This window comes from Lygodium microphyllum, chromosome 28 (assembly GCF_053477565.2).
Source record: "Lygodium microphyllum isolate KBCC chromosome 28, Lygodium_microphyllum_v1.1.10, whole genome shotgun sequence".
Taxonomy (NCBI): domain Eukaryota; kingdom Viridiplantae; phylum Streptophyta; class Polypodiopsida; order Schizaeales; family Lygodiaceae; genus Lygodium; species Lygodium microphyllum.
The window spans coordinates 85,282,481-85,570,838 of NC_141162.1; the positions used below are offsets into that span (position 1 = coordinate 85,282,481).

General features: G+C 41.1%; 1 protein-coding gene and 2 pseudogenes across 1 annotated transcript; 2 read left to right on the forward strand and 1 right to left on the reverse strand.

Moving 5' to 3' along the window:
• The first annotated feature begins 21,462 nt into the window (after nt 1–21,462).
• LOC148011706 (transcription factor TGA2-like) lies at nt 21,463–24,526 on the forward strand (annotated as a pseudogene).
• Nucleotides 24,527–191,981, forward strand: LOC148011707 (protein NARROW LEAF 1-like; annotated as a pseudogene).
• A 57,644-nt stretch (nt 191,982–249,625) lies between these two features.
• LOC148011708 (uncharacterized) lies at nt 249,626–250,388 on the reverse strand. The gene is made up of 2 exons (XM_087670844.1): nt 250,208–250,388; nt 249,626–250,066 (listed from the first exon to the last, which is right to left on the reverse strand). Exons 1-2 carry the CDS (start codon nt 250,320–250,322, stop codon nt 249,876–249,878), a joined length of 306 nt encoding a protein of 101 aa, XP_087526970.1. The 5' UTR covers nt 250,323–250,388; the 3' UTR covers nt 249,626–249,875.
• Nucleotides 250,389–288,358: the final 37,970 nt, after the last annotated feature.

Here is a 288,358-nt window from a genome sequence, read left to right on the forward strand (position 1 = left end):
GGTCACTTTACCCAAGAAAGGTACTATGTCAGGATGACTACTCATCCTCTTGCAAGAAAAACTTGCGTAAGAATTTGCCAATCTCATTCAGAGGAATTGGCCATTCCCTTGTGATCAAATCACCAGATCATGTGACTCCGCAACTTGTTGCATGAGTGTCACATCAAAAACCATGAGACTATTCTACCCATCGAATGGTGTCTTCTAATCACGAAATCATGATTAGATAGGAATAGGGTTAGGGTGTCTTCATAACAATTTGTTCTTGATTGCATTAGGCCGACATTTTTGGTCCTAGGGTTCCAAATTCAAATCAAGTTTCATCCTTTTAGCGAGCGATCCTTAGGGTAAAAACCCTAGATCGTCTCTCACAAGTATGTCTTATTGTCCCTACATTTTGTGAATGTGGGCAAGTCTTCAGGTATAAGAGTTTCAAATTTGGCAATAAGAGCGATTAGGTCACGTCCTCAACGTACTAAATCCCAGTTAGCACTTGGGATATGTTTGCATCGATTTAACCATTCCTAACAAGTCCCTCGGGGTTTAGGTGTTCAGGTTAAACCAATTTACTTGCCTACTCTTGAAGCTATTTACGATACCATTTTCATAACCACATGATTCATTGCTTACGTATGAGTAGATTTACAATCCCTAACTTTTCTGGTTAAGATGAGAGCGTAAGTTAGGTTATGGCATAATTCCTATTGATCCTTCTACAACATGCAATCAAGATACATGCTACTATAATTTAGGGTTTTATGCGAACCGTGCAACTTTTTCAAACTTCTTTTCTAAATGAGGTACTCGTACGTTGAATGAGCATCACATAACCTCTCGTAACTATTTACCTAGTTGATTGAGATTTAAGTCAATTGAGTAGGGTTTAATCTACTTCATGCAGCTCAAGAACCATTTCCATGCCTTGCAAATTCCTATGGATTATTAGCAACCTTCTTTTAATGAATCATTTCGAAGAAAAAATGTCTAATAATGCGATATGCAATTTATTCTTTCCATGCATAATTGAAGTGTACAATAATAATTTTGACTTTACAAAGATGATCTTTAATTGATGTAAATTCATTACTTGTAATGCATATAAACAATTTGCTAAGAATGCATAGACGTCTTATGTTCTTTCATTCGTTCAATTGGAAAAATACAAATGACCAATTCCTTGATCGTAAGCTATTTCCTTTTAGTTTATCCAAAGTATTTCAGTCGAAAATGTGAATTCTATTTTTTGTAAATGAATCATGCACAATTGAATTATTACGATGTAAATCAAAATTAGGAAGAAGAACCTGGACTTGTGGTGAAATATCCACATGGATGTTAGGAGATGATCCTCCTACGATTGCATCTTGTGCCTTTTTAGGAGCCATCGAGACTTCAACCTTCTCAACTAGGACACGGACTTATGATCTTGGCCCGTCTCCTTCGAACGCGAAACTCCCTTTGTGACCGCTTGCACCATCTTTCAGAATTGGCGTTAGAAGGCTTTATAGGTTTCCTCCTTGAAGTAGGGATTTTACGATTAGGACCAATGGTTTTAAAAGGATTATGTAGGAATGCAATGGGATACTTTTAAAAGGCTTGTATGGGGCAAAAAATCAACAGAAACGACTTTGTGGAAATGCTAAGGGAAAGTACTCAATCTCCGAGAATGCAAGTTGAAAGGATGCTTTAGTCCCTGGTTTGTAAAAACCGCTTGTAGGGGTAAAGGAAAAAGGGTCCATGGAAAGAGGGTTTAAAACCCGGCTAATGGAATGAAAAAGGGGGTAAAAGGGCTTAATTCTCAGGAAGGTTATATATAAAAAACCACAAGGGAAAGGCCTTATGAAAGCCTCATAGGAAGGGGGCTTAAATAACTTTAAAGCATTTTGTGGTGGGGGGGGGGGGGGAGGGGAGGAAACCCCACGGGAAGGGAGGCCTTGGAAGAGCCTTAGAAGCTTCAAGAAGCTTCTGCAAAAAATGTGGTGGAATCCACGTGGATGAGAGAGAAGGTGATTTAGAATGGCGGCTTGTTGATGGCAGGGCTGAGTGATGACCGTGGCGGAATTTGATGGCATCGGATGTTGGCAGCGCGGCTGAAGCAGAATTGCTTCCCTCTCTCACACGGCTTGGCGTTATGGCTCCTTCTTCATTCCCCTCTCAGTTTTCAGCGTCACACCCTCCAATTTGTTTTTCCTTCTCACGACCACCTCGCACAGGGGGTTTTTATAGGGTGTAGGGAGGAGGACCTCCCTCCCCCCATGCAGCCATTTGCATGGCATTCACCCCCTCCATGGCATCCAGCAAGGATGCTCAGTCATCCCACCTCCCCTCCCTCTCCTCTAGCACGACCGCGGCTAGGGGAGAGAGGGATAATTTTTTTTTCATATTTCCAAAAATTATCCTTTTGGCCTCCTAAGAGGAGGTTCTTATGAAGAATGAGGGTTTATTTAAACCCTTGGTCTCATTTCTGCCAAAGATACGCCAAGTAAAAGGTCCCACTATCTGTATATTTATTGCTGGCATCATCCTTACGTGAGACTCACGAGTACGTAATATTTTTTTAGCAAGAAATATTACATTCTCTTCCCCTTGGAGGAATCGAGATGTCCTCATCTCAAGATAAACTGGGGATATTGATGTTTGAGAGTGTTTTCATCTATCCAAGTGGCATCCTCCTTGGGATAATCTTTCCATTGGACGAGGCATTCTCTCAAGGTTCTAGATCTCAATTGTCTCTCCCTAACATCTAAGATCCTGTGAGGCCTTAGTTCAAGGACTCCTTGACTGGGCACTACAACTTATTGGTCATCAAGTACATGGCCAGGATTTAGGTACATACTTTTTCAATAGGCTGATGTGGAATACATTATGAACCTTTAGGTTCTCAGGGAGTTGCAGTCTATAAGCATTAGGTCCTAGGCACTTGAAGATCGTGTATGGTCCACAATACCTTGGACTTAGCTTCTTGCAATCTCCTAAGGATAGAGAACTCTTCTTTGGGCATACGCAAATGAAGACCATGTCTTCTTCCTCAAAGATTCTATCTTGACGCTTCAAATCCGCGTATGCCTTCTGTCTATCCTTGGCGGGTTGGATGTCCTGTCTTATTGACTTTATTTGGTTATCCATCTCTTCCAACATCTTCCTTGAAGCTTCAACCCTCAAGGTTGGATCTGACGAGTTTAGGGGACTTTGACAGTAATGACCATACAATGCTTGAAAAGGGGTCATCTAAATGCTCTATTGGTAAGAAGCATTATAGGCAAATTCCACCAAAGGCAAGTATTGAATCCACCTTTTTGGTTCACGACAGCAGTGTTTCCTTAGCATATCCTCAATGACTTGATTGACTTGCTCCGTTTGGCCATCAGTTTGGGGATGGTAAGCTGTGCTAAAACAGAGTTGAGTCCCAATGGCTTCAAAGATAGCTCTCCAAAAGTGTGATGTGAAAAGAGAATCACGATCACTAATGATTCTTCTAGGTAGCCCATGTAGCTTGAATATCTCCTTAATAAAAAACCTTGCAATGTCTGAGGCTTTATAGTTTGTCTTTACTGGAATAAGGTGTGCAATCTTAGTAACCATGTCAACCACAACCATGATGGAGTTGTATCCTACCTGAACTTGGGGTAGGCCAACAACAAAGTCCATAATACTGATGAATTTCCATTTCATTTGGGGAATGTCAAGTGGTTGCAACTTCCCTGGCATCTTGACATGTTCGGATTTGATACATTGACAAGACAGACACTCAGTGACATATTTGAGCACGTCACCTTTAAGCCTCTCCCAATAGTAGCTCTTCCTAAATGCTTTGAGAGTCTTGGCATAGCCAGGATGTCCTAAGAAAGGGGAATCATGAGCTTCCCATAATATCTTCTGCTTAAGTGACTGGCTTGCCGTTATACATATTCTCGTTCTATAGTAGACAAGTCCACTATTGATAGAGAATTCATGATACTTAGCCTGTAACTTTTGGTCTTGATCCTTGATAGAAATATCCCTTAGCATCTTTTGATAGGCTGGATCATGACATGCTTCTTCTCTAGCTAGCTCAAGTATTGGGTTATTTGGCATGGACACCTTTGTAGCTAGAGATTTAGTTGTTGATGGATTTTGCAAGATCAGTGAATTAAGGAATGCCTTGCGACTGAGTGCATCGGCAACTACAAGAGAGAGAGAGGAGAGAGAAAGATTGCTTTTTGTTCTCTCTCTATAGCCCACCATTGGACGCGCGAGAGAAGGCAATATGGAGTGAAGAAGTAGTGGAGCAGCCCTGCCTCATCATTGCCATGGCTTACTTACAGCCATAAATCTCATCCATGGGGGGGGGGGCATTTTTTCTACGCGCGCTGATCTGCATGACATGCCCTCCTCCTTTTCGTTGAATTTTGGGGGGTAGGGGGTCCCAAGAGGCACCCGCTTTGGCCCCCTCCTTGGCCACCCTTTCAATTCTGGCCGGTCTTTTGGCCCTTTGCGTGTCCGGCCTCCGAATTCAGTTCTGAAATTTTCTGTGAGCTCGTCTTGGCATCCCGCACTGACTAGCAACCCCATGGACTGACACAGTCGCACGGAAAAATTACTAAAATTTCGGAAGTGTCGCATGGGCACCTTCAAAGTACTTACTGCTTAAAATCGTCCTAAATTGAGCCGCCACCTTCGGCGTTGAATATTTTTCCCTTGATATTCGTAATTTTTAGCTATTTTTAAGCACTTCTCGGCATCAAAATTCCGCTCTCACATAGACATATTCAAGTCATGTAACTACTGTTAAAGCCATAGTCAATATTGAAGAGGCACTGTAGGTAGTAGTGGTGGGGGTCATGGAGGTTGGAGTATATGACATAGGCTAATTCACTTACTAAAATGAAGCTCACTACTAAGGTCAGAAAATAGAAGAAGATAGCTCCTCTCTCCCTGTATTATATTAGAATCTCACAATAGATTTCATGATAACATCATGAAATCCCACAAAATATCATGATAATATTTTCAAGATGAAGGATAATCAAATCCCACAAACAGTCACAAGCTTTACTCAATTCTTGGAAATAAGACTAGATTGCATACCATCATGTAAGCTCTCAACCAAAAATTTTTTCTATGCAAACTAACATATTTGCAAAGATTTTTTAGGAAGCATTGTAGTGCCACTACGTGGGCACAGTGTGTAAAACTCTGGAGTGCATCATCATCCCACTTTCTTATTGGTCAAGAGAGTCAATGTGATCTGGGTCATTAATACTAGTGTGAGTGGCATGGATTATCCAAAAATAGTAGATTTTTGGATAATTTTAGCCTAAATTTGATATTATTTATTGTAAAAAAATAAAGTTACATTTTAGCCAGTTATGAGATTTTTCAAAAAAAAGACAAATTGACAAAATCGTGCGCATTGCCATCGCTATTGACAGGTTGAAAACTGCACTTTGAATCGGAAGGAGTGAACTGGGAGAACCGTGAGTACGTGTCTTGGGGTTTTACCCCCCTTTCGAAGCCAACGGGGCCATCGGATGTGGGTTCTGAGTAGCAAAGAAGGAGCTGCTATTTCTGATCCACATTTTTGTTCTATGAAGAAGCTCCAGGAGATCTAATGCTTGGAGAATGCTTTTCGGTAGTGCCAAACAAAGGATTTTAGGTTCTATCAATATATATTGATTTGATTCATTGTGCTTTGTCATTATTGTGTTTACCTCTTGTGTATTCTTTATCTTCTCTTCCATCTCCTATCTCTACTTCCTTCTACTTGTGATCCCCAGTGGACTTGACCTTTTGACAAAAACCCCTCTGACATTGGTGGTCTTCCAACAACTTTTGCATACCTCCCTTTCTGAAATTCAAAGCAAGAGGCAATCCCGTTTCTTGTATATGGATCTTGCCATCTTTCCAAAAGATGAGTTGTCGTGCCAAGGCCTCCTGATAGGCAGCACAATCCTTTCTCTCTTGGTGCAAACTATCACACCACATACATCTTTTTCCTGGCTTAGGGGCTGTTGCTCGTCCCCTTTCCTCTTGTCCTTTTTCATCCAATTTTGCAACCTTGAATTAAAGATCATGTATGCCTTTGACCAATTTATCTAAGACATCTTCCTTAACAGAGGAAACAATAGCAAATACTCCAGAGTTTTTCACACTATGCCTGCATAATGGCACAACATCATATGATCTAGTACTAATGATCCAGATCACATTGACTCTCTTGATCAATAAGAAAGTTAGATGATGATGCACTCCAGAGTTTTTCACACTATGCCCGTGTAGTGGCACGACATCATCTGGGTCATTAGTACTAGTGTGAGTGGCATGGATTATTCAAAAATACAAGATTTTTGGATAGTTTTAGCATAATTTTGATATTATTGTAAAAATTTGAAAAAGTTAGAAAAGCTTCTAGATTAGGATGGTATGCAAAAAGAAAGTTGATTTTTTAGGTAGTTATGAGTTTTTTCATAAAAAAAGACAAATTGATGAAATGACGCACGTCGCGATTGCTATGGACAGGCTGAAAACTACAATTTGAACTAGAAGAGGAAGAAGGAGTAATCAGGAAGATCCTTGACCAAGTGTCCTAGGTTTTTACCCCCCTTCTAAAGCCAACGGAGCCATCAGCACTACAAGATACAGGCCTTATACCGACGTTAAAAGCGACAAAAATGCAAATAACAAAATTTGCCCCCGTCATCGCAAAAACCGTCGTTATTGGTGACGCCATAGAACAGTCGGTATCAGCGTCACTATCAGCGTTGATATTGGTGTTGGTATCATGCCAATACCGACACTGATAGTGACGATTTGTGACGAAAATAACGATGCGAGTAGTGAAATTTGCGACACTAATAGTGACGGTAACATGGAAAAAAATTTTGTGGCAGGGCAGCAAGCTGCCCTGTCACATATAGCACTATGTGCTTTATTAGAGCCATACAAAATAGTTTTTGCACTGTGTACAATGCACTTGCAAACAAAAAAAAAGTATACTGAAATCATAACATTGATACATGAAATAAATACATGATCGCATAATAAGCGATTGGTACAATCATAACAAGATATCACTAATACATAAAAAATGTCTACATAGATTAGGCAACCCAAAAATAAAGGTGTGTGAGCTCTAGGGATCCAAGGGTGAGCTACATATCCTCGCACTCCGAAAGCTCGTCCCGCCGCAAAAGAGCATCGAACGGACTCTGCAAAAAAAGAAACAACACACCATTCCACCATACAATAATGCATTCTAATTAAACATGGTAACTTTGAAACTCTCTAGAATGATAAGTAAGGGGTGTTCAAGACTGAGAGGCATTCACCTAGTTAAACTAGAAATGTCATTGTGAGAGTCAAACATCTCAACGTCAACACATGATACTCTTGCAACAGAATCCCTCTTGCTTTCATAGATTTTCAAACACTTTTGCTTCTTGTTGGGTGGATTGGTTCGGACATACATGCATAAATTGTCTTGCCAAACCCCTGTGGTGACCTTCAACCCTACATGCTGCGACATTGGTGAACCTCACGTGAAGGTTCGTGTAAGAGAACTCCAAGATGGGGGATTCTTCAAGAGATACTCTACAACAATTGGTGCACATAATGCAACAGACTCAACAACAACAAATCCAAATGTTACAACAACAACAACAAAGGCAAGACGAAGAGAAGATTGATTCCATAGCTATCAAGGCCCTAGAGGAAGTTGGGCGTGAATTAAAACAATTTAATGGTCAAAATTTCTCTATTGTTATTTGCTTATATGAAAAAATGCTCTTCTTTGGTGTACCACAACATGCATGGAGCCATTATTTTACCAGACTATCCAAGCATGGTCTTCAAGAAATAATCCATGGTCTTTTTCAACAAGATGCGGATTGGGCTATATTTTAAAAAACCCTACGTGAAAAATTCTTCTTAGAAGACTCTGGCCTAATGATGAAGAAAAGTTTTATTGACTGGGTTGAAAAACCCAACGAAGGTTTAGCTACAATAGTTCTATACCATGAGTTTGAAAGTAAATTTGGACAACCTAATGCTAAAGACCAAAAAGTATGGAAGGTCAGAAGATTGAATTATTCCTTAAGGTTGCAGATTCCATTCTGCAAGAGAAGCTTGCTGATTGCCTAGAAGATGCTACCTCCAATTCAGGAGTCAAGACTGCATGGACAGATGTTACTGATGCAGTTAACATGATTGCTCGAAGAGAGAGGATGTGACTAAGATTGGGCTCTACTTCAACTTTAACAACTCCATTGATGGAGCTTGTTCCACCTTCAAAATTCCCTATTCCTTTGACTAATTAACCAACTCTTGCTTCTTCTCTTCCTTCTAAAAATGATGTAATGGATGAACTCATTATAAGCATGCGTGAACTTGATCTGAATCTTACAGAAATTAGTTCCAAAGTAGAGAAGCTAGATGTCAAAGTTAAAGAGTGAGAATGCGCATCAACTCAAAGACCCATGAGAGAAGGCTTTAAGAGGCGTTGTATTTGGTGTGACATCCAACAACATGACAAGAGGGAGTGTTCTCCTTCTATGAGGTTGAGGCACAGAAGCTCGTCTTTTGGAAATACGAAAAAATTCATGCGGCTGAAACTAGTCTTCCACTGGAGCCAAATTTTACCAATGGTGGAATTAAGAAAAGATTAGAAGATTTAGCTGTAAAGAATGCCTATGCAGCAATTGATGTAGCTACCTATGGGCTACAAATTGAGCCAATTAAATCATGTTTAAAAGCATGTAAAGATAATGTGCAATCTAAAGTATGGATGCAGGTACTAGATCAAATGGAACGTGGTAAAGAAGCCAAAGTATGGAAAGAACCGGTAGATTCTTTTTCAGCCTTTGCACATTTGGCTGACGTGAATCATAAAAACGTCTTGATTGAAGAAAAGAGAAGATTCAGAGAAGATGAATCCGATCCTTCCTCTTCTGGCCCTCCGAAACGGGTAACTAGAAGAACGGCTGAACAACTAAAGCTTGCTGAAAATATAAACCCATGTCAAGAGATGGAAGATGTGCCACAAACAAAGAAGATCGAAGGAAAGAAGAAAGGCAAGCAGCTAGGGTATAAATTGCAGTCTGACATAGAATCTGCAACCGATCTCAATCGAGTCCTAGAAGAACAAATTCTAGGAAGTAAAATTGAATTTACCTTAGGTGAAATTCTTCGAATTGCCAAACCTGAATTCCATGATGTAATTATTAATATAATCAAAAGGAAAAGACAATATGTTGGTGATGAAGCTGAAAAAACACTACATGCTTTTTTGCAATTTCTTTGAGTTTTTGTGCAGGAAGAAGAGAAGCTAACTTCATAAGGAATTCATATTGAAGCAATTAAAGAATTAATTGCAGCAATTGAAGCTGAAGATAAAGAAAACATGAGTGCAAAAATTAAAGAAATGAAAGCTAAAAATGTAATGGTCGACTAGTCCAAATAGTTGGGCAGCCTACCTCTTAAAAAGAAGGCCGTCTACAGCACATGCATGAGGAGGAAGAGGCTCAGCTCATTCCAAGTAGTCACTACTCCTGTACGGATTGGGCAAGAGCAACAATAGAGACGTTTGTGAAAATTGGAGAAAAAGAAACACCATGTATTGCACTCATAGACCATGGCTTGGAGATAAACATCATGGCAAGGAGTCTCTATGAAAGTGCAGATGGCCCATAGATATTGATCCAGGATGGTGAATGAGAGCTGCAAACAACTCTTCTGGAGAATCCTAATGTGCATGTAACTATTGGAGACATATAAGCCAAATTTCGCTTTTTTATTCAAGACTCTTGTAGTTACCCTATCATTCTTGGGCAACCTTACATTTCTAAAGCCCGCTTGGAAACAAAAGCTCTTGATAATGGCTCTTCCTATGCTTGAATCCGAAGTAAGGATAATGAATGAGCTGTCCAATTTCTTACTGTGTGTGTTAACCATCATCGACATAGAGGTCAATTGCGTGATTATCTTGTGGCTCCTAATGCCCGAGAATTCAAGGGTTTTCAGGTTGCACTACTATAAAAGGAGGCTATGGTAGTGCGTCATGTAAAAAGATTGAACCTCCTCATGCAACAGAAACTGTCTCTAGCAAATTTATATGTATATACAGCCAATAGTATGGGTATATATTATAAGTCTCTTCCGGCCATGACTAAGGCTGAAATAAAATATTTATGTCATGTAAAAAGGGAGTTGAAAACTTATGACATGATGGTTGAAAATGAAGATATTTCAGGCATTTTTTTGGACTGATTACTACTGACACATTGGTTGAAATATATGCAGCTGCTCATGCAGAAAATCACACAGAAAATCAGTACATAGAAGTATGTACATTGGATTTTTATCAAACAATTCAAGAATTTGTTGAGCACGAAGACATTGGTTTACTTAGCAACAAGAAGAGACAAAATACTAGAAGGTGAATAAGAAAGTCAAACCTATGGTAGTCCCACTGCCTCCTCGAAGTGAAGGACTCGGTGATAGGACAGCAAATCAGCCAAGTCTTCGTGATTCTTCCAAAATTAGTCATAAGTTCACATCTGAAAGTATGAAAGAGCTCAAAATAGGTAAAAATTATTTCCTTTCACTAGTTGAAAAACACTCTTTTATGCAAATTCTAATGAAACATGGAAAAGCTTTTGCATTTCAACCAAGTGAAATAGGCTGTGTGGATCCAAATATTGTGGCTCCTATGGTCATTTTTATGGTCCCACATGTGCCTTGGAACCTTAAGCCCATTCTGTTCCAAGGGTGCATCTGCCCAAATTATTGGAACTTCTAAATGAGAAGATCAGAATGAAGATTTAGAACCTTCTTCAGCACCTTATCCAATCGAAGGTTTACTATGCCTAAGAAAAATGGATCTTTATGATTCATTCAAGATCTACAGCCTGTCAATCATGTCACAATCTGAAATGTTGGCTCGGATCCAATTGTTGATGAGTTTGCTGAAGCTTTTACAGGTAGAGCAATTTATTCTATGGGCGACCTATATTCAGGATATGACCCATTTCAGCTTTCATTAGAGAGCCAAGAAATTACCATAATGAAGACACCTCTTGGATTCGTCGGCATGTGCACTCTACCAGAAGGTGCAACAAACTCCTTAGCCCATATGATGAATGCTATGCACAAAGTCTTAAGGGACTTTATTCCACAACTTACTCTTCCATTTCTTGATGATGTACCTATCAAGGGATGTGAGTTCAATGAAAAGAATGAGGAGCTTGACGAAGATGGTTGCAGGACATTTGTAGTTAACCATATTCATGATTGTGATAGGATTTTGACAAGGCTAGAAGATGTACATCTTACCCTTTCTGGAGCTAAGTCGATTTTTGGAGTAGAAGAAGTCCTAGTGGTTGGTCATCTATGTGGCCCCTATGGATGAAAACCTTCTCCAATCAAGATAGATGCCATCAGTGGAATGCAATAAAAATGCACAAATATTTCAGAGGTGAGAAGATTTCTTGGTGCATGTGTATTCTATCTCATATGGATACCACATATTACTCATGTAGCTGAAAATCTTTATCAATTATTAATAAAAGGCCAAAGATCTTGGAATAAAGAGCATACTCTCACTATGCGTAAATTAAAGAAGCTCAACATGGATCTTTACCCAGAACGACTCTAGATCAACAGGTAGTGTCTCCAAAGCTTTAGAGCATAGATGATAGCTAACAATTCTAGATCATGGGTAGCATAATTCTTCTCATGACTCTTCACTTTCCTTGAAGAGTAGGCTACCGGGTGACCTTCCTGCATAAGCACACATCCCAAGGAAAGTGCCTAGCATCAATTACTACCTCAAACTCCTTATTGAGGTTTGGAAGTTTTAGGATAGGTGCTGCTACCAAACTTTGCTTCAATCTATCAAAGCTAGTTTGTTCGGGAGTTGACCATGCAATGCAAGTTTGCTTCTTTTGTAAGTTCGTCAGAGGTGCTCCAATCAAAGCATAGTTTTTTATGAAGATCCTATACCATCCTGTCAATCCAAGAAAGCTGTGTATACCATCCTCTTGATATGCTTGAACTCGTCATCAGTCCAAGTCTCCTTCTTCTTCATTGTGCTCGAATATTGGCCGATATTTAGTCAATATTCTTCATAATCTTCTTCAAGGAAATGAGCTAGAACTTGAGCAATGCAATGAGCATGTTGGCTTTTAGTTGACCATCGTGTTATTTTCATCTTTGGAACAGTATATGCAATAACTGAAAAGGTATTTTCAGCAGCCATGGAATGAAATTCAACAAGTATAGATTCTTCAGCTTCATCTTCTTCCATCAGCTCTTCTTCATTGTCATATCTTGCACGTGATAGCATGTCAACAATTGGATTTGTCTTTCCTGCAATATGCTTTAGTTCGGGGTTGAGAGACTTAATATATGCAATCCATCTTAGCATAACAATGTAGGGTGTAGAGCAGTTGGCAATCATGCCCAAGAGTGGAAGACAATCAGTTTCTACCACTATGAAAGCACCTATAAAGTATTCACGATCACACTTTAAAGTTGTTACAACTCCCACAATTCCCTTTTTACTTATACATACCTTCTTTGACGTTCATTGAGAACTTTTGCTCCAAAATGAATTGCATACATGTTACCTTCAAGATCCTCTAGCCAACAGCCCATCCTATCCCAATAGGACTTGTATCCACAGTAAGGATGATGGGTTGACCATTTGAATAGTCAACCCTTTTGAGAGTGGGGGCTAACATTAATAGCTTCTTTAATTTACGCATAGTGAGAGTATGCTCTTTATTCCAAGAGAATCTTTGGCCTTTTCTTAATAATTGATAAAGATTTTTAGCTACATGAGCAATATGTGGTATCCATATGAGATAGAATACACATGCACCAAGAAATCTTCTCACCTCTGAAATATTTGTGCATTTTTATTGCATTCCACTGATGGCATCTATCTTGATTGGAGAAGGTTTTCATCCATAGGGGCCACATAGATGACCGACCACTAGGACTTCTTCTACTCCAAAAATCTACTTAGCTCCAGAAAGGGTAAGATGTACATCTTCTAGCCTTGTCAAAATCCTATCACAATCATGAATATGGTTAACTACAAATGTCCTGCAACCATCTTCGTCAAGCTCCTCATTTTTTTCATTGAATTCACATCCCTTGATAGGTACATCATCAAGAAATGGAAGAGTAAGTTGTGGAATAAAGTCCCTTAAGACTTTGTGCATGGCATTCATCATATGGGCTAAGGAGTTTGTTGCACTTCTGGTAGAGTGCACATGCGAATGAATCCAAGAGGTGTCTTCATTATGGTAATTTCTTGGCTTTCTAATGAAAGCTGAAATGGGTCATATCCTGAATATAGGTCGCCCATAGAATAAATTGCTCTACCTGTAAAAGCTTCAGCAAACTCATCAACAATTGGATCCGAGCCAACATTTCAGATTGTGACATGATTGACAGGTTGTAGATCTTGAATGAATCGTAAAGATCCATTTTTCTTAGGCATAGTAAACCTTCGATTGGATAAGGTGCTGAAGAAGGTTCTAAATCTTCATTCTGATCTTCTCATTTAGAAGTTCCAATAATTTGGACAGATGCACCCTTGGAACGGAATGGGCTTAAGGTTCCAAGGCACATGTGGGACCATAAAAATGACCATAGGAGCCACAATATTTGGATCCACACAGCCTATTTCACTTGGTTGAAATGCAAAAGCTTTTCCATGTTTCATTAGCATTTGCATAAAAGAGTGTTTTTTAACTAGTGAAAGGAAATAATTTTTACCTATTTTGAGCTCTTTCATACTTTCAGATGTGAACTTATGATCAATTTTGGAAGAATCACGAAGACTTGGCTGATTTGCTGTCCTATCACCGAATCCTTCACTTCGAGGAGGCAGTGGGACTACCATAGGTTTGACTTTCTTATTCACCTTCTAGTATTTTGTCTCTACTTGCTGAGTAAACCAATGCCTTCGTGCTCAACAAATTCTTGAATTGTTTGATAAAAATCCAATGTACATACTTCTATGGACTGATTTTCTGCGTGATTTTCTGCATGAGCAGCTGCATATATTTCAGCCAATGTGTCAATAGTAATCAGTCCAAAAAGATGCCCGAAATATCTTCATTTTCAGCCATCATGTCATAAGAAGATTTGGTGACTGATCATAAGAGTCTCAAGTGGATCTTTACCCAGAACAAGCCCAACATGAGGCAATGTCAGTGGATTGAAGTGCTGGAGGAGTATGACTTTGAAATTAAGTACTGACCTAGAAAGGAGAATGTAGTTGCCGATGCACTTAGTTGCAAGGCATTCCTTAATTCTATAATCTTGCAAAATCCATCAACAGCTAGATCTCTAGCCACAAAGGTGTCCATGCCAAACAACCCAATACTTGAGTTAGTTAGAGAGGAAGCATGCCATGATCCAGTCTATCAGAAGATGCTAAGGTAAATCTCTATCAAGGATGAGGATCAAAAGCTGCAGGCTAAGTATCATGAATTCTCTTTCAATAGTGGACTTGTCTACTATAGAACAAGGTTATGTATACCAGCAAACCAGTCACTTAAGCAGAATATATTGTGGGAAGCTCATGATTCCCCTTTCTCAGGACATCCTGGCTATGCCAAGACTCTCAATGCAGTTAGGAAGAGCTACCATTGGGGGAGGCTTAAAGGTGACATTCTCAAATATGTCACCGAGTGTTTGTCTTGTCAACGTATCAAAGTTGAACATGTCAAGATGCCAAGGAAGTTACAACCACTTGACATTTCCCAAATGAAATGGGAATTCATCAATATGGACTTTTTTATTGGCCTACCCCAAGTCCAGGGAGGATACAACTCCATCATGGTTGTGGTTGACATGCTGACTAAGGTTGCACACCTTGTTCGAGTAAAGACAAACTATAAAGCCTCAGATATTGCAAGATTGTTTATCAAGGAGATATTCAAGCTACATGGGCTACCCAAAAGAATCATTAGTGATCATGATTCTCTCTTCACATCACACTTCTGGAGAGCTATTTTTGAAGCCATTGGGACTCAACTCTGCTTTATCACAGCTTACCATCCCCAAAAGGATGGCTAAATAGAGCGAGTCAATCAAGTTATCAAGGATATGCCGAGGGCACACTGCTGTCGTGAGCCGAAAAGGTGGATTCAATACTTGCCTTTGGTGGAATTTGCCTACAAAACTTCTTAGCAACAGAGCATTTAGATGACTCCTTTTCAAGCATTGTATGGTCATGACTGTCGAAGTTCCCTAAACTTCTCAGATCCAACCTTAAGGGTTCAAGCTTCAAGGCAGATGTTGGAAGAGATGGATGACCAAATAAAGTTAATAAGACAGGACATCCAAGCTGCCAAGGATAGACAGAAGGCATACGCAGATTTGAAGCGTCAAGATAGAATCTTCGAGGAAGGAGGCATGGTCTTCATTCGTGTATGCCCAAAGAAGAGTTCTCTATCCTTAGGAGATTGCAAAAATCTAAGTCCAAGGTATTGTGGAACGTACAAGATCCTCAAGTTCCTAGGACCTAATGCTTATAGACTACAACTCCCTGAGAACTTAAAGGTTCATAATGTATTCCATATCAGCCTATTGAAGAAGTATCACAAGGAACTTTCAATCGTTCCCCACATAGGCAATTTGGTGAAATATAGGAAATTCTCCAATATTTCCTATGTAGACAAGTACGTATTCCCCATCTATAACTAGGAAATTGCATTCCCTACATCTTATAATAGGGAATATAAAGCATTCCCTACATTCCTTTGAAAGTCCCTACGTTCCCTACATCTTATAATAGGGAATATAGAGCATTCCCCACATTCCTTTGAAAATCCCTACATAAGGAATTATAAGGATGTGATTCCCTACTTTTATGTAATAGGGAATTAAATGTAGAATGAGGATAAGATAAAGATGATGTTTATCACAACTCTCTATTTCTCAATTCAAGTTGATAATGATGGTTTCGAGAAGGTAAGGACAAAGGTCACAAGAAACTCTAAACCACTTACTATATAGAAAGTTCACATTATAACTAGGAAGATTACTAACCAAACTAGGAAGAATGTAGAATTTTCTAGTTATAACTAGATAATTTTGCCATCACTAGTTTCTTCTAACTAGTAGCATCCTTTTCCTTAGATAGTATCTATAAAATTGAAGCCCTATCTAGCAACATTATCTAGCAAGTTATTGTATAACTAGTAATAATATCAACCTAATTAGAAAAATTTACTTTTTACTAGTCATAACTAGCAAGTACTATCCTCTAACTAGGAAATTATAGATATTCTATCAAGTTAACTTGGAACTCATGATTTTTCTATGTATAATTAGTAAATAAATATTCATTGATTAGACATTTACATTTGTATAATAATTACTCACAGTTAAGCTTTTCACATTGACACAAAAGCAAGACCACAATTGTTGAAAGGTAATCACAATAACAAAAAAGAAAATTAAAAGAAATATGTTTAGTAAACATGAATAACACAAACTGTGTGGCCCCAACAATAGAGTCATTGCATTTAGCAACAATGACACTTACAATGTTGAGCAAAGTACATGGCCACATTGACCAAGCATATATCATGGCCATGACATCCATCTTATTGCAAACCTCATGATTATATTAGTGAGAAAAAAGCATATTGCACCAATGGATTAAATAGAAACCCCGCACACTAACATCATATTCCGTACTTTCCAAATGAGCAACAAGAGCAAACATTCAAAGTGCATGGCAAGAAAACCACACAATCATATATACCCCATCATGAAAATTAGATAGCCATATTAAAAAGGAAAGAACATTACCAAAGTGCATGACCATATTGGTCATGGAAGTGCACATGGAAAAAAATAACCACCAAGGTAAAGCGCGTAGCCATATTGAGAAAAAGCTAAACTGCATTGCCCAAAACATGTGGCTATAGAAAATAAAGCAAACTACATTGCTAGTTGTATGATGAAATATTATCACCTTTCAAACTAGCACTAAACTTATAAACTTCATGTCTTAACACAAAAATATAAGTACCAAGGATTCTAGTGATTGCCAACTATTGTAGCTAGCTCTATGTGGAAGCTTGCAACATGATAGATGGGAAGCTACTTGAAGGTTCACTATGAGGTGACTTGAATAACAAGAAGGCTACACCTAAATAGCCTTACAAGGGTGGAAGTATATTACGTTTACAAAGAACTAGTGCTCGAAAACAAAGAAATCCTCATTGGATATTCTCATTTTATTAGCATTTGAAGTTGAGAAATTCCATAGAAAAGTATCGATGGGAGCATATCAAATTCTCACCAATCTCAAAGGTAGGTGAAATAATTCAAACAATGTAGAAACTCTTGCAAATTCTCAATGGAACATTGAAAGTGCATCATAATAAAAGGAAAACACAAGAGGAAAAGAAGAAAAAATTAAGATTGGAAAAAATTTGAATTTATCTTTTGAGAAAAAATAAGAGAGCTAAAAGAAAAGCATGCTTTTTGTGCTAAGAACATGCTCAACAAGGCCAATATTAAAATAGAGTACTATAAAAAGCAAGGAGGGGAGGAAATCATGTTGGGCTATTCTCTCCTATACATCTTAAACCTTCCATGTTGGGTAAAAAACCATAGGTTTGAATATTTACAAGAGAGACTGAACCCCTAGAGGATCTTAATGTACTCTCTGTGAGGATTTCAATCATGCTATGCATTTGGCGATTCAAAAATTATGATGTGTGCAATCTTGTGTAGCAACTTCTCCTATAGGCACCTATTTGGCTAGTATCATCTTGTGGTCATAACAAACATCAAGTGTAACATCCATGACAAGTCTATTTATGCTATCCTCTAATCCCTCCTAGCTTGCTCTAGCCCTTATTCTTATAAGTCAAGCCTTAGAGGTAATTCAAAGCTCCCAAAAATCTTGGAACAACTCAAGAAAATTCATGAGCACTATCATATCCCTTCTCTACCCTTAGAAATAATAGACACATGAATTTCTAGCAAGACCATTCATATATACTTGTGAAGATCATATCCCAGCAACTATATTTATGGCCCAAAAAAACATTATTACGAATATTTTCAAATTACTCTATGAAATTATCATTTTGTCTAATTATAACAAATATTTTGAAATTATTCTCTAAAATTATTGTTTTTCATGGAACAATCTGACAAAATTTTTATCATTGTAGTTCAAGCCATTGGCATTTCCATCCCAATATGCCTTAGCATCCTATAAGATGCCAAAATACTCACTAGTGGGTTGGGATCCCATGATCTTTTAGGAGATAGGTGTTTTTGATTACATGAGTGCTTGAGAAGGCAAAAGGCCAAGTGACCCTATTATATAGGATACCTTTAATGCTGAGGAAAGCTTATCATGGCTCTAAGTTAATAAGTTCCCTATTGTGTGTTGTTGACAAAAGTAGTGTAATCACATACAACCCAATCTTATGGGGTTGGAAGCTTATATCCTAGGCTAGACAATTGTTTTCTCTATAGGGAGATGGATTTTATACTACTTCATGGAATGGTGTTTTTATATATTATCTTTTGTGCAATAGAATGTTGTTTTCCAAAGTGTTTGTCATGTGCTATATGCTGTGTTAATGGACCCTATGTAACATGATAATAAAAGGAAGTTGCTTTTTTATGTTGTAATAGTATGGTACCTTTGCTAATTAGATAAGTAAAATAAATCCCATCAAGGAATGTGAGAATACCTCAATCCTGATGACCAATCATCTATGGCTAGATGGACCTAATAATTTGGGTAGCTTTTCTAAACATTAGATGGTGTTATTAATACATGATCCTCCAGATTCAGTAGGATATATATGAGGCTCAACTTCATTTTTGGGGGGCTAATGTGAGATGATGCCTTATCGGCAAGGGGATCAACATTTTATTCTCTTCCACTTCTCACTCTCTTTGAACCAAGTGCCAAGGTCATTCACCTTCTTATGTGCAACCAGATGGTGCGAAGCTGTAGAGCAAGAAGGATGCAGTTCCTGTTGTATATGCTGATTGCCTCTAGATTGTTGCCTCCAAATTGCTGATCTATGCAACCTCATCCAGAGTTTGGAACGTACCATACATCCATAAGCCTGTTGACAACAGATTATTCAAAGGCAGCATAGGTTGGTTGTATCTTTTGAGAAACTCTGCTACAATCTTCATGCTCAAGGTGTGCCAGTGGCCAATATTAAATGAAGATCATTGTAACTTCAATTATGCTTTTGCATGTCTTAGAGATTGTGGATTTATGCAGCTATTGTGACTTGTACATTCATAGTCTTTCATTCCTTTGTCAACATGGTGGTCATTTAATTCACTTTCAAAGTTCATGTTTTGGAGGTAGATATATTTTTTGTCTTATGCTATTGAAGAGTTTGTCTTATAGAGTACGTCTTTGAGCACGCTTGATTTTTGAATTTAGGAACTTTGATGTCATCAAGACGTGAGATGATCATTCAGCTTCAATCAGTGTAGCAAGATTTGCTTGTGGTGGTTTCAATTTGCTGAGTGCTAGTGCGGACAATCAGTGCGGACAAGCGGACATGCACAGGAAAGGCCTAATTTTGGCATCATGAATCCATTGAGATTAATGAAGATTGAAGATCCATAGCCTAGATTATCATATAAGACACTAGAAGTGAAGTAGGACTCTTGTTTCCCACATTGTAACTAGGGCAATGGCCAACAATTAGAGAGGGATGGTCAATGCCAGCTTAAGTTGATCCAGACCACCTATAAGTGGATACACTTGAATTTGTGTGTTATATAAAAGATAACAACTAAAAAAATTTAATGACGCCCTTTATGTAGTGATTAATACTTGCAAATCTAAAGCCTAACATGCAATTATCTATATCTTTTTCTATCAAAATAGCTTGAAGAAATTATAGTAAATGACTAAAGCATGTGTAAAATTCTAGATCACTAGGAGAAGACTTAGCCTCATTGCATAAATTCATATAATGCATTGTTCACCACATTGTCCTCTGAACATAGTCCCTTGGCATAGTCCTTTGAGCTTGGTTCATGCAGGCTATCTAGTACACTCCTCAACCTATCCTCTTGAGAAGCTTGGTACAATTAGGTTGTGTGGTAATCCTCTTGAGAAGCTGGGTACAAGTAAGTTGTTTTGGGTTTCAATAAGCAACCATCTTAAGTAGTAGCTATGCCCTAGACTCTCATGTCAAGAAGTATATTAGACTCAACTTGGGAGTGTATTCCTCATGCATCCCTCATGCATGTGTAACATACTTCGCTTGATGGGAAATTAGGAGCACCTTGATATTAAGACTCAAAGAAGATATATTCAAGAAATATAAGACTTGAAAAGGAAGTCAAATGGTACAAAGGATCAAAACAATAAATTCAAAATACCTTATTCTCTTTTTTCTTTATTTTAAATGCTAAGGAAAAATCATCATTAGGAGCATTGGGTAGGCCCAAAAAAAGATGATAGAGAATTCCAAAGCCATGGAGAAGAAAAATCTGAGAAGATGGTTAGAAATTTTAAACTCATACGAAGAGGAATTCAAGGGGAAGTCATAGCTAGAGGTAAAAAGGTGATTCAAGCTAAGCACAAGAAACATTTGGAATTCAGGAAGAATGATGTGTTCCTTAAGCAGTAGTAGATGGAGTGGAGATCCATCTTCCCTAGGGAACACTGGAAGATATGGCAGAAATGCACTAGAAAAGTGTGGTCTAGTACTCCATAAACAAATTGAACACCCCTCTATGTAAGGTGTATATGCAGAAGCTAAACATGAAGGAGAGGCCCAATAAGTTTATAAAAATCCATGCATGGTGTGTCATGTGCCATCAATCTTGGGAGTCAATTCTCCATGTTCTCTGGCATTGCCTTGCAAGCAGGCTTTGTCTAAAAGAACGTGACAGGGTGGATTACAATTGCAGGCCTTAATGTAGAGGTTATGATGAAGATGGCATTGTTTGGAGACAAAGGTGTATTGGATGAAGACATATTAAACCTATGGAATGCCATCAGGGCATTAACATTAGCACCAATTGGGCTAATAATAATGCTCAAATATGATTTACTATCTAGATAGACTGTAACAGAAGTGCTTGCAACATGTAGAAAGATGAGGAGGAGAGAGCCTATCTTCAAGGTGGGGGTACAAGCTCCTTAGAAAGACAAATTTTTGAAGCCTGTGTGAAGGCTTTTTGGAGCCCAATAGCATATTTTTCCATGAACCTCAAAATACTTTGTGATCAAACCTTCACATTAAAAGAAGGAAAGAGAGAATAGAGTTCTCTTTTGATTTTCGCAAGAGCACGGGTACTCATTCAGACTAAGCATAATCGAGGGCTAAGGATGGGGCAGGGGCTCTACTACTACATGCGTCCAACATCCAATGCTCGGCATCGCAATCCGTCGCATCGAGCATTAATCGGCATCACAATCCATCGCATCGAGCATTAATCGATCCCATGGAAGCCCAGGACTCATGGCAGCTGGCTCAGGTCTGGCTGCAGTGGAAAGCAAAGGTGTAGGCCCTCCGGTTCGTCCTCGTCTCCAAGAGCCCTGATTCCCATGTCAGGTAGCATGTGAAGGACTACATGAGCATCTACAAAGCCTCCCACAAACCTCCCCCCACTGATGGATTGCTTGCAACTATTTCAGGTCAGGCTTCACACACTTTTTATTTGTTGCATTGCTTGTGGATTGCATTAACTTGTATTGAATTGTGCCGTTGCGAGAATCTTAGGTCCATAAGCCCATACAACAAGAAGAATTCCTTCATTATTCCATTTTTCCCATAAGTCCATACGACAAGAAGCATTCCTTCACAATTCCATTTGTCCCCATGGCCTGCATTTCAGCAAATGAAAACTTAGAACTTTTTTGCAACACATCCTGTGAAAGAGAACAGAATAAACATATAGTGATGGTTGTCCAGGAGAATTGCCTGACACAAATGTACTCTAAGCTAGCATTAAAAAAGCACTAATAATATTCTATTGGAATTGGATACTGCATGACTTACCTTCATTGCATTAGGGAGCCATGTACAGAGTACTTTCAGTACACAGTTGGTAGTCATTCTATCCAAACATGCACAGAATACTAATCTAAACACGCTCAATGGCTTACTTTCATTGCCTCAAGATGGGCTTATTGATTGCTCAAACCATTCAAACAGTCTAGCTTGTTTCTCAAAGTTATTCTTAACATATATTATATCTCTTCTTTCCAAAACTCTCATAAGGAAAATTGTCTTGACTAACAGCCTGGCTACACATATTGTGTCTAGTAAGTAAAACATTCAAGCTAAAATGATAAATTTCAGAGAATCTGTTGTATATACATGTGTAGGTGATAGAGTGAGATTTCAATCCACTTTTGGGTGGCCAAGAAGAGAATGCAAGTATTCTTTGGCTTTACTGTGTTTGATTCTTTCTACTTGCCCCCACTAAATAGAGTTTTGTGTTGAGGCATCTTTTGTGGTATTGGTTAAAGTTTTTTCCTGTAGGGCATCATTCCTCTGCTCTTGAAGCAGCATTTATGTGGATAGGTGATTGGAGGCCCACATCAGCTATAACACTCGTGTACTCAAAAATGGGTATTGATGTGTAGAAGCTTAATGGTTGCATAAGCCATGATGATGTGACATGCCTGTTGTCAAAGACACAGTTAGCTTCAATGGATGCTTTGCAACATTACATGCACTAGGCAGAGATGGAGCTTTCAAATCAACTAGCAACCATGCAGGTGAACCTTTGCTTCTTGAGTTTTCTATTGCAATTTATCATGTTTCTGCCAAGCCATTTTGAAGCTGTCTTCCATGGTCTAGCATGATGCGAACAAGAACTTTTCAACAAATTCTCACTATACTTCCCACATTGTGAATTACGACAACATCATGAGCTTGTGCAATGGAGGGACCACATACCTAGCTCGGTGTGGTTGCTCCCTGCCCCCAACTAGGTATGTGGTCCCTCCCTCACAGAAGCTCATGATGTTGAATACTATAAGTAAAAACAAGGGAAAAGATCCCCTTTTCCCAGTGACACGGGAAAGTGTCTAAAGCTACTTGTGATTCATAATATTCTGGCTTTTCTAGGTTTGTTGAGCCTGACTACTGCTTTGGGTTCTTTCAGATGCTTATTGCAGATCAAAGCATGAAAGAAGCCATAGGGATTGGGAGCTCTTCTTTCATCATGTCACACAACATAGTGCAAGGACAACAATTAATGGAGTCAAAGCTTGAAACTCTGAGTTTGCTGTTAAAGTGATCAAACTCTCTCAGGCTGCATACCCTCCAAGAGCTACAAAACCTTCTGACCCTAGTACAGGTAGCCCATTGCACACTTGCAGCCTTTGAGCTGGTTTTTGCTTTGAAAACATTGGACCTAAAGACCAAAGCAAAGATGGAGGATGATAGAGAGAACCACCAAGTATTGTTTGTGTCTCCTCCCTGTTCTGCAGATGCTGCTTGTAGACCACATTATTGCTAGGGAAAATATCATGCTGATGGAAGAGAATCACCAGTGGCTTATTGGAAAGAAGCCACATTACTTGATGGAATCAAACACACATTAGTTGACTATGAAGAAACCATCTTACCGATGACCAAGTATATACTTTAGCTGGTGCAGAAGAAAATGCATGTACCTGTGAAGGTGAAGACAGGCGAGGGACAGAGCATGTAGATTGGTTGAGTTCCACAGCTTGCAGTAAGACTGCATAAGTCCAGATTATAAGCTTGTGCATGGATGAGCTATCATGGGCTGCCATGTGTTTCAAAGTGCTCACATCAATTGCAGTCATGTTTTTCCCACAGCAATTGCAGTTATGTTATTCCCATCAAGCTCTTCCCATCAAGTTTATGCATCTCCTCTCTTGAAGATAACCGTCCCTTTGAATTGCTGGGTTTCAGGGGCATTTGAGAAGAAGTGAAGGCTGTCAATAGGAATTCCGAGTGCAGGAGAATCAAGCTCATGGTTCTTTGGCACCATGCAATTTGTAGAACCCAATCAGCATGCCTTTGAAAGTTCGAAGGTGAAGTCACAAGTTCAAAATTATCACCACCCCACCTCAAGTGAACCAGGGTACCCTGAGGTGCATGCAGGTGGAGGTGGAGTGGGGTTGAGACATGATTCGAATCATGCCAATCTTTCCTGCATTGACTTCATAAAGAGTTTCGACTCAAGAACACGTTATGATGACAAAAGTACATATGTTAATGGCGAGGAGCTATCCAGTTGTGGGCTAGATCTTTATGGCAGGGATGCAAAAAGAAGATGTCTCTAATCCTTACAAGGAAGTGAGCTCATTCCTTTACACAGAGTTTAATCTTGTCATTTGAATGAATATGTACTTGGAATGGGCAGAGATTAATGATGCATTTGCTTACCTTTCCAATTCAACGTCTTAACTTTGCAAGAATGTAGTGTAGCTCCTGAAGTAGTTTTACTCTACACCTTAGCAGTATTTTGTTAACTAACTTGTGGGGTATAATTGCTGGTGCAGATGGTGGAGCTTCTGGTCTGAATGGACTGTGCCGATTGTGAGAGAAGTGTGAGAAAGGCCCTGGTTAACCTCGAAGGTATAGGTAGTTTTTTCACTTTAATATGTTATGCTGCATGTGAATGCAAAGAGATTTAAGGCAGTCTACTTGAAGACGATTGATTTTTTTTGCTTGGAGGAATGGCCTGTTATTTAGGATGAATGAAAGATGTAGGCAAAATTAATGCATACTCACAGTGATGGAGTGTTTCAAGGAGACATTGATCTTCACAAGTAGGTTGGAACCTACTTATGGCAGAGAACTCTTTAATCTACATTTAGGACTTGGGTTTTGTGTATGATTTTATCTGAGGAGGTACTATCTCCCAGTTACGTGTTTTATTACTCAATATCAGATTCTCTAAGAATCTTCAAAAGCAGGGATTCTTTTCTTTGGGCTCTAGGAGAACCATCCAATGCTAATATGGCCAACACTGCCAGGGCATCATTAGTTAAGCTTGCATTGCCATCAGCTAAGAGACTGACAAGATTGCCCCATCTGCTTGTAAATTTTTCAAATTTCCTGCAACAATGGAGGGAAGACAGTGGCCTTCTTAGCAGACACATAGGGTTGTAACAAAAGGTCAAGACAACCCAAAGTGATCTTCTGGCATTTACTTCTCTTCTTATTCACTGTTAAAGAACATACACTCATGCTTAATACAGCCCATGGAACCTCATTCAAAAGATCACAATCACACCCAAAAGAGCTTGAATGACAACCCCATTCCCTACAAGCTTGAAATATATTCTGACATCAGCAGTTTTTGAGTAGTTTCTCTACCTCTTGACATCTCAAGGGAAGCAGCTTTCTCACTGACTATGGAGAATAATCATGACCTTCAAGCTCATGCTGCAAGTTGGACTATTGTGTATGCCCTTGACATCGCTGTTCGGCTAGCTTCTCAGGAAGCAGGACATGCTGTAAGGTAGCAAGGGATTTTCTTCTGTCTTCCTATATGTCCTTTCTAATTGATCAGTATTTTGTATTTTGCTCCTGGTAAAAGGCAGAAGACCTGTCTACAGCATGCATCTCGGCCAAAGAAGAGTTTTAAACCTTAAGTCAGTATGCAGCTGCTTAGCCAATTCTATTTAACCTTGTAGGAAAATTTTGATCTCTCTTAGTATGAATGAAGGACCAAATCAAGGCTCACCACATCAAATACTTTCACAGTTGACAGCATCAAACTTGCTATGAGTTTGTCCTCTTTAACTCTCATCTACATGTCTTTTGTAGTAAGAGTTTGTCCTCTTTAACTCTCACGGTTGATCAGTTGGAGGCATATGGTGTGATGTTGATGTGGTAGAGTTCTCTTATTTTGGTATTCCAGTCGCAACCCCTAAGCAAGAGGTATACACAGAGCTGGCTGAAGATTTAAGGGGCACTGACCCATCCATCGGTCCAGGATCTCAGGTAAAAAGCCAGTGAATAACTTCAAAGTTTGAATACAAACTGCTTGTCTTGAAATTTAGTCATTCTATAATTTTATGTTTGTTCTGGAGGTATGCATCTTACAACCAAGTTTCTAAATTTTATCTCAAGGATCAATTGCATAGCCTTAGAGCATGGTCATAATCTGGATGTGTCTACTCTTTTGATGTCATGCTTGTGGTCTTAGTTGAATTTTTGGATCAACTGTAGGCCCTTTTATGTAATCAAGATTGATGTCTTATATTGATCTAACAAACTGTTTAGTATTTTTTATTTAATTGAGTTGTATAAACTAGCATATCAAATGAGGGCATTTGATGCATTATGATAGTGTACAGTTTAGTGGCAGATTGATATGTCTACATTGATATTCGAGGGGCATCACTCTCAAATCTATCATCATTTTGTTTTCCGATATACTCAATTGCAGCATGATGATGTCCATATTTGTGTATAGAAAATAGAAATGACCATGTCATGTGTTTCTGTGTTTTTGGTGTCATTAGATGTTATCCGCACATTTTTCCCCTCCTTTCCATAAACTTTGAGAAATGCTGAGAGTGTGTACATGCTTCATCATATATCAGTTAAACAACTGATGGTGTTTTTTTACATTGTAGAGGTGAAGATTGGCAGATTTTTAGTTGCAATATATGTAAATAATTGTTGCATCATTACTAGTTTGACAATTCTGATACGTTTCTCTCTCTAGTGAATTTCACAGGTTGCAGGTCAGGAGACATTTGGTACACTTGGAGCCATAGTACAGAGTAGGACATGGACTCCTCAGGTTGGGTTTCTGACAAATCGACATGTTGTGGTTGATTTGGACTACCCCAACTAGAAGACGTTCCATCCACTGCCTCCAAATGTTGGACCTCGTGTTTATTTGGGTGCAGTGGAAAGGGCAACGTCTTTTATTACAGATGAGCGGTGGTATGGCATTTTTACAAGTGTGAATCCAGGTTTCCCTCTTTGCTACTTGTTTTTGAGCTTTTTGCTGTTAAGGCATTCTGTATTGTCCATTTTATAAACTTCTCTGTGAGTTGAAAGAAGAATTCCGGTTTCCGATTCTTGATATGACAATATTGATACTTGATGATGTTTGCTCATGCGGCAGAGACATTTGTGCGAGCAGATGGTGCTTTCATTCCATTCGGGGCAGTTTTGATGTCTCCAAAGTCACAAATACTATCAAAGGGGTAGGTGAGATGGGAGATGTTATAACTATTGACTTGCAAGCAAACATCAATAGCATCGTGGGGAGGAGGGTAATAAAAGTTGGCAGAAGCTCATGGCTAACAAAAGAAAGCATCATGGCATATGCCTTTGAGTACAATGACGAGAAGGGCAATTGCTTTCTCACTGATTTCCTGATTGTGGGCGAGAACCAGCAGGCATTTGACATGCAGGGAGACAGTGGTAGCCTGGTACTGATGCAGGGAGACAGTGACAGTGACAATGACTGTGACTGTGACTGTGGCATTTGACATGCAGGGAGACATGAATATGTACTTGGAATGGGTAGAGATTAAAGATGCATTTGCTTACCTTTCCAATTCAACATCTTAACTTTGCAAGAATGTAGTGTAGCTCGTGAAGCGGTTTTACTCTGTGCCTTAGCAGTATTTTGTTAACTAACTTGTGGGGTATAATTGCTGGTGCAGATGGTATAACTAACTTGTTAACTAATGAAGATGCAGATGATTCTCACCAACCACCACCAGATTGCTATCGCAACCGGTCTCTTGGCCTTCGAGCACAAGTCCAGGCCTGCCAGCAATGGCTACACCTTCCTCGACAACAACGACACCCACAGTCACAACATCGTCAATGGATCATCAGATTGTGATGAGGAGGATAGATTGGATGAGGAATCAGATGCAGCAGCTATTAGGAAATGCGCTGAAATTCAGCAAGCCATATCCATAGGAGCCACATCGTTTTTGCTGACAGAGTACAAGTATTTGGTTTATTTCATGGGCATATTTGCTGTTGTCATTTTCTTGTTCCTGGGATCTGTAAAGGGGTTCAGTACTAAGCCCCAGCCTTGCAGATATGATCAAAAGCAGGAATGTACCCCAGCTCTCTTTACAACAATTTTCACTACAGTTGCATTTATATTGGGAGCTTTGACGTCCATAGTGTCAGGATTTTTGGGCATGATGATCGCAACATATGCGAATGCTCGCACAACTTTGGAAGCCAAAAAAGGGATATGCAAAGTATTCAAAATCGCCTTCCAATCAGGTTCGGTGATGGATTTCTTACTTGCTGCTAATGGCCTCATAGTTTTATACAACACTATAAAACTGTTCCACCTTTATTACAAGGATGATTGGGAGGGCCTTTTTGAGGCCATCACTGGCTATGGGCTTGGATACTCATCTGATGGGACCTAAAATGGGCTGGCACTGGCTCATGCACTAGCTCGACCTCTATCATGCGCTCAACAACCCCACAGCCTCGCGGCCAGGAGCGTTGATGACACATACATCATACATTGCGTTCCTAAACATCTTGCATTTGTATCGCATTTCGTAGTCCAACTCTAACCCAATTAACACTCCACACAGGGAGTCCCAACACATTGCCAAATAGCACGGAGTACAAACATAGGAGGTCCTCCAACGGTTGACTACCGCTACCTCACTGCGACTCTCCTACACCTTGGGGATTGGCCCCTCGATGCATCGCTAAACATATATACACAATATCGCACATATTTCCACTCAAGGTACCAATTAATCATATCTAGGAATGTACCATTTTCCTCACTTCCTTTTCCCTTAGACCCAATGCTTAGCCTGCAGATTGGACTCAACGTTGGTCACGGTCTAGAGAATACAGGTGCTATGCATCCAGGAGGTATTGTCTGAAACCTTTTATCATTTTATGCTTCATGCAAATTGTGAATGTCCATGTGCTCAAACAATTAAGAAAATCAGCATTTGTGCACATGTGGAAAACATCTCTTTCAATGATTTTGACTATCGCTCGTATGCGGCATTGCATGAACCTAGCACCGAGGAGACCTCGTGCTACTAGATTCTTAATTTTTAATTATCAACCAACCTAAATGGTATGCATAAAAACCAGCAAGCTTTTCATCATTTCATTCAATATTTAAACACCTTTTATACACTCTACCCCCTTACCCGTTTAGGTTGTGCATTATTGACCGGTTTAGGGTTCATTTCCATGTTTTTTGTTGTATGAAAAGCAATAAAAAACTCTCTGAAACATAAAGGTAGGGCTGAAATGAGGCCAAAACTCATACTTCAGACCCCCCATACATACACAAACATGGTTCTTATTTTTTCTTAATTTTCGGCACTCAAAATCCACTTTTCCCCTATTTTTTTCCATTTTCTCCATTTTTCTTGTATTTTTTGCAATATTGAATAACTAAAAATACAAGATGAGTTGTGGGCTATGGCTCTTAGGTTCATTTGCAGCAAAAACACAAATTTAGTTGGTGTGTCTTATTATATTTTTTATTTATATATAAAAAACACCCAATTTTCCCATATTTCGCATGTTTTACGGGTTTTACACCATTAATTTCAGTCACAACACTTATGATTTTCTGATTTTCTGAGCATAAACTAATAAAACTCATAGCAAACAAAAACACAATGCATAATCATCCCATGGGAACAAGTATTTATGAAGCAAATTACATAAAACATCAATTTCCTTTGTGAAAATGAAATTACCGTTCTTTGCGGGTTGCGGGTTTTTTTTGCCATGTCTCGGGACTAATTTCCAGTAGCCATTAATGCTCATGACAATCCACAATCAGCAATCTTCATTCCTCTTGAACCACGGAGCAATCCGGTCTTCATTGGACAAGCATCTGCCATCCATTCTTCTTCTTATTCTTCACCACATGAATCTTCCCTTAGAAGAGAGAGAGAGAGGAGAGAGAAAGACTGATTTCAGAGTTCATCATAGAGACCACCATTGGAGGAGCGAAGCACAGCGATATGACCAGCAGGCAGGGGGGAAGCAAGGGCAATTATCATTTGCAGTGGTTGTTTGCAGCCAGGATTCTTGATCTCCATTAAATGGGCGCATTTTTCGGCGTGATGCAGGCGCCATTCTTCCCACATTTTTTCTCCTCTCTTCATGCCCACGATTTGTTGTGGCATAAAATGCTGCATGTCCTTCCCCAAGGGTCACTTGCATTTGGCCACTCTAATGTCCAGCTTTTCGTATCTTGCCCGGTTTCTTGGCTCCTTGTTAGTGACTAGCTTCAGACATTTTATCAGATTATGCTAGGCCTACTCCTTGTGGATGTCATGCCTTGGTTTTGTGAGGGGGTAGGGTGAGCACTGTGCTGTGTTTAGTATGTATCTATTTTGTATCAGCTTGATGCTTCCTTTGATTGTTTTGTGCAGATCTATTGTGGGATTCGACGGGCTGAGTCGCCCTATCTCGTGGTCGCCAATGAGAGCAGAATTTTGATGCCGAGAAGTGCTTAAAAATAGCTAAAATTTTACGAATATCAAGGAAAAAATATTCAATGTCAAATGCGGCGGCTCGATCTAGGACAATTTTAAGCGTCAAAGTACTTTAAAGGCACCCGAGCAACACTTGTTGATTTTTCATAAATTTTTAGACTGTCGTGTGGGTTGACAAGGGTACCGGCCCATGGGCGATGCCAAGCGGGGCGCCCAAGATTTTTCAGAGCTCGATTCGGAGTCCGGATGGGGGTCTGAAATACCTACCTAACTAAGGACAACACAACTAGGAGCTCCTATTAGGAGAGGATTCCTATAGCCTGATCAAGAAGTATTTTCTATTAGCACACTTCTTCTTTTAGGGGTTTTTTTTTTCCATACTCGGGCATGTAAAAAGGAGGGAGCTGAGCGTAGTGACCCAAGGAGAACAGGTCATCGGCCTCAGGACCTGTCTCGGTACCCAAGAACCTACTAAGCCCTCGCAAGGCGACACTTAATCCTTTTCTGACGCTCACTTTTATTTTCGCTCTAACCTTCCTTAGTTTCTTCTTTTCTAGCCAGATGCCATCCCTAGGAAGACAAGGCATCGGCCCTGGGTCTGACTCGTCTGCAGGAACCTACTAGGCCTTCGCAAGGCAATGATCATCTGCTCATAGATTTTCCTTTCTTTTCTTCTCTAGTTTTATAGGGTTTAGAACCCCTTTTTATGCACCTTTGTATTTATTTATTGTCTTTAAGATATTCAGGGTATATTTTCCTTTATCATCATCATTTTCTTCTGCAGGCTTCCCTAACTGCCTCTCAACTAAGAAGAAATCCTAGAACGGCTGCCTAGTAGGCTAGCAGAACAGGGTCACTAGGACTCCCTTCTAAAACAGGCTTTTGATGCTTAACAATGTCTTTACAGGAGGCAACGACTACTCAGACCTCCCTCAGACATACTTAACCTAAACCTTGGGACTTCAAGCCTTGGACGCCGGTCCCCAATACGAAACAAAAAACCCCCCTTAACAAGTACACAAACACAAAGCATAAAAACCACAGTACTCTTAAAGGGGAGATATCACCTGGATAGGGCCACGAGAAGCTTCCGCACAACAAAAGGCTCCTTCCAAGCTCTTCTTCGAAACCTGTCTAACACAAAACTCAAACAAGAAACCATTAACCGTACCTGCACTAAACAGACAACTGGCCCTCTTGGCCTAATGACATAAACCATTCAAAACCTTGCAAAACGGGCCCTCTTGGCCTAATAAAACATAGTAGCATCTACACATCCTCCCCTGAAAGAATCCAAATATACAATAATGGGCTCCCTCCCAAGGAGGAAAAACAGTCTCGTAGCCCTAAACTAAATGCATAAGGTTATAACCCATCCCTCGTGCATAGATAGCAAGAGGCGTACACATAACATGTTATCTAATTAACCTATGGGTCCCGGATAATAACGGTAGATTGGTCTCAGCTACTCTTTGCATCACCCATATCAACCATCATCTGCCATATATTGCATGTTCTGATAACATACCCCACAAGCGACCGGGTCCTGTTTCATCATTGATCACAATATCTAAACTGGGACCACAATTAAAGAAGAGGTCTTCTTCATAAGTAGCCTTATACAACGTTCCATGTGATGATAATCCAATCATTACATTCAGTTTGGGGAGAACAACATTGTATTGCATTTGTCTACAGGAACTGTATAATAGTAGGGTTTTGGGTCATGGATCTTTAGGAATCAATAATTCATTGGAAGTTCAGGATACCCTTTTCGTTGGAATCCATATTTCTCATGGCGGCCCAACACTTTAATCCTGTCGGCTGGGATTACACGGGTTACTTCCTCATATACATATGAGTTCATTTCAACCCTCCGACCTTGAATATGTAAAGTCGAATTTATGTGAGCTTCCACAAAAATGAACAGCTTCACGACTTTCAAGTCTTCCAACCAGTTGATCCTCTTTAGGTTGGTCTGTAGATAAGCAAACCGGTGGGCAGCTATATAGTAGATTCCTGAAGACCCCGTCCATCTTCGTTCTATATATAAAGGTGATGGATTATAAATCTGCTCCAGGATGTTCATCATCCCAATTCTTTGTCTATAAAGCGGAGAATGCATTGCAGTCATAAACATGACCCGAAATACCAAAAACTTGTTCCACACTTCATAATTCTACAAGACAGCATTGAAGATGAGAAAATGTTTGGACAGCAACAATTTCTTTACTTCATTTTATTAAGATCTCATAAAAACAATTCCGTTGTTGGTCGGCTCTGATACCAACTTGTAATGTGTCCCCTAGTATCATCCAGGACACGTCTTAGCAATCCATCGGAAAGGATGTCTAGAAAGCTCCGCTCGGCACTCCCATGGAATGTTACGGGTTTTGCGATCTAGGTCTTCCCGCGTCTGCCACGTAGCGGAAGTATCCTGGCCGTTCCCACTTAGGATCGATCGGAATTAGGGATTTCCTGATGGGTCATTAGCTAACAGCAACTAGCGTCAGACCCGAGCGAACTACTTTACGCAGAAACGCCAGGTCTGAAGCAGATTCACGCTGCACTTGGTTCAAGGAGAATGGGAAACGAGAGGGATGCAAAGCTCAACCTCTCTGCCACCATAAGGCATAGTCCCATTCCGTTCCCCTAAAACAACATAAATCAGGTAAGACGTAACTCTAGGTCATCGTTCTCGTTATTCGTTTTGATGATGATGATCATCCCGCTGTTCTTCGAGATTTTTGAGAAAAGTTCCTGGCTAATCGGGACCACCCAATCGTAGGACGGGCCCATGGCCCATCCTCCGCACTTTCCTCGGTTTGTTTTAGTTATGTAATTATCTAACACATTAATTTGACATATAACAATCAGCTTCTTTAATTAACCCTGTTAAGCACTGGTTCCTTCACATAATCTTATCACGTGACATAGAAAAACAATATCAAGCAAGTTCTTTTAACATTTTATCATTTTTTTCTTTGAAATACAAGGAGTTCCGCCCGTAGGCTTTCCAGTAATCCCCAGGGATCACTATTCAAAGCTTCCGCCTATCAACTAGTATGCAGACCTCAAGATCCAATCCCGAGTCACGTTAGCCTCTTGTGTAGGATTCAGAAGGCGAGGGATTTACGGCCAGAGCCCCCCTTGGCACCCAAGCATCCTCCTGCTCCAAGTAGAACTCAACGGAGAGACCTCTCGCGGCGGGTTCGGTCCACGTTCTCGGCGCGGTCAACAACCCCCTTGGTTAGGGTTAGGCAGGTAGTCGGGGGTAACTGAAACTGCCTCTTCCTTCAGGCCTTTAACCTGAAGTATAGGTACTCATTTAATTTGTAATTCATAATTCAAACAGAGCCCTAAAATCTCTAGCAAGCACAAACATTTCCATTAAACAACCCAGTTGTTTGGCAAACTGCTAAGGAAGTGTTCTTTCCTTTTTGAGTGTATCAGCACTCGTTCCCAAGGTGTCTTGTAAATTGGCAAGATCCTTTTACATTCTGATGTAGGGCATACCCAACTTGGTTAACCCTAAAGTGCCTTAGATATGCTAGTTTCTGGTTTACAACTTTTCTTATTTAGAAGGATATCCAAAAATACGTCTTTTTGCAAGATAACTTGCGTAAGGATCTGCCATCCTTGATGAGGGTTTTTACCCTTTCTCCTTGTGAATCAATCACAAGACTAAATGATTTCATACCTATTGTGCAAGTCCTGCGATGGAATAATCTGTTTAGATTCTTAAGCTGACGTATGTCATGCCTAGGGTTTCTTCTTTTAAGAACCTTAGGGACAAACCCTAGTTCCTTATCTTTACGAATTGATTGTCCCTACAGTAAGGAAAGTAGTAAAGTGTTTAGGGTATGAATGTTTCTATGTTTAGATTGGTTCAGTTATCTTTTGGAAGGTAATATTAATCGTCTTGTCACGGTTTTGCTATCCTTGTGACAATTTACTTCCCAGTCAATACAGTTTAATTTAACTTCCATTTTCCTTAAAGATGAGCTCATGCCAAATAACAACACTTGCCTTACTAAGATGTGCAAATATTCAAGATAACTTCCTAGTAATTTGAGCATCGAAAGAAACCTTTCATGAATTTAACCATTTACAACGATTCGTTGCAAAAGGAATAAGACATGGTGCAAGATATAATTTCTACACCTTAGGATTTAACTAAAATATAATACTATAGTAAATGGTTAATCTTGCTCGTAATTTATAATGCTTGATGCAATTTGAAGAAAGCTAAGTTCTATACATTGTCATTCATAAGCTAAACTCCTTCCTTACAAATAACTCAAACAAATATATCCTATCCTTAACAATTTTTCTTTGCATGATCAACTTAAAACCGAATTAAAGCTAAGAAGAAAAACCTGGTTTTGTGGTGAGATATCCACATGGATACTGGGAGATGACCCTCCCGCAGCTACACATTGGACTTTCTTCGGCGGCATCGTAGTTCAAATGTGAGATAGCCTTTTCCTCTTTCTTTTGGAATTCCACCGTCTCTTTGGATCAAAAAAAGTTTATGGGTGAGTGTGGTTTTGCAACCACGGAACCCTTGGAGGATTTTGACTTGGGTTAGAAGGAATAGAAAGCACTTATTCTCCTTCCTTCCCTTTCTTTTATCTTTTTCCCACTCTTCCTCCTTCAATCCTTCTTTTCACTCCCTCTACTTTCCCTCCCTATCTTTTATCTCACAGCTATTTCTCCCTTACGGGATACCATCCGAGGCCATGATGATGGTTTGGATTTTTAGGTTCGGGGGGGGGGGGGGGGGGGGGGAAATAATATTGGGGATACGGGGGATTAGGAAGAAAGCTTAGGGAGTTGTGGGAAAATAAGAGTTATGAGGGTGGTTGAAAAAGGGTTATAAGGGGGGTGAAAAAGGGCTTAGGGGAATTAAAACCGGGGGTAGGTTCCCAAAGTCAAGGGAGGAGCTTAAGGGGAAAAGGGAATTTAAAAATCATAGGGGGGGTTTAAAACTGGGGGAAGGAAAAAAAAGGCTTTAGAGGGATTAAACCCGAGGGGGGGGGGGGGAACAAAGGGGGCTTAGGGGGGGATTAAACCCGGGGGGGGGGGGGGGGGGGGGGACAAAGGGGGCTTAGGGGGGAATTAAACCTAGGGGTGGGGGGGGGGGAAACAAAGGGTTTTAAAAAGGGCATAAGAGGGGGGGGTGAAAGGGGGCTAAGAAGGTCCTTTAGAAGCTTCCCCCCTAGAAGCTTCTAAAGCTTCCACGTGGGAGGGGGGAAGCTTATTAGGCAGACTACGGCAGCGAGTGAAGGCGTGATGATCAGGCGGCGAGGCCTCAACGTCTTCTGTTCCTCCCTCTCTCTTGGTTGCCACACGACGCAGCAGCGGCACGGCCTCTTCCGACCCTTCTTCCTCTATTCCTCACTGCTCCAGCCTGGGATCTCTGGCAGCCCCCTCGTTTAAATAGTGGAGGGGAGGGGGATCTTCCCTCCCCTGCGTGTCGACACGCATGTCCCCCTTCCCTCCATAAGGCTCCAACAAGGAGCTTAATGGCTCCTACTATTTCCCTCCCCCTCCAGCTCGTCAGTCGGGTGGAGGGATAGGGGGAAATAAAAAATTTTCCATTTATCCAATTTGTTTCTTACGCGGAATATTACATCGTCTCCCTTGCGCATTGTTCAACAGGAAATCTGTAAGATGCTTCAAACCAGAAGGAGAAGTTGGTGAGCCCATAAAAGTATGAACAATGAATTCCTTGTTTTCACCTGTTCAATTTACTATCAGATGGTGTAAAGAACAGGGCAAAAAAGGTATGCGTGTTTTGATGTTTTACAAATGCATGTTTTGATGTTTTACAAATGTCTCTTATGTTTCTAAACTTTGGTTTATTATGTGTACATAAAGGTAACAAAATCACAAATGATGGTACAAGAGATAATGGAACAATGAAAGATAAGGAGGTCATTGGCCCTATTGTCTCTTCAAATCACGATACAGGTATATGTCTTTATTTCTACTAAAATTTGAAAATTAAAATTTGTACATATTTTACATCTTGCTTTATTAGGTGATTCATTTCGAGATTAACTAGCTTTAATTAGTCTCTTTGTCTAATTTAAAATGTTCATAGTTATTCATATTTTTAAACTTTGAGTAATTGTGTGTATATATATAAATATAGATTAAAGAACAACAAAAGGTGGGAAAAGAGGTAATGTAAGAAAGGGAGATTAGGAGGTTAATTGCAATAATGTTTCTTCAAGTCAAGATGCAGGTACCAACTTTAAGGATCAAAAACTTGTAGAAATTTGGTGACCCAAATTGATAAAAAATATCTAATAACTTTTTTTTGTGTTATTGAAATTTTTCATAACCTTGTATTATCGTGAGCTTTGGTTAACTCTATGTATATATAGGTAAACAAGTTACTAAAGATGACACAAGAGACAATGCAAGGAAGGAAGACATTGAGATTACTTGCCTTAACACTTCTTCAAGCCAAGAATCAAGTATTACCAGCTTTCTTATGTTGATAATGAGTCATTTTTTGAAATGGTTATACTAACTAATGATATTTGATCACTTGAGTATCAATAGGAGTGATACGCATACCATCATATGATGATATCTTTCGGCCACCCATGTTGAAATTTAGAGAAGAGGGTAGACAAACATTTATTACTTTGCAACATATTGGAGATTTAAGGGATAAAACAATCAAGACACACATGTTGCTTAATTAGTTTTTAGTTCTATGCTTCTTTTAAAATTATTTTCATTTTTCTTTTGGTTGCTAGAAGTATATGTTGATGTCTTAATTTGTTTAATCTATTTTGATCATTAGATGTATGTTATTGATCCTTACTTAGAAATGATGACATTCTCTATATAATTTTCTAATTAAAAATTTATTGTGCAATTTCTTGTTTGATATTAGCATGTCTAAGAGGAATGGCAAAGTAGATAAAGTGATAAGGAAAAAAGAGAATTTCCACGGAATTCCCTAGTTGAAAGTACATATAAGTAGGGAATGTAAAAGATAGGAAAAATGAGAGACTTCCTAGTGAGAGTACCTAGGGAATCACCTCTAGAAAATTTTTCCTATATATGAAATATTTCCTATATAGGAATTATTCCCTACATAGAAAATTTTGTATTTTCCTATGTAGAAAATATTTCCTACATAGGAAAGGTCTTATGTGATTCCCTACTTATTCTCACTAGGAAATGTCCCATTTTCCCTAGTTTTTACGGAACTTTCAATCGATCCCCATATAGGAAAAAAAGAGAATTCCCCATGGAATTCCCTAGTTGAAAATACATATAAGTGGGGAAAGTAAAAACTAGGAAAAATGGGACATTTCCTAGTGAGAATAAGTAGGGAATCACATGAGACCTTTCGAAATATTTCCTACATAGGAAAATACAAAATTTTCTATGTAGGGAATAATTCATGTATAGGAAATATTTCATATATAGGAAAAAAATTCTAGAGGTGATTAAGTACCTAATCCTAACCATGTACTTGATGACCAACAAGTTGTAATGCCTAGTCAAGGAGTCCTTGAACTAAGGTCTGACAGGATCTTAGATGTTAGGGAGAGACAACTAAGATCCAGAACCTTGAGAGAATGCCTCGTCCAGTGGAAAGATTATCCCGAGGAGGATGCCACTTGGACAGATGAAAGCTCTGTCAACCATCAATATCCCCAATTTATCTCGAGATGAGGACATCTCGATTTCTCCAAGGGGGAGAGAATGTAATATTCTGATTTTCTAGAAACACACATGAACCGCCTCTAGAAGGCGAGGCCAAAAGGATAAGTCTTGAGGATTGTTAATTGGATAATGGAAAATTTTTTTATCCCTCTCTCCTCCACCGGAGGAGAAGGGAATAGTAATGGCCACCAAGCTGCTTGCTGGATACCATGGGATGGACGAAGGCATGCCCAATGTCGCGTGGGGGGGGAGGGAGGTACCTCTCCCTCTCCCTATAAAACCCATGGCTATGGGAGCTTTGAAAAGGGAGAGAGGAGTGGAGACACTGCCGATGCTGCTATTGAGAGATAGAGGAGGAGCCATCACGCTGCGTCGAGAGGAGGGGCACCGAGATTCTAAAGATCGCCACGCCGCCATCGAAGTTGCACGCTGCCGCTGCCCCCAATCGAATCCCATTTGGCCTCCTTCCACATGGGCTTCTGCAATCTTCCAAAAGCTTTAGAAGCTTCTTGGAAGCTTCCAAGGGTGGGCCTCCTAAGCCCCCTTTCACATTACACCCCCCATTCCTCCTTGTGGGCTTCCTCTTAGCCCTTGTCCATGTGGGCTTGGTAAATCCCCCCTCCCCCCCGAAATCCAAAGCCCTATTGGGGTCCTCATACTCCCTTTTTCCCCCACATAAAATCTCCTCTTAAGGTTTTATACACCCCTTTTTCCCCTTATGCCCACCTAGTGCATCCTAAGACTACCCCCCTTGGGATCAAATAAAAAAGCTCCATTCCCGCAGCTTTAATAAGCCTTACTCTCAAAAGGTTTTCCTACCCCCCTTCCTGGAACTTTAAACCCTTCCCGTGGGTTTTTTCCCCACCTATTGCTTTAGGGTCCTTTAAGCCCTTTTATTTACAAGTCCTTCAAAGGTTCATCTAATCTCGGGGTCCCTTAGAACCCCCTTCCTATTGACCTTCGCAAAACACCCTCTTTTCCCTCCTTTTTTTGCATACCACAAAGTTACTTTCTTTTCCCCCTTTCTGTGTATACAATTTGCACCAGAGCTTCTACGAAAGGAAGGAAAAAATTTCATAAAGGACGGTGGAATTACAAAAGGGAGTTTCACGTGCAGGGGAGACCTAAAAACTCAAAATCTGCATCCAAGATGATAAGGCCGCATTCGCGATGGCTCCTAAGAAAGCACAAGGCGCAACTGCAGGAGGATCATCTTCTAACATCCATGTGGATATTTCACCACAAGTCCAGGTTTTTCTTCCTAATTTTGGTTTACATCGTTAAAATTCAATCGTGTATGGATCATTTTTTTTGGAGATTGGATGCATTTTTCGTTTTAAATACTTTGACTAATTTAAAAGAGATAGCTCACGATGGAAAAATTCGGTCATTAGTATTTTTCAATAAAACGAACAAATTAAAGCAAGTATAAGATTTCTATGCATGTCTAGCAAGTGGGTTTTATGCATTAATTAGATTAATTAATGCCCATCTTTACAAAACGGAATTATGATAGTACACTTCAGCATGGAAGGAATAAACCGCATATCGCATTATTGAACATTTTTTTCGAAAGGATTCTTAAAGAAAGTTATTAGCAACCGTAGCAAATTGCTAGGACTGCATGAAGAAGATTTAACTCTAGGCAAGTGACCTAAGAACTCAAAATCAACGAAAGGTGGTGTAAGTTCTGCATATGACAATTTCATTCGGAAATGAAAGTAGAAAAAGGCTGCATGTTTTAGCATGAATCTTGTTTACATGTTATAGGTGTTGAGATATCGAGATCCACTCGTGATATGCCAGGGTGACCGTTGTGCATTTATGTCACCGACTTGTCAGTTTGCAGATGCGGTTGATACACCGCCCATGAATAATAGCTAGATGACAGCTATCCTTATCTACTCTAGTTCGTGGCTTAGTTAGTATACCACCTTAGTTAGTTGAGTTTGGTTTGAGACCCATATATAGGGTTCTTCTATTTCTTTGTACGAGAGTTCTTTTTGACTTACACAACTAAGAAGAGGAAAATTGTTTTCAGCCTCCACCTGTGTGTGTATTCCCCCATTGTGCAAGCAAGAAAGCTACAAGTGAGACTCATTCCTTCTCTCCCACAATCTTGACATGGTATCAGAGCCTTGTTCGTGGTAAGGAGCTCAAGAAAGAAAACCAAGTTCGTGGTGTTCTGGTTAGAGGACCAGTGTTGCTTTCATTTTTCTGTTTTGGGAGCAAGTCTCTGTAGGTAGCACAACCGGAAAATGCAAGAGTGTATTGTCTCAGATTGAGACGCCCTTCGCGGTGTAGCAAGAGGGCAATATATGCTACGGGAGGAGGCTTTAGCCCTTGGTTGCTCTGTTTTTTTGATTTGAGGTCATTTCGGGGCCTGTTTTGGAGGCAGAAGTTTTCTGCACGCACTCAGGAAAATGCCATGTTTTATGCTGTGCGACCACTGTTCTACAGGTTAGTGAAAAGTTATTGTAGAAATTGCATCGTATGCCTATGCGCAGAGACATTGGGAGTTACAGAATCATCCTTGTTGCCTGTTGATGCAAAATCGTCACTAGGAAGTGACTGTGTGGTTAAATACCACTTTCGTCAGTTTTGCTGATTTTCCCTTGTGAGGCTGAAGCTATATTCCTTGCAGTGACAGAATTTTTTTTAGTGTTCCGTAATGGCGTCTAATTCTCTTTCACAGATTGTCACTGAAAAGCTTGACAAGAACAACTTTCAAGCATGGAAGTTCAGAATGACGAATTTCCTTATGGGAAAAGGATATTGGGAATTCGTTGCAGGAAATGAAGAAGAACCATTTCTTCCTAATGTTCCCAATCAATAGCAAATGCAGGCATTTAAAGCATGGCATGAGAGAGCCAGGAAAGTTATGTACTGGCTTTCTATCAGCATTTCAGACTCTATGATTGTGCATATTCAAGATGCAAGTACGCCAAAGGAGGCATGGGATACTTTGTCAAAAATGTATAGCACAAATACGCAAGCCAGGAAAATGCAGCTCAAGCAAGAGTTGCACAATGTGCAAAGAGAGAATATGAGCATCAATGACTACCACATGAAGGTGAAGAAGATTGCAGATGCACTTGCTTCCATTGGGTCGCCAGTGGAAGATGATGATTTAGTTTCTGTGACGTTGAATGGTCTAGGAAAGGATTATGCACAGTTCCGAACATCTATTTCCGTCCGTGAAAGATTTCCTGATTTTGTTGAGTTGATTGCTCTTCTAATTTCTGAGGAGCAGAGAAATGGTGGTGCATCTTCTTCAAGAGGAACTTCAAAAGAAGCTGTCTTCTACTCAAATGTTGGAAGAGGTAGAGGCAGAGATAGAGGAGGCCGATCTGGAGGCCGTGGTAGAAATCAGAATATGTAGCAAACTCAAGAAAACCAGTCATATGGAGGAGGACGTGGTAACTCTAGAGGCAGGGGGAGCCAAAGAGGTCGTGGTGGATGGCAAAGAGGCCAAAATGCCAACAGTAATGTTGAATGCTACTACTGTGGTAAAATGGGTCATATGGCTAAAGACTGCTATAAAAAGCAGAATGACATCATGAATGGAAAATTGCAACAAGGGAATTATGCATCTTCTAGTAGATAGGGTGATGACAGAAATGAGCATTTGTTTATGGTGCAGCACATGAACAATTCTATGACAAGTGTAGAAGAAAGCAACGATGTATGGTATGTTGACTCAGGTGCATCAAACCACATGACAGGTCATGCTGAATGGATGGAGGATGCAAGGAACATGAAAAAACCAGGATTTGTGGAGATTGGTGATGATACTGCACATCCTATTGTGCAGATTGGAAAAATTCCCTTGTCTATGCAGGATGGGAAAAAGAAATACGTGTCCGATGTATTTCATGTCCCGAATATCACCAATAATTTGGTTTCTGTTGGCCAAATGGTTAAGCAGGGTTTGCAGGTCAGATTTAATCCTCATGGATGCTTTGTTGAGGATATAAAAAATAAAGGTCGTTTGATAGCAAAAGGAAAGAAAAAGGGCAGAATGTTTACGTTGGATGCAGACATGCCTGAATTGAGTACAGCAATGTTTGCACATGGGACCGGTGTAGTTGCAGATATTGATATCTGGCATAAACGCATTGGTCATGTTATGTATAGCGACTTAAATCAATGCAGGCCAAAATATTATTGCAGGATTGCCTAAATTCAAGGTTGCAGAAATGCATAAGGTGTGTGAAGCCTGTCAGTTTGGAAAACAGGCAAGGAAACCATTTCCTAGACATGTTCAAGAGAGTAAGAAGCCATTGGAATTAATCCACTTTGATGTGTGGACTACTAAAGCTGCATCTCTTGGAGGCTATCATTATTTTTTCACTTTTATTGATGACTATAGCAGAAAAGTTTGGGTGTATTTTATGAAAAAGAAAAGTGAAGTTTTTGGGCATTTCAAAACTCTTAAAGCTATGGTTGAAAAAGAAATAGGCCTGCAAATAAAATACCTAAGGTCAGATGGAGGGGGAGAGTACCTCTCAAATGAGTTTGCAAGGTTCCTGCAAGAGCATGGCATAAAGCAACAATATTCATACAGTCATACCCCACAACAAAATGGAATTGCAGAAAGGAAAAACAAGCATATTGGAGAGGTATCTCGTGCCATGCTCAATGAAAAAGACTTGCCAGATTTTTACTGGGCTGAGGCAGTTGCTACAGCAGTCTACATAATGAACACGACTCCCACTGTAGCAATACATGGCATGACTCCAGAGGAGAGGTATACTGGTAGGAAACCAGATATTCCTCATTTGAAAATTTTTGGTTGCATTGCCTATGTTCATGTGCCAGATGAGTTGAGATCCAAGTTGGATCCAAAAGCTGAGAAGTGCATCTTTATTGGTTACTCTCTGCAGCAAAAAGGGTATAGATGTTATAACCCTTCTACTCATAAGTTTAGAGTGAGCAGAGATGTTGTTTTTGATGAGATGAGTAGCTGGTATAAACCAGTAAATGTGATTGATAATGTAGATGCACAAAATGGTAATGCTGCACAGAATTCACAGCAGCAGTCACAAGATATTAGTGGACCTGGAGTGTCCTCTAGTAGTGGTTCACATTCTTCGCCATGGACAGGCAGATTGAGATCAGGAGAATCTTCTCAAAGCAATGCAGATAGTGGTATGTAGGTATCACGAAAAGGAAAAGAGAAGATAGATCAGCCCATGTTTGATGTGAATACAGGTCACTCTTATGTGGATGGTGAATCCACTGGCTTAGAACAGAGCATTGATGATGAGTTGGGTATTCCTTCTATTGTTACACCTGGAGTAAGGAAAACTAGGGATATTTTGAGAGCATCTGGGAGTGAACCTACTTTGCGCAGGTCTACCAGAGCTAGGTATCCTGTGGATAGGCTGAAATATGGTGGATTTACAGCCATTCACTATGCCTATATGGTCAAAGTGATACATGAACCAAAACCCATTTCTTTTTAGCAAGCCATGGGAAAAGAAAAATGGGAGAAAGCCATGGATGAAGAAATGGATGCCTTGGAAGCAAATGCTACATGGGAATTGGTACCTTTGCCTAAAGGTAAGAATGCAATTGGTTGTAAGTGGGTTTATAAGGTGAAGCACAATGTAGATGGTTCTGTGAACAGATGCAAGGCAAGATTAGTAGTCAAGGGGTATGGACAAACATATGGCATTGATTATGAAGAAACATTCAGTCCAGTTGTAAGGATGGCAACCGTAAGATTAGTCATTGCTATGGCTGCATCAAAGGGATGGTCTTTATATCAGATGGATGTAAAGAATGCTTTCTTGCATGGTGATTTGCAAGAAGAGGTCTATATGGAGCAGCCACCAGGTTATGTGCATGTTGTTCATCCTGAGTTTGTTTGCAGGTTGAAGAAAGCCTTGTATGGCTTGAAGCAAGCACCTAGAGCATGGTCTGACAAGATAGGACAATATCTTGTCACTATTGGCTTTCAGATTTCCAGGGCAGATTTCTCACTTTATGTGAGAAAAACAGAGAAAGGTATTATGCTACTTGTCATTTATGTTGATGATTTGATTATGACAGGTGATAGTGATGAAGATATCCTTCATGTGAAAATGCTATTGAAGCAAAAGTTTGAGATGAAGGATTTGGGAGAGCTGCGTTATTTCTTGGGCATTGAGGTGATTAGATCACCAAGTGGGATACGGCTCTTGCAGAGGCAGTATGGATTGGACATGCTGTCCAAATATGGGATGATAGGCTGTAAGCCTATTTCAGTTCCTTTGGAGCAGAATGTGAAGCTGAGTGCAGATGCAGGTGAGCTTCTCGAAGACCCTACTATGTACAGACGCATAGTAGGAAGTTTGATTTATATGACTATTACCAGGCCAGATTTGAGCTATGCTGTTGGATTGGTAAGTCAGTTTATGCAGGCTCTAAGGAAACTACATTTGGATGCGGCTAGACGCATACTCAGGTATGTGAAGTCCACATTGCAGTATGGACTACTTTATGAGATTGGGGTTCAGATACAGTTGCATGGATACACTGATGCTGATTGGGCTGGTAGTATTTCTGATAGACGATCTACCACTGGATATGTGTTCTCTTTTGGGAGTGCTACAGTCACTTGGAGCAGCAAGAAATAGCTTACAAAGCCTTGTCAAGCACAGAGGCTGAGTACAGGGACGTAGCAATGGCTGCATGTGAGGTAGCTTGGTTGCATAAGCTACTTTATGATATGCATCAGCCTATAGATGGGCCAGTTGTCATTTATTGTGACAACATCAGTAGTATACACTTGGCAAATAACCCAGTCTATCATGCTAGAACAAAGCACATTGAGGTGCATTATCACAATGTGCAGGAGAGGGTTTTACTAGGTCTTATTGATCTAGTTTATGTCAGCACAAAGGATCAGGTAGCTGACATATTCATGAAGGCATTGGGTGCAGAGAAGCTGCGCAAGTTCAGAGACTTGCTTGTTGTGCAGGAATTGGGATTCAGCTCGAGGGGGAGTGTTGAGATATCGAGCTTCACTCGTGATATGCTAGGGTGACCGTTGTGCATTTATGTCACCGACTTGTTAGTTGCAGATGCGGTTGGTACACCTCCCATGAATAATAGCTAGATGAGAGCTATCCTTATCTACTCTAGTTCGTGGCTTATTTAGTATGCCACCTTAGTTAGTTGAGTTTGGTTTGAGACCCATATATAGGGTTCTTCTATTTCTTTGTACGAGAGTTCTTTTTGGCTTACACAACTAAGAAGAGAAAAACTATTTTCAACCTCCACCTGTGTGTGTATTCCCCCATTGTGCAAGCAAGAAATCTACAAGTGAGACTCCTTCCTTCTCTCCCACAATCTTGGCAATAGGATGATCAAATGGAACTAAGCTATAACTTAACCTATGCTTTGACCTTAAACTGAAAAGTTAGGGTTTGTAAATCAACTTACACGTAGACAATGAATCATGTGGTTACGGAAATGGTAGCGTAATTATCTTCAAGAATAGACAGGTTAAATTGGTTTAAACCTAAACACCTAAAACCGTGAGGTACTCGTTTGGTAAGGGGTTAATTCAATACAACATATCCTAAAGAGCTAACTAGGATTTAACACGTTGAGGACATTTACCTAGTCGCTCGTATTGCCAAAGCTAAAACTCCTATACCCTAAAGACTTGCCCACATTCACAGAATGTAGGGACAGTAGGATAAAGTTGTGAGAAAAGATCTAGGGTTTTTACCCTAAGGATCTCCTGCTAAAAAGATGAAACTCGGAACCCTAGGACCGATAATGTTGGCCTAATGCAATCAGGAACATATTGATTCGTGACTCCATTCATTGGGTAAAAAGTCCAATAGTTTGATGCGGCACTTGTGCAACAAGCTGCAAAGTTGCATGATCTTGTGATTTGATCACAAGGGAATGGCCAGTTCCTCGGAAAGAGATTGGCAGATTCTTATGCAAGTTATCTTGCATGAGGATGAATAATCATCTAGATATAGTACCTTTCTTGGGTAAATTGACCAAGATACGGGGATGAGATATTTGCTTGGAAGCAAAAGACCAATCAATGACTGGGAATAACATATGAACTTAAGGTATTGATTAAGTCAGGTTAATAATAGGGTACATCCCTAACCCAAGATATAGGGGATCTTGCCAAGTCACAATTGATCTCGGATCGAGTGCTAGTTGCATTCGGAAAGAAGGATTCACTCCTTAGCAGTTGGCAAAAAATAATGACCAATGGAATTGTTAATGCTTGTAACAGTTTTAAGAGTACTTTTTTCCTTTGTTTTCTCAAAGAATTAAAGGATAAATGGATATCTAATGATTCACGTTGGAGGCTTGAAGGGAGAGGTAGCTTCAGTTACCCCCGACTGCATACTTGACCCTAACCAAGGGGGTTGTTAACCACGCCGGGAAGGTGGACTAAACCCGCAGTGAGAGGTCTCTCCATTGAGCGCTACTTGGAGCAGGAGGACGCTTGGGTGCCAGAGGGGGCTCTGGCCGTAAATCCCTCGCCTTCCGGGCCCTACACAAGAGGCCAATGTGACTCAGGAATGGATCTCGAGGTCCGCATACTAGTCTACGGGTGGAATCTTGGATTAGTAATCCCTGTGGATTGCTAGATAGCCTTCAGGCGGATTATGGATAAGCCTACGGGCTGGACTTTATCTCTTTCAAAGATAAATATGATAACCTGTTGAAAAGGAACTTGTTTGATATTGCTTTTCTATGTCAAGTTCCATTATTACGTGAAGGAACCAGTGCCTAACAGGCTAATCAAGGAAGCTCTTTGATGCATGTCCAACTAAATGTGGTAGGTAATTAGATAACTAAAACAACCTGAGGAAAGTGCGGTGGATGTGGCCATGGGTCCGTCCTACTACGGATGGGTGGTCCCGATTGGCCAGGAAATTTTCTCAATCATGATGGACAGTAAGAAGATCTTTCCAAGAACACGAACAACAAGAGCATTGACCTAGAGTCTAAGTTATAAATGATCCCTATTTACGTTGTTTTAGGGGAACGGAATGGGACTATGCCTTATGGTAGAGAGGTTGAACTTCGCATCCCTCTCGTTTTCCATTCTCCTTGAACCAAGTGGAGCATGAATCCACTTCAGACCTGGCATTTCTACATAAAGTAGTTCGCTCGGGTTCGACACTAGTTTCCGTTAGAAAATGACCAATAGAAAGAACCCTAATTCAGGTCAGTCCTAAGTGGAAATGGTTGGAATACTTCTACTACATGGCAGACATGGAAAGTCCTAGATGGCAAACCCCGTAACATTCCACGGGAGTGCCGGACAGAGCTTTCTAGACATCCTTTCCGATGGACTGCTAAGATGTGTCTTGAAGATAACAGGTGGACATGTTACATTTGTATATTAGAGTTATATTTTCTCATAATACTGAAAGAAACTGGCAGGCTTCATCTCTGTTAGTATTCTTCTATATGTTCTAATTCATTTTTGGAGTATTCTCATGCATCTTCAATCTCTTCCAATCCCTTCTCTTCTGTCTACTCCTCTCGTTGAATCTAACTTCATCCTGGTGTCACTTATCTTCAAGAACTTGGCTTGAAACCTTCAACCCTTCTCTTATCTCTACCATCTCTGGAGTCTGAGATCTTGAGTACATTATTCTCTTACCAAATCCTTGTGGTGACCTTCAACCCTACATGCTGTGACAGCAGACGCAGCCTCCGTTCCTCTCAATTCCATGCTACACATCAAGCTTCAACATCTCCATTAATCTTCATCATCATTTACTTCAATCTCCTTCCCGATTCTTCCTTCAAGATAATGCACATGAATAGCTTCAACATCTCCATTAATCTCCATCATCATTTGCTTCTATCTCCTTCCCGATTCTTCCTTTAAGATAATGCACATAAATAGCTCATAGAGGGGAGAGAGAGGGAGGAGACAGAAAGATTAGAAAATCAAAATGTAAAATCATCCATTAAAATGGGCAAGATTACAACCATCTTGTTCCTCTCTCTGCCCTGATCGAGAGTCTCCATCTCTCTCTCCAAACGGGTTTGAATCGGTGAGACATCAAGCAAAAACGAGGAGGCACATTGACACTTTCCTCTCTTTGACAGTTTTTGCATTAGTCTCAAGGCTTTTATTAAGCCTGAGGTTTAAAATATTAAAATAATTGGTTCATCTTTCTGTATTCACACTGTCCTGCAAAGTGGATTTTTCAATTTTGAGGACCCAAAAAAACTTTGATTTGCAATCCGACTGGATAGGCAGCTTTGTGGTGTCCAACTCCATCAAACTAGCCTCTCCCATGCACTTTATGACTTCTCGATCTGATAGCTACTTTATAATCCTGAACCTTGTGGGGTCAGATCGGGGATCAAATGACCTTTGAGATTGACAAACCGAGACTTGCGTTGGATTCCTGATGTCAAAATACATCTAGGAAAGCTCTAGTCATCCATATATCCACCTCTGTTTGGATTTTCATAAAAATTGGCTCATTGACTCGTCCCGGCTATGTTTTCACTTAAAAACGAGCTCGACCCGTAGCTTAAAGTTGGCTCCTAAAAGAAAGCTCTCGTTGGTGACCACAGGATAGGGCGACTCAACTTCTCGAGCCCCATAAATAGATCTACACATCAACACAACCAGAAAGAGCATCAAGCTGATACAAAATAGATACACAATAAAGCACATCATAGCTCTCCCCCTACCCCTATCAAGACCAAGGCATGAAGTCCAGGAGGAGTAGGTCTAACATAAATTGAAAGAAAGCCTAACGCTAGTCACGAAATAACTGCTCCAACATGGCCAAGCCAAAAAGAACTATTAAATAGGTCGCCTTAAGTGGTGGTCTCAATTACTGTCCTAACTGAGGACAACTCAACCAAGAGCTCCTATAGTGTGATCAAGAAATATTTTCTCTTAACACATTCTCCTTCTAGGCCTTTATTTTCCATATTCAAGCATGTAATAAGGAGGGGGCTGAGTATAGTGACCCGAGGAGAAAAGGGCATCAGTTGCAGTTCGTGTCTTGGTACCCAAGAGCATACCAAGCCCTCGCAAGGTCGTAAGGCAACACTTAATCCTTTTTTGATGCTCACTTTTATTTTTGCTCCAACCTTCTCTTTTTAATAAATAAATAAATTTTGTCGGCAATATGCCACCCCCAAGAAGACAAGGCATCGGCCTTAGGTCTTGTCTCGTCCCCTCAAGAACCTACTAAGCCTTCACAAGGTGATGAACAACTGCTCAAGGATTTTTCTTTCTTTTCTTTTCTATTTTTAGAGGAGCTAGAATCCCTTTTTACACACCTCTGTATATTCATATATTTTCTTCCAGATATTTAGGGCTTTTTCCTTTGTATCATCATTTTGCTGGACACGATTTTCTAACTACCGCACACTAACAGGAACTCCTAGAATAGCCACCTAATAGGTCAACATAACAGGGTCACTAGAACTCCCGTCTCAGATAGGTTTTTAAGTGCCTGACAATGACTTTGCAAGAGGCAAAAAGTGCTGAAACCTCCCCCAAAAATGCCTAATCTAAACCTAAGACTTCATGCCTTGATTGCTAGTCCCCAACAAACAAAAAGCAAATACCCCTTATGCACACATATATCATTAATTGCTTAAGGAAAAAGGGAAAAGACTTAGCAAGGGGGAGGAAACCACCTAGAATCGCCACAAGCAGCTCCTCTGCAACCAACAAAGGCTCCCTCCAGTGACTTCGTCAACCTATATGATGCAATCACTAAAACAAAAAACCATTAAACATACCTGCACCAAACAAAGATAGATAGCCCTATTGGCCTAAAGAAATATCACATTTTACTACAAAAAAAATGGCCCTCTTGGCATAACAAAAGTAGCTCATTTTGTTGCATCTAATGGATGATCTTTTTGGCATATATACCGCATCTTAAGGATACTATACAATAGGAGGACTTGCCCCATGCTACTCATGTGAGTCAGCTAAAAGCTTGATCCGGGCCTTTTGTAGAACCACTAGCCCAAGCCTTTCTACTGATATCTCAGTATAATGGCCATCTCTTCTTGGGTACTATGAGCTGAATGAATGATATCATTAGGTTGACATAACTCATCTTCTTGGTCTTCATTCAAATAGATCGCTTGTCCCAACTTTCTAGTAACTCCTCCTATAGGGAGAATCACAGATTTATGATCATTCAATCCTTCCCTATTTGGATCATTACATGTATCAATGGTACAACACGAACTAGGTAGAGCTTCACGTCTAAGCACATCACATAGATGCATCTGTGGGCGGTCCGTATTGTTAGATGTAGCATTCTGGCCTTTAGTCGTATCGTCTTGGGAATTCATCAAAGCATTTCCACATGCAATTCTTGGCCCTTCATCTGACACACCAATAGGCATCGAGAAAAAACGAGGAGATGCATTGATGCTTCCCTCTGTTTGAAAGTTTTTGCATTACTTTTAAGGCTTCTATTAAGCCTGAGGTTTAAAATATTAAAAGAATTGGTTCATCTTTTTGTATTCACACTATCCTGCAAAGTGGACTTTTCAATTTTGAAGGCACAAAAAACTTTCATTTGCAATCCGACTGGATAGGCAACTTTGTGGTGTTCAACTCCATCAAACTAGCCTCTCCCATGCACTTTATGACTTCTCGATCTGATAGCTACTTTATAATCCTGAACCTTGTGGGGTTAGATCGGGGATCAAATGACCTCTGAGATTGACAAACCGAGACTTGCGTTGGATTGCTGATGTCGAAATACATCTAGGAAAACTCTAGTCATCCATATATCCACCTCTGTTTGGATTTTCATAAAAATTGGCTCATTGACCCATCCCGGCTATGTTTTCACTTTAAAACGAGCTCGACCCGTGGCTTAAAGTTAGCTCCTAAAACAAAGCTCTCGTTGGTGACCACAGGATAGGGTGACTCAACCTGTCGAGCCCCATAAATAGATCTACACATCAACACAACCAGAAAGAGAATCAAGCTGATACAAAATAGATACACAATAAAGCACATCATAGCTCTCACCCTACCCCTATCAAGACCAAGGCATGAAGTCCAGGAGGAGTAGGTCTAGCATAAATTGAAGAAAGCCTAACACTAGTCAAAAAATAACTACTCCAACACGGCCAAGCCAAAAAGAACTATCAAATAGGTCGCCTTAAGTGGTGGTCTGAACTACTGTCCTAACTGAGGACAACTCAACCAAGAGCTCCTATAGTGTGATCAAGAAATATATTCTCTTAACACATTCTCCTTTTAGGCCTTTATTTTCCATATTCGAGCATGTAATAAGGAGGAGGCTGAGCATAGTGACCCGAGGAGAAAAGGGCATCAGTTGCAGTTCGTGTCTTGGTACCCAAGAGCGTACCAAGCCCTCGCAAGGTCGTAAGGCGACAATTAATACTTTTTTGACGCTCATTTTTATTTTTACTCCAACCTTCCCTTTTTAATAAATAAATAAATTTTGTCGGCAATATGCCACCCCCAAGAAGACAAGGCATCGGCCTCAGGTCTTGTCTCGTCCCCTCAAGAACCTACTAAGCCTTCACAAGGTGATGAACAACTGCTCAAGGATTTTTCTTTCTTTTCTTTTCTATTTTTAGAGGAGCTAGAATCCCTTTTTACACACCTCTGTATATTCATATATTTTCTTCCAGATATTTAGGGCTTTTTCCTTTGTATGATCATTTTGTTGGACACAATTTTCTAACTACCGCATTCTAACAGGAACTCCTAGAATAGCCGCCTAATAGGTCAACATAACAGGGTCACTAGAACTCCCACCTCAGAAAGGTTTTTTAGTGCGTGACAACGACTTTGCAAGAGGCAAAAAGTGCTGAGGCTTCCCCCAAAAATGCCTAATCTAAACCCACGGCTTCATGCCTTGATTGCTAGTCCACAATAAACAAAAAGCAAATACCCTTATGCACACATATATCATTAATTGCTTAAGGAAAGAGGGAAAAGACTCAGCAAGGGGGAGGAAACCACCTAGAATCGCCACAAGCAGCTCCTCTGCAACCAACAAAGGCTCCCTCCAGTAACTTCGTCAACCTATATGATGCAATCACTGAAACAAAAAACCATTAAACATACCTGCACCAAACAGAGATAGATAGCCCTATTGGCCTAAAGAAATATCACATTTTACTACAAACTAATTGACCCTCTTAGCCTAACAAAAGTAGCTCATTTTGCTGCATCTAATGGATGATCTTTTTGGCATATATACCGCATCTTGAGGATAGCATACAATAGGAGGAATAGCCCCATGCTAGTCATGTGAGTCAGCTAAAAGCTTGATCCGGGCCTTTTGTAGAACCACTAGCCCAAGCCTTTCTACTGATATCTCAGTATAATGGCCATCTCTTCTTGGGTACTATGAGCTGAATGAATGACATCATTAGGTTGATATAACTCATCTTCTTGGTCGTCATTCAAACGGATCGCTTGTCCCAACTTTCTAGTAACTCCTCCTATAGGGAGAATCACGGATTTATGATCGTTCAATCCTTCCCTATTTGGATCATTACATGTATCAATGGTACAACACAAACTAGGTAGAGCTTCACGTCTAAGCACATCACATAGATGCATCTATGGGCGGTCTGTATTGTTAGATGTAGCATTCTGGCCTTTAGTCGCATCCTCTTGGGAATTCATCAAAGCATTTCCACATGCAATTCTTGGCCCTTCATCTGACACACCAATAGTATTTTTAGGGGTTTTGGGCCTCCAAACCCATCTTACATTTATCCTTATATGCTTATACATTATTGATTTGTCACATTGGTCTAATGGACTCAATGTGGACTTATTGCTATAGCCAGATGGCCTCACATCCTTAGCGCTTTTATTCAGCATAGGTGGACCTTGGGCATGGTACACCTTCTTCATATGAGATGTCTTTACTTGCCTTTGTCCACTCTGCAACTGCTTATTCATAGGAACATGCTTTTAGTAAAAGGAATAGTATCTACTCAAAAGCATGATTCATCCATAAATTGAAAAGGCTTCCCAAGGGCCTTACTAGCAGCACAACTAGGACCACTCATAGCACACTTATCCATACTAATAGGCCCAATGTTCCTATCAATGTCGCCATCCAGATAGGCATCGAGAGAAAATGAGGAGATGCATTGATGCTTCCCTCTGTTTGAGAGTTTTTGAATTACTTTCAAGGCTTTTATTAAGCCTGAGGTTTAAAACATTAATATAATTGGTTCATCTTTTTGTGTTCATATTGTCCCAAAGTGGATATTTCAATTTTGAAGACCTAAACAAACTCCCATTTGCAATCTGACTGGAAAGGTGGCTTTGTGGCATCGAACTCCATCAAACTACCCTCTCCCATGCACTTTATGACTTCTCAATCTGATAGCTACTTTATAATCATGAACCTTGTGGGGTTAGATCGGGGATCAAATGACCTCTGAGATTGACAAACCAAGACTTGCATTGGATTCTTGATGTCGAAATGCATCTAGCAAAACTCTAGTCATCCATATATCCACCTCTGTTTGGATTTTCATAAAAATTGGCTCATTGACTCGTCCCGGCTATGTTTTCACTTAAAAACGAGCTCGACCCGTGGCTTAAAGTTGGCTCCTAAAACAAAGCTCTCGTTGATGACCACAGGATAGGGCAACTCAGCCTGTCGAGCCCCATAAATAGATCTACACATCAACACAACCAGAAAGAGCATCAAGCTGATACAAAATAGATACACAATAAAGCACATCATAACTGTCACCCTACCCCTATCAAGACCAAGGCATGAAGTCCAGGAGGAGTATGTCTAGCGAAAATTGAAAGAAAGCCTAACGCTAGTCACGAAATAACTGCTCCAACACGGCCAAGCCAAAAAGAACTATCAAATAGGTCGCCTTAAGTGGTGGTCTCAACTACTGTCCTAACTGAGGAGAACTCAACCAAGAGCTCCTATAGTGTGATCAAGAAATATTTTCTCTTAACACATTCTCCTTTTAGGCCTTTATTTTCCATATTCGAGCATGTAATAAGGAGGGGGCTGAGCATAGTAACCCGAGGAGAAAAGGACATCAGCTGCAGTTCGTGTCTTGGTACCCAAGAGCATACCAAGCCCTCGCAAGGTCGTAAGGTAACACTTGATCCTTTTTTGACGCTCTCTTTTATTTTTGCTCCAACCTTCTCTTTTTAATAAATAAATAAATTTTGTCGGCAATATGCCACCCCCAAGAAGACAAGGCATCGGCCTTAGGTCTTGTCTCGTCCCCTCAAGAACCTACTAAGCCTACTGTAACGTGTCCACTAGAATCCTCTAGGACACGTCTTGGCAGTCCATCGGAAAGGCTGTCTAGAAAACTCCGCCCGGTACTCCCATGGAATGTTACGGGTTTTGCAATCTAGGTCTTTCCGCGTCTGCCACGTAGCGGAAGTGTCCTGGCCGTTTCCCACTTAGGATCGACCGGAATTAGTGTTTTCCTGTTTGGTCATTAGCTAACAGCAACTAGCGTCAGACCCGAGCGAACTACTTTACGCAGAAGCGACAGGTCCGAAGCGGATTCACGCTACACTTGGTTCAAGGAGAATGGGAAACGAGAGGGATGCAAGACTCAACCTCTCTGCCATAAGGCATAGTCCCATTCCGTTCCCCTAAAACAGCGTAAATCGGGTAAGATGTACCTCTAGGTCATCGTTCTCGTTATTTGTTTTGATGATGATGATCATCCTGTTGTTTTTCAAGATTTTTGAGAAAAGTTCCCAGCTAACCGGGACCACCCATCCATAGGACGGACCCATGGTCCATCCTCCGCACTTTCCTCGGTTTGTTTTAGTTATGTAATTACCTAACACATTAATTTGACATATAACAAACAACTCCCTTGATTAATCCCGTTAAGCACTGGTTCCTTCACGTAATCTTATCACGTGACATAGAAAAACAATATCAAACAACTTCTTTATTATCATAACATCATTTATCTTTGAAATATAAGGAGTTCCGCCCGTAGGCTTGTCCATAATCCGCCTGAAGGCTATCCAGTAATCCGCCAGGGATCACTATTCCAAGCTTCTGCCCGTAGACTAGTATGCGGGCCTCGAGATCCAATCCCGAGTCACGTTAGTCTCTTGTGCAGGACCCGGAAGGCGAGGGATTTACGGCCAGAGCCCCCCCTGGCACCCAAGCGTCCTCCTGCTCCAAGTAGAGCTCAACGGAAAGACCTCTCGTGGCGGGTTCGGTCCACGTTCCCGGCACGGTCAACAACCCCCTTGGTTAGGGTCAGACAGGCAGTCGGGGGTAACTGAAGCTGCCCCTCCCTTCAGGCCTTCAACCTGAAGCATTTATATATCTTTTCATCCTTTAGTTCCTTGAGCAAATAATGCAAACAGCGCTTTCTAAACTGTTACAAGCACAATCAATTCCAGTGATTGTTTATTTGGCAAACTGTTAAGGAGTGAATCCTTCTCTCCGAATGCATCCAGCATTCGATCCGGAATCAATTGCAACTTGGCAAGATTCCTATTGTCCTTGGCTTAAGATCATACCCTGTTAACCCAACTTAACCAATGCCTTAGGTTTTATTAATAGTAAATCCCGGCGGCCATGTCGCTTTAATTTATTGATTAATCATTTGCGTCCAAGCAAATACCTAACTACCCTTAACTTGGCAAATTTCCCCTAATGAGGGTGATGTAACAGGATGACTACCCATCCCCTTGCAAGTTAAACTTGCGCAAGAACCTACCAACCTCATTCCAAGGATTGGCAAAACTTTCTTGTGATCGAACCACAAGGCTATGCGACGTTGCAACTTGTTGCACAAGTGTCGCCTCCATTCCAAGAGATCATTTCACTTTTGAATGGTGTTTTCTGGTCAAGAATTATGATTAGACTCGAAGTAGGGTTTAGGGCGTCTTCTCACTCACCCCAATCCTAATTGCACTAGACCGACAACGTTCGGTCCTAGGGATGCCAACTCAAACCAAGTTCTAGCACTAGGTCGAATGATACTTAGGGTAGAAACCCTAGATCATTATTTGCGTGCGTGTCCCATTGGCTCAATTTCTCCGGGAAGGTGGGTAGGACCTTTGGGTTTGAGGACTTCGACTTGGTGTCCAATTACGTTACTTGGCCACATCTCTAACGTGCCAAGCCCTAACTAGTACTTGAGGTTTTTATTGAATCGGCTAGCTATGCCTATACGAAACCCTAGCAGTCGTGATACTACAAATGACTTGGGTAAATTGACCTACTTGTCTTTGACAAGGACAATTCTTTCCTAGAGATGATATACTTTATCTAAAGTAGGAAAATAGTTGCAAAATGCTACAATACATGTAAACCTGTAATACATTACTTTCACATGCCATAAGATCCGCAGTAGTCCTAACCCTTCCTTTTAGTTAAAGTCAAAAGGCAAGATAATTTGAAGAGTAATCTACATAGGGCTTACTAGGATTTAGGTCAAGGGATAACACCTACAACCTTGTGTCTAAGTATTTGCATTTCCTGCTTTTATAAGCCATGCAATCATTCCTAAATGTTACATGATGAAATGAAGTTTGCGAAAGTAAAGGTGCGACCCTTAGATACAACAACATCGTGAGTGAAGTTCATGCAATACTAAGGCAAGAGTCGATTTAATCTATTTGCAAGCATCATCCTCCATGCCATTTATAAGATCGGGGTTCTTTATCATGCCGTGAAACAGAAGTTAATAAATCCCTCACGCGAATCATGACGAAGGGAGTTATTGACTAAATGCAAAAGCACTCCTTTCCTACATGACCAATGCACTTTAACAACAATCCTAGGCCATATGTGGCTTCCACTTTGAAGATGCATGACAAGACAGTTTGCAACTAAGTTCACAAGGAGAATAAGTGCTTTTCATTCATAACTTTGTAGATGCATGATATGCACGGATCCTTTATCTATATTTTATCGAATGTACTATTATCACTACCCATGAATTAATGATAACGTAGTATGAATTTCCCTATGGAGTTAAGCGTATTTAAAACATCTCTTCATGTGGAAATATATTTACGGAACCTGGATTTGTGGATCCGCGGTGATATCCACGTGTAAGTCCGGGGAAGAACCTTCCGCGGGTGCGCCTGGTGTCTTCTTGGGCGCCATCGTTGATGACTCTAACTTCACGGATTCCTTCTATCCTTGGCAAAACAACCTCCACGTCTATCCGCTTCTCCCTTATACCGGAGTACCCGTCACAAGGTGTGGGATTTTAAGCTCACTGGGTAAAGACCGCGTGCACAGGGCTTAGGGCCTTCCCTTTAGAAGCTTCTAGGAAGCTTCTATCCTTTACAGAAACGTGGGTGGGAGAAGTAATGATTGGGGGGGAAATTTTACGATGGCAGGGGGAAAAAGGAATTGTGAAGACGACCCCCGTGATCGTGGCGGCAGCCTGGCGGAAACTGTGCAGCACGGCCTCGTTCATCAACGCGTCGACCTATCCCTCCTCTGATGCAGCACGATGACTGCCGGCCTGAGTAGGCGGTGACCCCAGGCCCCACTTCGCAATCCTCCTCTCCTCCTCTGCACGGCGACGAGTTGTCAGAGCCTCCTCCTCCTCAGCACGGCGACTAGTATCCTCTCCCCTCCTCTGCACGTAGGCGGTTGTTTATATAGGGATGGGGGGGGAGAGAAGGGCTCCACCACGTGGCCCTTGCATGGGTTCCCCCCCTCCCATGCAGCCCACGACTCTTCCTTGACCCATTCCCCCACACTCCCTCTTCTCCAGCCGTGCATTGGCTGGGGAAAAGGGATTTTTTTAAAAAAAAATTGCTTTAATAATAACTATTTTGCCCCTCCCAAGAGGGTGTTTACGCGGGAATTTCGGTTTTGAACCTCGGCTTGCTTTGCCAATGCGAATGGTCTCGATTTCGCACGTGCAGGTTACACATTATACTGTCGGTAAATCCAATATGTGGGATAACCTTTGCACAAGGTTTACGCAGTGTGCGGGAAGTCAATATTCACGGGTGGGAATATTACATTCTCTCCCCCTTAGAAGAATTGAGATGTCCTCATCTCGAGATAAACTGGGGATATTGATGATTGAGAGAGCTTTCATCCATCCAGGTAGCATCCTCTTCGGGATAATCTTTCCACTGGACGAGGCATTCCTTCAAGGTTCTAGATCTTAACTGTCTCTCCCTGACATCTAAAATCCTTTTCGGTCTTAGTTCAAGGACTCCTTGACTAGGCATTACAATTTGTTGGTCATCGAGTACATGATTAGGGTTGGGCACATATTTTTTTAAGAGACTAATATGGAATACATTGTGAACTTTTAGGTTATCCGGAAGTTGCAATTTATAAGCATTGGGTCCCAGGCATTTGAGGATTTTATACGGCCCACAATACCTTGGACTTAGCTTCTTGCATTCTCCTAGAGATAGAGAACTCCTTTTTGGGCGTACACGAATGAAGACCATGTCTCCTTCTCCGAAGATCCTCTCTTGGCGTTTCAAATCCGCATATGCCTTTTGTCTATCTTTGGCTGCTTGTATGTCTTGTCTTATTGACCTTATTTGGTCATCCATGTCCTCCAACATTTGTCTTGAAGCTTCAACTCTTAGGGTTGGATCAGAAAAGTTTAGGGGACTTCGACAATCATGACCATACAATGCCTGGAAAGGGGTCATTTGAATGCTCTGCTGGTAAGAAGCATTGTAGGCAAATTCTACTAACGACAAGTATTGAATCCACCTCTTCGGCTCTCGACAGCAGTAAGCCCTAAGCATATCCTCAATGATTTGATTCACTCGCTCTGTTTGTCCATCCGTTTGGGGATGGTAGGCGGTGCTAAAACAGAGTTGAGTTCCAATAGCTTCAAAGATAGCTCTCCAGAAGTGTGAAGTGAAAAGAGAATCTCGATCGCTAATGATCCTTCTAGGTAACCCATGTAGCTTGAATATCTCCTTGATAAACAACCTTGCAATGTCGAAGGCTTTATAGTTTGTCTTTACTGGAATCAGGTGTGCAACCTTAGTAAGCATGTCAACTACAACCATAATGGAGTTGTATCCTCCTTGGACTTGGGGTAAGCCCACCACAAAATCCATACTGATGAATTCCCATTTCATTTGGGGAATGTCAAGTGGTTGCAATTTTCCTGGCATCCTGACATGTTCAGCCTTGATACGTTGGCAAGACAAACATTCAGTGACATATTTGAGAACGTCACCTTTGAGCCTCTCCCAATGGTAGCTCTTCCTAACTGCGTTAAGAGTTTTTGCATAGCCAGGATGTCCTGCGAAAGGGGAATCGTGAGCTTCCCATAATATCTTCTGCTTAAGTGACTGGCTTGTTGGTATACATAGCCTTGTTCTGTAGTAGACAAGTCCATTATCAATGGAAAATTCCCGATACTTAGCTTGTGACTTCAGATTCTGCTCCTTGGTAGATATTTCTTTTATCATGGTTTGGTAGGCCAAATCATGGCATGCTTCCTCTCTAGCTAGTTCGAGTATAGGGTTGCTTGGCATAGATACCTTTGTAGCCAGAGATCTGGCCGTTGATGGATTCTGCAAGATTAGGGAATTTAGGAATGCCTTGCGACTGAGTGCATCGGCAACTACATTCTCTTTCCCTGGTCGATACTTGATTTCAAAATCATACTCCTCCAATACTTCAATCCATCGACGTTGCCTCATGTTGAGCTCGTTCTGGGTAAAAATCCATTTGAGACTCTTATGATCGGTTACTAGAGTAAACCTGTTACCCAACAGGTAATGTCTCCAAAGCTTTAGAGCATGGATGACAGCTAATAACTCCAGATCATGCGTGGCATAATTCTTTTCATGATTCTTCAATTTCCTTGAAGAATATGCTACTGGATGACCTTCCTGCATAAGTACACACCCCAAGGCAAGAATGCTGGCATCAGTTACTACCTCGAACTCCTTATTGAGGTCAGGAAGTTTTAGAATAGGTGCTGATACCAAACATTGCTTCAATTGGTCGAAGCTATTTTGCTCGGGAGTTGACCATGTAATAGAAGTCTGCTTCTTTAGTAAGTCGGTAAGAGGTGCTGCAATCAAAGCATAGTTTTTGATAAAGACCCTATACCATCCTGTCAAGCCAAGAAAACTACGTATTTCTTTGACGGATACTGGTATTGGCCATTCAAGCACATCTCTAACTTTGGCTGGGTCTACTGATATTCCTTCTAATGATACTATGAATCCTACATAATCAATCTGACGTTTGAAGAATGCACACTTCTTCATTTTTGCATACAGCTTATGAGACCTCATTGTCTCAAGGACAATCCGAAGTTGAGGTTCATGATCTTCTTCCTGTTTAGAATAAACTAAGGTGTCATCGAAGAAGACAAGCATGAAATCATCAAGATATGGTCTAAAAATATCCTGCATTAATCTATTGAAGGTGGCAGGTGCATTTGTAAGCCCGAATGACATAACCAAGAATTCAAAGTGCCCATATCTTGTATTGAAGGCCGTTTTTGGAATATCTTCATCCTTGATCCTGATTTGATAGTAACCTGACCTGAGATCAATTTTGGAGAAGATCTTTGCACCTTGAAGGCGATCAAGAAGCTCATCTATTCTAGGAATAGGATACTTGTTCTTGACTGTTGATTGATTCAACCCACGGTAATCAATACATAGTCGAAGTGTCCCATCTTTCTTTTTCTGGAATAGTACTGGAGCTCCCCATGGTGAGTTGCTAGGCCGGATGTAACCCTGATCTAACAGTTGCTTGAGTTGTTCCTTCAACTCAATAGCTTCTGGTATGGACATTCTATAAGGTCTCTTTGCAATTGGTGCAGCTCTAGGCATTAGCCTTATTTCATGATCAACTTCTCTTGGAGGTGGAAGTTCAGTTAATTCCTCAGGGAATACGTCAGCGTATTCCTTTAGCCAAGAGGGTCCCTCATGAAACTCTTGCCTTTGATCTAATTTGTTGAGTTTGATCAGGTAAACAGGTAATCCTTTTCTAACCCCTTTTATGATCCGCGATACTTTGGCTAACTGGATTCTTGGCACTCTTGCCTCACCTTGAGTTGTAACAAACTCTCTTTCAGAGTTTCGAAAGGAAACTTGACCCTTTCCACAGTGGATGTGAGCGTCATTAGGCTTAAGCCAATCCATCCCAAGTAGACACTCATGGATACCTAAATTCATGACTCTGAATTTGACTGAGGTTTTCTTTCCTCCCAGATAGAACTCCTCCTTAGCAGTTTGCTTGGTACAAGTTACCTCACGACCGTTTGCCAATTCCACAAGTAGGGTACGAGCTTCTACTGTGGCTATTCCTAATCTTTTAGCACACGCTGGTGAGATAAAGGAATGTGTACTGCCACAATCAATCAAGGTTTTGAAACCTTTACCTTGATAGTCCGACGGTGTTTGAATCACCGAGAACTGGCGATTCGGGCCCTTCTTGTGTAAAGCGGCATGGACTGTCGCTCTTTCGAATTCCGCTTCCATAGTCGGATCTTCCTCTTTTTCTTCTTCACATCTTTGCCTATTGGTAATGCAGGCAGTTCTCCCTCTTCCACGGGTGGCAGCTCCTTGACCGCGGCCCGCACCTTGACGGTGACCCTCGCTGAGCTTGGGACATTGCCTTTTGAAGTGACCGAGTTCGTTGCAGTGGAAACATCGGAGGTTTCGGCCATTACTGTGAGTAGGAACAAAGTTATTGACGTTATTTGTCCTTGCCTTCTTCCTTTGTCCCTGATTGTGGCCTTGAACTCTCTTAACTTGGGGTCTGAATGCTCCTCTGTTCGGGTCGCTATAAGACCAATTCTTAATACCCCTTGGTTTAGCTTGCACTTCCTGAATTATAGGTGCCGCTCGAATGAGTGCATCCTGAAGGTCTGATGGTCGCATAGATTCGAGACGAGTATTTACAGGTGGATTTAAGCCCGCGTAAAATTTGGACACCTGCTGCGTCGTGTCCATTTGTGGCGCATACTTTAAGAGTGAGACAAATTTAGAGTAGTATGCGTCAATGGTGAGTCCTAACTGTTTTAGCTCATAGAAATCATTCATTTTCTGTGTACGATATGCAGGTGACAAATATCTCCCCTGCACGGCCTGCTTTAACTTCTCCCAAGTAACGGACCCCTCTGAAGTCCCTTGATCCCTGCACCATTGTTTCCACCATAATCTAGCTTCACCGGTGAGTTTTAATTTGGCGAGCATGGCCTGATTGGTAGGAGCAGTACCAGCTGCCTCAAAGTAATCCTCCATAGATTCAATCCAAATTTCAGCATCAGACTGGACGAATCTGCCTCTCCCGTCAAACTCGGGTGGCTTTATCTGCTTGAGGAGGAACTTCTTCTCCTGGATCACAGCAGTACTTGATGTAGGGGGCGAATTTGGAACCTGTACCTGGGGTTGTGCCTGAGTAAAAGTTTTCTTAACATTATTGTATGATAATTGACATTAGCTTATCTTTAGTTCAGCTATCTCGTAAATCATGAAGCTACTTAACTTTTCGTAACAACCCTAATGCACAATCGGATATTGATAAAGGAAGTCCTTATTTATATTTACATGGGCGTAGCCTTATACAACATCTCGTGTGATGATAATCCAATCATTACATTTAGTTTGGGGAGAACAACATTGTATTGGATTTGTCTACAGGAACTGTGTAATAGTAGGGTTTTGGGTCATGGATCTTTAGGAATCGATAATTCATCGGAAGTTCAGGATATCCTTTCCGCTGGAATCCATACTTCCCATGGCGGCCCAACACCTTAATCCTGTCAGCTGGGATTACACGGGTTACTTCCTCATATACATATGAGTTCAATTCAACCCTCCGACCTTGAATATGCAAAGTCGAATTTACGTGAGCTTCCACAAAAATGAACAGCTTCACGACTTTCAAATCTTCCAACCACTTGATCCTCTTTAGGTTGGTTTGTAGATAAGCGAACCGGTGGGCAGCTATGTAGTAGATTCCTGAAGACCCAGTCCATCTTCGTTCTATATATAAAGGTGATGGATTATAAATCTGCTCCAGGATGTTCATCATTTCAACTCTCTGCCTATAATGCGGAGAATGCATTGCAGTCATAAACATGATCCGGAACACCAAAAACTTGTTCCACGCTTCATAGTTCTGCAAGACAGTATTGAAGATGAGGAAATGTTTGGACGTCAACAATTTCTTTACTTCATTTTATTGAGATCTCACAATTCCATTGTTGGTCGGCTCTGATACCAACTGTAACGTGTCCACTAGAATCCTCTAGGACACGTCTTGGCAGTCCATCGGAAAGGCTGTCTAGAAAACTCCACCCGGCACTCCCATGGAATGTTACGGGTTTTGCAATCTAGGTCTTTCCGCGTCTGCCACGTAGCGGAAGTGTCCTGGCCGTTTCCCACTTAGGATCGACCGGAATTAGTGTTTTCCTGTTTGGTCATTAGCTAACAGCAACTAGCGTCAGACCCGAGCGAACTACTTTACGCAGAAGCGACAGGTCCAAAGCGGATTCACGCTACACTTGGTTCAAGGAGAATGGGAAACGAGAGGGATGCAAGACTCAACCTCTCTGCCATAAGGCATAGTCCCATTCCGTTCCCCTAAAACAGCGTAAATCGGGTAAGATGTACCTCTAGGTCATTGTTCTCGTTATTTGTTTTGATGATGATGATCATCCTGTTGTTTTTCAAGATTTTTGAGAAAAGTTCCCGGCTAACCGGGACCACCCATCCATAGGACGGACCCATGGTCCATCCTCCGCACTTTCCTCGGTTTGTTTTAGTTATGTAATTACCTAACACATTAATTTGACATATAACAAACAGCTCCCTTGATTAATCCCGTTAAGCACTGGTTCCTTCACGTAATCTTATCACGTGACATAGAAAAACAATATCAAACAACTTCTTTATTATCATAACATCATTTATCTTTGAAATACAAGGAGTTCCGCCCATAGGCTTGTCCATAATCCGCCTGAAGGCTATCCAGTAATCCGCCAGGGATCACTATTCCAAGCTTCTGCCCGTAGACTAGTATGCGGGCCTCGAGATCCAATCCCGAGTCACGTTAGTCTCTTGTGCAGGACCCGAAAGGCGAGGGATTTACGGCCAGAGCCCCCCCTAGCACCCAAGCGTCCTCCTGCTCCAAGTAGAGCTCAACGGAAAGACCTCTCGTGGCGGGTTCGGTCCACGTTCCCGGCACGGTCAACAACCCCCTTGGTTAGGGTCAGGCAGGTAGTCGGGGGTAACTGAAGCTGCCCCTCCCTTCAAGCCTTCAACCTGAAGCATTTATATATCTTTTCATCCTTTAGTTCCTTGAGCAAATAATGCAAACAGCGCTTTCTAAACTGTTACAAGCACAATCAATTCCAGTGATTGTTTATTTGGCAAACTGTTAAGGAGTGAATCCTTCTCTCCGAATGCATCCAGCATTCGATCCGGAATCAATTGCAACTTGGCAAGATTCCTATTGTCCTTGGGTTAGGATCATACCCTGTTAACCCAACTTAACCAATGCCTTAGGTTTTATTAATAGTAAATCCCGGCGGCCATGTCGCTTTAATTTATTGATTAATCATTTGCGTCCAAGCAAATACCTAACTACCCTTAACTTGGCAAATTTCCCCTAATGAGGGTGATGTAACAGGATGACTACCCATCCCCTTGCAAGTTAAACTTGCGCAAGAACCTGCCAACCTCATTCCAAGGATTGGCAAAACTTTCTTGTGATCGAACCACAAGGCTATGCGACGTTGCAACTTGTTGCACAAGTGTCGCCTCCATTCCAAGAGATCATTTCACTTTTGAATGGTGTTTTCTGGTCAAGAATTATGATTAGACTCGAAGTAGGGTTTAGGGCGTCTTCTCACTCACCCCAATCCTAATTGCACTAGACCGACAACGTTCGGTCCTAGGGATTCCAACTCAAACCAAGTTCTAGCACTAGGTCGAATGATCCTTAGGGTAGAAACCCTAGATCATTATTTGCGTGCGTGTCCCATTGGCTCAATTTCTCCGGGAAGGTGGGTAGGACCTTTGGGTTTGAGGACTTCGACTTGGTGTCCAATTACGTTACTTGGCCACATCTCTAACGTGCCAAGCCCTAACTAGTACTTGAGGTTTTTATTGAATCGGCTAGCTATGCCTATACGAAACCCTAGCAGTCGTGATACTACAAATGACTTGGGTAAATTGACCTACTTGTCTTTGACAAGGACAATTCTTTCCTAGAGATGATATACTTTATCTAAAGTAGGAAAATAGTTGCAAAATGCTACAATACATGTAAACCTGTAATACATTACTTTCACATGCCATAAGATCCGCAGTAGTCCTAATGCTTCCTTTTAGTTAAAGTCAAAAGGCAAGATAATTTGAAGAGTAATCTACATAGGGCTTACTAGGATTTAGGTCAAGGGATAACACCTACAACCTTGTGTCTAAGTATTTGCATTTCCAGCTTTTATAAGCCATGCAATCATTCCTAAATGTTACATGATGAAATGAAGTTTGCGAAAGTAAAGGTGCGACCCTTAGATACAACAACATCGTGAGTGAAGTTCATGCAATACTAAGGCAAGAGTCGATTTAATCTATTTGCAAGCATCATCCTCCATGCCATTTATAAGATCGGGGTTCTTTATCATGCCGTGAAACAGAAGTTAATAAATCCCTCACGCGAATCATGACGAAGGGAGTTATTGACTAAATGCAAAAGCACTCCTTTCCTACATGACCAATGCACTTTAACAATAATCCTAGGCCATATGTGGCTTCCACTTTGAAGATGCATGACAAGACAGTTTGCAACTAAGTTCACAAGGAGAATAAGTGCTTTTCATTCATAACTTTGTAGATGCATGATATGCACGGATCCTTTATCTATATTTTATCGAATGTACTATTATCACTACCCATGAATTAATGATAACGTAGTATGAATTTCCCTATGGAGTTAAGCGTATTTAAAACATCTCTTCATGTGGAAATATATTTACGGAACCTGGATTTGTGGATCCGCGGTGATATCCACGTGTAAGTCCGGGGAAGAACCTTCCACGGGTGCGCCTGGTATCTTCTTGGGCGCCATCGTTGATGACTCTAACTCCGCGGATTCCTTCTATCCTTGGCAAAACAACCTCCACGTCTATCCGCTTGTCCCTTATACCGGAGTACCCGTCACAAAGTGTGGGATTTTAAGCTCACTAGGTAAAGACCGCGTGCACAGGGCTTAGGGCCTTCCCTTTAGAAGCTTCTAGGAAGCTTCTATCCTTTACAGAAAACGTGGGTGGGAGAAGTAATGATTGGGGGGGAAATTTTACGATGGGAGGGGGAAAAAGGAATTGTGAAGACGACCCTCGTGATCGTGGCGGCAGCCTGGCGGAAACTGTGCAGCACGGCCTCGTTCATCAACGCGTCGACCTATCCCTCCTCTGATGCAGCACGATGACTGCCGGCCTGAGTAGGCGGCGACCCCAGGCCCCACTTCGCAATCCTCCTCTCCTCCTCTGCACGGCGACGAGTTGTCAGGGCCTCCTCCTCCTCAGCACGGCGACTAGTATCCTCTCCCCTCCTCTGCACGTAGGCGGTTGTTTATATAGGCATGGGGGGGGAGAGAAGGGCTCCACCACGTGGCCCTTGCATGGGTTCCCCCCCTCCCATGCAGCCCACGACTCTTCCTTGACCCATTCCCCCACACTCCCTCTTCTCCAGCCGTGCATTGGCTGGGGAAAAGGGATTTTTTTATAAAAAAAATTGCTTTAATAATAACTATTTTGCCCCTCCCAAGAGGGTGTTTACGCGGGAATTTCGGTTTTGAACCTTGGCTTGCTTTGCCAATGCGAATGGTCTCGATTTCTCACGTGCACGTTACACATTATACTGCCGGTAAATCCAATATGTGGGATAACCTTTGCACAAGGTTTACGCAGTGTGCGGGAAGTCAATATTCACGGGTGGGAATATTACACCTTCACAAGGTGATGAACAACTGCTCAAGGATTTTTCTTTCTTTTCTTTTCTATTTTTAGAGGAGCTAGAATCCCTTTTTACACATCTCTGTATATTCATATATTTTCTTCCAGATATTTAGGGCTTTTTCTTTTGTATCATCATTTTGTTGGACACGATTTTCTAACTACTGCACGCTAACAGGAACTCCTAGAATAGCCGCCTAATAGGTCAACATAATAGGGTCACTAGAACTCCCACCTTAGATAGGTTTTTTAGTGCGTGACAATGACTTTGCAAGAGGAAGAAAGTGCTCAGACGTCCCCTAGAAATGCCTAATCTAAACCTAGGACTTCATGCCTTGATTGCTAGTCCCCAATAAACAAAAAGCAAATACCCCTTATGCACACATATATCATTAATTGCTTAAGGAAAAAGGGAAAAGACTCAGCAAGGGGGAGGAAACCACCTAGAATCGCCACAAGCAGCTCCTCTGCAACCAACAAAGGCTCCCTCCAGTGACTTCGTCAACCTATACCATGCAATCACTAAAACAAAAAACCATTAAACATACCTGCACCAAACAGAGATAGATAGCCTTATTGGCCTAAAGAAATATGACATTTTACTACAAACTAATTGGCCCTCTTGGCCTAACAAAAGTAGCTCATTTTGTTGCATCTAATGGATGATCTTTTTGGCATATATACCGCATCTTGAGGATAGCATACAATAGGAGGACTAGCCCCATGCTAGTCATGTGAGTCAGCTAAAAGCTTGATCCGGGCCTTTTGTAGAACCACTAGCCCAAGCCTTTCTACTGATATCTAAGTATAATGGCCATCTCTTCTTGGGTACTATGAGATGAATGAATGACATCATTAGGTTGATATAACTCATCTTCTTGGTCGTCATTCAAACGGATCGCTTGTCCCAACTTTCTAGTAACTCCTCCTATAGGGAGAATCACGGATTTATGATCGTTCAATCCTTCCCTATTTGGATCATTACATGTATCAATGGTACAACACAAACTAGGTAGAGCTTCACGTCTAAGCACATCACATAGATGCATCTGTGGGCGGTCTGTATTGTTAGATGTAGCATTCTGGCCTTTAGTCGCATCCTCTTGGGAATTCATCAAAGCATTTCCACATGCAATTCTTGGCCCTTCATCTGACACACCAATAGTATTTTTAGGGGTTTTGGGCCTCCAAACCCATCTTACATTTATCCTTATATGCTTATACATTATTGATCTGTCACATTGGTCTAATGGACTCAATGTGGACTTATTGCTATAGCCAGATGGCCTCACATCCTTAGCGCTTTTACTCAGCATAGGTGGACCTTGGGCATGGTACACCTTCTTCATATGAGATGTCTTTACTTGCCTTTGTCCACTCTGCAACTGCTTATTCATAGGAACATGCTTTTACTAAAAGGAATAGTATCTACTCAAAAGCATGATTCATCCATAAATTGAAAAGGCTTCCCAAGGGCCTTACTAGCAGCACAACTAGGACCACTCATAGCACACTTATCCATACTAATAGGCCCAATGTTCCTATCAATGTCGCCATTCGGATAGGCATCGAGAGAAAATGAGGAGATGCATTGATGCTTCCCTCTGTTTGAGAGTTTTTGAATTACTTTCAAGGCTTTTATTAAGCCTAAGGTTTAAAACATTAATATAACTGGTTCATCTTTTTGTGTTCATACTGTCCCAAAGTGGATATTTCAATTTTGAAGACCTAAACAAACTCCCATTTGCAATCTGACTGGAAAGGTGGCTTTGCGGCATCGAACTCCATCAAACTAGCCTCTCCCATGCACTTTATGACTTCTCGATGTGATAGGTACTTTATAATCCTGAACCTTGTGGGGTTAGATCGGGGATCAAATGACCTCTGAGATTGACAAACCAAGACTTGCATTGGATTCTTGATGTCGAAATACATCTAGCAAAACTCTAGTCATCCATATATCCACCTCTGTTTGGATTTTCATAAAAATTGGCTCATTGACTCGTCCCGGCTATGTTTTCACCTAAAAACGAGCTCGACCCGTGGCTTAAAGTTGGCTCCTAAAACAAAGCTCTCATTGGTGACCACAAGATAGGGCAACTCAGCCTCTCGAGCCCCATAAATAGATCTACACATCAACACAACCAGAAAGAGCATCAAGCTGATACAAAATAGATACACAATAAAGCACATCATAGCTGTCACCCTACCTCTATCAAGACCAAGGCATGAAGTCCAGGAGGAGTATGTCTAGCGAAAATTGAAAGAAAGCCTAACGCTAGTCACGAAATAACTGCTCCAACACGGCCAAGCCAAAAAGAACTATCAAATAGGTCGCCTTAAGTGGTGGTCTCAACTACTGTCCTAACTGAGGAGAACTCAACCAAGAGCTCCTATAATGTGATCAAGAAATATTTTCTCTTAACACATTCTCCTTTTAGGCCTTTATTTTCCATATTCGAGCATGTAATAAGGAGGGGGCTGAGCATAGTAACCCGAGGAGAAAAGGACATCAGCTACAGTTCGTGTCTTGGTACCCAAGAGCATACCAAGCCCTCGCAAGGTCGTAAGGTAACACTTAATCCTTTTTTGACGCTCACTTTTATTTTTGCTCCAACCTTCTCTTTTTAATAAATAAATAAATTTTGCGGCAATATGCCACCCCCCAGAAGACAAGGCATCGGCCTTAGGTCTTGTCTCGTCCCCTCAAGAACCTACTAAGCCTTCACAAGGTGATGAACAACTGCTCAAGGATTTTTTTTCTCTTCTTTTCTATTTTTAAAGGAGCTAGAAACCCTTTTTACACACCTCTGTATATTCATATATTTTCTTCCAAATATTTAGGGCTTTTTCCTTTGTATCATCATTTTGTTGGACACGATTTTCTAACTACCGCACACTAACAGGAACTCCTAGAATAGCCGCATAATAGGTCAACATAACAGGGTCACTAGAACTCTCGTCTCAGATACGTTTTTTAGTGCCTGACAATGACTTTGCAAGAGGCAAAAAGTGCTGAGACTTCCCCTAAAAATGCCTAACCTAAACCTAGGACTTCATGCCTTGATTGCTAGTCCTCAACAAACAAAAAGCAAATACCCCTTATGCACACATATATCATTAATTGCTTAAGGAAAAATGGAAAAGACTTAGCAAGGGGGAGGAAACCACCTAGAATCGCCACAAGCAGCTCCTCTGCAACCAACAAAGGCTCCCTCCAGTGACTTCGTCAACCTATATGATGCAATCACTAAAACAAAAAACCATTAAACATACCTGCACCAAAAAAAGATAGATAGCCCTATTGGCCTAAAGAAATATCACATTTTACTACAAACAAAATGGCCCTCTTGGCCTAACAAAAGTAGCTCATTTTGTTGCATCTAATGGATGACCTTTTTGGCATATATACCGCATCTTAAGGATACTATACAATAGGAGGACTAGCCCCATGCTACTCATGTGAGTCAGCTAAAAGCTTTATTCGGGCCTTTTGTAGAACCACTAGCCCAAGTCTTTCTACTGATATCTCAGTATAATGGCCATCTCTTCTTGGGTACTATGAGCTGAATGAATGATATCATTAGGTTGACGCTCACTTTTATTTTTGTTCCAACCTTCTCTTTTTAATAAATAAATAAATTTTGTCGGCAATATGCCACCCCCAAGAAGACAAGGCATCGGCCTCAGGTCTTGTCTCGTCCCCTCAAGAACCTACTAAGCCTTCACAAGGTGATGAACAACTGCTCAAGGATTTTTCTTTCTTTTCTTTTCTATTTTTAGAGGAGCTAGAATCCCTTTTTACACATATCTGTATATTCATATATTTTCTTCCAGATATTTAGGGCTTTTTCCTTTGTATCATCATTTTGTTGGACACGATTTTCTAACTACCGCACGTTAACACGAACTCCTAGAATAGCCGCCTAATAGGTCAACATAATAGGGTCACTAGAACTCCCACCTCAGATAGGTTTTTTAGTGCGTGACAATGACTTTGCAAGAGGCAAAAAGTGCTGAGACTTCTTCGAGAAATGCCTAATCTAAACCTAGGACTTCATGCCTTGATTGCTAGTCCCCAATAAACAAAAAGCAAATACCCCTTATGCACACATATATCATTAATTGCTTAAGGAAAAAGGAAAAAGACTCAGCAAGGGGGAGGAAACCACCTAGAATCGCCACAAGCAGCTCCTCTGCAACCAACAAAGGCTCCCTCTAGTGACTTCGTCAACCTATATGATGCAATCACTAAAACAAAAAACCATTAAACATACCTACACCAAACAGAGATAGATAGCCCTATTGGCCTAAAGAAATATCACATTTTACTACAAACTAATTGGCCCTCTTGGCCTAACAAAAGTAGCTCATTTTGCTGCATCTAATGGATGATCTTTTTGGCATATAAACTGCATCTTAAGGATAGCATACAATAGGAGGACTAGCCCCATGCTACTCATGTGAGTCAGCTAAAAGCTTGATCCGGGCCTTTTGTAGAACCACTAGCCCAAGCCTTTCCACTAATATCTCAGTATAATGGCCATCTCTTCTTGGGTACTATGAGCTGAATGAATGACATCATTAGGTTGATATAACTCATCTTCTTGGTCGTCATTCAAACGGATCGCTTGTCCCAACTTTCTAGTAACTCCTCCTATAGGGAGAATCACGGATTTATGATCGTTCAATCCTTCCCTATTTGGATCATTACATGTATCAATGGTACAACACAAACTAGGTAGAGCTTCACGTCTAAGCACATCACATAGATGCATCAGTGGGTGGTCCGTATTGTTAGATGTAGCATTCTGGCCTTTAGTCGTATCGTCTTGGGAATTCATCAAAGCATTTCCACATGCAATTCTTGGCCCTTCATCTGACACACCAATAGTATTTTTAGGGGTTTTGGGCCTCCAAACCCATCTTACATTTCTCGTTATATGCTTATACATTATCGATTTGTCACATTGGTCTAATGGACTCAATGTGGACTTATTGCTATAGCCAGATGGCCTCACATCCTTAGCGCTTTTACTCAGCATAGGTGGACCTTGGGCATGGTACACCTTCTTCATATGAGATGTCTTTACTTGCCTTTGTCCACTCTGCAACTGCTTATTCATAGGAACCATGCTTTTACTAAAAGGAATAGTATCTACTCAGAAGCATGATTCATCCATAAATTGAAAAGGATTCCCAAGGGCCTTACTAGCAGCGCAACTAGGACCACTCATAGCATGCTTATCCATACTAATAGGCCCAATGTTCCTATCAATGTCGCCATCTGGATAGGCATCAAGAGAAAATGAGGAGAAGCATTGATGCTTCCCTCTGTTTGACAGTTTTTGCATTACTTTCAAGGCGTCTATTAAGCCTGAGGTTTAAAATATTAAAAGAGTTGGTTCATCTTTTTGTATTCACACTGTCCTGCAAAGTGGACTTTTCAATTTTGAAGGCACAAAAAAACTTTCATTTGCAATCCGACTGGATAGGCAGCTTTGTCGTGTTCAACTCCATCAAACTAGCCTGTCCCATGCACTTTATTACTTCTCAATCTGATAGCTACTTTGTAATCCTGAACCTTGTGGGGTTAGATCGGGGATCAAATGACCTTTGAGATTGACAAACTGAGACTTGCGTTGGATTCCTGATGTCGAAATAACAACTCAACCAAGAGCTCCTATAGTGTGATCAAGAAATATTTTCTCTTAACACATTCTCCTTTTAGGCCTTTATTTTCCATATTCGAGCATGTAATAAGGAGGAGGCTGAGCATAGTGACCCGAGGAGAAAAGGGCATCAGTTGCAGTTCGTGTCTTGGTACCCAAGAGCGTAACAAGCCCTCGCAAGGTCGTAAGGCGACACTTAATCCTTTTTTGACACTCACTTTTATTTTTGCTCCAACCTTCCCTTTTTAATAAATAAATAAATTTTGTCGGCAATATGCCACCCCCAAGAAGACAAGGCATCGGCCTCAGGTCTTGTCTCGTCCCCTCAAGAACCTACTAAGCCTTCACAAGGTGATGAACAACTGCTCAAGGATTTTTCTTTCTTTTCTTTTCTATTTTTAGAGGAGCTAGAATCCCTTTTTACACATCTTTGTATATTCATATATTTTCTTCCAGATATTTAGGGCTTTTTCCTTTGTATCATCATTTTGTTGGACACGATTTTCTAACTACCGCACGTTAACACGAACTCCTAGAATAGCCGCCTAATAGGTCAACATAATAGGGTCACTAGAACTCCCACCTCAGATAGGTTTTTTAGTGCGTGACAATGACTTTGCAAGAGGCAAAAAGTGCTGAGACTTCTTCGAGAAATGCCTAATCTAAACCTAGGACTTCATGCCTTGATTGCTAGTCCCCAATAAACAAAAAGCAAATACCCCTTATGCACACATATATCATTAATTGCTTAAGGAAAAAGGAAAAAGACTCAGCAAGGGGGAGGAAACCACCTAGAATCGCCACAAGCAGCTCCTCTGCAACCAACAAAGGCTCCCTCTAGTGACTTCGTCAACCTATATGATGCAATCACTAAAACAAAAAACCATTAAACATACCTGCACCAAACAGAGATAGATAGCCCTATTGGCCTAAAGAAATATCACATTTTACTACAAACTAATTGGCCCTCTTGGCCTAACAAAAGTAGCTCATTTTGCTGCATCTAATGGATGATCTTTTTGGCATATAAACTGCATCTTAAGGATAGCATACAATAGGAGGACTAGCCCCATGCTACTCATGTGAGTCAGCTAAAAGCTTGATCCGGGCCTTTTGTAGAACCACTAGCCCAAGCCTTTCCACTAATATCTCAGTATAATGGCCATCTCTTCTTGGGTACTATGAGCTGAATGAATGACATCATTAGGTTGATATAACTCATCTTCTTGGTCGTCATTCAAACGGATCGCTTGTCCCAACTTTCTAGTAATTCCTCCTATAGGGAGAATCACAGATTTATGATCGTTCAATCCTTCCCTATTTGGATCATTACATGTATCAATGGTACAACACAAACTAGGTAGAGCTTCACGTCTAAGCACATCACATAGATGCATCTGTGGGTGGTCCGTATTGTTAGATGTAGCATTCTGGCCTTTAGTCGTATCGTCTTGGGAATTCATCAAAGCATTTCCACATGCAATTCTTGGCCCTTCATCTGACACACCAATAGTATTTTTAGGGGTTTTGGGCCTCCAAACCCATCTTACATTTCTCGTTATATGCTTATACATTATCGATTTGTCACATTGGTCTAATGGACTCAATGTGGACTTATTGCTATAGCCAGATGGCCTCACATCCTTAGCGCTTTTACTCAGCATAGGTGGACCTTGGGCATGGTACACCTTCTTCATATGAGATGTCTTTACTTGCCTTTGTCCACTCTGCAACTGCTTATTCATAGGAACCATGCTTTTACTAAAAGGAATAGTATCTACTCAAAAGCATGATTCATCCATAAATTGAAAAGGCTTCCCAAGGGCCTTACTAGCAGCACAACTAGGACCACTCATAGCATGCTTATCCATACTAATAGGCCCAATGTTCCTATCATTGTCGCCATCCGGATAGGCATCGAGAGAAAATGAGGAGATGCATTGATGCTTCCCTCTGTTTGACAGTTTTTGCATTACTTTAAAGGCTTTTATTAAGCCTGAGGTTTAAAACATTAAAATAACTGGTTCATCTTTTTGTGTTCATACTGTCCCAAAGTGGATATTTCAATTTTGAAGACCTAAACAAACTCCCATTTGCAATTTGACTGGAAAGGCGGCTTTGCGGTATCAAACTCCATCAAACTAGCCTCTCCCATGCACTTTATGACTTCTCGATCTGATAGCTACTTTATAATCCTGAACCTTGTGGGTTTAGATCGGGGATCAAATGACCTCTAAGATTGAGAAACTGAGACTTGTGTTGGATTCCTGATGTCGAAATACATCTAGGAAAACTCTAGTCATCCATATATCCACCTCTGTTTGGATTTTCATAAAAATTGGCTCATTGACTCATCTCAGCTATGTTTTCACTTTAAAACGAGCTCGACTCGTGGCTTAAAGTTGGCTCCTAAAACAAAGCTCTCGTTGGTGACCACAGGATAGGGCGACTTAGCCTGTCGAGCCCCATAAATAGATCTACACATCAACACAACCAGAAAGAGCATCAAGCTGATACAAAATAGATACACAATAAAGCACATCATAGCTCTCACCCTACCCCTATGAAGACCAAGGCATGAAGTCCACGAGGAGTAGGTCTAGCATAAATTGTAAGAAATCCTAACGCTAGTCACGAAATAACTGCTCCAACACGGCCAAGCCAAAAAGAACTATCAAATAGGTCGCCTTAAGTGGTGGTCTCAACTACCGTCCTAACTGAGGACAACTCAACCAAGAGCTCCTATAGTGTGATTAAGAAATATTATCTCTTAACACATTCTCCTTCTAGGCCTTTATTTTCCATATTCGAGCATGTAATAAGGAGGGGGCTGAGCATAGTGACCCGAGGAGAAAAGGGCATCAGCTGCAGTTCGTGTCTTGGTACCCAAGAGCATACCAAGCCCCCGCAAGGTCGTAAGGTAACACTTAATCCTTTTTTGACGCTCACTTTCATTTTTGCTCCAACCTTCTCTTTTTAATGAATAAATAAATTTTGTCAGCAATATGCCACCCCCAAGAAGACAAGGCATCAGCCTCAGGTCTTGTCTCGTCCCCTCAAGAACCTACTAACCCTTCACAAGGTTATGAACAACTGCTCAAGGATTTTTCTTTCTTTTCTTTTCTATTTTTAGAGGAGCTAGAATCCCTTTTTACACACCTCTGTATATTCATATATTTTCTTCCAGATATTTAGGGCTTTTTCCTTTGTATGATCATTTTGTTGGACACAATTTTCTAACTACCGCATGCTAACAGGAACTCCTAGAATAGCCGCCTAATAGGTCAACATAACAGGGTCACTAGAACTCCCACCTCAGAAAGGTTTTTTAGTGCGTGACAACGACTTTGCAAGAGGCAAAAAGTGCTGAGGCTTCCCCCAGAAATGCCTAATCTAAACCCACGGCTTCATGCCTTGATTGCTAGTCCCCAATAAACAAAAAGCAAATACCCCTTATGCACACATATATCATTAATTGCTTAAGGAAAAAGGGAAAAGACTCAGCAAGGGGGAGGAAACCACCTAGAATCGCCACAAGCAGCTCCTCTGCAACCAACAAAGGCTTCCTCCAGTAACTTCGTCAACCTATATGATGCAATCACTGAAACAAAAAACCATTAAACATACCTGCACCAAACAGAGATAGATAGCCCTATTGGCCTAAAGAAATATCACATTTTACTACAAACTAATTGACCCTCTTGGCCTAACAAAAGTAGCTCATTTTGCTGCATCTAATGGATGATCTTTTTGGCATATATACAGCATCTTAAGGATAGCATACAATAGGAGGACTAGCCCCATGCTACTCATGTGAGTCAGCTAAAAGCTTGATCCGGGCCTTTTGTAGAACCACTAGCCCAAGCCTACCTACTGATATCTCAGTATAATGGCCATCCCTTCTTGGGTACTATGAGCTGAATAAATGACATCATTAGGTTGATATACCTCATCTTCTTGGTCATCATTCAAACGGATTGCTTGTCCCAACTTTCTAGTAATTCCTCCTATAGGGAGAATGTAATATTTCCGCACACTGCGTGCCATAAATATTGACTTTCCGCACACCGTGTAAATCCTGTGCAAGGTGATCCCCTACATCGTATTACTGGTAGCATTATCCATACCGTGCATGCTCAAAAATGAGGCCGCCACATTGTAAATACGAGGCCGAGATTGGAGACCGTAGAAGCCGCAAGTGAACACCCTCTTGGGAGGGGCAATTTTAAATATTCAAGGCAAATTTTTTTTTATTATCCCTTCCCCCAGCCGATGCATGGCTGGAGGAGAGGGAGTGTGGGGGAGGAATGGCCAAAGGGGAGAAGGTCAGTTTGCATGAGGAGGTCCTCCACGTGTGTGGAGGCTGTTGAGATGGCAAGCTCAACACATGTGGACATGGATGATGGACCGCCTGGTTAGATGGGTCCACACGTCTACACTTAGCACGTCGGTGGTCATTATGACTCTCACATGGCCACTGACTCATTACTTATTATATTCAGGTTGTTACACCTATTTACAGCTGGCATAGTTATAGCGCCAGTCGACTAGTGTAGTCGGTTATGCATTGTTTGACTTAGTAGGCCACTTTCCTTTTATGTTGTATCTTATCTATACTTTGTGTACATTTGAAAAGTGTGTGGAAGAAGAAGAAGAAATCAGCAAGAAAACGTTTTGGCCTCCATCTCTCTTCTTGTCTCTTGAGTGAGCTTCTCCTTGTGCATTCTGTGTGTGTTCGGCGCAGCATCTTGAGCAACCCCCTCCACCACGCGATTCTTGACATGGTATCAGAGCCGCGCCATTGAGAGAGGCTGATTTCGAAGGTTGAAGTGAAGGAGAAGAAGCAAGGTTCGAGCAAGCAAGCTACGGGTAAGAATCTCTCCCATTCTTCCACTCCTTCTCTTGGATAGTGCCTGTGGAGGCACCGGAAGCAGGGCAGAGAAAAAATCTCAGATTGCAGTGAGATTTGGTGTGCGCGAAGAGCGCTGTGTATTCTGCAGATATTTTGGGCATTTGAGGCCATTTCAGGGCCCGTTTTAGAGCCGCAAGGTTGCGGACAGCAGTTTCGGGGTACACTGTGACTTCGACTGTATTGACCGAACGTGGGTGCACAGGTTACAGATTTCAGATCTGTAAGTTCAAAGGTGTTTACCAGTGAGTAAACACAAGGTTTATCTGCAAAAAGGTTGCAGATTGCATGTATTGTTGAGCAGACAGTAAAAAAGGCTGTCTGGTGTATTGCTGTGCACTACAGGTCAAGGGTTGCAGAAGATTTGCTTGCTGTTTGGTATTAGTTTTGTGATAATGGCAGAGAACAGTGGAAGCCCCATCATTGAGAAGCTCGACAAGAACAACTACCCATCATGGAAGTTTCGTGTCACGAACTTTCTTATTGGAAAAGGCCTCTACGAGTTCGTTTCAGGAGAAGAAAAGGAGCCGGAGGTGAGTGATCCTCCAACTGCAGAAGAGACAAAGGCACAAAAGGAATGGAATGCAAAAGACAAGAAGGTCATGTATTGGTTGTCTGCAGTAATTGACAATAACATGCTGGGACACATTAGAAATGCAGAGAATGCATATGCAGCTTGGACCATACTTGAAAGTATGTTTTCTGTAAATACAAAGGCACGAAAGATTCAACTCAAGCAAGAGTTGAATACATTGAAGAAAGGGAAGATGTCTATCAATGAGTATGCACTGAAAGTAAGAAGCATTGCAGATGCATTGGCAGCGATTGATGCAATGCCCGATGATGATGATTTGGTATCGTCTACCTTGGGTGGACTTAACAATGAAAAGGCTTGGAAGTCTTTTGTGACTTCTGTATATGTCAGAAAGCCATTTCCAGATTTCGATGAGTTGGTCTCCCTTATGATCACTGAAGAGATCAACATGCAGAGTGAGACACCTGAAAGAAGTGGTGAACAGGTCCAAGCTTTCTACTCCAGTTCAGGAAGGGGACGTGGCAGGTTCTCTTCAAGAGGCCGTGGTACAGGACGTGGTAGTGATAACCAGCAAAACAGATTGAATCAGCAATTTGGCGATATGCAGGTTTCAGGAGGTCGTGGTAACTTTAGAGGCAGGGGGAGCTTTAGAGGAAGAGGTGGATGGCAGAACAGAGGTTCTAACAACTTTGGTATTGTGTGCCACTACTGTGGCAAAACAGGTCATATTGCAGCCCAATGTTATGCTAAGAGAGATGATATCCGCAGTGGTAAGTTGCAGCAAGGAAACTATGTATCGTCTTCACGACAGAATGAAGACAAAAATGAACGGCTGTTTGTTATGCAGCATATGCTGAATGCTGTTACAGGAAAGGGAGCACATGACGATGTTTGGTATGTTGATTCAGGTGCATCCAATCATATGACCAGCCATGCAGAATGGTTTGGAGAGATGCAGAATTTGCAGAATGCAGGTTATGTGCAGACAGGTGATGACTCATGCCACCCAATTTCACACATTGGAAAAGTTCCCTTGTCCTTGCATGATGGTAAGACAAAGAGTCTTTCAGATGTATTGCATGTGCCATCTATTACAAAGAACTTGGTGTCAGTCGGTCAAATGGTAGAGCAAGGGCTGCAAGTCAGATTTAATGCAAAGGGCTGCTTTGTAGAAGACTTCAATGACAAGTGCAGGTTGGTAGCAAAGGGAAGTAGAGTTGGACGTATGTTCACTCTAGATGCTGGAATTCCTACTATGAATGCTGCTATGTATGCCAAAGGAAAAGGTGTTGTTGCAGACATTGAAATTTGGCACAAACGCATTGGACATGCAAATGTACAAAGGCTGAAATTAATGCAGTCCAAAGGGTTGGTTACAGGTTTGCCTACTTTTAAAGTTGCAGAATTTCAGAAGGTATGTGAAGCATGTCAGTTTGGTAAGCAGGCAAGACAACCCTTTTCACATGACAAAGATGTAAGCAGAAATATCCTTGATGTTGTGCATACAGACATTTGGGGGCCTACGCAAAATGTATCTCTTGGAGGTAGTTCATACTTCGTCACATTCATTGATGACTGTTCTAGAAAGCTGTGGGTATATTTTATGAAGGAAAAGAGTGAAGCGTTTGAGCACTTTAGAACTTTCAAGGCTGCAGCTGAAAGAGAAACAGGCTTGAAAGTAAAGTGCCTGAGGTCAGATGGAGGGGGAGAGTACCTCTCAAATGAGTTCAGTGATTTTCTGAGGTCTCATGGGATAAAGAGGCAGTTCACATGCAGGTATACCCCACAGCAAAATGGGGTTGCAGAAAGGAAAAACAGGCATATTGCAGAAGTTGCACGCGCCTTGATGGCTGAAAAGAATATGCCTAAGCATTTTTGGTCTGAGGCTGTTCATACTGCTGTTTATATTATGAACAGAACTCCCACAGCTGCAGTTCATGGTATGACCCCCGAAGAATGTTTTACAGGTAAGAAGCCTGATGTTTCACACTTGAAAGTATTTGGCTGCATTGCGTATGTTCATGTGCCAGATGAGTTGCGGAAGAAACTGGATCCAAAGGCTGAAAAGTGTATCTTTATTGGATACTCTTTAGAGCAAAAAGGGTATCGCTGTTACAACCCTGTCACATGTAAGTTCAGAGTGAGCAGGGATGTCATCTTTGATGAAATGAGCAGTTGGTATGCATCTAGTGGTGATGCATTGGATGTTGATGATGATCATGACACTCATGTGCAGGCTGAAAGGCAAGAATCACGGACTCTTAGTGGACCAGAGACATCATCTAGTAGTCCTTGGTCTGGGAGACTAAGGAGTACCTCTACATCTTCAGGTGCATCTAGTAGCACTACAGGTAAAGACAAAGGAAAGATCATCATCAGAAGGCATTGATGCAGTTCTTGATGGAGACTCCAGTGGCTCAGAGAGCTTGGATGATGAGCTTGGCATTCCTTCAGTGAGGACTCCAGGTGTGCAGAGAGCACGTGTTAATGCAAAGACTCCATTGAGTGATCCAGTGGTACGCAGGTCTAGCAGGGTGAGATACCCTGTTAAAAGATTTGGTTTTGAGGGTTATGCAGCTCACCATTATGCTTATATGGTGAAACTAGTTGAGGATGTTGAGCCCACATGTTTTGAGGAGGCTTTTGGTCATGCTCATTGGGATGCAGCAATGGATGAGGAGATGGCTGCATTAGAGGCCAATAAGACTTGGGATCTAGTATCATTGCCAAAGGGAAAGAAAGCTATTGGATGTAAGTGGGTTTATAAGATTAAGCACAATGCAGATGGTTCTATTAGCAGGTACAAAGCTAGGCTGGTTGCAAAAGGCTATGCCCAGACATATGGCATAGATTATGATGAAACCTTCAGTCCAGTTGCTAGGATGGCAACTGTCAGATGTGTGATTGCTTTGGCAGCAGCCAAAGGTTGGAGGTTGCAGCAAATGGATGTAAAGAATGCCTTCTTGCATGGTGATTTGCAGGAAGAAGTGTATATGGATCAGCCAGCAGGTTATGAAGATTTAGAGCATCCCACGTATGTGTGCAGATTGAAGAAGGCACTCTATGGGCTCAAGCAAGCACCAAGAGCATGGTCTGACAAGATCAGAGAGTATCTTGTCAATATTGGCTTTTATGTTTCTGATGCTGATCACTCACTTTATGTGAGAAAGGGAGATGCAGGTTTGGTCATCATAGTCATCTATGTGGATGACTTGATTATTACAGGTGATAGTGATAGTGGGATTGCTGAAGTCAAGGGCTATTTGAAGATGAAGTTTGAGATGAAGGATTTAGGTGAGCTAAGGTACTTCCTTGGCATTGAGGTGATCAGATGTGATGATGGTATATGGCTGTCCCAAAGACAGTATGGCTTGGATATGTTGTCCAAGTATGGTATGACTGCATGCAAACCACTTTCAGTCCCGTTGGAGCAGAATGTAAAGCTGAGTGCTGATGTTGGGGATGAGATAGAAGACCCTACTATGTTCAGGAGGATAGTGGGGAGTTTGATCTACATGACCATTACAAGGCCAGACTTGAGCTATGCTGTTGGTCTTGTGAGTCAGTTTATGCAAGTACCTAGAAAGCCACATTTGGATGCAGTGAGACGCATATTGAGATATGTGAAGTCCACATTACATTATGGGCTTTTCTATGAGGCAGGTACAGACGTACATGTGTTTGGATACACAGATGCAGATTGGGCTGGTAGTATGTCTAATAGACGATCTACCAGCGGATACATGTTCTCTCTTGGTAGTGCAGCAGTTGCTTGGAGCAGCAAAAAGCAATCTACAGTTGCTTTGTCGAGTACAGAGGCTGAGTATAGAGGTGCTGCTGTTGCAGCATGTGAGGTAGTATGGCTGCAAAAGCTATTGGCTGATTTGGATGTCCAGGTGGAAGGTCCAGTTGTCATTTATTGTGACAACATGAGCAGTATACAGTTGGCTAGGAACCCTGTGTTCCATGCCAGGACAAAACATATTGAGGTACACTACCACTTTGTGAGAGAGAAGGTACTAGCAGGTGAGATTGACTTGGTGTATGTCAGCACACAGGATCAGATAGCTGATATCTTCACGAAGGCATTGGGTACAGAGAAGCTTCAAAAGTTTCGAAGCTTACTTGGAGTTGCAGAGATACAGTTGAGCTTGAGGGGGAGTGTTGAGATGGCAAGCTCAACACATGTGGACATGGATGATGGACCGCCTGGTTAGATGGGTCCACACGTCTACACTTAGCACGTCGGTGGTCATTATGACTCTCACATGGCCACTGACTCATTACTTATTATATTCAGGTTGTTACACCTATTTACAGCTGGCATAGTTATAGCGCCAGTCGACTAGTGTAGTCGGTTATGCATTGTTTGACTTAGTAGGCCACTTTCCTTTTATGTTGTATCTTATCTATACTTTGTGTACATTTGAAAAGTGTGTGGAAGAAGAAGAAGAAATCAGCAAGAAAACGTTTTGGCCTCCATCTCTCTTCTTGTCTCTTGAGTGAGGTTCTCCTTGTGCATTCTGTGTGTGTTCTGCGCAGCATCTTGAGCAACCCCCTCCACCACGCGATTCTTGACAGAGGCCCCCTTTCCCCTCCCCTCCCAAGGCCTATATAAACACCCCCCTAGCTAGAGGGGGGGAGGCTAGAGGGTGTGCAGGACGGGCCGTAAGGAGAGGGAGCGTGGACGGAGAGTGGAAGGCCCGTGCAGAAGTGGACGGGCCGTGAGAGGGAAATGGAGGTCGCCGCCGTGTAGGACGTCGCCAACCGCCGCCGTGCAGGAGATCGCCGCCACGCTGCCACTGCGCTCCGCCAGCCACCACCACGTTGGATCACCCCCCCCCACGTGTTTCTGTTGAAGCCACAGAAGCTTCTTAGAAGCTTCTTTAGAAGCTTCTAAGGAGGGGGCCTCCTTAAGGTCCCTTCCCACCACATTACTAAGAAGACCTCTTCATACCCTTCCCGGGACTTTGAAGAGGGGACGGTGAAGCCATAAAGACCCCCGCAAGACCCATCGAAAAGGCTTTCGCAAGAAGATTTTAAAGCCGCAAGCCATCCGAGATTAAATTCCGTGCCGATTGGAGTTTTCTTGAAAGACTCTTAAAGCCTTTGCCGCAAGCACCATCCCGAAAAGGAAATCTCCCGCATACAAGGATAAAGGCAGAGGTCGGAAGGCTGCATTCCGAGGGCCGTCACTCCGTAGACCACAAAGGCAAATCGAAAGTCGAATTTACGACTACGATGGCCCCAAAAAGATCACAAGGTGCGACCGCGGAAGGCTCATCTCCGAATGTACAAGTGGACATCTCCCCGAGCCCACAAGTCCAGGTTCTTTCGAGTTATTCTCACATGATTAGACGCGCTTAGCTCATAGAGGAAATTGCATTTTTACGCTTAGTTTTAATGCATACGGAAATTGGAAAGAAATACATGTGATAAAGCATCTCTTGAAACATTAGGCAAGGTTAAATTATGTCATGAATTTGAACGAGTAGAAGGCTAGTTGCATGTAGTTTTGGTACATTATCAAAGTAATGAGTCTAATCCTAGGCAAGGAAATGGGATTTATAAGTGCATTATCTTTCGTCCTAGACATGGTAGAAATAAGCGTGTGCCGCATGTTAGGCAACATCCTTCTCGTAATGATTTCATGAGGCAAGGTTAACGCCATAAGGTATTATCCAAAAAGGAATAATAGAGTACGAAGATGATCTTATGAACTTGCTAATAGCATGTAAGATGGAATAAGTTAACACTAGCTTTGGATGAGTTTCATTGACTACTTCGTAGCTAGGAGAATGTTGTGTATTGCGTAGTCGTCATGCGAAAAATGACATTCATTAAGAGCCGCATTTAGGAGTCAAAGCATAAGATGCCAAAGTGTAGACAACAAGGTTGTAGGTATGACTATTGATGTAAGACCTAGTAGTCCTAGGAAAAGTTAGTATCCAGATTATCGTGCACCAAAGAAAGATAAAGTTATCGTAGACCATGTGATGCGTAAAAGCAATAAATTGCATGTTTACGCGTGTTGGTGGAGTTATAACTATTGTTCTCCGTTAGATTTAGTTTATTACCTTTAGAAGGATCATCCTCGTCGCAAGATAGGTATAATTGAAGTGACTAAGTAACCTAAAAGGGACTCATATGGGTATGGCTCCGTCGGTATGATAGGTATTCCAAGTGCTAACTAGGATTTAGTGCAATAGTAATTCGACCTAGCTTTAGACAAAAACCGTGAATCTAAAGATCCTACACACGTTCACAAAATGTCGAAGCAATTGGATGTTCATGTATGAAATGATCTAAGGTTTTATCCTAAGGATCATGATGAAACTCCGACGGAGTTGCATATTTCTAGAACCATGGGTCAACCTAATTAGGAATGTTTTGGAGGATACCCTAAAACCCTGTTACTCGGCTGGGGTAAATTCTGTGAACGGAAAACTGTAATATTTCCGCGTGATCGTATCACTTCCCACACGCCGTGCAAACCCTGTGCAAAGGGTATCTCTCGCATTTGGATTATGGGCCGCGTAATGTGTGAGCCGCACGAGGAAAATAGAATCCTCTGCGAGTAGTAAATTGAACCGGGGGATAAAAACCGCTAACCGCACGGGAACACCCTCTTGGGAGGGGAAAATTCAATTAATTAAAGGCAAATTTTTTTATGTATTTATCCCTTTCCCCCAGCCGATGCATGGCTGGAGGAAAGGGAGTGTGTGGGGGGGGATGGGAAAGAGGAGTTTGCATGGGAAGATCCCCCACGTGGGGGAGACCCCTTCCCCACCCCCACTGGCTATAAAAACACCCCCTTGATGGGGGGGGTGGCTTAAGGGAGAAGACTGGAGAGGACTCTGTGGGGAGAGAAGAGGAGGAAGTCGTGTGCTTAGAGGAGGGGGAGAAGACTCTGTGGAGAGGGAGAGCCGCCAGTTGCTGAAGATCGCCGCCACCCAGCTCAGCCGCCAGACCGCCAGGCCGCCAGCCGTTGCTGCCGCCAGCAGCTGGTTCGCCGCCTCGCCACGGTCCTCAGTCGCTGCCGCCCAGCTCCGCTCCCCGTCCGCCGTGCTGCCGCTGCAGTCGCCAGGCCGCCAGGCCATCGCCACGTCTCCACGGCCTGCCCACGTGCCACAGAAGCTCCTTTGGAAGCTTCTTTAGAAGCTTCCATAGGGGGGGCCTCCCTAAAGGCCTTTCCCACGACCCCAATCTCCTATCCTTTGCCACCCATTAGGACAATTTTCCCACCATTTGGCCCAAAAGGCCTTTCCCACGGCATCTTCCCGAAGATCCGTTAAAGGCCCGGATTTCCAAAGAAGGAGACGGTGAGGCCATAAAGACCTCACAAGAGCCTTCGACGAGACTCGGACAAAGACATAAAGTCCGCAAGCCGTCCAAATACCGCGCCGATTCGAGTTCGTGGAGATTCCGAAGCTTTTGTCGCAAGCTCTATTCTGAAGAGGAACCCATCCGCATACGAGCACAAAGGCAGATCATAAGTCGAAATTACGATGGCTCCTAAAAGATCCCAAGAGGCAACCGCGGGAGGCTCGACTCCAAATGTGCAAGTGGACATCACCCCGACACCACAAGTCCAGGTTCTTCCGTGTTAATTCCGCATAAGGAAAGGATTAGGCGCGCTTAGGAAGGGAAATTCAAGTTACGTTTAAATTAAAAGCATTGAAAGAAATGCATCTTTTTGAGCATTATGAAAGATTGAACGGTTAGGGAATTAGATGCATGTAGATGGTATTTTTAAAGGTAAGAATCTAATCCTAAGCAAGAAGACGAAGTTTATATGTGCATTAGTTGCCATCCTAGATATGATGAATTAAGCGTATATGCACATTATGATTTCATAGGGAAAGTCTAGCACCATAAGATTTCATTCGGAAAGAACTAATAGGGCACTAAAAACGAACGTATGACTTGCAACATAGTTATACGATGGAATAGAGCAACACTAGTTTTCGCTTGAGTATCATCACGACTTAGTGACTAGGAGAATGTTATGAAATTGCGTAGTCTTCATGAGAAAAGGATCAATCATTAAAGAGTCGTAACTAGGTGTAAATGCATGGGATGCCAAAGGATAAACTACAAGGTAGTAGGTACGATTGTTGATGCAAGACCTAGTAGGCCCTAGGGAAAGTTAGTAACCAAATTAGCATGCACCAAGGAAAGATTGTATGACTCGCCAATGCATAAGTTCGAGAGCATAGACTACAAAGTAGTAGGCATGATTAATTGGTAAACCCTAGGGAGACTTAGGAAAGTTAGCGTACAGATTAGTAAGTAATTTTACCTTACCAAGGAAACGGCAATCAATCGCATGTTTACGCGAATTGGATCCCATTAGATTTGGTTTATCACCCTAGAAGGATCATTCTTGTCGCAGAACAAGCCTAATTGAATTGACTAGGTAATATAAACATCAAGGATTCGTATAAACATGACTGAGTCAATATGATAGGAATCCTAAGAGATAACTAGGATTTAGTGCAAGGATAATTCGACCCCGCTTAAGACAAAAAAAAAACTGTGAGTCTAAGGATCTTACACGCATTCACAAAATGTCAAAGCGATTGGTTGTTTATTCATGAAATGATCTAAGGTTTTATCCTAAGGATCATGATGGAACTCCGACGGAGTTGCATATTCTAGAATCATGAGCCAAACCTAATTAGAAATGACTTGGAGGATACCCCAAAATCCCGTTACTCAGCTAGGGTTAAAATCCGTGATCGGAACGCTAAGAAATGGATAGAAGGATTCCGTGAAATAGATGCAATACTTGTGCACAAAGCTGCAGTATTGTATAGATTTGGGATTTGTCCGCAAAGAGTCTTGTCATCTCTCGAAATGAGATCAGCAAGTTATTGAAAGAATTTAACTTACAAGAGGATGAGTAATCATCCTGTTAACTCACTTTCCTTGGAAAAGTAATTGCCAAGGGAAAGGAAGATTAGGCGTTGCCTTGAAGCAAATGACCGACAATAAACTAAGGCGACATGGTCGCTGGATCCTGCCACAACAAACCTAATGTATTGGAAGGGTATGACCCTGACCCTAAGAATGATAGGAATCTTGCCAAGTTGCAATTGATTCTGGATCGAATGCGGGTTGCATTCGGAGGAAAAAGGAGTTACTCCTTGACAGTTTGCCAGCCAAACGGCCATTGGAATTTGATTGTGTTTGTAAAAGTTAGAAAGGACTGTTTGCATTGTTTGCTCAATGAACTAAAGAATGAAAATATATCTAAAGCTTCAGTTTGGTGCCTGAGAGGCAGCTTCAGTTACCCCCGACTGCCTGCCTGACCCTAACCAAGGGGGTTGTGAACCGCGCCGGGAACGTGGACCGAACCCGCCGTGAGAGGTCTCTCCGTTGAGTTCTGCTTGGAGCAGGAGGACGCTTGGGTGCCAGGGGGGGCTCTGGCTGTAAATCCCTCGCCTTCCGGGTCCTGCACAAGAGACTAACGTGACTCGGGATTGGATCTCGAGGCCCGCATACTAGTCTACGGGCGGAAACTTGGGATAGTAATCACAGGAAGGATTACTGGATAGCCTTCGGGCAGATTATGAATACGCCTACGGGCGGGAACTCCTTGTATTTCAAAGATAAAAGGATATAATGATAATAAAGGAGTTGTTTGACATTGTTTTCTTTATGTCCTGTGATAAGATTATGTGAAGGAACCAGTGCTTAACAGGGTTAATCAAGGAAGCTGTTTGTATGTGTCAAACTAATGTGGTAGGTAATTACATAACTAAAACAAACCGAGGAAAGTGCGGAGGATGGACCATGGGTCCGTCCTATGGATGGGTGGTCCCGGTTAGCCGGGAACTTTTCTCAAGGTCTTCAACGGACATCACCAAAACAAGAAAGGAGAACGATGACTTGGAAATACCAATTACCCGATTCAAGCTGTTTTAGGGGAACGGAATGGGACTATGCCTTTTGGCAGAGAGGTCGAGCCTTGCATCCCTCTCGTTTCCCATTATCCTTGAACTAAGTGCAGTATGAATTCGCTTCAGACCAGGCGTTCAGCGTAAAGAAGTTCGATCAGGTCTGACGCTAGTCGCTGTTAGCAAATGACCCAACAATTCCGTTCGATCCTAAGTGGAAAGCGCCCAGGACACTTCCGTTACGGGGCAGACGCGGAAAGTCCTAGATTACGAAACCCGCAACATTCCATGGGAGTGCCGGGTGGAGTCTTCTAGACAACCTTTCCGATGGACTGCTAAGACGTGTCCTAGAGGAATGTTAGTGGACACGTTACAAAAACACTAAGCAATGGAATGATCCCGTGGAATTAGATGCAATACATGTGCAAAAAGCTGCAACATTGTATAGACTTGAGATTTTTCCACAAGAGAGTTTGTCATCTCTCGAAATGAGGTTGGCAAGTTAATTTACAAGAGGATGAGTAATCATCCTGTTACTCACTTCTCTTGGGGAATAATTGCTAAGGAAAAAGAAAGTTAGGTATTTGTGAATGACCCGACAATAATCTAAAGCGACATGGTCGCTGGATCCTGCCACAACAGAACCTTAAGCATTGGTAGGGTATGACCCTAACCCAAGAATGATAGGAATCTTGCCAAGTTGCAATTGATTCCGGATCGAATGCGGGTTGCATTCGGAGGAAAGGAGTCACTCCTTAACAGTTTGCCAGCTAAACGACCATTGAAATTGATTGTGCTTGTAGCAATTTAGAAAGGACTGTTTGCATTGTTTGCTCAATGAACTAAAGGATGAAAAGATATCTAAAAGCTTCAAGTTGGTGCCTGAAGGGAGAGGCAGCTTCAGTTACCCCCGACTGCCTGCCTGACCCTAACCAAGGGGGTTGTTAGCCGCGCCGGGAACGTGGACCGAACCCGCCGTGAGAGGTCTCTCCGTTGAGTTCTGCTTGGAGCAGGAGGACGCTTGGGTGCCAGGGGGGGCTCTGGCTGTAAATCCCTCGCCTTCCGGGCCCTGCACAAGAGACTAATGTGACTCGGGATTGGATCTCGAGGCCCGCATACTAGTCTACGGGCGGAAACTTGGATTAGTGATCCCTGGTGGATTACTGGATAGCCTTCGGGCGGATTATGAATACGCCTACGGGCGGGAACTCCTTGTATTTCAAAGATAAAAGGATAAAATGATAACAAAGAAGTTGTTTGACATTGTTTTCTTTATGTCCTGTGATAAGATTACGTGAAGGAACCAGTGCTTAACAGGGTTAATCAAGGAAGCTGTTTGTTATATGTCAAACTAGTGTGGTAGGTAATTACATAACTAAAACAAGCCGAGGAAAGTGCAGAGGATGGACCATGGGTCCGTCCTACGGATGGGTGGTCCCGGTTAGCCGGGAACTTTTCTCAAAGTCTTCAACGAACAGAGGAGGATCGTCATCACCGAAACAAGTAACGAGAACGATGACTTAGAATTAACTATTACCCGACTCACGCTGTTTTAGGGGAACGGAATGGGACTATGCCTTGTGGCAGAGAGGTCGAGCCTTGCTTCCCTCTCGTTTCCCATTCTCCTTGAACCAAGTGCAGCGTGAATCCGCTTCGGACCTGGCGTTTCTGCGTAAAGTAGTTCGCTCGGGTCTGACGCTAGTTGTTGCTAGCTAATGACCAAACGTGAAAACCCAAATTCAGGTCGATCCTAAGTGGGAACGGCCAGGATACTTCCGCTACGTGGCAGAATCGGGAAGACCTAGATTGCAAAACCCGTAACATTCCATGGGAGTGCCGGGTGGAGCTTTCTAGACATCCTTCCCGATGGACTGCTAAGACGTGTCTGGAATGATTCTAGCGGACACGTTACAGTTGGTATCAGAGCGAACCAACAAAGGATTTGTTTTTAGGAAATTTTAATAAGAAGAAGTAAAGCAAATGTTGTGTCCCAAACATTTCCTTACTTTGAATACTGTCTTGCAGAATTATGAAGCATGGAACAGGTTCTTAGTGTTCCGAGTCATGTTTATGACCGCGATGCATTCCACAAATTATCGACAAAGGGTTGAGATGATGAACATCCTAGACCGCATTTACAATCCATCACCTGTGTACGTGGAATGGAGATGGATGGGTGTTACAGGGATCTATTACATAACTGCCTATCAACCTGCGTACCATTAAATTAACTTGAAGAGAATCAAGTGGATGGAGGATTTGAAGATCGTAAAGCTGTTCGTCTTTATTGAGGCTCATGCAAACGCGACCCTACAGGTTGGAGGTCGAAGGGTTAACCAGAATAAGTATGTGTACGGGGAAGTGATTCAAAGAATCCCTGCCGACCGAATCAAGGTTTTGGGGCGTCGTGAGAAGAATGGATATCGAAGGAAGAGATACCCTAATCTTCCAATGAACTATCGATTCCTGAAAATCAATGACCCCAATCCGTACTACTACTCAGTTCCTGTAGCTGAATGCAATAATATCTTATTCTCGTCGAATTAATGTATTAACTTGTTCCATCGGCCCAAGAAATAATTGTAAGGGCTATGTTGAGATGAATGGAATAAAACTTTTTCCCGATTGTCTTGACTATGAATATTGATAAAGAAGTAAAGTGATTTGGTCACTTGGCTGAAGGAATACGTGGACGTAGTTTCTGAAGAGTTAACAGAACTCCTGCTTCAAAGAGAAGTAGATCATGAGATCAAGCCAGCAATAGGAGCTGTGCCAATTGTGAAGAGAACCTATAGAATGTCTATATCGGAAGCAATTGAGTTGAAGGAACAACTCAAGCAGCTGTTAAACCAAGGCTACAGCGGGCCTAGCAATTCACCATGGGGAGCTCCAGCCCTATTCCAGAAAAAGAAAGGTGGAACACTTCGACTATGTATTAATTACCGTGGGTTGAATCAATCAACAGTCAAGAACAAATATCATATTCCTAGAATAGATGAGCTTTTTGATCGCCTTCAAGATGCAAAGATCTTTTCCAAAATTGATCTCAGGTCAGGCTACTATCAAATCAGGATCAAGGATGAGGACATTCCAAAAATGGCCTTCAATACAAGATATGGGGACTTTGAATTCTTGGTTATGTCATTCGGGCTTACAAATGCACCTGCCACCTTCAATAGATTAATGCAAGATATTTTTAGACCATATCTTGATGATTTCGTGCTTGTCTTCTTCGATGACATTTTAGTCTATTCTAAACAGGAAGAAGATCATGAAACCCAACTACGAATTGTGTTGGAGACAATGAGGTCTCATAAGCTGTATGCAAAAATGAAGGAGTGTGCATTCTTCAAACGTCAGATTGAATATCTAGGATTCATAGTATCATCAGAAGGAATATCAGTAGATCCAGCCAAAGTCAGAGATGTGCTTGAATGGCCAATACCAGTATCTGTCAAAAAGATACGTAGTTTTCTTGGCTAGACAGGATGGTATAGGATCTTTATCAAAAACTATGCTTTGATTGCAGCACCTCTTACTGACTTACTAAAGAAGCAGACTTCTATTACATGGTCAACTCCCGAGCAAAATAGTTTCGACCAATTGAAGCAATGTTGTCAATATTGTGGGAGAGAAGGAAGGAGTCTCGCTTGAAGCTTTCTTGCTTGCACAATGGGGGAAGACACACAAGGGTGGAGGCTGAAAACAGTTTTCCTCTTCTTAGTTGTGTAAGCCAAAAGAACTCAAGTACAAAGAAATAGAAGAACCCTCTATATGGGTCTCAAACCAAACTCAACTAACTAAGGTGGCATACTAACTGAGCCACGAACTAGAGTAGATAAGGATAGCTATCATGTAGCTATTATTCAGGGGCGGTGTACCAACCGCATCTGCAACTGACAAGTCGGTGACATAAATACACAACGGTCACCCTGGCGTATCACGAGTGGAGCTCGATATCTCAACAGATGTTTGGTATCAGCACCTATTCTGAGACTTCCTGATCTCAGTAAGGAGTTCGAGGTAGTAACTGATGCTAGCAGTTCGAGGTAGTAACTGATGCTAGCATTCTTGCCTTGGGGTGTGTTCTTATGCAGGAAGGTCATCCAGTAGCATATTCTTCAAGGAAGTTGAAGAGTCACGAAAAGAATTATGCCACTCATAATCTGGAGTTATTAGCTGTCATCCATGCTCTAAAGCTTTGGAGACACTATCTGTTGGGAAATAAGTTCACTCTAGTAACCGGTCATAAGAGCCTCAAATGGATTTTTACCCAGAACGAGCTCAACATGAGGCAACATCGGTGGATTGAAGTATTGGAGGAATATGATTTTTAAGATCAAGTATCGACCAGGGAAAGAGAATGTAGTTAGTGATGCACTCAATCGCCAGGCATTTCTTAATTCACTAACCTTGCAAAATCTATCAATAGCTAGATCTCTAGCTACAAAGGTGTCCATGACAAACGACCTAATACTTGAGCTAGCTAGAGAAGAAGGATGCCATGATCTAGCCTATCAAAGGATGCTAAGGGAAGTCTCTATCAAGGATCATGAACAAAAGCTAGAGGCTAAGTATCGTGAATTCTCTATCAGTAGTGGACTTGTCTACTATAGGACGAGAGTATGTATACGAGCAAGCCAGTTATTAGAAGGTATTGTGCGAAGCCCATGATTCCACTTTCTTGGGACATCAAAGCTGCGAAGGATAGACAGAAGGCATACACGGATTTGAAATGTCAAGATAGAATATTTGAGGAAGGAGACATGGTCTTCATTCACGTATGCCCAAAGATGAGTTCTCTATCCTTAGGAGATTGCAGGAAGCTAAGTCCAAGGTATTGTGGACCATACAAGATCCTCAAGTGCTCAAGACCTAATGTTTATAGACTGCAATTCCCTGAAAACCTGAAGGTTCATAATGTATTCCATAACAGTCTATTGAAGAATGAAGTATGTACCTAACCCTAATCATGTACTTGTTGACCAACAAATTGTAATGCCTAGTCAAGGAGTCCTTGAACTAAGGACGGACAAGATTTGAGATGCTAGGGTGAGACAACTGAGATCCAGAACCTTGAAAGAATGCCTCGTCCAGTGGAAAGATTATCCTAAGGAAGATGCTACCTGGATGGATGAAAGCTCTATCAATCTTCAAATATCCCCAGTTTATCTCGAGATGAGGACATCTCGATTCTTCTAAGGGGGAGAGAATGTAATATTTCCGCACACTGCGTGCCATAAATATTGACTTTCCGCACACCGTGTAAATCCTGTGCAAGGTGATCCCCTACATCGTATTACTGGTAGCATTATCCATACCGTGCATGCTCAAAAATGAGGCCGCCACATTGTAAATACGAGGCCGAGATTGGAGACCGTAGAAGCCGCAAGTGAACACCCTCTTGGGAGGGGCAATTTTAAATATTCAAGGCAAATTTTTTTTTATTATCCCTTCCCCCAGCCGATGCATGGCTGGAGGAGAGGGAGTGTGGGGGAGGAATGGCCAAAGGGGAGAAGGTCAGTTTGCATGAGGAGGTCCTCCACGTGTGTGGAGGCCCCCTTTCCCCTCCCCTCCCAAGGCCTATATAAACACCCCCCTAGCTAGAGGGGGGAGGCTAGAGGGTGTGCAGGACGGGCCGTAAGGAGAGGGAGCGTGGAGGGAGAGTGGAAGGCCCGTGCAGAAGTGGACGGGCCGTGAGAGGGAAATGGAGGTCGCCGCCGTGTAGGACGTCGCCAACCGCCGCCGTGCAGGAGATCGCCGCCACTCTGCCACTGCGCTCCGCCAGCCACCGCCACGTTGGATCACCCCCCCCCCCACGTGTTTCTGTTGAAGCCACAGAAGCTTCTTAGAAGCTTCTTTAGAAGCTTCTAAGGAGGGGGCCTCCTTAAGGTCCCTTCCCACCACATTACTAAGAAGACCTCTTCATACCCTTCCCGGGACTTTGAAGAGGGGACGGTGAAGCCATAAAGACCCCCGCAAGACCCATCGAAAAGGCTTTCGCAAGAAGATTTTAAAGCCGCAAGCCGTCCGAGATTAAATTCCGTGCCGATTCGAGTTTTCTTGAAAGACTCTTAAAGCCTTTGCCGCAAGCACCATCCCGAAAAGGAAATCTCCCGCATACAAGGATAAAGGCAGAGGTCGGAAGGCTGCATTCCGAGGGCCGTCACTCCGTAGACCACAAAGGCAAATCGGAAGTCGAATTTACGACTACGATGGCCCCAAAAAGATCACAAGGTGCGACCGCGGAAGGCTCATCTCCGAATGTACAAGTGGACATCTCCCCGAGCCCACAAGTCCAGGTTCTTTCGAGTTATTCTCGCATGATTAGACGCGCTTAGCTCATAGAGGAAATTACATTTTTACGCTTAGTTTTAATGCATACGGAAATTGGAAAGAAATACATGTGATAAAGCATCTCTTGAAACATTAGGCAAGGTTAAATTATGTCATGAATTTGAACGAGTAGAAGGCTAGTTGCATGTAGTTTTGGTACATTATCAAAGTAATGAGTCTAATCCTAGGCAAGGAAATGGGATTTATAAGTGCATTATCTTTCGTCCTAGACATGGTAGAAATAAGCGTGTGCCGCATGTTAGGCAACATCCTTCTCGTAATGATTTCATGAGGCAAGGTTAACCCCATAAGGTATTATCCGAAAAGGAATAATAGAGTACGAAGATGATCTTATGAACTTGCTAATAGCATGTAAGATGGAATAAGTTAACACTAGCTTTGGATGAGTTTCATTGACTACTTCGTAGCTAGGAGAATGTTGTGTATTGCGTAGTCGTCATGCGAAAAATGACATTCATTAAGAGTCGCATTTAGGAGTCAAAGCATATGATGCCAAAGTGTAGACAACAAGGTTGTAGGTATGACTATTGATGTAAGACCTAGTAGTCCTAGGAAAAGTTAGTATCCAGATTATCGTGCACCAAAGAAAGATAAAGTTATCGTAGACCATGTGATGCGTAAAAGCAATAAATCGCATGTTTACGCGTGTTGGTGGAGTTATAACTATTGTTCTCCGTTAGATTTAGTTTATTACCTTTAGAAGGATCATCCTCGTCGCAAGATAGGTATAATTGAAGTGACTAAGTAACCTAAAAGGGACTCATATGGGTATGGCTCCGTCGGTATGATAGGTATTCCAAGTGCTAACTAGGATTTAGTGCAATAATAATTCGACCTAGCTTTAGACAAAAACCGTGAATCTAAAGATCCTACACACGTTCACAAAATGTTGAAGCAATTGGATGTTCATGTATGAAATGATCTAAGGTTTTATCCTAAGGATCATGATGAAACTCCGACGGAGTTGCATATTTCTAGAACCATGGGTCAACCTAATTAGGAATGTTTTGGAGGATACCCTAAAACCCTATTACTCGGCTGGGGTAAATTCCGTGAACGGAAAACACTAAGCAATGGAATGATCCCGTGGAATTAGATGTAATACATGTGCAAAAAGCTGCAACATTGTATAGACTTGAGATTTGTCCACAAGAGAGTTTGTCATCTCTCGAAATGAGGTTGGCAAGTTAATTTACAAGAGGATGAGTAATCATCCTGTTACTCACTTTTCTTGGGGAATAATTGCCAAGGAAAAAGAAAGTTAGGTATTTGCGAATGACCCGACAATAATCTAAAGCGACATGGTCGCTGGATCCTGCCACAACAGAACCTTAAGCATTGGTAGGGTATGACCCTAACCCAAGAATGATAGGAATCTTGCCAAGTTGCAATTGATTCCGGATCGAATGCGGGTTGCATTCGGAGGAAAGGAGTCACTCCTTAACAGTTTGCCAGCTAAACGACCATTGAAATTGATTGTGCTTGTAACAGTTTAGAAAGGACTGTTTGCATTGTTTGCTCAATGAACTAAAGGATGAAAAGATATCTAAAAGCTTCAGGTTGGTGCCTGAAGGGAGAGGTAGCTTCAGTTACCCCCGACTGCCTGCCTGACCCTAACCAAGGGGGTTGTTAGCCGCGCCGGGAACGTGGACCGAATCCGCCGTGAGAGGTCTCTCCGTTGAGTTCTGCTTGGAGCAGGAGGACGCTTGGGTGCCAGGGGGGCTCTGGCTGTAAATCCCTCGCCTTCCGGGCCCTGCACAAGAGAGGTGGACATTTTACAATTTGAAAAGTGGCCATTATTCATAATGCTTTCTCATTTGTGGTAGTTTGTCCTATCGATCGCGATTGCAGGATGCCTTACTCCAAAAATTCGCGGGGCCATTTACAAGTTGTCGACTTTGGTGCAATGGATCTCATAGAAAGAGATTAAGACGTTCTCTGTTGAATCCGCAAGGCGGGGAGCAGTTGAAACGGTCTGTCTCTTTGAGAAATACATGTCCACTAGCATGCTCACGATACAAGTTCACCTTCTTGTGCATCTTGTGGACAAAGTGGAGATTGCTGGACCTGTCCATACGCGATGGATGTTCTGTTAGTGCACTCTCCACTATATATGTGTATCCCTATAGGAGTATTGGTGGTTGTAGGTGGCTCGGGGCACTTTTTACTCCCCCTAAGGGCGGTTTTTTTCCCCAGGCTAATAATAGCCCATGTGACCTCATCAGGAGGCTAGGGGCAGTATTAGCACTAGTGCCTATTATGCACAAATCCCTAATCTAGGGTTGTGTGCTTATGATTGAGGTGTATCTTTTTGATGATGTACTTTTTTCCTGTCACGTAACTTAAGCTCACCCTTGCTTCCCTCACTCTGTGTGTACTTTCTTTCTTCTTCATTTGGTATCAGAGCCATCCCATCACTCCTGTGAGCATCCCATCGCGTACCCTCAGCTCGTGAGCTTCATATCGACTCAAGACATTCTGGAATTGACAGTAACTGCTGCAAAACAGGCCGCCGCCACTCTTTTCAGCATATGGGAGGTTGTACCTTCGATTTGGTCGCGGGAATCAGCACCAGACTCTCACACGTGTGGTCACGCTCAGTTCTAGACCTGCAGTCGCCCCCTGTCGAGGGTCTTTGAAAGCTTCTACAGCCTCATACACATGCTCAAGACGCGCACAGTTTTAGAACAGTTTCGAGGTCATTCTCAGCCTGTTCAGGTCAAATCGACAGGGAAAATAGCTCCAGGAGCTGTTTCGCCACATCACGCCTCGTTAACAGGGCTGTACAGACCTGTACATGCTGTGTCGACACTTGATTCAGTCATTAAATCAACCCAGTATCACTTCCGATTGAGCGCACTGCTGAAAACAGCTTCCAGAAGCAATAAACAGTTCAATTTTGATCTGTTTCAGCTTGTATTTGCAGCGCAGCAGTGATTAACAACCTGTGGGTTTGTGAAAACGACTGTATTTGCTGTTACCAGCTCTCCCATGACTTGTGGGTTCTCCCGAGGACCGATACAAGTGTGAAAAATTGGGGCTTTTGCCACCAGGGTGTTGCTGTAGCTGATTTTATGCATTGGGCAGCGTATGCGCAACAATTGTGATCAGATTTACCCTTCCAATCAAGGGGCTTTTCGACATTTCTTGTGTGTATGCCTTGTTTACACTTGGTACAACAAGATTGTGCCTATCCACTCAGGAATTGAGTGAGAAATTGGGGGATTTTATGCTTTATTGTGGTGCAGCAGAACAGGAACACTGTGTGATAGTGTGTGTGGATGCTATGCTCTCAATTTGAACACTGAGAAGGGATTACATTTTTGGGACAGATTTGTATGCATTGACATTGCCCTTATGCAGTGGGACAGAGTAAAGCAAGTGATTGTGTCTAAATCTCGGAAGAGATATTTTGTTTTGGGATTTTCCTTTTATTTTTCTTTCAGGTGATTCTTGTGCAATACACCCTACGCAATGGGCAAGGATGGTGTGTTGGATTTGCTCTCTGTTGAGAACAAGCTTGATGGGAGCTCCAACTACCCACTGTGGTCATATATGATGAACCACATACTAGTGGCACACGGGTTTAGCAAGATTGTGGAGGGTTCAGAACCTCGTCCTGGCTCTCATGTGACCTCAGACATGGATGAGGACTCCACTAGTACCACTGGCAGAAGAGGTATTCCAGCTCCACCCCCAGCTCCCACCACAGATGCACAACAGAAGTGGGATGAGAGGGATGCTAAAGCACATGCTATGATAGCATTGTCAGTCAAAGTTGCGCTTATACCTCACATACGATCTTGTAAGTCCGCTAAGGAGGCATGGGACACCCTGGCTAACCTTTATCAGGTACGCAATGAAGCCAGGGTAGCCTATCTTAAAAGGCAGCTTGATCATTTAGTGATGCATGAAGGAGAGACTATGGATAGCTTCATTACCAAGCTTAAGGACTTGCGTGAGCAGTTGATTTCCTTAGGGGAAGACATGACAGATGGGTCTATGGTCACTGTAATGCTGAATGGTATTCCTGAGTCTTATCAGGCTCTTGCTTCTACATTGAGGTTAATCATGCAAGGGAATCCTGATTCCTTTCGCTTTGACAACCTAGTGCAGATACTATTGCAGGAGGAACAGTCAAGAGAAAACAGGAGCATACTTCAGTAGGGTGATCAGGCCTTCATGGCAAGTCAAAAGGGCAAGGGTAAAGCTGTGTCTGGGGCTGCATATAAACCAAAAACAGCAGCCAACCAGCCAACTGTCAGTGGGGAAAAAGATGAAAATCAGCCCAAGAAAAAGGGGAAATGTCATTATTGCAGGAAACCGGGTCACTATATTGGTGAATGCCGGAAAAGAATTGCAAAAGAGAAGGAAAAGGGCACAAAGAAGGAAGCAAATGTAGCACAGGCAGATGCATCTAGTGCAGAGAAGAAGGAGACAGCCAATCTGTCCATTGTCTCGCATGGAGACGAGGACTTTGATGATGAGTGGGCTTGTACAGTATCATGCTCGTACAACCCTTCTATGCACACTACAGATGAATCATGCCTCTCTGTGACCTCTCAGGAGGATTGGTATTTTAACTCAGGTGCTAGTAAGCACATTACCTCACAGAGGAATTTATTTTCAGTTTTTGATGCTACCTCCGAGAGAGGTACAGTTACATGTGCCAATAACTCCGCTTATGCTATACAAGGAGTTGGCAAGATTGTACTTACAGCCACACAAGGTGGATCTTTTACACTCACAGATGTACTTTATGTTCCAGGAATCCAGAAGAATCTCCTTTCCGTCCCTACTATTGCCATGGGAGGACTTGAGGTGACATTTTCTGGAAGGAAATGCACAGTGCATGACCTTTCTGATGAGGGTTGCATTGTTGCAACAGGTACTTTATGTCGTGGGTTGTATAGATTGGATCACTACAGGGCTGGAGTACATGATGCTTGTGCTGTGATTACTAGTGATCAATTGGCCATTGCTGAGCTGTGGCATGCCAGGATGGGCCACCTACACTTCAGGGGTTTACAGAGATTGCAGGCACATTCTATGGTGGAGGACATGCCACCCATACAGTTACCCTCTCGTCATGTGTGCGAGGGATGCATATTGGGCAAAATGCACAGGACCCCAGTGCCTAAGTTGTCCACATATGGGGCTGCCAGGAAATTGCAGCTCGTTCATTCAGATGTTTGCGGTCCTATGAGGACCAAGTCCATAGGTGGCTGTGCATACTTCGTTACATTCATTGATGATTTTACATGCTACTCTTGGGTTTATGGACTGAGGCATAAATCGGAGGTGGAAGCACGGTTCAAAGACTTTATTTTGTTGCAGGAGAATCAGACACAGGAAAAGGTTGCCACCCTTCGTACCGATCGAGGGGGGGAATACATGTCTCATACTTTTCATGCTTTCTTGGCAAGCAAGGGTATTGCCCATCAGTGCACTGTGCCATACACACCCCAGCAGAATGGTAAAGCTGAAAGGTTCAACCGTACTATGATGGAAATGGCCAGATGCATGCTTAAGGGGAAGGGCCTCCCTAACAAATTTTGGATGGAAGCACTGCAGTGCAGCAATTATGTGCTGAATAGGTGCCCAAAGAAAGCTTTGCAGAAGTATGAGAGGACTCCATTTGAGATGTGGACCGGCAGGAAGCCTTCTGTCAAAGGCTTCAAGGTTTTTGGATGCTTGAGTTATGCCTTAGTGCCACAGCATCAGAGGGGTAAGTTGGATGACAAGGCTGTAAGATGCATTTTTGTTGGTTATAGCAGTGAAAGCAAGGGCTATCGGCTGTACCATCCTGGTACACAAAAGATTCTAACCAGCAGAGATGTTACATTTGCAGAGGAGCAGAATTTTGATTGGTCTACGCTCCGTAGGCAACCAGAAATTTACAGTCATGATGTCTTCGAATTGCTCCTGCCCCAGGAAGGAAGAAGTGCAGCCACAAATTTACCACGGGTTGTTGACATTGTGGGGCCTGTAGTAGATGCAATTCAGCCCCAAAATCAGCTCGGTATAGCTGGTATACAGCCAGCAACAAATGTTATTGATCCTACTGGTGCAGCTCATGATTTAGTACAGTCACAGGCTGATTTGCCACAGCCATCATCCGAGCACATGGCAATCCCTGAAGTGTCCAGACGGGTGCCTAGGTGGTTGCTAGATACATTGCGGGACAGCCACATTGATGTTCCTTTGCCTACCAGGACAAGATCCCGCCGTGCTCATGGGATGAGTATTGATTATCATGCATGTGAGGGCACATACAGTGAGGATGAACCCACTCAGGTGGATGAGCCTATCTCTTTTGAGGAGGCAACAGAAGACCCAAATTGGATGCAGGCCATGCAATCAGAATATGATAGCATAATGAAGAATGAGACATGGTATCTGACAGACTTGCCTCTAGGTAAGAAGGCCATAGGGGTTAAGTGGGTGTATAAAATCAAACGGAATGCAGATGGCACAGTGTCACGCTACAAAGCCCGTTTGGTTGCAAAAGGGTATGCTCAGGAGAAGGGCACAGATTATGATGAGACATTTGCACCCACGTCTCGCATGACCACAGTCAGATGCATGATTGCCTTGGCTGGTCAGTTTGGATGGACTATCCATCAGTTGGACATTACTACAGCTTTCCTGAATGGTGATATCCATGAGGAAGTTTATGTACAGCAGCCCACTGGCTTTAGAGTTAGGGGGCAGGAAGCCAAAGTTTGCAGATTGCAGAAGGCTCTATATGGGTTGAAACAGTCCCCTAGAGCATGGTATGAGAAGATTGATTCTTACTTGGCTTCCCAAGGCTTTCTGAAGAGTTCAGCTGAGAGCACTCTATATGTCAAGAGTGCAGAGGATATGTTTCTGATTTTAGTTCTATATGTTGATGACATGCTGCTCACGGGGCCACAGAAAGTGCATATTGCAGCTTTTAAAGCTGAATTATAGCACCGCTTTGAAATGTCAGATCTTGGTCCGTTGTATTACTATTTGGGTATACAGTTTATGCAGACATCAGGGGGCATATATTTGCAGCAATCTATGTATATTCAGAAATTGCTACAGAAGTTTTCCTTTCAGGATTGCAAACCGGTTGCCACTCCCGTGGAATCAGGTGTAAAGTTGAGTCTTGAGGATGCAGGAGAACTTTTTGATGCCACTGTATATAAGCAGGCTGTTGGATCATTACTGTATTTATGCAACACTCGGCCAGACATACAGTATGGGGTATCCGTATTGAGCAGATTTATGCACTGTCCAGGCACAAAACATTGGCAGGCTATGAAGAGAATATTTAGATATCTCCAGGGTACTATGCATCTTGGATTGTTTTACCCCAGGGGGGATGCTTCATGCTTGCAGGGCTACAGTGATTCAGACTGGGCAGGAGATTATGACACAAGGGTGTCCACTTCCAGTTATTGTTTCTTTTTGGGTGATGCATGCATTTCATGGCTCAGTAAGAAGCAACCTACGGTGGCCACTAGCAGTTGTGAGGCAGAGTACAGGGCTGCTTTCACAGCCACAGTTGAGTGTGTTTGGCTCAGGAGGCTTTATGCAGATCTTGGATTGGAGCAGCATGCTTCTACATCCATTCTCACTGACAGTATGAGTGCTTTGGCTGTAGCCAAGAACCCTCTGTTTCATGCTCGCACGAAGCACATAGAGGTACATTACCATTATGTCAGAGAGAGACTCGCAGCAGGAGAGATATGCTTGTCTCACGTGTCTACACATGATAATGTAGCTGATATTTTCACCAAGGCACTACCACGTGATAAGTTTGAGGCTTTTCGACAGCTCTTAAACTTAATCCCATTACCTGGTGATTAAGCTACATACCCTGTAACATGTGTACATACACCACACATCACTCCAGGGGGGTTTGTTAGTGCACTCTCCACTATATATGTGTATCCCTATAGGAGTATTGGTGGTTGTAGGTGGCTCGGGGCACTTTTTACTCCCCCTAAGGGAGGTTTTTTTCCCCAGGCTAATAATAGCCCATGTGACCTCATCAGGAGGCTAGGGGCAGTATTAGCACTAGTGCCTATTATGCACAAATCCCTAATCTAGGGTTGTGTGCTTATGATTGAGGTGTATCTTTTTAATGATGTACTTTTTTCCTGTCACGTAACTTAAGCTCACCCTTGCTTCCCTCACTCTGTGTGTACTTTCTTTCTTCTTCATGTTCTTCCTGGAGCGCTTCATGAAAACCATGAAAGGCTTTGTGCGACAACGAGCTCGTCCAAAAGGTAGCATGGCGGAAGGTTGGTTGGTGTCAGAGGTGTTAGTGCATATCTCACAATGGCTACCAACGGTGGAACCAGACAATGAAATTCTATGGATGCTGAAGGATGATGATAGGCTGACTGGAGATGTGGTGGTTGGAAATGGGGTAGAAAAAAGAATGGATGCCTCAATGGAAGAGAAGGTGAATCGCTTTTGTATGTTGCACCATGCCTCCATGGAGACGTGGCTCGCCAAGTACCAGATTGCAAGGCAAGATCATGAGGAAGTGTGAGCTAAATTCCGACGCAGTATGCGTCACCGACCGATTCGATATCCCGAAGGCATGGAGGAGATGCCACAGTTTATGTCAACATGATGGTTGCATGGAGCCTTGACCGCAGCATCCAGCAAAGGGACAGAGGTCTCAATGGAGAAGTGGGAGTTCTCAAGGGGATGTAGTCCAAAGGTAATGAGGGGTTTAGAATGTGTCGTATCTAAATTTGCTTGCTACATCTAATTTGAGTGTTTCAATGTACAGTACAAAATATATAGTGCAGCATGGTCGCGCGGATGGCATTTTCGCGTGGAGCGTATTGACAAAATGCGCTCCACAATGGACTGTGGTGTCATGGCAAGGTTTGAGCAAGAGAGTCGGCGACGAGCAACGGATCCGAACACGGTTGTGGATGAGATGGAGTATTTTGGAAACTTGCAAAGTATGATTACGGTGGATTACCGTAGCTTCTCCATGATACTATTCGATGTGCAGTGGTTCAAAGTGGTACTTGGAGGAGCTGGAGCAACAGTTGGATGAGGTCCATCTGGATTTCTCGAAATAGATTCCGAAAAAAAATGGATGGATTTGCGCGACACCTTTGTGTTGCCGGCCCATTGTGAACAGGTGCAAAGAGTCATTTGCTTGTTAATTGTAATACGACATGGTTTATATCACAATGGTTTGAACTTGCTTTGTAAGTGTTTGTGAACAGTTAATCTTCTATCCAAACCCCAGACAACCTCGATGGTGGTATGTTATACCTAACTCCTCGAGGTGCGAGAGTATATGATCAAAGCGATGTTACAAGCATAGATAAAGAAAATATGCAAATAGAGGGGTCGATATTACAAGGGGTGGAGGCCATCGCAAGCTTGGAGCCCGCATCGGCTAACAATGATGGAAATACAGAAGTCCTAGAACTTTTTGAGAACGAGGCAGACTCGTTCTTTTGTGGTGACATGTCTATCAACCTTCCAGTGTATGCAGAGTTGTGTCAGGAGATTAACATGGGACCATAGAATTCTTCATTCTTGGAGAATTGTATTACTCAATTCGTTGTTTAGATCTTCCATAAAGGTACATAAGATATGCATTTTAAGAGGGATTTTTCAAAAATGATTTATATTACTGTGCTTTGTATAGTTTAAATTGATTATTCTAACATCATTTTTTATCTGTGCAGGTGACATTTTCAGGATGAGTCGAGGGATGAGCGATGAGGAGTTTCAGGACATGATGGCACGCATATCTCCAGATCATCTCGCGAGATTCAGAGAGATGGTAAACCAGGAGCTTTTTGTTCTTCGTCAGGGCGCTCTGCTAGATCTGCTTCAGCGTGATCAGATGCTTCACCTTCGAGCAGACGATCTCGATGCTCACGACTTGGGCCAGAGGGAGGGACTGCAGGAGGATCAGGGGGGTGTTGCTGTGGAGACAGGGATGTGGTGTCTTCGTCTCATCGCTCAGCTGGAGCTGCGTCACCTCCACGATTTGTCACACTTGTGGGGATGTCTACTCCAGTTACTCCGAATTTTGCGCAACCATCAGCAAGTGGCATGCCTTTTGGTGGCACTCCTTTTGGTGGCACCCCTTTGAGTGGCACTCCGAGAGAGGGTACCCCCATCGGTACGCCGGATGTACAGGGGTCTCCTGGATATGCCCAGGAGCATGGACGGAGATGGGAGAGGGCCCATCTTAGGCAGACTCCTAGGGGTTATGGATACCTACTGGATAGTAGGTCAGGAGCCATCATCATGAATGATGAGGGGAGGAGGGTGATGGCTCGCATGAGGGAGTTGTACCAACAAGTTTTTCGGCATAACGTCCTGGATCATTGGAGGAACATACCGGAGGGGAGCAAGGACTACATAGTAGTTTCCGATGCCAGCCGTAGTAGATAGATTCTCTACAGGCTGGATAATGGATTGCATGCGTGCATACATGTCATATAGACGATCCGACGCACGCAAGGCAATCAAGAGTGGGGCTCGAAAGCCCGAGTGGTTAGATGCAAACGACTGGCGCCGACTGAGGGAGGAGGCTACAGATTCGCCAGAAACTTGGAGTCAGCAAGCGGGAGGCGGCGAGGGCACGAATCAAGGCCGGAGCGTTGCATCATCTTGGGAGTGGCGGCCACAGGACATGTTTGGAGAACTTTGTAAGTTTCTCTTTTGTTTTGCTTATTTGTTTTTTTGAAATATTCTTTGTACTGACAATCATGTTTCTAACAATTAGCATTTTGTTTTCTTTGTAGCACTCCATTACAAATCGCGATCCGCAAGGCCTTGAGACTCGATATGCAGAGAGGCACGGTCTCAGGGCATTGATCAACCGATTGTATAGACGCGGTGGTCCTGTAAGTCACTCATCTTTCTTGTCCGTAGTTACCATGAGATATTTGAATGCATTATTGTATTGTGGATTGATATGTTGTTTCTTTTTCTGCAGAATCCGTTTGATGCTCCTTTGCGGCGGGACGAGCTTTCGGGGGATGAGGATTTCTAGCTCGCCCTTAGATCCTTAGAGCTCACACACCTTTAGTTTTTAATCGCCTGATCTATGTAAACATTTTTTATGTATTAGTGATATCCTTTCATGATTGTACCAATCGCATTTTATGCGATCATGTATTTATTTCATGTATCAATTTTATGATTTCAGTATACATTCTTTTTGTTTGCAAGCGCTTTGTATGCAGCAGTGCAGAAACTATTTTGTATGGCTCTCATACAGCACACAGTGCTATATGTAGCAGGGCAGCTTGCTGCCCTGCCACAAAATTTTTTTCCCTGTTACCGTTGCTATTTGCGTTGCAAATTTACTGCTCACGTCACTATTGGCCTCGCTATGAGCGTCGCTATATGCGTCGCTATCTGCATCGCAAATGTGACGCAGATAGCAATGCAAATAGCGACGCATATAGTGACGTTTCTATGGTGTCGTCAATAACGATGCTTTTTGTGACGACGGGGGAAAATTTTGTTATTTGTATTTTCGTCGCTTTAAACGTCGGTATAAGGTCTATATCTTGTAGTGAAGTTTACAAGTCTCTCTTAAAAAGTACCAGCTCTTCAGCAAAACCTTCATCAATAACAAGACATTGGGTTTTGAATATCCAAGCTCAATACTTAATCATCGTTGTGCACAACCCTTTGCATAGCTCCATTCTCATGAGCTAATTTATTATCTTCCTATCAGCCTTCAAATCTCTCATACTTTATATATTTAAGGTCGGAGGGTTGAACTGAACTCATATGTCTATGAGAAAGTGACCCGTGTAATCCTCGCCGCGACAGGATCAAAGTGTTGGGGCGCCATGAGAAGAATGGGTTCCAAAGGGAAGAATACCCTGAACTTCCAATGACTTACCGATTCCTGAAGATCCATGACCCGAAACCATACTATAATATAGTTCCTGTAGATAAATGTAATAAAACATTATTCTCCCCAAACTAAATGTAACAGTTGGCTTATCATCGCAAGAAATGTTGTATTCCGAAAGGGCTATGCCCATATAAATATAATAAGACTTCGTTTTTATCAATGTCTGATTGTGTATGGGAATTGATAAGAAGTTAAGTGGTTAGATTTCTTGGTTGGTAGGGAAATGGAGATAAAATATAAATCGTCACGATTAACGAGTAATAACGTTAAGAAATATTGGTCCAGGCACAACCCCAGGTACCGAATCCTAGTTCACCTCCTACTTCAAGTACTACTGTAATCCAGGAGAAGAAGTTTCTTCTCAAGCAGATTAAGCCACCCGAATTTGACGGGAGAGGCAGGTCCGTCCAAGCAGATGTTGAAATTTGGATTGAATCCATGGAGGATTACTTTGAAGCAGCTAGTACTGTACCCGCCAATCAGGCTATGCTCGCCAAGCTAAAGCTCATCGACGAAGCCAGGCTTTGATGGAAGCAATGGTGTAGAGATCAAGGGATCGCGGAAGGATCCGTTATGTCATGCCTTGGTTTTGTGAGGGGGTAGGGTAAGCATTGTGCTGTGTTTAGTGTGGGATTCGACGGGCTGAGTTGCCCTATCCCATGGTCGCCACTGAGAGCGGAACTTTGGTGCCGAGAAGTTCTTAAAAATAGCTAAAAATTATGAATCCCTAAGTCATCAATAAACACCTTCAACTCTTCAGGGGATATGTCACCGAATGTCTTGTCTGTTGTTTGTTTCCACGAACCAGGCGCATTGCATAAACTAAAGGCCATCACATGGTACCCAAAAGTACCAAAGACAATAATAAAAGTTGTTTTCAACTTGTCCTCTTCTGCAATTGCCATCTGGTTATATAGTGCAAAGCAATCCATGAACGAATATATCTCCCTACTCGCTAATTGATCCAAAATCTGGTCAATAAATGGCAACGGGTAGTAATCCTTAACCGTCTGCTTATTCAGCTCTCTAAAATCTACACATAATTGGATTTGATTATTTTTCTCCTTAACCGTCTGCTTATTCAGCTCTCTAAAATCTACACATAATGGCGAACACCATTCCGTGTGTTGCACAGGAAAAATCAAACCCGCTTTCCGAAGCTTCTGTAGCTCCTCATACAGCCCATCCCTCAGTTCTAAAGGCATACACCTTACTTTCTGTCGTACAGGGCGGCTTCCTTCCTTCAACGGAATGGTATGAATAGCCAGGCTGGGAGAAATGCCTCTCAGCTCATCATAACTCTAGGCAAAGATATCGCAGAGTTCTTGAATTAAGGACACATAGTCCTCCCTTTTTGCTGAGCTGAGCATAGAACCTAATTTAATTGGCCGTGAATCATTTGGTCTGCCAAGGTCTAGCTCGATAACATTTGCATCTCTTATACGATCTTGGGCCTCTATCGCCTTGTTCAAAGTGATCTGATAGATGTCTTCCATGGTGGATCCCTCTTTGGACTCATCACTAGATGATGTCTCACTAGTGGATAAATCCTCTAATGTCTCCAATTCTTTACAAGATAGAGAGGCTCTCTCACTTTGCGGAGAATTAGGATAGGCATCAATTACCACGCGCTGAGCACCTCCACCGAATATCAACCGACTGGTGGGTATATCCACTTGGCAGTCCGCTTGCAAGATCCAAGGTCGTCCAAGTAATACTTGGTAACTTGGCCACCCTGCAAAATGAATCACCCTAAAGTCCAACAGACATTCTACATTTGCAACAATGACATGGACCATAGTAATGCAGCCTTCCAGTTGTCTCAAACTATCATCTGCCATTCTGAGAATTGTGGAGGTATCTTTCTGGATCGCAAGACCCAACCTTTCCATCAGTTCAGAACTCGTAATGTTAACAGATGATGTCTTGTCGACAATGGCATAATCTACTAATATCCCATCGACATAGGCTGCAACCCTTGGGCAATGCTTCTCAGCATGCTCGAACCAGTCATCACCAACTCGCGCAATACCCAAAGGTTCTATGATATACCCGGTACGCAGGATCTTTCTAAATTCCTTGCGTACTCCTAGAGAAAGCTTAATAAGCTGTAAAAGATTCACATCCGGCTTGACTTCACAAAGAGAGCTCGCCAAATCAAATTCATGATAGTTCGATAGAGCTCGCTTTTCATGCCAAACCATCCGCTCTTTAGGTCGCTGAACCGGCTTTATTGCCTCTTTTTTAACTTTCACCTTCTTCCTCAGTGGTTCCTTATCCCTCTTAATATCGGCTTTACTCTCCATGGGCTTCAGAGGTCCCCCTTCCATGGCAAGATCCAGAACTTGTGTTCCTTTGTCGCCTTGTTTAGGGTTTCCGTCGACAAGCTTATCCTTGTCGGCCTCTCTACCCTTTTGACCTCTTGTAAGGAGAGCTCGCAGATTAGAGGTTTCAGCATCATTAACGTGCATAGCCTCAATCAAACTAACCCCACTACCACTAGGAAGCTCCTCCACTGTAGTCTTTGGTCGTTGGAGTATTTGTTTAGGTTCGTTCTCTCACTGGGAATCATTTCCTTGCGCACGATGATTAATAGGCCGTGGTTGCCGACTACCTCGCTGGAGGGAACTAATCTTACTCTAGCAAGTGGCTGCTAAATGGCCGGATTTCCCACAGATGTCACACTTGACATTTAGGCAATTTTGTGGATAATGTTGCCCACCACACCATTTGCAGCTAAACCTCGAAGGTGCACCCTCATCTGGGTATCTACTTCCTATCAAATTTTATTGTTTTTTAAGGAAGTTGACATCAATGGCTATTTGTCGATACTACTCTGTAATCATGTCGGTATAATGCTTCATCATGTCCTTAACCTCGCCAAGAACATTGGAAGCGCTCGACTCGTAGCCTTGATCATTACCCTGTCGTTCCATCGGCCTAACGATCCGATTAGGCATTGGTTGTTGAACCACAGGCATGGTATTAGAATTAACTGACTGGCTTCCACCATTTGGAGCCATTTGACTGCTCGTAGGCATCAACATGCTAGGGGGAGTTGGTAATAAAGGCACATTCTGCATCATGTTTCCTCTCCCATTAGGATTAGCCATCGCTATCCCTTGGCTACTACTGCCATTGGCCGTCACCATATTATTTCCCAATGCTAGACGCATATTCAAATTGCCTCAAGAGGCATAGGAAGCATGTAGTCGGGATTCCACTTCTTGTGCTCGTGTAATGGCAGTATCTATATCCCCCAAAGGGACACTACTCAACTGCAACTCGATGTTAAAGTCCAAACCATGTAGGAAATATTGCAATTGGGCAGTTGGAGGGATAGGAATAGAGGTGTCCAACTTACGGAAAACCTCTTTTATTTTCTTCGCATAAGCACGAATATCCTCGTGTGGTTCTTGCCAGGTCACGTTGAGTACACGCAACCAATATATCCCACCCCTTTCAGGGGCAAACTCCCTTCGAAAAGCTCCATAAAATGTATCAATATTCAATATGGTTCCGGCTTCTAAACCATGATACCATATGGCAGCTCTTCCTTTGAGAGTCATGTTGAAGAACATCATTAAATGTCCTTCTTCTTGGATACGACAGTTAAACATCAGCTTTTGAAACTCCCTGATGTGGAGTTCCGCATCTTCCTCAACTAGCCCATGAAAAATGGGTAGCGGGTAACCTAGAGCCGGCAAATCCGTCGTTCCTACAGGAATTGCAATAGGCTGTGCCATGACGGAGATTGGATTTGCACTAGGAATAGGAGACGGTGAGGTTACACCTCCCGCACTTGATGTAGACTGGCTTATGGAAGGAAGGGGAGGACTAGAGCTCCCTCCTTCTCCGAACTTACTGCTTGTGGCACCAAGACCACTAGATCCACTCCCTTGTAAGGGTTTAGCACCACTACGCTTAGGGGAATATCTCCTAAAAATTTTAGCACGTTTCCTAGCTCTTTCGTCTCTCTCTTACTTTTGGATTTCAGCTAGACGATGCTTATCGATGAATAACGGGTCAATCTTAGTATCCTTTGGCATAAACTATTAACTGGTCCCTAGGCAACCAGGATTTGAGGACCGCCACTTCTAAGCAACTCCCGGTAGACGCACCACTGATGGGACCTAAAATGGGCCGGCACTGGCTCATGCACTAGCCGGACCCCTATCATGCGCTCAACAACCCCACGGCCTCACAGCCAGGAGCGTGGATGACACATACATCATCTTCCTAATCATCTTGCGTTTGTATTACGTTTTGTAGTCCAACTCTAACCCAATTAACACTCCTTAGAGGGAGTCCCTATCACATTGCTAAATAGCACGAAGTACAAGCATAGGAGGTCCTTCTAGGGCTGACTACCGCTATCTCACTGCAACTCTCCTACACCCTGGGGATTGCCCCCTCGATGCGTCGCTAAACATATATAACATACGAACACAAACTTCTCTCTTTTATGATCCATGTATTTCCAGGAGATATACCATGCTTCCTCACTTGCTTTCCCCTTAGACCCAACGCCTAGCCTACAGCTTGGGCAACCTTACTCACTCAATGTTGGTCATATTCCACTAGAAAGCAATTGCCATGCATCTAGGAGATATTGTCCGATACCTTTAAATTTCATGCTTCATGCAAATTGTGAATGTCCATGTGCTCAAACAATTAAGAAAATCAGCATTGGTGCACATGTGGAAAACATTTCTTTCAATGATTTCAACTATTACTCATATGCTGCGTTGCATGAACCTAGCACCCAGAAGCCCTCGTGCTACTAGGTCCTTAATTTTTAATTATCAACCGATCTATATGATATGCATAAAAACCAGCAAGCTTTTCATCATTTCATTGAGCATTTAAACACCTTTCATACACTCTACCCCCTCACCCATTTAGATTGTGCATGGTGCATAGGTTTAGGGTTCATTTTCCACATTTTTATTGCATAAAAAACCATAAAAACTCACTAAAACATAAAGGTAGGACTGAACTGAGTCTAAACCTCATACTTGAGACCCCCCATACATCCAAAAACATGAATCTTATTTTTCCTTAATTTTCGGCACTCAAAATCTATTTTTTCCCTATTTTTCCCTTATTTTTCCTATTTCTCTTGTTTTTTTTGCAATATTTAATGACTGAAAATTCAAAATGAGTTATGGGTTGTGGCCCTTAGGTTCATTTGTAGCAAAAATACTAGTTTAGTTGGTGTGTCTTATTATATTTTCCATTGATATCTCAAAAACACCCAATTTCCCCATATTTTGCATATTTACAGGTTTTACACTATTAATTTCATCCACAACACTTATGATTTTCTGATTTTCTGATCATAAATAGTTGAAAGACATTTCAAACAACATCATAGTGCATAACCATCTCATGGGAACAAGAATTCATGAAGCAAATTGCATAAAAACACCATTTCCTTTGTAAAAATGAGATTATCGTTCTTTGCGGGTTGCGGGTTTTTATTTGCCATATCTCGGGACTGATTTCCAGCTACCATTAATGCTCATGAAAGTCCACAATCAGCAATCTTCAATCTTCTTACACCAGGGAGCAATCCGGTCTTCATTGGACAAGCATCTATCATCCATTCTTCTTCTTCCTCTTCACCACATGAATCTGCCTTTAGGGGAGAGAGAGGGAGGAGAGAGAAAGACTGAAATCAGAATTCTTCATAGAGACCACCATTTGACGGGCGAGAGGCGGCGATATGATCAGCAGGGAGAAGGAAGACAAGGCCAATGATCAGTTATAGTGGTTGTGTGTAGCAGGCAAGCTGCCTCTCATCCTCCCATGGCGTGATTTTTGGGCGCAGCCTTTCTCTCCCTTTCTTCACGTTTTTGCTCATCTCTTTTATGCCACAATTTGTTGTGGCATAAAATGCCCCCCAAGACCCCAAAGGTCACTTACCATTTGGCCCAACTCATGTCCACCTTTTCAAATCTTGCCCATTTCTTGGCCTTTTCCCTGTTTGGACTCGAAATTGAGCTTTGAAAAATCCTGGGCATCCGGCTTGGCATCCCGCATTGGCCGGTAACTCTTGTCAACCCGTAGGACTGTTTGAAAAATTATGAAAAATCAACAAGTGTCGCTCGGGCGCCTTTAAAGCACTTTGGCACTTAAAATCGTCCTAGATCAAGCCACCGCCTTCGATGTTGAATATTTTTCCCTTGATATTCATAATTTTTAGCTATTTTTAAGCACTTATTGGCACCAAAATTCCGCTGTCAGAATGGATTGGCCTAAACCTAATGATGCCTTTATTTATTGTGGAAAGGGCCAAGTTTCCTTTCGAAACTCTGAAAGGGAATTGGTCACAACTCAAGGAGAGGCTGGAAATCCAAAAATCCAATTGGCCAAGGCATCTCGGATTATAAAGGGAGTCAGAAAAGGACTACCTGTCTACTTGATTAAGCTCAAGAAGTTAGATCAGAAGCAAGATTCTAGTGAAGGACCTTCTTGGCTAAAGGAATACGCGGACGTATTCCCTAAAGAGTTGACATAACTTCCGTCTCAAAGAAAAGTAGATCATGAGATCAAGCTAGTACCAGGAGCTATGCCAATTGCGAAGAGACCCTATAGAATGTCCATGCCGAAAGCAATTGAGCTGAAGGAACAAGTCAAGCAACTGCTAGATCAGGGCTACATCCGTCCTAGCAGTTCACCATGCGGAGCTCCTGTATTGTTTTAGAAAAAGAAAGATGGAACACTTGGACTATGTATTGATTACCGAGGGTTGAATCAATCAACTGTCAAGAACAAGTACCCTATTCCTAGAATAGATGAGCTTCTTGATCGCCTTCAAGGTGCGAAGATATTCTCCAAGATTGATCTCAGGTCTGGTTACTATCAGATAAGGATCAAGGAAGAAGATATCCCAAAGACGGCCTTCAATACAAGATATGGACACTTTGAGTTCCTAGTTATGTCATTCGGGCTTACGAATGCGCCTGCTACCTTTAACAGGCTAATGCAGGATATCTTTAGGCCATATCTTGATGACTTCGTGCTCGTCTTCTTCAATGATACTCTAGTCTATTCTAAACAGGAAAAAGATCATGAACCCCAACTTCGGATTGTCCTTGAGACAATGAGGTCACATAAGCTATATGCTAAGATGAAAAAGTGGGCATTCTTCAAACATCAGATTGAATATCTGGGATTCATCGTATCAGCAGAAGGAATCTCAATGGACCTAGCCAAGGTCAGAGATGTGCTAGAATGGCCAATATCAACAACTATCAAAGAAATACGTAGCTTTCTTGGATTGACAGGATGGTATAGGGTCTTCATAAAAAACTATGCTTTGATTGCAGCTCCTTTGACGGACTTACTGAAGAAGCAACATCCATTGCATGGTCAACTCCTGAACAAACCAGCTTTGATAGATTGAAGCAAATTTTGGTATTAGCACCTATCCAAAAACTTCTAAACCTCAATAAGAAGTTCGAGGTAGTAACAGATGCCAGCACGCTTGCTTTACGATGTGTGCTCATGCAAGAAGGTCATCCTGTAGCATACTCTTCAAGGAAACTGAAGAGTCATGAGAAGAATTATGCTACGCATGATCTAGAATTGTTAGCTGTCATCCATGCTCTAAAGCTTTAGAGACACTACCTATTGGGTAACAATTTTACTCTAGTGATTGATCATAAGAGTCTCAAGTGGATCTTTAACCAGAACGAGCTCAACATGAGGCAACGTCGGTGGATTGAAGTGCTGGAGGAGTATGACTTTGAAATCAAGTACCGACCAAGAAAAGAGAATGTAGTTGCCGATGCACTCAGTCGCAAGGCATTCCCTAATTCTCTAATCTTGCAAAATCCATCAACAGCTAGATCTCTAGCCACAAAGGTATCCATGCCAAACAACCCAATACTTGAGTTAGCTAGAGAGGAAGCATGCCATGATCCATCCTACCAAACGATGCAAAGGGAGATCTCTATCAAGGATCAGGACCAAAAGCTGCGAGCTAAGTATCATGAATTCTCTATCACTAGTGGATTTTTCTACTATAGAACGAGGTTATGTATACCGGCAAGCCAGTCACTTAAGCAGAAGATATTGTGGGATGTTCATGATTCTCCTTTCTCAAGACATCCTGGCTATGCCAAGACTCTCATTGTAGTTAGGAAGAGCTACCATTGGGAGAAGCTTAAAGGTGACGTTCTCAAATATGTCACTGAGTGTTTTTCTTGTCAACGTATCAAAGTCAAACATGTCAAGGTACCATGGAAGTTGCAACCACTTGACATTCCTTAAATGAAATGGGAATTCATAAGTATGGACTTTGTTGTTGGCCTACCCCAAATTCAGGGAGGATACAACTCCATCATGGTTGTGGTTGACATTCTTACTAAGGTTGCACACCTTATTCCTGTAAAGACAAACTATAAAGCCTCAGACATTGCAAGGTTATTTATCAAGGAGATATTCAAGCTACATGGGTTACCCAAAAGAATCATTAGTGATCGTGATTCTCTCTTCACATCACACTTCTGGAGAGCTATCTTTGAAGCTATTGGGACTAAACTCTATTTTAGCATAGCTCACCATCCCCAAACCGATGGTCAAATAGAGTGAGTCAATCAAGTCATTGAGGATATGCTTAGGGCACACTATTGTCGTGAACCAAAAAGGTGGATTCAATTCTTGCCTTTGGTTGAATTTGCCTACAATACTTCTTACCAACAGAGCATTCAGATGGCCCCTTTCCAAGCATTGTATGGTCATGACTATCGAAGTCCCCTTAACTTCTGAGATCCAACCTTGAGGGTTGAAGCTTCAAGGCAGATGTTGGAAGAGATGGATGACCAAATAAAGTCAATAAGACAGGACATCCAAGCCGCCAAGGATAGACAGAAGGCATATGCAGATTTGAAGCGTCAAGATAGAATTTTCGAGGAATGAGATATGGTCTTCATTCATGTACGTCCAAAGAAGAATTTCCTATCCATAGGAGATTGCAAGAAGCTAAGTCCAAGGTATTGTGGACCGTACAGGATCCTCAAGTGCCTAGGACCTAATGCTTATAGACTACAACTCCGTGAGAACCTAAAGGTTCATAATGTATTCCATGTCATCCTATTGAAGAATTATGTACCTAATCCTAACCATGTACTTGATGACCAACAAATTGTAATGCCTAGTCAAGGAGTCCTTGAACTAAGGCCCGATAGGATCTTAGATGTTAGGGAGAGACAACTGAGATCTAGAACCTTGAGAGAATACCTCGTCCAGTGTAAAGATTATCCTGAGGAGGATGCCACTTGGATTAATGAAAGCACTCTCAACCATAAATATCCCGAGTTTATCTCGAGATGAGGACATCTCGAATCCTCCAAGGGGGAGAGAATGTAATATTTCTACCAAAAATATATTATGAGGCCATGTGAATTCTCGACAGAAGACAATGCCAGCATTGGTTCCCGGATGGTATGAACTTAGATACGATTTATCATTATCTCCTTTGGCAAAAACCGAGACTATGAAACTGTATATGTTGCATGAATCCCCTCTTGGGAAGAGGTCATGGGGATAATATTTGAAATGATTAATGACAAAACTTTTTAAATAATAATCCCTCTCTCCTCCAGCCGACTGTCATGGCTGGAGGAGAAGGGAATAGCATGAGGTGAGCAAGCTCCTTGCTGGAGCTTGCTGAAGGAAGTAATCATGCGAGATGCCGCATGGGGAGGGAGGATACCCCTCCCCTCACCTATATAAGTGCTATGGGACATAGCCAGGGGGGGTGCTGCCGTGGAGTAAGAAGTGGGCACCGCCATGAGAGAGAGGAGTGGACACTGAGCTGTTGTCGAGAGCTAGAGGAGAAGCCGCTACGCTACATTGAGAGGAGAGAGGAGGGCATCGAGATGCTGAAGGATCACCAGTAGTGCACTATGCTGCTGCTGCGTCCAATCGAGCCCCATTCAGCCTCCTTTCACGTGGGATTCTGAGTTCTCCAGAAGCTTCGAAAGCTTCCAAGGGTGGGCCTCCTAAGCCCTCTTCCACATTACAACCCCATTCCTCTTTGTGGGTCCTCTTAGCCCTTGTCCATGTGGGCTTGGTAAAACCCCCCCACATAAAATCCCTTTTTTTAAAAGGGCTTATACACCCTTGTTTTCCCCCTACTTTCCGTGGGGTCTTGGCAGACCTTGTAAAAGGCCACTAAACTCTTTCCTTTGGCTCTGCTAAGCCTTACCTCGAAAGTTTTTAAAACCCCGTCCCCGGGATTTAAACTCTTCACAAGCGGCCCCTTACACTTCCTTTACCCCAGTCTCACTCCGAAATTTAGGACCCCGTATGCCACAAAGCCGTGTTTTTAAACTCCATTTCTGTGGATTTTCCTATCCATACATCTCCCATAAAGCTTACTATAATTGGATTTTTCTAATAACCCATTTTCATAGCATCCCCACAAAGTTTTAAACCCGTTTCTTTCCAAGTGATTCTCCTCAAGTTCAGTTTATCCACTGGAAAAAAAAAAGCCATCTTTCCTATTGCAACTCCCACAAGTCTTTAAGGCCTTCTAAAGCCGACTCACAAAGGGAGTTCCACGTACTAAGAGATGGACAAGATCATAACTCTGCGTCCAAGGCAAAAAGGCGGAATTCACGATGGCCCCTAAGAAGGCACAAGGCACAACCATAGGAGGATTGTCTCCTAACATCCATGTGGACATTTCACCACAAGTCCAGGTTTTTTTTCTAATTTTTGATTTACGTTGCTATAATCCAATCATGCATGGATCACTTTTGGAGATAGGATGCATCTTTCTTTTTAAATACTTTGACTAATTTAAAAGAAATAGCTCACGACGAAAGAATTCGGTCATTAGTACTTTCAATAAAACAAACAAAATAAAGTGAGCAAAAGATTGCTATGCATTTCTAGCAAGTAGTTTTTATGCATTACAATGAATTGAAATTAGATTAATGTCCATTTTTACAAAACGGAATTATGATAGTACATGTTGATTAAGTATGGAAGAAATAAACCACATATTGCATTATTGAACATATTTTTTCGAAATGATTCCTAAAGAAAGTTGCTAGCAACCGTAGGAAATTGCTAGGGATGCATGAAAAAGATTTAACTCTAGGCAAGTGGCCTAAAAACTTAAATCAACAAAAGGATGTGTAAGTTCAACATAGGACAAATTCATTCGGAAAAGAAAGTAGAAAAAGGCTGCATGTTTTAAGCATGAATCATGTTTGCATGTTATAGGATGATCAATTAGAATTAGGCTATAACTAAAACTATGCATTGACCTTAAACCGAAAAGTTAGGGTTTGTAAATCAACTTATACGTAGACAATGAATCATGTTTAAGACCAAAAAAGTTAAACTAGTTTAAACCTAAACTCCTAAAACTGCGAAGTACTCATTTAGAAAGGGTTAATTCAATGCAACATATCCCAAATAGCTAACTAGGGTTAGCACGTTGGGGACATTACCTAGTCACTCGTATTGCCAAAACTGAAACTCCTATACCCTAAATACTTGCCCACATTCACGGAATGTAGGGACAGTAGGATATACTTGTGAGAAAAGATCTAGGGTTTTCACCCTAAGGATCTATCGCTAAAAAGATGAAACTCAAAACCCTAGGACTGACAATGTAGGCTTAATGCAACCGGGAACGGATTATCTAATCATGATTTCATGATTATAAGACTCTATTCGATGGGGGTAAATAGTCCCATAGTTCGATGCTATACTTGTGCAACAAGTTGCAGAGTCGCATGATCTTATGATTTGATCACAAGGGAATGACCAATTCCTCGGAATGAGATTGGCAGATTCTATATAGTACCTTTCTTGGGTTAAGATAATTGCTTGGAAGAAAAAGACCAATCAATAAATTGGAATAACATATGAACTTAAGGTATTGATCAAGTCGAGTTAATAGCCCTAACCCAGGATATAGGGGATCTTGCCAAGTCAAAATTAATCCCGAATCAAGTGCTGGATGCATTTGGAAAGAAGGATTCACTCCTTAGCAATTGGCCAAAAATAACGACCAATGGAAATGATTGTGCTTGTAACAAATTTAAAAGCACTGTTTTGCTTTGTTTGATCGAAGAATTAAAGGATAAATGGATATTTAATGCTTCAGGTTGAAGGCCTTCAGGTTGAAGGCCTGAAGGGAGAGGCAACTTAAGTTACCCCCGATTGCCTGCTTGACCCTAACCAAGGGGGTTTTTAACAGCACTGGGAAGGTGGACCGAACCCGCCGCGAGAGGTCTCTCCGTTGAGCACTGGTTGGAGCACGAGGATGCTTGGGTGCCAGAGGGGGCTCTGGCCATAAATCCCTCGCCTTCCAGGCCCTGTACAAGAGGCTAACGTGACTCGAGATTGGATCTCGAGGCCCGTATACTAGTCTACGGGTAGAATCTTGGATTAGTAATGCCTGAGGATTGCTGGATAGCCTTCGGGTAGATTATGGATAAGGCTACGGGCTGGACTTTATGTGTTTCAAAGATAAATATGATAACCTATTAAAAAGGAACTTATTTGACATTGCTTTTCTATGTCAAGTGCTATGATTACGTGAAGGAACCAGTGCCTAATGGGCTAATTAAGGAAGCTAATTCATGCATGTCCAGCTAAATGTGTTAGGTAATTAAATAACTAAAACAACCTGAGGAAAGTGCGGTGGATGTGGCCATGGGTCCATCCTACGGATGGATGGTTTCGGTTGGTCGGGAACTTTTCTCAATCATGATGGACAGCATGAAGATCGTTCAAGAATACGAACATCAAGAGCGTTGACCTAGAGTCTAAGTTATAAATAATCCTGATTGACGTTGTTTTAGGGGAATGGAATGGGACTATGCCCTACGGGAGAGAGGTTGAGCTTCGCATCCCTCTCGTTTCGCATTCTCCTTGAATGAAGTGTAACATGAATCTGCTTTGAACTTGGCATTTATGCGTAAAGTAGTTCGGTCAGGTTCGACGCTAGTTGCTGTTAGGAAAAGACCAATAGGGGAAAACCTAATTCAGGTCGGTCCAGTGGGAACAGCCGGAATACTTCAGCGATGTGGCAGACGTGGAAAGTCCTAGATCACAAACCTAGTAACATTCCATGTGAATGCGGGACGGAGCTTTCCAGACATGCTTTTCGATGGACTGCTAAGACGTGTCCTGAAGATAACAAGTGGACATGTTACAATAACTTCATCATCATCAACCATATTATTGTCTTCTACATTTCCTTGAACATCCTCGTGAGGTTCATCTTGTACTATATCACGCATATCATCCATTATGGTGTCATCATGTACATCATCATTAATTGTTGGATTGTTATCTGCTATCTCTATGTCGGTAATATTACCATATATTGGTTTTGAACGATTAGATATAGGGATGACATACCACCATTGGTTATTGTTTACCATTGGATGATACACAACCTGTATTTGAAAAACAAAAGTAAGAAACTTAAATACTTATTATATTGTGTATATGTATCACATGTATACATATAAAAAAAATAGCATTTGCATATATACCTGCTTGCATTGTTGAGGTAGTACTAATGTGTCATTCTTGTTTTGCTAAAATTTTATAGAGTCAATGATTACAAAACCACTTGGATGACGTCTGATTATGCAATGATCACCATTTGTTATCACTTCTTTAAACCACTTCACATCCAGTACATATATAATGAATTGTCTGAAATCAAGCTTTAGAATATCTTAGATCAAGCCACAATAACCTTCCATGGTACCATTGGCATCCTTGAAGTGAGCAAGGACACCAAAATCTTGGGTACTTCTCTTTTCATCTATACGTTGAGTTCGAAGATGTTTACCCTCACACCAAATAGCATTGAATAATGTGCACTAGTAGTAAAAGATTAAGATCAAACATGTCAATTAATTATATAAAATATAACTAGAAACAAATTAATTGATAGTATGTCTTACCTTTGATAAGCAACCTCGTGCGTATTCCCACTCTTCTTGAGATATATTAATTTCCTCCTCTTTTTCCATTCTCTCCATTTCCTCATGTAACCAATCTATATCAATATGATGTGGGAGCGCATTTAGATGATCTAGAAATGAGACATTACATCCATATCTGGTGCGAAATGCTTGTCTTTCGCTTTTTCTTCTTGTCCTTGCTTCATTATATAGTGTTACCCATTTGCTCATTACATCACTATTGAGCACACAAAAATTATTTAACTAATGAAGTTCTTCTTTTGTTAGCACTTTACTCATTCCTTTCCCTTGAGGTATTATAGAGGTCATCCTCAAGTCTTCATCATCTTTCCATAGTCGTGGTTGAGAGGGGTCCACTTCAGAAAGATATTTAGAGATATAAACAAGGGATGATTGTACTAACCAACCCTCAGCCATGCTTTCCTCAGGCCGTGCTTTTTGCCTCACAAAATCTTTCAAGGTTTTCATGAAGCACTCAAGAAAAAACATCCACCTTGCATGAATTGCCCCACTGTAATATTTCCGCACACTGCGTGCTGTAAATATTGACTTTCCGCACGCCGTGTAAACCTTGTGCAAGAGTATTCCCCTACTTCGTGATTATTGGTAACCTAATCCACACCATGCACGCTCGAAAATGAGGTCTCCACGTCAAGAATTAAAGGCCGGGGTTGAGGACCGTAAAAACCGCGAGGAAACGTCCGCTTGGGAAGGGCAATAGGATAAATACAAGGCAAATTTTTTTATCCCTTCCCCCAGCCGATGCATGGCTGGAGGAGAGGGAGTGTGGAGGGGGGATGGCCAAGCAGGAGTGAAGTGGGGACTGCATGAGGGGAGTCCTCCACGTGTGTGGAGGCCCTCTTCCCCACCCCCCCCATGCCTATATAAACACCCCCTAGCAATAGAAGTGTGCATTCTTCAAACGTCAGATTGAATATCTAGGATTCATAGTATCATCAGAAGGAAAATCAGTAGACCCAGCCAAAGTCAGAGATGTGCTTGAATGGCCAATACCAGTATCTGTCAAAAAGATACGTAGTTTTCTTGGCTTGACAGGATGGTATAGGATCTTCATCTAATACTTGAGCTAGCTAGAGAGGAAGGATGCCATGATCTAGCCTATCAAAGGATGCTAAGGGAAGTCCCTATCAAGGACCAGGAACAAAAGCTAGAGGCTAAGTATCATGAATTCTCTGTCAGTAGTGGACTTGTCTACTATAGGATGAGAGTATGTATACGAGCAAGCCAGTTATTTAAGTAGAAGATATTGTGCGAAGCTCATGATCTCACTTTATCGGGACATCAAAGCTGCGAAGGATAGACAGAAGGCATACGCGCATTCGAAGTGTCAAGATAGAATATTGAGGAAGGAGACATGGTCTTCATTCGCGTATGGTCAAAGAAGAGTTCTCTATCCTTAGGAGATTGCAGGAAGCTAAGTCCAAGGTATTGTGGACCATACAAGATCCTCAAGTGCTTAAGACCTAATGTTTATAGACTGCAACTCCCTGAAAACCTAAAGGTTCATAATGTATTCCATAACAGTCTATTGAAGAATGAAGTATGTACCTAACCCTAATCATGTACTTGATGACCAACAAATTGTAATGCCTAGTCAAGGAGTCCTTGAACTAAGGACGGACAAGATTTGAGATGTCAGGGTGAGACAACTGAGATCCAGAACCTTGAGAGAATGCCTCGTCCAGTGGAAAGATTATCCTAAGGAGGATGCTATCTGGATGGATGAAAGCTCTCTCAATCTTCAAATATCCCCAGTTTATCTCGAGATGAGGACATCTCGATTCTTCTAAGGGGGAGAGAATGTAATATTTCCGCACACTGCGTGCCGTAAATATTGACTTTCCGCACTCCGTGTAAATCCTGTGCAAGGTGATCCCCTACATCGTATTATTGGTAGCATTATCCATACAGTGCATGCTCAAAAATGAGGCCGCCACATTGTAAATACGAGGCCGAGATTGGAGACCGTAGAAGCCGCAAGGGAACACCCTTTTTGAAGGGGCAATTTGGATAAATCAAGGCAAAAAATTTTTAAATTATTATCCCTTCCCCCAGCCGATGCATGGCTGGAGGAGAGGGAGTGTGGGGAGGAATGGCCAAGGGAGGAGAAGGTCAGATATGCATGAGGAGTCCTCCACGTGTGTGGAGGCCCTCTTTCCCAAGGCCTATAAGAACCTCCTTTTGGGGTGAGTGGAAGGTAGGAGAATGGAGGGCAGAAGGCTATCGTGTGACGGCCGGACGTGCGGGAAGGAGGTCGCTGTGGATGGTGCCGGACGTGAGGGAGGTGGACGGGCTGCTGCTGCCGTGAAGGAAGGGACGGCTGTGGAAGGAGAGGACGGGCTGCTGCTGCCGTGAAGGAAGGGGTAGGTGTGAGAAGGAGGAGGCCGGACGTGATGGGAGGAGGACGTGCTGATCGTGCAGGAGAGGAGGGCGGACCGTGTGAATGAGAGGTCGCTGTGTGGAAGGGAGGAGGACGGCTGGACGAGCTGGGGGAGGTCGCCATGTGAGGAAGGGCGTCGTGGAAGAGGACGCCGTGCAGAGGGGAGCCGCCAGCCGCCAGTCCGCCATAGCACCGCCACAAGCTATCACGCCGCCGCCATCCCCAGTCAAACCACCCTTCTTCTGTACGCCGATTGATGTCATCTTATACCACGTGGTATCGTGGTTGCTGCCCGTGATCAGAAGCTCCTAGAAGCTTCTTATTAGGAAGCTTCTAAGGGGGCTTCCTTAAGCCCCCTTCCCACTACATTTTTCCCATAGGTCTATCCACACCCCCCCCGGGGCTTTGAAGAGAAGGAGGCGACGAGCCTTCTCACCAATCACCCAATTAGTCCAACCCGGGACTTGAAGAAGAGGAGGCTACAAAACCCCTTCACGCCAGTCATCCCTGGGCCGGGATTTTGAAGAATAAGAGATGAAGCCCATAAAGGCCCTTCCCACCAATCACCCATAAGGCCCTGGGCTTGGGATTCAGAGTTCCCTTTTCCGCAAGGCCCACAAAATCCTTCCTAAACCCGAAATTTCAAGGTGGATTAAAGTTCTCAAACCTCCATTGTCCAAAGGACCTCATAAGAACCCTAAGGCCTTCCCAAGTCAAATTCCGCAAGTCGGAACTTCGGTCAAGGAAGCCATATCTCAAAGGAAATTGCGCATACAAGGGAGACGGACCAAGGTCTTAAAAACTGCAAGCCAAGGCAAAAAGTTGAAATCCACAAAGGCTAACTGGAGATCGAATTCGCGATGGCCTCTAGAAAGATCACAAGGTGTGATGCGGGAGGTTCACCCCGAGCATACGTGGATATTTTCCGAAGTCCGCAAGTCCAGGTTTTATCTATTTGGATTCCACACAAAAGTATTGAAATTATTTACGATAACTTCACGAATTAGGAAGCACTCACGCATGTTCGAATTCAACTAGTCAAGTTAAATGCAATTGGAAAATGAATTGGCTATTTGAACATTTATTAGAGATAGCTTAAGATATGAAAATTGATCATTGGTACGTTCAATGGAGTTAATGAAAAGAGCATAAGGTGTCTATGCATTTGCAGGACCTTATTAGTAAGTTTCCTTTTGTGCATTCAAAAGCGACGAGCCTAGGACAACTGTTGCCTCATTACAAGGTTGAAATTATTGAGGTACACCTTTTTACTAGGCATGGAAAGATTAATGGCATGTCCCATTTTTAGATAGATCTTCCTGGTAATGATTCATGAGGAAAAGTTAACACCCATAAGATGTTATTCGAAAAGGTATAGAAGGGCACGAAAATGATCTATGGACTTGCAAGTGGCATGATTATTTGATGTAAGTCCTAGTAGGACCTAGGGAAGTTAGTGTCCAGATTATCAGGCATTTTTATCTTACCCAGGAAGGATAGGGTTATTGTGAACCATGTGATGCGTAGAAGCAGTGAATCGCATGTTTACACGTATTGGTGTAGTTGTAACTATTGTTCTCCATTAAATCTAGTTTATTACCTTTGGGAAAGGTTCATCCTTGTCGCAGGACAAGTATATTGTGTTGTCTAAATCACATAAACCACACGGGATTCATATGGGCGTGGCTCAGACGATATGATAGGTATCCCAAGTGTTAACTAGGGGTTAGTGCAATAAGAATTCGACCTAGTTTTACACTGGTTGCCAAGTCTAAACCCGCAAACCTAAGAATCTTACACACGAAATGTTGAATCAATTGGATATTCATGCATGAAATGATCTAAGGTTTTATCCCAAGGATCATTCGTTTAAAATGATGAAACTCCGACGGAGTTGCCTATTTTTAGGATCATGGGCCAACATAATTAGGAATGGTTTGGAGGATACCCTAAAACCCTGCCACTCGGCTGGAGGTAGATTCCGTGACCGGAAAACGCTAAGCAATTGGTTAGAATGATCCCGTGGAATGATGCAACGCATGTGCAAAAAGGTTGCAACATCGTATAGACTTGAGATTTGTCCACAAGAGAGTTTTGTCATCTCTCGAAATGAGGTTGGCAAGTTATTGAAAGAATTTAACTTACAAGAGGATGAGTAATCATCCTATTACTCACTTTTCTTGGGGAATAATTGCCAAGGAAAAGGAAAGTTAGGTATTTGCCTTGAAGCAAATGACCAGACAATAATCTAAAGCGACATGGTCGCTGGATCCTGCCACAACAGAACCTTAAGCATTGGTAGGGTATGACCCTAACCCAAGAATGATAGGAATCTTGCCAAGTTGCAATTGATTCCGGATCGAATGCGGGTTGCATTCGGAGGAAAGGAGTCACTCCTTAACAGTTTGCCAGCTAAACGACCATTGAAATTGATTGTGCTTGTAACAGTTTAGAAAGGACTGTTTGCATTGTTTGCTCAATGAACTAAAGGATGAAAAGATATCTAAAAGCTTCAGGTTGGTGCCTGAAGGGAGAGGTAGCTTCAGTTACCCCCGACTGCCTGCCTGACCCTAACCAAGGGGGTTGTTAGCCGCGCCGGGAACGTGGACCGAACCTGTCGTGAGAGGTCTCTCCGTTGAGTTCTGCTTGGAGCAGGAGGACGCTTGGGTGCCAGGGGGGGCTCTGGCTGTAAATCCCTCGCCTTCCGGGCCCTGCACAAGAGACTAACGTGACTCGGGATTGGATCTCGAGGCCCGCATACTAGTCTACGGGCAGAAACTTGGATTAGTGATCCCTGGTGGATTACTGGATAGCCTTCGGGCGGATTATGAATACGCCTACGGGCGGGAACTCCTTGTATTTCAAAGATAAAAGGATAAAATGATAAATAAGGAGTTGTTTGACATTGTTTTCTTTATGTCCTGTGATAAGATTACGTGAAGGAACCAGTGCTTAACAGGGCTAATCAAGGAAGCTGGTTGTTATATGTCAAATTAATGTGGTAGGTAATTACATAACTAAAACAAACCGAGGAAAGTGCGGAGGATGGACCATGGGTCTGTCCTATGGAAGGGTGGTCCCGGTTACCCGGGAACTTTTCTCAAAGTCTTCAACGAACAGAGGATGATCGTCAACACCGAAACAAGTAACTAGAAAACCTTAATTCCGATCGATCCTAAGTGGGAAACGGCCAGGACACTTCCGCTACGTGGCAGACGTGGCAAGACCTAGATCGCAAGTCCCGTAACATTCCATGGGAGTGCCGGGCGGAGCTTTCTAGACATCCTTCCCGATGGACTGCTAAGACGTGTCCGGGATGATTCTAGCGGACACGTTACACCCACAAAGTGCGATCTCATCAATCAAATGTACAAGTAAATGTAATTGAGTAGTCAAAATGGATCAAGGAAAATTTTCCTCCACCAAATAAACCACCTCAATAGATAATACTCGAGCATCTTGCAATGTGTTTTGATCAATTTCCTTCGAGCTCACGTATGTGTTAGGATGTATTTGAAAATTGTTTATTTTTGTGTAGAAATTCAAAGAGGTTCACTACATGATGTATGCAATATATAATGAAAAAATACAATGTATACACACCTCACAAGCTCTCCCATCTTGTAAATGATATCACGTGCATCTTTGGATACACAATAGGATATGCTAGTAGGAAGTACAAATTGAATGTAAATAATATTCATAGATCAAATGATTAGTTGAAGAAAAACTCATCATACCCCAAAGTTTACATATAGTTACTCCACTAATTACCATATTCATGGTTAGAGATACCCTTACTTGAATCATTTTGTACCAATCGTGGGACTACAAACTAGATAGTTGCTCCATACCTCTTTTTCTTTTCTTTATGAAGGCTCCCTTGAGACATCTCATACATCCTGTGGGTGTTTGAAAGCTACATATTTGTTTCTTCACTATTTTTTCCTCGTTCTTTGACAACATCCAAGGTGCATGGGGTAGCTCAATCTTTTCTTTGCGTCCAATGCGTGGCCAGGCTCCTCTCATGCGACCAATGTTACGTAAATCCTCCCTTACATTGAGACTGAATCAGGAGCCCCTATCAAGTGATCCCATAATGTAGATACAACATTTTTGAATATGTGCATGGGGTCCAACAGGTGATTGATCTTGAGTTCATTCCAATACGAAAGAAGAAAAAATATAGAGAACCTAACAAACAAAAAGTATATTATGTAAACAATTCATCATGCTAAATACTTTAAACTCAATCGAGAGAAATATACTTCTTACTGACTCATGTCAAGTGGAGGGTGGTTGTCGGTATTAATCCATCTCTCCTTCCAATCTCGAATGGTTAGAGATTGTGGAGTCATTCCATTAGTAGGGAGAACATATTTGGGATGGTCAATAGGAAGAAATCGATGATGATTGTCATAGATAACATTCTTTAAATGTGCCGGCCTAGAGAAAACTAGAGAGGGACCGCAAATAGGGCATGCATGATATCCTGATGTGGTTAAACCTGAACAAATAAGTGAATTAATAACATGTAATTGATTAAAGTCTTGAATTTTAAATATAGAGTTATATACATGTACCTGAACACTCTCCATATCTTGGAAAGTCATGCATGGTACACAACAACATGGCCTTCAACATGAAATCTCTAGAGGATGCAGATGCGCTTGTATCTTGCACCTCAATACCTTCCCATAACATTTCTAACTCTTCAATCAAAGGCTCTAAGTAAATGTTCATGTTTTTTACCTTGTGCTTTTCAGGAATCAGAAGGGACAACATTACATGTCCCTTTTTAATTGCCATGGATGGAGGAATATTATAGTTCACCAATACCACTAGCACAACACTATATTATGTGCTTTTGATGCCAAATGGATTGATTCCATCCATACCTAAAACAAATCTCAAATTTCTTGGCTCTTCTTTGAAAACGGGCCACAAATTGTCTATATGTTGCCATGCTGGTGTGTCTGCAGGGATCCTCCATTTTCCATCACTTGAACGATGACTAGCCTGCCATGACATGAGCTTTTCAATAGACTTACACTTGAACATAAGTTGAATACATGGAACAATCGGAAAATGTCGCAAAATCTTAAGAGACACATCCATTGACTTCATCTCCACTTCATATCTTGATTCGCCACAAACAGGACACTCTCGTACGAACTCATGAATCCCACGAAATAAGACACAATCATTGACACATGCATGGATCTTGACATAATTGATGCCTCCCAGAGATGTCAAGTAATGTCTTGCTTGCTCTCTCTTAGTTGGCAATTTGTTTCCTTTTGGAAGCATTTGTGATAATAACCTACATATATTTTTAAAAGTGAGTTAAAAAACCACCAACATATATTTGTGTCTGATTTCAAAATAAAACAATTAATATTATGATTCATAAGCCAAACTGAATTGATACCTACTTCAATAATGCATTCAAACTGACATTACTCCATCCATAAATTGTTTGCAAGTTAAGTATCTCGAGGGACACACGAAGAATGAAGTACGTACAACCTTCATACAACGGAGTAGATGACGCTACGTATAGTGGGTCATCTGGCTTCGTAGAGTGACCTTCTCCCTGAACCAGTTGCGAAAATAGATTGTGTACCATGTTTCCAAAATCTCATCCTCTACAACTTGATGGGGCATTTCATGAGGGCTACTATCATGGTCATCAGTCTCCATTCTTCTTGAAGACTCTACCTCCTTGCGTCGATGTTTTGCAGTCTCTCAATGCCCGAGAGGGAGCATCTGAGGATGTGGCACCGCATCCTGCTCAACCATAAAAAGGGAGTTACATGTACGTTGATATATATTGAGTAACATAGACTAGCAATCTTAGTGTTAGAAACAATGAACACCAGTGATTTTTCTCAGTCCCATTCTCCATACATGCTGAGTGTGACATTGCAACTCGACGTGCTCGAAAAGTACACCCTCGACAATGATCACACATGCATTTAATTTTTCGTCGTAGCCATGCATCTCGATTATGAAGACGTAATGTTTCATCCTCACTTGAGGATGTGTTCGTTGACTCATCAACATGCACCGCACTAGGTGATGATGACGCCATGATTAAACCTAATTCATGACAACATCAAATTTGTTATTTATATGTTTATATAAAAACTTCAATGCATATTAATTATTCTAAGATCTTAATTTTCAATACACAAAACTTATCATAAATACATAAAAACTTATGATAAGAACTTACTATCAAAACTTATCTTAAATACAAAAACTCATGATAAAAACGTAAGCGCACTAAATGCGCGTCTATACGTGCATTTAACTACGTGTCTAAATCTGCATCTATTTGCATGTCTAAATTTGCGTCTATAAGCGCGTTTATGTAAACGTAGACGCGCATATACACGCAAAAATAGCCCAAAAGTCAAAATTCAAAAGATACTTGAATCATTTCTTTTCAAACTGTGCCTTTCCTTTTCTGCATTTTTTGCATGTTCTGAAGCTCGAGTTCAGCCGACATGCAGTCTACCTCCACTAGTCTCTTCATGCCTCACCTCCTCATGACTCACCTCTTCTTTCACTTCAAAGAGAAAAGAGGGGAAAGAAGAAAGCTAAGGAGAGGATGAAAGAGAGAACAAAAGAGAGGAGAACAAGAGGAACAAGAAGCAAAGAGAGGAGACAACAAGTAGCAAGCATCAAGGGAGAGTAACTCACCAAGGAGAGGAAGAAGGGGAAGGAAGCAGCGCCACCACCCGTCCATACCAAAGACCCAAGGTGAGTCCTTTCTCTCTCTCTCTCTCTCTCTCTCTCTCTCTCTCTCTCTCTCTCTTTCTTTCTGTATTAGGATCTATGATTGAACTTCTTATATCACAAATAAATCATGGATGGTGGTTGTCGGATTGAAAGCAGCCGACTGAGCACGTTTGACAGCGCGTGTAGATTTCAGTGCAAACATAGACATAGATGTGTAGCTATGTTTGTTGTCATCGCATCTCCAAGCGTGTGTATTCTGCATCTCAGACACGAGAATACACGCGCTCTATCCAGAAGCTTTGACTTCAGAGTCACGTCTCCAGGCACGTGTATTCTGCATCTGAGACGCGAGAATATATGCGCTTTGCCCAAAAGCTTTGACTTCAGAGTCACGTCTCCAGACACGTGTATTCTGCATCTCAGACACAAGAATACATGCACTCTACCCAGAAGCTTCAACTTCAAAGACGCATCTGAGAGCACATCCATTCTGCATCTCAGACGCAAATATACATGCGCTCTGACCTGAAGGTTTGACTTTAGGGAAGCGTCTAAGAGCGCGTCTATTCTGCATCTCAGACGCAATTATACACGTGCCAGCTTTGGTTTCTAAAAAAATTATTTCTGTAATTGTACGAATATAATACACAATAGTACAATTTACACAATATTGCAGTTTAGCAAATTTGTCTTATTCTTGTGTTTTGTTTGTAGATGTCACATCTTGGTTCATCTATAGCAATGACCCAAATTTGGATCGCATGAATGATACATTGGGCTTGTTCAGCAGAGGGGTCAATGCTTTTTTTGGAGGTTTTCCTAGTAAGGAAGATTTCATGGGAGAGATGACTAGACACCTTGGCCGCTCTCCCACAGCAGACGAGGTGTTCAGCATCATGTCTGAAATGCCTCTGACGTCTTTTCCTGGCACTGCTTTCAAAACAACAAATGTCCAAACTCCAATTGTAGATACTCCATGTGCAACGCATGTACATGCATTGGCTGAAGCACAAGTGTCAGCCGACGCGCATGCATTTGTAGAAGTGCATGCATCCAGTGAGGCAGAGGATAGTCGATAAAGAGGGAGGAGGGAGAGTCAAGGGGGAGGACGAGGCTTGTGTGAGGCTTACCTAGGAGGTGGCGAGCAATCACCCTCACCAAAAGATCACGTAGAGGAGCCAGTACGCCAGTACTATAGAGTTACAGATACTAGTGGCATCTTCCATGATGATGAAGGAAGGGATGTAATGGCATACATGAGGAGCGTCATGCATGCGACGTATAAAGATTTTTTTGTTTACTTCAAGAATCAGAAAAGCGGCTTGTGGCAGGAGGTGTGGAGGTACCCAAATACTGAGGGTCAGCGATTCTTGGATGATTGGGGTTGCACAAAAGTGAGGGATTTGCTTCACAACAAAAGATTCCACCTCATGACACGTGCCAGGGAGTCACTACAAAGAAAGGAGGAGGGGCGTGGAGCCTATAGCCAACCACCTATGTGCCACCGCATAGAGTGGAAGAAAGCCAATAAGAAAGCAATAGAGAAAGTGAAGAGTCACCAGCACTCAGAGGCACGACGCATCCAAATGGAAACCATGGGATCGTCGCTTTATGGATCGGGCAGCAGAGACACTCCCCATGTAAATGTATTTTATATATAATGAACACATGGAATTCTCATGCCTTTAGATCCATTGTGTTTTCCCAAATGCACAATTTGATGTATGGGAGGGGAAAAAAAAAACCAGATATGCTCTTTGGTTTTTGTTTTCCAATTCTGTGCTTCGCGTCTATTTGCGTGTCTGAATTGCAGAAAACATGCATCTATACTCGCATCTAAAATGCAGAGTACACTCGCTATATAATTCAAATTAATAAAAATAATTTAAATATTTTTTTTTTAGAAAGGAGATTTTTGGTTTTGCATTTCCATCTACTGGCGCTTGTAAAAGCGCGTCTATGAACGTGTCTATATGCCCGTCTAATTTTCCATGTAGATGCGCTTCTAGACGCACAAAAGAAATTAAATAAATAACAATTTTGGTTTTCGTATGCACTTGTATTCATGCGTGTCTAAAGTGCGTCTATTGGTGCATGTGAATTTCCTCATACATGCGACTATAGACGCGAAATGGTAGACGCACAAATAGATGAGCTTGTAGATGCACTCATAATATTTTCTCTAAATTCAAAAATTGCATCTAAAAGTGCATTTAAGAGGCCTTTTTGTTGTAGTGGCATTCATGTAGGAGCGTGTGATAGTGTTTGTTAAGATATTCTTGCTCTTCCCAGGATAGTGGATATGACAAGTATTCCTCAAGCTGCTCGCTAGGGAATGTGCCCATGTCTGCGAGGACATAGGCACGTGTGAATAATTTGATTTTAGCATCCAACTCGGTAAAGTACTTTGTGACACTCCTATGTTCGATGATGGCTTACTCAGTTGTTATCTCATGCAAGGTTCCGGGAGTTTCCCTACGCTTTAGCATAGCTCCTGGCTCAAGCCTAGATGAGAAAGATTGGTCAATGTTAGGCTTGCTTTTGTTTTTGGGGTTTTAATGTTTCTCCTGAGGCTTGCTACTATTGTGTAATGGTTCTCCTCGGATGTGACAGTTATAGTTTTGTCAACCTATTGTGACTGTGTTGTATCCACTCTTGATTGGTCAATGCAAGTTCTATTGTCAGTGGATTGAGTGTTGCAAGCAACCATTCATGGTAATGGTTGCTTTGACTTATCTGAACACACAGATATGTTTGAGGTCTCACCAATATTAGGAGAGATGGTAATGAGTTCATTTGTGGGTGGACTCGATGCTTTATTCCTTTTATCTTTAGTACTCTTGGTCTCAATTTTCTTGGCATCTATAGCCCCGTACAAATGCCCTTGCTTTTGTTGTTTTCTCCTCTTTTTCTTAGGCAATTGAGATGTATCCTTTAAAGACTCAAGACCTTGAACTAAATCAACCGTTGATGTGCTCGGTTGGGCCTTAACATTCTCTTTCTTTGGTGTGTCCTCATGGGCATAGCCACAGCCTATTGAACAACCTCGCTAGGTTGTGAGGGTATAATTGTCTCTCATTTTGGAGAGTCTATCTCTTCATCAGCTAATAGCCCTTTGTTTATCCCCTCATCCGATTACATTGATAGTGATTCCTGATTGGAAGTAGTAGTGGCTAGTTTAGTGGACTCGCTACTACTGCTGATAGACTGATGTGTTAAGTCCTTAAGCAGATTAGAAGTGGTCATGTCTTTTGTTGCCTTTTGCGCATTCACTTGTGTAGATTGAGCATCAATTAAGAGTGTCATAGTGGATTGCATAGGCATATCCTTGGGTTGAGAACAAAGGGTGGTTTCATGTCTCGCATCTTGGACATTTGGAAGCTCAAATGAAGATAGAGATTAGAATTTCTTTGACAATTGATATTATGCTTCCTATGTCCATTTAGGGAAAGAGGGTGTATGAGATTTGGGACTCCTTGGTGGACTTGGCAATGGCTTGAAGATTTACTTATGGCTATTAGATGATTCTGTCATTTACTTTGTTGAGCAATCAGCCTTATCATGAGCAACATTATGCCTGTGGTGCTGATTATCCTCTTGGAAAGTCAAAGGCTCCTTGGGCTCTAGTGGTCTTTTTGCACACTCGACAATTGTATCTAGTGTTCCCTTGTAAAGCATGTTAGGCTAAGGATCTATCTTTCAAATAGTCATGTTTGGTTTCTTACCTCGAGACTTGGATTTTCGTTTAGCTTTCCTCATGTGCTTCTTTACTTTTGATACGATCTTGGCTTCAACTACTAATAGAGGTGGTTTAGCAGGGGGTTTTGGTATCGAAATCCATTAGTTATCTACACCCTTGAGCATGTAGCAACGCTTTGGATATCCATCGCGGGGTTATGCTAGCTCTCCATCAATACCTTCATCTATAAGGCTTGGGCTTCTTTTGTGGTCTTCCATGATATCTGTAAGTCCAAAGCCTATCCTTGGCATTGTCTCCTGACCTTCTTGTTTCAAGCCTGGCCTTGCTCAGTAGTTCTCTCTGTCCAATATGCGCTTCTATCAACTCTTTTCACAAGTCCTTGCTCTCGTTATTAAGTTTACTTGGTATGCCATAATGTTCCTTGTCTTTCCCCCTAGATTTGATGAATTCACCCTTACTAAAGGTTGTGATTAGCCTCACACTCGATAGTGTCAAGTGTATCCTCTGTGTTACATAATCAGCCTCACACTTCATCACCCTTTTGAATGGTCTTCATAGGAGGATTTCCTCTCCACAGTTAGCATTATTTGGAGAAACATGAAATAGGATAGGCAAGCTTTCAATTTCAATAGTTATAAGAATTTTGCACTTCGCTATAAGTGCTTATGGGTATCCCCCATAAGGACTAAGAGTTACATTAGTCAGTGTGAGATCTGGTTGGCCTATTAGAGTCCATGCTTCATAGGTCAAGATATTAAAATATGCTCCTTCATTGATGAGAGCATTGACACTATGCTCTGTTTTTGTGGTGAGTTTGACCCTAAGATAAGCAGGCAATAATGTGTCTCCATCTTCCGAGTCTTGTTTTATAAATTCAAGCCTTCTGATACATGCTTGTGAGTCCCCAACTGCACAACCAGATGTGGATTCTCCGCTAATGTCTTAGGTCATTTATGCAATGCCCCTCAAGGTGCATCTCTTTGTCCTTGTTGGCTAGATCGGTTCTTTGAGATTCTAGGGTCTCTTTTTGTTGCCTTTGTTTGAGTATGGGCTTTTGGTTGTTGTTTTGCAAGTGAGAATCTATACTTGTGTAGAGCCATTATTACACTAGGATCTAATTTGGAGGACCTGTCACAATGTGTGTTTTCTCTCCAGCATACTTGGGGGAGGTGCGAAGGGGGCAAAGCCCCCTTCCGTGGGTTTATGCTAAATACCATACACAATTTGAAGGATCATTCGTAGCCAAGTTTTGAACTACTTGCTCTAGATTTTAGCCCAGTGATAGATCTATGATGTGCTTTAGGATCTATACAGTCTCTAGGTCAATTTCAGGGGTTACATATTCAAAATTTGAAAAAATACAAATTCAGCTAAAAGGTCCAAATTGGAGGGGTTGAATGTTCGATCTGGCTCATCCGAATGGCCGAGGGCCAAATGAGAAAGGGTTGAATGCCGTTGGTCCGAATGTCAAATTTGGCCAGTTTGAATGTGGTTGTTTGAGGGCCGAATGGCCAAACACTAGTGGGCCGAATCAACCATGGGCCGAGGGGCGAGTGGTTTGTTTGAATGGGTTCAAACCAAACGACAAGAGTCACATGGGCCAAATGCAAAGTTGGTCTGAGTGGTGAATTTGGCTAGTCTGAAAGTCCAACTTGTTTGAGTGGGGTTGGATGGAGTTGACAGGGCCAAGGGCTGAATTTTCAAGTGTCCGAGTAAGATGGGCCGAATGGTTGATTCAGTCGGGAACCGAGTCCTAAGGGTCCAATGGTGGTGGGCGGAATGTCCCAACATAAGAGGGCCGAGGGCTGATTCTAGTGGACTCGATCCAAAATCGGCGGGCCGAACGTGGTGCGATTTTAGTTGACATAACAATAAATCACTTGAATCACATGATTTAGGTCATGGCATACCGCATGCACATCCAGATCAAAGCTATGGATAGAGAGCAAGAGCTCCATATACCTAGAATAGCAAATAAAATCCAAAATGAAAATTAGAAAATAAATCAAATCCTCTTGCCCTGTTATGACAACAGGAACCCCAATGCTTATTTTCCTCTTTTTTTTCCTACCCTAACGCATCCAAATCATAAGAAAACATCTACAGTACTTCAACCTAGTTTTCCAAATCCAAAAAACCAAAAATTAATTTCTAAGGAGATCCAATACATTATCAAATTCCCTCTCTTCCTACCTATCTATCTCAAGCACTAGTTCAAGAAAAACTCTACTTCAATGCTCGATTTGGAGTGTGCAAGTACTCAAGGCTTGAATCCATTGGTCCCAACGATGAAACCAAAATGGAGAGATAATCTCAAGCTCAATTGCCAAAGACTCACAAACCACTTATTCCTTCAAGCGTTTCAAGCCGAGCACTAATGGCTATCTCTCATATAGCCAACACATTATCTCTCTCTATGAGTGTAATGAGCTTACCTCCATGTACGATCAAGTTGCCTCCTCTCCCAATAACTTTGGTAGCTCCACGATCCAAGTGAAAGCTTCAAGCAAGCTCGATTCTCAAGCTCCACACTCCAAGCTCCAGTGTTATGAGCAAGATAAGAGAAGAAGAGAGAAGAAGATGGAGAGCTTCTTCACCACGGTCCCTCAGCGCCTCACACACTCTCACACTCCCTCTCTCAAGCACAAGCTCAAGCAAGAAAGAAGAAGAAAAAGAAGAAGAAGAGGAGAGCTACTTTTATCCACACACAAGAATGAACTCCTCATTCACTTTTTAACTTTATATACAAAACCCTAAATCCTTTTTCGGTGTTCATCCCCTTATCTCCTTTTTTTCATGGTTGACCGTGACCTAGGCCCTTTTTCCCATTGTCCTCCTATCTTCTTAGCTTCCTTCCTATGACCCATCTACCTTTACAATTTGTATGTGTGAAAGCATGGCACTCTTTAAAAAAATCATGGTGTGCTTTGCATTCTTTTACAAAAGTATTGACTTGTGCTTTTTCTTGTGCACCTCTCTCCTTGATTTATGATTTTTCTGCACTTCTAGTGTTTCCATATTTTTCTTGGCGTGCCTTTGTCTTCTATTTCACTTTTTCCTTGGCCTTGTCTTTTGCTTTAGATTTTCTGGATTCTCCACCTTGTTTGTTTGAGGGTTAACACAAGTTAGCACCATATTGAAAAATCATATTCCTATCTCTATCTTTCCATGTAGATCATGGGCTCAACCCATTCATAGAAATTTAAGGTTCTTTTTTCGTGGCTTGTGTTCAATACTGTAGTTGTGGTAGGGTCCTCCAGAAATATGACAAAGATTAGAGCAAGGTGCAAATCTCCAACCATCAAACTTGTTATCAAGAAACATAGAGAGTTGCTACCACGTAAAGATATGTCCTATTTGGAATGTGTGGGAAAATAGGTTATTATAATAAAATTAAAAAAGGGTGCCATGATGTCAAGGTGCTGGTGACGTTGAGGAAACATAGCATGAAGAATTAAAGAGCATTCTACTAGTAGGAATGAAGGAATAGAGGCCAAGATAATTGATGTTTCTATCACTTTGTTGGCTTGAGTAAAATATATACCTGTGGTAACTTTTCAATATTTATCCATGTCATACTTTTTGTAGGATAGAGAGTAATCAATGGCAATGGTAGCAGAAGAACATGAAAATTGTGCTACAATAGATTTTCTAGATTAAAAGGGAAGAGAAAATCCAAGGTTTATTGCAACTAATGTTATATCTCTACAACTTTTTTGAGTTGTAGAACAAGTCTAAATTGACTTTTTATCAGTATAACAAAGATCTCATGGAAATTCATGTTCTCTATGAAGGGAAATAACAATAACAAGACTTGTATTTTAAATAGTAGGTGTAGCATGCAATCATGGAAAAAAAAATGAAAGGAATCTTTGCTAAAGTTTTTGTATTTGGTTCTCTAAGTGTTAAAACACTTTCTTATAGACAAAAAATTTCAAATTTCTGTTTGCATGTAAGGAAGAAGTCTATGATAAGATCAAAGTGGTGGAGAAGGTGTCCATAAAGTCAAATAGGAGTAGATTCAAGCCTCGAGCTAGAGCATGTCCCATTAGGGCCATTATGATGATTATAAGGAGAGTTTGACTAGAAGCTATTGTAGACCAATTTGTACCATGAGATAATAGTCACCCCATATAATTGAAATGGTTGTTCTTTCTTGCAGAGGTTTGATCATCTACAAGAGTAAAGAGGAAAGATAGAAAATGTTTCCTTGACTGATCAATAAATGGTTGTGTTTTATGTTTCTAAGTGGGCACAATCAAAGCTACCAAATAGATATACCTATAGAAGTAAGAGAGGAGGAGGTTCTTTTGATGCAGTGATCTAGAAGGGTGACATGATCTACAAGAGATGTGTAACGTGTCCACCTGTTATCTTCAGGACACGTCTTAGTAGTCCATCAGAAATGATGCCTAGAAAGCTCCGCCCGGCACTCCCATGGAATGTTACGGGGTTTGCGATCTAGAAATTTTGGCGTTTGCCACGTAGTGGAAGTATTCTGGCCGTTCCTACTTAGGACCGACCTTAATTATGGTTTTTCCTGTTGGTCATTTCCTAATGGTAACTAGCTTCGAACCCAAGCAAACTACTTTACGCAGAAATGCAAGGTCCGAAGTGAATTCATGTTGCACTTGGTTTAAGGAGAATGGGAAACGAGAGGGATGCGAAGGTCAACCTCTCTGCCATAAGGCGTAGTCCCATTTCATTCCCCTAAAATAGCGTAAATCGGGATCATCTATAACTTAGACTCTAGGTCAATGATCTTGTTGTTCGTGTTCTTTGACGATCCTCTGGCTGTCCATCGTAATTTGAGAAAAGTTCCCGGCCAACCGGGAGCACCCATCTGTAGGATGGACCTTTGGCCACATCCTCCGCACTTTCCTCAAATTGTTTTAGTTACTTAATTACCTAACACATTTAGTTGGACATGTGTCAATCAGCTTCCTTAATTAACCCGTCAGGCACTGGTTCCTTTACGTAATCAAAGCACTTCACATAGAAAAGCAATGTCAAACAAGTTCCTTTTCAACAGGTTATCATATTTATCTTTGAAATACATAAAGTCCAGCCCGTAGGCTTATCCACAATCTGCGCGAAGGCTATCCATCAATCCACAGGGATTACTAATCCAAGATTATGCCTGTAGACTAGTATGCGGGCCTAGAGATCCAATCCTGAGTCATGTTAGCCTCTTGTGTAGGGCCTGGAAGGCGAGGGATTTACGGCTAGAGCCCCCCTTGGCACCCAAGTGTCCTCCTGCTCCAGGTAGCACTCAACGGAGAGACCTCTCGTGACGGGTTTGGTCCACTTTCCTTGTGTGGTTAACAACCCCCTTGGTTAGGGTCACGTAGGCAGTCGAGGATAACTAAAGCTGCCTCTCCCTTTAGGCCTTCAACCTGAAGCATTAGATATCCATTTATCCTTTAATTCTTTGATCAAACAAAGTAAAACAGTGCTCTTAAATCTGTAACAAGCACAATCATTTCCATTGGTCGTTATTGTTGGCCAACTGCTAAGGAGTGAATCCTTCTTTCCGAATGCATCCTACACTCGATCCGCGATTACTTCCAACTTGGAAAGATCCCGTATATCATGGGTTAAGGCATAAACTATTAACCCGACTTGATCAATACCTTAAGTTCATATGTTATTCCAATTTATTGGCCTATCCTTTGCTTCCAAGCAATTATCTTTACCTAGAAAGATACTATATTAGGACGATTATTCATCCTCTTGTAAGATAATTTGCGTAAGAATCTGCCAATCTCATTCCGAGGAATTGGCCATTCCCTTGTGATCAAATCACAAGATCATGCGACTCTACCACTTGTTGCACAAGTGTCGCATCAACTATGGGACTATTTACCCATAAAATGGAGTCACGAAATAATCTATTCCTGATGGCATTAGGCCGACTTGTTAGTCCTAAGGTTTCGAGTTTCATCTTTTTAGCGAGAGATTCTTAGGAAAACCGCAGATCACTTCTCGCAAGTAGGTCCTACTAACCCTACATTCTGTGAATATGGGCAAGTATTTAGGGTATAGGAGTTTCAGTTTTTGGCAATGTGTGCGACTAGGTAAATGTCTTCACCGGGCTAACCCTAGTCACTTCCTTGGGTTACGTCGCATTGAATTAACACTTTTCTAAACGAGTACTCCGTGGTTTTAGGTGTTTAGGTTTATGCCAATTTAACCTATCTATTCTTAAAGATAATTACGCTATCATTTCTATAACCATACGACTTATTGTCTATGCGTAAGTTGATTTTCAAATCCTAATTTTTCGGTTGAAGATCAACCATAGGTTAGGCTATAGCCTAATTCCAATTAATCATTGTATAACATGTGAACAAGATTCATGCTAAAACATGCACCCTTTTACTACTTTCATTTCTGAATGAATTTGTCATATGCAGACTTACACACTCTTTCATTGATTTAAGTTTTTAGGCCACTTGCTTGGAGTAAAATCTTCTTCATGCAACCCTAGCAATTTCCTACGGTTTCTAGAAACTTTCTTTAGGAATTATTTCGAAAAAGATGTTCAATAATGCAATATGTGGTTTAATTCTTCGACGTGTACTATCATAATTCTAGTTTGTAAAAATGGACATTAATCAAATTTCAATTTATTACAATGCATAAAACCACTTGCTAGAAATGCATATCAATTTTCTGCTCACTTTATTTTGTTCGTTTTATTGAAAATACTAATGGCCGAACTCTTCCATTGTGAGCCAATTCTTTCAAAATTAACCAAAGTATTTAAGACAAAAAATTGCATCATATCTCCAAAAATCATCCACGCATGATTGAATTATAATAACGTAAAATAAAAATTAGGAAGCAAAACCTGGACTTGTGGTGAGATGTCCACGTGGATGCTAGGAGACGATCCTCCTGCGGTTGTGCCTTGGACTTTCTTAGGAGCCATCGCGAATGCGGCCTTTTCATCTTGGATGCAGAATTCTGACCTTGGCCATCTCCTTTTGCATGCGTTGCTCCCCTTTCTTGACAGCTTGCACTGTCTTTCAAAAACGGTTTTTGTAGAAGGTTTCCTCCTATGAATTTGAGTGGGGAATGCCCACGGAAAGGATTTTTAAACCCCGGCCTAAAGTGGGCAAAAGGATTGATTTCTATGGGGTAACTGGGCTTTTAAACCCCACTTGCGAGGGCAATAAGAAGGCTCACAAAAAGGCCTTTAGATCCTGGGGAGGGGGTTTAAAGTCCTTCGAGGGTAAGGCTTATTGAAGCCACAAAAATGGGTTTTTTCATTTGATCCCGAGGGTAGTTTTTCATTTGATCCCGGGTTTAAAGTCCTTCGAGTGAAAAATGAAGGGGGAAAAAAAAGGCTTAGAGAAAAAGGCACATGAAGGGGGGCTTAGGAGGCCCAACCTTGGAAGCTTCCAAGAAGCTTCTAAAGCTTCTGGAGCTTTCAAAGCCCACGTCGTAGGAGGGGAACGGCAAGTCACATTGACGTGATGATGGGGCAACTGCGGCGGACTGTAATGGAAGTTAAAAGTCGGCTGCTGGCGCGTCTCGCTCCCAATGGCAGCAGTAGGGCCTTGGCTCCTCCCTCTCTTCTTCACAACCACCTTCTCTCCCTCCTTCATGGCTACACACAGAGTCTCCACTCTCTCCCTCTATTTGGTAGTTTGACGGCGTCTTCTCTTGCTCCACGGCAGCCCGTCTCCTCCCTTGGTTAACCCCATACCATTTTTATAGGTGAGGGGAGGGGGATCCTCCCTCCCCCACGCGTCATTACGCATGAGCCTCCCCCCTTCAAGCTCTAGCAAGGAGCTTAGTGGCTCTTGCTAAACCCTTCTCCTCTAGCACAACAGTCGGCTGGAGGAGAGAGGGATTATTTTTTTTAAAAAATTGCTATTATCCTAACCTAAGAAGAGATTCGTATGCGAAGTGCATGGTTAGATTCGGGAATATTACATTCTCTCCCCCTTGGAGGAATCGAGATTTCCTCATCTCGAGACAAACTAGGGATATTGATGGTTGAGAGTGCTTTAATCTATCCAAGTGGCATCCTCTTCGGGATAATATTTCCACTAGTTGAGGCATTCTCTCAAGGTTCTGGATCTCAATTGTCTCTCCCTAACATCTAAGATCCTGTCAGGCCTCAGTTCAAGGACTCCTTGACTAGGCATTACAATTTTTTGGTCATCTTGTACATGGTTAGGATTAGGTACATACTTCTTCAATAGGCTGATATGGAATACAATCATGGCATGCTTCCTCTCCAGCTAACTCAAGTATTGGATTGTTTGGCATGGATACCTTTGTAGCTAGAGATCTAGTTGTTGATGGATTTTGCAAGATTAATGAGTTAAGGAATGCCTTGCGATAGAGTGCATCGACAACTACATTCTCTTTTCCTAGTCGGTACTTGATTTCAAAGTCATACTCTTCCAACGTTTGAATCCACCGGTGTTGCCTCATGTTGAGCTCGTTCTAGGTAAAGATCCACTTGAGACTCTTATGATCAATCACTAGAGTAAACTTGTTACCCAACAGGTAGTGTCTCCAAAGCTTTAGAGCATGGATGACATCTAACAATTCCAGATCATGGGTAGCATAATTCTTCTCATGACTCTTCAGTTTCCTTGAAGAATAGGCTACAGGATGACCTTCCTGTATGAGTATACATCCTAAGGCAAGTGCGCGAGAATTAGTTACTACCTCGAACTCCTTACCGAGGTCTGGAAGCTTTAGGATAGGTGTTGATACCAAACTTTGCTTCAATCTGTCGAATCTAGTTTGTTCATGAGTTGACCATGCAATGGATGTTTGCTTCTTCAATAAGTCCGTCAGAGGTGCTACAATCAAAGCATAGTTCTTGATGAAGACCCTATACCATCCTGTCAATCCAAGAAAACTGCGTATTTCTTTGACATTTGTTGGTATTGGCCATTCTAGCATGTCCTTGACCTTGGCTGGGTCCACTGAGATTCCTTCTGCTAATATGATGAATCCCAGATATTCAATCTGACGTTTGAAGAATGCACACTTCTTCATCTTAGCATATAACTTCTGTGACCTCATTGTCTCAAGGACAATCCGAAGTTGGGGTTCATGATCTTATTCTTGTTTAGAATAGACTAGTGTGTCGTCGAAGAAGACAAGCACAAAATCATCAAGATATGGCCTAAAGATATCCTGCATTAACTTGTTGAAGGTGGCAGGTGCATTCATAAGCCCGAATGAAATAACTAGGAACTCAAAGTGTCCATATCTTGTATTGAAGGCCCTCTTTGGGATATCTTCTTCGTTGATCCTTATTTGATAGTAACCCGACCTGAGATCAATCTTGGAGAAGATCTTTGCACCCTGAAGATTATCAAGAAGCTCATCTATTCTAGTAATAGGGTACTTGTTCTTAATAGTTGATTGATTCAACCCTCTGTAATCAATACATAGTCGAAGTGTTCCATCTTTCTTTTTCTGGAACAGTACTAGAGCTCCCCATGGTGAATTGCTAGGATGGATATAGCCTTGATCTAGCAATTTCTTGAGTTGTTCCTTCAGCTCAATTGCTTTCGAGATGGACATTCTATAAGGTCTCTTTGCAATTGGCGAAGCTCCTGGTACTAGCTTGATCTCATGATCCACTTCTCTTTGAGGCGGGAGTTCTGTAAGCTCTTCAGGAAATACATCCACATATTCCTTTAGCCAAGAAGGTCCTTCTCTAGACTCCTGCTTTTGATCTAACTTGTTGAACTTAATCAAGTAGATAGGTAGTCCTTTTCGGACTCCCTTTATAATCCGATATGCTTTGGCCAATTGAATTTTTGGCACTCTAGCCTCACCTTGAGTTGTGACCAAATCTCCTTCAGAGTTTCGAAAGGAAATTTGGCCCTTTCCACAATGAATGTGGGCATCATTAGGTTTAAGCCAATCCATTCCAAGTAGACACTCATGGATACCTAGGCTCATGACTCTGAATTTGACCGAAGTCGACTTTCCTCCCATAAAGAATTCCACCTTAGCAGTTTGCCTGGTACAAGTAACCTCACGACCATTTGCCAATTCTACAAGCAAGGTAGGTGCTTCTACTATGGCTATTCCTAATCTTTTTGTACAAGCTGGTGAGATAAAGGAATGTGTACTACCACAATCAATCAAGGTCTTGAAACTTTTACCTTGATAGTCTGACGGTGTGCGAATCACCAAGAACTGGTGATTCGGGCCTTTCTTGTGTAGAGTGGCATGGACTGTCACCCTTTCAAATTCTGCTTCCATGGTCGGATCTTCTTCTTCTTCGCACAATTTCCTATTGGCAATGCAGGCGGTTCTTCCTCAGCCTCGGGTAGTGGCTCCCTGACCACGGCCCGTTCCTTGGAAAGGTGCTTAGCGATGTTCTCCTGCAAGCTTGGGACATTGCCTCTTGAAATGATCGGGCTCGTTGCAATGGAAACAACGGAGGTTTTAGCCATTCCTTTGAGTAGGAACAAAGTTGTTAACATTATTAGCTCTTGCTTTCTTTCTTTGTCCCTGATTTTGACCTTGAACTCTCTTTATTTGAGGCTTGAATGCTCCTCTATTTGGGTCATTGTAAGACCAAGTTTTGTTACCCCTTGGTCTAGCTTGCACCTCCTACATTATAGGCACAGCTCGAATGAGAGCGTCTTGAAGATTTGATGGATGCATAGATTCGAGACGGGTATTCACTTGTGGGTTTAAACGAGCACAAAATTTGGACACCTGCCGTGTCATATCCATCTGCGACACATACTTAAGAAGTGAGACAAATTTAGAATAGTATGCATCAAGAGTGAGTCCTAGCTGTTTTAGCTCGTAGAACTCATTGATTTTCTGCGTGCGATATGCAGGTGGTAAGTATATTTCCTGCACGACTTTCTTCAGCTTCTCCTAGGTAATGGATCCTTTCGTGATCCCTTGATCTTTGCACCATTGCTTCCACCAAAGCCTGGCTTCGCCGGTGAGCTTCACCTTGGCGAGCATAGACTGATTGGCGGGTGTAGTACCGGCTGCTTCAATGTAATCCTCCATGGATTCAATCCAAATTTCAGCATCTTCTTGGACGGACCTATCTCTCCCATCAAATTCCGGTGGCTTAATCTGGTTGAGAAAAAACTTCTTCTCCTGGATTATAGCAGTACTTGATGTAGGAGGCAAACTGGGAACTTGTACTTGGGGTTGTGCATGGATAAAGGTTTCTTAATGTTATTACACGATAATCGTTATGATTTATATTTCATCTCAATTTCCGCTATCAACCAAGCAATCTAACTACTTAATTTTTTTATCAATTCTCATGCATAATCAGACATTGATAAAAATAATTCTTATTTGTATTTATATGGGCATAGCCCTTTTGGAATACAACATGTCTTGGGAGGATAAGCCAACTATTTACATTTAGTTTGGGGAGAATAATGTTGTATTACATTTATCTACAAGAATTGTATAATAGGATGGTTTCGGGTCATGGATATTCAAGAATCGGTAAATCATTGGAAGTTCAGGGTATCCTTTCCTTTGGAACCCATTCTTCTCATGGCACCCCAACACTTTAATCCTGTCGGCGGGGATTACACGAGTCACTTCCTCATATACATATGAGTTCAGCTCAACCCTCCGACCTCAAATATGTAAAGTTGAATTTACGTGAGCCTCCGCAAAAATGAACAGCTTCACAACTTTCAGGTCTTCCAACCACTTGATCCTCTTTAGGTTGGTTTGAAGGTATGCAAACCGGTGGGCAACTATATAGTAGATTGTTGAGGCACCCATCCATCTTTGTTGCATGTACAAAGGTGATGGATTACAGATTCGCTCTAGGATGTTCATCATCTCAACCCTTTGTCGATAATTCGGGGAATGCATCACAGTCATAAACATGACTCAGAACACTAAGAACTTGTTCCATGCTTCGTAATTCTGCAAGACAGCATTGAAAGTAAGGAAATGTTCGGAACAACCACATTTGTTTTACTTCATCTTATTAAGATTTCATAAAACACATCCTTCATTGGTTCGCTCTGATACAAACTATAACGTGTCCACCTGTTATCTTCAAGAAACGTCTTAGTAGTCCATCGGAAAGGATGCCTAGAAAGCTCCGTCCGGCACTCCCATGGAATATTATGGGGTTTGCAATCTAGGACTTTCCGCGTTTGCCACGTAGTGGAAGTATTCCGGCCGTTCCCACTTAGGACCGACCTGAATTAGGGTTTTCCCTATTGGTCATTTCCTAATGGCAACTAGCTTCGAACCTGAGAAAACTACTTTATGTAGAAACGCCAGGTCCGAAGCAAATTCACCCTACACTTAGTTCAAGGAGAATGGGAAACGAGAGGGATGCGAAGCTCAACCTCTTTGCCATAAGGCATAGTCCCATTCTGTTCCCCTAAAACAACATAAATCAGGATCCTTTATAACTTAGACTCTAGGTCAATGCTCTTGTTGTTCGTGTTCTTTGATGATCCTTTGGCTCTCTGTTGTGATTTGAGAAAAGTTCCTAGCCAACCGGGACCACCCATCCGTAGGATGGACCTATGGCCACATCCTCCGCACTTTCCTTAGGTTGTTTTAGTTATTTAATTACCTAACACATTTAGTTGGACATGTGTCAATCAACTTCCTTAATTAACCCGTTAGGCACTGGTTCCTTCACGTAATCATAGCACTTGACATAGAAAAGCAATGTCAAACAAGTTTCTTTTCAACACGTTATCATATTTATCTTTGAAATACATAAAGTCCAGCCCGTAGCCTTATCCAAAATCCACCCGAAGGCAATCCAACAATCCACAATTCCGCCTATAGACTAGTATGCAGGTCTCGAGATCTAATCCCGAGTCACTCTAGCCTCTTGTGCAGGGCCCAAAAGGCAAGGGATTTACGGCTGGAGCCTCCCCTGGCACCCGAGCATCCTCTTGCTCCAAGTAGCGATCAACGGAGAGACCTCTCGTGGCGGGTTTGGTCCACCTTCCCGGCACGGTTAACAACCCCCTTGGTTAGGGTCAGGCAGGCAATCAGGGGTAACTGAAGCTGCCTCTCCCTTCAGGCCTTCAACCTGAAGCATTAGATATCCATTTATCCTTTAATTCTTTGATCAAACAAAGCAAAACAGTGCTCTTAAATCTGTAACAAGCACAATCATTTCCATTGGTCGTTATTGTTGGCCAACTGCTAAGGAGTGAATCCTTCTTTCTGAATGCATCCTACACTCGATCCAGGATTACTTACGACTTGGCAAGATCCCCTATATCCTAGGTTAGAGCGTACCCTATTAACCCGACTTGATTAATACCTTAAGTTCATATGTTATTCCAATTTATTGGCCTGTCCTTTGCTTCCAAGCAATTATCTTTACCTAGAAAGATACTATATTAGGATGATTATTCATCCTCTTGCAAGATAACTTGCGTAAGAATCTGCCAATCTCATTCTGAGGAATTGACCATTCCCTTGTGATCAAATCACAAGATCATGTGACTCTACCACTTGTTGCACAAGTGTTGTAACGTGTCCACTAGAATCATCTAGGACACGTCTTAGTAGTCCATCGGGAAGAATGTCTAGAAAACTCCGCCCGACACTCCCTTGGAATGTTACGGGTTTTGCAATCTAGGTCTTCCCGCGTCTACCACGTAGCGGAAGTATCCTGGTTGTTTCCCACTTAGGATTGACCAGAATTAGGGTTTCCCTGTTTGGTCATTAGCTAACAGCAACTAGCGTCGGACCCGAGCGAACTACTTTACGCAGGAACACCAGGTCCGAAGCGGATTCACGTTGCACTTGGTTCAAGGAGAGTGGGAAACGAGAGGGATGCAAGGCTCAACCTCTCTGCCATAAAGCATAGTCTTATTCCGTTCCCCTAAAACAGCGTAAATCGGGTAGGATGTAATTCTAGGTCATCGTTCTCATTATTAGCTTTGATGATGATCATCCCGCTATTCGTCGAGTGATTTTGAGAAAAGTTCCCAGCTAACCGGGACCACCCATCCATAGGACGGACCCATGGTCCATCCTCCACACTTTCCTCGGTTTGTTTTAGTTATGTAATTACCTAACACATTAATTTAACATATAACAAACAGCTTCCTTGATTAATCCCGTTAAGCACTTGTTCCTTCACGTAATCTTATCACGTGACATAGAAAAACAATATCAAACAACTTCTTTATTATCATATCATCATTTTATCTTTGAAATACAGAGGTTCCGCCCGTAGGCTTGTTCATAATCCGCCCGAAGGCTATCCAGTAATCCACTAGGGATCACTATTCCAAGCTTCTGCCCGTAGACTAGTATGCGGGCCTCGAGATCCAATCCCGAGTCACGTCAGCCTCTTGTGCAGGACCCGGAAGGCGAGGGATTTACGGCCAGAGCCCCCCCTGGCACCCAAGCGTCCTCCTGCTCCAAGTAGAGCTCAACGGAAAGACCTCTCATGGCGGGTTCGGTCCAGTTCCCGGCGCGGTCAACAACCCCCTTGGTTAGGGTCAAGCAGGCAGTCGGGGGTAACTGAGCTGCCACTCCCTTCAGGCCTTCAACCTGAAGCATTTATATATCTTTCATCCTTTAGTTCCTTGAACAAACAATGCAAACAGTGCTTTCTAAACTGTTACAAGCACAATCAATTCCAGTGGTTGTTTAGTTGGCAAACTGTTAAGGAGTGAATCCTTCTCTCCGAATGCATCCAGCATTCGATTCGGAATCAGTTGCAACTTGGCAAGATTCCTATTGTCTTTGGGTTAGGGTCATACCCTGTTAACCCAACTTATCCAATGCTTTAGGTTTTATTAATAGTAAATCCCGGCGGCCATGTCGCTTTAATTTATTGATTAATCATTTGCGTCCGAGCAATTACTTAACTTCCCTTAACTTGGTAAATTTTCCCTAATGAGGGCGATGTAACAGGATGACTAACCATCCCCTTGCAAGTTAAACTTGCGCAAGAACCTGCCAACCCCATTCCAAGGAATGGCAAAACTTCCTTGCGATCAAACCACGAGGCTATGCGACGTTGCAACTTGTTGCACAAGTGTCGCCTCCATTCCAAGAGACCATTTCACCTATTGAATGGCGTTTTCTGGTCACGGAATTATCTTCAGACGAGATGCAGGGTTTAGGGTGTCTTTTTACCCGTCCCATCCCTAATTTCACTAGATCGACAACGTTTAGTCCTAGGGTTCCAACTCAATTCGAGTTTCATCATTTTGAGCGATTGGTCCTTAAGGTAGGAACCCTAGATTATTGTTTGCATGAGCATCCAATTAACTCAACATTTTGGGAATGTGGTTAGGACCATTGGGCATGAAGGTTTCGACTTAGCGACAATTGGAAAACTTGGCCGAATCCTTAACGTGCTAATCCCTAGTTAGTGTTTGGGGTATCTATCTTATTGACTGAACCATGCCCATACGAATCCTTTGCGGCTAGGTGATTTGGGTAATTCACTATGCTTGTCTCGCGACAAGGATTAATCCTTCCCTAGAGACAATAAACTAGATCTAAAGAAGAAAAATGGTTTCGACTACCACAATACACGTAAACATGCGACTCACTCTATCTTTTATTGGTAAAGTAAAAATACATGATAAGCTGGGCCGGTACCAACTTTCTTAGGACCTACTAGGACTTACTTCAAATAATCATGTCTACTACCTTGTTATCTACACTTTAGAATCTCATGCTTTGTTTAAATCCTGCAAACTTTCCCAAATGCAACACTTGGTGAATGAATTTTATGCATGATGAAAGTGCAACAGGCAACCCTTTCATAACTACAACGTAGTTAAATGAGATTATTGTAGAGTTAGTGTTGGTATATTCTTTCTTGCAAGCACATGCCACATGCCAATCCATAGATTCATTTTTGATACACCACCATTACTTTTCGGATAACCTCCTACGGGTGTTAACAACTTTTCCCCAAGAACCATTACAATAAAGATTTTTCCTAAATTGCGACATATGCCTATTCTTTCCATGACTAGTCAAAAATACACTTAATAACTTCAGCCATATAATGATAGGCGGTAGGTGTTCTAGGCTCGCTAATTTGAAATGCATGATAAGGCAACATAATACTAAGGTCGTACGATGGATAGACAACTCACGTTCATCATATTAAAAATGTTAATAACTCCATTTCATGCCATGAGATAATTCTAGTAATCGATCAATTAGAAAAATTTTCCTCAATTGCCTCTTAATTTGGCTTGGTAAATTTGAACATGCATAGGTGCTTTCATTTCATAACTTTATAGATGCATGATATGCACGGACCCTTTATCTATATTTTATCGAATGTACTATTAACACTACCCATGAATTAATGATAACGTAGTATGAATTTCCCTATGGAGTTAAGCGTATTTAAAACATCTCTTCATGTGGAAATATATTTTCGGAACCTGGATTTGTGGCTCCGCGATGATATCCACGTGTAAGTCCGGGGAGGAACCTTCCGCGGCCGCGCCTTGCGTCTTCCTGGGAGCCATTGTAGACGTGATTACGCACCCCGCAGATTTCCTGCTCTTCGAGACGGTCAGGAGTCGATACCTTCTCCTCGCGTAAGAATAGGAGTTTAATGCACCCGGTTCTTTAATCGGCGGTTTTAAATCGGGGAAGGGCACATAGGAACAAGGCCTATGGACCTTATCCCTTTAGAATCTTCTTAAGAAGCTTCTAATAGGCTTTTGACTTTCTGGAAACCACGTGGAAGAGAGGGTGACCAATGATGGAAGGAGGGAATGTCGAAGGAAGGAGGAGGTGATTAGGATGATGGTAGGGAAGTATGGCGGCAGCCTTGGCGGCGTTTCTGGTGGTGCAGCAGTCGGTGGTCACGGCAGCATTGGCGGCGTTTCTGGTGGCGCAGCAGTCGGTGGTCACGGCAGCATTGGTGGCGTTTCTGGTGGCGCAGCACTCGGTGGTCACGGCAGCCTCCTCCTCCTTCGATTCTCCAACATGCAGCCTTCCCTTCTGCACGACTAGCATCCCCCTCTCAGCACGGCGACGTGTATCCCCCCAGCCTTTCTCCTCAGCACGTAACGGATGTTTTTATAGGCATGGGGGGGGAGAAGGCCTCCACCACGTGGCCCCTTGCATGGGTTCCCCCCCTCCCATGCAGGCCACAACTTTCCTATGTCCCATCCCCCCCACACTCCCTTTTCTCCAGTCGTGCATCGGCTGGAGAAAAAGGGATAAAAATAAAAAAAATTTACCTTGAATATTCAAATTGCCCCTCCCAAGAGGGTGTTTTTGTGCGACTTGCGGTTTCGAACTTTCGGTTTTGATTTACCAATGCGGAGGACCCCATTTCTCGCGTGCAGGTCACTCATTACACCGCCGATAATTCCAACAAGAAGGATAACCTTTGCACGAGGTTTACGCGGTGTGTGGGAGGTCAATATTCACGGGTGGGAATATTACATTCTCTCCCCCTTAGAAGAATCGAGATGTCCTCATCTCGAGATAAACTGGGGATATTAAAGATAGAGAGAGCTTTCATCCATCCAAGTAGCATCCTCTTCGGGATAATCTTTCCACTGGACGAGGCATTCTTTCAAGGTTCTAGATCTCAACCGTCTCTCCCTAACATCTAAAATCTTTTCCGGTCTTAGTTCAAGGACTCCTTGACTAGGCATTACAATTTGTTGGTCATCAAGTACATGATTAGGGTTGGGCACATATTTTTTTAAGAGACTAATATGGAATACATTGTGAACTTTTAGGTTATCCGGAAGTTGCAGTTTATAAGCATTGGGTCCCAGGCATTTGAGGATTTTATACGGCCCACAATACCTTGGACTTAGCTTCTTGCATTGTCCTAGAGATAGAGAACTCTTTTTCGGCCGTACACGAATGAAGACCATGTCTCCTTCTCCGAAGATCCTCTCTTGGCGTTTCAAATCCGCATATGCCTTTTGTCTATCTTTGGCTGCTTGTATGTCTTGTCTTATTGACCTTATTTGGTCATCCATGTCCTCCAACATTTGTCTTGAAGCTTCCACTCTCAGGGTAGGATCAGAAAAATTTAGGGGACTTCGACAATCATGACCATACAATGCCTGGAAAGGGGTCATTTGAATGCTCTGCTGGTAAGAAGCATTGTAGGCAAATTCTACTAACGGCAAGTACTGAATCCACCTCTTCGGCTCTCGACAGCAGTAAGCCCTAAGCATATCCTCAATGATTTGATTTACTCGCTCTGTTTGTCCATCCGTTTGGGGATGGTAGGCGGTGCTAAGACAGAGTTGAGTTCCAATAGCTTCAAAGATAGCTCTCCAGAAGTGTGAAGTGAAGAGAGAATCTCGATCGCTAATGATCCTTCTAGGTAACCCATGTAACTTGAATATCTCCTTGATAAACACTCTTGCAATGTCGGAGGCTTTATAGTTTGTCTTTACTGGAATCAGGTGTGCAACCTTAGTAAGCATGTCAACTACAACCATAATGGAGTTGTATCCTCCTTGGACTTGGGGTAAGCCCACCACAAAATCCATACTGATGAATTCCCATTTCATCTGGGGAATGTCAAGTGGTTGCAATTTTCCTGGCATCATGACATGTTCAGCCTTGATACGTTGGCAAGACAAACATTCAGTGACATATTTGAGAACATCACCTTTGAGCCTCTCCCAATGGTAGCTCTTCCTAACTGCATTAAGAGTTTTTGCATAGCCAGGATGTCCTGCGAAAGGGGAATCATGAGCTTCCCATAATATCTTCTGCTTAAGTGACTGGCTTGTTGGTATACATAGCCTTGTTCTGTAGTAGACAAGTCCATTATCAATGGAAAATTCCCGATACTTAGCTTGTGACTTCAGATTCTGCTCCTTGGTAGCTATTTCTTTTATCATTGTTTGGTAGGCCAAATCATGGCTTGCTTCCTCTCTAGCTAGTTCCAGTATAGGGTTGCTTGGCATAGATACCTTTGTAGCCAGAGATCTGGCCGTTGATGGATTCTGCAAGATTAGGGAATTTAGGAATGCCTTGCGACTGAGTGCATCGGCAACTACATTCTCTTTCCCTGGTCGATACTTGATTTCAAAATCATACTCCTCCAATACTTCAATCCATCGACGTTGCCTCATGTTGAGCTCGTTCTGGGTAAAAATCCATTTGAGACTCTTATGATCGGTTACTAGAGTAAACCTGTTACCCAAGAGGTAATGTCTCCAAAGCTTTAGAGCATGGATGACAGCTAATAACTCCAGATCATGCGTGGCATAATTCTTTTCATGACTCTTCAATTTCCTTGAAGAATATGCTACTGGATGACCTTCCTGCATAAGTACACACCCCAAGGCAAGAATGCTGGCATCAGTTACTACCTCGAACTCCCTATTGAGGTCAGGAAGTTTCAGAATAGGTGCTGATACCAAACATTGCTTCAATTGGTCGAAGCTATTTTGCTCGGGAGTTGACCATGTAATAGAAGTCTGCTTCTTTAGTAAGTCGGTAAGAGGTGCTGCAATCAAAGCATAGTTTTTGATAAAGACCCTATACCATCCTCTCAAGCCAAGAAAACTGCATATTTCTTTGACGGATACTGGTATTGGCCATTCAAGCACATCTCTGACTTTGGCTGGATCTACTGATATTCCTTCTGATGATACTATGAATCCTAGATATTCAATCTGACGTTTGAAAAATGCACACTTCTTCATTTTTGCATATAGCTTATGAGACCTCATTTTCTCAAGGACAATCCGAAGTTGAGATTCATGATCTTCTTCCTGTTTAGAATAGACTAAAGTGTCATCGAAGAAGACAAGCACGAAATCATCAAGATATGGTCTAAAAATATCCTGCATTAATCTATTGAAGGTGGCAGGTGCATTTGTAAGCCCGAATGACATAACCAAAAATTCAAAGTGCCCATATCTTGTATTGAAGGCCGTTTTTGGAATATCTTCATCCTTGATCCTGATTTGATAGTAACCTGACCTGAGATCAATTTTGGAGAAGATCTTTGCACCTTGAAGGCGATCGAGAAGCTCATCTATTCTAGGAATAGGATACTTGTTCTTGACTGTTGATTGATTCAACCCACGGTAATCAATACATAGTCGAAGTGTCCCATCTTTCTTTTTCTGGAATAGTACTGGAGCTCCCCATGGTGAGTTTCTAGGCCGGATGTAACCCTGATCTAACAGTTGCTTGAGTTGTTCCTTCAACTCAATAGCTTCCGGAATGGACATTCTATAAGGTCTCTTTGCAATTGGCGCAGCTCCAGGTATTAGCCTTATTTCATGATCAACTTCTCTTGGAGGTGGAAGTTCAGTTAATTCCTCAGGGAATACGTCAGCGTGTTCTTTTAGCCAAGAGGGTTCCTCATGAGACTCTTGGCTTTGATCTAATTTATTGAGTTTGATCAGGTACACAGGTAATCCTTTTCTAGCCCCTTTTATGATCCGCGATACTTTGGCTAACTGGATTCTTGGCACTCCTGCTTCACCTTGAGTCGTAACAAACTCTTTTTCAGAGTTCCGAAAGGAAACTTGACCCTTCCCACAGTGGATGTGAGCGTCATTAGGCTTAAGCCAATCCATCCCGAGTAGACACTCGTGGATACCTAAATTCATGACTCTGAATTTGACTGAGGTTTTCTTTCCTCCCAGATAGAACTCCTCCTTAGCAGTTTGCCTGGTACAAGTTACCTCACGACCGTTTGCCAATTCCACAAGTAGGGTAGGTGCTTCTAATGTGGCTATTCCTAATCTCTTAGCACACGCTGGTGAGATAAAGGAATGTGTACTGCCACAATCAATCAAGGTTTTGAAACCTTTACCTCGATAGTCCGACGGTGTTTGAATCACCGAGAACTGGCGATTCGGCCCCTTCTTGTGTAAAGCGGCATGGACTGTCGCTCTTTCGAATTCCGCTTCCATAGTCGGATCTTCCTCTTCTGCTTCACATCTTTGCCTATTGGTAATGCAGGCAGTTCTCCCTCTTCCACGGGTGGCGGCTCCTTGACCGCGGCCTGCACCTTGACGGTGTCCCTCGCTGAGCTTGGGACATTGCCTTTTGAAGTGACCGAGTTCGTTGCAGTGGAAACATCGGAGGTTTCGGCCATTACTGTGAGTAGGAACAAAGTTATTGACGTTATTTGTCCTTGCTTTCTTCCTTTGTCCCTAATTGTGGCCTTGAACTCTCTTAACTTGGGGTCTAAATGCCCCTCTGTTCGGGTCGCTATAAGACCAATTTTTGTTACCCCTCGGTCTAGCTTGCACTTCCTGAATTATAGGTGCCGCTCGAATGAGTGCATCCTGAAGGTCAGATGGACGCATAGATTCGAGACGAGTATTTACAGGTGGATTTAAGCCCGCGCAAAATTTGGACACCTGCTGTGTCGTGTCCATTTGTGGCGCATACTTTAAGAGTGAGACAAATTTAGAGTAGTATGCGTCAAGGGTGAGTCCTAACTGTTTTAGCTCATAGAACTCATTCATTTTCTGTGTACGATATGCAGGTGGCAAATATCTCCCCTGCACGGCTTGCTTTAACTTCTCCCAGGTAACGGACCCCTCTGAAGTCCCTTGATCCCTGCACCATTGTTTCCACCATAATCTAGCTTCACCGGTGAGTTTTAATTTGGCGAGCATGGCCTGATTGGTAGGTGCAATACCAGCTGCTTCGAAGTAATCCTCCATAGATTCAATCCAAATTTCAGCATCAGACTGGACGAATCTGCCCTTCCCGTCAAACTCGGGTGGCTTTATCTGCTTGAGGAGGAACTTCTTCTCCTGGATCACATCCGTACTTGATGTAGGGGGCGAATTTGGAACCTGTACCTGGGGTTGTGCCTGGGTAAAAGTTTTCTTAATGTTATTATATGATAGTTGACTTTAGCTTATCTTTAGTTCAGCTATCTCGTAAATCATGAAGCTACTTAGCTTTTCGCAACAACCCTGATGCACAATCGGATATTGATAAAGAAAGTCCTTTTTTATATTTACATGGGCGTAGCCTTATACAACATCTCATGTGATGATAATCCAATCATTACATTCAGTTTGGGGAGAACAACATTGTATTGGATTTGTCTACAGGAACTGTGTAATAGTAGGGTTTTGGGTCATGAATCTTTAGGAATCGATAATTCATCGGAAGTTCAGGATATCCTTTCCGCCGGAATCCATACTTCCTATGGCGGCCCAACACCTTAATCCTATCAGCTGGAATTACACGGGTTACTTCCTCATATACATATGAGTTCAATTCAACCCTCCGACCTCGAATATGCAAAGTCGAATTTACGTGAGCTTCCACAAAAATCAATAGCTTCACGACTTTCAAATCTTCCAACCACTTGATCCTCTTTAGGTTGGTTTGTAAATAAGCGAACCGGTGGGCAGCTATGTAGTAGATTCCTGAAGACCCAGTCCATCTTCGTTCTATATATAAAGGTGATGGATTATAAATCTGCTCCAGGATGTTCATCATTTCAATTCTCTGCCTATAATGCGGAGAATGCATTGCAGTCATAAACATGATCCGGAACACCAAAAACTTGTTCCACGCTTCATAGTTCTGCAAGACAGTATTGTAGATGAGGAAATGTTTGGACAGTAACAATTTCTTTACTTCATTTTTATTGAGATCTCATCAAAACAATTCCATTGTGGGTCGGCTCTGATACCAACTGTAACGTGTCCACTAGAATCATCTAGGACACGTCTTAGTAGTCCATCGGGAAGAATGTTTGGAAAACTCCGCCCGACACTCCCTTGGAATGTTACGGGTTTTGCAATCTAGGTCTTCCCGTGTCTACCACGTAGCGGAAGTATCCTGGCCGTTTCCCACTTAGGATCGACCGGAATTAGGGTTTCCCTGTTTGGTCATTAGCTAATAGCAACTAGCGTCGGACCCGAGTGAACTACTTTACGCAGGAACACCAGGTCCGAAGCGGATTCACGCTGCACTTGGTTCAAGGAGAGTGGGAAACGAGAGGGATGCAAGGCTCAACCTCTCTGCCATAAAGCATAGTCCCATTCCGTTCCCCTAAAACAGCGTAAATCGGGTAGGATGTAATTCTAGGTCATCGTTCTCATTATTAGCTTTGATGATGATGATCATCCCGCTATTCGTCGAGTGATTTTGAGAAAAGTTCCCGGCTAACCGGGACCACCCATCCATAGGACGGACCCATGGTCCATCCTCCGCACTTTCCTCGGTTTGTTTTAGTTATGTAATTACCTAACACATTAATTTAACATATAACAAACAGCTTCCTTGATTAATCCCGTTAAGCACTGGTTCCTTCACGTAATCTTATCACATGACATAGAAAAACAATATCAAACAACTTCTTTATTATCATATCATCATTATATCTTTGAAATACAGAGGTTCCGCCCGTAGGCTTGTTCATAATCCGCCCGAAGGCTATCCAGTAATCCACTAGGGATCACTATTCCAAGCTTCTGCCCGTAGACTAGTATGCGGGCCTCGAGATCCAATCCCGAGTCACGTCAGCCTCTTGTGCAGGACCCGGAAGGCGAGGGATTTACGGCCAGAGCCCCCCCTGGCACCCAAGAGTCCTCCTGCTCCAAGTAGAGCTCAACGGAAAGACCTCTTGCGGCGGGTTCGGTCCACGTTCCCGGCGCGGTCAACAACCCCCTTGGTTAGGGTCAGGCAGGCAGTCGGGGGTAACTGAGCTGCCACTCCCTTCAGGCCTTCAACCTGAAGCATTTATATATCTTTCATCCTTTAGTTCCTTGAACAAACAATGCAAACAGTGCTTTCTAAACTGTTACAAGCACAATCAATTCCAGTGGTTGTTTAGTTGGCAAACTGTTAAGGAGTGAATCCTTCTCTCCGAATGCATCCAGCATTCGATCCGGAATCAGTTGCAACTTGGCAAGATTCCTATTGTCTTTGGGTTAGGGTCATACCCTGTTAACCCAACTTATCCAATGCTTTAGGTTTTATTAATAGTAAATCCCGGCGGCCATGTTGCTTTAATTTATTGATTAATCATTTGCGTCCAAGCAATTACTTAACTTCCCTTAACTTGGCAAATTTTCCCTAATGAGGGCGATGTAACAGGATAACTAACCATCCCCTTGCAAGTTAAACTTGCACAAGAACCTGCCAACCCCATTCCAAGGAATGGCAAAACTTCCTTGCGATCAAACCACGAGGCTATGCGACGTTGCAACTTGTTGCACAAGTGTCACCTCCATTCCAAGAGACCATTTCACCTATTGAATGGCGTTTTCTGGTCACGGAATTATCTTCAGACGAGATGCAGGGTTTAGGGTGTCTTTTTACCCGTCCCATCCCTAATTTCACTAGATCGACAACGTTTAGTCCTAGGGTTCCAACTCAATTCGAGTTTCATCATTTTGAGCGATTGGTCCTTAAGGTAGGAACCCTAGATTATTCTTTGCATGAGCATCCAATTAACTCAACATTTTGGGAATGTGGTTAGGACCATTGGGCATGAAGGTTTCGACTTAGCGACAATTGGAAAACTTGGCCGAATCCTTAACGTGCTAATCCCTAGTTAGTGTTTGGGGTATCTATCGTATTGACTGAACCATGCCCATACGAATCCTTTGCGGCTAGGTGATTTGGGTAATTCACTATGCTTGTCTCGCGACAAGGATTAATCCTTCCCTAGAGACAATAAACTAGATCTAAAGAAGAAAAATGGTTTCGACTACCACAATACACGTAAACATGCGACTCACTCTATCTTTTATTGGTAAAGTAAAAATACATGATAAGCTGGGTACCAACTTTCTTAGGACCTACTAGGACTTACTTCAAATAATCATGTCTACTACCTTGTTATCTACACTTTAGAATCTCATGCTTTGTTTAAATCCTGCAAACTTTCCCAAATGCAACACTTGGTGAATGAATTTTATGCATGATGAAAGTGCAACAGGCAACCCTTTCATAACTACAACGTAGTTAAATGAGATTATTGTAGAGTTAGTGTTGGTATATTCTTTCTTGCAAGCACATGCCACATGCCAATCCATAGATTCATTTTTGATACACCACCATTACTTTTCGGATAACCTCCTACGGGTGTTAACAACTTTTCCCCAAGAACCATTACAATAAAGATTTTTCCTAAATTGCGACATATGCCTATTCTTTCCATGACTAGTCAAAAATACACTTAATAACTTCAGCCATATAATGATAGGCGGTAGGTGTTCTAGGCTCGCTAATTTGAAATGCATGATAAGGCAACATAATACTAAGGTCGTACGATAGATAGACAACTCACGTTCATCATATTAAAAATGTTAATAACTCCATTTCATGCCATGAGATAATTCTAGTAATCGATCAATTAGAAAAATTTTCCTCAATTGCCTCTTAATTTGGCTTGGTAAATTTGAACATGCATAGGTGCTTTCATTTCATAACTTTATAGATGCATGATATGCACGGACCCTTTATCTATATTTTATCGAATGTACTATTAACACTACCCATGAATTAATGATAACGTAGTATGAATTTCCCTATGGAGTTAAGCGTATTTAAAACATCTCTTCATGTGGAAATATATTTTCGGAACCTGGATTTGTGGCTCCGCGGTGATATCCACGTGTAAGTCCGGGGAGGAACCTTCCGTGGCCGCGCCTTGCGTCTTCCTGGGAGCCATTGTAGACGTGATTACGCACCCCGCAGATTTCCTGCTCTTCGAGACAGTCAGGAGTCGATACCTTCTCCTCGCGTAAGAATGGGAGTTTAATGCACCCGGTTCTTTAATCGGCGGTTTTAAATCGGGGAAGGGCACATAGGAACAAGGCCTATGGACCTTATCCCTTTAGAATCTTCTTAAGAAGCTTCTAATAGGCTTTTGAATTTCTGGAAACCACGTGGAAGACAGGGTGACCAATGATGGAAGGAGGGAATGTCGAAGGAAGGAGGAGGTGATTAGGATGATGGTAGGGAAGTATGGCGGCAGCCTTGGCGGCGTTTCTGGTGGTGCAGCAGTCGGTGGTCACGACAGCATTGGCGGCGTTTCTGGTGGCGCAACAGTCGGTGGTTACGGCAGCATTGGCGGCGTTTCTGGTGGCGCAGCAGTCGGTGGTCACGGCAGCCTCCTCCTCCTTCGATTCTCCAACACGCAGCCTTCCCTTCTGCACGACTAGCATCCCCCTCTCAGCACGGCGACATGTATCCCCCAGCCTTTCTCCTCAGCACGTAACGGATGTTTTTATAGGCATGGGGGGGGAGAAGGCCTCCACCACGTGGCCCCTTGCATGGGTTCCCCCCCTCCCATGCAGGCCACGACTTTCCTATGTCCCATCCCCCCCACACTCCCTTTTCTCCAGTCGTGCATCGGCTGGAGAAAAAGGGATAAAAATAAAAAAAATTTGCCTTGAATATTCAAATTGCCCCTCCCAAGAGGGTGTTTTTGTGCGACTTGCGGTTTCGAACTTTCGGTTTTGATTTACCAATGCGGAGGACCCCATTTCTCGCGTGCAGGTCACTCATTACACCGCCGATAATTCCAACAAGAAGGATAACCTTTGCACGAGGTTTACGCGGTGTGTGGGAAGTCAATATTCACGGGTGGGAATATTACATTCTCTCCCCCTTAGAAGAATCGAGATGTCCTCATCTCGAGATAAACTGGGGATATTAAAGATAGAGAGAGCTTTCATCCATCCAGGTAGCATCCTCTTCGGGATAATCTTTCCACTGGACGAGGCATTCTTTCAAGGTTCTAGATCTCAACCGTCTCTCCCTAACATCTAAAATCTTTTCCGGTCTTAGTTCAAGGACTCCTTGACTAGGCATTACAATTTGTTGGTCATCAAGTACATGATTAGGGTTGGGCACATATTTTTTTAAGAGACTAATATGGAATACATTGTGAACTTTTAGGTTATCTGGAAGTTGCAGTTTATAAGCATTGGGTCCCAGGCATTTGAGGATTTTATACGGCCCACAATACCTTGGACTTAGCTTCTTGCATTGTCCTAGAGATAGAGAACTCTTTTTCGGCCGTACACGAATGAAGACCATGTCTCCTTCTCCGAAGATCCTCTCTTGGCGTTTCAAATCCGCATATGCCTTTTGTCTATCTTTGGCTGCTTGTATGTCTTGTCTTATTGACCTTATTTGGTCATCCATGTCCTCCAACATTTGTCTTGAAGCTTCCACTCTCAGGGTAGGATCAGAAAAATTTAGGGGACTTCGACAATCATGACCATACAATGCCTGGAAAGGGGTCATTTGAATGCTCTGCTGGTAAGAAGCATTGTAGGCAAATTCTACTAACGGCAAGTACTGAATCCACCTCTTCGGCTCTCGACAGCAGTAAGCCCTAAGCATATCCTCAATGATTTGATTTACTCGCTCTGTTTGTCCATCCGTTTGGGGATGGTAGGCGGTGCTAAAACAGAGTTGAGTTCCAATAGCTTCAAAGATAGCTCTCCAGAAGTGTGAAGTGAAGAGAGAATCTCGATCGCTAATGATCCTTCTAGGTAACCCATGTAACTTGAATATCTCCTTGATAAACACTCTTGCAATGTCGGAGGCTTTATAGTTTGTCTTTACTGGAATCAGGTGTGCAACCTTAGTAAGCATGTCAACTACAACCATAATGGAGTTGTATCCTCCTTGGACTTGGGGTAAGCCCACCACAAAATCCATACTGATGAAATCCCATTTCATCTGGGGAATGTCAAGTGGTTGCAATTTTCATGGCATCATGACATGTTCAGCCTTGATACGTTGGCAAGACAAACATTCAGTGACATATTTGAGAACGTCACCTTTGAGCCTCTCCCAATGGTAGCTCTTCCTAACTGCATTAAGAGTTTTTGCATAGCCAGGATGTCCTGCGAAAGGGGAATCATGAGCTTCCCATAATATCTTCTGCTTAAGTGACTGGCTTGTTGGTATACATAGCCTTGTTCTATAGTAGACAAGTCCATTATCAATGGAAAATTCCCGATACTTAGCTTGTGACTTCAGATTCTGCTCCTTGGTAGCTATTTCTTTTATCATTGTTTGGTAGGCCAAATCATGGCTTGCTTCCTCTCTAGCTAGTTCCAGTATAGGGTTTCTTGGCATAGATACCTTTGTAGCCAGAGATCTGGCCGTTGATGGATTCTGCAAGATTAGGGAATTTAGGAATGCCTTGCGACTGAGTGCATCGGCAACTACATTCTCTTTCCCTGGTCGATACTTGATTTCAAAATCATACTCCTCCAATACTTCAATCCATCGACGTTGCCTCATGTTGAGCTCGTTTTGGGTAAAAATCCATTTGAGACTCTTATGATCGGTTACTAGAGTAAACCTGTTACCCAAGAGGTAATGTCTCCAAAGCTTTAGAGCATGGATGACAGCTAATAACTCCAGATCATGCGTGGCATAATTCTTTTCATGACTCTTCAATTTCCTTGAAGAATATGCTACTGGATGACCTTCCTGCATAAGTACACACCCCAAGGCAAGAATGCTGGCATCAGTTACTACCTCGAACTCCCTATTGAGGTCAGGAAGTTTCAGAATAGGTGCTGATACCAAACATTGCTTCAATTGGTCGAAGCTATTTTGCTCGGGAGTTGACCATGTAATAGAAGTCTGCTTCTTTAGTAAGTCGGTAAGAGGTGCTGCAATCAAAGCATAGTTTTTGATAAAGACCCTATACCATCCTGTCAAGCCAAGAAAACTGCGTATTTCTTTGACGGATACTGGTATTGGCCATTCAAGCACATCTCTGACTTTGGCTGGATCTACTGATATTCCTTCTGATGATACTATGAATCCTAGATATTCAATCTGACGTTTGAAAAATGCACACTTCTTCATTTTTGCAGATAGCTTATGAGACCTCATTTTCTCAAGGACAATCCGAAGTTGAGATTCATGATCTTCTTCCTGTTTAGAATAGACTAAAGTGTCATCGAAGAAGACAAGCACGAAATCATCAAGATATGGTCTAAAAATATCCTACATTAATCTATTGAAGGTGGCAAGTGCATTTGTAAGCCCGAATGACATAACCAAAAATTCAAAGTGTCCATATCTTGTATTGAAGGCCGTTTTTGGAATATCTTCATCCTTGATCCTAATTTGATAGTAACCTGACCTGAGATCAATTTTGGAGAAGATCTTTGTACCTTGAAGGCGATCGAGAAGCTCATCTATTCTAGGAATAGGATACTTGTTCTTGACTGTTGATTGATTCAACCCACGGTAATCAATACATAGTCGAAGTGTCCCATCTTTCTTTTTCTGGAATAGTACTGGAGCTCCCCATGGTGAGTTGCTAGGCCGGATGTAACCCTGATCTAACAGTTGCTTGAGTTGTTCCTTCAACTCAATAGCTTCTGGAATGGACATTCTATAAGGTCTCTTTGCAATTGGCGCAGCTCCAGGTATTAGCCTTATTTCATGATCAACTTCTCTTGGAGGTGGAAGTTCAGTTAATTCCTCAGGGAATACGTCAGCGTGTTCTTTTAGCCAAGAGGGTTCCTCATGAGACTCTTGGCTTTGATCTAATTTATTGAGTTTGATCAGGTACACAGGTAATCCTTTTCTAGCCCCTTTTATGATCCGCGATACTTTGGCTAACTGGATTCTTGGCACTCCTGCTTCACCTTGAGTCGTAACAAACTCTTTTTCAGAGTTCCGAAAGGAAACTTGACCCTTCCCACAGTGGATGTGAGCGTCATTAGGCTTAAGCCAATCCATCCCGAGTAGACACTCGTGGATACCTAAATTCATGACTCTGAATTTGACTGAGGTTTTCTTTCCTCCCAGATAGAACTCCTCCTTAGCAGTTTGCCTGGTACAAGTTACCTCACGACCGTTTGCCAATTCCACAAGTAGGGTAGGTGCTTCTAATGTGGCTATTCCTAATCTCTTAGCACACGCTGGTGAGATAAAGGAATGTGTACTGCCACAATCAATCAAGGTTTTGAAACCTTTACCTCGATAGTCCGACGGTGTTTGAATCACCGAGAACTGGCGATTCGGCCCCTTCTTGTGTAAAGCGGCATGGACTGTCGCTCTTTCGAATTCCGCTTCCATAGTCGGATCTTCCTCTTCTGCTTCACATCTTTGCCTATTGGTAATGCAGGCAGTTCTCCCTCTTCCACGGGTGGCGGCTCCTTGACCGCGGCCTGCACCTTGACGGTGTCCCTCGCTGAGCTTGGGACATTGCCTTTTGAAGTGACCGAGTTCGTTGCAGTGGAAACATCGAAGGTTTCGGCCATTACTGTGAGTAGGAACAAAGTTATTGACGTTATTTGTCCTTGCTTTCTTCCTTTGTCCCTAATTGTGGCCTTGAACTCTCTTAACTTGGGGTCTAAATGCCCCTCTGTTCGGGTCGCTATAAGACCAATTTTTGTTACCCCTCGGTCTAGCTTGCACTTCCTGAATTATAGGTGCCGCTCGAATGAGTGCATCCTGAAGGTCAGATGGACGCATAGATTCGAGACGAGTATTTACAGGTGGATTTAAGCCCGCGCAAAATTTGGACACCTGCTGTGTCGTGTCCATTTGTGGCGCATACTTTAAGAGTGAGACAAATTTAGAGTAGTATGCGTCAAGGGTGAGTCCTAACTGTTTTAGCTCATAGAACTCATTCATTTTCTGTGTACGATATGCAGGTGGCAAATATCTCCCCTGCACGGCTTGCTTTAACTTCTCCCAGGTAACGGACCCCTCTGAAGTCCCTTGATCCCTGCACCATTGTTTCCACCATAATCTAGCTTCACCGGTGAGTTTTAATTTGGCGAGCATGGCCTGATTGGTAGGTGCAATACCAGCTGCTTCGAAGTAATCCTCCATAGATTCAATCCAAATTTCAGCATCAGACTGGACGAATCTGCCCTTCCCGTCAAACTCGGGTGGCTTTATCTGCTTGAGGAGGAACTTCTTCTCCTGGATCACATCCGTACTTGATGTAGGGGGCGAATTTGGAACCTGTACTTGGGGTTGTGCCTGGGTAAAAGTTTTCTTAATGTTATTATATGATAGTTGACTTTAGCTTATCTTTAGTTCAGCTATCTCGTAAATCATGAAGCTACTTAGCTTTTCGCAACAACCCTGATGCACAATCGGATATTGATAAAGAAAGTCCTTTTTTATATTTACATGGGCGTAGCCTTATACAACATCTCATGTGATGATAATCCAATCATTACATTCAGTTTGGGGAGAACAACATTGTATTGGATTTGTCTACAGGAACTGTGTAATAGTAGGGTTTTGGGTCATGAATCTTTAGGAATCGATAATTCATCGGAAGTTCAGGATATCCTTTCCGCTGGAATCCATACTTCCTATGGCGGCCCAACACCTTAATCCTATCAGCTGGAATTACACGGGTTACTTCCTCATATACATATGAGTTCAATTCAACCCTCCGACCTCGAATATGCAAAGTCGAATTTACGTGAGCTTCCACAAAAATGAACAGCTTCACGACTTTCAAATCTTCCAACCACTTGATCCTCTTTAGGTTGGTTTGTAAATAAGCGAACCGGTGGGCAGCTATGTAGTAGATTCCTAAAGACCCAGTCCATCTTCGTTCTATATATAAAGGTGATGGATTATAAATCTGCTCCAGGATGTTCATCATTTCAATTCTCTGCCTATAATGCGGAGAATGCATTGCAGTCATAAACATGATCCGGAACACCAAAAACTTGTTCCACGCTTCATAGTTCTGCAAGACAGTATTGTAGATGAGGAAATGTTTGGACAGTAACAATTTCTTTACTTCATTTTTATTGAGATCTCATCAAAACAATTCCATTGTGGGTCGGCTCTGATACCAACTGTAACGTGTCCACTAGAATCATCTAGGACACGTCTTAGTAGTCCATCGGGAAGAATGTCTAGAAAACTCCGCCCGACACTCCCTTGGAATGTTACGGGTTTTGCAATCTAGGTCTTCCCGCGTCTACCATGTAGCGGAAGTATCCTGGCCGTTTCCCACTTAGGATCGACCGGAATTAGGGTTTCCCTGTTTGGTCATTAGCTAACAGCAACTAGTGTAGGACCCGAGCGAACTACTTTACGCAGGAACACCAGGTCCGAAGCGGATTCACGCTGCACTTGGTTCAAGGAGAGTGGGAAACGAGAGGGATGCAAGGCTCAACCTCTCTGCCATAAAGCATAGTCCCATTCCGTTCCCCTAAAACAGCGTAAATCGGGTAGGATGTAATTCTAGGTCATCGTTCTCATTATTAGCTTTGATGATGATGATCATCCCGCTATTCATCGAGTGATTTTGAGAAAAGTTCCCGGCTAACCGGGACCACCCATCCATAGGACGGACCCATGGTCCATCCTCCGCACTTTCCTCGGTTTGTTTTAGTTATGTAATTACCTAACACATTAATTTAACATATAACAAACAGCTTCCTTGATTAATCCCGTTAAGCACTGGTTCCTTCACGTAATCTTATCATGTGACATAGAAAAACAATATCAAACAACTTCTTTATTATCATATCATCATTTTATCTTTGAAATACAGAGGTTCTGCCCGTAGGCTTGTTCATAATCCGCCCGAAGGCTATCCAGTAATCCGCTAGGGATCACTATTCCAAGCTTCTGCCCGTAGACTAGTATGCGGGCCTCGAGATCCAATCCCGAGTCACGTCAGCCTCTTGTGCAGGACCCGAAAGGCGAGGGATTTACGGCCAGAGCCCCCCCTGGCACCCAAGCGTCCTCCTGCTCCAAGTAGAGCTCAACGGAAAGACCTCTCGCGGCGGGTTCGGTCCACGTTCGCGGCGCGGTCAACAACCCCCTTGGTTAGGGTCAGGCAGGCAGTCGGGGGTAACTGAGCTGCCACTCCCTTCAGGCCTTCAACCTGAAGCATTTATATATCTTTCATCCTTTAGTTCCTTGAACAAACAATGCAAACAGTGCTTTCTAAACTGTTACAAGCACAATCAATTCCAGTGGTTGTTTAGTTGGCAAACTGTTAAGGAGTGAATCCTTCTCTCCAAATGCATCCAGCATTCGATCCGGAATCAGTTGCAACTTGGCAAGATTCCTATTGTCTTTGGGTTAGGGTCATACCCTATTAACCCAACTTATCCAATGCTTTAGGTTTTATTAATAGTAAATCCCGGCGGCCATGTCACTTTAATTTATTGATTAATCATTTGCGTCCGAGCAATTACTTAACTTCCCTTAACTTGGCAAATTTTCCCTAATGAGGGCGATGTAACAGGATGACTAACCATCCCCTTGCAAGTTAAACTTGCGCAAGAACTTGCCAACCCCATTCCAAGGAATGGCAAAACTTCCTTGCGATCAAACCACGAGGCTATGCGACGTTGCAACTTGTTGCACAAGTGTCGCCTCCATTCCAAGAGACCATTTCACCTATTGAATGGCGTTTTCTGGTCACGGAATTATCTTCAGACGAGATGCAGGGTTTAGGGTGTCTTTTTACCCGTCCCATCCCTAATTTCACTAGATCGACAACGTTTAGTCCTAGGGTTCCAACTCAATTCGAGTTTCATCATTTTGAGCGATTGGTCCTTAAGGTAGGAACCCTAGATTATTGTTTGCATGAGCATCCAATTAACTCAACATTTTGGGAATGTGGTTAGGACCATTGGGCATGAAGGTTTCGACTTAGCGACAATTGGAAAACTTGGCCGAATCCTTAACATGCTAATCCCTAGTTAGTGTTTGGGGTATCTATCGTATTGACTGAACCATGCCCATACGAATCCTTTGCGGCTAGGTGATTTGGGTAATTCACTATGCTTGTCTCGCGACAAGGATTAATCCTTCCCTAGAGACAATAAACTAGATCTAAAGAAGAAAAATGGTTTCGACTACCACAATACACGTAAACATGCGACTCACTCTATCTTTTATTGGTAAAGTAAAAATACATGATAAGCTGGGTACCAACTTTCTGGTGGTGCAGCAGTCGGTGGTCACGACAGCATTGGCGGAGTTTCTGGTGGCGCAGCAGTCGGTGGTCACGGCAGCATTGGCGGCGTTTCTGGTGGCGCAGCAGTCGGTGGTCACGGCAGCCTCCTCCTCCTTCGATTCTCCAACACGTAGCCTTCCCTTCTGCACGACTAGCATCCCCCTCTCAGCACGGCGACGTGTATCCCCCCAGCCTTTCTCCTCAGCACGTAACGGATGTTTTTATAGGCATGGGGGGGGAGAAGGCCTCCACCACGTGGCCCCTTGCATGGGTTCCCCCCTCCCATGCAGGCCACGACTTTCCTATGTCCCATCCCCCCCACACTCCCTTTTCTCTAGTCGTGCATCGGCTGGAGAAAAAGGGATAAAAATAAAAAGAAGTTGCCTTGAATATTCAAATTGCCCCTCCCAAGAGGGTGTTTTTGTGCGACTTGCGGTTTCGAACTTTCGGTTTTGATTTACCAATGCGGAGGACCCCATTTCTCGCGTGCAGGTCACTCATTACACCGCCGATAATTCCAACAAGAAGGATAACCTTTGCGCGAGGTTTACGCGGTGTGTGGGAAGTCAATATTCACGGGTGGGAATATTACAAGTGTCGCATCAACTATGGGACTATGTACCCATCAAATGGAGTCACGAAATAATCTATTCCTAATGGCATTAGGCCGACTTGTAAGTACTAGGGTTTTGAGTTTCATCTTTTTAGCGAGAGATTCTTAGGAAAATCGTAGATCACTTCTCGCAAGTAGGTCCTACTGTCCCTACATTCCATGAATGTGGGTAAATATTTAGGGTATAGGCGTTTCAGTTTTTGGCAATGTGTGCGACTAGGTAAATGTCTTCACCGAGCTAACCCTAGTCAGTTCCTTGGGATATGTTGCATTGAATTAACACTTTTCTAAACGAGTACTCTGCGGTTTTAGGTGTTTAGGTTTTTGCCAATTTAACCTATCTATTCTTGAAGATAATTACGCTATCATTTCTATAACCACATGACTTATTGTCTACGCGTAAGTTGATTTTCAAATCCTAACTTTTCGGTTTAAGATCAAGCATAGGTTAGGCTATAGCCTAATTCCAATTAATCATTATATAACATGCGAACAAGATTCATGCTAAAACATGCAGCCTTTTACTACTTTCATTCCTGAATGAATTTGTCGTATGCACACTTACACACTCTTTCATTGATTTAAGTTTTTAGGCCACTTGCCTCGAGTAAAATCTTCTTCATGTAACCCTAGCAATTTCCTATGGTTTCTAGCAACTTTCTTTAGGAATTATTTCCAAAAAGATGTTTGCAATATGCGGTTTATTTCTTCGGCGTGTACTATCATAATTCTAGTTTGTAAAAATGGACATTAATCAAATTTCAATTTATTGCAATGCATAAAAGTACTTGCTAAAAATGCATATCAATTTTCTGCTCAGTTTATTTTGTTTGTTTTATTGAAAATAATAATGGCCGAACTCTTACATCGTGAGCTAATTCTTTGAAAATTAATCAAAGTATTTAAGACAAGAAAATGCATCCTATCTCCAAAAATCATCCATGCATGATTGAGTTATAACAACATAAAATAAAAATTAGGAAGCAAAAACTGGACTTGTGGTGAGATGTCCACGTGGATGCTAGGAGACGATCCTCCTGTGGTTGCGCCTTGGGCTTTCTAAGGAGCCATCGCGAATGCGGCCTTTCCGTCTTAGATGCACAATTATGACCTTGGTTGTCTCCTTTTGCACACGTAGTTTTCCTTTTTTGACAGCTTGCACCGTCTTTTGAAAACGGTTTCTGTAGAAGGTTTCCTCCTATGAATTTGAGTGGGGAACACACACGGAAAGGGTTTTTAAACCCCGGCCTAAAGTGGCCAAAAGGCTTGATTTCAACGGGGTAACTGGGCTTTTAAACCCCACTTGCGAGGGCAATAAGAAGGCTCACGAAAAGGCCTTTAGATCTCGGGGATGGGGTTTAAAGTCCTTCGAGGGTAAGGCTTATTGAAGCCACGAAAATGGGCTTTTTCATTTGATCCCGGGGGTAGTTTTTAGGATGCCCTAGGTGTGAAAAATGAAGGGGGGGAAAAAAGGCTTCGAAAAAAAGGCACATGAAGGGAGGCTTAGGAAGCCCAACCTTGGAAGCTTCCAAGAAGCTTCTAAAGCTTCTGGAGCTTTCAGAGGTCACGTGGAAGCAGGGGAATGGCAGATCATGTTGACGTGATGACAGGGCAGCTGCGGCGGACTGCAGCGGTAGTTAAAAGGCGGCTGCTGGCGCGTCTCGCTCCCAACGGCAGCAATAGGGCCTTGGCTGCTCCCTTTCTCCTTCACGACCACCTTCTCTCCCTCCTTCACGGCTGCACACAGAGTCTCCACTCTCTCCCTCTATTCGATAGTTTGATGGCATCTTCTCTTGCTCCACGAGAGCCCGTCTCCTCCCTTGGTCAACCCCATACCATTTTTATAGGTGAGAGGCGGGGGATCCTCCCTCCCCCACGCGTCAATACGCATGAGCCTCCCCCCTTCAAGATCCTGCAAGGAACTTAGTGACTCTTACTAAACCCTTCTCTAGCATGACAGCCGACTGGAGGAGAGGGATTTTTAAAAAAAAATGCTACTATCCTAACCTAAGAGGGGATTCGTATGCGGAATGCGTGGTTAGATTCGGGAATATTACAAGATGGGCTATTGTATGCGTGGACGATGACAAATCCTATTTCAAAGTTAAAGAGAGAGAGAGAACCACCACTATTGCAAGTAGAGCATGCCAATTGAGTTTGGTGGAGGCCCTCAAATCATGCTAGCTGCAAAGCAAGAAAGAAAAATCATGATTATTTATAAGAAGATGTTTGATGAGAATTCCAAATGATGCTAATGAATATCTCCTAAATGGTCATGAATTATATGATGTGTATGATCAATGGTGGAATTTGTCTCCTCTTCTTGCACAGTCCAATTTGTGAAGGCTTCTCATCTTCTAGCCATATGAAAAAAGGGAAGAGGAAAAATGAGAGATGGGTAGATTGAATCGAAGGGGGAATGAAGATAAAGTTTTGCAGTGGTTTTTCTTGTACTATAGAGGATAGTGGGGTTTCATCAAGCAAGTTCAAAGGGAAATGGTGGGTCATATCACTAGCAGTCTCTTATTAAAGATCAAAGCCCTCACTCCTAGCTAGGAGAGATTTTCTCAATATTGTGTTTCATAATTGAGGGAGCCCTTTGGCCTATGGGGTTATTTGAGAGAAGGAGGTTTGTATAGCATCTATCATCATCAACAACACCTATAATAGCTTGTTAATACTTTTTGTCACAATCCACATCAAGTTTCCAACATCAAGTTTCCAACCAAAATCAGGTTTTTTCCAACATGCAACAGACATTCCAAAGAGCTATAGGGCTGTGGTTTAAAGTCTGTGTGTATTAGGGGAGACTATTTTATGTCATTTATTGAAGATAGCTAAAACCTTTCACATAGGGATCATTAGTGGTAGCATTACAAAGATGTACATTTACTAGAGCCACAAGGCATTAGATTGCCAGAGAGAATCGATCATCATCAACAACCATTCAATAACCATATGCATGTCCTTTGCAAATTGGTAATCTTTCACTTTGTTATTGCATTTATCTCAAGTAAGTTACTTATGAATATATGTATGCATCACGTCGATTCAAATTAAGACATTTTTAAAATACTACTTTTATACATTTTTTACATACAAAAGGGTATAATATAATGGGGTTATTTACATATTGAATAGAAAAGGGTTATATTTTATTTTTAAAACATTCAAAGATAAGGATATCTATAAATAGGCCTTGAACGCACGCGATGTAGAGGATAAACATATAGTAACTTCCTCGAGGCATTTATACTTGAGAAATATCTGCACTAACCTACTCTATCTTGATGGTTTTCAATTCTAGTGTGACATTGAAAAAAATCTTGGCTTTGTCTGAATAGTTTATCCACATCAGTATTTGAATAGTATATATATTGTATGTACATCATTACCATCACTTTTGAATGCAAACAGAGCATTTGCAAGCAATCATAGCTTTAAGATGTATGTTAGGAAAAGAAAGTTTTTGGTATTGTAGCTTACTCAGTCAAAGTACAAGAAATATGATGCGACCAATTGTGATAGTACAACTTGATGTCATTCTACTACTCTCATCCAAATTTGAAGCTTTTGAAACTTCATGAGCATGGATGCCTCCTTTAGTCCTACATATGCTTCTAACCTTTTTCCAAACCATATTTCTCTTATTTTCTTACCATTTTTCATTATTATTGGTGACATTACTACTTTGTCATGCAACCAAAATGGTAGCCATTAGTAGTTGATGAAGATGCACATATGCTTTTTATGTAAATTTTTGTTTTTGTGAATTATACTTATATATCATGCACATCTAAATGTTTAATTTCTCTTCCTTTGCTTCCACAAAAAATACACTTTCTTGCTCTTTATTGATACTAGATATTCTATATTTAGGGGCTTTTTCTTTCCATGCTATGCCATGGTTGAGGCAAAGAAGATGCTATTTGGCCATTAGAACTTTTATTAGGTTGCTCTCTATAGCTCGGTGTGGTAGTGAAGGCATGCATGTTGAAAATGTATTGCATGATGGACAGGACAATGGTACTGAAATTGAAGGTATACCTACTAAAAATGCACTGTATGATGGGTAGGAACATGGTAGAAAAGGGATGCATGATCGATCATTAACTACCACATCCATTGATGATATGTAGGATACTCGCAGTGAAGGCATGCCTACTAAGAATTTAATGCATGAAGAGCAAGACAATGGTAGATATACTTGTTGAAAATATGTCACATGATGGGAATGCTCCTTATTATACAAAGAGAGAGAGAGAGAGAGGAAGGTGGAGGAAGAGTTGAGTGGTAGTTCAGTTATGCAAAATCAAGTATAAAGAAATGAATTGAATCTCATTGGAATTTTAAAATGTGTGATACATAAGCAACAAACGTCTCTTAAGTAGTTACTTATAGTTTTCTAGTATTGCTACAAGTGTCAAAGAAATACATAGCTCAAATGATGTCCCTAGCAATAGTAAAAGGCATCACTTGAAACCTCAATTCTTGAATCAATCACACAAATTATGTAACGCCTATTGATGGATAAAGAACTTTCGGAGGGGTTCTAGTTGAAAGGTCATATCCATTGGGGATTAGAGAGAGAAGGAAGTAGAGAATAAGAGATAGAAGAGAAGAAAAAGAATAGGCAAGGGATTGAAATCTACCAAAGCCTTTACACAATATAAAGACAAACTTCAATGATTCAAACCACTATGTATTGATAGCACTTGAGATGATAAATAAAATTATTATCTGGGACTACTCAAAGCAATCTCCATGCATTACATCTCTCGAAGCTTTTTGCTAGACCAAAAACGTGCACCAAATCTTTCTTCTCGGCTACTCTAACGGCAAATATGATGGATATGTTGGCTCTAAAAGGGGGGTGAAACCCTAGAGCACCTGGTCAGAATTCTTCTGAAAAAAGGTCTAGCTAGTGTCTTAATTCACGCCCTATATGATATGGGTAGATATTCAAAAACCTAGGTTATCCATTCTATGACAACATAGTAATGCAACAAATGTCTAGCTAGTGTTTTAATTGAGGTCCTATATGATATGCAAGATATGAAGATGGAGCAACATGCCTCTAAGTTCTATGTGTAGTATAGTTATGAGCATGTCAATCCTAGCCTCATCTATCACGGTAGTTGGTGGTTCAATCTCTCCATTCACCACAAGACCTATTGGATCAATCAATTTGAGTAGCATGTAATCTTGTGAAAATGACTACGGCCAAGTGATAGAATTCCGGGCATCTTTGGAAAAATTGTGATGCAACAAGTTTGGTATTGCAAAAACTAAATGCAAATGTAAACAAGATTAAACTTCGAGTTGTTTTGTTAGATGGCGTGCTAAAAACGACTTAATTGTCTTTGGATTTACAAAAGTAGGATTGATGTATATTGTCGATTATTTCAGCCTCCATGACTTGGCGTATTACACAAGGAACTTTAGACACTAAACTAGATAGTAAATAGCCTTATAACTAGTAAATATACATTTTTTTCTAGTTAGTAACTAGGGTTTTTTTAATTGGAACTAGGTTTTTAATTTTACTAGATAGATGCGAAGCTATAACTAGTAAAATAAGTGTCTATATGGTAAAGTAAGGCAAATTTCTATATATCACCTAATATAGCCATGTTTATTGGATAAAATTATGAAGCTATGGATCATAGGATAATATGCATGCATAGTAAATCAAAACAAATTTGTATAGAATATCTAACATAGTCATAGTCATCATAAGTAATATACATCACAATTGATAGGCCTAACCATCAACCATGTAGTCAATCTCAAAAGAGACAATGTCAATACACACTTGTAATGGATATGTTTGTATGCATCCAAAATTTACATGTGCTATAAGATACATTTGTGCATTTTGATAACTTTTAATTCTTACTCACATAGCATAAATAGTTTACACATCCATAAATAAAATATCATTTTTAACAATATAAATATTTCCTTGTCACATTAAAACAAAGAAGAATCGCATTCAATTCAACTCAATGCCATGGCTCTAAATCTTGAAATTCCCCTCAAATCCCCCTGAAGTGTGGGATATACCTAGCATCCATACAGGCACAAATAGTTATCAAAAGTTATTTGAGCCCCTTACAAACAAGGAGCATATCCATCTATTAGCAAAATAGAAACATTTCAAATTGTAATAGCCTTTTCCTTAAATGAAGGACATAGAACCTCTTGAGTATGCGAAAACTTGAAGAGGGGAGCTCTCAATAGATAGTCATGGCACATGGTCTATTAACTCGGATAGTTGTATTCAGTTCATTAAAAAAGCAACATTTCCTACCAGCATGTGGCATATACTTCCACTTTCAAGCATGTAGCATATTCAGGGGTTGAACAAGGAGTAAGAGATGATGGAACACATAGCACTAACATAAAGCAATAGAAGCAAGACAATGGGATAGAGATGGATTATGCTAACATTGTTGTTGCTAGCATAAATATGGAAGAGCTAGAGAAGAAGATGTGGGGTGACAAAAAATGTTTCAATGAGAATTAAAAGAGAGTCACAATAGAATTTGGGGAGCAAGTTCTATGTGCATGAGTGGTATCCTTGTTGCCATGCATTCGGCAAAGCAATGCTAAGTATTCTCTATGCAACATGTACATGTATTTTAAGGGAAGGTCCCCCTTGAGGATGAGTTTGCTAGATTGTTTTGGCTCACCTATGGATCAAAGTGGTGCTCACATTGTTTTGCTTGCCATTAGACTTCTTTTGGGTCTTTCTTTCATCTAAAGCAAAAGGAGATTGGGTTTTGGGTTCACTTCTTTGGCTTAAAGTGAGCCTTAATTACATGCTTCCATGGCATCCTGATTTTATTCTTGAGGAGGTCTTGCAAATTGAATGCCCAATATGGGCTAGTTTTCATGGACTTCCTACTTTGCTAGATGGAGAAGTTATGTGCTAGTAGAAGTGCTAGGTAGAGTGCTCTATGTTCCTACAATAATATCAACTAGTGGAGCAAGTGACCTCTTGTGCTTTGGGATAAGAGGAAGAAGATCCTTGACATGCTCCAGATTTTTGATCCTAATGGGATTGAGTTGTTGGTCGATGTCAAATTCTCCCGCTTCTTGGATACATGCTTCAAATTCAAAGAAGATGGGTGCTTTGCAATGGAATGCCTTGAGATAAGAAGAAGCAAAGGAAAAAATAGTGGAGATAAGGAAGAACTTCAAAAGAAGAAAAAAGGGAAAAACATAGGTTGAGGAGGGTAAATTCAAGGAAACAAACAAGCCTCAAAAGGAGGAACCTAAGGAGAAACCTAATTATCAGTCGTGATCCTAGAGATGCTGAAGTTAAAGCAGGATGGAAACAAATAATTTCAACCACTAAATTCTTTGAAGTCTAATGGAGGTAAGAAATAAAAAATTTCCCTTTAAAAGCTTCTTGCAAATTTTTTGTTGACAAGGCTATTTTTCTATTTTGGATTATGGAGGTTTGAACAAAGATATAATGTTAATTAGTTAGCTCACTATGATCTCTTAGAATGTGAGGTGCCTAGGAAGTCCATCCAAGAAGGATGTGTTTAGTAGGAGAAAGAAATGGAAGCCCCTCTCTTTCAACATCTCCTTTCTAGAAAGGGAAGGATTGAACTTATAGCTAAAGGATTCTTGGAAACAAACCAACAATCCAATGTCTAATCCAACGTAGAACTAGATGAGATCCATTGCTATCCTAACTAAGATTACCAATATGTATGGCAAAGATCAAGATTGACTTCAAAGAGGGTTGCATGTTAGTAGTTAGCAATGCAGTGAGTATATTATTATGACTCTTTCTAAGTGTTCTAGCAATGGGATGTTTTATCAAATTCTCAAAGAAGTGGAGCATTACATGGAGGATTTGCAAAAACTTAGAGGTAACGTTGCCAAATTTTAGTCTAAGGGAAATGGTATCTTATGGGACTAGTTCTTTGACCAATTGATTTTATGAATTGATGAAGCAAAAGAAGCAACAAGAGTTCATCACTATGATAGATGATGGAGGAGGAATCGTGGAATTTATGTAGGGATGTTTCATCCTCTTTGGAATGTATTTGTAAATGGTCTATGCTTAGGTCCATTTGAGGTAAAGATGTTGATGCCAAAGGGTGTCCCATTGTCCCATTACTCTTCGCTACCATAATCACCAACCCTTTGCTTAGGAATTTGGATTTGAAGGTGAAACAAGGAGTAAGGAAGGGGCTTCCTATACCATTAAGAAGACACTTGGTCTCCCAATTATTTGCCAACAATAACTTCCCAATATTGTGCAAGTAGAGAGGCAACTAGTAGATGTATTTGATGAAAGTGTATGAAAGTTTTCTAGAGCTATCTGGGGTTGTGACTAATGTGAGCAAAAGCAAGCTTATTTACCTAAGATTGAATGAGTTAGAAAAGTTGCTAAGGGATCTAGGCTTCCAAGTAGCAAAATTGGAGCTGTAGTTGCTTGATTCTAAAGAATTTGGATGTTTTCAAGATTTTTAGCATCAAAACTTAATTACTAAGCATATGATGGAGGAATTTATTTGATTATCTTGTACATTATGTATGTTGTGAGTCAAGTAACATACAACAGTGACCAAAAATACATGCATAGGAAAGGCCTAATTTTGGCATCATGAATCGAGTGAGATTAACGAAGGTTGAAGATCCATAGCCTAGATTATCATAGAAGACACTAGAAGTGAAGTAGGACTCTTGTTTCACCTTGGAATATGCCTCCTGGCATCAATGATCCTAATGGGATTGAGTTGTTGATTAATGTAGAATTCTCTCTCTTCTTGGTTACATGCTTTATATGCAAAGAACGTGGGTGCTTTGCAAAGGAATGGAGCTAAGAAGCGCCCAAGGAGAAAAGAGTGAAGATGGAGATTTAAAGGTGCCAATGTCAACAACTTGTGCTTAGGCATGCCCTTTATCAAGAGAGCATGCATGTGTTTGGGTTGGGGGCTATATATGCTAGTAAGTTTATAACACTACTTTACGATGTCAAAGAGATCGTGCGAGAGCTGCAGAACACGGGGTTCAAGGTACAGCAAGAAATGAGGCTAACAAGAAGAACTCAAATTTTTGATGTCAAAGGTCATTATATTCCTTGTCAAGTGAGTTACATGAAGTTTATGTTCAGAAAAATTTGAACATATTCAATTTTACGTTCAGATGCTTGAGTTCAGTTTTTCCATTGGCACTTGATAAATTCAGCTCGATAACAATTCCTGTGAACAAATTTTCAGGATTCCATACAAAGTAGGAGTCTAGTAGGCATCAAAAGATGTATGCTCAGTCAAGCACAAATGAGGAACAATCTGATTGTATCTCCAAAGCCAAAGCAGGGTATTAAATTGTCTTCATAAAAAGGTGAGAGTATTCATTTCTGAGAGAATATAGGCAGGCACTTCACTTAATCCACAGACATGTTGCTACTCTGCTAGTCTTTCAAGCCTTGTGCTGTGGCCATGCAGCCATCCACTTCCTGCTTCCCATTATAACAGCATTAACCCCAAGCCTCTCAACCTCAAGATAGATACGCTCTTTCATGTCATGGTCCTTCACTACATGTATTTTATAAGGAATCTTGGCATCTGAAATACGCTTCGCCAGATCTGCTGCTTTGTTTGAAGTAAGTTCATCAAAGTTTTGCTGTGTATCCTCATCATTGGTATCAATAAACTGCTCCATGGCTCCCCAATCAGCCCCATAGAGGACATTAGTGGGTTGGACATGAAGTATAATTACAGAATCATCTGGACGAAGATAGTTGGCAACAGCTCATCTGACAGCAAATGCACTTTCATCACTAAGATCCACGGCAATTGCTACCTTTCGGTTCCCACTTTGAAGACTGGAGAGTGACATATTTACTCTGTGTGAAGCAGAGTATGCAGATCAGGCACTTCCACGCAGCACGCTTGGAGAATCCTGAAAAATTCCACACTAGGAACAGGCGTCCCGCTGCATCGGCGACATCCTCTAGAAGAGAAAACACTCAATCTTCAGAGATTCATCTTCCCCTTGCACAGGTTTGGAGGGGCTCTTTGAAGTAACACTTGCACCCTCCACATACTCCAGCTCTTCATCGCTGCTGTCCTCCTCAGTAGGCTGAGGAATCAAAGAAATCTTTGAATATGCTAGGACTGTAAAATTCTGCCCCACAACAACATTGAAAGACAATACAGCACCAGGTTCAATAACAGCTCCCGACTTGATTGTTGACCCATCACATATTATTGCATGTTTTATTTGTGCATTTTCTTGCACAGTAACGTTGTTCCAGCATTAGTAGAAGTAATCTGTTGCCAAGCACTGATGACTCGATGGGAGTCCTCTGTCATAATAGAGATGAGGAGGCGACGTTCAAGGAAGCTCGTCATCCGCCATAGTCAGATTGAGAGCCATAATGTCCAAGAAGCTGGTCTTTCTTTCGATTTCGTTGATCTCAGGAGGTCTGAAAGCTTCATAGATAGCTTTGATCAACGGATTGTAGAAAAAAAACTTGCTGGTATCAAGGCAACGATTTTGTGTCAATTCTGACATACACGAAGTCTTCTACTCCATTGTAGCCTTGTATCATAATTGCAAGAAGAATATCTGTTCGCACGGAACCCTGAGGCCCACTCTATACATGGTTCCGAGCAGAGCTGTCCTTCCTTTCCTTTTGCAGTTCAGATGCACGGATGTAGAGCTCGCCTCTGACTGCATAAACAAGCTTCTTGATGTTCTCGTTGATGGTGTCATGATCAAGGACCTTCTTGATGATGATGACGACGACGATGAGCGAGATAAGCTCAAGCGTCGTCTATATTTGGGGTGTTGGATCGTCGTCAGCTTATCATATTGCGTTGCTCTGTTTGGAATTCACCAGCGTCTTCTACAAGTTGCTGACTTTGTGCTGCAGCATTCATCTTAAGACGGAGATCCCAAAACCTTCTTCTGCATAGGGGTAAGGTTAGCATAGGCTTCAGGATCAGCCGTGGCATCCTCTTGTTGTTCGCCGTTCCCCTTGATAAGTCTGCTCTGCGTCTTCAACATGCCTCCTCTCGGAAAAGCCCAGCGGCCCAAAATGCAGACTCGCGGTCCCAGGTAGACCCACCACAGACACCAAAAACAGACCGAGAGATCCCAAAAAGCTATCTCATTCAAATTCTTTCCCTCCAATTAGCATTACTCCCCCTTCCTTTTCGTCATTCTGCGTCTGATTATGGTCTACTAGTTGGAGGACAGCAGTCCGCTGCGAGTAAGGAGATCTATACTCCCAACATTGTGCCTTCTAATCATTTTCTGCTCATAAACTTGGTTTCATAATTGCAGGTTCACATCTTTGCTGGCCCTCTTCCCGCCAAGACACAGCATCATCATCCACTTAATCTCGTAATAAGGGCATTCATTTTGGTTCATGTTCTGCATAAAGCTTTCACGGTTTTCGACCCCATACATTCTTGTCAGATAACCAAAAGATCAATTGCTTCTTCTGTTAGCTTGATTCATAACAAGCAATGGATGTATCCATAAGACTTTACAATGTAAAAGCTTTCACATATTACCCTCTGTTCATCTCGTTGCTTCTGACGTAGTGATTTTCCACAACATCTGATGTCTGACATCTCTTTGCAATCAGCATTTCAGTCCTATTGACGGAATTCATCCTCCTCGCAACCTGTTCAGCCACTGTGACGGCCTCTGACAGTTTATATTTGCCTCTGATAGTTTATATACTATCAATCTCTCATGAGGATTTCAGTGAGAAAGGAGCAATGGTGAATGAGCCTGTAAGCAGGCTAGAGGGCAGTGCCTTGGCTGTTATTCAAAGCAGCAGGACAAAGATCCTTTGGCATCAGTTTTTCATATTTTTCTAATACACGCACATCATGCATCCAAACAAAATCATGCGCATGCACTAAGGGAATATATACATTGGATGCGGATTATTAAAATGCATCACACAAACAATGAATCACACGCGGAGATTAACACAAATGCACAACAAAAGAAATGGAGGCGTATACGACTCGGATGCGCAGCAACACGACATCCACCCCCTCTAAACCTGCGCATCCTCCGGATGTGCCAACTATCCAGGATCATTCAACTCCACAAACAGGTCAAGTCCATCTTCTGATTCTAGTAAACCTGTTTCTCCATCAGCTTCATCATCCCAATGAAATTTCTGCCCCTTTCGAAACAGCTGATAGAGAACATCTGCAATATGAGCAAAATGAGGAATCCAAATCATGTAAAATACACAAGCTCCCACATTCCTGATTGTCACTTTGTTCACGGGCTGCATATCCTGAATAAATCTCAAAGTACCATTCTTCTTTGGTACAGTAAACCACCTGTCAGAATAGGGTGCAGAAGAGGGTTCCAAAATCCCCATTTTAATCTTCTCATTCAGCAACTCTATCAGTTTTGGCAAGTGTGCTTTAGGCACAGGTATAGGACGTATATTCCATGGTATATAAGGAACAGTGAAGATGACCATAGGTGCAACCAATTCGGGACTAATGCAGCCAATTTCATGTGGAAAGAAAGCAAATGCCTTACCATGACGTCCAAGCATCTCTCTAAAACATTCTTTTTCCACTGGAAGCAAAAAATCATCATTTCCAATCTTCAATTCTGCAAGAGTTTCAGTTATAAACTTATGTCCAATATTTGCAGGATCCCTCAACATAGGCTGCTTCATAGCTTTTTCAATCTGTTCATCACTGTCAGAAGGAAGCGGGCCTGCAACCGGCTTAACCTTCTTATCAACTGTTTTATATTTTGTGTCAACCTTGGCATCATTCAAGCACTCTTTCCTTTGCTGCAATTTCTGCAAATTTTCAGCATCTTTCAACTCTGTTGGCTGAAAAATTTCAGCCTTTAGCTCTATAGACTGCATGGGTGCAGCCTGAAACTCTGTATGCAGAAATTTTTCTGCATTCAACTCTGTTGGTTGAATGAATTCAGCCCTCGGCTCAATGGACTGCATAGACGCATCCTGAAACTCTGTATGCAGAAATTTTTCTGCATTCAACTCTGTTGGCTGAATGGATTCAGCCCTTTGCAATTCTATTAGCTGATCAAGATCAGCCATAAATTCAGTTTGCTAGGTTTTCTCAGCCTCTAACTCTGTTTGCAGCATAAAACCATAAATTTCCTGAAACATATCCAAGGTTTGCACAGGTATGATCTTTGAACCCTTGCATACATCAGTTTTCAGCATTGCTCTCATCTCAAACAATGTATCTGCATAAGACATCCCTTCATACAATCCATCTACATGCTCTTCTGCTTGCAAAATACCTGCATTCTTCAACTCTTTCTCCTTACGACCAATGTACTGCCTGGCAGCTCTAGGCAAATCGGAAATTTTCTGATAACTTACTGAACTATCTGAAGTAAACCCAACAAAGTTATTGGAGAAAGACTGGCTGCCAGGAGGCGAGATCTCCTCTTTTCTCCGCTCCGTACCACTGGCGTCTCGCAAGACAGCGGTACCTAATGAAAATCCAACTCCTTCGCAGGTAGTGGTGCCTCACGCAAGGAGTCCCTGTTTCTCGGATGATTTACCCCAACAGTCATAAACTGAACAGCTCGCATACCATATTTACTGCGTATCCGCGCATAAGCTGATCCGTCATCCATCACTTTTGTTTCCATTCTTGCTTCTGTAATGAAAGGCTGTCCAAGAATAATCGGATAAGAGCATGAATCCTGAACAAAGCAATGATAATCCTCTTCAACATTACCAATAGAAATTCTGATACTCGGACAAGCAGCATACATATCACCAGAAGTATTATTGGCGGCTCTCATGCGCCAGCCATGCTCTGCATCCATAGGCCACTTGCCACTCTCATAAACACCTCGAGCAATAAGATTAATCTCAGAACCATGATCAACTAAAGCAATCAAGGGAATTTGTTTCTCTCCAATCCTTACCACTGTCTCAGTGGTTGCTCTAGCCCAATGACTTCGTGAAAAATGGCTGCGAGGAATGAGAATAGGGGTCTCATCATCTTCATACTGCATAGGCTGCACTATTTTCTCCGATTGCGGATTAACAGAAGCATTCTCAACCATCACTGCATCATCATGCTCTTTCCCAAGAGCTCCATGCCACAATCCCTGTAAAGCAGGTCCTTCCATCGCATGTCGTTTCCTCCGCAAAAGATCCTGCATCTGTTCCTGTATTTCTCTTCTAGCAATCCCAAGAGCCTCTCCAACAGTAAAAGTGACTTCACTATTCAAAATTCTTTCATGAAAAATCTTACTCATATCCGTTTGCATATCAAGGTCTGACAAGAGCTTGAATCCTGGCTCTTTTCTTGGTTGCCTCTTTTCCTTCTGCTTGTCTTCCATTGGTTGATCGGAACCTGTTTGAGTTGGAGAATTTGACATAGGTGGAGCTGTAACAGGTGGTGAAACAAAGTCACCCCCTCTAGTCTTTTTGGAGGAACTAGGACCCTCCTCATCTCTTCTTCTCTTTTCTTCAACCATGGCATCTAAACCCTGCGTTTTAGCAATATAAGCAAAAATAGAATACCTGTCAACAGGAGAATCCCATCCTGTTTCTCCTCGGATGCTAGAGCCCACACAAGTCATAGTAGAAGTTTGAACTTTCCCTCTTCTCGCTATCTCCAAGGCAGAAGACCATAAAGCAGAGTCTCCATCAGATTTCTGCTCAAGCTGGACTCCAAAAGCTGAAGCATCTCCTCTAACACTCACATAAGCTGATCGCGCAGCCATATCATCAACAAGCTTCTTCATACCTCCCTTACCAAAGTTCGTGTCAAGAGGAGCGCCAGTCTCTGTCAGCCATATCTTCCCATCTTGTCCCCAGAACACTACATTCTTCTTACGTGCTTCCTGAAAAGCATCACAATCTCTGCAGTGTTGGTGTTCTGTACTATCACACCAAATACATCGTCGCCCTTTCCTTTGACCAGCTGGAAAAGTAGTCACTGGAGCAGGTGCTACAGCAGGTACATACATAATTTGCTCCTTTAACTTACCAACTTCAGCTTTGACTGCTTCAATCGTCAAATCCGCCAAGCCTTTAATAACATCATCTACAGATAAGGGCACTGGAGCAGCAGGAACTGGTGGATTCACAACAGGAGGAGTAGGCTTAGGCAAAGAAGCCGCAGCAGGGGTAGAAGAAGAAGTCTCCAAAGATTTTTCAGGAACTGATCCTGTATTTTGATGCAATCTGACTCTCCTGCGCTGCTTCTTAACAAGAGCATTCACAGCATCAATGACATGTCTCCACTCAGTCTTTAAACCTGAATCAGTAGCTTGATCTTCCAAAAGATCATCCAACTTTTCCTGTAAATCAGCATCTGCAGCTTGCAAAAATAACTCCACTTTCTGCATCTCCAAAGCTTGCTGTTCAGTCCCATCCAACTGATCATAACGGCTTTCAAACTCTCGCAGAAGAGCGGTAACAGAAAGTCCCTTATTAGGCATAGAAACCCATGCTAAAAAATTCCTGCGATTCATAAGACCTGTATCCTCCAGGAAATATTCATCTTTTAATGCCTTTTTAAATTCAGCCCAACCTGCATGTGCCTCTTGAATTTCTGCAATTCGACCTTCAAGAGCGCGCACCACGATCCGCAAGAAGTAGCGGCTCCAAACATCTTGAGAAACCCCAAAAAACTTCATCTTTTCTTCATACAAATGCAGGTAAGTTGACACTTGCTGGCCATTAAACTGCTTCATCTCCTGTTGGACAGCTTTCAAAGCATCCATAGCATCACTGTCACGTTTTGCATGAACTTGCTGCTACATATACATGGTAAATGACTGAAACAGGTTCTTCATGACATTATCATCTGTCATCTCTTCTTGCGAGTCTCCCATCTTGCTGATGACGCAGCACTTTCACGTCGGGTTCACCAGAAATGTCAAAGAGATCGTGCGAGAGCTGCAGAACACGGGGTTCAAGGTACAGCAAGAAATGAGGCTAACAAGAAGAACTCAAATTTTTGATGTCAAAGGTCATTATATTCCTTGTCAAGTGAGTTACATGAAGTTTATGTTCAGAAAAATTTGAACATATTCAATTTTACGTTCAGATGCTTGAGTTCAGTTTTTCCATTGGCACTTGATAAATTCAGCTGGATAACAATTCCTGTGAACAAATTTTCAGGATTCCATACAAAGTAGGAGTCTAGTAGGCATCAAAAGATATATGCTCAGTTAAGCACAAATGAGGAACAATCTGATTGTATCTCCAAAGCCAAAGCAGGGTATTAAATTGTCTTCATAAAAAGGTGAGAGTATTCATTTCTGAGAGAATATAGGTAGGCACTTCACTTAATCCACAGACATGTTGCTACTCTGCTGGTCTTTCAAGCCTTGTGCTGTGGCCATGCAGCCATCCACTCCCTGCTTCCCATTATAACAGCATTAACCCCAAGCCTCTCAACCTCAAGACAGATACGCTCTTTCATGTCATGGTCCTTCACTACATGTATTTTATAAGGAATCTTGGCATCTGAAATAGGCTTCGCCAGATCTGCTGCTTTGTTTGAAGTAAGTTCATCAAAGTTTTGCTGTGTATCCTCATCACTGGTATCAATAAACTGCTCCATGGCTCCCCAATCAGCCCCATAGCGGACATTAGTGGGTTGGACATGAAGTATAATTACAGAATCATCTGGACGAAGATAGTTGGCGACAGCTCATCTGACAGCAAATGCACTTTCATCACTAAGATCCACGGCAATTGCTACCTTTCGGTTCCCACTTTGAAGACTGGAGAGTGACATATTTACTCTGTGTGAAGCAGAGTATGCAGATCAGGCACTTCCACGCAGCACGCTTGGAGAATCCTGAAAAATTCCACACTAGGAACAGGCGTCCCGCTGCATCGGCGACATCCTCTAGAAGAGAAAACACTCAATCTTCAGAGATTCATCTTCCCCTTGCACAGGTTTGGAGGGGCTCTTTGAAGTAACACTTGCACCCTCCACATACTCCAGCTCTTCATCGCTGCTGTCCTCCTCAGTAGGCTGAGGAATCAAAGAAATCTTTGAATATGCTGGGACTGTAAAATTCTGCCCCACAACAACATTGAAAGACAATACAGCACCAGGTTCAATAACAGCTCCCGACTTGATTGTTGACCCATCACATATTATTGCATGTTTTATTTGTGCATTTTCTTGCACAGTAACGTTGTTCCAGCATTAGTAGAAGTAATCTGTTGCCAAGCACTGATGACTCGATGGGAGTCCTCTGTCATAATAGAGATGAGGAGGCGACGTTCAAGGAAGCTCGTCGTCCGCCATAGTCAGATTGAGAGCCATAATGTCCAAGAAGCTGGTCTTTCTTTCGATTTCGTTGATCTCAGGAGGTCTGAAAGCTTCACAGATAGCTTTGATCAACGGATTGCAGAAAAAAAACTTGCTGGTATCAAGGCAACGATTTTGTGTCAATTCTGACATACACGAAGTCTTCTACTCCATTGTAGCCTTGTATCATAATTGCAAGAAGAATATCTGTTCGCACGGAACCCTGAGGCCCACTCTATACATGGTTCTGAGCAGAGCTGTCCTTCCTTTCCTTTTGCAGTTCAGATGCACGGATGTAGAGCTCGCCTCTGACTGCATAAACAAGCTTCTTGATGTTCTCGTTGATGGTGTCATGATCAAGGACCTTCTTGATGATGATGACGACGACGATGAGCGAGATAAGCTCAAGCGTCGTCTATATTTGGGGTGTTGGATCGTCGTCAGCTTATCATATTCCATTGCTCTGTTTGGAATTCACCAGCGTCTTCTACAAGTTGCTGACTTTGTGCTGCAGCATTCATCTTAAGACGGAGATCCCAAAACCTTCTTCTGCATAGGGGTAAGGTTAGCATAGGCTTCAGGATCAGCCGTGGCATCCTCTTGTTGTTCGCCGTTCCCCTTGATAAGTCTGCTCTGCGTCTTCAACATGCCTCCTCTCGGAAAAGCCCAGCGGCCCAAAATGCAGACTCGTGGTCCCAGGTAGACCCACCACAGACACCAAAAACAGACCGAGAGATCCCAAAAAGCTATCTCATTCAAATTCTTTCCCTCCAATTAGCATTACTCCCCCTTCCTTTTCGTCATTCTGCGTCTAATTATGGTCTACTAGTTGGAGGACAGCAGTCCGCTGCATGTAAGGAGATCTATACTCCCAACATTGTGCCTTCTAATCATTTTCTGCTCGTAAACTTGGTTTCATAATTGCAGGTTCACATCTTTGCTGGCCCTCTTCCCGCCAAGACATAGCATCATCATCCACTTAATCTCGTAATAAGGGCATTCATTTTGGTTCATGTTCTGCATAAAGCTTTCACGGTTTTCGACCCCATACATTCTTGTCAGATAACCAAAAGATCAATTGCTTCTTCTGTTAGCTTGATTCATAACAAGCAATGGATGTATCCATAAGACTTTACAATGTAAAAGCTTTCACATATTACCCTCTGTTCATCTCGTTGCTTCTGACGTAGTGATTTTCCACAACATCTGATGTCTGACATCTCTTTGCAATCAGCATTTCAGTCCTATTGACGGAATTCATCCTCCTCGCAACCTGTTCAGCCACTGTGACGGCCTCTGACAGTTTATATTTGCCTCTGATAGTATATACTATCAATCTCTCATGAGGATTTCAGTGAGAAAGGAGCAATGGTGAATGAGCCTGTAAGCAGGCTAGAGGGCAGTGCCTTGGCTGTTATTCAAAGCAGCAGGACAAAGATCCTTTGGCATCAGTTTTTCATATTTTTCTAATACACGCACATCATGCATCCAAACAAAATCATGCGCATGCACTAAGGGAATATATACATTGGATGCGGATTATTAAAATGCATCACACAAACAATGAATCACACGCGGAGATTAACACAAATGCACAACAAAAGAAATGGAGGCGTATACGACTCGGATGCGCGGCAACACGGCAACGATTCTTCATATCTATCATAGGCCAAGTAACATGCATGTGTTTGGGTTGGGGACTTAATTACTGAGCATATGATGGAGGAATTCATTTGATTATCTTGTACATTATGTATGATGTGATCCAAGTGACATGCAACAGTGACCAAAAATACATGCACAGGAAAGGCCTAATTTTGGCATCATGAATCCAATGAGATTAATGAAGATTGAAGATCCATAGCCTAGATTATCGTATAAGACACTAGAAGTGTAGTAGGACTCTTGTTTCCCACATTATAACTAGGGCAATGGCCAACAATTAGAGAGGGATGGTCAATGCCAACTTGAGTTGATCCAGACCACCTATAGGTGGATACACCTGAATTTGTGTGTTATCTTAAAGATAACAACTAAAGAAATTTAATGATGCCCTTTATGTAGTGATTAATGCTTGCAAATCTAAAGCCTAACATGCAATTATCTATATCTTTTTCTATCAAAATAGCTTGAAGAAATTCTAGTAAATGACTAAAGCATGAGTACAATTCTAGATCACTAGGAGGGGACTTAGCCTCATTGCATAAATTCATGTAATGCATTGTACTTCACCACATTGTCCTCTGAACATAGTCCCTTGGCATAGTCCTTTGAGCTTGGTTCATGCATGCTATCTAGTACACTCCTCAACCTATCCTCTTGAAAAGCTTGGTATAAGTAGGTTGTGTGCTAATCCTCTTGAGAAGCTTGGTACAAGTAAGTTGTTTTGGGTTTCAATAGGCATTCATCTTAAGTAGTAGCTATGCCCTAGACTCTCATGTCAAGAAGCATATTAGACTCAAATTGGGAGTGTATTCCTCATGCATCTGTAACATACTTTGCTTGATGGGAAATCCGGAGCACCTTGATATTAAGACTCAAAGAAGATATATTCAAGAAATATAAGACTTGAAAAGGAAGTCAAATGGTACAAAGGATCAAAACAATAAATTCAAAATACCTTATTCTCTATTTTCTTTATTTTAAATGCTAAGGAAAAATCATCATTAGGAGCATTAGGTAGGCCTAAAAAAAGATGATAGAGAATTCCAAAGCCATGAAGAAGAAAAGTATGAGAAGATGGTTTGAAATTTTAAACTCATACGAAGAGGAATTCAAGGGGAAGTCATAGCTAGAGGTAAAAAGGTGATTCAAGCTAAGCACAAGAAACATTTGGAATTCAGGAAGAATGTTGTGTTCCTCAAGCAGCTATAGATGGAGTGGAGATCCATCTTCCCTAGGGAACATTGGAAGATATTATGGCAGAAATGCACTAGAAAAGTGTGGTTTAGTACTCCATGAACAAATTGAACACCCCTCTATGTAAGGTGTATATGCAGAAGCTAAACATGAAGGAGAGGCTCAATAAGTTTATAAAAATCCATGCGTGGTGTGTCATATGCCATCAATCTTGGGAGTCAATTCTCCATGTTCTCTGGCATTGCCTTGCAAGCAGGCTTTGTCTAAAAGAACGTGACAGGGTGGATTACAATCATAGGCCTTAATGTAGAGGTTATGATGAAGATGGCATTGTTTGGGGACAAAGGTGTACTGGATGAAGACATATTAAACCTACGGAATGTCATCAGGGCATTAACATTAGCACCATTTGGGCCAATAAGAATGCTCAAATATGATCTACTATCTAGATAGAATCTAAAAGAAGTGCTTACAACATGTAGAAAGATGAGGAGGAGAGAGCATGTCTTCAAAGTGGGGGTACAAGCTCCTTAGAAAGACAAATTTTTGAGGCCTGTGGGAAGGCTTTTTGGAGCCCAATAGCATATTTTTCCATGGACCTCAAAATACTTTGTGATCAAACCTTCACATTAAAAGAAGGAAAGAGAGAATAGAGTTGCCTTTTGATTTTCGCAATAGCGCGGGTACTCATTCAGACTGTGCATAATCGAGGGCTTACAATGGGGCAGGGGCTTTGCTACTACATGCGACAATGCACATGAAGTAGATGAAGACCATGTTCGCGTCCATCAACCTTGTGATAGGTCCAGCGTTGACTGTCGTTTGAATACTGTGGGGTAGTTTCTTGGCATGAAGAGGGCTCATCATGGTAGACACACGAGAAGATTGAGAGCTAGAAGATATACAGTCCACCGGATGCTTATCTTGCTTAATTCAGCACATCGAATGCCCTATCTCTTATTAGATATCAGACCTTATTAGCCAGAAGATATACAGGTATATTTTGAGCATGTACGATGGCTTTTGATAGTCTTTATGTTTTGTAACTTTTAAGATTGAATGCTTGAATATAGGATAGGGATCAATTTAATGGTAACTCGCATGGTTTTACTAGCTTCAATGGGCATTGAGGGCTTCCAACTATTGAATCATTTAACAAGCACAACATCAATGCTGAAGTAGCCTTTGAAGATCTCAAAGAATATTTATTCCGCAGCAAGTTGGACCACTGAGACCTTGCAATTGACACTAAATGAAAAAGTAGTGAAATCAAGAAAGCATGTGCCTATTAAATGCAGGAGAAAGCCCATGTGACAGTAGCGATGTCTCAAAATGGTAAGATATGAGGTTAGGATCCATGATGTTGGCTTAGAGGAATGGCCTATTATTCAGGATGAATGAAAGATGCAGGCAAAATTAATGCATACTCACAGTGATGGAGTGTGTCAAGGAGACATTGATATTCACAAGTAGGTTGGAACCTACTTATGGTAGAGAACTCTTTAATCTACATTTAGGACTTGGGTTTTGTGTATGATTTTATCTGAGCAAGTACTATCTCCCAGTTACGTGTTTTATTACTCAATATCAGATTCTCTAAGAATCTTCAAAAGCAGGGATTCTTTTCTTTGGGCTCTAGGAGAACCATCCAATGCTAGCCTTTGCAAAGAGGAGAGAGCAGTAGGAAGGATCAAGACAGATCTTTTAACTTATCCTCCTCCATTCTTTCACATAGCCAAGAGGACTGCAGTAGAGTTCTCCTTCCCTTTGGTGGACCCAAATGTTAACAGTTTTACCAGCAAAGGTATGGACCTAGTCTTCCTTATAGCCATCAGGCCCTCTGCACATGGTGCTAATATGGCCAACATTGCCAGGGCATCATCAGTTAAGCCTGCATTGCCATCAGTTAAGACTGACAAGCTTGCCCCATTTGCTTGTAAATTTTTGAATTTGCCTGCAACAATGGAGGGAAGACAATGGCCTTCTTAGCAAACACATAGGGGTGTAACAAAAGGCCAAGACAACCCAAAGTGATCTTCTGGCATTTACTTCTCTTCTTATTCATTGTTTAAGAACATACACTCATGCTAAATACAGCCCATGGAACCTCATTCAAAAGATCACAATCACACCCAAAAGAGCTTGAATGACAACCCCATTCCCTGCAAGCTTGAAACATATTGTGACATCAGCAGTTTCTGAGCAGTTGCTCTGCCTCCAGACATCTCAAGGGAAAAGGCTTTCTCACTAACTATCGAGAATAATCATGATCTTCTTCATGCTCATGCTGCAAGTCGGACTATTGTGCAAGCCCCTGACATCGCTTCTAATACGTTTCTCTCTCTGGTGAATTTCACAGGTTGCAGGTTAGGAGACATTTGGTACACTTGGAGCCATAGTACAGAGTAGGACAGGGACTCGTCAGGTTGGGTTTCTGACAAATCGACATGTTGCGGTTGATTTGGACTACCCCAACCAGAAGATGTTCCATCCACTGCCTCCAAATGTTGGACCTAGTGTTTATTTGGGTGCAGTGGAAAGGGCAATGCCTTTTATTACAGATGAGCGGTGGTATGGCATTTTTACAAGTGTGAATCTAGGTCTCCCTCTTTGCTACTTGTTTTTGAGTTGTCTGCTGTTAAGGCATTCTATATTGTCCATCTTATAAACTTCTCAGTGAGTTGAAAGAAGAATTCTGGTTTTCGTTTCTTGATATGACAATATTGATACTTGATGATGTTTGATCATGGGGCAGAGACATTTGTGCGAGCTGATGGTGCTTTCATTCCATTCGGGGACAATTTTGATGTCTCCAAAGTCACAAATACTATCAAAGGGGTAGGTGAGATGGGAGATGTTATAACTATTGACTTGCAAGCAAACATCAACAGCATCTTAGGGAGGAGGGTAATAAAATATGGCAGAAGCTCAAGGCTAACAGAAGGAAGCATCATGGCATATGCCTTTGAGTACAATGACGAGAAGGGCAATTGCTTTTTGATTGATTTCCTGATTGTGGGCGAGAACCAGCAGGCATTTGACATGCAAGGAGACAGTGGCAGCCTGGTAGTGATGCTTGAGGAAGGCAAGAAAAAGCCTAGCCCTGTGGGAATAACATGGGGAGGCACAACGAATCGTGGATGCCTGAAACTTCAGAATGGAGATGCAGTTGTGAATTGGACAAGTGCAGTGGATCTTGGGCGCCTCCTCAACTGTCTTCAACTTGATTTAATAACTAGCGATGCTGCTTTGGAAGGTAATTTCAGGAGCTTAGGCCATAGTTTGTCACTGTGCTCTGTTGTTTGTATCTCTACACATTGAGAAGATTTAGACAAATTCCCACTATAATTCCCATTGGAATTACGACGACATCATGAGCTTTATGAGGGAGGGACCTCATACCTAGCTAGGTGCTAGGTGCGGTTGAGGGTAGGGGGACTGGTGGCCTGGGGTAGTTCATGATGTTGAGCACTATATGGAAAAACAAGAGAGAGCAGCCCCTTTCCCCACATGGGAACATGTCAAAAACTTCTTAACATGCTAGTATTCTATATTGCTGCACCATTTTTTGATAATCGGTGTAGCTCGAAGTCCTCGAGAATATGAAATAGAAACATGTGCATGGTTTTCAGTTTAACAAAATAAGGAGAATTTCAGTGATTCAGGATTTCAAAGGTGTGCTGAAGCTAAGGAGTTGTTAATGTTAGAAGTTAGTGTTTATGCATCTCCTCTCTTGAAGATAATTGTCCCTTTGAATTACTGGGTCTTAGAGGCATTTGAGAAGAAGCGAAGGCTGTCAATAGGAATTCCGAGTGCAGGAGAATCAAGCTCACGGTTCTTTGGCACCATGCAATTTGCAGATTCCAATCAGCATGCCTTTGAAAGTTCGAAGGTGAAGTCACAAGGTCAAAATTATCACCACCCCACCTCAAGTGAACCGGGGTACCCTGAGGTGCATGCAGGTGGAGGTGGAGTGGGGTTGAGACATGATTCGAATCATGCCAATCCTTCCTGCATTGACTTCACAAAGAGTTTCGACTCAAGAACACGTTATGATGACAAGAGTACAGATGTTAATGGCGAGGAGCTATCTAGTTGTGGGCTGGATCTTTATGGCAAGGATGCAAAAAGAAGATGGCTCTAATCCTTACAAGTGAGGTCATTCCTTTACACAGAGTTAAATCTTGTCATTTGAATGAATATGTACTTGGAATGGGCAGAGATTAATGATGCATTTGCTTACCTTTCCAATTCAACGTCTTAACTTTGCAAGAATCTAGTGTAGCTCCTGAAGCGGTTTTACTCTGCGCCTTAGCAATATTCTCTTCACTAACTTGTGCAATATAATTGTTGGTGCAGATGGTGGAGCTTCTGGTCCAAATGGATTGTGCCGATTGTGAGAGAAGTGTGAGAAAGGCCCTGGTTAACCTCAAAGGTACAGGCAGTTTGTTCACTTTAATATGTTATGTTGCATGTGAATGTAAAGATATTTAAGGTGTTAATGAAGACCGTGACTTATGACACTCGTTAATCAACTGATTTGATTTGGAGATAACCAAGATTAGGTAACCAACTGATGAGATTAGGGACGTTTATGTTGAATGGATTAGCCCAAACATTTCTGAATCCTCAAGTAGTTATTGCCTATCAATAGAGTTGTTTGAGGTGTGTTAAATCGAATGGGCCAGAGCTTCAGGATGGGTACAATATAGTTTGCCTCTCCCATGTAGGTTAGCAGAATCATACAATGTTGCCCTTGCTATACTTCATGTTATTTGTACATGTCTTATCACTATTAGGATGTTGCTAATAGGCTGATTTTTCTACATGTAGGGAAATGTGATTGCTCGTGGGATTATTGAATGGTGTGATGGAGTGCCTCACATAAGGAATTCTACAGTTGGCAAATGAAACTTGATTCTTCTCAAGCTAGAAAGAAGACATCTCTGAAAGAGTTGACTAGTTTTTTTTACCATTGTAGTTCAAGGTACAATGCTGCACTTGTTGCACATTAGCAAGGAATGGATCCCTTTTAAAGACTTTAAATTAGGCTTATTGGCCACTTGTTGCTTAAAGGCTTTACAAATAGCATCTCAATAATATCAGATGCTCTTTAAATCATGAGAGAAAGTGTAACTCTACCAAGACCACAACAAAGACATTTTTTTTTGTATTTTAGATGACTCATGGAGCTAGATATAGAAATAATAAAAAGCTTGAAGGAGCTTGAAGGAGACTGATGATGAAGAACTGAAACAACAAAACACAGATCATGAAGTGATGTAATTTGTAGATGAAGCAAGGCAGATTTGAAATGCAGTAATTGAGATGCTACATGGCAGTCCACAATAAGTGGTCAGTAGGCCTAGAGTGGAAATGCAGCAGCTCGACAAGTCATGCTGGTTCTAGCTAACTTGAAAGATCTCAAACAGTAATAGCTGAGGTGAGGATGATGAATTAGGAGAAAAACTAGTAGATAGAACCACATGTATCAACAAGTGGAGGGCAATGAATAGGCTGTAGAAGCCCTTGGAGCAGGTTGTGATGGTTGGTTGAGAGAGGAGCATCTTTGGCTACCAGCCCAGGGTGGGGGATCAGGAGCCCCTCACCCTCGATGGAAACCAGTGGCAACTAGCTAGATATGCGGTGGCTCCCAAGCAAAAGCTCATGTTATTGAACACTATTAGGGGAAACCAAGGGAAAACAGTCCCCTTTTCCACATGGGAAAATTATGTCAAGAAAACTTCTTGTGATTGACTATATTCCATATTGACATTTGATTTGTGGGCTGCAGGAATAGCGAGATCATGAAGAATTTGGTCACTTCATTCGATAATCATGGCGAATTTGGCCAAGATATCCTGAACAACAGCAACCTCCTCGAGATTAAGGCCAACATGACTGCAAAGGATTCTGATCCATCCAATCAACCTGGCCATATCATGAATCAAGTGAATCAAGCTGATATTTCAAGGTCAGGTGGTATGATTAGCATATCCTTAAATTGACCATGGACATCCATGCTACTTAGCGGATCAAGCCCAAGTAGCACTAGTCAAAAGCATGTGCTCCAGCTCAACAACATGGGTGGATCAAGAGGCATGATTGGTGATGATGATCTGCATAATTTGCGCGATAACTTCAATTTGGTATCTTCTGTTGTTAGACATGTTCAAGTTGATAACTCAGCAAATCTGAAGGCTCCGAGGTAAGTGGAATGGAGGTTTCTTGTTCTTTTAGTAAAAAGCTTTCTGGGTTATGGGTTGAGGGTTGTTATACAAAACATTAAAAAAAGATATGATAGGGAAAGGAGGAAGCTTATCCTGCTTTTGATGCATCTTTTTATCCCCATTAGTAAGTATGATACAATATGGTTCCATGAGCAAATAATTTAAATATCATTTCATTATTTCTTGTTGTGCATAGGACTACAGGGTTTTAAGCATACAACCAGTAGAGTAGATCTATGTTGTGGAGCAGATTGCAGTGCTTTTAGGATCAAGGGAAGGAAGTTTACTAAAAATGGTAGGTCTTCTCTTGTTGCTTTGAGCTTTTTTCACTATGTATATGTTTGAGCCTTTTGATATCCTTGGTAATTGTAAACACAAAATGCATCTAGGGACAACATTGTGGGTGAAGCAGAAAGGATTTGCATTTCAAAAAAAAGGAAGGGAGGCTTAGGAAGAGCTAACAAGACTTAATTTTTTAAACGGTGGAGCAGATCGGAGGAGGATGACAACTCTAGACCTACCTTAGGTGCTCTAGAACATGGTGAAGCAGAGAGAATGTAGTGTTCAAGACAAATTTTTTAGTGGATTCAATCACAATTCTATTGCTAACAATACAACATTGTGAACAAATTGCGATTAGTTTTCTTAAAATGATATATTGGTGTGATAATGGCTTGTATTAATGGTTTCGACTAGTTTTCTTGTATAGGAAATTTTTACTATATCTATGGTTTCAACTAGTTTTCTTATCTAGGAATATTTTACTAGATCATCAACTAGGAATTTTAAAAATTTTCTACATAGAAATATTTTACTAGATCACTAACTTGTAAAGTGTTCCAGTTTTTACTAGTTGAAACTTTTTCTAGATACTTTAATAAGTATCAGGAAAATCTCTCTTTTTTTACTATATGGAAAAGTGTTTAAAGTTCCTTGTGAATTAAGACTAGGCCGACTGGACCTACGTCTTACCTCTGTCGTAGGACTCCCAGATTTCTGCAATACTCTAAAATCTGCTCTGTCGCAACCCATAATATTTCTGATATTGGTCCCACTTCGTCGGTCGTTGATCCTTGGATTTTGCTCGGTTTGAATATGATCTAAAAGCTGGTTGTTTCTCCTGCTGCAATCTCGGACAAACCACTGAAACGCGAGAATCAGAGATAAGCTTGCACGACCCTCAGCTGTTTTCCAATATTCCATCCTTGTTAATTGATTGTGCCTTCCCCGTGGCTCAGAGGGCGTTACCGCTAAAATGAATAAAAGGCATATACGTGTGCACTATGTCACTGGAATAATTATCGTGGCTGTTCCCTTGGTCTATATAAAGCCGCTTCGATCACTTGATCCATGACAGGCATTGGTCTATATAAAGCCGCTTCGATCACTTGATCCATACTTGCCTGTCTGCAGTAGGCTGCTTAGTGTCGCCGTTAGCTCTTGTGGCATAATCTGTATTTCTCAGTCGATCGTACCCATGGCGGCAGCTACCTTGGCGGTGCTGGCAAGAAACCGTTTCTGGATGACTGTGTGTGCTGCCGTGGTGCTAGTGCTAGCGCTGCCCGAAATCAAGATGCTGCCGCTCGTGCAAGGTCATTTATCATAAGGGAACGTAATAACTATCTTGGTTTTACTTAATACGCATCGTGTCAAGGCTGTTGGTTGAGATTGCACATGCAGTTTCAGTTGGGCAGCAATACTAATTACTATGATATTGAGGCCGAGAACGCAGGAGCTTGCACGGCCACTGGCACGGTGTGCAACCTGAATGCGCTGACGGGCAAGTACGTGGCAACCACTGACTGCATCGAGGCGTGCGTGAACAACGCACCCCTCAACATCTTCCCCATTTGCTGCAGCACCGCCCCTGGCTCGGACACCGCTCCCTGCGCTTGCTGCCCCGCCCTCACCACCTCTTGCTAGCTAGCCTTCTAGCTGTGATCACTTGCCATCGTTGATCTATGTGTACTCCATCTACATCTAATATGACCATCACCACCCTCCCCACCACGGCCGCCATCTCGTGCTAGCTAGCTAGCTCACCATCGCCTCGCCGCTGCTTGTCGTCATTCACTTCTAGTAATCCATCTACGTTGATGACATCATCATCTCATCATCGTGAACTCGTCGAACGATAATAAGAAGCAATAATATTTATGATGGCAGTACGATTCCCTCAATTGCCCTTTAGTCTTATCAGCTGATCTCTTTCCTTTTTCGAGGAATAGTGGAATTGTAACGTTCGCGTAAACTACCTCTTAAGGATAAATATATAACATTTTCTTCAGGATAATGCAATTTTTTTAAATTATTATTCCCCTCCCCAGCCAACTTTTGTACTGGAAGGGGAGGGGAATAGAAACGAAGTAGAAGCTCCTCGGTGGGAGCTCGCAGAGTCATATGACCATGCATGCTGACACGAAGGAGAGGGAGGATTCCCCCTCCCCCCCCCTATTTAACCAGAAGGGTGCTGCCGTGAAGGGAAGGTAGAGAGGAATGAGGGTTGCCAAATATCGTGTTACCGCCTTGCAATAGTGGAAGGAGGGAGGGATAAGCCAAGGTGTCGCCATTCTGCCCAGACGAGGGCTGTCCTCCCAGCGCTGCCGCCTGTAGCCGTAGGCCTCGCCGCCTCACTACACGCCGTCGTCGCCGTCGGAATCATTCCCCCCCCCCCCCCCCCATGTAACCTTCTGGAAGCATAGAAGCTTCCAAAGGGAGGGGGCCTTCTTAGCCCCCTTTTTCCATGGATGTTTAAACCACCTTCCCCCCGAGTCTTAAAAAAAACCCCCCCCTTAGGGCCCCTTCCTCTGGGATTGGAGATTTCCCCCCCAAAAAGAACTAAGGCTTACAAGGCTTACAAGGCTTACAATTTTTTTTTCTATTACCATCGCTATTAGTGTCGCAAATTTTACTGCTCGCGTCACTACTAGCGTCGTTATAGGCGTCACAAACTGTCCTATCAGCATCGGTATTGGCATCGCTATCAGCGTCACAAATGGGACGCTGATAGCAACGCCAATACCGACGCTGATAGCGACGGTAATATTGACTCTTCTATGGCGTCACCAATAAGGATGCTTTTTGCAATGACGGGGGCAAATTTTGTTATTTGCATTTTCGTCGCTTTAAACATCGGTATAAGGTCTATATCTTGTAGTGTATGTAGGATGAATTTAAGGCTGATGGAAGCTTATCATGGCTCTAAGCTAAAAATTTCCCTATTGTGTGTTGTTGCCAGAAGTACTGTAATCACATACAACCCAATCTTATGAGGTTGGAAGGTCATATCCTAGGCTAGAAAGTGTTTTCCCTATAAGGAGATGGACTTTATTCTACTTCATGGAATGATGGCTTTATATATTGTCTTTTATGCAATAAAACGTTTTTTTCAGAGTGTTCTTCATGTCCTAGATGTTGTGTTAATTGACAGTATAGTACCTTTGTTGATTAGATAAGTTCCATCAAGGACATGAAAGGCCTCAATCCTAATGACCAATCATCTATGGCTAGATGGAGGTAGCTTTCTTAAACACTAGATAGAGCTATTAATACACATCCCTCCAAATTCAATAAGACATATATAAGGTTTAACATATTTTTTGGGGGGCTAATGTGAGACGATGACATTTTATTCTCTTCCACTTCTCACTCTCTTTGAACCAAGTGCAATATTAACTCTACTTTCACCTTTGATTGATTACAAAGTTATCTTTCTCAAGCAAGCATTAAGTTTCTATTAGGGGTGACTTGCCTATGAAGTAGAATCAAGATTCCCATGCTCAACTAAGTTTGAGGTTTCTTGAGGGAAAAGTGGGTAGTGATGTGCATGGACATAAATTTTTGTTGACTACTAGAGGACTCCTCGTAAGTTTCTTACAAGTGAAAACTCACAAGAATCTAGAAAATGAATGTGATTTCTATCCTTGAGGTAGGTGAGTCCTAAGACTCCTTAGGTGAAATAAGAGCTTATCTCAATCCCACATGAGACTTAAAGCAAAAGTCCTCATGATGTAAAATATATGAGAAGGTCGATCTATTGTGGTATATCTAGTTCATTGAGGGACAAAATGTCTCAGTTATATGAAACTTTCATGTTTAATGGTGTTACGATCATGTCCTAGGCTTCTTCACTTTCTAAAGGAGAGTGATTATAGCTATAAAATGCTCTTGATGAGGTGGTTGTGTGTGAGTGTACTACTTATTTGGTGTAGTCCATACCTAATTCATGTGTACTAAATATTTTTGGTGACCTAGCCTTGAGTTGAAATGACACAAAAGGTTTTGAAAGTTGCAAGTGCAACTAGAGACGCTTAGTCAATCAACCTTAATATGAGTCCATCAAGGTATTTCCTTGTATTTTTCTTCTAACTCCCTTTTGTCCTCACTAGAAAGGGGGCACAACTCAATTTACATGTGGAAATGGCAAGCAACCCATGTAATACAAGGGGCAAAAGCTCATCCAATCTCTTGGAAAATCAAGTCGTAATGGTAGCCAATATTAGCTTGATCAAGCTTTGCTTAAGAGCCTTAAGATCAAAGGCTTCAATCCTCAAAATGGGTGCATTACCAAAGAGGTATCAAATTGGCCTTAAGATATTAGTCAAGTGCTCATGCATGAGATTATAACCATACACATTTTACACACACTCATACTCATTCACTTCCCATGAAGCATAGACCATGTTGACCTTGGCCTTGAGAACCATTGCCTAAGCCTAGGGCCTAAGTGCTAATGCACATGAACCTCCCTTAGCCGATGTGATGCCACTTTATTTACATTGGGAAAATGCAAACATTTTTAGCATTTCTATCCCATTGTCCACTTAGGTGTCCACCTCACTTGACATGTCATATCCAAACAAGCACTTCATTAACTAATATATTGTCAGCACCTTGACCTCATTTGTGACTAGCTATCATCACCCCCATATTTTGCATTGTAAGGGTAACACTATCGTAGAAGAGTGACTACAACCCATAGCCTTGACCTTAAATACTAAAGCATCATCCCTTCCTCACTGCACCCAACAAGTTCACTTCAACCAACAAATTGTCAAGGAGTCCTAGTTAAACTCTAGAAAAACCGTATCTTTAAGAACTTAAACACATGGCTCTCCGTTGATGAGCTGATAGAAGGACACAAATTCTAAAACCTATTGACCAGACCATTTGATTTGAGAGGATGCTTGCCAAGGGAAAAAAGAGATCAAACTAAATGAGGGACCACCTACATTAAAACAAACCAAAGCCACTCAAATACTCTTGCAACTAGGCAAGATCACCACACCTTGGCCTTGAATCTTGGCCTACACCATACACCTATAAGAAGAGCAATAGAAGCTTAGAAGACCTTGGCAAGACTAAAGAGAGGAAAATTGATTGTCCATTGGGACCAACAAAGAAAATCCACTAGTTGATCAAGCCTTTACTAGCTACTCTCAACTCAACTAAAAGCACATGACATGCAACCATGGGTTTCTAACACTCCCTGAACCACAATGCTCATGGATCATGCTACTAGCAAGCAAGAATCTCAAGCCAATATGAGGATATTGCATACTTGAATGACCCAAAAAGGATGATGTTTCTTTTCCATTTGGTTAGATATCATATTCCCTTTAGGCCTTGGCTTTGCTCAATCATGAACAACTAAGTACTAGAATTGAGTACCATTTAAACTTTAAAAAATACAAATATGCTTGCAAGGTACTGCTTTTAAAACATTTCCATATAGAAGAACTTGAGATCTTCAAAGCCTTTAAAGCCCATGACACATAGTAATCGCACTCAAAAACTGATGAGGGGTTGGAAGGAACATCATTAAGTATCTTGAAACCGACTAGCTAAAAGCTCCCCTGAAGGATCCCTTTTGTGCATGCATGTTAGGTTCTCCTGAGGTATAAGAAAGGTCAATGCCTTGAGGCATAGTGTTCACTCACTATATCTCTTGGGCCATAGCCAACTACATTAGTGATGACTCATGGGGTCCTAGAGTGTCACTTACACTCCATTAGAAGGATCTTTTTTTGTCCTCTTTTGAAAGAGCTATGGTATGCTCTAAGAATATAAGCATTGAAATGGATAGAATGGATAGACTTTCAAATTGAATTACATGGAATTGGGAATTCAAGGTTATAAGTGGATGGGATAAGAATATACCTTAATAAAAGTTCATCTAGCTAAGAGTCCTACCTAATGTTAGAGAAAGATGCCAAAATGGAAACCCTAGCTAAGAGTTATCTCCAGCTGCAGCTCCTGCCAAATGTGCACCTCCTCTACATCCAAGCTACTGCCTATCACATTGCTCCTTGTAGACTACTTACTATGAGAAATTAGTCTTCTTAGTGTGCGGGATCATTGCGTGCTGACCTTTGAGTGTAGCACGATTGTGATGGGACTGCTGCATGTTCTAGGATCCTGAGGGCCACCCCATCCTAAGTGCATGTAAGAAGGTATGTTGGTGAACTAGCCACTTTAGTGCTTGCTTCATGCTCTTGTAACATGCTTAACAATGAAGTTGAGTATAGACTTCGTGTTCGTTTTCTACTTCGCATGCAGAATGCCTCCCAGTATTGTTTTTTTTAGAAGGTATACTTTTCTAATTGTGATTGCATCTGGGAATGGGCTTCTATGTCATGGCTCTATATATAAAGTCAATGAGGTATATTGCTCTTACACAATCAAGTTTGTTGGAATTGTAATACATAGTCTATCTAGTGAGTTGAGCAGTCATATGCAACAATTAGTATGGAGTCGGAACTAGTTGCCTTTTGGCATGAAACATTCTCTAATGTTGGGAGCCAAAATTAGGATAATGTACTTGCAAGTAAAAGACTTCAGATTAGCTCTGGTATCATGAGGAAGGTGAAGGCCCTAGGATGACCTATGCACTAACGTCTTGTGATTGTTCGAGCCTACAGTGCATCTGTTTGAGCAAAATGGCATCCTTCGCATCCTCTAGACTTAAGATCAAAGGTGTATACCAATGCATTAAGATTAAAGGATTAAATCTATAAAATTCTTGCAAGTATTTTGGGAGAGTTATAGGGACTTGTGCATTGCTACTCTAAAAGATTGGAGGCCCATAACTTTGCCAAATGCATTGCTTAATTTGACTTGTGGAGAAGGAAAGTTTTCCTAGATTACTAATGGTGGAGTGATTAAATCAATTCCCAAAAACCCAAGGCAAATTGTAAAGGATTGAAGGAACATAAATTTGCCAAATGTTGTCGGAGGGGTTTTTGTCGAAAGGTCATATCCACCAGGGATCGGAGGTAGAAGGAAGTAGACATAGGAGATGGAAGAGAAGATAAATAATACACAAGAGGTAAACACAATAATGACAAAGCACCATGAATCAAATCAATATGTATTGATAGAACCTGAAAGCCTTTGTCTAGCACTACTCAGAATAACTCTCCATGCATTAGATCTCCTAGAGCTCCTTCATAGACAAAAAACGTGGATCAAAATAACAACTCCTTCTCTGCTGCTTGGAACCCAAATCTGATGGCTCCGTTGGCTTCAGAAGGGGGGTAAAACCGTAGGACACTTGGTCAGGGATCTCCCTGATTAATCCTTCTTCCTCTTCCAATTCAAACTTCAGTTTTCAGCCTGTCCACAGCGATTGCGACGTGCACCATTTCATCAATCTGTCTTTTTTTTGAAAAATCTCATAACTAGCTAAAAAAGCAACTTTCCTTTTGCATGCCATCCTAATCTAGAAGCTTTTCTAACTTCTCCATATTTTTACAATAAATAATATCAAATTTAGGCTAAAACTATCCAAAAATCTTGTATTTTTGGATAATCCATGCCATTCACACTAGTACTAATGACCCATATCACATTGACTCTCTTGATCAATAAGAAAGTTGGATGATGATGCACTCCAGAGTTTTTCACACTATGCCCGCGTAGTGGCACGACATCATATAATCTAGTACTAATGACCCAGATCACATTGACTCTCTTGATAAATAAGAAAGTCAAATGATGATGCACTCCAGAGTTTTTCACACTATGTCCGTGTAGTGGCACGACATCATCTGGGTCATTATTATTAGTGTGATTGGCATGGATTGTCCAAAAATACTATATTTCTGGATAATTTTAGCTTAATTTTGATATTCTTTATTGTAAAAATCCAAAAAAGTTAGAAAAGCTTCTAGATTAGGATGGCATGCAAAAAGAAAGTTGCCTTTTTAGCCAATTATGAGATTTTTGAGAAAAAAAGATAAATTAACAAAATGGTGCTCCTCGTGATTGCTGTGAATAGGCTAAAAACTACACTTTTAACTAGAAGAGGAAGAAGGAGTAATCAGGGAGATCCGTAACCAAGTGTGCTAGGGTTTTACCCCCCTTGCGAAGCCAAGAGAGCCATTAGATTTGGGTTTCGAGTAGCAGAGAAGGAGCTGTTATTTTGATCCACTTTTTTGGTCTACGAAGGAGCTCCAAGAGATCTAATGCGTGGAGAGTGCTTTTGAGTAGTGCCACACAAAGGATTTCAGGTTCTGTCAATACATATTGATTTGATTCAGTGTGCTTTGTCAATATTGTGTTTATCTCTTGTGTATTCTTTATCTTCTCTTCCATCTCCTATCTCTACTTCCGTCTACCTCTGATCCCAGGTGGATACGATCTTTCGACAAAAACCCCTCGAGCATTGGTGAACCCGATGTGAAAGGTCATCAAATTAAGGAAAGATAAGATGGGAGAACCTTTGAACACAATCTCTAGTGACATTTTGCAACAGTTGGTGCAAAATATGAATATGCTTATGTAGGTATAACAACAACAATAGGTGATGCAAGCTTCTACTCAAACAGAAAGTGTTGTGATGAATGCTTTGTAAGCAGTTGAGCATGAGATGAAGTTATTCAATTGCAAGAATGTATCTGCATATGTACATACCTATGCTTAGAAGATGAAATTCTTTGGAGTTGCTCAACTTACATGGAAACGATATTTTGTACATATTACTGTACATGAATTGAAAGCACAAATTATTAAATTATACATCCAAGATGCTGACTAGGTAGCTTTCAAGAAGACACTCAAGGAAGAATTCTTCATTGAAGATACCAGTTTGATTACACGCAAAACTTTTTAGGAGTGGGTTTTACAACCCAATAAGGGTATTGTGGCTATAGAATTTGTTAAGAGAATTTGAAAGTTGATTTGAGCAGTTGGATCTTGCAAAATAGCAAGCTCTTGCAAGCTAGAAAATTGAATTGTTTCTACTGGCAATTGATCTTGAGCCTCAAGACAAGCTTGATGATTTGCTAGAGGATTAGACTATAGAGACAGGTTTGAAAATAGAGTGGAGACATGTCAAATAAGTTGTTACTGCACTTATGAAAAATCATAGAAGAAGAGAAAGATTGCATGTCTCTAGCTTGCCCACTATTACGGGCAAGACAATTGATATATCCAGTAAGCTCCCACTTCTGTGGGTAACCCTATGGTTGTACCTGCTATTGTTTCCTCTGTTAGGGAAGATGTCTTAGATGAATTTGCCAAAGGCATGCAGGATCTTCAATTTAAGGTTTCAAAATTGGATGAAAAAGCACAAGAGGAAATGGGATGAGCAACAGCCCCTAAGGCCGGAAAAAGATGTATGTGGTGTGATAGTTTGCAGCAAGAGAGAAAGGATTTTGCTGCCTATCAGGAAGCCTTGGAACGACAACTCATCTTTTGGAAAGATGGCAAGATCCATGTACAAGAAAGTGGATTGACTCTTGCTTTGAATTTCAGAAAGGAAGGTATGCAAAATTTGTTGAAAGACCACCAATGTTAGAGGGGCTTTTGTCAAAAGGTCAAATCCACCGGGGATCACATGTAGAAGGAAGTAGATATAGGAGATGGAAGAGAAGATAAAGAATACACAAGAGGTAAACATAATATTATCGACAAAGGAAAATGAATCAAATCAATATATATTGACAGAACCTGAAGTCCTTTGTTTGGCACTACTCAAAAGCACTCTCCAAGAATTAGATTTCCAAGAGCTTCTTCGTAGAACAAAAACATGGATCAGAAATAACAGCTCCATCTCTGCTACTCGAAACCCACATCCGATGGCCCCATTGGCTTCAAAAGGGGGGTAAGACCCCAAGACACTTGCTCACGGTTCTCCCAGTTCACTCCTTCCGATTCGAAGTATAGTTTTCAACCTGTCAACAGCGATGGCGACGCGCACGATTTTGTCAATTTCTCTTTTTTCTGAAAAATCTCAAAACTGGCTAAAAAAGTAACTTTCTTTTTGCATGCCATCCTAATCTAGAATCTTTTCTAAATTTTTTGGATTTTTACAATAAATAATATCAAAATTAGGCTAAAATTATCCAAAATTCTAGTATTTTTGGATAATCCATGCCACTAACACTAGTACTAATGACCCAAATCACATTGACTCTCTTGATCAACAAGAAAGTCCAATGATGATGCACTCTAGAGTTTTTCACACTGTGCCCACGTAGTGACACGACAACACTTTCTAAAAAATCTTTGCAAATATGTTAGTTTGCATAGAAAGAATTTTTTGGTTGAGAGCTTACATGATGGTATGAAATCTAGTCTTATTCCCAAGAATTGAGTAAATCTTGTGATTGTTTGTGGGATTTGATTATCCTTCATCTTGAAAATATTATCATGATATTTTGTGGGATTTCGTGATGTTATCATGAAATCTATTGTGAACTTCTAATATAATACAGGGAGAGAATAGCCTCAGGGGGCTCACTATATATATATCCTCTATATAACATGCGTTTATGGCCTATTTATAAATATCCTAATTGTGAATTTTTCTCGAATAAAATACAACCCTTTTTTATTCAATTTGTAAGTAACCCTTTTATATGACACCCTTTTGTATGTAAAAAATGTATACAAATGGTATTTTAAAAACCCCTTATTTTGAACTTACATTATACATATATTCATGAGTGATCCCCTCGAGAGAGTAGCTATCTTCTTCTATTTTCTCGCCTTAGTAGTGAGCTTCATTTTAGTAAGTGAATTGGCCTATGTCATATACTCCAACCTCCATGACCCCCACCACTACTGCCTACAATGCCTCTTCAACATTGACTATGGATTCAACAGTAGTTACATGACTTGCATATGTCTATGTACTTGGTCCTTGGTAGGGATTAAGCTCTTGTTTGTTATCTTTCGTGTTACTCCATTTCACCATGTTGCCAAGGTTCGAGTCATTTCAAATTTTTTGAGTCTTTTCAGTTTGGTTACTTGACTTACATCTTTCTTATGCGCTTGGTCATTTTTAAGGGTCTCAGTATGGGACCTATGAGAAGGTGGATCTATTGTGCTACACCTAGTTTCTTAAGGGACAAAAGGTCTCTGTATGGGACTCTGATGTTCAATGGTGTTACGATGATGTCCTAGGCTTCTTTACTTTGTAAAAGAGAGTGATTGTAATTATTAAGTGCTATTGGTGAGATGGGTGTGTCTGCATGTACTACTTAATTACTTGTTGGTGTAGTCTATAACTAACTCATGTGCACTTAATCATAATGGTGACAAGAATATTCCTATAATGAACTATTTGCTATGTGTGTGAGATGGCAACTTACAAGGCCTCGTGTGACCTAAGGTGTATATAATACCATGTATAACTAGCAAAATGGACCTATATGGGGTGCACATGTATTGCCTAGTGCAAGTGGGTTTCCTTCAACTAGTGTGGACTTCCTAAAAAGTGAGTGTAATTGGGTGGGAGCTTGACATCATATTTAAATGGAGTTCAATGCTAAGAATATTAAGAATATAAGCATTGAAATGGATAGAATGGAGAGACACTTTCGAATTGAATTTATATGGAATTGGAAATCGAAGGTTATATGTGGATGGGATAAGAATATACCTTAATACATACAACCCTACTAGGACCACACTCTCAGCTTGCAACCATGTTCCTTCTAATATGCAATAGAATCTCAAAAGTCATAACTCCTAGGCCTTCATCTTGAAGCCTAGGTATACTACAAGCATCACACTCTCCTTATTAGGACCTCCTATGGACCTTATAAGTGTAAGCATAAGTCACATAGCTCGAGAACCAATACCTTCAAATTCATGTCTTATCTTTGCTATGTAAATCATAGATCTATTCAATTTTGGGCAAATTTCAAATAGATATTTATGTTAACACATGGAATACCTTGATAATATGAGTATTTAGCATGTTTTAGGGTATGCTCATAGAATGTTAATGGACTTTACTTAAATGGGTTTTTCTTTCAAAAGCTAAAAGTAAAATTGTAGCTACCACTAACTCTTCTATATTGCATGAAATCCTTTTTCTCTTAGAAGAGGAATACTTTTGAGTTTTAGAATGTTTAGTGGGGTGAAAGTTGTTGCATACATCGAGAATGAGTAATCATTGTAGTTTAGGGGCTTGGTAAGTATGATTCCAAGTATTACTTGTTTGAGGAGATGTCCAACCATGCTTGGGAAAGGATAACTATTGTGATGGGCCTTTTTCACCCTAGGGACACCACCTTCCTATCCAAGTACAATTTCAAAATATCTCATTTTCTTTCTATGCTAGGTTTTCTTGAGCATAAGTTTATTATAGTAAGCTCCAAGTATCACTTGTTTGATAAGATGTCTAACCATTCTTGGGAAAGGATAACTACTACCTTGGGCCTTTTGGCCCTAGGGACATGATCTTCCTATCCAAGTAGGGCTTCATAATCTCTCATTTTCTTTCTATGCTAGGTTTTCTTGAGCATAAGTTTATTATAGTAAGCTCCAAGTATCACTTGTTTGATGAGATGTCTAACCATTCTTGGGAAAGGATAACTACTGCCTTGGGCCTTTTGGCCCTAGGGACACGATCTTCCTATCCAAGTAGGGCTTCATAATCTCTCATTTTCTTATTCGAGGAGATGTCTAACCATGCTTGGGAAAGGATAACTAGTGTGATGGGCCTTTTTAGCCCTAAGGACATGATCTTCCAATCCAAGTAGGGTTTTGTAATCTCTTATTTGCTTTTTACACTACGTTTTCTTGAGCATAAGTTTATTATAGTAAGCTCGAAGTATCACTTGTTTGAGGATATGTCCAAGAAAGGATAACCAGTGTGATGGGCCTTTTTGGCCCTAGGGACACGATCTTTCTATCCAAGTAGGGTTTCGTAATCTTTCATTTCCTTTTTACACTAGGGTTTTTTGAGCATAAGTTTATTATAGCAAGCTAGAAAACTAAAATTATTAAGAGATTATATAAGTTTTTAATTCAATGGTGTTCCTATGGAATAGATGGCAAGTTCCTCAATTTATATAAGAAGTTGATCATGCATATATTGTTGGATACTACGAGGAAGACGAGAGACGAAAGGAAGAGAGGAGAGAAGAGAGATATGAGACATCGGAAGTGGAACCCTAGAAGTGTGTCAACTGAGCACACATGAGAGGAATAAATAGAGAGGACCTAGGGTGCTATATATAGACAAACTATATATAGCTAACATCCCCGCTCAAATAAAGGTCCCTTACTATGGATGAAAAAACCCTTGGGGGCTCAAGGGAAAAACCCACAGCTCTATATAGGCCTACCGTTATATTAATATTCAAAATATAAATTACAAAGTTGAACTTACAAGAGCCTATTCATAGGCATCAAAGGAGCTACATCACTCGTGAATTACAACATCAATGGAGAAGGAGCTACATCACTCAGGAGCTACATCACTCGTGAATTACAACAGCCTATTCAAAGGCATCAAAAAAGCTTTATCACTCCTAAATATACACCATGTAAAATAAGGATAAGCGACATCACTGAAAAAGATAAAATCTCCAAGAAATTCCTTCAACTAAACTTGGGATGTAAGCAGTATATCTGTCACATCAAAACTTAAAGAAAAACATTACAGTGACAATGTCAAGATTGTGGGAGAGAAGGAAGGAGTCTCGCTTGAAGCTTTCTTGCTTGCACAATGGGGGAAGACACACAAGGGTGGAGGCTGAAAACAGTTTTCCTCTTCTTAGTTGTGTAAGCCAAAAAAACTCAAGTACAAAGAAATAGAAGAACCCTATATATGGGTCTCAAACCAAACTCAACTAACTAAGGTGGCATACTAACTGAGCCACGAACTAGAGTAGATAAGGATAGCTATCATGTGGCTATTATTCATGGGCGGTGTACCAACCGCATCTGCAACTGACAAGTCGGTGACATAAATACACAATGGTCACCCTGGCGTATCACGAGTGGAGCTCGATATCTCAACAGACAATAGAACAACACAAGGTCTATAGAGACGGTTCCCGATGCCGCTCTATAGACAACATAACACATGTGGGGCCCCATGAACAGAATATAAATAAAACAATTTGTCATGAGCTGGAATATAGACGCTCATCAGCTGGAAAGAATATAAAAGAAATAATGTGTCATTAGCTGGAATATAGATTCTCATCAGCTGGAAAGAATATAAATGAAACAATGTATCATCAGCTAGAATATAGACACTCATCAATGGAATAACGAACGAGGACGATCATCATGAAGCATGGCAATATCAACATCCAAAAGTAATGTTTATGTTGAAATGTAGAGAGAGAGAGAGAGAGAGAGAGAGAGAGGAAGCTTATCTGCTAAGTGGCTCTCGTAAGCAACTAGGTTTCTAAACAACCTCTCTGTATCATCTCCCACTCTTATTTTGGGCTAATACAGAATGGCCTTCTTAGCATCGAAACTAACTGAGTTCATGTAACTTGGTGCTACAAGTTTGAATTTGATACCACAATTGTGAAGATCAACTGCATACGGGAAGTGGGTTGGCTTCTCTACAAGCTTTTGAGTTTGGGAGCCTTGAGTGGCAATGCCATACAGGCAATCCAGCAAGTGCTTCCGACTGTGTATGTTGTTGACAACAACATGGAAGCTTTCCTCAGAGCTGAAATAAAATGGAAGAACCTCACAGGCTACTTTGGTGACCAATTTTCCCAATACTTTGAGTGCTTTTGCACTTGAGTCCTATGCATTGTTGTCCTTTGACATGCTTATTCTAATGATCTCCAGAAGCAAGAACATAGGGATTTGATTTTCCGACAGGACCAAGTCCTGGAGGATGGATTTTCACAAAGGGCGAGGGAACCGAAGCTTGTAATACGACGCATAACCAAGCAGTGTTCTAATAAATCAATGTGTATGATTATTGAATCAGATGACCTAGATGTTGTTGTCAACAACATACACAGTATTGGAGCTCATGAGATCAAGCTTTTTGAACAACATACACAGTATTGTCAATAACACAGTGTTCTAATCCTCATGAGATCAAGCTTTTGTTTTCTAGAATAGTATTGCTTTTTCTAGAATAGTATTGTCAATCATGAGATCAAGCAATTCACCATGGGGAGCTCCAATGCACAAGAAGGGGGGGCATAACCAAGCAGTGTTCTAATAAATCACTATCAGCAATGCTTCCAAAGTCACTGTCTATCACATTTGAGGGTCTTATTTTATGTTTCAACTAATGGGCTAATGATATTCTAGTTGATGATCTGTTTTATAGCAAATGTTTTGTCTTGATATCATGTTTCCAATTGATGATCTTTGGTTGATGTTGCAGCTGAGCTCTTGATATTGTAGCTAATGATACTGTGTTATTGACAATACTATTCTAGAAAAAGCATTGCTGTATTTTTTAAACCCCTTAAGCCCTTTTCAACCCCCCCTTCTTGTGCCTCACCTTAATCTTCCTATTCCCCCCCAAACATCTACGGCCTTAAAGGCCTTATTAACCCCCTCCCCCCCCCCCCCCCAGTTTATCCTCTTAAGGGCCTTTCACCCCCCTTATTGTACCTCTCAAAAGCCTTATTATTACCCCCGTGTCTTAAAAATCCCCAAGGTCATTCTTATGTTTTTGGAACCTCACCCCCCCCCTCGTGTTTAAAGGATCATAAGCCTCTTTTTTCCCCTATAAAGAGTAGGCTTAGAAGTCCTATTATTACTTTCCCCCGTACTTTTAAAAGTCTCTTAGCCTTTCCTTGAGGCCCTTTTTTGTATTTTATAAACCCTCAAGCCCCTTTTCCTTGGAACCACACCCCCCGTGCTAATCCTTTAAAACCCCTTTTCCTTGGAACCACCCCTCTTTCCTCCATGTTAAAACCTTTCCTAGCCCTTCCCTTGTGGCGTATTGAAACCCTTCCCTCCAAGTTGACCCAAGGACCTTCAACCTTACTTATAAACTTTACGGTTACTGTATTTCCTTGGAGTTCTCTTCCGCACCTTGTGCTTTAAAAGATTCTGAAACACCCTTCCAAATTTCCCGATTTCAAGGAGGGAGCCTTTCAAAAAATTTACTTTTTACGGACAGTGCAAGGGAGCGACAGTGGAATTCCAAACAAGAGTTGTAAAAACTGCTTCCACGTCCGAACAACTACAATTGCGATGCCTCCTAAGAAATTCCAAGGCGCAGTCGTGGAAGGGTCATCTCCCGGAATCCATGTGGATGTCTCACCCCAAACCCAGGTTTTTCCTTCTTAATTTTTATTTTATATCATTGTAGTTTAATCATGCAAGGTTAAATGTTAGAAATAGGATATATCTTGTCCTAGTCATTCACGACGAAATACATCTAATGGAACATGCAAAATAAATAAAGTATAAACATATTTTTTTTCAAATAGCTTTATGCATTGAAATGAATTATGAGCAAGATTATTTACCCATTAAAGTAGCATACTTCGGTTAAGCCTAAAGGTATATAAATGCATCTTGCACTATTAAGCCCTATTCTTTTTACAACGAATCATCAAGGAAAGTGCAAATCATGAAAGGATTCTTACGAAAATTAAACTCTAGGAAGTTATCATTGCTAACTGCATAACTTAGCAAGGAAAAGGTTGCTTATTTAGCATGAGTTTGTTCGCAAAGGAAAGGGAAGATTAGTTGGATTTAACCTAACCTTAAATCGATAAAGTATAGGATTGAAAAGTCAGTTGACACGTAGATAACAAATCATACGGAAGTAATCTCAAAAATTCCTTCTAGAGTTAACTAAATTAAACTTAAAAATACCTATGCTGCAAAATATTCGTTGGGAATGAGTTATAATTCCAAGAAACGTCTATACCTTAAATACTTATCCACATTCCCTAAATATAGGGTGAGTCAATTGAAATCGAAAAAGGAACTAGGGTTTGTCCCTGAGATTCTTACAAGAATGAAGCTAGGAAACCCTAGGCCTAACAAACGTCAGCTTGAAGAAATTGAAACGGATTGTTTCGTGGCTCCATTATCGCATAGTACGATGCGAGACTTGCGCAGTAAGTACGAAGTCATATGGTCTTGTGATTGAATCACAAGAAGAAAGGCCAAATTCTCGCAACAAGGATAGCGGATCCTTACGCAAGTTATCTTGCAAGAGGATGTATACTTTGATATCCTTCTGAGTAAGGAAGATTAATTGGAGATTAAAAACTAGAAACTGAAGTATCCAATGAACTTTAAGGTTTGACCAAGTTGAGTTAATAGGGTACACCCTAACCTAGAATATAAGGGATCTTGCCAAGTTGCAAGACACCCTGGATCGAGTGCTAGATGCATTCGAAAGAAAGGAGTCATTCCTTAGCAGTTTGCCAACAACAAAATCGATCAATGGAAATGTTTATGCTTGCTAGAGATTTTAGAGCACTGTTTGACTTGTTGTACAAAATAAATAAATATCTATACTTCAAGTTGAAGGCCTGAAGGGAGAGGCAGCTTCAGTTACCCCTGACTGCCTGACCTTAACCAAGGGGGTTGTTGACCACATCGGGAACGTGGACCAAACCAGCCGCGAGAGGTCTCTCCGTTGGGCGCTACTTGGAGCAGGAGGACGCTTGGGTGCCAGGGGGGCTCTGGCTGTAAATCCCTCGCCTTTCGAGTCCTGCAGAAGAGGCTAACATGACTCGGGACTGGATCTAGAGGCTAACATGACTCGGGCAGAAACTTGGAAAAGTGATCCCTGTGGATTGTTGGATAGCTTTCGAGCAGATTGTGGATAAGCCTACGGGCGGAACCCCTTATATTTCAAAGATAAACATGATAACATATTAATAAAGAGCTTGTCTGATATTGTTTTTCTATGTCTAGTGATAAGATTACGTGAAGGAACCAGTGCTTAACGGGTTAATTAAAGAAGCTGGTTGTTACATGTCCAACTAATGTGTTAGGTAATTACATAACTAAAACAACTCAAGGAATGTGCGGAGGATGGGCCATGGGTCCGTTGTGTCCTGGATGATACCAGTGGATACGTTACAGGAAAGGATAACTATTGTGATGGGCCTTTTTCACCCTAGGGATAGCACCTTCCTATCCAAGTACGATTTCAAAATATATCATTTTCTTTCTATGCTATGTTTTCTTGAGCATAAGTTTATTATAGTAAGCTCTAAGTATCTCTTGTTTGAAGAGTTGTCTAACCATTCTTGGGAAAGGATAACTATTTACCTATTTCAAACTAGCTAACTATAACTTTTAATAAAAAGTAAAAGATTTTGTCATGGATTTTTACAAATGTGATATTATTTCTTGTAAATATCCAAAAAATGTATAGAAAACTTCTATAATAGGGCAACATGTGAAAAGAGAGTTGTTTTTTCAACCAGTTTTGGAGATTGGATGAAAAAAGAAGAGCTTACAAAATTGCATGGCAAAGCATCACAGTTTACAAGCAGCAAACAATACTCTGAAGAAGTAAGAGAAGAAGAAAGAGCGATTTGGGAGAACTCTAATTAGATATCCCAGGGATTTTTTGGAGCCAACGGAACCATCAGATTTGCAATCTAAGCTGTAGAGAAGAAGCTATTATTTGATGCACATTTTTGGTCTACAAGTGAGATCTAATACTTGGAGATTGCTTTCAAGTATTCCTAGACAAGGATTTTATTTTTATTCTCACGTTCTATCAATACATAGTGCTTTGATTCATTAAGATTTATCATTATCTTGTGTACCTCTTGTCTATTCTTTTTCTTCTCTTCTATCTCCTGTTCTCTACTTTCTTCTCTCTCTGATTCCTAGTGGATATGACCTTTCGACTAAAACCCCTTCAACATTAGTGAACTCGATGTGAAAGGTAATCAGAAGGAAAGACAAGATGGGAGAACCTCCAAGCACAATTTTCAATGATGTTTTGCAACAGCTAGCCCAAAATATGAAAATGCTTATGCAGGTACAACAATAAAAACAAGTGTTGTAGGCTTCTATTCAAACAATAACTGTTGTGTTAAATGCTCTACAAGAAATAGATTGTGAGATGAAGTTATTTAATGGTAGGAATGTATCTTTATATTTGTATACCTATGCTCAAACAATGGATTTTTTTCAGGTGGCTCAACTTGTATGGAGCCACTATTTTGTATGGGTCATTGTACATGAATTCAAAGCCCAAGTTACTAAACTATACATGCAAGATGCTAATTGGGTAGCTTTCAAGAAGACACTTAGGGAAGAATTTTACGTTGAAGACAACAATTTGATTATTTGCAAGACTTTCCGGGAGTGGGTCTACAACCCAATAAGAGTCCTTTGGCTACAGAGTTATTAAGAGATTTTGAAAGTTGGTTTGAGAAGTTAGATCTTATTTAGAATAGCAAGCTCTTACAAGTTAGAAAATTGAGTTGTTTCTACAAGTGGCAGATCCTAAGCTTCGAGAAGCTTAATGATTTGTTAATGGATCACACTAGAGAGACATGACTTAAAACAAAGTGGAGGCATGTTAAGAAAGTTGTTATTGCACTGTTGAAAAAGCATGGAAGAAGAGTCTAGCTTGCCCATTGTTACATGCAAAACAATTGATGTATCCAATAAGACAACCACTTCTGTGGCTAACCCTTTGGCTGCAACTATTATTCTCACTGTTAAGAAATATGAATTAGATGAATTCAACAAAGGCATGTGGAATCTTCAGTTGAAGGTCATCAAACTCGATGAGAAAGGATAAGAGGAAAGGGGTTGGGTATCAACCCCTTAATTAGGGAAAAGATGTATGTGGTTTGATAGCTTGTAACATGAAAGGAAGGATTGTGCTACTTATGAAGAGGCCTTGGCACAACAACTCATCTTTTGGAAAGATTGCAAGATCCATGCACAAGAAATGAGATTACCTCTTGCTTTGAACTTTGGAAAGGTAGGTATGCAAAAGTTGTTGAAAGACTTGGTTGTTTGAAATGCTTATGCAGCTATACATGCTTCTACTTTTGGTCTATAGTTGGATAGAATGCTTGGCCAAGAGATGGTTGGTTTTAAGGCTACAATATGGACACATGCTTTGCATGCAACTGAAAAGAGGAAAGTTATTGATAGTAAAATGTCTCATGCAAGGCAAGAAATTTATGACATAACTGATTGGGAATCACCGATTGATGCATATTGAGTGGATGCATATTTAGCAAAAGGGCAAAACATAAATGCACTTATGGAAGAGAAATAGAAGAGGGATGAAGATAGCACAGGGATATCTAAGAGAGTGACAAGAAGAAGTATGGATCCTCTTAAAGTTGCAAATCAGTCACCTCACGAGTATGTTATGGAAGAGATTGGTCAGGAGAAAAAATAGGATAACAAGCAAGAGGGTAAACAATTGAGATATAAGATACAATTTGATATTGAGATAGCCACAAATGCCCTAGAAGATCGTGTAGTGGAAGAGTCAGCCATTGCATCTGTAGATTTTCTTAATGCATCTGAAGAGGTTTATGAAGCTCATGTGTTACTCAATGTAGGGACTCAAGGGAGATTGGTGACATGTTCGATGCACATGATTTGTAGGATACAGTTATTGTTTATGAGAGAATTCATGAGCTTGAGGATATGCCTTTAGAGGATGCTAGATATAATGCTCCATAGCCAAAAAAATGTTTTGGATTCTTTGTCAAAGGCCTTAATAGGCAAATATAAGATGCTTCAAGATATGGACTACTTCACTATTTTCGATGATGGTGAGAATGTGTTGGATACAAGAGTGTGGTATACAATTATCAATATAAGCAGATTTCTATGCGTTGGACTCTGAAAGAGCAGACATAGTACTATATATTTGTTGATGAGTACATTGATAGCTTGTATATGGAGATTCAATAGCCTCTAGTTAACAATGCACCCCCATAGCATGATGACCATGGAGTGGATGCTTGGTATGGTATTAGAGTTATAAAAATGCTAATTATTTTGGTCAATGATCTATAGGGATGCCTTCTTATGTGCATGATGAGCAACAAGTTGATGCTATGGTTGTTTGACTCGGGTGGTGCATTGGTGGCACATACTGGAGGATGTGTAGGTTTAAAGGGGGTGGATGTGATGCCACTAGACAAACACATTGTGGAAAAACATGGAGTGTATTGTCAATAAGCTTTCTTATTAATCTAGAGAGTCGATGCCATATTAGTCATTAGTGTTAGTGTCCATAGTATGGATGGTTCAAAAATACAATATTTTTGGACAATATTGGACTATTTTTAATATTTAGGATATTATCTCTTGTAAATATCCAAAAAATGTATGAAAAACTTCTAGAATATGACAGCATGCAAAAAGCAAGTTGCTTTTTCAACCAGTGCTAGAGATCACATGCAAAAAGAAGGGCTTCCAAAATCATGTGGCACACATTCGCAATTTATAGGTAGCAAACAATACTCTGAACTTGGAGAAGAAGAAGGAGCGATCTAGGAGAACTCTGAGAAAAAGTCTTGTGGTTTGACCCCCCTTTTGGAGCCAATGGAACCATCAGATTTGTGGTTTGAGGAGCAAAGAAGAAGCTAATATTTGATGCATGTTTTTGTTCTACAAGGGAGCTTTAGGAAATCTAATACTTGGAGATTGCTTTCAAGTAGTCCCAGACAAGGATTTTGTTATCTTCTCAGGTTCTATCAATACATAGTGCTTTCATTCATTGAGACTTATATGTGTCTTTTGTACCTCTTATCTATTCTTTTTTTCTCTTTTATCTCCTATTCCTTCTCTCTCTTTGATCCATGGTGGATATGAGCTTTCGACTAAAATGCCTCTAACAATGGTATATCTTACTAAGAATTCTTGACGTACATAGAGAGATCTATGACTTGGGGATTCTTCTAGTAGATATATCCCATGGGTTTTATAATTATAGTTATGACAAAGGTTGATCAAAGGAATGCATAGAAATGATGCGTTACTTGTTTTTTTTGTGGAGAGGAAAAAATGAAGAGTCTATTTCCTCTTGAGCATGTTATAGGTATGACCCTTTATTAAAATTATATATCACTTGCTCTCCATATCTTATACTATCTTATTTTTTTAGAAGGTTTAGAGAAATAGTCTCGATGATATTTCCAAGCATGGAGTGTGTGATATCTATTGGTGTTCACATAAGTCTGATCAGTCTTACAACAAGAAAAGGATGGCCTTTTGCAACGTGAGGGGACATTAAGAAAGTATTCATATGTATTTTTCACTTCCTTCTTATTTTGAGATAAGAAGACATGACATTATATCATACCAAGTAATACATGAACAAGGAATCTTGAAGTTTTCATCAACCAGGAGGACAAAGGAGTTATGGAGGGAGCTTCAAATAATAAATCAAGATACTATATGTTGGAGAAAGATAAGACAAAAAGATATAGCAATACAATAAAAAACAGAAATGATTAAACCAATTATTCAGGAGAAACAAAGGTATGTAGAGCACTATTGGTCTCTTGAAGAAAGTTCTCTACAATCCCAACATGTGAGAATGCACAAAAAGTTATTATTTAATGGGGATGTTTATAAGCTTGGGGATAATGTAGTAGTTAAAGTTGATGAGCCTTACACTACTGTTGAAAGCATGGGTCAATGAAAGGCGGGTATTGCATCATTCTTTTGAATACAGTAGAATAGAGAGATCATGATTTTCTTTGGAGCAGAGTATTATAAACAATGTATTATATAGAGTGCTTACTTATAGAAAAAACTACAGGAATGAGTATGCTACAAAGAGAACATCTTCCATTTGATTGGGATTGTGTAAAGCCTATAAGCTTATTATTAGACATATGTATGCTTCTTTCTTTCACCAATAATCTTACTGCTTATCAAATAAAAAACCTCTCATCGAGGGTGAGACTACTTCAAGTGGGTAAAATTGGATGTATTCCTCCATGGCTAGAGAAAAAGGATATTGTGTTGGCATATATGGATAGGAATGGCAATTTACCCAAAGATACTGTAATACGTGAAGTGGATAGAGAAAAAAAAGAATGCAAATTAGCATGGTTGGAGAAAGGGAAAGTTTCTGTGGAGGATAATTGCACGAGGGATTGGAAATGTTCTATCACAATAGTACACGGTGGTTGATAAGAAAAAAAACAAGAGAAATATTACCATCAAGAGAGTTATGTGGTTTTCTAGTGTCATGGATATTCTAAACATATGAAAACACATAAATGTCCTTATAGGCTATATACATGTCTATAAATGTAAGTACTTTTTAAGTATTTTCTATTAAATAAATCCAAGTTTCATTTACTTTTAAAACTAATATTTATCATTTTATGAAACATTACTATCTTAAATATTATATTTATTTGACTTGTATTTATATTTTTTTCAAGTTATATTTTACAATAGCCCCTAATGAGATCATGGCTATAGATACACAAACGTATGAATATATATTTTTACCTCCACCATTAAACATCCACAATCCTAATAAGAAATATGGGAGAACATATCTCATAACTTATTGTTGCAGTATTAAAAAATATATATTGTGCAAATCAAGCTATTGTAAGATGGTGGGTAAAATATGTGAAAGAAAAGTATAAAGATCTATGACACAAGCTTGACTTGTAACAAGAGATAAAATATTACATTGATTCTAAGCATCATGATATTAGGCCACTTGAGTTTCCCAAGGCAACTTACACTACAAGGATACGGAGGCATAGCGATAGTGCTTTGGACACAAAGTAGCAACATCACTAGCAATGCAAATAGCGACGGAGCTCCGACAAAAAAACGCAAGCCGAAAGCCAAGCGCGTTATTTTGTGTGAACGAATGAAACAGAGAGCGAAAGGGAGAGTGAACTCCATCTTGCATTTGAGAGGGAGAGGGAGAGAAAGAGGGAGAAGGAAAGATTCTCACCGCTGCCGCTGCCGTTTGCGAAGAAAAGGAGGAACTGTATGGAGGGTGAAGAGGAGCAGCCGTCGTGAAGAGGAGTCGCCGAATCCATCCTTGGGCCTTTGTGGTGAGTGCATTGTCCCTTCTTGCTTTGTTTTTTGTTTTTTCTCCTTTTCTTTTACTTGTTTTTGTTAAAAATCATGTGTATTGAGAGAGGGAGAGGAAGAGAGAAAAGGAAAGAAGGAACGAGAGAGAGAGAGGGAGAAAACATTAAACATAATAGGGAAAGAGAGAAAGAGAGGGAGAGGGAGGGAGGAAGGGAGGGAGAGGTTGTTGTTATTGTTGTTGTTTTATTTCTTCTTTTCTTTTTTTATTGTTTGTTGTTGTTGTGGTAGTGGTAGTGGTAGTGGTAGTAGTAGAGAGAGAGAGATTTTTTGTTAAAGGAAATTGGTAGTAGAGAGAGATATATATTTTATTAAAGGAATTGAGAGAGGGAGATAAAGAGAAAAAGGAAGAAGGAACGAGAGAGAGGGAATAAACATACAACATAATAAAGAAAGAGAAAGAGAGAGAGATGGAAGGAGAGAAGAGAATGAATGGATAAAAAACAAAGAGAGAATGGTAACAAAAACAAATTGTTTATCGTAACGTAGACCAAATGGAAAACGATGAAGGTCATGATGTTCAAGATCGCAAGGCATATCTTAATCAGTGTGTCCCATGTCCTTGCTCTCAATGTAAGCTGGAAATTAGACAAAAATGTTGATTGTCTATAGAACATGTACGACACTTCGGCGAGTTTTAATCTGAGATCATTGATCTGGCGATCTCACATTTTGAGAAAATGATAAGAGAATTGTATATCAATCAAGCATTGTATTCACAAGCGAATTGAATACGATATACAAAAACATTGGGTGTGGTTAGCAAATTTTCTATCCAGGGAGGTGACGTCTCATCCCAAGGAGGAGTGCATCCTTTGTGGCCAGCTAGAAGAGTTCATGGGCGTGAGATGGATGGAGTGCCTAAGCCAATCCACCACTTGGAAGGTATTACCTAATCTATACTGTCAATACTAGAGGAGACAAGTAGCCTTCCAGACTTACCTACAATCTTGGAGCTTGAGATGGAGGAAATGATCGATGTGTTGATGCCCATGGATGTCGAGACTTCTCATCTACTTAGAGAGGAAGCATCCATACCATTATATAATGGGTGCCAAGTATCTCGCCTGAAGTCACTGCTTGCACTCCTAAGTGTGCAAGCAAAATATGGGTGAAGCGATGCGAGTGTGGCCGAGTTGTTCAGGTACCTTGTATGTATGCTTCGTTGATTTCTTTTTAGCACTATCATTAAAAACATTTGTGCTTTTTCAAGGTGTTTTATGATTTTTTTTCACGTTACTGAAGTATCACATATTACCACTTGCAAATACCATGCTTAAGTCTCCTGATGATGCACGGCGTGCTTTATGAAAGCTTGGCATTGGACTACAACAACATCCATGCATGTAGTGTAATATCCCCGAGCTTTTCTTTCCCCCCCCCCCATAGGAACTGCTCCCCCCATTAATGGAAACAATTATTAACTTTAAGGTAAAAATTTTAATCCCCCTCTCTCTCCCCGCTGACAGGACATCGGGGAGAGAGAGAGAGAGGGAGTAAAGTGGAGTAAATGGGGGGCATGCAGCCCCCCTAGGTGGGAGGGGTGGCGACCATGCCACCCTCCTCCCCCTCTTGTAAAGGGAGCTTCCTCCCCTTCGCTCGTCTACACAGAGAGCGCCCCCCTCCTCCCTACTCTGACTTTCTCCCTCCATTGCAGCAACAAGGACCCCCTCCAGCTCACGGCGGCCAACAACGCCCCCCCTGGGGCTTCCGATAGAAACTCCGTCCCCCCTCTGTGCCGCAACAACAACGCCCCCCCTGGGGGCTTCCAACTAAGACCTTTTCCCCTCTCCTCGATTGCTAGTGTGTCCTATTTGGAATGTGTGGAAAAATAGGTTATTATAATAAAATTAAAAAAGGGTGCCATGATTCCAAGGTGCTGGTGACGTTGAGGAAACATAGCATGAAGAATTAAAGAGCATTCTACTAGTAGGAATGAAGGAATAGAGGCCAAGATAATTGATGTTTCTATCAGTTTGTTGGCTTGAGTAAAATGTATACATGTGGTAACTTTTAAATATCTATCCATGTCATACTTTTTGTAGGATAGAGAGTAATCAATGGCAATGGTAGCAGAAGAATATCAAAATTGTGCTACAATAGATTTTCTAGATTAAAAGGGAAGAGAAAATCCAAGGTTTATTGCAACTAATATTATATCTTTACAACTTTTTGAGTGGTCGAACAAGTCTAAATTGATTGTTTATCAGTATAACAAACATCTCATGGAAATTCATGTTCTCTATGAAGGGAAATAACAATAACAAGACTTGTATTTTAAATAGTAGGTGTAGCATGCAATCATGGAAGGAAAAATGGAAGGAGATTTCGCTAAAGTTTATGTATTTGGTTCTCTGAGTGTTGAAACACTTTCATATAGACCAAAAATTTGAAATTTCTATTTGCATATAAGGAAGAAGTCTACGATAAGATCAAAGTGGTGGAGAAGGTGTCCATAAAGTCAAACAGGAGTAGATTCAAGCCTCGAGCTAGAGCCTACTATGTCCCATCAGGGCCATTATGATGATTATAAGGAGAGTCTGACTAGAAGCTCTTGTAGACCAATTTGTACCACGAGATAATAGTCACCTCATATACTTGCAATGGTTTTTCTTTCTGGCAGAGGTTTGATCATCTACAAGAGTGAAGAGGAAAGATAGAAAATGTTTCCTTGACTGATCAATAAATGGTTGTGTTTTATGTTTCTAAGTGGGCACAATCAAAGCTACCAAATAGATATACCTATAGAAGTAAGAGAGGAGGAGGTTCTTTTGATGCAGTCATCTACAAGGGTGACATGATCTACAAGAGATGGGCTATTGTATGGGTGGACAATGACAAATCATATTTCAAAATTAAAGAGAGAGAGAGCCACCATTATTGCAAGAAGAGCATGCCAATTGAGTTTGGTGGACGCCCTCAAATCATGCTAGCTACAAAGCAAGAAAGAAAAACCCTGATTATTTATAAAAAGATGATTGATGAGCATTCCAAATGATGCTAATGAATACCTCCCAAATGCTCATGAATAATATGATGTGTAAGATCAATGATGGAATTTGTCTTCTCTTCTTGCATAGTCCAATTTGTGAAGGCTTCTCATCTTCTAGCCATATAAAAAAAGGGAAGAGGAAAAACAAGAGATGGGTAGGTTGAATCGAAGGGGGAATGAATATAAAATTTTGCAGTGGTTTTTCCTACAATATAGAGGATATTGGGGTTTCATCAAGCAAGTTGAAAGGGAAATAGTGGGTCATATCACTAGTAGTCTCTTATTAAAGATCAAAGCCCTCACTCCTAGCTAAGAGAGATTTTCTCAATATTGTGTTTCACAATTGAGGGAGCCCTTTGGCCTATGGGGTTATTTGAGAGAAGGAGGTTTCTATAGCATCTGCCATAATCAACAACACCTATAATAGCTTGTTAATACTTTTTGTCACAATCCACATCAAGTTTCCAACCAAAATCAGGTTTTTTCCAACATGCAACAGACATTCCAAAGAGCTATAGGGCTATCATTCAAAGTCTGTGTGTATTAAGGGAGACTATTTTATGTCATGTACTGAAGATAGCTAAAACCTTTTACATAGGGATCATTAGTGGTAGCATTACAAAGATGTACATTTACTAGAGCCACAAGGCATTAGATTGCCAGAGAGCATCGACCATCATCAACAACCATTCAATAACCATATGCATGTCCTTTGCAAATTGGTAATCTTTCACTTTCTTATTGCATTTATCTCAGGTAAGTTACTTATGAATATATGTGTGTATCACGTGGGTTCAAAATAAGACATTTTTAAAATACTACTTTTATACATTTTTTACATACAAAAGGGTGTAATATAATGGGGTTAATTACATATTGAATAGAAAAGGGTTATATTTTATTTTTTAAAAATTCAGAGATAGGGATATTTATAAATAGGTCTTGAACGCACGCGATGTAGAGAATATACATATAGTAACTTCCTCGAGGATTTTATACTTGAGAAATATCTGCACTAACCTACTCTATCTTGATGGTTTTTAGTCTTAGTGTGACATTGAAAAAAATCTTGGGTTTGTCTGAATAGTGTATCCACATTAGTATTTGAATAGTATATATATTGTATGTACATCATTACCATCACTTTTGAATGCAAACATAGCATTTGAATGCAATCAAGGCTTTAAGATGTATGTTAGGAAAGGAAAGTGTTTGGTATTGTAACTCAGTCAAAGTACAAGAAATATGATGCAACCAATTGTGATAGTACAACTTGATGTCATTCTACTACTCTCATCCAAATTTGAAGCTTTTGAAACTTCATGAGCATGGATGCCTCCTTTAGTCATACATATGCTTCTATCCTTTTTCCAAACCATATTTCTCTTATTTGCTTACCATTTTGCATTATTATTGGTGACATTACTACTTTGTCATGCAACCAAAATGGTAGCCATTAGTAGTTGATGAAGATGCACATATACTTTTTATGGAAATTTTTGTTTTCGTGAATTATACTTATATATCATGCACATCTAAATGTTTAATTTCTCTTCCTTTGCTTCCACCAAAAATACACTTTCTTGCTCTTTATTGATAGTAGATATTCTATATTTAGGGGGTTTTTCTTTCCATGCTATGCCATGGTTGAGGCAAAGAAGATGCGATTTGGCCATTAGAACTTTTATTAGGTTGCTCTCTATAGCTCAGTGGTAGTGAAGGCATGCCTGTTCAAAATGTATTGCATGATGGATAGGACAATGGTACTCAAATTGAAGGTATACCTACTAAAAATGCATTGTATGATGGGTAGGAACATGGTAGAAAAGGGATGCATGATCATTAACTACCACATCCATTGATGATATGTAGGATACTCGCAGTGAAGGCATGCCTACTAAGAATTTAATGCATGAAGAGAAAGACAATGGTAGATATACCTGTTGAAAATATATCACATGATGGGAATGCTCCTTATTAGACACACACACACACACACACACACACACACACACACACACACACACACATACACACACACATACACACAAAGGAAGGTGGAGGAAGAGTTGAATGGGAGTTCAATGATACAAAATCAAGTAGAAAGAAATGAATTGAATCTTATTGGAATTTCAAAATGTGTGATACATAAGCAACAAACGTCTCTTAAGTAGCTATTTATAGTTTTCTAGCATTGCTACAAGTGTCAAAGAAATACATAGCTCAAATGATGTCCCTCGCAATAGTAAAAGGCATCAATTGACACCTCAATTCTTGAATCAATGACACAAATCATGTAACATCTATTGTTGGATAAAGCACTGTCGGAGGGGTTCTAGTCGAAAGGTCATATCCATTGGGGATTAGAGAGAGAAGGAAGTAGAGAATAAGAGATAGAAGAGAAGAAAAAGAATAGGCAAGGGATTCAAATCTACCAAAGCCTTTACACTATAAAGACAAAGCTCAATGATTCAAAGCACTATGTATTGATAAAACCTGAGATGATAAATAAAATCATTATCTGGGACTACTCAAACGCAATCTCCAAGCATTACATCTCTTGAAGCTTTTTGCTAGACCAAAAACGTGCACCAAATACTTTCTTCTCTGCTACTCTAACAGCAAATATGATGGATATGTTGGCTCTAAAAGGGGGGTGAAACCCTAGAACACCTGGTCAGAATTCTTCCGAAAAAAGGTCTAGCTAGTGTCTTAATTCACGCCCTATATGATATGGGTAGATATTCAAAAACCTAGGTTATCCATTCTATGACAACATAGTAATGCAACAAAGGTCTAGCTAGTGTTTTAATTCAGGTCCTATATGATATGCAAGATATGAAGATGGAGCAACATGCCTCTAGGTTCTATGTGTAGTATAGTTATGAGCATGTCAATCCTAACCTCATCTCTCACGGTAGTTGGTGGTTCAATCTCTCCATTCACCACAAGACATATTGGATCAATCAATTTGAGTAGCATGTAATCTTGTGAAAATGACTACAGCCAAGTGATAGAATTCGGGGCATCTTTGGAAAAATTGTGATGCAACAAATTTGGTATTACAAGATGCTCCTTTCCTACAATCATAAAACCTTCACGTTGCTCCATATAGATTTCTTCTTCAAGATCTCCATTGAGAAAATCCGTTTTAACATCCATTTGGTGAATTTCTAGATCAAATAGTGTTGCAAAATCCAAAATCATACGAACAATTGTGAAGCGCACAACGGGAGAAAATGTTTCTTGATAATCTACTCCTGCAATATGCGAGTAACCTTTTGCAACAAGTTGTGCTTTGAACTTATCAAACGAGCCATTAGCTTTGGTCTTGGTTTATAAACCCATTTACATTTTATAGGAACACGATTTGGGGGGAGTTCAGTAAGAATCCATGTACCTTTGGAGATTAAAGAATCGTACTCAGCTTGCATAGCTTCTTGCCATTGATCCCTTTGAGATGAATTGATAGCTTCCATATACGATATTGGATCCTCTTGGATAGACATAGCATCATCAAAGACATCATGTTCAATAGAATAGAATCCATGCTCTATCTCAATAGGAAGATCGACATAGATCTCCAAATTTTCATCAATCTTCTTTGGAGGTGAAGGAGGTTTATGATCATCAGAATTAGTAGACTCACAAAGCAAGTAAGGAAATACACTAAGAAAAGGCTGTGTATCATCTGAAACATCTGACGACCATGTGCCACCCATAGTCTTCTCATCAAATATAACATCACGACTAATGATAACCTTTTGAGTAGAAGGATCATAAAATTTGTTACCTCTGGAATGATCTGAATAAACAAGAAAAATAACCTTCAAACCTAGAGGATCCAACTTATGTCGAGTGTCCTTGGGCACATGAATATAAGAAATGCAGCCAAACGTGCGAAAGTGAGAGATTGAAGGTGTCTTCCCTGTCCAGATTGTTATAGGAATTTTACCAGCAGGTGCAGTAGTTGGAAGATGATTTTGAATAAAAATGGCTATTAGAAGTGCTTCAGTCCAAAACTTTCGAGACAAACCAGAGTGTATAAGCATGCAACGTATAGCATTAAGAATAGTGCGATTTTTGCGCTTAGCAACACCATTTTGCTGAGGAGAATAAGGAACTGTAAACTCATGATGAATACCTTGATCCTTACAGAAGTCATCAAATAGATTGGATACATATTAACCACCATTGTCACTGCGAAGCGTCTTTATAGAGAATCCTGTTTGAAGCTCCACACTTATCTTGTATTATTTAAATATAGATAAAGCCTCGGACTTATGTCGAAGAAGATAGACATGTGTGTACCGTGAGATATCATCAATGAAATTTATAAAATATCGATATTGAGACTTTGAGGCAGGAAAAGGACCACAAATATCGGTATGAACCAAATCCAAGAGAGCACAGGAATGTGATGAAGTAGAAGTGTGGAAAGGCGAACGATGGTGTTTTCCAAGTGCACAGTACTCACATATTCCCATATGTGGATGAGATTTAAGATCCATACCTGGCACAAGACCATGACGATGAAGATCAAGAATTTTGGCAAAATCGGAGTGTGCAAATCGTTGATGCCATAATTTGCAATCTGCATCTCCATGGGCAGTAACAACATTTGAAACTGTATCGTTCAATGATAGCTCAAATAGATTACCATGTTGAGGAGCCACTGCTATAGTATGTCCCGTCTTTCTCTATACGACATTGATTATGATCAAAGCCAACAAACAAACCAAGATCAAGTAGACAAGCAACAGAAAGAAGATTTCTTTGCAAATCTGGAACATGAAGAACTCCTCTTAATAATCTAGTGGATGAAACACTCCCCAGATATAAATCACCCACTCCTTTGACTTGACAAGTCGTATCATCCGCAAGGTAAAAAAACTTCTTGACAGGAAGAGAATGATAATTGTGAAGCCACTGCGATTGGTATGTCATATTTCTAGTGGCACCTGAATCAATGATGAATAGAGAACCATCATGAACATGAAGTACCTTTTCTGGAGAGATATTATGATGGACGAAATTGAGCTCCTGATGAGTATGATCATCATCAGTTGTAGTTTGTTGAACAATATAAGCTGGAGAACGTACTTCATCATATCTGCGTTTATAACAACGACGAGATGGATGATCTGTATGTGCACAATAATCAAAAGGAGGAAAACTTTTGGACAAGCGAGGTTGCTTTGTAGTAACTCCATCCTTCTCATCATATTGACGTGCCTAGCAATTAGAAGCCACATGGCCTTTCTTATCACAATAAGAACAATGTTTGTTAGGATAAGCAAGATGAGAAGATTTACTACCTTGATTAGGGCGTCCACTCTGCTCAAAATGTGAAGCGGGACGCTTGCAAGCAACAACAAAAGCATGCATCAAATATTAGCTTCTTCTTTGCTCCTCAAACCACAAATCTAATGGTTCGATTGGCTCCAAAAGGGGGTCAAACCACAAGACTTTTGCTCAGAGTTCTCCTAGATCGCTCCTTCTTCTTCTCCAAGTTCAGAGTATTGTTTGCTACCTACTAATTGCAAATGTGTGCCACATGATTTTGGAAGCCCTTCTTTTTACATGTGATCTCCAGAACTGGTTGAAAAAGCAACTTGCTTTTTGCATGTTGCCCTATTCTAGAATTTTTTTATACGTTTTTTGGATATTTACAAGAGATAATGTCCTAAATATTAAAAATAGCCCAAAATTGTCAAAAAATTTGTATTTTTGAACCATCCATACTATGGATACTAACACTAATGACTAATATGGCATCGACTCTCTAGATTAATAAGAAATTTAAATGACAATACACTCCATATTTTTTCACAATGTGTTTGCGTAGTGGCATCACATCCACCCCCTTTAAACCTACACATCCTCCAATATGTACCACCAATGCACCACCCGAGTCAAACACCCATAGCATCAACTTTTTGCTCATCATGCACATAAGAAGGCATCTCTCTAGATCATTGACCAAAATAATTAGCATTTTTATAACTCTAATACCATACCAAGCATCCACTCCATGGTCATCATGCTATGGGTGTGCATCGTTAACTAGAGGCTATTGAATCTCCATACAAGCTATCAATGTACTCATCAACAAATATATAGTACTATTTCTGCTCTTTCAGAATCCAACGCATAGAAATCTGCTTATATTGATATTTGTATACCACACTCTTGTATCCAACACATTCTCACCATCATCGAAAATAGTGAAGTAGTCCATATCTTGAAGCATCTTATATTTGCCTATTAAGGCCTTTGACAAAGAATCCAAAACATTTTTTGGCTATGGAGCATTATATCTAGCATCCTCTAAAGGCATATCCTCAAGCTCATGAACTCTCTCATAAACAATAACTGTATCCTACAAATCATGTGCATCGAACATGTCACTAATCTCCCCTGAGTCCCTACATTGAGTAAAACATGAGCTTCATAAACCTCTTCAGATGCATTAAGAAAATCTACAGATGCAATGGCTAACTCTTCCACTACACGATCTTCTAGGGTATTTGTGGCTATCTCAATATCAAATTGTATCTTATATCTCAATTGTTTACCCTCTTTCTTGTTATCCTATTTTTGCTCCTGGCCAATCTCTTCCATAACATACTCGTGAGGTGACTGATTTGCAACTTTAAGAGGATCCATACTTCTTCTTGTCACTCTCTTAGATATCCATGTGTTATCTTCATCCCTCTTCTATTTCTCCTCCATAAGTACATTCATGTTTTTCCCTTTTGCTAAATATTCATCCACTCAATATGCATCAATCGTTGATTCCCTGTCAGTTATGTCATAAAGTTCTTGCCTTGCATGAGACATTTTACTATTAGTAACTTTCCTCTTTTTAGTTGCATGCAAAGCATGTGTCCATATTGTAGCCATCAAACAAACCATCTCTTGGCCAAGCATTCTATCCAACTATAGACCAAAAGTAGAAGCATGTATAGCTACATAAGCATTTCAAACAACCAACTCTTTCAACAACTTTTGCATACCTACCTTTCCAAAGTTCAAAGCAAGAGGTAATCTCATTTCTTGTGCATGGATCTTGCCATCTTTCCAAAAGATGAGTTGTTGTGCCAAGGCCTCTTCATAAGAAACACAATCCTTCCTTTCATGTTACAAGCTATCAAACCACATACATCTTTTCCCTAGTTTAGGGGATGATACCCAACCCCTTTCCTCTTATCCTTTCTCATCGATTTTGATGACCTTCAACTGAAGATTCCACATGCCCTTGATGAATTCATATAGTTCATATTTCTTAACAATGAGAATAATAGGTGCAGCCAAAGGGTTAGCCACAGAAGTGGTTGTCTTATTAGATAAATCAATTGTTTTTCATGTAACAATGGGCAAGCTAGACTCTTCTTCCATGCTTTTTCAACAGATCAATAACAACTTTCTTAACATGCCTCCACTCTGTTTCAAGTCATGTCTCTCTAGTGTGATCCATTAACAAATCATGAAGCTTCTCTTTAGGATCTGCCACTTGTAGAAACAACTCAATTTTCTAACTTGTAAAAGCTTGCTATTCTATAAGATCTAACTTCTCAAACCGACTTTCAAATTCTCTTAATAACTCTGTAGCCATAGGACCCTTATTGGGTTGTAGACCCACTCCCGGAAAGTCTTGCAAATAATCAAATTGTTGTCTTCAACGTAAAATTCTTCCCTAAGTGTCTTCTTGAAAGCTACCCAATTAGCATCTTGCATGTATAATTTAGTAACTTGGGCTTTGAATTCATGTACAATGACCCATACAAAATAGTGGCTCCATACAAGTTGAGCCACCTGAAAAAAATCCATTGTTTGAGCATAGATATACAAATATACAGATACATTCCTACCATTAAATAACTTCATCTCACAATCTATTGCTTGTAGAGCATTTAAGACAACAGTTATTTTTTGAATAGAAGCCTACAACACTTGTTTTTATTGTTGTACCTGCATAAGCATTTTCATATTCTGGACTAGCTGTTGCAAAACATCATTGAAAATTATGCTTCGAGGTTCTCCCATCTTGTCTTTCCTTCTAATTACCTTTCACATCGGGTTCACTAATGTTGAAGCGGTTTTAGTCGAAAGGTCATATCCATTGGGGATCAGAGAGAGAAAAGAGTAGAGAACAGGAGATAGAAGAGAAGAAAAAGAATAGACAAGAGGTACACAAGATAATGATAAATCTCAATGAATCAAAGCACTATGTATTGATAGAACGTGAGAATAAAAATAAAATCCTTGTCTAGGAATACTTGAAAGCAATGTCCAAGTATTAGATCTCACTGCTAGACCAAAAATGTGCATCAAATAATAGCTTCTTCTCTACTGCTTAGATTGAAAATCTGATGGCTCCATTGGCTCCAAAAAATCCCTAGGATATCTAATCAGAATTCTCCCAAATTGCTCTTTCTTCTTCTCTTACTTCTTCAGAGTATTGTTTGCTGCTTGTAAACTGTGATCCTTTGCCGTGCAATTTTGTAAGCTCTTCTTTTTTCATGCAATCTCCAAAACTGGTTGAAAAAACAACTCTCTTTTCACATTTTGCCCTATTTTAGAAGTTTTCTATACCTTTTTTGGATATTTACAAGAAATAATACCACATTTGTAAAATTCCATGAAAAAATCTTTTACTTTTTATTAAAAGTTATAGTTAGCTAGTTCGAAATAGGTAAATAGTTAAATGAAAGCATGTCCTTTTATGGCTTTTCACATCTTGGACGCTTGGAAAAAAAAGTCAACAAGAATTTAAGTTTCAAAATGCTTTGTCTTATATTTGTTGGACAATAACACTTTTCAACATTGCCCACATCTAGATCTTCTCTAATATGCTAAAAAAGCTTTATCTCATGAGGATTATCGTGTGTACATCCACAAATCTTATAATGATGAGATTGAATCATTGCAAGTTCATTGTACATTGTAATCAAATTTTCCCAACATTTAGGGATCCTCACTCTAGCTAAGGTCCCATCCGATGTCTCAAGGAATCAAACTAAGATCTTACTCAAGCTTGGCTTCAAAGGATTGTTATCTCATTTTCCAACTCTTTGACCATCCATGTCACCAAAAAAAAGTTGAATCATTTCATTTTGAGTTGTAATAGATATTCTATATTTATCCCAAAGAGCTTGTAACTCAATTAACTTCTCAAGAATTTGGATGCACAATGAGGACTCTGTACCATCCACATTTACACTACTTAGATTAATATCTTCATGTATGTCCATAAGTTCATCATGTTATTCCAAGTGATCAATATTGTTAGCATTATCCTCACAATGTTGATCTCGTTCACTATACGCATGATCTCCATGATCATGAATATCACTTATCATTAGGATGATTTATCATATTTGGAGACCTATCACCATGAGCATTGGAAGTGCCAATACTATCATTGGATTGTGGTGTCAATCTTATCTCAAGTCCCAAGTCTTGATATTTCAACATTAATTGTTGATGAATAGCAAAGGTAAAAGGAGCAACATATCTTCCACCATGATAATAGAAAATACAATTGCACCAAACTTGTCTACTCTCTATGGGTCCATCTATAGTTTGAGTTAGTTGTTCCACATCTTGGACCATAGTCAAGTTTGAAAATTGTAAACTACTCCTCCTATGCATATTACCAAGTAAATCTTGTTGACTATGATGATAGAAAGTACTTTGACTAACCATTTACCATCCTTGACTAGTTTGTGAATACTTATATATGCATGATCAACTTCTTATATCAGTTGAGGAACTTGCCATCTATTCCATAGGAACACCATTGAATTAAAAACTTATATAATCTCTTAATAATTTTAGTTTTCTAGCTTGCTATAATAAACTTATGCTCAAAAAACCCTAGCGTAAAAAGGAAATGAGAGATTACGAAACCCTACTTGGATAGGAAGATCGTGTCCCTAGGGCCAAAAAGGCCCATTACACTGGTTATTCTTTCTTGGACATCTCCTCAAACAAGTGATACTTGGAGCTTACTATAATAAACTTATGCTCAAGAAAACCTTGTTTAAAAAGCAAACAAGAGATTACAAAACCCTACTTGGATTGGAAGATCATGTCCTTAGGGCCAAAAAGGCCCATCACACTAGTTATCTTTTCCCAAGCATGGTTAGACATCTCCTCAAATAAGAAAATGAGAGATTATGAAACCCTACTTGAATAGGAAGATCGTGTCCCTAGGGCCAAAAGGCCCATGGTAGTAGTTATCCTTTCCAAAGAATGGTCAGACATCTCATCAAACAAGTGATACTTGGAGCTTACTATAATAAACTTATGCTCAAGAAAACCTAGCATAGAAAGAAAATGAGATATTGTGAAATCGTACTTGGATAGGAAGGTGCTGTCCCTAGGGCGAAAAAGGCCCATCACAATAGTTATCCTTTCCCAAGCAAGGTTGGACATCTCCTCAAACAATTAATACTTGGAATCATACTTACCAAGCCCCTAAACTACAATGACTACTGATTCTTGATGTATGCAACAACTCTCACCCCACTAAACATACTAGAACTCAAAAGTATTCCTCTTATAAGAGAAAAATGATTTCATACAATATAGAAGAGTTAGTGGTAGCTACAATTTTATTTTTAGCTTTTGAAAGAAAAACCCATTTAAGTAAAGTCCATTAACATTCTGTGAGCATACCCTAAAACATGCTAAATACTCATATTATCAAGGTATTCCATGCATCAAGATAAATCTATTTGAAATTTACCCAAAATTGAATGGATCTATGATTTACATAGCAAAGATAAGACATGAATTTGAAGGTATTGGTTTTGGAGCTATGTGACTTATGCTTGCACTTATAAGAAGGTCCATAGGAGGTCCTAATAAGGAGAGTGTGATGCTTGTAGTATACCTAGGCTTCAAGATGAAGGACTAGGAGTTATGACTTTTGAGATTCTATTAGATATTAGAAGGAACATGGTTGCAAGTTGAAAGTGTGGTCCCAGTAGAGGTGTATGTATTAAGGTATATTCTTATCCCATCCACATATAACCTTCAATTTCCAATTCCATATAAATTCAATTTGAAAGTGTCTCTCCATTCTATCCATTTCAATGTTTATATTCTTAATATTCTTAGCATTGAACTCCATTTAAATATGATATCAAGCTCCCATCCAGTTACACTTACTTTTTAGGAACTCCACACTAGTTTAAGGAAACCCATTTTCACTAGGCAATACATGTGCACCCCATATAGGTCCATTTTTCTAGTTATACATTGTATTATATACACCTTAGGTCACACGAGGCCTTGTAAGTTGCCATCTCACATACATAGCAAATAGTGCATTATAGGAACATTCTTGTCACCACTATGATTAAGTGCACATGAATTAGTTATAGACTACACCAACAAGTAATTAAGTAGTACATGCAGACACTCCCATCTCACCAAGAGCACTTAATAGTTATAATCACTCTCTTTTACAAAGTAAAGAAGCCTAGGACATCTGTAATATTCCCATTTGAGAATATTACTAAACCGACCTCCCGCTCTCATCGTAAACTCGTGCAAAGATTATCACTAGTGCCAGCAGCTAATCTATAACCACACGCGAGAAATGGAGACACTCCACCTTAGGAAAATAAGGCCGGGGATTCAAACCTACATAGCCGCGGGAAAACTCCCTCTTGGGAGGAGGTTAAGGGGATAAAGGTGGAATTATTGCAAAATTTTTGAATTTATCTTCCCCAGCCGATGTGTGGCTGGGGGGAAAGGGATGGGCTAGTAAGGGCAGCATGAGGAGGTGGGGGAAGAGAGCCATGCAACGGGCCACGTGGGGAGGTCCCCTCTCCCCCCCTTGGACTATAAGAACCCCCTTTGTGGAGGGGGGGAGGGGAAGGGTGAAAGGAGGAAGGGGCTGCATCAGACTGCGGGAGGCTGGAAGCTGCTATTTTTGACTTGTGTGGAGGAAGCTAAGAGGCTGTGTAGAGGAAGGAAGAGAGGAGCGACTAGTCGTTGTGCTGCGGCGTGAGGAGGAGAGGGAGCCGCCAGCTGAATACGCCGCCGCCTGTAGCTTGACGGCCACCACCAGATCCACCAAAGTAGCCAACGCGGCCATCTCCTAACAAGGGAATTCCCCCCCTCGACGTCAGTACCACCCTCCCTCTTCCCACGACATTATCATCTCCCCCCTTTTCCATATTAGTAACATCTCCCCCTTCCACGTACCCCAGAAGCTTCTTAGAAGCTTCATTAAAAAGATTCTAAGGGGCTCTCTAAGCCCCCCTTCCCACTAGATCCTCCAAAAGCCCAATTTTTCCCCTCGGGCTTCGAAGAGGAAGCCTATAAGGCCTTCCTACTAAATCTCCCATAAGCCCTCTAGGCCCCAGGTCTTGTAGAGAAGAAGAGGGGTCCTTAAACACCTTTCCACAATATCTTTAACCCTCGGGATTTTGAAGAGTAAGAGAGGAAGCCTATAAAGGCCCTTCCCACCAATCACCCACAAGGCCGGTCCTAGGATTTTAGGGAAGGAGAAGAAGAACTCTAAAGCCTCCATTCTTGCAAGGCCCATTCGCAAGAGCCCTTTCCGCGAACATCATCGTAAGGCCTCAATTGTTGAAACTCCATTCATAAAATCCCCATTTCCAAGAATCTTATAGGAGCCCCATTTCCACAAACCAAGCTCCAACCCCGCAAGGCCTTCCATAAGGCCAAATTCCGCAAGCTGGTATTCTCAAGGATCCACATTTCGAAAGGGATCTCCTGCGTACCAGGGAGAAAAGGGCAAGATCTTGAGGCTGCGTACCAGGGCGAGCAAATTCACCGATCGCGTAAGGGAAAAGGCAACCTGGAAGTCCGTAATTATGTCATGATGGCCCCCAAAAAGTCACAAGACGCGCCTGCGGAAGGATCTTCTCCTAGTATTTACGTGGATATTTCCCGGAGTCCTAAAGTCCAGGTTTTATCTATTTGGATTCCACACAAAAGTATTGAATTAATCACGATAACTTCATGGATTAGGAAGCACTCATGCATGTTCAAATTCAACTAGTCAAGTTAAATGCAATTGGAAAATGAATTGGCTATTTGAACATTTATTAGAAATAGCTTAAGATATGAAAATTGATCATTGGTACGTTCAATGGAATGAATGAAAAGAGCATAAGGTGTCTATGCATTTGTAGGACCTTATCAGTAAGTTTCCTTTTGTGCATTCAAAAGTGACGAGCCTAGGACAACTGTTGCCTCATTACAAGGTTGAAATTATTGAGGTACACCTTTTTACTAGGCATGGAAAGATTAATGGCATGTCACATTTTTAGATAAATCTTCCTTGTAATGATTCATGAGGAAAAGTTAACACCCATAAGATGTTATTCGAAAAGAAATAGAAGGGCACGAAAATGATCTATGGACTTGCAAGTGGCATGTAAAATGGAATAAGTTAACACTAGCTTTAGTTTTGTATGAACTTCAGTGACTACATTGTAGCTAGGAGAAAGTTGCGTATTGCATAGTCGTCATGCAAAAATGTCATTCATCAGGAGCCGCATTTAGGAAAGGTTGCATGGTTTATCAAAGCATAAGATTCTAAAGTGTAGACAACAAGGTTGTAGGCATGATTAATTGATGTAAGTCCTAGTAGGACCTAGGAAAGTTAGTGTCCAGATTATCAGGCATTTTTACTTTACCAAGGAAAGATAGGGTTATTGTGAACCATGTGATGCGTAGAAGCAATGAATCGCATGTTTACATGTATTGGTGTAGTTGTAACTATTTTTCCTCCTTTAGATCTAGTTTATTATCTCTAGGAAAGGTTCATCCTTGTCGCAAGACAAGTATATTGAGTTGTCTAAATCACCTAACCCACAAGGGATTCATATGGGCATGGTTCAGTCGATATGACAAATATCCCAAGTGCTAACTAGGGTTTAGCGCGATAAGGATTCGACCTAGTTTTACACTTGTTGCCAAGTCAAAGTCCTCAAACCCAAAGGTCCTACCCACCTTCCCGGAGAAATTGACCCAATGGGACACGCACGCAAATAATGATCTAGGGTTTCTACCCTAAGGATCATTCGACCTAGTGCTAGAACTTGGTTTGAGTTGGAATCCCTAGGACCGAACGTTGTCGGTCTAGTGCAATTAGGATTGGGGTGAGCGAGAAGACGCCCTAAACCGAACTCCGAGTCTAGTCATAATTCTTGACCAGAAAACACCATTCAAAAGTGAAATGATCTCTTGGATTGGAGGCGACACTTGTGCAACAAGTTGCAACGTCGCATAGCCTTGTGGTTTGATCACAAGAAAGTTTTGCCATTCCTTGGAATGAGGTTGGCAGGTTCTTGCGCAAGTTTAACTTGCAAGGGGATGGGTAGTCATCCTGTTACTTCGCCCTCATTAGGGGAAATTTGCCAAGTTAAGGGAAGTTAGGTATTTGCTTGGACGAAAATGATTAATCAATAAATTAAAGCGACATGGCTGCTGGGATTTACTATTATTAAAACCTAAGGCATTGGTTAAGTTGGGTTAACAGGGTATGACCCTAACCCAAGGATAATAGGAATCTTGCCAAGTTGCAATTGATTCCGGATCGAATGCTGGATGCATTCGGAGAGAAGGATTCACTCCTTAACAGTTTGCCAAATAAACAACCACTGGAATTGATTGTGCTTGTAGCAGTTTAGAAAGCACTGTTTGCATTGTTTGCTCAAGGAACTAAAGGATGAAAAGATATATAAATGCTTCAGGTTGAAGGCCTGAAGGGAGAGGCAGCTTCAGTTACCCCCGACTGCCTGCCTGACCCTAACCAAGGGGGTTGTTGACCGCGCCGGGAACGTGGACCGAACCCGCCACGAGAGGTCTTTCCGTTGAGCTCTACTTGGAGCAGGAGGACGCTTGGGTGCCAGGGGGGGCTCTGGCCGTAAATCCCTCGCCTTCCGGGTCCTGCACAAGAGGCTAACGTGACTCGGGATTGGATCTCGAGGCCCGCATACTAGTCTACGGGCATAAGCTTGGAATAGTGATCCCTAGCGGATTACTGGATAAGCCTTCGGGCAGATTATGGACAAGCCTACGGGCGGAACTCCTTGTATTCCAAAGATAAAATGATGAAATGATAATAAAGAAGTTGTTTGATATTGTTTTTCTATGTCACGTGATAAGATTACGTGAAGGAACCAGTGCTTAACAGGGTTAATTAAAGAAGCTGATTGTTATATGTCAAATTAATGTGTTAGATAATTACATAACTAAAACAAACCGAGAAAAGTGCGGAGGATGGACCATGGGTCCGTCCTACGGATGGGTGGTCCCGGTTAGCCGGGAACTTTTCTCAAAGATCTGGAAGAGCAGCGGGAGGTTCATCGAAAGCAATGACCGAGAATTATGTTTTACCCAATTTACGCTGTTTTAGGGGAACGGAATGGGACTATGGCAGAGAGGTTGAGTTTTGCATCCCTCTCGTTTCCCATTCTCCTTGAACCAAGTGCAGCGTGATTCCGCTTCGGACCTGGCGTTTCTGCGTAAAGTAGTTCGCTCGGGTCTGACGCTAGTTGCTGCTAGCTAATGACCAAACAGGAAAACCCAAATTCAGGTCGATCCTAAGTGGGAACGGCCAGGATACTTCCGCTACATGGCAGACGCGGGAAGACCTAGATCGCAAGTCCCGTAACATTCCATGGGAGTGCCGGGCGGAGCTTTCTAGACATCCTTTCCGATGGACTGCTAAGACGTGTCCGGGATGATTCTAGGGGACACGTTACAACATCATCGTAACACCATTGAACATCAAAGTCCCATACAGAGACCCCTTAAAATGACCAAGCGCATAAGAAAGATGTAAGTCAAGTAGCCAAATTGAAAAGACTCAAAAAAACTGAAATGACTCAAACCTTGGCAACATGGTGAAATGGAGTAACGTAAAAGATAACAAACAAGAGCTTAACCCCTACCAAGGACCAAGCACATAGACATATTCAAGTCATGTAACTACTGTTGAATCCATAGTCAATGTTGAAGAGGCATTCTAGGCAGTAGTGGTGTGGGTCATTGAGGTTGAAGTATATGACATAGACCAATTCACTTACTAAAATGAAGCTCACTACAAAGGTTAGAAAATAGAAGAACATAGCTACTCTCTCCCTGTATTATATTAGAAGTTCACAATAGATTTCATGATAACATCACAAAATCCCACAAAATATCATGATAATATTTTCAAGTTGAAGGATAATCAAATCCCACAAACAGTCACAAGATTTACTCAATTCTTGGGAATAAGACTAGATTGCATACCATCATGTAAGCTCTCAACCAAAAATTTCTTTCTATGCAAACTAACATATTTGCAAAGATTTTTTAGGAAGCGTTGTCGTGCCACTACGTGGGCACAGTGTGAAAAACTCTGAAGTGCATCATCATCTGACTTTCTTATTGGTCAAGAGAGTCAATGTGATTTGGGTCATTAGTACTAGTGTGAGTGGCATGGATTATCCAAAAATACTAGATTTTTGGATAATTTTAGCCTAATTTTGATATTATTTATTGTAAAAATCCAAAAAATTTAGAAAAGATTCTAGATTAGGATGGCATGCAAAAAGCAAGTTAATTTTTTAGCCTGTTTTGAGATTTTTTAGAAAAAATACAAATTGAAAAAATCGTGCGTGTCGCCATCGCTGTTGATAGGTTGATAACTGCACTTCAAATTGGAAGAAGGAGTGAACTAGGAGAACCGTGACCAGGTGTCTTGGGGTTTTACCCCCCTTTCGAAGCCAATGGGCCATGGATGTGGGTTTTGAGTAGCAGAGAAGGAGCTGTTATTTCTGATCCACATTTTTGTTCTACGAAGAAGCCCCAAGAAATCTAATGCTTGGAGAGTGCTTTTCCGTAGTGCCAAACAAAGTATTTCAGGTTCTGTCAATATATATTGATTTGATTCATTGTGCTTTGTAATTATTGTGTTTACCTCTTGTGTATTCTTTATCTTCTCTTCCATCTCCTATCTCTAATTCCTTCTACCTACGATCCCCGGTGGATTTGACCTTTTGACAAAAACCCTCTGACATTGGTGGTCTTCCAAGAACTTCTGCATACCTCCCTTTCTGAAATTCAAAGCAAGAGGCAATCCGGTTTCTTGTACATGGATCTTTCCATCTTTCCAAAAGATGAGTTGCCGTTCCAAGGCCTCCTGATAGGCAGCAAAATCCTTTCTCTCTTGCTGCAAACTATCACACCACATACATCTTTTTCATGGCTTAGGGGTTGTTGCTCGTCCCCTTTCCTCTTGTGCTTTTTCATCCAATTTTGAAACCTTCAATTGAAGATCCTACATGCCTTTGACCAATTCATCTAAGACATCTTCCATAACAGAGGAAACAATAGCAGGTACAACCATAGGGTTACCCACAGAAGTGGGTGGCTTACTGGATACATCAATTGTCTTGCCCGTAATAGTGGGCAAGCTAGAGATATGGAATCTTTCTCTTCTTCTATGCTTTTTCATAAGTGCAGTAACAACTTATTTGACATGTCTCCACTCTATTTTCAAACCTATCTCTATAGTATAATCCTCCACCAAATCATCAAGCTTCTCTTGAGGCTAAGGATCAGTTGCCTGTATAAACAATTCAATTTTCTGGCTTGCAAGAGCTTGCTATTTTGGAAGATCCAACTCCCCAAATCTACTTTCAAATTCTCTTAACAATTCTATAGCCACAAGAACCTTATTGGGTTTTAAAACCCACTCCTGAAAAGTCTTGCGCGTAATCAAACTGGTATCTTAAATGTAGAGTCCTTCCCTCAGTGTCTTCTTGAAAGCTACCCAGTCAACATCCTACATGTATAATTCAATAATTCGCGCTTTCAATTCATGTATAGTAATACGTACAAAATACTGTTTCCATGCAAGTTGAGCAACTCCAAAGAATTTCATCTTCTGATCATAGGTATGTACATATGCAAATACATTCTTGCAATTGAATAACTTCATCTCATGCTCAACTGCTTGCAAAGCATTCATCACAACACTTTCTGTTTGAGTAGAAGCTTGCAACATCTGTTTGCTGTTGTTGTACCTCCATAATCATATTCATATTTTGCACCAACTTTCCAAAATGTCACTAGACATTGTGTTCAAAGGTTCTCCCATCTTATCTTCCTTCTTTTGACAACCTTTCACATCAGGTTCACCAATGCCGAAGGGGTTTTTATCGAAAGATCGTATCCATTGGGGATTAGAGGTAGAAGGAAGTAGAGATAGGAGATGGAAGAGAAGATAAAGAATACAAAAGAGATAAACACAATATTGACAAAGCACAATGAATCAAATCAATATGTGTTGACAGAACCTAAAATCCTTTGTGTGGCACTGCTCAGAAGTACTCTCCAGGCATTAGATCTCCTGGAGCTCCTTTGTAGACCAAAAACATGGATCAAAATAACAGCTCCTTCTCTGCTGCTCGAAACCCAAATCTAATGGCTCTATTGGCTTCGCAAGGGGGTAAAACACTAGCACACTTGGTTATTGATCTCTCTGATTACTCCTTCTTCGTCTTCTAGTTGAAAGTGTAGTTTTTAGCCTGTTCACAGCGATCACGACGTGCGCCATTTCATCAATCTATCTTTTTTTCTCAAAAATCTCATAACTGGCTAAAAAAGCAACTTTCTTTTTGCATGCCATCCTAATCTAGAAGCTTTTCTAAATTTTTTGGAATTTTAAATAAATAATATCAAAATTAAGCTAAATTTATCCAAAAATATAGTATTTTTGGACAATCCATGCCAATCACACTAATACTAATGACCTAGATGATGTCATGCCACTACGTGAGCATAGTGTGAAAAACTCTGGAGTGCATCATCATCCAACTTTCTTATTGATCAAGAGAGTCAATATGATCTCGGTCATTAGTACTAGTGTGAGTAGCATGGATTATCAAAAAATACAAGATTCTTGGATAGTTTTAGCCTAATTTTGATATTATTTATTGTAAAAATTTGGAAAAGTTAGAAAAGCTTCTAGATTAGGATGGCATGCAAAAGGAAAGTTATTTTTTTAGCTAGGTATGAGATTTTTCAGAAAAAAAGAAAGATTGATGAAATGGCACACGTCGCGATCGCTATGGACAGGCTGAAAATTAAAGTTTGGACTGGAAGAGGAAGAAGGAGTAATCAGGAAGATCCCTGACTAAGTGTCCTAGGGTTTTACCCCCCTTCTCAAGCCAACGGAGCCATCAGATTTGGGTTCCGAGCAGCAGAGAAGGAGCTGTTATTTTGATCAACGTTTTTGGTCTATGAAGGAGCTCCAGGAGATCTAATGCCTGGAGAGTGGTTTTGAGTAGTGCCAGACAAAGGATTTCAGGTTCTGTCAATACATATTGATTTAATTCATTGTTCTTTGTCATTATTGTGTTTACCTCTTGTGTATTCTTTATCTTCTCTTCCATCTCCTATCTCTACTTCCTTCTATCTCTGATCCCCGGTGGATACGACCTTTTGACAAAAACCCCTCCGACAACAACATTTGGCAAAGTTATGTTCCTTCAATCCTTTACAATTTTCATTGGGTTTTTGGGATTTTATTTAATCACTCCACCATTAGTAATCTAGGAAAACTTTCCTTCTCCACAAGTCAAATTAAGCAATGCATTTGGCAAAGTTATGGGCCTCCAATCTTTTAGAGTAGCAATGCACAAGTCCCTATAATTCTCCCAAAAGACTTGTTAGAATTTTATAGATTTAATCCTTTAATCTTAATGCATTGGTATACACCTTTGATCTTGAGTCTAGAGGATGCGAAGGATGCCATTTTACTCAAACAGATGCACTGCAGGCTTGAACAATCACAAGACATTAGTGCATAGGCCATCCTAGGGCCTTCACCTTCCTCGTGATACCAGAGCTAATCTCAAGTCTTTTACTTTCAAGTACATTATCCTAATTTTGGCTCCCAACATTAGAGAATGGTTCATGCCAAAAGGCAACTAGTTCCGACTCCATACTAATTGTTGCATACGACTGCTCAACTCACTAGACAGATTATGTACTACAATTTCAACAAACTGTGATTGTGTAAGAGCAATATACCTCATTGACTTTGTAGATAGAGCCATGACGTAGAAGCCCATTCCGAGATGCAACCACAATTAGAAAAGTATACCTTCTAATAAAAACAGTACTGGGAGGCATTCCGCATGCGAAGTAGAAAACGAACACGAAGTTTATACTCAACTTCATTATTAAGCATGTTACAAGAGCATGAAGCAAGCACTAAAGTGTCTAGTTCACCAACATACCTTCTTGCATGCACTTAGGATGGGGCGGCCTTGAGGATCCTAGAACATGCAACAGTCCCAACACAATCGTGCAACACTCAAAGGTCAAGCACGCAATGATCCCGCACAGTAAGAATACTAATTTCTCATAGCAAGTAGTCTGCAAGGAGCAATGTGACATGCAGTAGCTTGGATGTAGAGGAGGTGCGCATTTGGCAGGAGCTGCAGCTGGAGATAACTCTTAGCTAGGGTTTCCATTTTGGCATGTTTCTCTAACCATGGGTAGGACTCTTAGCTAGATGAACTTTTATTAAGGTATATTCTTATCCCATACACTTATAACCTTGAATTTCCAATTACATGTAATTCAATTTGAAAGTGTGTCCATTCTATCCATTTCAATGCTTATATTCTTAGAGCATACCATAGCTCTTTCAAAAGAGGACAAAAAGAGATTCTTCTAATGGAGTGTAAGTGACACTCTAGGACCCCATGAGTCATCACTAATGTAGTTGGCTATGCCCCAAGAGATATAGTGAGTGAACACTATGCCTCAAGGCATTGACCTTTCTTATACCCTTAGGAGAACCTAATATGCATGCACAAAAGGGATCCTTCGGGGGAGCTTGGTAACAACTTAGCTAGTCGGTTTCAAGATGCTTAATGATGTTCCTTCCAACCCCTCATCAAATTTTGAGTGTGATTACTATGTGTCATGGGCTTTAAATGCTTTGAAGATCTCAAGTTCTTCTATATGGCAATGTTTCAAAAGTACTACCTTGCAAGCATATTTGTCTTTTTCTTAGTTTAAATGCTACTCAATTCGAGTACTTAGTTGTTGGTGATCGGGCAAAGCCAATTCCTGAAGGGAATATGATATCTAACTAGATGGAAAAGAAACATCATCCTTTTTGGGTCATTCAAGTATGTAATATCCTCATATTGGCTTGAGACTCTTGCTTGCTAGTAGCATGATCCATGAGCATTGTGTTTCGTGGAGTGTTAGAAATCCAAGGTTGCATGTCACGTGCTTTTAGTTGAGTTGAGAGTAGCTAGTAAAGGCTTGATCAACTAGTGGATTTTCTTTGTTGGTCCCAATGGACAATCAATTTTCCTCTCTTTAGTCTTGCCAAGCTCTTCTAAGCTTCTATTAGTCTTCTTATAGGGGTATGGTGTAGGCCAAGATTCAAGGCCAAGGCGTTGTGATCTTACCTAGTTGCAAGAGTATTTGAGTGGCTTTGGTTTGTTTTTATGTAGGTGGTCCCTCATTTAGTTTGATCTCTTTTTTCCCTTGGCAAGCATCCTTTCAAATCAAATGGTCTGGTCAATAGGTTTTAGAATTTGTGTCCTTCTAGCAATTCATCAACCAAGAGCCATGTGTTTAAGTTCTTAAAGATATGGTTTTTCTAGAGTTTAACTAGGACTCCTTGACAATTTGTTGGTTGAAGTGAACTTGTTGGGTGCAGTGAAGAAGGGATGATGCTTTAGTATTTAAGGTCAAGGCTATGGGTTGTAGTCACTCTTCTACGATAGTGTTACCCTTGCAATGCAAAATATGGGGGTGATGATAGCTAGTCATAAATGAGGTCAAGGTGCTGACAATATATTAGTTAATGAAGTGCTTGTTTGGATATGACATGTCAAGTGAGGTGGACACCTAAGTGGACAATGGGATAGAAATGCTACAAATGTTTGCATTTCCCCAATGTAAATAAAGTGGCATCACACCAGCTAAGGGAGGTTCATGTGCATTGGCACTTAGGCCCTGGGCTTAAGCAATGGTTCTCAAGGCCAAGTTCAACATGGTCTATGCTTCATGGGAAGTGAATGAGTATGAGTGTGTGCAAAATGTGTATGGTTATAATCTCATACATGAGCGCTTGACTAATATCTTAAGGCCAATTTGATACTCTTTGGTAATGCACCCATTTTGATGATTGAAGCCTTTGATCTTAAGGCTCTTAAGCAAAGCTTGATCAAGATATGATTGGCTACTATTACGACTTGATTTTCCAAGAGATTGGATGAGCTTTTGCCCCTTGTATTACATGGGCTGCTTGCCATTTCGACATATAAATTGAGTTGTGCCCTCTTTCTAGTGAGGCAAAAAGGGAGTTAGAAGAAAAATACAAGGAAATACATTGATGGACTCATATTAAGGTTGGTCGACTAAGGGTCTCTAGTTGCACTTGCAACTATAAAAACCTTGTGTGTCATTTCAACTCAAGGCTAGGTCACCAAAAGTATTTAGTACACATGAATTAGGTATGGACTACACCAAATAAGTAGTACACACACACACATTCACCTCACCAAGAGCACTTTATAGTATAATCACTCTCCTTTAGAAAGTAAAGAAGCGTAGGACATGATCATGACACCATTAAACATGAAAGTTTCATACTGAGACATTTTGTCCCTTCATGAAGTAGATATACCACAATAGATCCACCTTCTCATATATTTTACAGCATGAGGACTTTTTCTTTAAGTCCCATGTGGGATTGAGATAAGCTCTTATTTCACCTAAGGAGTCTTAGGACTCACCTACCTCAAGGATAGAAATCACATTCATTTTCTAGATTCTTGTGAGTTTCCTCTTGTAATAAACTTAGAGGAGTCCTCTAGTAGTTAGCAAAATTTTATGTCCATGCACATCATTGCCCACTTTTCCCTCAACAAACCTCAAACTTAGTTGAGTATAGGAATCTTGATTCTACTTCATAGGCAAGTCACCCTAATAGCAACTTAATGCTTGCTTGAGAAAGATAACTTTGTAATCAATCAAAGGTGAAAGTAGAGTTAATATTGCACTTAGTTCAAAGAGAGTGAGAAGTGGAAGAGAATAAAATGTCATCCTCTCACATTAGCCCCCCAAAAAATATGTTAAACCTCATATATGTCCTATTGAATTTGGAGGGTCGTGTATTAATAGCTCTCTCTAGTGTTTAAGAAAGCAACCTCTATCTAGCCATAGATGATTGGTCATTAGGATTGAGGCATTTCATGTCCTTGATGGAACTTATCTAATTAGCAAAGGTACCATACTATTGCCACATAAAAGAGTAACTTTCTTTTATTATCATGTTACATAGGTCCATTAATACAACATTTAGGACATGAAAAACACCCCGAAAAAAACGTGTTATTGCATAAAAGATAATATATAAAGTCACCATTCCATGAAGTACAATAAAGTCCATCTCCTTATAGGGAAAACAACTTTCTAGCCTAGGATATGACCTTCCAACCTCGTAAGATTGGGTTGTAAGTGATTACAGTACTTCTGCCAACAATACACAATAGGGAAATTTTTAGCTTAGGGCCATGATAAGCTTCCATCATCCTTAAATTCATCCTACATAATAGGGTCACTTGGCCCTTCGCCTTGTCACAAACTCATGTAATCAAAAACACCTATCTCCTACAAGATCATGGGATCCCCACCCACTAGTGAGTTTTTGGGCATCTTGTAGAATGCTAAGGCATATTGGGATGGGGATGCCAATGGCCTAAACCACAATGATCAATGTTTTTTTAGGTTGTTCCAAGCATGAAATCATAAGATCATATATTTTAGTACATATAAAAGATAAGAATAACCATGATTTAGCAAAAATATTTAAAAACACTTTTAAACATGTAGCGCATAAGAACTACTCCCCTTAGCTCTTGTATTCCTTTTTACACTATTTTGAGTCTATTCTTTCATTTTTGTTAATGTGTGTGACTAGGCTCATAAACTTAACTAAGAAAATAATAATTTTAGAGAATGATTTTAAAATATTTGTTATAATTAGAAAAAATGATAATTTCATAAAGTAATGTTAAACTATTTGCAATAATTTTTTTTGGGGGCCATAAATATAGTCTTTGGGATATGATATTCACAAGTACCTATGAATGGTCTCGCTAAAAATTCATGTCTACTATTGCTATGGGTAGAGTAGGGATACAATAGTGCTCATGAATTTTCTTGAGCTATTCCAAGATTTTTTGGAGCTTTCAATTACCTCCATGTATTAGCCCATAGGAATAAGGGCTAGAGTGAGGTGGGGTTAGAGGGTAGCATAAATAAACTTGACATGGATATTACGCTTGAAGTTTGCTGTGACCACAAGAAGATACTAGATGAATAGGTGCGTATAGAAGAAGTTGCTACACAAGATTGCACACAAATAGTTTGTGAATCTTCAAATGCATAGCATGATTGAAATCCTCATGGATCTCATAGATTAAATCCTCTAAGGGTTCTACCTCTCTTATAGAGATTAAAAACTATGGTTTTTTACCCAACCTGGAAGGTTTAAATAGATGTGTAGGAGAGAATAGCCCAACAAGCTTTCCTCCACTCCTTGCTTTTTATAGTACTCTATTTAAATATTGGCCTTGCTGAGCATGCTCTTAGCCCAAAAATCATGCCTTTCTTTTAGCTCTCTTATTTTTAATCAAAAGATATATTTTCTTTTCAATCTTATTTTTTTTTTCTTTTTCTCTTGTGTTTTCCTTTTTTTAGGATGCACTTTCAATGTTCCATTGAGAATTTGCAAGAGTTTCTACATTTTTTGAATTCTTTCTACCTTTGAGATTGGTGAGAATTTGATATGCTCCCATTGATGCTTTTCTATGGAATTGCTCAATTTCAAACCCTAATAGAATGAGAATATCCAATAAAGCTTTCTTCGTTTTGGAACACTAGTTCATACTTCCATCCTTGTAGGGTTATTTTAGGTGTAGCCTTCTTGTTATTCACATCACCTCATAGTGAACCTTGACGTAGCTTCCCATATGTCATATTGCAAGCTTCCATGTAGAGCTAGCTACAATAGTTGGCAACCCCTACAATCCTTGGTACTTACATTTTTTTGTCAAGATATGAAGTTTATAAGTTTAATGCTATTTTGAGAGGCGACATTATTTCATCATACAGTTACAAATGTAATTTGATTTATTTGCTATAGCCACATGTTTCAAGCAATGCAATTTAGCTTTTTGTCAATATGGCTATGTGCTTTGCCTTGCTGGCTCTTTTTGTCCATGTGCTCTTCCATGACCAATATGGTCATGCACTTGGTGATATGCTTTCCTTTTTAATATGGCTATCTAATTTTCATGATGGGGTAGATATGACTATGTGGTTTGCTTGCCATGCACTTTGAATGTTACTCTTGTTGCTCATTTGGACGATAGAGAATATGATGTTAGTGTGCGGATTTTCTATTTAATCCATTGGGGAAATATGCTTTTCTCTCACTAATATGATCATTAGATTTGCAATAAGATGGATGCCATAGCTATTATATATACTTGGCCAATGTGGCCATGTGCTTTGGTCAACATTGTATGTGTTCTTTCTAAATGCCATGACTTTGTTGTTGGGGTCACATAGATTGTGTTAGTCATGTACTTGACATCTTTCTTTTATTTTTATTTTTGTTATTATAATTACCTTTCAACAACTATGGTCATCCTTTTGTGTGAAACAAGGGTGAAAAGCTTAGTTGTGCATAAGTATTATATTTATTTACCAGTTATACCTAACAAAATTATTAGTTCCAAGTTAACTTCATAGACTATCTATAATTCCCTAGTTAGAGGATAGTACTTGCTTGTTATGACTAGTAAAAACGAAAATTTTCTAGTTACATTGATATTGCTACTAATCATACAATAACTTTCTAGATAATGTTGCTAGATAGGGCTTCAATTTTCTAGATAGTATCTAGGAAAATGACTTTACTAGTTAGAAGAGACTCGTGATAGAAAGTGGAAAAAGTAAATGGGGGTATGGCCCAAAACTCTAAAAAGTGAAGGTGCAATAAGGACCAGGACTTCAAGAAGAGACAAACATGACCCTAAACCTCAAAGTGAAAAAGCACATAAAGTTAGAAAAATCTAAAAATAGCTAGAATATGTCACCTAGGACTAATATTAGAAACCCGCCACCCCCTCAAACATCTAATGTAAAACCATTTTCTAGTAAACCCATTCACAACCTAACATAAAACCCCAATTGACTCACATGCTTGCACAAACCACACACATTTATAGAGTCACACACTAAATCCCAAAACATCCCCATCTCCCACACACATAGTTACACATAAATTTTACAGCTAATACTCACTCCACAACGTCTTAAGATCTTTGGTCTTGAGCTTATTCATCCTAGGTTCACTCATCTTAAGATCACTTGTCTTGAGTAAAATTATATTGCAATCATTTGTCCTAGGTTCACTAGCCTTGATATCACTTATCTTGGGATCACTCATTCTAGGTTCACTCATCTTCAAATAACTTGACTTGAGTTCATTCATTCTAGGTTCACTCATTCTAAGATTACTGGCCTTAAGTTCACTCGCCTTGAGTTCACTCGTACTCACACACTAGCACTTGTACACTAAGACTAGCACCTTAGCAATTGTGCACACTTTCACTTGCACACTAGAGATCATTTGTAGCTCAATCATTCACATTAGGTCATTCATCTTAGATTATTCACACTAGAGATCAATTGCACCTCAATCAAATGAGATAAATGTTGCCTTGTCATTTAGTTGAAGCCTTGTCATGTGCATACTCATTCACATTTCCTTGCTTTCCTTTACTAATCCAAAACACACACACTGATGCACTAATACACCCCTCATACACACTCTAACCTAACCACTTTAAAAAGCACACTCCCTCACTCCAACATTCACACATGCAATCTTACACAAACATACACACACATAATCATGGTCACCCCATACACACTAAACATGCACTTATACACCTACACATCACACACACTCCATAACCACATGTGCACACAAACTTCAATTCATCCACATGTACTCTTGTCTTAGTATTAATGCACACATGTTAGACTAATAACATAGCTAAGCTCAACTTACACTAGGTTAGTTACCCAATTAGTAAATTATGTACTAGGATAGTTGTCCATCTCCCATAAGTTGTTTACATATACAAGTTAGTTGCACACATACTTAGGTAGCCACACATAGATTAGTTAATGCACACATGCGTTAATGAAATTATCTACCTAGATTAGTTAGTCCTAGGATAGTTGGGTCATAGCTAGGTTAGTGGCATGTTTTATTGGAGTTTCTTACTAGTGGTAGTATACAAGATAAGTTACACACAAAAATGCATTCACACATACACAAAAAATATATTCACAACAGATAACATTTAGTTCAACTCACATGTTACACACCTACACCCCACATATTGGCACAAACACATGAAATCCATTCATACACACACACACACAAACACATAAATGACCACATAGATACAACCCATAAACTCTACATATTATACACACCTCGTCTCTTCACACATAGAACCCTAACTTATTCCACAGTCAAACCCATTCATAATCCTAACATAAAACCCCATTGACTTACACACTCCACAAACCACACACATTAAGTCCCCAAAAACACCCCCATCTTCAACACACATAACCTAACATATACACAATTACACACGAATTTTACACGTAATACTCACTCCACACCATCTTAGGATCCATCATCTTGAGCTTATTCATCCTAGGTTCACTCATCTTAAGATCACTTCTCTTCGATTCACTCGTCCCGAGTTTATTATTCATCCTAGGTTTACTCATCTTATCACTCGTTTTGAGTTCACTCATACTCACACAATAGCACTCCTGCACTAAGACTAAAACCTTAGAAGTCACACACATTTTTACTTGCACACTAGAGAACATTTGCACCTCAATCATTCACATTAGGTCATTCGCACCTAGATCCAATGAGATGAATGTTTCCACTTACATCATTTGCACCTCAATCATTCATATTAGGCCATTCACACCTAAATCGACTCATCATTTAGTTGAAGCGTTGCCACTCTATTTTTTAGAGAGAGAGATTGATTTTCTCACTTTTCGTTTCCCTAAATCGACTCACATTAGGCCATTCACACCTAAATCGACTCATCGAAAAAGGAAAGAGATCAGCTGATAAGACTAAAGGGCAATTGAGGGAATCGTAATGCCATCATAAATATTATTGCTTCTTATTATTGTTCGACGAGTTCACGATGATGAGATGATGATGCCATCAACGTAGATGGATTACACGAAGTGAATGATAAAAAGCAGCGGCGAGGCGACGGTGAGCTAGCTAGCTAGCAGGAGATGGCGGCCGTGGTGGGGAGGGTGGTGATGGTCATATTAGATGTAGATGGAGTACACATAGATCAATGATGGCAAGTGATCACAGCTAGAAGGCTAGCTAGCAAGAGGTGGTGAGGGCGGGACAGCAAGCGCAGGGAGCGGTGTCCGAGCCAGGGGCGGTGCTGCAGCAAATGGGGAAGATGTTGAGGGGTGCGTTGTTCACGCACGCCTCGATGCAATCAGTGGTTGCCACGTACTTGCCCGTCAGCGCATTCAGGTTGCACACCGTGCCAGTGGCCGTGCAAGCTCCTGCGTTCTCGGCCACAATATCATAGTAATTAGTATTGCTGCCCAACTGAAAACTGCATGTGCAATCTCAACCAACAGCCTTGACACGATGCGTATTAAGTAAAACCAAGATAGTTATTACGTTCCCTTATGATAAATCACCTTGCACGAGCGGCAGCATCTTGATTTCGGGCAGCGCTAGCACTAGCACCACGGCAGCACACACAGTCATCCAGAAACGGTATCTTGCCAGCACCGCCAAGGTAGCTGCCGCCATGGGTACGATCGACTGAGAAATACAGATTCTGCCACAAGAGCTAACGGCGACACTAAGCAGCCTACTGCAGACAGGCATGTATGGATCAAGTGATCGAAGCGGCTTTATATAGACCAAGGGAACAGCCACGATAATTATTCCAGTGACATAGTGCACACGTATAAGCCTTTTATTCATTTTAGCGGTAACGCTCTCTGAGCCACGGGGAAGCCACGATCAATTAACAAGGATGGAATATTGGAAAACAGCTGAGGGTCGTGCAAGCTTATCTCTGATTCTCGCGTTTCAGTGGTTTGTCCGAGATTGCAGCAGGAGAAACAACCAGCTTTTAGATCATATTCAAACCGAACAAAATCCAAGGATCAACGACCGACGAAGTGGGACCAATATCAGAAATATTATGGGTTGCGACAGACCAGGTTTTAGAGTATTGCAGAAATCTGGGAGTCCTACGACAGAGGCAAGACGTAGGTCCAGTCGGCCTAGTCTTAATACGCCAAGTCATGGAGGCTGAAATAATCGACAATATACATCGATCCTACTTTTGTAAATCCATAGACAACTAAGTCGTTTTAAGCACGCCATCTAACAAAACAACTCGAAGTTTAATCTTGTTTACATTTGCATTTAGTTTTTGCAATAAACATTCTTGGTCTAGAAATTTACATTTGTATAATACTTACACACAACTAAGCTTTTCACACTTGTTTCACACAAAAGCATATCCATAGTTGTTGAAAGGTAATTATAATAACAAAAATAAAAATAAAAGAAAGATGTCAAGTACATGACTAACACAATCTCTGTGACCCCAACAACAAAGTAATGGCATTTAGCAAGAACACATACAAAATGAAGAAAGCTTTATTGGATATTCTCATTCTATTAGGGTTTGAAATTGAGCAATTCCATAGAAAAGCATCAATGTGAGCATCTCAAATTCTCACCAATCCCAAAGGTAGAAAGAATTCAAAAAATGTAGAAACTCTTGCAAATTCTCAATGGAACATTGAAAGTGCATCCTAATAAAAGGAAAACACAAGAGAAAAAGAAGAACAAATTAAGATTGGAAAAAATATATATCTTTTGATTAAAAATAAGAGAGCTAAAAGAAAGGCATGATTTTTGGGCTAAGAGCATGCTCAACAAGGCCAATATTAAAATAGAGTACTATAAAAAGCAAGGAGTGGAGGAAAGCTTGTTGGGCTATTCTCTCCTACGCATCTATTTAAACCATAGTTTTTAATCTCTACAAGAGAGGTATAACCCTTAGAGGATCTTAATCTACTCTCCATGAGGATTTGAATCATGCTATGCATTTGAAGATTCAAAAACTATGACGTGTGAAATCTTGTGTAGCAACTTCTTCTATAGGCACCTATTCATCTAGTATCTTCTTGTGGTCATAGCAAACTTCAAGTGTAACATCCATGTCAAGTTTATTTATGCTACCCTCTAACCCCTCCTCACTTGCTCTAGCCCTTATTCCTATGAGCTAAGACATGGAGCTAATTCAAAGCTCCAAAAAATCTTGGAATAGCTCAAGAAAATTCATGAGCACTATTGTATCCCTACTCTACCCTTAGCAATAGTAGACATGAATTTTTAGCAAGACCATTCACAGGTACTTGTGAATATCATATCCCAAAGACTTTATTTATGGCCCCCAAAAAAAATTATTGCAAATAGTTTGAAATTACTTTATGAAATTATCATTTTTTCTAATTATAACAAATATTTTAAAATCTTTCTCTACCAAAATTATTATTTTCTTAGTTAAGTTTATGAGCCTAGTCACACACATTAACAAAAAATGAAAGAATAGACTCAAAATAGTGTAAAAAGGCATCCAGAAGTTGTCCTTTTTGCTTCATAAATTATCTTGACTCTAAAGCACTTGAAAAAGAAGTTATGAAATACTAAAGTTAACCTTAAAAGTCTTTCTTTTTATAAAAGGAATGAATACATGAGCTAAGGGGAGTAGTTCTTATGCACTGCATGTTTAAAAGTGTTTTTAAATATTTTTGCTAAATCATGTTTATTCTTATCTTTTATATGTACTAAAATATATGATCTTATGATTTCATGCTTGGAACAACCTAAAAAAACATTGATCATTGTGGTTTAGGCCATTGGTATCCCCATCCCAATATGCCTTAGCATTCTACAAGATGCCCAAAAACTTACTAGTGGGTGGGGATCCCATGATCCTGTAGGAGATAGGTGTTTTTGATTACATGAGTTCGTGACAAGGCAAAGGGCCAAGTGACCCTATTATGTAGGATGAAGTTAAGGCTGATGGAAGCTTACCATGGCTCTAAGCTAAAAATTTCCCTATTGTGTGTTGTTTGCAGAAGTACTGTAATCACATACAACCCAATCTTACAAGGTTGGAATGTCATATCCTAGGCTAGAAAGTTGTTTTCCCTATAAGGAGATGGAATTTATTCTACTTCATGGAGTGATGGATTTTGATATTATCTTTTATGCAATAAAACATTTTTTTCGGAGTGTTTTTCATGTCCTAGATGTTGTGTTAATGGACCTATGTAACATGATAATAAAAGGAAGCTACTCTTTTATGTTGCAATAGTATGGTACCTTTGTTAATTAGATAAGTTCCATCAAGGACATGAAAGGCCTCAATCCTAATGACCAATCATCTATGGCTAGATGGAGGTAGCTTTCTTAAACACTAGAGAGAGCTATTAATACATGACCCTCCAAATTCAATAGGACATATATGAGGTTTAACATATTTTTTGGGGGGCTAATGTGAGAGGATGACATTTTATTCTCTTCCACTTCTCACTTTCTTTGAACCAAGTGCAATATTAACTCTACTTTCACCTTTGATTGATTACAAAGTTATCTTTCTTAGGAAAGCAGTAAGTTGCTATTAGGGGTGACTTGCCTATGAAGTAGAATCAAGATTCCCATGCTCAACTAAGTTTGAGGTTTCTTGAGGGAAAAATGGGCAGTGATGCGCATGGACATAAATTTTTGTTGACTACTACAGGACTCCTCTAAGTTGACTACAAGAGGAAACTCACAAGAATCTAGAAAATGAATGTGATTTCTATCCTTGAGGTAGGTGAGTCCTAAGACTCCTTAGGTGAAATAAGAGCTTATCTCAATCCCACATGAGAATTATAGCAAAAGTCCTCATGATGTAAAATATATAAGAAGGTGGATCTATTGTGGTGTATCTAGTTCAAAAATGTACAAAATGTCTCAGTATGAAACATTTGTCAAGATTGTGGGAGAGAAGGAACGAGTCTCACTTGTAGCTTTCTTGCTTGCACAATGGGGTACACACAAAGGTGGAGGCTGAAAAACAGTTTTCCTCTTCTTAGTTGTGTAAGCCAAAAGAACTCAAGTACAAAGAAATAGAAGAAACCTATATATGGGTCTCAAACCAAACTCAACTAACTAAGGTGGCATACAAACTGAGCCACGAACTAGAGTAAATAAGGATAGCTATCATGTAGCTATTATTCATGGGCGGTGTACCAACCGCATTTGCAACTGACACGTCGGTGACATAAATGCACAACGGTCACCATGGCATATCACGAGTGGAGCTCGATATCTCAACACTCCCCCTCGAGCTCAATCCCAATTCCTGCACACCAAGCAGGTCTCTGAACTTGTGCAACTTCTCTACGCCCAATGCCTTCGTGAATATGTCAGCTACCTGATCCTCTGTGCTGACATAAACTAGATCAATAAGACCTAGTAAAACCCTCTCCCGCACATAGTGATAATGCACCTCAATGTGCTTTGTTCTAGCATGATAGACTGGGTTATTTGCCAAGTGTATACTACTCATGTTGTCACAATAAATGACAACTGGCCCATCTGTAGGCTGATGCATATCATAAAGTAGCTTATGCAACCAAGCTACCTCACATGCAGCCATTGCTGCACCCCTGTACTCAGCCTCTGTGCTCAACAAGGCAACTGTAGGCTGTTTCTTGCTGCTCCAAGTGACTGCAGCACTCCCAAAAGAGAACACATATCCACTGGTAGATCGTCTATCAAATAAACTACCAGCCCAATCAGCATCAGTGTATCCATGCAACAATATGTGAACCCCAGTCTCATAAAGTAGTCCATACTGCAATGTGGACTTCACATACCTGAGTATGCATCTAGCTACATCCAAATGCGGTTTCCTTGGAGCCTGCATAAACTGACTTACCAGTCCAATAGCATAGCTCAAATCTGGCCTAGTAATAGTCATATAAATCAAGCTTCCTACTATGTGTCTGTACATAGTAGGGTCTTCCAGAAGCTCACCTGCATCTGCTCTCAGCTTCACATTCTGCTCCAAAGGAACTAAAATAGGCTTACAGCCTGTCATCCCATATTTGGACAGCATGTCCAATCCGTACTGCCTCTGCAAGAGCTATATCCCACTTAGTGATCTAATCACATCAATGCCCAAGAAATAACGCAGCTCTCCCAAATCCTTCATCTCAAACTTCTGCTTCAATAGCATTTTCACATGAAGGATATCTTCATCACTGTCACCTGTCATAATCAAATCATCAACATAAATGACAAGCAGCATAATACCTTTCTCTGTTTTTCTCACATAAAGTGAGAAGTTTGCCTTGGAAATCTGAAAGCCAATAGTGACAAGATATTGTCCTATCTTGTCAGACCATGCTCTAGGTGCTTGCTTCAAGCCATACAATGCTTTCTTCAACCTGCAAACAAACTCAGGATGAACAGCATGCACATAACCTGGTGGCTGCTCCATATATACCTCTTCTTGCAAATCACCATGCAAGAAGGCATTCTTTACATCCATTTGATGTAAAGACCATTCCTTTGATGCAGCCATAGCAATGACTGCTCTTACTGTTGCCATCCTTGCAACCGGACTGAATGTTTCTTCATAATCAATGCCATATGTTTGTGCATACCCCTTGACTACTAATCTTGCCTTGTATCTGTTCACAGAACCATCTGCATTGTGCTTCACCTTATAAATCCACTTACAGCCAATTGCATTTTTACCTTTAGGCAAGGATACCAACTCCTATGTAGCATTTTCTTCCAAGGCATCCATTTCTTCATCCATGGCTTTCTCCCATTTTTCTTTTCCCATGGCTTGCTCAAGAGAAGTGGGTTCTGGTTCTTGTATCACTTTGACCATATATGCATAGTGAATGGCTCTAAATCCATCATATTTCAGCCTATCCACAGGATACCTAACTCTGGTAGAACTGCGCAAAGTAGGTTCACTCCCAGGTGCTCTCAAAACATCCCTCGTCTTCCTTACTCTAGGTATAACAATAGAAGGAATACCCAACTCATCATCAATGCTCTGTTCTGAGCCACTGGATTCACCATCCACATAAGAGTGACCTGCATTCACATCAAACATGGGCTGATCTACCTTCTCTTTTTCTTTTCGTGATACCTGCATACCACTATCTGCATTGCTTTGAGAAGATTCTCCTGATCTCAATCTGCCTGTCCATGGCGAAGAATGTGAACCACTGCTAGAGGACCCTCCAGATCCACTAATATTTTGTGACTACTGCTGTGAATTCTGTGCAGCATTACCGTTTTGTGTATCTACATCATCAATCACATTTACTAGTTTATACTAGCTACTCATCTCATCAAAAACAACATCTCTGCTCACTGTAAACTTACGAGTAGAAGGGTTATAGCATCTATATTGCAGAGAGTAACCAATAAAGATGCACTTCTCAGCTTTTGGATCCAACTTGGATCTCAACTCATCTGGCACATGTACATAGGCAATGCAACAAAAAATTTTCAAATGAGAAATATCTGGTTTCCTATCAGTATACCTCTCCTCTGGAGTCATCCCATGTATTGCTGCAATGGGAGTCCTGTTCATTATATAGACTGCTGTAGCAACTACTTCAGCCCAGTAAAAATCTGGCAAGTCTTTTTCGTTGAGCATGGCATGAGATACCTCTCCAATATACCTGTTTTTCCTTTCTGCAATTCCATTTTGTTGTGGGGTATGAGTACATGAATATTGCTGCTTTATGCCATGCTCCTCAAGAACCTTGCAAACTCATTTGAGAGGTACTCTCCCCCTCCATCTGACCTTAGGTATTTTATTTGCAGGCCTGTTTCTTTTTCAACCATAGCTTTAAGAGTTTTGAAATGCCCAAAAACTTCACTTTTCTTTTTCATAAAATACACCCAAACTTTTCTGCTATAGTCATCAATAAAAGTGACAAAATAATGACAGCCTCCAAGAGATGCAGCTTTAGTAGTCCACACATCAGAGTGGATTAATTCCAATGGCTTCTTACTCTCTTGAACATGTCTAGGAAATGGTTTCCTTGCCTGTTTTCCAAATTGGCAGGCTTCACATACCTTATGCATTTTTGCAACCTTGAATTTAGGCAATCCTGCAACAATATTTTGGGCCTGCATTGATTTAAGTCGTTGTACATTAACATGACCAATGCGTTTATGCCAGATATCAATATCTGCAACTACACCGGTCCCATGTGCAAACATTGCTGCACTCAATTCAGACATGTCTACATCCAATGTAAGCATTCTGCCCTTCTTCTTTCCTTTTGCTATCAAGCGACCTTTATTTTTCATATCCTCAACAAAGCATCCATGAGGATTAAATCTGACCTGCAAGCCCTGTTCAACCATTTGACCAATAGAAACTAGATTCTTGGTGATATTCGAGACATGAAATACATCGGACAGGTATTTCTTTTTTCCATCCTGCATAGACAAAGGAATTTTTCCAATCTGCACAATAGGATGTGCAGTATCATCACCACTCTCCACAAATTCTGGTTTTTCCATTTTCCTTGCATCCTCCATCCATTCTGCATGACCTGTCATGTGGTTTGATGTACCTGAGTCAACATACCATACATCGTTGCTTTCTTTTGCACTTGTCACAGAATTGTTTATGTGCTGCACCATAGACAAATGCTCATTTTTGTCATCACCCTGTCTACTAGAAGATACATAATTCCCTTGTTGCAATTTACCATTCATGATGTCATTCTGCTTTTTATAGCAGTCCTAGCCATATGACCCATTTTACCACAGTAGTAGCATTTAACATTGTTGTTTGCATTTTGGCCTCTTTGCCATCCACCACGACCTCTTTGGCTCCCCCTGCCTCTAGAGTTACCATGTCCTCCTCCATAGGACTAGTTTTCTTGAGTTTGCTGCATATTCTGATTTCTACCACGGCCTCCAAATGGGCCTCCTCTACCTCTGGCTCTACCTCTTCCAACATTTGAGTAGAAGACAGTTTCTTTTGAAGTTCCTCCTGAAGAAGATACACCACCATTTCTCTGCTCCTCAGAAATTAGAAGAGCAATCAACTCCTCAAAATCAGAAAATCTTTCACGAACTGAAATGGATGTCCGAAACTGTGCATAATCCTTTCCTAGACCATTCAAGGTCACAGAAACTAAATCATCATCTTCCACTGGTGATCCAATGGAAGCAAGTGCATCTGCAATCTTCTTCACCTTCATGTGGTAGTCATTGATGCTCATACTTTCTCTTTGCACATTATGCAACTCTTGCTTAAGCTGCATTTTCCTGGCTTGCTTATTTGTGCTATACATTTTTGACAAGGTATTTCATGCCTCCTTTGGCGTACTTGCATCCTAAATATGCACAATCATAGAGTCTGAAATACTGATAGACAGCCAATACATAACTTTCCTGGCTCTCTCATGCCATGCTTTAAATGCCTGCATTTGCTGTTGATTGGGAACATCAGGAAGAACTGGTTCTTCTTCATTTCTTGCAACAAATTCCCAATATCCTTTTCCCATAAGGAAATTCGTCATTCTAAACTTCCATGCTTGGAAGTTGTTCTTGTCAAGCTTTTCAGTTACAATCTGTGAAAGAGAATCAGACGCCATTACAGAACACTGCAAAAAATTCTGTCACTACAAAAAAACACAGCTTCACCCTCACAAGGGCAAATCTGCAAAACTGGCGAAAGTGGTATTTGACCACACAATCACTTCCTAGTGACGATTTTGCATAAATAGGAACCAAGGATGATTCTGTAACTCCCAATGTCTTTGCACACAAGCATATGATGCAATTTCTATGGTAACTTTTCACCGATCAGTAGAACAGTGGTCACACAGCATAAAACAGGGCCTTTTCCTGAGTGCGTGTAGAAAACTTCCGCCTGCAAAATAGGCCCCGAAACGGCCTCAAATCAAAAAAATAGGGTCGCCAAGGGCTAAAGCACTCCCCCACCCTCTTGCTTCACCGCGAAGGGCATCTCAACCTGAGATAATGCACTCTTGCAATTTCCGGCTGTGCTATCTACAGAGATCTGCTCCCAAAATAGAAAATGAAAGCAACATTGCTCCTCTTACCAGAACACCGCGACCTTGGCTTGCTTTCTTGAGCTCCTTACCACGAACAAGGCTCTGATACCATGTCAAGATTGTGGGAGAGAAGGAATGAGTCTCACTTGTAGCTTTCTTGCTTGCACAATGGGGGAATACACACAAAGGTGGAGGCTGAAAAACAATTTTCCTCTTCTTAGTTGTGTAAGCCAAAAGAACTCAAGTACAAAGAAATAGAAGAACCCTATATATGGGTCTCAAACCAAACTCAACTAACTAAGGTGGCATACAAACTGAGCCACGAACTAGAGTAGATAAGGATAGCTGTCATGTAGCTATTATTCATGGGCAGTGTACCAACCGCATCTGCAAACTGACACGTCAGTGACATAAATGCACAACGGTCACCCTGGCATATTACGAAAGGAGCTCGATATCTCAACAACATTCATGTTTAATGGTGTTACGATCATGTCATAGGCTTCTTTACTTTCTAAAGGAGAGTGATTATAGTTATAAATTGCTCTTGGTGAGGTGGCTATGTGTGTGTGTACTACTTATTTGGTGTAGTCCTTCCATACCTAATTCATGTGTACTAAATACTTTTGGTGACCTAGCCTTGAGTTGAAATGACACACAAGGTTTTTAAAGCTGCAAGTGCAACTAGAGACCCTTAGTTGACCAACCTTAATATGAGCCCATCAACATATTTCCTTGTATTTTTCTTCTAACTCCCTTTTGTCCTCACTAGAAAGGGGGCACAACTCAATTTACATGTCGAAATGGCAAGCAGCCCATGTAATACAAGGGGAAAAAGCTCATCCAATCTCTTGGAAAATCAAGTCGTAATAGTAGCCAATCATAGCTTGATTAAGCTTTGCTTAAGAGCCTTAAGATCAAAGGCTTCAATCATCAAAATGGGTGCATTACCAAAGAGGTATCCAATTGGCCTTAAGATATTAGTCAAGCGCTCATGCATGAGAGTATAACCATACACATTTTGCACACACTCATTCTCATCCACTTCCCATGAAGCATAGACCATGTTGACCTTGGCCTTGAGAACCATTGCCTAAGCCTAGGGCCTAAGTGCTAATGCACATGAACCTCCCTTAGCTGGTGTGATGCCACTTTATTTACATTGGGGAAATGCAAACATTTGTAGCATTTCTATCCCATTGTCCACTTAGGTGTCCACCTCACTTGACATGTCATATCCAAACAAGCACTTCATTAACTAATATATTGCCAGCACCTTGACCTCATTTGTGACTAGCTATCATCACCCCCATATTTTGCATTGCAAGGGTAACACTATCGTAGAAGAGTGACTACAACCCATAGCCTTGACCTTAAATACTAAAGCATCATCCCTTCCTCACTGCACCCAACAAGTTCACCTCAACCAACAAATTGTTAAGGAGTCCTACTTAAACTCTAGAAAAACCGTATCTTTAAGAACTTAAACACATGGCTCTCGGTTGATGAGCTGCTAGAAGGACACAAATTCTAAAACCTATTGACCAGACCATTTGATTTGAGAGGATCCTTGCCAAGGGAAAAAAGAGATCAAACTAAATGAGGGACCACCGACATTAAAACAAACCAAAGCCACTCAAATACTCTTGCAACTAGGCAAGATCACCACACCTTGGCCTTGAATCTTGGCCTACACCATACCCCTATAAGAAGAGAAATAGAAGCTTAGAAGACCTTGGCAAGACTAAAGAGAGGAAAATTGAATGTCCATTGGGACCAACAAAGAAAATCCACTAGTTGATCAAGCCTTTACTAGCTACTCTCAACTCCACTAAAAGCACATGACATGCAACCTTGGATTTCTAACACTCCACGAACCACAATGCTCATGGATCATGCTACTCTCAAGCAAGAGTCTCAAGCCAATATGAGAATATTGCATACTTGAATGACCCAAAAAGGATGATGTTTCTTTTCCATCTGGCTAGATATCATATTCCCTTCAGGCCTTGGCTTTGCTCGATCACTAGCAACTAAGTACTCGAATTGAGGAGCATTTAAACTAAAAAAAAGACAAATATGCTTGCAAGGTAGTGCTTTTAAAACATTGCCATATAGAAGAACTTGAGATCTTCAAAGCCTTTAAAGCCCATGACACATAGTAATCGCACTCAAAAATTGATGAGGGGTTGGAAGGAACATCATTAAGCATCTTGAAACCGACTAGCTAAGTTGTTACCAAGCTCCCCCTAAGGATCCCTTTTGTGCGTGCATATTAGGTTCTCCTAAGGGTATAAGAAAGGTCAATGCCTTGAGTCATATTTTTCACTCACTATATCTCTTGGGGCATAACCAAATACATTAATGATGACTCATGGGGTCCTTGAGTGTCACTTACACTCCATTAGAAGGATCTCTTTTTGTCCTCTTTTGAAAGAGCTATGGTATGCTCTAAGAATATAAGCATTGAAATGGATAGAATGGATAGATTTTCAAATTGAATTACATGGAATTGGAAATTCAAGGCTATAAGTGGATGGGATAAGAATATACCTTAATAAAATTTCATCTAGCTAAGAGTCCTACCTAAGGTTAGAGAAATATGCAGCTCCTACCAAATGTGTACCTCCTCTAAATCCAAGCTACTACCTGTCACATTTCTCCTTTCAGACTAGCTATGAGAAATTAGTCTTCTTAGTGTGTGGGATCATTGTGTGCTGGACCTTTGAGTGTTGCCGGAATGTGCTGGGACTGTTGCATGTTCTAGGATCCTGAGGGCCGCCCCATCCTGAGTGCATGCAAGAAGGTATGTTGGTGAACTAGCCACTTTAGTGCTTGCTTCATGCTCTTGTAACATGCTTAACAATGAAGTTGAGTATAGACTTCGTGTTTGTTTTCTATTGCTTAATTTGACTTGTGGAGAAGGAAAGTTTTCCTAGATTACTAATGGTGGAGTGATTAAATCAGTTCCCAAAAACCCAAGGAAATTTGTAAAGGATTGAAGGAACATAACTTTGCCAAATGCTATCGGAGGGGTTTTTGTCGAAAGGTCCTATCCGCCGGGGATCGGAGGTTAAAGGAAGTAGAGATAGGAAATAGAAGAGAAGATAAAGAATACATAAGAGGTAAACACAATAATGACAAAGCACAATGAATCAAATCAATATGTACTGATAGAACCTGAAATCCTTTGTCTGGCACTACTCAGAACCACTCTCCAAGCATTAGATCTCCTGGAGCTCCTTCATAGACAAAAAACGTAGAACAAAATAATAGCTCCTTCTTTGCTGCTCGGAACCCAAATCTGATGGCTCCGTTGGCTTCAAAAGGGGGGTAAAACCCTAGGACACTTGGTCAAGGATCTCCCTGATTACTCCTTCTTCCTCTTCCAGTTCAAATTGCAGTTTTCGGCCTGTCCATAGCGATCGCAACGTGTGCCATTTTGTCAATCTATCTTTTTTTCTAAAAAATCTCATAAGTAGCTAAAACAGCAACTTTCCTTTTGCATGCCATCCTAATCTAGAAGCTTTTCTAACTTTTCCACATTTTTACAATAAATAATATCAAAATTAGGCTAAAACTATCCAAAAATCTTGTATTTTTGAATAATCCATGTCACTCATACTAGTACTAATGACCCAGCTGATGTCGTGCCACTACACGGGTATAGTGTGAAAAACTTTGAAGTGCATCATCATCCAACTTTCTTATTGATCAAGAGAGTCAATGTGATCTGGGTCATTAGTACTAGATCATATGATGTCGTGCCACTACACAGGCATAGTGTGAAAAACTCTGGAATACCTACTATTGTTTCCTTTGTTAGGGAAGATGTCTTAGATGAATTGGTCAAAGGCATGCAGGATCTTCAATTTAAGGTTGCAAAATTGGATGAAAAAGGACAAGAGGAAAGGGGACCAGCAACAGCCCCTAAGCCAGGAAAAAGATATATGTGGTGTGATAGTTTGCAGCAAAAGAGAGAAAGGATTGTGCTGCCTATCAAGAGGCCTTGGCACGACAACTCATCTTTTGGAAAGATGGCAAGATCCATGTACAAGAAACAGGATTGCCTCTTGCTTTGAATTTTAGAAAGGGAGGTATACAGAAGTTGTTGGAAGACCACCAAGGTTAGAGGGGTTTTTGTCAAAAGGTCAAATCCACTGGGGATCACAGATAGAAGGAAGTAGAGATAGGAGATGGAAGAGAAGATAAAGAATACACAAGAGGTAAACACAATAATGACAAAGCACAATAAATCAAATCAATATATATTGATAGAACTTGAAATCCTTTGTTTGGCACTACTGAAAAGCACTCTCCAAGCATTAGATCTCCTGAAGCTTCTTTATAGCATAAAAACGTGGATCAGAAATAACAGCTCCTTCTCTACTACTCGGAACCCACATGTGATGGCCTCGTTGGCTTTGAAAGGGGGGTAAAACCCCAAGACACCTGCTCACAGTTTCAAGTGTTTTTCTGAAAACTGAAAAGCCCTAGTCAAACTGTAGTTAGGTTTTATTTTTGCTAGCTTAGTTATTTGCGTGACAGTTTGTTTTGTTATTTCGTAGTTGTATTTCTTGTGTTTATTTAGCCTAGGATTTGCTTCTGTCATTTTGTTTGATTTGTTGAGTGTGAAACTTGATAGCCTTGGTCGAGCTTGGTATTTTTTTGAACATGATGAAGCTTGTGTTTGTCAATAGCTATTGAACATTGAGGAGCTAGGTATGTTTGCTTGTCAAGACTTTTGCATATCACAGGGATAATGGGTTCACGAGCACTTCACGTTGCACTTGTTGATGCACTACACTCGGGGGTCGTCTCGTGTTCTTATCAAATACTTCCATGCCATGGGTTGGGATTATGCATGTTTTGCACCATCATTGAGCACTAGCACAGTATGAGGTCCGCTGCAACTATATCTAGTAAGTTTTACATGCACTGGCACATGATCGAGCACCTATCATTGAGCATGCACATTTCTTGCACGCACGATTTGGAATGTTCATCACAAAGTTAGCAAGCTCTGGTTGAGAGTGTAAGGTGGTTGGGTGAGTTCGAGGGTCGTGAAGGACACCACCAATTATGAGATGGGTTTTTCTTATCTAGTCAACATCTTGAGAACCATCATTTCCAGAGATTGTGAGATTATGTAAGATTCTGAACTTCACGTGTGAACCGCCTCTATAAAGGATAATTGAATTAACTAAATGAATTTTGTTTTAAATTTATTATTCCCCCTTATTTCCCCCAGCCGACTGTCGTGCTGGAGGGGGAGGGGAATAGGAAGTGTGATTAAGCTCCTCGTTGGAGCTTGGAGGAGAAAGTAGGCCATGCCTAATGCCACGCAGGGGAGGGAAGACCCCCCTTCCATCACCTATTTAAATCCTGTTGCGATCTGGGTAAGGGGACGAAGGTGCTGTCGTGAGAACCTAAGGGGGACGCCATCCAACTGCATAGAGGGAAAGAAGAAGGCTCTTTGTGTAAAACGTGAGGAAGGGAGAGATTGAGAGCATGGCTGCTACCATAAGAGGGCTGCCGTGGAGCCATCAGGCCCCGCTGCCGTAGAAGGAGTCATGACTGTCGAACAGTCGTGAAGGAAGGAGGGGCTAGTCGACGCCACCGTGGGGACTCTGCGCTGCGCCGCCGCCTGAAGCCGTATCTCATCTTGAGACGCCGGTTCCATCTACCTCCTACCCGCTGTCAACGTCCATGTGGCTCTTTAGCTTTTCAGAAGCCTTGAAAGCTTCTTAGAAGCTTCCAAGGATTGGGCCTCCTAAGCCCCCTTTCCTGTGGCTTAAGACTACCCCCCACGAATTCCCTCCTAAGACCCCCATATCCCTTTTTACACTAAACCAACCCCCTCCCCAATTTTTCTTAGAACCTTTTTACCCCCCCCCCCCCCTCCCCCCCTTGGGTTTTTAAAACCCTCAAGCCCCCTTTCTATACCCTTCCCTTACCCTTTCAGCCCCTCCCAGTTTTACCCCCTTCGAAATCCTTTCACCCCGCCCCGGTCTTAAACCCTTAACCCTTCCCGTGGGGCCATTAAACCCCCACACCCCTTGGCCTCATAACCCTCAAATCCCCCCCTGCCCCCCGTGCCTAAATCTATACGTCCCTTCTTGTGATGAAACCCCGTGTTTCACCCCCCCTCATATTCCTTTTTTCTTAACACACCCCCTAAGCCCCTTTCTAACCCCGTGTCCCCTTTTCCTTACTCAACCTTTTCCCTCTCCCCCCCATGCTAGAAGTCTTCACCCTTCACCTTTCCCCTATCACTCTGGGTTAAAATCCCTAAACCCTTTACTATTCTGTGTCCTAAAACCTCTCTAAAAATCCCCCTTCCTATACCTTTTACCCCAAGCCCAAAGTTCTCCCAAGGTTCATATGGTTGCAAAGCCACACTCACCCATAACCTTTTTGCCGTGTATATACCCTATAGGGCCTTCTTAGGTTTTATAAACCTTTCCGTCTCCAAAGAAGCTAAGACCTTAAAGGTCTTATTATCCATTCTTGTGGTCAATCCTTTGAACGGCTCCTTGCCGCGAAAGAGAGACGGTGGAAATCCAAAAAGGAGAGTAAAAGCTACCTTCACATCCGAAGGATTACAACTGGGATGCCGCCTAAGAAAGTCCAAGGAGTAGCTACAGGAGGGTCATCTCCTGGTATCCATGTGGATATCTCACCCCAAAACCAGGTTTTTCCTTCTTAGGTTATATCGGTTTTAATTCAATCATGCAAAGATGAATTGTTAGGGATAAGATATATTTTGACCTAGTTATTTATGATGAAGGAGTTTAGTTTAACTGAACATGCAAAAAATGATCATGTATAAAACATAGTTTCCTTCAAATAGAATCATGCATTGAAAGGAATTACGAGCAAGATTATCTACCTACTATAGTAGTATATTTCGGTTAGATCTTGAAGGTATAAAAAAAAAATTGCATCTTGCACATTAACCCCTATTCCTTTTTTTTTTGCAACAAATCATCATAGAAGATGAAATTCATGAAAGGTTTCTTACATTGCTTGAACTCTAGGAAGTTATCAGTGCTAACTGCATATCTTAGCAAGGAAAAGATTGTTATTTGGCATGAGTTCGTTCGCAAGGAAAAATGAATATTAATTGAATTTACCTAACCCCAAAGAAATAAAGTTTAGGACTGAAAAATCAATTGTCACAAGGATAACAAATCGTGCCGAGGTGATCTCAATATTACCTTCTAAAAGTTAACCGAATTAATGTAAACTTAGAAATACCTATGCTGCGAAATATGCCTTGGAAATGATTTAAAAACCAGGAAACGTTTAAACCTTAAATACTTTCCTACCTTTCCTGATTGTAGAGTCAATAAATTGTAAATAAAAAAGAGCTAGGGTTTATCCCTGAGGTTCTTAAAAAGAGATCCTAGGTCTGACAAACGTCAGCTTAAAGAGACTAAAACGGATTGTTTCATCGTATATTACGATGCCGGACTTGCGCAGCAAGTACGAAGTCATATGATCTTGTGATTTATTCACAAGAAGGAAGGTTAAATACCCTAAGCAAGGATGGCGGATCCTTATGCAAGTTATCTTGCAAAAGGATGTATTCTTTGATATCCTTCTAAATAAGGAAAGTTAAAAACTGGAAACTAAAGTATCCAATGAGCTTTAGGGTTGACCAAGTTGGGTTAATAGGGTACGCCCTAACCCAGAATATAAGGAACCTTGACAAGTTGCAAGACACCCTGGAACGAGTGCTGATGCATTTGAAAGGAAAGAATCATTCCTTAGCAGTTTGCCAAACAACAAGGTCGATTAATGGAAATTTTTGTGCTTGCTAGAGATTTTAGAGCACTATTTGATTTATGAATTACAAATTAAATGAATATCTATACTTCACGTTGAAGGCCTGAAGGGAGAGGCAATTTCAGTTACCCCTGACTGGCTGCCTGACCCTAACCAAGGGGGTTGTTGACCGCGCCGGGAACGTGGACCGAACCCACTGCGAGAGGTCTCTCCGTTGAGCTCTACTTGGAGCAAAACATGCTTGGGTGCCAGGGGGGGCTCTGGCTGTAAATCCCTCGCCTTCCAGGTCCTGCACAAGAGGCTAACGTGACTCAGGATTGGATCTCGAGGCCCACATACTAGTCTACGGGCGGAAACTTGGAATAGTTATCCCTGTGGATTACTCATTAGCCTTCGGGTAGATTATGGACAAGCCTACGAGTGGAACTCCTTGTATTTTCAAAGATTACATGATAAGATTACGTGATAAGATTACGTCATAAAGAACTTGTTTGGTATTGTTTTTCTATGTCACTGATAAGATTACGTGAAGGAACCAGTGCTTAATGGATTAATTAATGAAGCTGATTGTTACATGTCCAAATTAATGTGTTAGATAATTACATAACTAAAACAAACCAAGGAAAGTGCGGAAGATGGGCCATGGGTTTGTCCTATAGTTGGGTGGTCCCGGTTAGCCAGGAACTTTTCTCAAATCTCGAAGAACAGCGGGATGATCATCAAAGGACACAAACAACAATAACGTTGACCTATAGTTGTGTCTTAACCGATTTACGACGTTTTAGGGGAAGAGAATGGGACTATGCCTTATGGCAGAGAGGTTGAGCTTTGCATCCCTCTCGTTTCCCATTCTCTTTGAACCAAGTGCAGCGTGAATCCGCTTCGGACCTGGCGTTTCTGCGTAAAGTAGTTCGCTTGGGTCCGACGTTAGTTGCTATTAGGTAATGACCAATCAGGAAAACCCTAATTCCGGTCAATCCTAAGTGGGAAGGGCTAGAATACTTCCACTACGTGGCAGACGCGGGAAGCCCTAGATCGCAAATCCCATAACATTCCATGGGAGTGCCGGGCGGAGCTTTCTAGACATCCTTCCCGATGGACTGCTAAGACATGCCCTGGATCATGCTAGTGGACACATTACAGTTGGTATCAGAGCTGACCAACAACGGAATTGTTTTTATGAGATCTCAATAAAATGAAGTAAAGAAATTGTTGCTGTCCAAACATTTCCTTACCTTCAATGTTGTCTTGCAGAATTACGAAGCGTGTAACAAGTTTTTGGTATTTCGAGTCATGTTTATGACTGCAATGCATTCTCTGCTTTATAGACAAAGAATTGGGATGATGAACATCCTGGAGCAGATTTATAATCCATCACCTTTATACATGGAACGAAGATGGACGGGTGCTTCAGGAATCTACTATATAGCCGCCCACCAGTTTGCTTATCTACAGACCAACCTAAAAAGGATCAAGTGGTTGGAAAACTTGAAAGTCGTGAAGCTATTCGTTTTTGTGGAAGCTCACGTAAATTCGACTTTACATATTCAAGGTCGGAGGATTGAAATGAACTCATATGTATATGAGGAAGTAACTTGTGTAATCCCCGCTGACATGATTAAAGTGTTGGGCCGCCATGAAAAGTATGGATTCCAACATAAAGGATATCCTGAACTTCCAATGACTTATCGATTACTGAAGATCCATGACCCAAAACCCTACTATTACACAGTTCCTGTAGATAAATGTAATACAACATTGTTCTCCCTTAACTAAATGTAAGAATTGGCTTATCATCAAATGAAACGTTGTATTCAAAAGGGCTATGCCCATGTATATACAAATAAAGACTTCTTTTTATCAATGTCTGGCTGTGCATAAGAGTTGATAAAAAGTTAAGTAGCTACATTGTTTACAAGATAATTGAATTAAAGATATGCTAACGTCGATTATCGTATAATAATGTTAAGAAAACCTTTATTCAAGCACAACCCCAGGTACAGGTTCCTAATTCTCCTCCTACATCAAGTACTGTTGTGATCCAGGAGAAGAAGTTCCTTCTCAAACAGATTAAGGCACCCGAGTTTGACAAAAGAGGGAGATTCGTCCAGGCTGATGCTGAAATTTGGATTGAATCCATGGAGGATTACTTCGAAGCAGCTGGTACTACACCCACCAATCACGCTATGCTCGCCAAATTAAAACTCACCGGCGAAGCCAAACTTTGGTGGAATCAATAGTGCAGGGATCAAGGGATTGGAGAGGGATCCGTTACCTGGGAGAAACTGAAGAAAGCCGTGCAGGGAAGATACTTACCACTTGCATATCGCACGGAGAAAATGAACGAGTTCTACGAGCTAAAACAACTAGGACTCACTCTTGACGCATACTACTCTAAATTCGTTTCACTTTTAAAGTATGCGCCACAAATGGACATGACACAGCAGGTGTCCAAATTTTGTGCAGGTTTAAATCCACCAGTAAATACCCGTCTCGAATCTATGCATCCATCAAATCTTCAGGATGCACTCATTCGAGCAATGCCTATAATTCAAGAGGTGCAAGCTAGACCAAGGGGTAACAAAACTTGGTCTTATAATGACCCGAACAGAGGAGCATTCAGACCTCAAATGAAGAGAGTTCAAGGTCATAATCAGGGACAAAGAAAGAAAGTAAGGAAGAATAACGTCAACAACTTTGTTCCTACTCAAAGTAATGGCCGAAACCTTTGTTGTTTCCACTGCAACGAACCCGGTCACTTCAAGAGGCAATGTCCCAAGCTCGACGGAGGACATCGCCAAGCGCCTTTCCAAGGAATAGGCTGTGGTCAAGGAGCCACTACCCGAGGAAGAGGAAGAACTGCTTGCATTGCCAATAGCAAATGTGCCAAGGAGGGGAAGAAGAAGATCCGACCATGGAAGCAGAATTCAAAAGAGCGACAGTCCATGCCGCTTTACACAAGAAAGGGCCGAATCACCAGTTCTCGGTAATTCAGGCACCGTCCGACTATCAAGGTAAAGGTTTCAAAACCTTGATTGATTGTGGCAGTACACATTCCTTTATCTCTCCAGCATGTGCAAAAAGATTAGGAATAGCCACAGTAGAAGCACCTACCCTGCTTGTGGAATTGGCAAATGGTTGTGAAGTTACTTGTACGAGGCAAACTGCTAAGGTGGAATTCTTTCTTGGAGGAAAGAAGACTTCGGTTAAGTTCAGAGTCATGAATTTAGGCATCCATTAGTGTCTACTCAAAATGGATTGACGACGCCCACATTCACTGTGGAAAGGGTCAAGTTTCCTTTTGAAACTCTGAAAGGGAATTAGTCACAACTCAAGGTGAGGCAGGAGTGTCAAGAATCCAATTGGCCAAAGTATCTCAGATCATAAAAGGGGTCAGAAAAGGATTACCCATTTAATTGATCAAACTCAACAAGTTAGATCAAAAGCAAGAGTCTCATGAAGGACCTTCTTGGTTAAAGGAATACGCGGACGTATTCCCGGAAGAGTTTACCGAACTTCCGTCTCAAAGAGAAGTGGATCATGAGATTAGGTTATTCCCAAGAGCTGCACCAATCGCCAAGAGACCTTATAGAATGTCCATACCAGAAGCAATTGAGCTGAAGGAACAACTCAAGCAGCTGTTAGATCAGGGCTACATCCGGCCTAACAATTCACCGTGGGGAGCTCCAGTACTATTCCAAGAAAAGAAATATGGGACACTTCGACTATGTATTGATTACCGAGGGTTGAATCAATCAACAGTCAAGAACAAGTATCCTATTCCTAGAATAGATGAGCTTCTTGATCATCTTCAGCGTGCGAAGATCTTCTCCAAGATTGATCTCAGGTCAGGTTACTATCAGATAAGGATCAAGGAAGAAGATATCCCAAAGACGGCCTTCAATACAAGATATGGACACTTTGAGTTCTTGGTTATGTCATTCGGGCTTACGAATGCACCTGCCACCTTCAATAGATTAATGCAGGACATCTTTAGGCCATATCTTGATGATTTCGTGCTTGTCTTCTTCGATGACACTTTAGTCTATTCTAAACAGGAAGAAGATCATGAACCTCAATTGCGGATTGTCCTTGAGACAATGAGGTCACATAAGCTGTATGCAAAAATGAAAAAGTGTGCATTCTTTAAGCGTCAGATTGAATATCTAGGATTGATAGTATCATCAGAAGGAATATCAATAGACCCAGCCAAGGTCAGAGATGTGCTTGAATGGCCAACACCAGTACCTGTCAAAGAAATACGCAGCTTTCTTGGATTGACAGGATGGTATAGGGTCTTCATTAAAAAACTATGCTTTGATTGCAGCACCTCTGACGGATTTACTGAAGAAGCAGACTTCCATTGCATGGTCAACTCCCGAACAAAATAGCTTTGACAGATTGAAGCAAATTTTGGTATCAACACCTATTCTAAAACTTCCAGACCTCAATAAGGAGTCTGAGGTAGTAACTGATGCTAGCATTCTTGCCTTGGGGTGTGTACTTATGCACGAAGGCCATGAGAAGAATTATGCTACTCATGATCTGGAATTACTAGCTGTCATCCATGCTCTAAAGCTTTGGAGACACTACCTGTTGGGTAACAAGTTTACTTTAGTAACCAATCATAAGAGTCTCAAATGGATCTTTACCCGGAACGAGCTCAACATGAGGCAACATCGGTGGATTGAAGTGTTGGAGGAATATGACTTTGAAATCAAGTATCGACCAGGGAAAAAGAATGTAGTTGCCGATGCACTTAGTCGCAAGGCATTCCTAAATTCCCTAATCTTGTAGAATCCATCAACGGCCAGATCTCTAGCTACAAAAGTATCAATGCCAAACAACCCTATACTTGAGCTAGCTAGAGAGGAAGCATGCCATGATTTGGCCTACCAAACAATGCTAAAGGAAATCTCTACCAAGGAGCAGAATCAAAAGCTGCAAGCTAAGTATCAGGAATTTTCCATTGATAATGGACTTGTCTACTACAGAACAAGGCTGTGTATACCAACAAGCCAGTCACTTAAGCAGAAGATAATGTGGGAAGCTCATGATTCCCCTTTCGTAGGACATCCTGGCTATGCTAAGAATCTTAATGCAGTTGGAAAGAGCTACCATTGGGAGAGGCTCAAAGGTGATGTCCTCAAATATGTCACTGAGTGTTTGTCTTGCCAACATATCAAAGCCGAACATGTCATGATGCCAGGGAAACTACAACCGCTTGACATTCCCCAAATGAAATGGGAATTCATCAGTATGGATTTTGTTGTAGGCTTACCCCAAGTCTAGGGAGGATAAAACCCCATCATGGTTGTGGTTGATATGCTTACCAAGGTTGCACACCTAATTCCAGTAAAGACAAACTATAAAGCCTCCGACATTGCAAGATTGTTTATCAAGGAGATATTCAAACTACATGGTTTACCCAGAAGAATCATTAGTGATCGAGATTCTCTCTTCACATCACACTTCTGGAGAGCTATCTTTGAAGCTATTGGGACTCAACTATGTTTTAGCACTGCCTACCATCCCCAAATGGATGGCCAAACAGAGCGAGTAAATCAAGTTATCGAGGATATGCTTAGGGCATACTGCTCTCGAGAACCGAAGAGGTGAATTCAATACTTGCCTTTGGTTGAATTTGCCTACAACGCTTCTTACCAGCAGAGCATTCGGATGACTCCTTTTCAAGCATTATATGGTCATGATTGCAGAAGTCCCCTAAACGTCTCAGATCCAATCTTAAGCGTTGAAGCTTCAAGAAAGATGTTGGAAGACATGGATGATCAAATAAAGTCAATAAGACAAGACATATAAGCAGCCAAGGATAGACAAAAGGCATACGCAGATTTGAAGTGTCAAGAAAGAGTCTTCGAAGAAGGAGACATGGTCTTCATTCGCATACGCCCTAAAAAGAGTTCTCTATCCCTAGGAGATTGCAAGAAGCTAAGTCCAAGGTATTGTGGGCCGTACAAAATCCTCAAATGCCTAGGACCCAATGCTTATAGATTGAAACTCCTTGAGAACCTAAAGGTTCACAATGTATTCCATACCAGCCTATTGAGAAAATATTTACCCAATGCCTTACCATGTACTTGATGACCAACAAATTGTAATGCCTAGTCAAGAAGTCCTTGAACTAAGGCCGGATAGGATCTTAGATGTTAGGGAGAGACAGTTAAGATCCAAAACCTTGAGAGAATGTCTCATTCAATGGAAAGATTATCGCGAAGAGGATGCCACTTGGATAGATGAAAGCACTCTCAACCACCAATATCCCCAGTTTATCTCGAGATGAGGACATCTCGATTCCTCCAAGGGGGAGAGAATGTAAGATTCTGAACTTTACGCGTGAACCGCCTCTATAAAGCTGGAGGGGGAGGGGAATAGGAAGTGTGATTAAGCTCCTCGTTGGAGCTTGGAGGAGAAAGTAGGGCATGCCTGATGCCATGCAGGGGAGGGAAGGACCCCCTTCCCTCATCTATTTAAATCGTGCTACGATCTAGGTAAGGGGATGAAGGCGCTGTCATGAGAACCTAATGGGTACGCCATCCAACTGATAGAGGGAAAGAAGGAGGCTCTTTGTGTAAAACGTGAGGAAGGGAGAGATTGAGAGCATGGCTGCACTACCATAAGAGGGCTGCGGTGGAGCCATCAGGCCCTGCTGCCGTAGAAGGAGTCATGACTGTCGGACAGTTGTGAAGGAAGGAGGGGCTGGTCGACGCCACCGTGAGGACTCCGTGCTGCGCCGCCACCTGAAGCCATATCTCATCCTGAGACATCGGTTCCATCTACCTCCTACCCGCTGTCAATGTCCATGTGGCTCTTCAGCTTTTCAGAAGCCTTGGAAGCTTCCAAGGATTGGGCCTCCTAAGCCCCCTTTCCTGTGGCTTAGGACTACCTCCCACGAATTCCCTCCTAAGACCCCCCATATCCCTTTTTACACTAAACCAACCCCCTCCCTGGTTTTTCTTAGAACCTTTTCACCCCCCCCCAGGTTTTTAAAACCCTCAAGCCCCCTTCCTATACCCTTTCCTTACCCTTTCACCCCCTCCCGGTTTTACCCCCTTAGAAATCCTTTCACCCTGCCCCGGTCTTAAACCCTTAACCCTTCCCATAGGGCCATTAAACCCCCACACCCCTTGGCCTCATAACCCACAAATCCCCCCCCCCTGCCTAAATCTATAAGTCCCTTCTTGTGATGAAACCCCGTGTTTCACCCCCCCTCATATTCCTTTGTTCTTAACACACCCCCTAAGCCCCTTTCTAACCCCGTGTCTCCTTTTTCTTACTCACCCTTTTCCCTCTCCCCCTGTGCTAGAAGCCTTCATCCTTCACCTTTCCCCTATCAATTCGGGTTAAAATCCCTAAACCCTTTACTTGCGATGCCTCCTAAGAAAGTCCAAGGCGCAGTCGCGGAAGGGTCATCTCCCGGTATCCATGTTGATATCTCACCCCAAACCCACGTTTTTCCTTCTTAATTTTATATCGTTGTAATTCAATCATGCAAGATGAATTGTTAGGGATAGGATATATTTTGTCCTAGTTGTTCACGACGAAGGAATTCAGTTTAATGGAACATGCAAAATAGATAAAGCATAAGCGTAATTTTTTTGAAAAAATAGCTTTATGCATGAAAAATGCAAATCATGAAAGTACTCTTACGATGCATAAACTCTATGGAATTATCATTGTTAACTGCATAACTTAGCAAGGAAAAGGTTGCTTATTTATCATGAGTTTGTTCGCAAAGAAAAGGGAATATTAGTTGGATTTAACCTAACCTCAAATCGAAAAAGGAACTAGGGTTTGTACCTGAGATTCTTACAAGAATGAAGCTAGGAAACCCTAGGCCTAACAACGTCAACTTAAAGAATCCAAAACAGATTGATTCGTGATTCCATTATTGCATAGTATAATGTGGCACTTGTACAACAAGTACGATTCTTAATGCTATACGTTGCATGCTTATACACTCTGGTTTGTCTCGAAAGTTTTGGACTGAAGCACTTCTAACAATCGTTTTTATTCAAAATCATCTTCCAACTACCCGACCTTAGCTCAGTTGGTAGAGCAGAGGACTGTAGTGCGGATACTGGAATCCTTAGGTCGCTGGTTCGAATCCGGCAGAGTGCGCATTTGTCAGCCCAAGCTTCTTAACAATATCATTAATAAACTTTGTCTATGCACTTGGTATTGTTACAAGTTCTTGTCTCACTGATTGATGCATGTATCATTTTATTCAAGAAAACTTTATAGTAAATCATTTTTTTATCGTAGGTATGTGAGGCTCGAGTTTTTCCCTTGTTCTCCCCAAGGTTTTTTTCACTCGCAGCCAGAGACCTTTGTTTGAGTGGGGATGTGACGTGCCACTAGTATCATCCAGGACACGTCTTAGCAGTCCATTGGAAAGGATGTCTAGAAAGCTCCGCCCGACACTCCCACAGAATGTTACGGGATTTGCGATCTAGGGCTTTTCGCGTCTGCCACGTAGCGGAAGTAATTCGGCTGTTCCCACTTAGGATCGACTTGGATTAGGGTTTTCCTGATTGGTCATTTCCTAACAGCAACTAGCGTGGGACCCAAGTGAACTACTTTACACAGAAACGCCAGGTCCGAAGCGGATTCACGGTGCACTTGGTTCAAGAAGAATGGGAAACGAGAGGGATGCAAAGCTCAACCTCTCTGCCATAAGGCATAGTCCCAATCCGTTCCCCTAAAACAGGGTAAAACGGGTTAAGACATAACTCTAGGTCAACGCTTTTGTTGTTCTGTCCTTTGATGATCATTTTGTTGTTCCTCATGATTTGAGAAAAGTTCCCGGCCTACCAGGACAACCCAACCATAGGACGGACCCATGGCCCATTCTCCGCACTTTCCTCGGGTTGTTTTAGTTATGTAATTATCTAACACCTTAGTTGGACATGTAACAACCAGCTTCTTTAATTAATCCGTTAAGCACTGGTTCCTTCACGCAATCTTATCACTTGACATAGAAAAATAATATCAGACAAGTTCTTTATTAACAGGTCATCATGTTTATCTTTGAAATACAAGGAGTTCTGCCCGTAGGCTTATCCACAATCCGCCCAAAGGCTATCCAGCAATCCCAAGGATCACTATTCCAAGTTTCCGCCCGTAGACTAGTATGCGGGCCTCGAGATCCAATCTCGAGTCACATTAGCCTCTTGTGCAGGACGCGGAAGGTGAGGGATTTACAGCTAGAGCCCCCCTGGCACCCAAGCGTCCTCGTGCTCCAAGTAGCGCTCAACGGAGAGACCTCTCACCGCGGGTTCGGTCCACGTTCCCAGCGCAGTTAGCAACCCCCTTGGTTAGGGTCAGGCAGGCAGTCGAGGGTAACTGAAGCTGGCTCTCCCTTCAGGCCTTCAACCTGAAGTATAAATATTTATTTATTTTGTAATTCATTCATCAAACAAGTCAAACAATGCTCTAAAATCTCTAGCAAGCACAAACATTTCCATTGATCGATTTTGTTGTTGGCAAACTACTAAGGAAGGAATCCTTCCTTTCGAATGCATCCAGCACTCGATCCGAGGTGTCTTGCAGCTTGGCAAGATCCCTTATATTCTGGGTTAGGGCGTACCCTATTAGCCCAACTTGGTCAAACCTTAAAGCTCATTGGGTACTTTAGTTTCTGGTTTAATCTCCAATTAATCTTCCTTACCCATGGAGGATATCAAAGTACACATCCTCTTGCAAGATAACTTTACATAAGGATCCACCATCCTTGTTGCGAGAATTTGGCCTTCCTTCTTGTGATCCAATCACAAGACCATATGTAGTGCGATTTTTGCGCTCAGCAACACCATTTTGCTGAGGAGAATAAGGAACCGTAAACTCATGATGAATACCTTGATCCTTACAGAAGTCATCAAATAGATTGGATACATATTCACCGCCATTGTCACTGCGAAGCGTCTTTATAGAGAATCCAGTTTGAAGCTCCACACTTATCTTGTATTGTTTAAATATAGATAAAGCCTCAGACTTATGTCGAAGAAGATAGACATGTGTGTACCATGAGAAATCATCAATGAAAGTTATAAAATATCGATATTGAGACTTTGAGGCAGGAAAAGGACCGCAAATATCGGTATGAACCAAATCCAAGAGAGCATAGGAATGTGATGAAGTAGAAGTGTGGAAAAGCGAACGATGGTATTTTCCAAGTGCACAGTACTCACATATTCCCATACGTGGATGAGATTTAAGATCCATACCTTGCACAAGACCATGACGATGAAGATCAAGAATTTTGGCAAAATCGGAGTGTGCAAATCGTTGATGCCATAATTTGCAATCTGCATTATTTGATATTGTTTTGGGCGACCTGTCTTGCCCAGTTCAACCTATTGATGTGATGAATAACAATTCTGTGATTGCTGATGGCCCATTATTTGAACAATGGAAAATTGATCATACTGATTGGATTTGTCATGACAATGCGGCTCGTCGTTATATATTGTCTGCACTTCCTAACTCACTTATGTTGGATGTCTTTCATCTGGAAACCTCTCATGCTGTTTGGGAGTATCTTATCTCAACGTTTGAGAAGAAATCGATCACCGAAATTTTATATCTCCAAACTTGTTTGAAGAATCTTCAATATAAGGTTTGTACTTCTATGCACTCTCATATCGAGGCTTTTAAAGACATTATTAATCAGCTTGGTGCTGTCGGCGCTCCTGTTGCTAAAAAATCAGATTGTTACTCAACTTCCTCATACCATCAAGTCCCTTTCTATGACAATATCATCACTATTTTGTCTAACAAGGATGATATCCACTTTGACAAAGCATGTATATCTCTTATTGAATATTCTCAACGTCATGAGCATCATTTGGAAAAATCTGATGCTGTTGTGGTCACTCACAAACAAAGGGATTTTGATGCTGCTTTCGTTGCTCGCAAGCATCCCGCTTCACGTTTTCAGCAGGGTGGATGCCCTAATCAAGGTAGTAAATCTTCTCGTCTTCTTATCCTAACAAGCATTGTTCTTATTGTGATAAGAAAGGCCATGTGGCTTCTGATTGCTGGGCATATCAATATGATGAGGAGCATGGAGTTACTACAAAGCAACCTCGCTCGTCCAAAAGTTTTCCTCCTTGTGATTATTGTGCACATACAGATCATCCATCTCGTCGTTGTTATAAACGCAGATATGATAAAGAATGTTCTCGAGCTTATATTGATCAACAAACTACAACTGATGATGATCATACTCATCAAGAGCTCAATTTCGTCCATCATGATATCTCTCCAAAAAAGGTACTTCATGTTCATGATGGTTCTCTATTCATCGTTGATTCAGGTGCCACTGGAAACATGGCATACCAATTGCAGTGGCTTCACAATTATCATTCTCTTCCTGTCAAGAAGTTTGTTTACCTTGCGGATGATACGACTTGTCAAGTCACAGGAATGGGTGATTTATATCTGGGGACTGTTTCATCCACTAGAATATTAAGAGGAGTTCTTCATGTTCCAGATTTGTAAAGAAATCTTCTTTCTGTTGCTCGTCTAGTTGATCTTGGTTTGTTTGTTGGCTTTGATCATAATCAATGTCGTACAGAGAAATACAAACATACTATAGCAGTGGCTCCTTGACATGGTAATCTATTTGAGCTATCATTGAATGATACAGTTGCAAATGTTGTTACTGTCCCTGGAGATGCAGATTGCAAATTATGGCATCAATGATTTGCACACTCCGATTTTGCCAAAATTCTTCATCTTCATCGTCATGGTCTTGTGCAAGGTATAGATCTTAAATCTCATCCACGTATGGGAATATGTGAGTACTGTGCACTTGGAAAACACCATCGTTCGCCTTTCCACACTTCTACTTCATCACGTTCTTGTGCTCTCTTGGATCTGGCTCATACCCATATTTGCGGTCCTTTTCCTACCTCAAAGTCTCAATATCGATATTTTATAACTTTCATTGATGATTTCTCACGGTACACACATGTCTATCTTCTTTGACATAAGTCTGAGGTTTTATCTATATTTAAACAATACAAGATAAGTTTGGAGCTTCAAACTGGATTCTCTATAAAGACACTTCGCAGTGACAATGGCAGTGAATATGTATCCAATCTATTTGATGACTTCTGTAAGGATCAAGGTATTCATCATGAGTTTACAGTTCCTTATTCTCCTCAACAAAATGGTGTTGCTGAGCGCAAAAATCGCACTATTCTTAATGCTATACGTTGCATGCTTATACACTCTAGTTTGTCTCGAAAGTTTTGGACTGAAGTACTTCTAACAGTCATTTTTATTCAAAATCATCTTCAAACTACTGCACCTGCTGGTAAAATTCCTATAACAATCTGGACAGGGAAGACACCTTCAGTCTCTCACTTTCACACATTTGGCTGCATTGCTTATATTCATGTGCCCAAGGACACTCAACATAAGTAGGATCCTCCAGGTTTGAAGGTTATTTTTCTTGGTTATTCAGATCATTCCAAAGGTTACAAATTTTATGATCCTTCTACTCAAAAGGTTATCATTAGTCATGATGCTATATTTGATGAGAAGACTATGGGTGGCACATGGTCGTCGGATGTTTCAGATGATACACAATCTTTACTTAGTGCATTTCCTTACTTGCTTTGTGAGTCTACTAATTCTGATCATCATAAACCTCCTTCACCTCCAAAGAAGATTGATGAAAATTTGGAGATCTATGTCGATCTTCCTATTGAGATAGAGCATGGATTCTATTCTATTGAATATGATGTCTTTGATTATGCTATGTCTGTCCAAGAGGATCCAATATCGTATATGGAAGCTATCAATTCGTCTCAAAGGGATCAATGGCAAGAAGCTATGCAAGCTGAGTATGATTATTTAATCTCCAAAGGTACATGGATTCTTACTGAACTCCCCCCAAATCATGTTCCTATCAAATGTAAATGGGTTTATAAAACCAAGACCAAAGCTGATGGCTCGTTTGATAAGTTCAAAGCACGACTTGTTGCAAAAGGTTACTCGCAGATTGCAGGAGTATATTATCAAGAAACATTTTCTCCCGTTGTGCGCTCCACAACTGTTCGTATGATTTTGGCTTTTGCAACACTATTTGATCTAGAAATTCACCAAATGGATGTTTAAACAGCTTTTCTCAATGGAGATCTTAAAGAAGAAATCTATATGGAGCAACCTGAAGGTTTTATGATTGCACAAAAGGAGTATCTTGTATGCTAGCTTCATTGTGTATTATATGGATTGAAGCAAGCCTCTCGTGCTTGGTATATTAAGATTGATGAGTTTCTTACATCTAAAGGTTTTGTTGCATGTTTTGTTGACCCAAATCTTTACATCAAAAGGGAGGACAAATGTTTTATTATTCTTGCCTATATGTTGATGATACTATTCTTGTGTCAAATAATATTTCTTTCTTGGATGCTATGAAGAAGCTTTTATCGACTGCATTTGAAATGGTGGATCTTGGTGAGATACATTCTTGTTTGGGTATTCAAGTTCAATGACACCGACAACAAGGCATTCTTCTTCTTCGCTAGACAAAGTTTATTAATGATATTGTTAAGAAGTTTGGGTTGACAAATGCGCACTCTGCCAACACTCCCATTCTTTCGAGCTCTACCAAGGGTACATCTACAACACGCAATGAAGAATCAGCCATTTATCAACCTTTTGCTAATCTTGTTGGTTGTCGTCAATTTATTGGTTTAAACACAAGACCATATATTTTATTTGGAGCTAACCTTTTGGGACAGTATCTTTCTTCCCCTTCCACTATTTATTGGATTGCTGCAAAACGTATTCTTAAGTACCTCAAGGGTACTAAGGAATTTGGTCTTATTTATCGTCGTCGAGAGGATTCTTCTTTATCTTCTTCAACTTCTCTTGACCTTATTGGATATACAGATGCTGATTGAGAAAATTCACACTTATCCATGTGATCTACAAGTGGGAATTGTTTCTTTGTAAATGGATGTTTGGTTTCTTGGTCCAGCAAGAAACAATGATGTGTTGCAGTTTCTACAACTGAGGCCGAATATGTTGCTGCATCATTAGCAGCTTGCGAACTAGTTTGGCTTCGACAACTACTTGCAGATTTGGGACATCCTTCATCATCTAGTACACCTCTTTGATGCGATAACCAAAGTGCTATTAGTCTTACCAAAGACTATATACAACATAGTAAATCAAAGCACATTGCTATTCATTATCATTATGTTCGACATGAAGTCAAGAAAGGTTCCATTATGGTGGAGCATTGTCCCAATGATCAAATGGTTGCAGACATCTTCACAAAAGCTCTTAGTGAAGCTCGCTTTAGTTCATTAAGATATGCACTTGGTATTGTTCCAAGTTCTTGTCTCACTGATTGAGGCATGTATCATTGTATTCAAGAAAACTTTATAGTAAATTTTTTGTATCGTAGGTATGTGTAGGGGCTCGGGTTTTTCCCTTGTTCTCCCCAAGGGTTTTTTCACTCGTAGCCAGATACGTTTGTTTGAGTGGGGATGTTACAACTATATATATCATCTCTCACTTGACTTGGGTCTCACCTATATATACTAACTCTACATTGATATGAATCATTCTTTGGGAGCATGTCTTGTGTATCTCTCTCTCGTACTCTCTCTCTCTCTCAACATGGAATGGATTTATAAAACCAAGACCAAAGCTGATGGCTCGTTTGATAAGTTCAAAGCATGACTTGTTGCAAAAGGTTACTCGCTGATTGTAGGAGTAGATTATTAAGAAACATTTTTTCCTGTTGTGCGCTCCACAACAGTTTGTATGATTTTGTCTTTTGCAACACTATTTGATCTAGAAATTCACCAAATGGATGTTAAAATGGCTTTTCTCAATGGAGATCTTCAAGAAGAAATCTATATGGAGCAACCTGAAGGTTTTATGATTGCACGAAAGGAGCATCTTGTATGCCAGCTTCATTGTGCATTATATGGATTGAAGCAAGCCTCCCGTGCTTGGTATATTAAGATTGATCAGTTCCTCACATCTAAAGGTTTTGTTGCATGTTTTGCTGATCCACATCTTTACATCAAAAGGGAGGAAAAATGTTTTATTATTCTTGCTCTGATACCATGTTGAGAGAGAGAGAGAGTATGAGAGAGAGATACACAAGACATGCTCCCAAAGAATGATTCATATCAATGTAGCGTTAGTATATATAGGTGAGACCCAAGTCAAGTGAGAGATGATATATATAGTTGTAACAAGTTAAAGGTGGACCTAAGTGTGATTGATTTTCCCTTTCATTAACTGAGAGATGAGGAGGATTAAGGGACGTTACAACAATTGAAGTCAGATATGTTTTCACTTTTCTATGCACACATGAGACGAGCCTCCACCATTAACGCTACACACCTCACTCTATTTGGTGCACTGCACAATAAGGGTCCCTGGCCTTTCTTCTTGCATCTATGCCAAATGGGATAGGACACACTAATGCATCATCAAGTGTGTACATTGGTATACTCCCTTTGAACCATCCCTTTTGTCAATTTCTAAACCGAGTGTGAAATATTGGTTTCCATTATTATCCTTTGAGTGACGTGACTCATGGGGCGAGTGACTGATCTATCATTCCAATACAAGTAACTGTTGAGATGAGTGTTGTATACTTTGCCATCGACAAGTTAACCAGTTTTTCATTGATAATGTTACTTTATTGGGTGTTGCTACATGGTCCCTACGATGTTCCATGAGTATGATGTGGGGAGCTTTGATACCTCCTTCTATTGTGACGATTGTGATACTTCATGTGTCAATGACGGTTCACCTCAACCATTTGCAAATTTGGCTAAGTTTTTCTAACCCTACTCCTTTTGCTTACAAGATTTGGTCATGTTTTAAGTGTGGGGATGTATGGATATGAGTTGTGGTCAAGTGTTAGATCCACGTTGATTAGTCAACCCGATCTGTTAAGATCTTAAGTGTGGGGACGTGCCCTTGTGCGTCTGTTTCAGATACTCTCACGTAAATATCCCTATCCAATGATTCATGTATACCATATCCTGATTTGGCCCTAATGGGATTCCTTTCCTACCCACCTGTCCTATTTTCACCTTGCCTTGGGGCTGTTTCTTGTCCATTTATCTTTATCCTTTGTTTTGTTGTTTTTTCATGCAAATAGATGAGTTATTAATTTTTGAATTTTTTTGTAAATTAAGCATGTTTCTATACGAACGTGCATTTTTCACTTCATAACAGTGATTAGATGTAACAACCCCAATATACACCTTCCCCTTTACCTTTTTCTTTGTATTGCTTCTCGTTCCAATGTTTGGTTTGTCCATTATTAATTATTTCATGTTTTCGGGTATTCTTGTGTGTGATTTTTGCTCTTTTACCATGTGAGTCTACCCTATTTGACTCAAAATTCAATTCTGATAAGATAGCCTTGTTTGACCTTCTCCCTTGCACAATTTTTATTTTTTCTCCATCATGTTTCGGTGCATGGATTTGGTGTTATTAAATTTTCAGTGTGTTTTGTGTCCATTTTCTCTGTTTTTTTCCATGTGAACGTGTCTTTCTTGCACCAGAATAGTGTTATGATTTAATAGCCCTATCAATCCTCATCCTTCGGACATTTTTCATTTTTGTTGCTCTACATTGTGACTTATGGATTGTTTGGAAATACTTTTTGTTTGGATTTTTGGGTATGTTTTTATCTTTTTTCCATATGAAAGGGTCCTATTCTCATTGGATTTGCATTTCCACATGAGTTGGTCCCCCTCCTCATTACGTACAATTTTTCTTCTTTTCACAGTTCGTTTAGATTTATGAATTTTACAAAATTAATTATCTTGTGAGTTTTCGTGCTTGATTTGTCATATTTTCCCACATGAACCCATCTTTTTATTGACAAAGGTGTCGAAAGCATTGCCCATGTCCTTCCCCCTGTTGCCCTACCTAATATTTCTTTTTACGACATCTTGATCCAATGCTTGGATCTCTTCGAATTAGATTTTCTAGTTAAATTTTTGTTTCCACCCCGCATGTTACGTGAACGACTGATTTTCGCTTTGGCACACGTGTCTAGCTTTCACTACATCGTGTTCAAGAGTGTGGATTCTCTGTGGCAGCCGGTCGTTCTCATCGCAAATTTTTTTACCCCCGCCCCCAACGCCCCAATCCACTCACATTCATATGCGATAAGGGGAGAGAGCATGCCTTATTTTTTCAAAACTTCCTCCTAAGGCCCATTAATATCCCAGTTTAACAAAAAGACATACAACTTAATTTTTTTTAAAAACAAATGGCCCCCCAAACTGAGACCCTCTCTCTCTCTCTCTCTCTCTCTCTCTCTCTCTCCTCTTCCTCTCCACCTCTCGTACTCCTCTCGCACCTTCTTCTCTTCCCACCATCTTCTCCTCCTTCCTTCTTCCTCGCTTTCTCTCCTCCGCTTCTTTTCCTTCATCCTCCCTTCTTCATCTCCCTCGTCCTCCATCTCCTCCCCCACCTCCTCCCCTCTTCTTCTTCTCCATCCTTCCTCTCCTCTCCTCCCTCCTTCTATCTTCCCTCCACCCCCATCTCATCCCTTCTTCTTCTTCCCCTCTCCTCCCTTCTCCTCTTCTCTTCTTCCCTCGCCCCTTCTCCCTTCTCCTCCCTCACTCTTTGTGCCTATCCGTAGTCGACAAGGTTGACCTTGCCGTCGAACAAGGTTGCCTCCGCCACGCCCACCCAGGTTTGCCCATCGCCACGTCGCAAAACCACCGCCTCTGACTAGCGGGCTTGGTGCCGGTGATGCTGTTGATATGCCTACCACGTTGTCCTCCTCGCTCCCGCTGCCCCCTCCTAAGGCCACCCCCATTGCCCAACGGATCGTTGCCCACCTCCAAAGCCGCCCCACCCCCCAAATTAATTAACCCCCCACCCTAAAACCCCTTATCTCCCCCTTAAAAACCTTACCCCCCACCACCTTAGTCATTTAGCCCCCCCACCCATTAATTCCCTCTCCATTCCTCCCTTCCCCTCTCTTTACCCTTACCCCCCCTCCCCCACCAAGAACTATTAAAACGGAAAAAAAAAACCTTGAACTTTAAAAAAGTCACCCTAACCCCATCCCTTTCTTTCTACCTTTCCCTCGTGTTTTTTAATCGTTGTCCTCCATCGCCTGACCACCTTCTCCGATGTGCCTCATTCACGTGTCTCCTCTTCCAAGGTGCTCTTTGGTTGCACGATTTTTGTTTTCGAGCGTGGTCTTTGTGCTAGCCGTCATTCACGTGCAAGGACATGGGTGCCATTTTTTCTGCACGGTGGTGAGTTGTTAGATATTCACATGCAAACACACGCAGTTAATGATCAGGTATCTTATTTCTAATATATTTTTAACTTCTAAACAACCATAAACACATTAAAAATGTCCAAAAATAATTAAAAATTCAATTATAAAATTACAAAGAATCTAAATTTTTTCAAAAAATTGTATAATTTCCTCTTAAATGAAAAACTACCAATCACAATAGAAACATATTAAAATATGAAATAATAAAAATTCAAAAAACTTCAATATATAATTAAAATTCAATAAAATCTTGATTTTTAAAAAAGAATAAAAAATCCTAAATAGTTTTTCATTGTGATTATGACTAGTCAAAAATACATAAAATTTAGAAAAAATATTGGAAATGATTTATTTGAGAAAACTTAAAAAATGAGAAAATGTAAAAAGTAAAAAAATATTTATTTAAATGCATAAAAATTTACAAAATTCTTTTTCATATTCCTAATATTTGTGTTGCCATTTGGATACTCCCATTTATTTATTTATCTATCAATTTATTTAATTAAAATAAAAAGAGAAAGAGAAAAAATCGAAACTATTTTTTTTCTCAAAGTAGAAACAAAACCTAGCTTAAATCACATAAACACAAACATACGAAGAAAACCCTAAACAAAAACTCAACATATAATCACTCAAGTATCAAACCCTTCTTTAACCCCTTTTTTTTAAATTTTGGTATTAGTATCTCATTTTTCGTACCTTACAAACAAGGGAGGCCGACTATCACTTAGTCGACCTGTTGTCTTTGTATGAGGATTTTTCTATTCTTTGGCTTGTTTGAAAGTGAGATTTTATGCATTGGACCTTGTCGGTGTCCATACGCCGTGTGGTTTTTTTTCTTTTTTTCTCCTTCACATGTACCATAATACACATATAATTATAATTAAAAATCAACTGACCATTGCACCCACAAAATAAAAAATTGTACAACATAAAATTTTAATTTTTAAAAAAATCGATTGTTAATTTACAAAAAGGAACCACATCATTGCACGAGCACATAGCACCATAACCTACTTGATTTGATAAATTAAAACCCATTCACAGTACATGCATACATGCACTACATAAACATTTAATTTGTAAATAATAATAAACTCCTCGAAGTCACGCATGCATGTGCTTTGCACATAGAAAATCTAAATTTTAAATAATGAATTCTATTTGTAGAGAACCCTAGTCGAGTCAAGTCAAGTCAATCTAAGTAGAGATCGGGGTGTATGAATACAACTCACCATGCATTAATGGAATAATTTAATAATGAAGTGTGATTAATTGGTCACCTAATAAAAATGAGTTGTGCACTTTTCACCCATCCACTTCAGTGCACCATAGGTATATGCCTTACGCTTATACGAGGATTGGGATTTTCTTGGTTGTTAGAGACATTGGAATTGTCCATCTATATTTATTGTGATGGTCCAAATCTATGGTTTAGTTCTGATTTATGTATTGTGTCTGGGATACGGTATGAGTAGTATTTTCTATTCTTTTGAGTGTTTGATTACAGGGTTTTTGGGTTCCTATATGTATGCGTAACATGAAGCTTTCCGTCACATACGTGCATAGGTCATGTCAAATTTTTCGTAGGATGTGGAATGCTTGGGGAGGTCTAGTCTAATCTATTTAGTTTGTTGTTATTTTTGTTTCCTTGTTATCTATCTCAATGGGGGCATGTGTGGGTTTTGTAGGAATACCTCCTCCTTTTCCTAGTTTTGTATGTGTGTGGGTAATCCAATGTAGTCTAAAATGGCATCTTCTTCCTCACCCCCGCTTGTGATTCAGTATGTACCATTACCAATCTTTGATTATTCTCTTCTTTGGGATGCTGACTATATTCACAAGGCTAGCCTTCATCTCTTTTTGGCCTTGAAGTTTCCTTAGAGGATACGAAGCTCTATTACTCTTTTCTGGACACTTACAAGAAGCTTTCAGGCTTGGTTTATGGCCTTTAGTTTTGTTTATCCCCTCCTTATGTCAATGAGGCCTTGTTCTTGGCTTTTATTTGCTTCCCTCATGCCTAGCGGCAATCATTTATTATCTATCATAGAGATTCTTGCCTGGCTATAGAAGAAAACCTCTACTCCTTTGGTAGCAAAATTTAAGGTTATCACTAGTTCAAGAGTATCTGTGACACATATTTCATCTCCCTTATGGAAGCAATTATGCCAATTCCTCTAGGACTATTTTATGTTGGCAAGCCTACCTCAAAGTGTTTGTCTCGAGACCTCTTTACAACATCTATCAAAATCATCGAAGGGGTTAAGCTTCATTGGAAAACCTTTTTGTTGGCTAAAATTGATAAACATTTTTAGTGTCATGAAATATCAACTCAGTACTATTTCCTATAGGGTTTTTCTACAGAAGATCATTGAATTGGCACCTCCCCCAAGTGGCATTCCTATGCTTGATCCTATTCCACTTCCACAACACTCTCTTTTTGTTCCTTCTTCTTCTATGGAAGTCAATTCAGATCAAGGAGATGTACCCCCTGCCAAAATCATTCAAAAGAAGCAATGCACACAGGATCCTTTTGATCCTCTCCCTGTTCCAACCCTTGTGGTATAGATTTCGATACCTGAAGTGTCTGGTAGCTCCCTTCCCTCATTCTTGTCTTGTACCAATCTCTTTACAATGAATGGGGAGGACGATTGGATCCACAGATTCCTCCTTCCTTGCAAACATTATTTTTTGGATCTATGCTTTCATAACTAGTTTTTTGGTGTTCAATCTCATTTGGAGACTTCCATGACTTCATGTCTTCAAACAATCTATATGGGAGTGTACACCTCATTGCAAGATGGTGAATTCTTTGGTCAATTAGCTTAGCAAAGCTCTAGAGGATTAAGCTTCTAAAGACTACTTTGAGTGATATCCATACATAAATGACTATAGCTAGAACTTTGATGGATTCGCAAAGATAGCCATGATTAAGGAGTTAGAAGCTAAGGTTTCCACTTTAGAGGAAGGGAATGTGTCCTTAAACAGGGAGAAAAATGCTGCTCTTGAGAAAATGATAGAATCCCCTCATAAGCTTGGTATATGTGAGGGCCAATTGTAGCATTCCCAAGAGATTATAGAGTGGCAAAAGAAGTTTATTGAAGAACTTAATTTGAAAGTTGCTACTATTTTTGTTCCTCCTCCAGCCCTACTGATGTCTTCTTTGTTATCCAAGGAAGAGCTGGATCATTTGCAATAGAAGGCTAAACTGTGTGATGGGTTTTTCACTAAGGTAGAGTGCCTTCAGTAGTAGCGTATGAATTGTGTTCAGCTAGATTTTTTTCCACTATGCTGAATTGGTGGCATCTCAATCATCCTTTTGAATTCAGTATCAACAATAGTGCTTTGTGTTGTATATTTCCTGGAGTAATGTGGACTTAGAACCTCCAAATGATGGATGACAAAACGTGTGGTCAACATATTTACTAAAAGTAGTGTTTGATAGATTTTTTGATGAGTTAATCTCTCCTAAGGCTCAGTTATTATTTATTATGTATCTTTCAAGAGATCTGTACATCCCTGATGAGGAGGACATTGTAACATGCCTACCTATCGATTGTCTAGGAACGTTTTTAGCGGTCCATTGAGAG

Coding starts and splice junctions, on each gene's coding strand:
- LOC148011708 (XM_087670844.1), bottom strand. CDS start 250,322: ATGGCGGCAGCTACCTTGGCGGTGCTGGCAAGATACCGTTTCTGGATG. Junction 250,067..250,207: donor GATGCTGCCGCTCGTGCAAG/GTGATTTATCAT, acceptor CCGAGAACGCAG/GAGCTTGCACGGCCACTGGC.